The 273,871-nt window shown below is 45.0% G+C and overlaps 33 protein-coding genes, 2 long non-coding RNA genes and 1 other non-coding gene across 57 annotated transcripts; 16 read left to right on the top strand and 20 right to left on the bottom strand.

Annotated features, from left to right (window-relative positions):
- Positions 1–13,847: 13,847 nt before the first annotated feature.
- Positions 13,848–15,053, bottom strand: LOC108165344 (mitochondrial dicarboxylate carrier). Its single transcript, XM_033386175.1, has 3 exons — positions 14,909–15,053; positions 14,478–14,848; positions 13,848–14,419 (listed from the first exon to the last, which is right to left on the bottom strand). The coding sequence occupies exons 1-3, from the start codon at positions 14,970–14,972 to the stop codon at positions 14,090–14,092; spliced, it is 765 nt and encodes a 254-aa protein (XP_033242066.1). The 5' UTR covers positions 14,973–15,053; the 3' UTR covers positions 13,848–14,089.
- Positions 15,054–24,996: 9,943 nt separating this feature from the next.
- Positions 24,997–26,738, top strand: LOC108153543 (probable cytochrome P450 12c1, mitochondrial). The gene is made up of 2 exons (XM_017283611.2): positions 24,997–25,479; positions 25,534–26,738. Exons 1-2 carry the CDS (start codon positions 25,025–25,027, stop codon positions 26,681–26,683), a joined length of 1,605 nt encoding a protein of 534 aa, XP_017139100.1. The 5' UTR covers positions 24,997–25,024; the 3' UTR covers positions 26,684–26,738.
- Positions 26,739–27,122: 384 nt separating this feature from the next.
- Positions 27,123–28,081, top strand: LOC108151639 (charged multivesicular body protein 1b). Its single transcript, XM_017280345.2, has 2 exons — positions 27,123–27,267; positions 27,350–28,081. The coding sequence occupies exons 1-2, from the start codon at positions 27,246–27,248 to the stop codon at positions 27,940–27,942; spliced, it is 615 nt and encodes a 204-aa protein (XP_017135834.1). The 5' UTR covers positions 27,123–27,245; the 3' UTR covers positions 27,943–28,081.
- LOC108151640 lies at positions 28,024–28,668 on the bottom strand. Its single transcript, XM_017280346.2, has 2 exons — positions 28,453–28,668; positions 28,024–28,392 (listed from the first exon to the last, which is right to left on the bottom strand). The coding sequence occupies exons 1-2, from the start codon at positions 28,551–28,553 to the stop codon at positions 28,095–28,097; spliced, it is 399 nt and encodes a 132-aa protein (XP_017135835.1). The 5' UTR covers positions 28,554–28,668; the 3' UTR covers positions 28,024–28,094.
- Positions 28,669–28,775: 107 nt separating this feature from the next.
- LOC108151638 (SAGA-associated factor 11 homolog) lies at positions 28,776–29,988 on the top strand. Its single transcript, XM_033387253.1, has one exon. The coding sequence runs from the start codon at positions 28,998–29,000 to the stop codon at positions 29,613–29,615; it is 618 nt and encodes a 205-aa protein (XP_033243144.1). The 5' UTR covers positions 28,776–28,997; the 3' UTR covers positions 29,616–29,988.
- On the bottom strand, positions 29,609–31,281 carry LOC108151636 (gram-negative bacteria-binding protein 2-like). Its single transcript, XM_017280341.2, has 3 exons — positions 30,394–31,281; positions 29,995–30,326; positions 29,609–29,895 (listed from the first exon to the last, which is right to left on the bottom strand). The coding sequence occupies exons 1-3, from the start codon at positions 31,256–31,258 to the stop codon at positions 29,686–29,688; spliced, it is 1,407 nt and encodes a 468-aa protein (XP_017135830.1). The 5' UTR covers positions 31,259–31,281; the 3' UTR covers positions 29,609–29,685.
- Positions 31,282–31,401: 120 nt separating this feature from the next.
- On the bottom strand, positions 31,402–33,115 carry LOC108151635 (gram-negative bacteria-binding protein 2). Its single transcript, XM_017280340.2, has 4 exons — positions 32,970–33,115; positions 32,180–32,905; positions 31,812–32,113; positions 31,402–31,744 (listed from the first exon to the last, which is right to left on the bottom strand). Exons 1-4 carry the CDS (start codon positions 33,091–33,093, stop codon positions 31,556–31,558), a joined length of 1,341 nt encoding a protein of 446 aa, XP_017135829.1. The 5' UTR covers positions 33,094–33,115; the 3' UTR covers positions 31,402–31,555.
- Positions 33,116–33,122: 7 nt separating this feature from the next.
- LOC117185781 (gram-negative bacteria-binding protein 1) lies at positions 33,123–35,044 on the bottom strand. The gene is made up of 3 exons (XM_033387252.1): positions 34,727–35,044; positions 33,483–34,657; positions 33,123–33,416 (listed from the first exon to the last, which is right to left on the bottom strand). Exons 1-3 carry the CDS (start codon positions 34,851–34,853, stop codon positions 33,219–33,221), a joined length of 1,500 nt encoding a protein of 499 aa, XP_033243143.1. The 5' UTR covers positions 34,854–35,044; the 3' UTR covers positions 33,123–33,218.
- Positions 35,045–35,226: 182 nt separating this feature from the next.
- LOC108151637 (gram-negative bacteria-binding protein 2) lies at positions 35,227–37,046 on the top strand. The gene is made up of 4 exons (XM_017280343.2): positions 35,227–35,500; positions 35,566–36,312; positions 36,378–36,434; positions 36,492–37,046. Exons 1-4 carry the CDS (start codon positions 35,368–35,370, stop codon positions 36,947–36,949), a joined length of 1,395 nt encoding a protein of 464 aa, XP_017135832.1. The 5' UTR covers positions 35,227–35,367; the 3' UTR covers positions 36,950–37,046.
- A 70-nt stretch (positions 37,047–37,116) lies between these two features.
- On the top strand, positions 37,117–41,658 carry LOC108151633 (caprin homolog). The gene is made up of 4 exons (XM_017280338.2): positions 37,117–37,637; positions 38,145–38,327; positions 38,395–38,561; positions 38,615–41,658. Exons 1-4 carry the CDS (start codon positions 37,257–37,259, stop codon positions 40,725–40,727), a joined length of 2,844 nt encoding a protein of 947 aa, XP_017135827.1. The 5' UTR covers positions 37,117–37,256; the 3' UTR covers positions 40,728–41,658.
- A 1,095-nt stretch (positions 41,659–42,753) lies between these two features.
- LOC108165512 lies at positions 42,754–43,580 on the bottom strand. 2 transcript variants are annotated; one of them, XM_033387254.1, is made up of 3 exons: positions 43,343–43,580; positions 43,144–43,211; positions 42,754–43,090 (listed from the first exon to the last, which is right to left on the bottom strand). In XM_033387254.1, the coding sequence occupies exons 1-3, from the start codon at positions 43,497–43,499 to the stop codon at positions 42,947–42,949; spliced, it is 369 nt and encodes a 122-aa protein (XP_033243145.1). In that variant the 5' UTR covers positions 43,500–43,580; the 3' UTR covers positions 42,754–42,946. The 2 variants fall into 2 exon arrangements, with proteins under 2 accessions (XP_033243145.1, XP_017157057.1); XM_017301568.2 differs by having other exon boundaries at positions 43,144–43,289; positions 43,343–43,577.
- An 84-nt stretch (positions 43,581–43,664) lies between these two features.
- LOC108152598 (protein phosphatase 1 regulatory subunit 16A) lies at positions 43,665–89,724 on the bottom strand. Of its 7 annotated transcripts, XM_033387246.1 has the most exons (11): positions 89,570–89,724; positions 88,722–88,894; positions 76,065–76,109; positions 59,069–59,122; positions 48,450–49,110; positions 47,662–48,370; positions 47,473–47,598; positions 47,325–47,400; positions 47,145–47,265; positions 46,524–47,077; positions 43,665–45,395 (listed from the first exon to the last, which is right to left on the bottom strand). In XM_033387246.1, the coding sequence occupies exons 5-11, from the start codon at positions 48,593–48,595 to the stop codon at positions 44,803–44,805; spliced, it is 2,325 nt and encodes a 774-aa protein (XP_033243137.1). In that variant the 5' UTR covers positions 48,596–49,110; positions 59,069–59,122; positions 76,065–76,109; positions 88,722–88,894; positions 89,570–89,724; the 3' UTR covers positions 43,665–44,802. The 7 variants fall into 7 exon arrangements, with proteins under 7 accessions (XP_033243137.1, XP_033243138.1, XP_033243142.1 ...); XM_033387247.1 differs by lacking the exon at positions 59,069–59,122 and having other exon boundaries at positions 89,576–89,724; XM_033387251.1 differs by lacking the exon at positions 59,069–59,122 and having other exon boundaries at positions 43,665–45,113.
- LOC108152597 lies at positions 76,692–78,148 on the top strand. Its single transcript, XM_017282052.2, has 3 exons — positions 76,692–77,354; positions 77,419–77,963; positions 78,020–78,148. Exons 1-3 carry the CDS (start codon positions 76,808–76,810, stop codon positions 78,089–78,091), a joined length of 1,164 nt encoding a protein of 387 aa, XP_017137541.1. The 5' UTR covers positions 76,692–76,807; the 3' UTR covers positions 78,092–78,148.
- Positions 89,725–91,605: 1,881 nt separating the features above from the next.
- On the bottom strand, positions 91,606–93,754 carry LOC108152270 (protein aurora borealis). Its single transcript, XM_017281490.2, has 2 exons — positions 93,352–93,754; positions 91,606–93,281 (listed from the first exon to the last, which is right to left on the bottom strand). Exons 1-2 carry the CDS (start codon positions 93,624–93,626, stop codon positions 91,922–91,924), a joined length of 1,635 nt encoding a protein of 544 aa, XP_017136979.2. The 5' UTR covers positions 93,627–93,754; the 3' UTR covers positions 91,606–91,921.
- A 2,013-nt stretch (positions 93,755–95,767) lies between these two features.
- On the bottom strand, positions 95,768–97,868 carry LOC117186619 (protein aurora borealis-like). Its single transcript, XM_033387625.1, has 2 exons — positions 97,460–97,868; positions 95,768–97,389 (listed from the first exon to the last, which is right to left on the bottom strand). Exons 1-2 carry the CDS (start codon positions 97,732–97,734, stop codon positions 96,036–96,038), a joined length of 1,629 nt encoding a protein of 542 aa, XP_033243516.1. The 5' UTR covers positions 97,735–97,868; the 3' UTR covers positions 95,768–96,035.
- An 865-nt stretch (positions 97,869–98,733) lies between these two features.
- LOC108152271 (ubiquitin carboxyl-terminal hydrolase nonstop) lies at positions 98,734–101,708 on the top strand (the record flags this gene model as incomplete). The annotated part of the gene is made up of 5 exons (XM_017281491.2): positions 98,734–99,486; positions 99,746–100,147; positions 100,207–100,314; positions 100,372–101,183; positions 101,247–101,708. Coding segments are annotated over 5 exons (2,118 nt in total), but the record flags the coding sequence as incomplete, so codon positions are not given.
- A 205-nt stretch (positions 101,709–101,913) lies between these two features.
- Trnap-cgg lies at positions 101,914–101,985 on the bottom strand. The gene has a single exon. It is a non-coding gene; the product is annotated as a tRNA-Pro (tRNA).
- Positions 101,986–102,404: 419 nt separating this feature from the next.
- LOC108153381 lies at positions 102,405–104,220 on the bottom strand. Its single transcript, XM_017283354.2, has 3 exons — positions 103,558–104,220; positions 102,949–103,493; positions 102,405–102,892 (listed from the first exon to the last, which is right to left on the bottom strand). The coding sequence occupies exons 1-3, from the start codon at positions 104,039–104,041 to the stop codon at positions 102,821–102,823; spliced, it is 1,101 nt and encodes a 366-aa protein (XP_017138843.1). The 5' UTR covers positions 104,042–104,220; the 3' UTR covers positions 102,405–102,820.
- Positions 104,221–104,556: 336 nt separating this feature from the next.
- LOC108152814 lies at positions 104,557–110,890 on the top strand. 10 transcript variants are annotated; one of them, XR_004471601.1, is made up of 9 exons: positions 104,557–104,658; positions 104,811–105,055; positions 105,114–105,565; positions 105,625–105,867; positions 105,933–106,053; positions 106,123–106,339; positions 106,403–106,859; positions 110,503–110,526; positions 110,584–110,675. It is a non-coding gene; the product is annotated as an uncharacterized LOC108152814 (long non-coding RNA). The 10 variants fall into 10 exon arrangements; XR_004471598.1 differs by lacking the exon at positions 104,557–104,658 and adding an exon at positions 110,798–110,890 and having other exon boundaries at positions 104,750–105,055; positions 110,584–110,706; XR_004471597.1 differs by lacking the exon at positions 104,557–104,658 and adding an exon at positions 110,798–110,890 and having other exon boundaries at positions 104,751–105,055; positions 110,669–110,706.
- Positions 108,271–110,343, bottom strand: LOC108152807 (prolyl 4-hydroxylase subunit alpha-1). Of its 2 annotated transcripts, none has more exons than XM_017282393.2 (7): positions 110,103–110,343; positions 109,744–110,046; positions 109,486–109,682; positions 108,803–109,429; positions 108,697–108,764; positions 108,469–108,634; positions 108,271–108,401 (listed from the first exon to the last, which is right to left on the bottom strand). In XM_017282393.2, the coding sequence occupies exons 1-7, from the start codon at positions 110,312–110,314 to the stop codon at positions 108,343–108,345; spliced, it is 1,632 nt and encodes a 543-aa protein (XP_017137882.1). In that variant the 5' UTR covers positions 110,315–110,343; the 3' UTR covers positions 108,271–108,342. The 2 variants fall into 2 exon arrangements, with proteins under 2 accessions (XP_017137882.1, XP_017137883.1); XM_017282394.2 differs by having other exon boundaries at positions 108,697–108,750; positions 108,807–109,429; positions 110,103–110,342.
- Positions 110,603–112,610, bottom strand: LOC108152808 (prolyl 4-hydroxylase subunit alpha-2). Its single transcript, XM_017282395.2, has 7 exons — positions 112,365–112,610; positions 112,156–112,307; positions 111,950–112,100; positions 111,697–111,893; positions 110,998–111,644; positions 110,774–110,939; positions 110,603–110,713 (listed from the first exon to the last, which is right to left on the bottom strand). The coding sequence occupies exons 1-7, from the start codon at positions 112,574–112,576 to the stop codon at positions 110,628–110,630; spliced, it is 1,611 nt and encodes a 536-aa protein (XP_017137884.1). The 5' UTR covers positions 112,577–112,610; the 3' UTR covers positions 110,603–110,627.
- Positions 112,611–112,851: 241 nt separating this feature from the next.
- LOC108152813 (prolyl 4-hydroxylase subunit alpha-2-like) lies at positions 112,852–114,822 on the bottom strand. The gene is made up of 7 exons (XM_033387626.1): positions 114,596–114,822; positions 114,387–114,538; positions 114,181–114,331; positions 113,928–114,124; positions 113,241–113,875; positions 113,012–113,177; positions 112,852–112,956 (listed from the first exon to the last, which is right to left on the bottom strand). The coding sequence occupies exons 1-7, from the start codon at positions 114,805–114,807 to the stop codon at positions 112,877–112,879; spliced, it is 1,593 nt and encodes a 530-aa protein (XP_033243517.1). The 5' UTR covers positions 114,808–114,822; the 3' UTR covers positions 112,852–112,876.
- Positions 114,823–114,870: 48 nt separating this feature from the next.
- LOC108152809 (prolyl 4-hydroxylase subunit alpha-1) lies at positions 114,871–116,854 on the bottom strand. Its single transcript, XM_017282396.2, has 6 exons — positions 116,641–116,854; positions 116,289–116,591; positions 116,024–116,220; positions 115,319–115,965; positions 115,097–115,262; positions 114,871–115,034 (listed from the first exon to the last, which is right to left on the bottom strand). Exons 1-6 carry the CDS (start codon positions 116,838–116,840, stop codon positions 114,955–114,957), a joined length of 1,593 nt encoding a protein of 530 aa, XP_017137885.1. The 5' UTR covers positions 116,841–116,854; the 3' UTR covers positions 114,871–114,954.
- LOC108152810 (prolyl 4-hydroxylase subunit alpha-2) lies at positions 116,850–118,891 on the bottom strand. Its single transcript, XM_017282397.2, has 8 exons — positions 118,664–118,891; positions 118,308–118,613; positions 118,059–118,258; positions 117,883–117,998; positions 117,399–117,827; positions 117,300–117,338; positions 117,077–117,242; positions 116,850–117,022 (listed from the first exon to the last, which is right to left on the bottom strand). Exons 1-8 carry the CDS (start codon positions 118,852–118,854, stop codon positions 116,979–116,981), a joined length of 1,491 nt encoding a protein of 496 aa, XP_017137886.1. The 5' UTR covers positions 118,855–118,891; the 3' UTR covers positions 116,850–116,978.
- Positions 118,892–118,995: 104 nt separating this feature from the next.
- Positions 118,996–121,774, top strand: LOC108152811 (prolyl 4-hydroxylase subunit alpha-1-like). Of its 2 annotated transcripts, XM_017282399.2 has the most exons (9): positions 118,996–119,214; positions 119,267–119,557; positions 119,616–119,815; positions 119,872–120,470; positions 120,529–120,670; positions 120,728–120,837; positions 120,904–121,158; positions 121,232–121,569; positions 121,635–121,774. In XM_017282399.2, exons 1-6 carry the CDS (start codon positions 119,012–119,014, stop codon positions 120,748–120,750), a joined length of 1,458 nt encoding a protein of 485 aa, XP_017137888.1. In that variant the 5' UTR covers positions 118,996–119,011; the 3' UTR covers positions 120,751–120,837; positions 120,904–121,158; positions 121,232–121,569; positions 121,635–121,774. The 2 variants fall into 2 exon arrangements, with proteins under 2 accessions (XP_017137888.1, XP_033243518.1); XM_033387627.1 differs by having other exon boundaries at positions 120,728–121,158; positions 121,635–121,764.
- A 42-nt stretch (positions 121,775–121,816) lies between these two features.
- On the top strand, positions 121,817–123,672 carry LOC108152812 (prolyl 4-hydroxylase subunit alpha-2-like). Its single transcript, XM_017282400.2, has 6 exons — positions 121,817–122,048; positions 122,109–122,402; positions 122,457–122,656; positions 122,721–123,286; positions 123,344–123,491; positions 123,563–123,672. The coding sequence occupies exons 1-6, from the start codon at positions 121,843–121,845 to the stop codon at positions 123,583–123,585; spliced, it is 1,437 nt and encodes a 478-aa protein (XP_017137889.1). The 5' UTR covers positions 121,817–121,842; the 3' UTR covers positions 123,586–123,672.
- A 5,854-nt stretch (positions 123,673–129,526) lies between these two features.
- On the bottom strand, positions 129,527–130,856 carry LOC108153258 (protein terminus). The gene has a single exon (XM_017283121.2). The coding sequence runs from the start codon at positions 130,854–130,856 to the stop codon at positions 129,552–129,554; it is 1,305 nt and encodes a 434-aa protein (XP_017138610.2). The 3' UTR covers positions 129,527–129,551.
- Positions 130,857–137,340: 6,484 nt separating this feature from the next.
- On the top strand, positions 137,341–227,767 carry LOC108153167 (somatostatin receptor type 2). Its single transcript, XM_033386856.1, has 3 exons — positions 137,341–138,059; positions 164,114–164,268; positions 224,211–227,767. Exon 3 carries the CDS (start codon positions 224,467–224,469, stop codon positions 226,195–226,197), a length of 1,731 nt encoding a protein of 576 aa, XP_033242747.1. The 5' UTR covers positions 137,341–138,059; positions 164,114–164,268; positions 224,211–224,466; the 3' UTR covers positions 226,198–227,767.
- Positions 143,670–162,595, bottom strand: LOC108153168 (somatostatin receptor type 5). Its single transcript, XM_017282973.2, has 2 exons — positions 162,070–162,595; positions 143,670–146,569 (listed from the first exon to the last, which is right to left on the bottom strand). The coding sequence occupies exon 2, from the start codon at positions 146,480–146,482 to the stop codon at positions 144,995–144,997; it is 1,488 nt and encodes a 495-aa protein (XP_017138462.1). The 5' UTR covers positions 146,483–146,569; positions 162,070–162,595; the 3' UTR covers positions 143,670–144,994.
- LOC108153171 lies at positions 148,308–149,351 on the top strand. Its single transcript, XM_017282976.2, has 2 exons — positions 148,308–148,528; positions 148,587–149,351. The coding sequence occupies exon 2, from the start codon at positions 148,590–148,592 to the stop codon at positions 149,196–149,198; it is 609 nt and encodes a 202-aa protein (XP_017138465.1). The 5' UTR covers positions 148,308–148,528; positions 148,587–148,589; the 3' UTR covers positions 149,199–149,351.
- On the bottom strand, positions 167,047–168,532 carry LOC117186294 (hyphal wall protein 2-like). The gene is made up of 3 exons (XM_033386857.1): positions 168,457–168,532; positions 167,746–168,399; positions 167,047–167,684 (listed from the first exon to the last, which is right to left on the bottom strand). Exons 1-3 carry the CDS (start codon positions 168,512–168,514, stop codon positions 167,602–167,604), a joined length of 795 nt encoding a protein of 264 aa, XP_033242748.1. The 5' UTR covers positions 168,515–168,532; the 3' UTR covers positions 167,047–167,601.
- Positions 175,394–176,474, top strand: LOC117186295. The gene is made up of 2 exons (XM_033386859.1): positions 175,394–175,651; positions 175,710–176,474. Exon 2 carries the CDS (start codon positions 175,713–175,715, stop codon positions 176,319–176,321), a length of 609 nt encoding a protein of 202 aa, XP_033242750.1. The 5' UTR covers positions 175,394–175,651; positions 175,710–175,712; the 3' UTR covers positions 176,322–176,474.
- A 1,788-nt stretch (positions 227,768–229,555) lies between the features above and the next one.
- On the top strand, positions 229,556–230,764 carry LOC108153170 (angiopoietin-related protein 1-like). Its single transcript, XM_017282975.2, has 2 exons — positions 229,556–230,446; positions 230,511–230,764. Exons 1-2 carry the CDS (start codon positions 229,605–229,607, stop codon positions 230,644–230,646), a joined length of 978 nt encoding a protein of 325 aa, XP_017138464.1. The 5' UTR covers positions 229,556–229,604; the 3' UTR covers positions 230,647–230,764.
- Positions 230,765–251,095: 20,331 nt separating this feature from the next.
- On the top strand, positions 251,096–252,083 carry LOC108153030 (gamma-glutamylcyclotransferase). The gene is made up of 2 exons (XM_017282786.2): positions 251,096–251,573; positions 251,641–252,083. Exons 1-2 carry the CDS (start codon positions 251,185–251,187, stop codon positions 251,960–251,962), a joined length of 711 nt encoding a protein of 236 aa, XP_017138275.1. The 5' UTR covers positions 251,096–251,184; the 3' UTR covers positions 251,963–252,083.
- A 94-nt stretch (positions 252,084–252,177) lies between these two features.
- On the top strand, positions 252,178–253,654 carry LOC108153031 (gamma-glutamylcyclotransferase). 2 transcript variants are annotated; one of them, XM_017282787.2, is made up of 4 exons: positions 252,178–252,533; positions 252,839–252,960; positions 253,019–253,152; positions 253,220–253,654. In XM_017282787.2, the coding sequence occupies exons 2-4, from the start codon at positions 252,856–252,858 to the stop codon at positions 253,539–253,541; spliced, it is 561 nt and encodes a 186-aa protein (XP_017138276.1). In that variant the 5' UTR covers positions 252,178–252,533; positions 252,839–252,855; the 3' UTR covers positions 253,542–253,654. The 2 variants fall into 2 exon arrangements, with proteins under 2 accessions (XP_017138276.1, XP_033242978.1); XM_033387087.1 differs by lacking the exon at positions 252,178–252,533 and adding an exon at positions 252,679–252,781.
- A 16,526-nt stretch (positions 253,655–270,180) lies between these two features.
- On the bottom strand, positions 270,181–270,949 carry LOC108153033. 3 transcript variants are annotated; one of them, XR_004471472.1, is made up of 3 exons: positions 270,733–270,949; positions 270,547–270,677; positions 270,181–270,449 (listed from the first exon to the last, which is right to left on the bottom strand). It is a non-coding gene; the product is annotated as an uncharacterized LOC108153033 (long non-coding RNA). The 3 variants fall into 3 exon arrangements; XR_001774869.2 differs by having other exon boundaries at positions 270,181–270,507; XR_001774868.2 differs by having other exon boundaries at positions 270,181–270,490; positions 270,733–270,946.
- Between the last annotated feature and the right edge of the window lie 2,922 nt (positions 270,950–273,871).

A 273,871-nucleotide genomic window follows, 5' to 3' on the forward strand; every position in this document is an offset into this window, starting at 1 on the left:
ATATACCTCTTTATTTTCCCCATAGTTTTCGAACAGATATAATTTTCTGTCCCGATTTTGGCTTTTAATTTTCTCGCTGCTTTCGCTGCCTCTGTTCACGACTCTTAATATGCAACTTTCTTTCTAATTTGCTTTACTTCGAATCCATTTCTGCGTGGCTTCCATTCCACAAATTTGCCTACCACTCTCAATTTTGTTCGCTTTTATTTCACTTAAAAGTTACCTATTTTCCGGAGATTTTTTTCATACTCTCTTTTGCTTTAATTACAGCCCCGTTTCATTTCACCTTCATTTTCTCGTTGGTCTTTCAACTTTCTATCTCTGCTTCGCTTAGCTAATTCCCGAAACAATTTCCGTCTCAATTTCGGCTTTTATTTTAATTGTTTTAGCGGGGAAATCAATTTATTATGCATTAAGGATGGTAAATATTAATTTTTCTGTCTTCTCTTGCCTGTCTGTCGCCTGTCGTCTGTCGTGTGTCTCTGATTCTTGTTTGGGTTTAATCCAATTAAAAGTTGTTTAATAAATTGCCCCGCCCCCCCAAAAAGGCATGAATGAAATTAGAGAGAGACCCGACCAGCACACAGAGAAAAAGTGAGCCAAGAAAATTCTTTGAACTTTTGATGACACAAAGAGGAAATCATTCCGTCCGAATGGCTGGCTAATAAACAAACAGAATTTTCCTCAATTTTTGTATCTGTCATTCTCTAAATTGTAGCAAATGTAAAAATTGCTTGATGCTATTTGCCATTTGGATTTTGAATCGGAAGTGACAGGCAGCCCTTGATGGTCTACCTCCTAAAGTCCTACCTCTATCTGGTGCCATCTCGCTCTCGGTGACACTCTGTTGATCTCTTTCTGTTTTTGCTGGCGACTTTGTGTTCTTTATTTACTTGTGCACAAACAAACGCAATTTTCTTTTATTGAGTGCAAATATTTGTTTAATATTTTCGGAATTTAATTTACAACCATTCACAGTACACTACCAGGACCGGTAGCCCGTACCCCGTACCCCGTACCCCGTATCCCTACCACAGTCCGACTTTCACTTTGGTTTCGTTTTTGATCCATTTGGTTGGATTTGGTTTGGTTTGGTTTGGTTTGGTCTGCTTCACGCCAGTGTTTGCTTCGTTGCGAACGAAATTTAAATATATTTATGTACGTACGTAGATATTTATTTTTATTCGAACGAGCGCAGTAATTTGATAAATTCCATTCCTTTATTTGCTTTAAAGCTTCGATGGCTTTGATGAATTTTTAATCAGGCGAGGCGGAGGCATCACCATCACACATCGATTGACGTTGAGCGGCAAAGAGGAGCAGAAAGCGAATTTGATGCGCTTTTGGCCATGCTAGAGCAGCGCATAATAGGATTGAGGATGCATAGCAGAAGATACGGATTAAAAATGCGCACACACCATGAATATCCCACCCATGAGCACATTACATTTTTATGCTGAAAATGCACGTTTCAAGGAATATCATCAGCTTTCCTGCGCAGGAAGATTACAAACGAAAAAATATTCAATTATTTGATGTTAATGGGAAACTTCTGTTCTTTTCAATTTCCCAAATTGGGAGTTTCCCACAAGAGATATCTAGATATTAAATCCAAAGTCCATTTTAAAGCCTTGACCATCCTGTCGTATGGCTCACGAGTGCTTTCCACTATACTCATACTATAATTAACCTCTCGACATTGAAAGTTTCTGCCTTATTATTCAGCTCTTTTCTCAGTTATCAACACTCTTCACGAGCCTTCTCAACACTGCTTAGCTATTCAAAAACAACTTTAAGCTTCTGCTGCTGCTGCTCCTGCTGCTGTTCATAATAAAACATTTCCGCCTCCGAAACGGCTCCGAGAGGCCCTCAGGCCACTTCAACCAGTAGCATAGCTGCTGCTAAGCACTGGCCAAATGAGGCAGCAGCTGGCTTGAAGCACATTCAACGTACATACATAGATAGTGGAAAAGGCATTTGTATAATAAAGTGAATCGGAGGGCGCTCGAGATGAGATTTTGGCTTGTTTCAAAATCCGTGAGGGCACTATTTCGCTAAGCGATCGAATAGAGCCATCTCATTGCAGTTGATATTCTCTTTTCATTGCTCTTTTACACTCATTCTGCATTAGTGTGGGCTAGACAAGGCAAAAACGAGCGGGGGCGAATTCGCTCCCAGGCGAATTACCAATCACGACAGGAGAGAGCGCAAAGCTAAGGCGAATTCCCAATCACGACAGGAGAGAGCGCAAAGCTAAGGCGAATTCCCCATCACGGCTGGAGAGAGCGCAAAGCTAAGGCGAATTCCCAATCACGACTGGAGAGAGCACAAAGCAGATCGGCGAGAGAGACAACGGGAGTATCAATTTGGTTCCTTGTACCCTGCTATTTCTGCATTTATTTTCCACATTGGTACCCTGTCTGATAGAAAAACCGCAGCAATGCTGCTGCTCTCCAGTTTGGGATGTAATTTATTTTCGCACTGATTCCGCTACTGCTTGTTCGGCTGCTCCTGGCCGCTGATTTTCCTACGGCTGCTCCTTGCTCCCTACTGCTGCTGATTAAACTAAGCCCAAACTCAACTCGGGTTGCTCAACAGCCGCGTCACATTTTGCTAATTGCCATGAAGAAGCAGCGGCAGTGGCAGTGGCAGCGGCAGAGTAGCAGCAGCAGCAGCAGCGGCACAAACTTCGACAAGGACGCGACGCAACTTTTCGCCCTCTTTTCTGTTTCTTTCTCCACTTCGTTCTCCCTTTGGTCTTCCACTTATACTGCTTTTGCTACCTTTAAATTAATGAAATCATAACGCAGTGACACAGCTTTCCCCTTGCCCCCTTGCCCACTTGCCTGCTGCCCCCCATTGGAGCTGGGGGAAAACTGTTTTCAGGTTGCCCTTACAATTTAATTGCTAATTTTTTCTATTTTCGCCTGCTGCCTGCTACCTGCTGCCTGCTCCACCTTGAGCCCTGCTTGATTGCTGTTTTTGTATAAGAGTGGAAAACGGAGGAGCACAAGCTGAAGAGGGGCTGCATATTTTTAAATTCCATTAGCCAGGGGTGCGCGTTCGTGTCGGGGTAAATTCAATTTGCATTAGCTGGGATCTGCCAGAGCGCTCCCCGGGAGCTCCCCTGAGCTGAGCCGAACTTTAAGAGGTTTACTCGATACCAAGTTTGAACTTCCATGGATGGACGGCCTTGGGGCAGCCATGCACCAATGCTTGTGTGCAGCCTGTTGCAGTGGCAGTGGCAGTGGAAGTGGCAGTGGCAGTTGCAGTTGCACTCGATTAGGCTCAACTTGGCAGAAATCTAGCTAATTGCCAGCCTTTGCTTGAGCGCCATAATTGCTTATTACACGGCAAACTAGCTCACAATTCGCCGGGTCCAACCAGCAGCAGACTCTCCATCCTGCCGCCCCGCCTCCTCTCCTCATGCGACACTATTCTGCGTCATTGTCAATTTGTTGGGTTGGCAGCTCCATGGCCCGGAAAGGCATTGCCTGCAGGAACAGGCTGCAGCAGCAGAAGCAGCATCAGCAGCACTAACGGAACAGAAATTGCCATTCCAGCCGTGGCATTTTGATTACATTAAGCGGGTGCCTGAGCTACACAAAAAAAAATAAAAATAAAAATAGTGTTATCAAGTGAAATAAAAGAAAAGGAAAGGGAAAAAAGTATGAGTACTCTTCGTTTGCTTATCTTCTTGTCGAAATGGTTTATACTCTATGCAAATCCACTCAAAAGATCTTTGAACAAGCATCAGCAGGATGCTCTTTCTCAGAGTGGAGAGATTTGTGGCATTATTTGAATGTCTGTTCCTTTGGCTATGCATCAAAAAGCTGCACAATCGTTTTTATTATAAATATTTTCCACTGCAAATACGGAAACACTCATACACATATGCAAACTGTGAAAAGAGAGAGCAAATAAAAAGAAAAACAGTTAATTAATTAAGTATATTTACACACTGCCAACACAAAAGAGCGAAGCTGCCAGAGAGCAGAGCAGCAGGGCAGCAGAAGAATGAGAGAGAGTGAGTGGGAGTGGGAGTGGGAGAGCGATAGAGAGGGCAATGAGTGGAGGAAGCCATTGGCATTGCCTTTTACACTTTTCCCTTTATTTTGCTGGTGGTGGTGGTGTTGTTGTCGTTGTTGCTTCCTCCTCCTCCCTATCCTTCGTTTTTTTTGTATATATATTTTTTATTCAGAAGCAACAATTGAGGTTAAGTGATTGTTGAGCGTGTAAGTGGCGCTCGTTAGCCGCTGACAAGACGTGTTCATCAGCATGTGGCCCACACCGACAGCGAGACAGATGGACAGATAGACAGACGAACAGACGGACACAGACGCAGTCGGCACTCAAAGAGATAGAGCGAGAGCGAGAGAGCGAGAGCGTGCCAGGGGCTTCCTGAAGTCGACAAACGACTGGCAGTTAGAGTTGAAAAGCGACAGAGATGGAGATACACTGCCAGCGACCGCCATTTAAATCGGTAATTTTTCATTTGACACAACCCAAAGGCTGTAAAGTTTTTCCCCCTTTTTTTTTTGGTTTGTTTGTTGTTGCTCTCTTTCTCCCCGAATTGGGGTCAAAGGCTGGCAGGTACATCAACCTGACCAATCGGCCAAAATGTTGTGCAATTAATTAGCAGCCAGCACGGCTGTGTTTTCCTCTCTTAGCCCGTCGTGTGCCGGCGAGAAATTAATTTAAAAACCACCTCACGCACTTTAAAATCACTTCATCAGTCATGCAGCAGCAGCAACAGCAGCTCCAGCACACAGGGTGCTTCATTTTCGATTTAAAGAGAGTGGTTAGTGGGTTTATTCATAGAGGGCTGATGCTTATGGTAGTACTTTCCCTACAACAGATTGGAGAGGCTGGGACTGGTAGTAGGGATCGAGCATCTTCAATTAAAAGATGAATCATTTTTGGGCGAAGTGTTAAAGTTCCCTTCTATAGCATTTTTCAAGCAAAACCCTGGTTTCAGTGGTGAAAAAAGAATGCCTAGTGAGCACAGCTTCTTCAAATTTGGACAGGAATCAGCTGATAGATGGCTTATGAACCCCTTAAGGGCCAATGGCTATTGAAAAACCCATCAAAACTATACAACTTGAAGAATTCTAGCGCCAAACTGGTGAAAGATATTGTTATCATTTTTTTTGCAACGTAAAAAGTAAGATTGAACCACAAGGAAAATTTTTTGTGGGTTACCTACAAAATTGCACCTGTGAAAATATAGGTTTCTCAGTTGTTCGACAAATTATAATCCCGCAATCGTTTTAAACAGTTTCGGACGTCCAAGATTAAAATTTAAATACCGAATTGGCGTTTGAAATTATGTTTTTATATGGATAAACTTCCACTGGTGTTAGCCAGATGAAAATAATAATGAGATTTTGTTTTCAAAACTTAATATTTTGGTATTTAAACACCGGTAAGCAAATGTTGTTCGTCTCTTCAAAGAAAACATATCTAAATGTCATCGAAATCGTACGAGCCTTCTAAAAGGTCACGGACCTATTGAACATCCCTCGTATTGGGTCTTAAATAAACGTCTCCAAAGTTCAAGCAACTATTTATGTATCCTTAACCTTCTTCGCTCTCCGTTCTACGTTCTCCGTGCTTGTGCTCGATTCTGCTTCAGATAATTCATCATAGGAATTACTCAACCCATTTCGCAAACTGTCAATCTCGGCAACACGAATACGAACACCTACACCTACACCGACACCGACACCGACACCCACACCACTCTCTCTGCCCCTCATTCGGTCTGACCACGCCCACAATCCTGCCAGCATGTACGGCAATGTTTTTGCCCCAAACGAGCTGCGCTCATTTTTATGGCCTGACATGTTTGTTCTTGCTGCTGTTGCTACTGGCATCCATACCCTACGCCCCCCCCCCCCCCCACACACCTCCCAACCATGCCCACTTTCCCTGTGCCATTTCTCTTTCTGGTTACCTTCACAACACACCATGTGTCTTCGGCTCTAAGGGTTCTCCTTTACCCGCTTCCTTTATTATTATTTTTTGTACATTTTCAACTGTAATCACATCATTTTACATCATATTTCATACTTCATCTTGTTTCGCTTGAATGCAAAAGAAAAGTGAGAGAAAAGTCGGGCAGAAAATACCAAAGAAAGGGGGGCCCGTACCCGTACCCGTACCCGTACCCGTCCATCCGGTTTTGCTCGTATATTTCTAACTCTTTTTCGTTTATTGTCCCGTGTCCGTGCAACCGCAGCTGCGAGATTCGACGTAATCGTAAACACAATGGCAGCCACACAGGAAATTACTTGAATGTGGGACCTACTTGAGCAGCACTGGATACCAGGGGGTTACCAGGGAACATACACAGGGCCAAGGAAAGCTGGAAAAAAGGTTTGTAATGTAATTGTGTTCATTGATTTAAGAAAACATGTCCATCTCAATAGAAAGCATCTCCATACACCCGGAGAAAATAGCGCTGAAATTTAAATATTTTCACTAGAAAATGCCAAGATACTTAAAAGGCAGCGCACGTATGCAAATATTTTATTTATTTATTTATTTACAGCGAGCCTAGCTTATTTACAAATACAATTACTAAGACCTTCGGCTATGTTATTATTATATTATATTATTATTAGATGAGATATATTACATGGGTTTTATATTAGATTAATTGGATAAATTTGTTTCTTTTAAATAGTTTATGATTTGGTCAATTTCAGTTTTTTGATAGGTTGGAAAGAAGTGTGAGTGGGTTATTGTTAGAGAAGATTTTGGAACGTGTGTCTGTGAGTTGTGAGGATGGGCAGTCTTTGAGTAAATGTTCTATAGTTATTGGAACGTTGTTCTGGCAAGTGTTTGTTTTAGTAGGATCTAGGTAATATTGGTGGGTTATTCTTGTATGTCCTAGTCTTAGTCAAATTATTTTTGTTTGATTTATCCTTGGTGTGGTGTTTCGGTCTAGTCTTTTGGTGAATTGGTCAGCTGTTATTCCGTTGGGATTGATAAATTGATACCAGCTCGATGTTTGTTCAAGTTTTATAAGTTTGCCCTTAAGCATGTTTCTCTTGAGATGTTTATTAATGTCTGATATATTGTTATCGTGTGTATATTTAAGGGGCATTATTGAGGCTGATTTCTGGATATAATTTCATTAAAAAAGATCTAATTCTAGATTCATAGTAGTTGAAGTTATCGGGGCTACTAATGGCTTGAAGAGAGGATAAGGAGTCTGTATATATCATATAGTCACCGCGCATAGATTTAACAATTTGTATTGCCTCATATATGGCTGTGATTTCGGCTGAATAGATGGAAGAAAGGTTTTGTAATAAGCCCACTTTTAAAGTGTTTGTTTCCGTTGGGATTGCAATCCGTTTTTGATCCATCCGTAAATAGAATGTTTTGATGTTAAGAAATTGTTGTTGGTATATGAGAGTCGTGTGTATTATTTTTGTCTAGTTTGTCAAATTCGGTATTTATGGTATTATGTTGGAATTTCCAGAAAGTTTGTTTTGTTTTTTATGAAAATATATTTCCAACAATTGTAGTGTAATTCAGTATAATATTTAAATTTTAAATCAAAGTGAATTCTATTTAATTTCGAAATGTTTTTATTTAAAAACGGAATATTTAATTTAAATACGGGTGTTGAATTTTTCTCTCTCTTTGCCATTTTTCTCTCAATGTAGACATTCCGATTTGTAGATTTAAAGCAAATTTATCACTGATTATTAATTATGTTTATTGACAGCCGATGTCTTGTCCCCGGGGGCAAATGGAATAAATATTGTAGCAATAAAACGAATCGCATCTGAATCATTTTTATAGATACCCAATATAAATACGAGTCTTGTTTGGCATAAATATTCAATTTCTAGCTAATAATTTATGCTAAATATTGTACATGTTCATTAGCGGACACTATTTGTTGCAGGGATTTATAATTGGGTGTTGGCCCCCGGGCAATTTATAAATTCCGTTGCCACAAAGAGCCTGAAAAGCTACGTAAATCGCCGACTAATTTGATGAAATACCAGGAAAAATACGAGCATTGCTGGGCTAGGAAAAGGTCATAAAAACAGAGAGAACAATGAGCGAAAAACGCGATTTTCCCTCGAAATTTTATTAGCAAAACAAGCTCGAGGAAAGTTTCGGACTTGAAGTTCTGCATAATTTCCAGTTGAATGGTCGCAAAAGAGCCGGAACAAAGGACTCAAAGGCCCACCCAAGAGTCGGAAGGAGAATTGTGGCCAAACATTTAACGACGCATAAAATTTATAAATATCGGCAGAGAAAGAGAGGGGGGTTGAGGGGGGGAGAGGGGGAGAGGTCAGCTCCGCATAATTTTGCATAATTAATGCAAATTGCAATTTTTATGTATTTGTATTGGGCAAATCCTTGAGCTTTCGCCGGGATTTCTGTTTGCCTTTCGCCTACCCCTTCCCCCGCTGTATTTTTTTCATTTATTTTTTTTTTTTTGCTGCCGCTAAGGACATCAATGGGAAATTACAATGTAAATTAACTGGATGTAAAAGTTTGTCCCTCAATCCTCGTACTGCGGCCTGCATACGTAAGCAGGACAAATCAGAGGATCTCAGATGGAATGGTAGGGTGGGGGGGAAGGGGGGTTGGTGGCTCAGAGTCGGGTTGTGTGTGGACTCAAAATCGAAATTGATTGTGCAGCAGTTCCACTTCCATTCCTCGTGCTTCATCTCAAAGAGAGTCCCGTCCCTCCTTTGACGGAAACTGGCAAAAGGCGGAAACATTCGCGTCAACATACACGGACAGGGACAGGGACAGGGACAGGGACAGGAACACGGACACATTGGCAACAGTTTGGCACGCATATCGGATGGGAGATGGCTGGATGGCCGGGGATGGGGGATGGGGAACCGGGGGAACCGGGCAAACCGGGAAAGTAAGTTTCGAAATTGGGCCGCTGCTGTCGTCCTGACAGTCTGACAGCCGGGAAAGCTGCGTGCCAGTCTCCTAAACACGACAGGGAAACAGTCGGAAAAGCGACGGTCGGACGGGCGGACGGGCGGACAGGCGAACGACAAAAACAAAGCAGCATTAAAAACTCATCATCCGGCCACGCTGCAGCGAAATGAAGAAAAATTCCAAGGGAAAATGGGTGGAAAAATCTACTGGTGCTGCTGGTGCTGCCGGCAACAGCAGGTTGACTGACATTTGGAATGCAGCGCGAATCTAGCTTATGGTTCGGCTTCCTGGTGCCTGCCACCCGCCACTTGCCTCGGGTCTCATTGAAGTGGCAAGACTCAAAGCCAACTGTTGTTGGCAGTTGTTGACGTGGGGACAATGAACCGTCCGTCTGATCTTGGCCAGGCCAAGAAAACTCCCATGAATCGAGCGTATATGTGATCACACAACAAGTGAAGGTAAACATTATTTACACCTTCCTTCCGCTGTTTAAACCCTAAATATACAACATCCTCTCTGCATGGGATTATTGGGAGGTGGTATGCAGGTGGCTTTCCCCGAAACAAATCAAACAGTTCGGGCACGCCATAGCATCATAATTCGCGAGGGATTATATGCAGCTGGCATGCCAGGCAGTGATTACATAGCGCCTCCTGCCGCCTCTTTCATTTTGTTGTCGAAAACCCTTTGAGTAAATATATATGTACGATGTGTAGGTATGGCAGGGGGGGGGGAGGGCGATGGTGTGCTGTGGTGGCGACTCTCTTCAGTTTCCATTCGAGTGCATACAGACAAAATTAATTGCTTTGCACTCGAGAGCACAACTTTCGCCGCTCCATGCTCCATGCTCCCTACCCGTCTGTGTGTTGACATTAATCAATGACAATTTGGCATGGCCAGGCGCGTCTTCGAGTAGGCAGCAGATTGTGTGGCATGCAAGCAGGGACGACAGAGAGAAAGAGAGCGAGAGAGTACGACAAGCCACTCGAAAGTGTCAATATCAAATGAATTGCAATTAAGCACAATTCATCAAGTGATGTGTGGGCGGGAGTGGGCGTGTGCGTGTGGAAAAAGAGTTTGTCAGTGGCACAATCCCCGCTGTCCGCACGTTTCCTCTGCCCTCAGCTCGCCCCCGGCATCCCCCTCATCCATGGTAATGCCAATTAATGATTACTGACAGACACAGAGACAGAGCTGCTGCAATCGCATTCTCGAGCCACTTACTCGTTCGTAAGCCCTCCACTCGGGGCGTTGACAATTAAAACGTTTCGCAGCCAAACGCCTCCTCTCTCATTACACGAAAAGTCCTTTGCCGGACAGCGGACGTCATGCGGTTGTCCACATGCCCCGTGCCCCGTGCCCCGTGCCCCGTGCCTCACTTGCCTGCCGGAAACGGAAATGATAAGCGAGTGTCAACTTGCCAACTGTTTTTATGCTACCCCATGCTACCCTCCCGCCCTCTATCATTCCTTCCCTCTTGGGGCGTGCGTTGTGGCATTATGTTTGTAAAATTTAATTAGAAAAGTTGAAGTTCTCAAGAGCCTGGTCAGGTGTCCACCTCAAGCTCCTCCCCACGCCCCCGCCTGAAGATGCCTCATTAACTCTTTCAGGTGGAGCAGCAGCAGCAGCACAGGAGGGCACAAGAGTCGAAGCCACTTTTGATAAGTGCGTGTTGCGAAAAAGTTACTCGAATTTCCCATCGCCACCAAAAACGTGACAAAAACTTGTCAATGCATGCAAAGTGGAGCGGGGCTGGTGGGGCCTCTCGGACTGCGGAACTGCACAACTGCGGGACTGGGGGGGACTGGGGGCCAACGAAGCGTGTCGAGTATGCAAAATAGGATGGGTTGCAAGGACAGCGACAAATGTCCGACATTAGCCGGAGAGCGGACCAAAAAACCTGCCAAGTGCCTAGCGATTTTCAGACAGTACTCACAACGACCCTGAGATATCTCGTAAACAAGTCTTGGGTTCGCCTTCACTAAGCTGAATTTATTCCTCTTTATTGGGAGCCGAAGGGCCCTCTCGCTGAGAGTTCTCACTTTCGGCTCTGTTCGTCTGTCTGCAGCAGGAATTCCCTTCTCCCTACAATTTCTATTAAGTACACACTGCCAATGATCGCTTAGGTCCTCCAAGCAGATGCGCTCTACATCAGCCCATTATACCCTCAAATTCTAGCGGAAAAAGGGGTATAAAACAAAAAATGCAAAACGCAGGGCAGGGCAGGGCGAGAACTTTGGGCAGGACAAAGTAGAGGAACAAGTTCGCTGGCGGTAACCTCGTTTATTATGTCATCGTCATCGTCGCACAGCGAACGGGAAAACCATTTTGCGCACCCCAGCGGGTGGTGGAAGGGCTACACAGGTGATTGGGTGGCGGGGAGTGGGGAGTGGGTAGAGCCCTCTGCGTCCTCTTTGAGTACGTGTCCCGGTACGGAGGAGGCATAAAACTATGCGCACGACCAAACCGCGTGGGTGAAAAGTTTTTCAAGGAAAATGTAGTCGAAAGAGACCTGCTGGAATGCGCTGCCAGTGGAGATCGGGTGGTGTGGCGGAGCTGCAACTGTAAACTTATGCAACTGGCCGCCAACTGAGCTTGTTTAGATTTATAAGCTGGGCGCTGTCCTTGCGCTGGGCGGTGGGCAGTTGGGCGGAGGGCAGTTGGGCGGAGGGCGGTGGGTGGTAGGTGAAAGGAATTCAAGTCAAAAGTTGTCCTTATCAACGGGGAGCAGCCATAGAAGTTGGGGGACTTCGAAGGGAAATAAACAGGAATGTAAAATACAATGCAACCCATCAGGGTTGCCATCCATAGAAAATAAAAAGAGTAGAGCCAGTCGATTGGATCAGGCAGACCCAAAAGAATAAGAAGGGAATGAGGGAAACGACTCTGAAGGTGTATCGACGAGGAGGTTAGCCAATTAAGGTCCTCCGGCTAGTGACTCTTTGATTCGTGATTCGGCGGCTGCCACGCTGCAGATGACCTGCGATTCGGGATATACGGGGCGGGCCGCCATTCAGGCATCCAACCGGACAGCAAACTGGGCCTGACCGGCTTTTCCGGAGCCGTGGCATCGATCTGCGGCATACCCACGCATCTGTCATAATGCTACTTTTCGGAGACCGCCGCAAGTAACCTCTAGCATTTCGAGATCAGCGATCTCACCCAACCCGATCCAAGCTCGTCGATGCCTTCATCCGAATTCCCAAGGAGGAGGGCTGGCGGGCCCTTTAAACCGGAGAAACTGCGGCGGTCTTGAAGGCCTCGGTGAGATATGAGATATGAGACAGGGGACAGAGGACTGATCAGCCTTCGCCTAAGTCAAGATCAAAACCAAATGGAGTGAAAGGTTCGGTATGAAGGATGGCATTGTTCTACACTTCGATAGGCCGGGGATGGCCTCCATCTTCTCCACCGTTATCTCGCAACCCGGTGGTGATGGGTTGATGCTTCGCAAACCTCCTGCTTCGGTGTGTCTCCTTGTTCTCTACGAACAGCTGCGGCTTGGGTTTGGTTATGTACAGTAATTTCCAGCGAGAGATCATTGACACAAAAGGGTCTTAGTGTCCCCCCTGCCACCCCCTGCCATCAGCCCCTGGCCCACTGAAAACATCAACCGCAACTGCTCACATTATAAATTGATTACCACTCGCAACGTGACTAATGAACATTAGTTTGTCCAACTCGTTGCCGCTGCCGGGGACGCAGTTGTGTGCCACCAAAGTTGGGGGCCAAATGCCAGCACGTGTCCCGTGCATAGTTTTCAGAGAGGAAGTGGCGCTGGCGATGGAGGTGGAGGTGGAGGTGGTGGGAGGATGATGACAGCTAGGCGTATGAGCAACAATGCCCACACAGCAAGTCGGCGAGAGTCAGCGAGTGTCAGTCTCGCGAGAAGTGAAGTTCCCTTGTTCGAGGAGTCTCCGCATCTGACATCGTTTTGCGTGGAGTGTCGTGTCACGTACACGAGGTAAATGTTCCACGTATGGAGGGAGATGGATGGCTTGGTGGGTGGGTGAAGGACCACGACAACATATGGAGGACACACCACTACACATGCGTCTCTCCGTCCCCCCGCAGCCTTCGCCTAGTCCTAGTGCTCCACTCCACCCTTTAATCGTGATTGCAATCATTGTGGAAATTGAATTTGTAAGTAGGCAATTTTAGTCGGGCGAGGGGAAACGCGGAAAAAATAAGAATAATGCGACGCAGTGAAACCAAATTAGTGGAATGCCGGGATATAGAGCGACAGCTAAGCGAGGTTTCTTTTTAGAGATGTCAATCAGTAGCGATAGCGATATCTGGAGGATATATCGTACAATTTAACAAGGAGAGGCGCTCCTCTAGGCTTGGGTCCCCACACACCCCCTTGGGCTCGCTCCCACCTCTAGCCATTCGTGCGTACCATCCAGCAACAGCCAGTGCGTACACTTGCAACGCAACGCAACGCAACACAACGGCACAACACAGCACAGCACAGCACACAAACTCGCACTTAGACACCCGCTCTCGCTATTTGCATAAATGCTCTCAGCCAAGTTTATGACTGACTTGCGATTGCATCCGCAATGAGGCTTTGCCTCAGCTGGCGGATATACGAAAGATATGGGGGATCGGCAGCCGGTGGTTGGGGCTGTTTTCTGTGTCGGTTGGCAGGTTATTAGGCGCTAGGCTTGCACATTTTGTTTGCCATTAAAATAATTTGCATAGTTTGTATTTATGCAGGCGGTTTGGCACAGGCACGGCTACGGCTACGGCTACGGCTACGACTCGGTTATACGGCGCCCACATCGTTTTGCATTATTAAATAATACGCACACGCACCGTTGACCCGTTTTCGGTGGGAGCTCCCGCCGTGAGAGCTCCGTGGGGGGGGGGGGGGGGGGGGGGTGAGGGGTTGTGCAATCAATGTGGAATTGAATGCTTTATAGAGGTGCATTCAGCGTATATTTGAGGTTGCTTTGGCCGAGATTGTTTTGCAAATAAATACGTGGCTGAAGTCAGTCAGGGGCCGTGGCAGGGGCCGCGAATGGCACTGAATGTTTGACTTACGAGAGCGCTCTCGCTGGGCGAGCCACGAGGTTAAACTAACATTTAGAAGGTGTTCGTTCAGGGGGGAAACATTAGACAGCTGCATTTTCGTTACACATTCAGTATTCGGCATTCAGTCACCCCGTGGGACATCATCGTAGTACCCAAAGTACAAGCGAAACTGTTCGAACAGAACAAACGTACAGATCGTGTTCGGCACCATCCGCATCAGATTGGGCACAACTCCGCGGAAGAGTCCCCGTGGTCCGAAGCGCAGCATGTAGCTCAATAGCTTCTCCGTCTTGTCCCCGTCCGGGGCTCTGGTGGTCATGCTGAGCGTTTTCATGATCTCGATGGGCTGGCACAGGGGACCGCAGAGGAGGGCCGCCGTCAGGGAGCTGATCACGTGCAGGATCTTGCTGTCGTCCTTGAGCTCCAAGTGGCTCATGTAGTTCATCTTGGCCTGGCGGTGGGGGGAGGATCAGAGGACGAACATGAGGGCTAAAGAATGCTTGCATCACCTGATCGTAGACCGCATTCTGGCCAATGGTGAGGAGGGCCGCCCGGGCGCATGAGAAGGTTCCGCCCTTGTAGAGTGACGTCCAGCCCTCGTCGCGAATCACGCTGTACAGGCCATGGAAGACATGCCGGTAGTTGCGTCTCTTCTCCTCGGCAAGGACCCGGTCAACGTGCATCCTGGTGTTCACCAGCTCCATCGGTATGCCCACACATCCCGCCGTAATCCCAGCCACGCAGGCCACGCCCACCTTGTGCAGGAAGTTGTACTCGTCCACGTACCTCTTCCCGGTCTCGTACAGATGAAAGCGAAGGGCCATGTAGGTCATCTGGCGCATCAGCTGGGCACTGAGTCCATCGTATAGGGACAAGAAACCTATGTGCGAGAGGGTTTCGGCTGCGATCATCAAAGAATGCGAGTATCTGTACGGCTTACCGTCTTTTTCGATAGCCAAACGGCCGAGCTCCACAATACTCTTACGCTTCTTGATGATCATCATGCGCGTCTCCAGAAGGTCGAGGGGGGACGTTATTAACTGCGTGCTGGCGCCCGCCAAGCCGCCGGCCCACCACCGCGGATATAACCTGCAATCACACACAGAACAGCAAGATCAGTAATAGTGATCGAGGGGGGAAGGGGGACAGCCGCATCCCACACCTTCGGTCCTCCTTCAGGACTTCGCAGTACTTGTATAGGCACGCCAGCTTGTGGCAGCTTGAAGTCGTATCTGATTCTGAGTGGTCTGAGTGCACAAGCCTTCACTGACAGCAAAATGAAAGCAATCTATTAGCCGTGCTCCGGCTTTCACTCCCAATTTGATATTTTTTTGATATCGATATTAGAAAAGTCAACAAATCTAGATTCGATTGTACACAGTCTGGGCCCATCTCTTGAAATTAATTTTTGGAATGTGTTTCTTGACCAAAACTGGAGCTGAGATTCAAGCTAAGGCTCTCTTCTTTACCCCTCTCTGTTGCTCTGTCAGAAGTGGCTTCCGTCGTGTGTCATTTCTGCTTCCGGCCATTAACATGAGCCCTCCACTGCGTTGTCTAATTGCTGCTGGTCCAAGTTTGAACTAATTGAGCCCTCCCCTACCCCCTCGTGGTCCTGCCCGACCGACTGCAGGTAGCCAACTTTCCACCACCCACAATCCAAAGAAGTTATTGCCACGCCACGCAGGTGTTGCAAGGCTTTTCAGTAATTTGGCATAGTTCGGTGGCTACCCGTCCCTCTTCCATCTCCGGCGAAGTTTCGAGTGTGCTCTGCTCTGCTCCGCACTGCTCTGCTCTGCTCTGCTGTTCTGTTCACACAGTTGTCGGTGCATTATCATCGGCCATTAGGCATCACCAATGCGAGAATGTGCAGTCCCAAATTGGTTGCAAGTTCGGTCAGATTACGGGGCAGCTGAAAGTTATTTTCAAGGGATGGGAGGAAAGTTGGCAGCTTAGCTGTTCAAATTGTGGACGAAGATACAATTGTAGGGTATGTACATATGAACACAGGTGGGTTGTTAATTAAAAGAAGTACTTGTGGGAGAAAGCTTGGGGGGAACCTTTAACTCGCACAATACTTCAAGCAATGCAGAGAAATCAGCCCCGGAAATAACCTTAAATCCATTACCTAATATTCTATTATCGATTATGCACTAGAGCCGTTAACAAGGTCATATGTAAATATAGTGTAAAACGAGCGGGAACGTTGTGAGCCGCTGCCCGATACTCTGGCTCATACATCTGTCTCTTTTTCTTCATGCTCTCGCTAAGCTCCTTCAGAGCGTGCACACTGCACGAGGAAGAGTGTGTGCGAGAGAGAGAGAGAGAGAGAGAGAGACGTTGAGTAAGCACGTGGAAGGGGCTTTGTTCCTTCTGGCTTACAATAAAGATCCGATCTAATCCATGGCTACCCTTCTCGTCATCTTCCTTCTTATGAGAGTCGGCTTGCACTCTCTTGAAAGCCATAAACCTCTCCTAGGCGGGCTTGAATTGCTTTCCTCTCCGTCTTCCGACCAAGAATCTTTCCGTAGCCTTTGCCGCGATTACAATAAACGTTTCCATCTTTGCTCCTTTGATACTTGTGCTTCCAAAATCAGATCTTCATTAATGAATTATTTAAGTTAACTTTCTTTTGTCTCTATGATTTGTTGAACTCTAAACTCGAAGCAATAAACAATATGTATTACCCCTAAACTCTTCGAGTATTGGTTATAAACAGTTTAATGAGGTTTCAATTGAGTGAACTGAAGGTGAACTAATACCGTGCCAAGGCCCGCACCCAAATGAACTAGTTCCGTCGGATTTATGACATTTCCAGGCAGCGCCTTTCCTCATTAAGTGGTGTTTTTGTTGTTTTTGGTTATTTTCCAAAGAGCCCGCACTGGCATCAATCAAGCGCTCAATCAATCAATTCCGCATTTATTTGATTGCCTGCAATTTCAATGCAAGTATTGTAAAAACAGCAGCGGCAGCAGCAGCAGCGAAAATATTTACTATAGACTACACACATAAATATCTAGCCGTATATTTTTTATTGGTGGCGCACTAAAAAATGAATGCCAGGAGGCCATAACTGTACCAGCACTCCTTGCATCCTCCTCCTCCTCCTCCTCCTGGCTCTATCTGTCTCTTTCACTGTCGCTTTTACAGTTAGTCATAGTCATAACTGCATTCGATTGGGTGGAGCGGGGGCACCAGAGGAGCGGTGGAGGAGCGTGTTGAAATGCGTAAGCTCTAAAGCTCCCCTCCCCCTCCCCCCCGAAGTGGATGCGAAATTACTCTTTTTCGATTTGTTATTTTATTTCTCTGCGGAGTTGCTCTCTTTTTACTCTTCTCAATTGCTTCTTTTACAGCTAGCTTTTCAATTTGCCCTTAATGTAAGATAATATATCACGTTTCGGTATGCCCGCTCCTCCATCGGCCAAGCTCCTGCCTGAGTGTCCTGGTTACTGGCCAAACGGGACAGCAGCACCTGCATTGCAAACCAACACTTTTCAAGGACATTTTGTCGCACAATATTTACTGTTGAATGAGTATCACGTTTGCCTTCTTTCATTATGATACCTGCAACCCCGTTTAGACAGTACTCCCGCTATCTGGCCATCCCTTTCTGGCACTCGACGAATTTACTTTTGCAAATTTAATGCTTACTCTCTCTCCCTCTCTCTTGGAAAGTTTTCGAAATAACACGTCAATTTGATATGCCTCTACATCGATGGCATGGCCTTTGTTTGTCCTGCTGTTGTATCCCCATGCTGCTCTCTCTCTCTCTCTCTCTTTCTCCCTTGTATGCCCTGAAATTTTTTCGGCAGCACATATTATTCCTTTCCCCGGCAATGTTTGCCCCTCGCTGGAGTCTGTGGCAGTGTGTGGTCGTGTCTGTTTGCCAGTATCTTAGGTTATTAGAAAAGTTTGCGGCCTGACTTGGTGGGTGGGGGTAGGGGGGATGGGCCACAAAAAGTTGGCACTCGAAGAAAATTGCATATTGGAGTTGTTTAGGCCATTTCGGACACCCGATGAAAGCGCTCTCTCAGGGAGATCTCCACGCCATCCGATCTGCAAGCGGGAATGCTCTATTGTCTGGTCTTAAGGGTTTTTGGTACTCATGAATTAATCCTTCATATAACCCGTCGAATTATAGCAGAAGATCACAGCTGGCAAAAGGGCTGATTAGAAATCTATATTTCCTACAGTTTTCTGGCCCGCACGACCCTCTAAATTCTTCTTGAAAATATCCTTCATTGGAAGCCATCGATAATCTCACGACTGCCAAAAGTAAGCCTTAAACTTTGGATAAATGTATGAATAATTTGTACATATGTATCCACTTACGGAAATTCTTTCCATATTTCTGCAGCGCCTTCCGGTTGCAGCGCATGCAACAGTCAGTCAGGGCAGCACTCGTATATCCCCAGATATTGCCACCGCAACTCCCCCATCGCTAGCCCAACCCATCGCCAGCCCGCGTCTGCTGGCAAACTTTCGACAAGTACAACAAACAAGAGCCTTGCAACGGCTGTGCTGTCGATGCCTCCAGCCACATGTACTGCAGCTGCAAGCCGACAAGCTTGGCAACTCAACCAAGCAGCGACCAGGACAAGCTGTGGAGCGGCAGTAGAACAAGAAGATTCTATCAAGTTTTTCCCAGCACACTTTTCTTTTTTCTTCCCTGTTGCGGCCTGTCGGGGTGACTCCTCTATTCTGCCCTGCCCTGCCCTCCATCCTCCATCAGAGGCAATTTTCGTGTTGAACTTTTTTTTTGAGAAATGTTTTTGGGCAAAATATCAACACTGGAACAACTGCAGACAGGGGACGGTGGGGGTGGGGGACGGGCACCGGCCGACAGGGATCAGGTGGCCAAGTGTAAATGACCCAACAGACGAGGACTGGGGTCGAGGGGTGTGAAGTCGAACGGGTGTCGGAGGTATCCGATGGTGCAACAATCAAATGGTCAAAGCTGTGGCAAAAGTCACTCAAAGGCCAGGCCCAGTCACGAATCGGCCAGAGGTGCTACGAAAATTCCATTTTATGATAATGCAACTTGGCCGCTGGCCAAACAAACCAAAAAAAAAAAACCCAGGAAAAGATTGATAGTGCCCGGAAACCAAGTTGGCCCTCGCCCTGGCTCGGGTCGAGTCATGTCGGTCCTGTGTGCTGGCCAGGATACGGCATCTGGGCAACATGTGCCGTAATAATAATAACAATACAAACACCCAATCCAAGCAGCTGCGCATTCGGGGAATGCTGCAGTTTTTCGGCCAAGAGAAATTGCCCGAAAGCAGAGTAGTAGAAACCCAATACGACACTCAGCCACCCTTTAAAATAAGGAGATACTTTTCGAAGGGCAACGGAATAAACGGCATTAGAAATTGGAAAGCATGAGCCTTCCCATACGCTCACTTTCTTAGGTTTTTCCCCATCGATCTGGGCTGTACAAATCGATCAGGGTATCCGTTTAAAGCAAGTTTAACATTCGCACGAGCCGCCAGATTTGAAGCTATTCCAGAAATGCCCAGCCGCAGCCAGCTACGGCAACGTGGCGTATGCGCAATTATCAGGCAACCGCATCGGGCACCGGAGAGAGACCGGGAGAGACCTGCAGCCAAGGCAGGACTTGACTTAAGTTCTGCTGGGTTATTTAAAGTTCGCGTTATTAATAAATGACTCGATGTAGGGAAGGAGTCTCTGCCTCTGTTTAACGCCTCTGCCTCTGCCACTGCCACTGCAACTGCCTTTGCCCCCGGGCCTGGTCTGGTCTGGTCTTCTGTTCTGTTCTGTTCTGTGTGCTAGCCTGGTCTGGTATGCAACGCTTGATTAGTGCAGCGCCTAACTTATGGCCAGGCAGGGCCCTCCTTGCTTTGGTTGGGATTTCGGGCCGGGGGTTGGGGGCGGTGGGTCGGTCGACTTCCTGCAAATTACTGAGAGTTTTGCTGGGCGCAAAGTTTGGCGCGTTATCGTCGAAAGTTTAATGGAACTATGTCGTGTCGTGCATCGAAAAGCCAGGCCCCAATGGGGAGTCCAAGTCAGACAGCAGACCCACCCCACAGGGGGCAATGTCTCTGAAATGGGGTTACGGGGAAAGCGAGGAAAGCAAGGAAAGCGAGGAGAGCGAGGAAAGGGTTTTGGTTCGGCATCCGTGTTGAGCCTAGCAGGGGCTGACTTAGGGATTGGCTAATTGTTGGGGACTCCGTCCGACTACTCCCCCCCACCCCCCGTCCCGCCCGCACTCCCGACACACACACACAATTCAGGGATTCTTGAACTGAAAAGCGAATGAGAGAAAACGGGAAATTAAAACAAAATGAAATAATTATTCGGGCAGAGAGGAAAGAAACTGAAAATTACGGTGATAGAATCAGTATGCTAATCAAAAAGTCTGGTCAGTAGGTTGGCAATTTTTAAATGAATATAAGCAGAAGAGAAGAGAAGGCTAAATTCCATAAAACAAATGAATGTATCAAGATGTTATTAATTATATTAAGATTCCCATGACAGTTCGATTAGCTTCAGGGCAGGGCAAGCCGTGGCTAATGGACTACCATGTTCCTACAGCAGCTGCACAAACAACAATCCATGCAAACGGACATACGAGTATCCAACGTTAATGACAATTATGCAGACACTGGCTCTGTTCTGTTGTTGACTGCCATCCACCATTGATGGAGGCCCATCGCATCGAATAGCATCGCATCGCATCCCATCGAATATTAACGCAATTTGAACCACAATCGATGATGGACTTGTTTGTGGCCTGTGGTTAGCCCCAGGGCGTGGACCTAGAGGGCCACGATTGTCATCGATTGAACTCTGACGGAGACTCCCCTGTCGGGCTCCCTCCCCCCAGTCGTCTGTTTGTAATTATCAAAGGAATATCTGAAATGATTTCCTGTTGCTGGCTGCAATTAATGGGTCTTAAATTTGTTCGAGGCCCCTGGCTCGAGGGTAGAAGCTTGCTCAAAAAGCATTTAAAATGTTACACAATATTTGCCTTTATATGCCTTCTTTGCATTAATTGCGAGCAAGTACCAGAGTTTGCTACTATATGCTACCCGTTCCCTGTTTGCAGGCATTTAGCAACAAAGTTTCTCCTTCGCTCCCTGATGTGCAGCTTAATTACTCTGGGATTTTCACATTTGTTTTCCTTTGCCGAGTTGTGTGTAAATAGGAAAAACTGCAACAATTAATGCTGCGTCGCGTTTTTCTCTTAATTGTATTTGTCTACATGCACTTACAATATGTACTCAGTGTGAATACCCCCATTTGCGGTGGGGCTCGGCTCAGCTCAGCGGGGACTTGGGGCAAACACTTGTTGAATCGAATGATATGGCTGTGCATTTCAGAGGTATGCGAACAAGTGTTAATGGTGGCCGCCAAGTTTCAGGGCCTCAATGAAATGATTAGCACCTTGTTGGAATAAATTGATTGGATTCAAATTCCGAACTAATATGATGCGAATGAAAAACAATAGCCTTTTATTGACTCAAAAGTTCACCGCTCTGGGATCTCATTAAATCGAAAATTTCTGTGGAACTCCTTAATCGCTGCTCGTCTTTAATCGTCTTCGTACACACAAGGAAGTATGTAATTTAATTCCAGGAAGGAGAAATCCTTAAAAAACAGGAACTTCCGTGTGTTTCACCTGCTACCTACACTATCGCTGCATATCGCATTGCCAGTTAATTTGATTGACATTTATCCGCTCTCTTTTTTTTTGTCGTTTTTGCTCGGTATGTTCGTCCCATGAAAGGGGACCTGGATAGGGGGCGTGGGCCTCCGTGGGCGTCCCTGGGCGTCCGTATCAATGGCCCGTTCCCGTGTGTCTTTAGCCGTGTCTGGGGCCCCGGTCTGCTGCCCGACTGGGTCTACACTCCACAGTCTCTACACTTGACACAGTGTTTGCACTTTGCGCTGATTTAATCTTTTCGTTGCCGTTGGCTGAGTGTCTGGTAAGGGGAGATGGTCTCTGTTCTGTTCCTGGGTCTGGGTCTGGGTCTGCGACTGGGACTTGGTCTGGATCCCGATTGCGCTGCCTGGTGCCTTCTGCCCCCTGGTTTCCCCTGGTGCCACAGTTGGCGCGTGATAAAGAGCAAGAAACGCGATGGGACAACGAACAAAAAAAGTAAAAAAAAACTAAAAGGGAAGAAAGAAATCCGGCTGTTTGCCTTTGGTTTTTAGGTGTCGCCTCCTCATCGACGGCATCTTCATGGAGGAGGACTCCGATTCCGTTTGAAGAGTGCAAGCGAAGAGGGAATAAAGAAAAACGCTGGAATTATTGAACATCTGATGCAGTTATGATAATGTCAAGGCATTTCCACTCAAGTGGCAGTTTGGCTAGATGCCGATTATGACAGGCAAATGGAAGAGTTATTGGAAATTAATGCAAGCCACCCCGAAGACCACCCCCTCCTCGGACAGAGGACATCGATTTGGGTCAATAATGGTTCAATGAATAGAGCAACTTGCAGTCCTAAATACTTATAAAAGCTCCTCTTTTTGTGGGTTCATTTCGATTAAGTTTCAAACTATTTATGACATTGATGCATATTAAAACCATCGGCAAGGGTATTAGAGCCACAAAGCACCAAAATTTATGGATAATTTCCAGCTTTGTTATATCCACAGACCAAACCACCGCGCCACCATATTTATATATGTACATATATAGGAGTGTTATATGTATATATGTAGATGCTTTTTGCAGGAGCCCACAAACTTGTGTGGTCCAAACAATATTTATAATAATTTACAAAATTTATGTAAAAACTTTTTTGTTGTTGTGTGGCACACAGACGCAGTTAATTTGGCCAAGTTTTTGCGGCCTGTTTGGCGGTCAATTGTGTAATTTGTTTGCTCTATATATATGTACATACAATATATACGTATCGTACAAATGTAAATACATATATACTTGAGGAAAAGTGGGTGCTTCGGATTTCATTTACATGTCCAGCCAGGCCTTTCTGCAGACCAGTAGCTACGGACTATACCATTTTGTAACGCGAAACGTACCCAAACTTGGCTCGTTTTAATGGAAACATGGGCTTACTATTATAGAAACGACAATGTTTAACAAATGCACAGCAAACGCTCGAATTTGGATCCGAAAATGATACAGATATGATACTTGTGTCGTTCAGTTTGTGGCAGGGAAAGTATCAGTCATAGTAGCTCTCGGTTGAGAGCCTTTTGCGATACTTATTTTGCGTTTCAAGGTTTCCTGGGGGGGGGGGGCATGTCTCCAGTAACAGTACTATACCTACAGATAGAAGTCGTCTCTTGGTTGGGGGAGGTACTTTTACCGTCTGCTTCTGCTATACAATATGGTCCATGGTGGATTAAATCTGATGTCCTCTGGGTATTACATAAAAATTATTGGATAAATAAAATTCTGGTAACGTTCTCTTCACTTAAACTGTAACCTCATGTAATCTGTAATTGTTGGTTAGTTAGCATACTTCTCTCAGGGCTCCATTGAAAAGTGATGTCTGGGCGAGGAGCACCATTCCTGTCGTCCTGACAATAGCTGCACTTTGCTGTGGCTTTATTTTTTCTCTTCCTTCGTGTAGGCGTGGCAGTGGCCATAACGGGCCTAAGCTATAATTTAAGCCCGCAACGTGTTATCAGACTTAATATGTAATACATTCGCTGGTGGTCAGTGGGGGAGGGGGGGGGAGCAAGGGTGTCGAGTGTTCCTCCGCAAAGTTGGTCAAAACAATGGAAGCCAAGCCCTCTCTCCCTATTGTTCCGCACTCGCTCTCTCCCTCTCTCTCTCTCTGTGTCTCGCTCACTCTATGTGTTTTTGGCCCTTTTGTTTTGGTTTATTGTTTTTGAAATGCACATAAAATGCGTTTTGCTTCTGTCCATTGTGTTCCAATGCAAGCGTTTGCGACTCATATATTATTGATGGCTCTGGATAACAGTGGAATGGATGGAGCGTATTGTGGATGCCCCACACAGCACACACAGAGGGCTCTATTTTGTGGACCAGCAAGCATACAATGTGAGCCGCACACGATTTACGAATTTAAAATCTACTTTTTGCATACGAAATTGGATCGATAAAGTTGTTTGCCCAATTGATTGTTGCTATACCCGTGTTACTAGTACAGCAGTAGTACTTACATCTATACATAGGTAAAATGGGTAGTATCTCATTACAAGTATCTCAATATCTGGTTTTAAGAACCAGAATTTCAGAGACACTAGAACCCAAGTCAAGAAAAAGCTTTGCAAGCCAGAATTTGAAATAAATTAAATATATTTAACAGATTTTGTTATGTGCCACATATATACATATGTATTTATGCAAAGACATTACACTGAGAGAAAAATGGCACAGTAAAAAGAAGCACACCCATACATATATAAATTAAGTATTCGATTTTTCAGTACAAACAGAATTTTTATTTTATTTAAATATAAATGTTGTAAAAAGTTTTTTTGTAAGAAATCTATTTAATTTCAATATGTACATACATATGTACATATATTAAATATGCATAATTAATTGAAATATGTATATTTTCAATATGAAACATACATTTATATATTTTGTATGAAATATATTAAGCTCAAATTGTATCATATTAATGTCAAAATGTAAGTGAAAACACTTCCATTCCAAAATGGTATAAATATTTAAATCTAAGTGAAAATATTCGGCGCTCAGGGCCTTCTTCTCTGAGTGTATTTAGGTTATTTAACAAAATTTATCAAGGCCGTCTGATTATTAAAGCCGGAATATCAAAATACATTTGCCACATGTTTTGTGGCACTTCTCCTATTTTGTGGCAACTTAAATTAAATTCCCACTAAATATGGTATAGTGTAGGTATTTGTTTGTTGATTACCGTTTACTCGTACCCGTACTATGGCAAAGATCGAAGCTTTCGAGAAAAGTTCCCACTTGAGAGATAACAATTTTAAAGCTTTACCATGGAATAGGGTTTTGGTTCTATTGCGAAATAAGCTGAAAGCTTTCCACGAAAGCTCGCCAACTTGTTTATTTACTTGGCTTGGCTGCTATCAGTTCTACTCATTTCAAAAAGAGATTGCGGCCATGATACGTCGTGCAGTGGTGCATCAGGGCATCAGGGCCATGTCCAGCCTGGCTGGGGTCCAGGTTATCTCCAAGAAGAACCTGGATCCGGCAGCTTCCAGCTCCTCGTACATGGAGCAGCTGGAGGGGGAGTGGAATACAGCGAAACCCTTCGAAGAGATCCCCGGTCCGACACGCTGGCAATTGTGGCGAGGCTTCCAGAAGGGCGGGGAGTTCCATCACCTGGATATGGCCGAGCTAATGGACCTTTATCGGTCGAGATTCGGGGACATGGTTAGGGTGCCGGGCCTGTTCGGCATGCCCACCACTGTGTTCACCTTTAAGGTGGAGAACTTCGAGCGGATCTACCGCACCGAGGGACAGTGGCCAGTGAGAGGGGGAGCCGACCCAGTGCTGCACTATCGAGCAAATCGAAAGGATGGATTCTTCAAGGACTGCGTTGGACTGTCCAGCAAGTAGGTAGGCCATTATGTTCGCCAGAGTTCCCAGTTGCTGATCTTCATTTCCAGTGGTCCGGAGTGGGGCCGTCTGCGCAGCGCGGCGAACCCTGTGCTGATGCAGCATCGGAATGCTAACCTCTACTTGGAGCCGATGCAGCGCGTCAACAACCAGTTCATAGATCGCATCAGGGCCACGCGGGACAAGGAGTCACTGGAGATGCCTGGAGACTTCCTCGATACCATAAACACACTGACCTTTGAGTCTGTGGCTGTGGTGGCGTTGGACCGGGAGCTCGGCCTATTGCGGGACTCCGATCAAAAGCCAGAGGCCAAAGAGCTATTCAGGAACATCAAGATCTTTCTGCAATCGTTCTTCGATCTGGGCATCAAGCCGTCGGTGTACAAGTACATCAGCACGCCCACGTACCGAAGATTCAGTCAGGCGTCGGATGCGATCTTTGACACCTGCTCGATGTACGTGAACGAGGCTGTGGCACGGATAGATGGCCAGTCGGCCGCAAAGCGGGAGGGCCGAAGGAGTATCTTGGAGCAGCTGCTGCAAATCAATCGGAAGTTCGCTGTAGTCATGGCCATGGACTTGCTCTTTGGCGCAGTGGATACCACCACCTCGGCCCTAGCTGGAGTCCTTCTGAGCCTGGCGAAGAATCCCAAGCAGCAGCAAATGCTGCGCGAGGAGATAGTGTCCATGCTGCCCCAGCCGGACCGCCAGTTCACGCTGGCCGAGATGAAATCGCTTCCATACCTGCGTGCCTGCATTAAGGAATCGATGCGCATGTTCCCCGTCACCTTCGGCAATATCCGATCTGCGGGAACAAATGTCGTGCTGGATGGCTATCGCATACCCCAGGGCACGAATCTCCTGATGCTCTCCAGTAATATGCTGCGCGACGAACGCTTCTATCCCCGACCCAACGAATTTCTGCCAGAGCGGTGGGCACGCCCCCAGGACGACGACAGCGCCGAGTCGCCTCTCCGAAATAATTTGAATCCATTCGTCTACCTACCGTTTGGCTTTGGGCCCCGCATGTGTGTTGGCAAGCGCATAGTGGACCTCGAAATGGAGCTGACCGTGGCCAATCTGGTCCGGAACTTCCACATAGAGTTCAACTACCCCATTGAGAATGCCTTCAAGCGCTCGTTCCTAAACATGCCAAACATCCCACTGAGATTTAAATTCACCGATGTTAAATATTCATAAATAACACTAATGAGCAATGCATTTTCAAAAATGGCTGCCATATTCGAATACTTTATTTCTAGTTCCTTACCGTTTCCCATCAAAGTGTAAATTTTTTTAAAAATGTGGCTACCGAAGGTCTTAGGGTCTGAGCATAGGAACTGGTTTTCTCTTACGCTGTATAACGTTTTATTTGTTTGACCTGTAAAACCTTTTTTTGAAAAGATCCAATAAAAGCAAGTATTTCAAATAAGCCAGTCAGGTGGTAAATTGATTCATTAATCGAACAAAATTATGTGGGCGTAGCTGAGGATTCTATTTAGCTAGTAATATTCGACGGAATATCAAAAACGAGGAATATGTATAAACTCGTCAGTATATTTAGGGTATATTTTTAAAGTGAGACGGTATATTTTGGTATATTGCTGAGGGTGAGACCGTATATCTTATCGAAAGGTGCGCTGTCACACTGAAATAAAGTGATTCATAATAAACTCACAAAATTCCTTATTTTCAGTTGAGAACCAACTGAAAACCTTTTTACCTCATTTGAAATAGTAAATTCATCAAGCTGGGTAACGACATGTCCACCTCATCAATGGAAAGTAAGTTGTTCAGTTCGATGACGCCATACACCAGCAGACACCCAGACAAAGAATCTTTCTCACCCACACCCTCCCCCAACAGAACACCTCTTTAATCTAAAATTTGCGGTGAAGGAGCTGGAGCGCAACTCCAAGAAATGCGATAAGGAGGAGAAGAAGGAGAAGGCCAAAGCCAAGAAGGCCATCCAAAATGGCAATATGGATGTGGCCCGCATTCATGCAGAGAACGCCATACGCCAGAAGAACCAGGCCGTCAACTACTTGCGCATGAGTGCTCGCGTCGATGCCGTAGCCAGTCGGGTGCAGTCCGCCCTGACTACACGGAAAGTCACTGGCTCCATGGCTGGCGTGGTCAAAGCCATGGATGCGGCCATGAAAGGGATGAATTTGGAGAAAATCTCATCGCTAATGGAAAAGTTTGAGTCACAATTCGAGGACTTGGACGTGCAGAGCTCAGTGATGGAGGGCACCATGTCTGATACGGTGACCACTTCGGTGCCCCAGGGCGATGTCGACAATCTGTTGCAGCAAGTGGCCGACGAGGCAGGCCTCGAACTGAACATGGAGCTGCCCAGCGGCGTGCAGAGCCAGACAATTGGCGCCTCTACCACCCAGGTCTCGCAGGAGCAGGATGAACTCACGCAGCGTCTGGCACGCCTAAGGCAGGCTGAATAAAACGAGGGAGACGCACTATAAGGAACTCCCTGCCAGCATTCGATGCCGTTGAATTTTTGTTTTAGCATTTAAGTACCGAAATATATGAATAAGAATTATGTATTAGCTTTGACTCTTAAATATACATATAAAAGTGCAAGAATCAATTAATGTCAGCCTATTTCAGGATGTGGCTGCTGCTGCTTTGTGGAATTGAGATTGGGTTGCGGCGTTTTTGGACTTGCACGCTGCTTCCGGGGCTTCCGTGCAGGAGTTGCTGGTACTGTTCCTCCATCTGGGGCTTGTTTGTTCTTCGGCTTCGGCCCTCGTCGCTTTTGCTCTGTTTTCCCCTTGGGATGTGGCGCCACCATGGGCACTAAGCGCCAGTTATCGCCATGTTTGTCCAGCCGACGCTTTAACATCTCCACATCGAAATTCCGCCGTCGCAATGTCTTTTTTATGGCATTAACTCTGAAATTAACTCAACAATTGATTCACCTCGAAAGTACCTTGCGATATTTTGATGCCTACCTCATAACACAGCGCTCATTGTCCGCCTGTATCTTCTGGCATTTATCAAAGAGCCTTTCCACTAACTGCTGGTATACGAGCGACTTTTTGTTAAGCAACATTTTTTAATTTGTTTGCGGTCCGAAGGTGCTAGGACCATCATCACTGAAGAAATAATTTTGTACGATAAATTAATAAGTTTTCTACAAAATGGGAACAACACAGGGATGAACGTAACGATATTTCAATCGACATGGACCGATACATATCATCCATATCGGATAAAGTGCAAGGTGTGTAATCTAGACAGGGAGGTAAGTACAATTCGTCAATTAATAAATAGTTCTAGCGAAATCTTTTTAGAAAATAAATTCAGCATTTAACGTAGTAATAAATAACAAAAACTGCTTAAATGAATCAGGTTTAGAGCGACTGAAACCACCAGAACGAAAGCGCGACTGTCTGGCAACGCATTGGCATTGTAGATACGAAAAGAAAACAAATCGAATTTTTTAAATTACACTGTGCTGCCAGAGGAATCTTCCACTAAACAATAAACGTAAGGCATGTCTGCGAATGCAACTGCCTTGAACATGCCAACGTCTGCAGCACCGGTGCCGGCGGCCGCTGCTCAAAGCCCCACTACACGCAAAGCGATTGCAAACAACTTTCGCGAACTGACCAAAGACCCAAAAAAACTGGACGAAGCCGCCAATCAGCTGTATGAGTCGCTCCTGGAAGACGCTGTGACCGGCATTTTCATCGAGGTTCATCATTTGCGGAAAATCGGCAATCTGTCGGCCCTGGACGGAGTGGCCGAGGAGTCGGCGCACCGCATTTGCGATGTTCCAAATTTGGATATATTTGGTGTCTCCACGGCCAAGAAGGCCATTGATTGCACCTGCCCAAACTGTGATCGACTGGTGGCGGCAGCACGTTTCGCCCCACATCTCGAGAAGTGCATGGGCATGGGCCGCATTTCGTCCCGCATTGCATCCCGCCGTCTGGCGACCAAGGAGGGCACCAGTGCCAGCTCGAATTCCTCCTATGTGCATTCCGGAGCCAATGCAGGCGGCACCGACGACGAGGACGATGTCGACTGGTCATCTGATAAACGCAAAAAGAAATCCACACAAAACTCGCGTAACAATGGCTCCAAAAAGAACAATGGCAAAACTTTTTAAACAGCTCCCGGCCAAGTGGTGCAATAATTGAGAAATGTATTAAATTTCCATGCATTGTACAAACAAACAATTAGTTTCCATATTTGTCTATTGCGTAAACGCGAACATGGTCAATCACCAGCGTAGGCTGCGGCCAATTCTCTTTTGTAAAGATCTCTTTAATCAGCTTGCCAGCTTGTGGAAAGGTATTTGAAAATTTGTCTTTTTTATGTTCCTTCATCAGAACCTCATCGTCGAAGTTCATAGCACCGCCAGCAGTAAGGCCCAGTACCAGATAACACTGTTTGTTGAACGGAACGGAACAGAAAGGTAAAGGTTTGTCAAGATTTACAAGAAGATAAAATATCAAAAATAAAGATCCACCCTCTCATCACCTCACCTCATCATTATTGAACTTTGAGAGGATTGCCGAATTGGTTATTGACCCAAAGAACTCGCCATCTACCTTGAAAGCGATTTGATCACTCGTCCAAATTATGGTATAGTCATGAAAATCTTCGGAATAATGGCTGACATTCGTTTTAATAACCCAATAGTCCGTATGCTGTCTATCTGATTCGGTGTTCCAGATGAGAGCACTTCCGAACAGCGATCTACCATCAAAAGTATTATGATGTTTATCTTGGAGCAAATTGTTACCCCTAGCGTAGAGCCGTATTTGATCGGCGAAATTATCAGCAAAGTGATTCTTCTTCGACTGCAAAGCCAGATCTGCAAGGAAAAAGTGAGCGATGCGATCTGTGCTCCATGTCTCATCTGTCTCGTCTGATCCACTTACATGGAAATAGCCAATTGCCTTTGGGCATTCGGGCCCTTATCTCCACTCTTCCGAATTTGAAGGAGAACTGGTTCGAGTGTATCTTAGCAGACCACGCAGGGGGAAGGTTGTGCCAAGCAAAGACTTCGATTGGGCCACACTCCTCCGTGCGCTTATCGCTTAAGCTTGTACAGCTTTTCAGTTTAAAGTATGTGTTACGACGGTATTTGGCTATGGCTATCTTAATGTGCAGCTTGTTGTCGGATACATACGAATTTTTTGGATCGGACACAAAGGCCACATATTCCTGATTCTGTCCACCAGTATAACGCATTTTAACCTCATGTTTCCAATTATTTTTGATGCTTTGACCATTATCAAAGTTGTCCTCGAAGAGTAGTTCCCCGCTCGTAAACTCTCTCGTGTTCCCAGATTCTGTCACCGACTCTTCTCTGATTTCTTCCACTGGCTTACATTTCGAGAGCAGAGTCTCGACATCAATTTTTTTGTTGGATGACCCAGGGACATCCGAGTGGACCGTTCCATCCTTATCGACAGTGTATACAGAACTCATGCTGCTGATCACGTTGTTTGTCCTTTCCACCAGAGTCTGAACCCTCAGCCAGGCATTCTTGGCAATATTCTTGGGGAGCGACATCTTTGCTTGCCAGGGGCTCTGCGACCTGTACGAGTAGCTGTTGTTCACACATTCATCTGTCTGTACCTCAACTTGAAAAAGTAAAGACTGGACGCCTTCAAGCTGCCCTGGTAGCGATATGTACAGCTCATTATTATTTATTTTCACCACTGCGTCCGGCAAATCGAGTGCACTCAAGGAACCCAGCAGCAGGTTGGTCAGCCAGAAGATCACACACCTACTCTTCATAATGGACAAAGAGAAACTGAGGCTTTGCACGACTTGTGATTGCACAGCGATCCAATCGTATCATTGCGCGAAGCGATAACCTCTAGGTTTCAATACGCATATGTGCATACCCCTGATGGCCAGTAAACAAACCTACTCGTACATACAGTATGGAAGAAAGAAGTTTTTACTATGCGTTGAAAAAACGAACATGAAAAGCGAACATGACTCAACTAGCCCTGGATCCAAAAAAGGGGGGATTTTCCCATATATTGATAAGCTTAGACTTCTAGTCTATGACGTAAAAACTTGATAGTTTCATTGTTCATAATCGGTAATGGAATAAACTCTGAGGGATCTAATGACTAACTCGGAATCAAAGTTATGCAAATATAGATTTCGAATTCCGCCATTTATGTTGTTTCGGAAAGGTTTTTGGTCTGGAAAAATACGTGAGTCGGGGAAATTATACTCTCCTCCGACAGTCAATCCCAGCTGAATGTGGCACTGCAAGGAAACAGGATTCATACGATATACTTGTTGTTCTATGTGCATACTTCAGACACAGCCGCACCTTGCCCTCACTCAACTCGTTCAGGATGTCCGTGTCGGTGATTTCGGCGTAGGGACGTCCATCCACCTTGAAAATAATGATGTTTTTCTTCCAAATAGCCGAATAAGTGTGAAAGTCTTCGCCAAAGTGCTTGCCGACAGAGACATGCCGCATAGCCTCATGTCTGTTCATATCGACAATGGCTCCGCCGAAGAGGCTCTTGCCGCCAATCTCGTTCCCAGCAATGTCCTTGAGTTGCTTGTTGCCTCGGACAATGGCAATGCGAATGGATGCCGAGTTAATTTTGGATTTCAGCGAGAGTACTGTATGAAAATTTTAAATATTAAATACATTTTTATTTCGATGGTTCTTCGCATGGCCATAAGTACCTGGGAACAGCCAGTCTCCAATTGGCAGCTTGGCTTCTATTTCGATTCGGCAATATGTGAAATCGGACATAGAATTAATGCTGGCCGAATTAAAGGGTGGCCAATATTTTTTTGACTGTATTTTATATTTACTGTAGCCGCAGTAAACTTTCTCTTTGGTCGACCAGGTGCAATTTTTCAAATAAAATGGATTGGCCCGGCTATACTTGGACGGGGTGACTCGCAGATGTAAGGCACTGTCTTTCACATATGAATTGATCCCGTTATGCACAAAGGCCACACTCTCGTAGTAGGGATTGGGAAGCTGTGAATGCTCCATGTGTTGCCAATTATTTCTCCAACTTTCGTTCTCAAATGTTTCACTGAAGATCATTCGTCCACCGCATTCACAAGCCTGTCCATTGAATACAGAATCTGTTGGGATGCAAAATCTCTGGGGATGCTTTAGTGCCTCGCAATCCGAGGGCCGTCTTGTGCCGATGGTGTATTTCCTGACCGGCTTCAGACCAGAGTTTCTTGTCCCTCCTCTGGGTGTAATCTTGAACGACTCGCTAATTATCTCGCATTGATACGTTTCAACAACGACCGAGACTCTAAGGGTATCATTTAGGTACTCCTTCACAGCCCAGGGGTGTCCTACATTTGGGTCGACTCTGTAATTAAAGGCTGGATCCTCATTTTCACAGTGTTCGGTGTAAAAAAACACCGAACAAATGTTTTGGTCGTCTATGAAATTTCATATTCATTACCGATTAACAAAAAAGATATGCAAACACAATCACAAACTCACCTGGCAGCGATACCCAGACCCATTCATCGTTTTTCGTATCATTTACCATCGGCTGAATCTGAAAAGCCCCCGAACCGAGCACAAGAACAGCTAACGAGAGCAACAAAAGTCCCGGGCTCATCATCTTCGATGCGAGGCACAACTAAACTGCGATTCATATTTTACTGAGAGGGGCTGTCAGTGCTTTATTCGTGATAAGATTCCGACACGAGCATCGTCTACACATGTTTAAAAATATGAAAATGATAATCAGTTTGCGTAGACACGTACATAGTCGACCAATAAAGACGGCTGCTTCCAAGAAGGAAGCCAATGATCTTTCGCTTCAAAGAAATGCAGCTTGGCCTGCGGATGATAATTCATCCATGGCTTCTCGTAGGTTGCAGTGCGCAAATTGTCCACAAAGTCTCCGAATCCACCCACAGAAAGTCCCAGAGTGATGTAGAACTAAAATGATATATGCATGTATGTGCATGTATAACTAAATATATGATCAAGATTGAAATACGTTACCATTCGATCGAATGGGGCCATGGGACCGCCCCTCCTCCATCTTGTGTTCAAGTCCAGCTCCGCAAAGCCACTCAACATCTCCCCATACACCTGTCCGTCCACCGAGAAGCGCAGACGCTCGCTGCTCCAGTCTAGGCTGTAGGTGTGGAAGTCGTCGCCAAAGTGTATATTTCTTCGCTGACTGACCCAGATATCCTCGCGCTGGAGGGCATCCGTGGAGAGGACTGGCCCGGCATACAATGACCGACCATCAACAAGTTTGCCGTGCGGCATCCGAAGCTTGGAGTTTCCCCTGGCCATGGCCACCCGCAGCTGACCCGACTCGTATCCCGTCTGGCCGTACCATTCTGTCAGGGGTTCCAACAGCAGCAGGGGGACCAGCCAGTCCCCCTTTGGCACTTTGGCCCGAATGTCTATGCGTCCGTATTTAATGGCAAATGATTCCTTGGTGCTGACGCGGGGAGCCACAATCGGAGGCATGATGGCACTTGGACCGCTGCCGCTGGTGTGCAGCATACACTCCTTCTGGCGGTTTTGCGTGCCCGTGCAGCGCTCGGAGAGATCTAGCCGAGAGCTCGTTATGGACAGGTCTGGGCGGTAGCTTGACCACAGAATGGGTTCGATCACAAGATTGCCATTTTGGACTCTGGCCCTTCCGTCGTACAGCACAAACTCGGCGTCTTTGGTGTCCAGGGGTATCCGGACTTCGTGCATCCAACGGGACTCGTTCAGTTGGTCGAAGGTCTCGTGGAACAGCAGCTGCCCCTTGCAAATGGGTGACGATGGAGCTGGTGATATTGTCGTTGAAGATGGTTCGCATGCTCCGGGCTCTGCTCTCTCAGATGATGACGGGGCGTTGGTGTCCTCTGTGTTCAGACTGTTGCTCTCTGTTGGATACTCCTGCTCGGGCGAAGAGCAACCCTTGGGTAGATTCGCTCCGGTCAATGTGCAGACATAAATGGGCTGCTCTAGGTCCTGGAATATCGCCCTTTCATGCTGCACACTCGTCCAAATGTACAACACGTCGTGGGCCCTCAATGGGACAGAAAGAAAATCATACGACCAGCGATTATTCTGCGGTTCCAACAGCCGGGTGCTGTACTGGCCCTGAGTAAACGAAGTGAAATTCCGATTGCGATTCACATTGAAAGCCACCAGCCTCACGCCAGTCTCATCTTTGAAAAGAGAAAGAAACAAATGAGCACTCATACAAAATGTGATGTTGTACTGATGTGGTTTACTACCTGGAATTGACACCCGAAAGCCATTCGCCAACAGCTCCACCTTGGCCGTGGGCACCTTATAGCCTTCGCCGTGCCCAATCTTGGTCCAGAGCAGCAGCAATATGCCAATTGTTGCTAGTCCATGCATTCTCAGGCTGCTTCTCACACACTTTGTTCCTACCCAGCGTTGATCTGACTCAGCCTGAGCAAGCGGGGCGACGGTGGCGCGATGGCGGTGGCAGTGGCAGTGGCGGTGGCGGCTGCTGCCTTTCTTCCAGACCGGTTCTCGGGTATTGCGATTATTTGCCAAGACTCAGTTTGGTGTATTCAAATCTACATAGGCACATATCAGCTCCGGCTCTGAAGAGGTTCTCTGCGAACGAAACATTTTCTACAGATGTAGTGTTAGACGCCGAAATATAAGTTTTAACGGCACTCAGATTAGTGCACGAGAGCGGAGATGATCGAAATCTACATATGTAGCTGAAAGCTTTGCTCTGGCGATAACGAAAGCTTATTCGATCTGAGATAGAAAAGCAGTTTGTAAGCTTGAAATCGGAATAAGCTATTGAATCAAGATTTTCAATCAGTTGCATGTAGAATTCTAGGAATTGTACGCTAAACGGAATAATCTGAAATCTGAAAGCAATTAAAACTGCGTCATGCGCTGGAAAACTCTTCTCTGTTGCAGTCTGTGGCTTCTGTTGCTGAAAAGCAATGAAAATGTGGCTTTTAAGATACCCAGCATTGACTTTGAAATGCTACATGAACTCGGCTTTGAAGTGTCCATCCCAGGTAACGTCCAGGGACAAGGTCAAGTTGATGAACTTAATGGAGTACCGTGGAACACTATTTTTCAGATGAGCCTGGCATGCAACGGGTCTTCTACATGCTCCAAATAGATGACAACTGTCCGGCTCTGATGGACTACATTACGGAGTCCAACAACGGGAGCTGGATCAGCAGGCAAAAGACAAGTCTGCAGAACAATGATAAGCTGCAAATTTCAGTTCTGGTGCAGTACAACGACGAGATCTACGAAAAAAGCGAGACTCGGGTGATTATAAACGCTCGATTGTTGACTACCCGAGACGGCCGTTCGCGGAGCATTACCTATCCCAACGGGGAGGGTGAATGCCATGCCTATTTGGCGCCGCAGAAGCAGGCCAAGCGCTGTAAGCCCGCCCAGAGCATCGTCAGCAGCAGCCGCCAGACCTGCCAGGGCGAGCTGCTCTTTGAGGACAACTTCGGTGAGGCGCAGTTGAATCGCAGCACGTGGAAGCATGACATACGCCAGCGCATGTATCATGTGGAGGAGGAGCTGGTGGCCTTCGATGATGCCCCTCGAAACTCGTACGTGAAGGAGGGCTATCTGCATATTGTTCCCATTGTGGCGAGCGAGGTGGTCGAAGGCAGCTTCAAGCTGGGAGATCGCTGTACAGCCGTCGAAAGCCCCGAGCAGGAGTGCAACATTGCTCAGGGAAGCTTTTATAGCATCAAACCTCCAGTTTTCTCGGCCCAAATCCACACACGGGACTCGTTCAGCTTTAAATACGGGAAGATCGTGGTACGGGCAAAACTGCCGAAAGGCGATTGGCTTTTTCCATGTAAGTTCCAACACAAGATAAATTGGCAAGCGGCTTCCATATTTAAAATCTGTGTACCTCCTTAGACGTGATGCTGCAGCCCGTGTCGACCTATGCAGAAACACATTATGCCAAACAACTGCGTAAGTGTGAACGATCGTAAAGGTGCATCCAACTTCTCAGCCGCCGGTTGTTCTTAGGTGTTGCCTACGCAAGGGGAAACTCTCACCTGCAAAGCAATCAGCAGGAGGACATCTCCGGGAGTCATCTGTATGGTGGAATGGTTGTCTGGCATCACGGACGCGCTATGCAGTTCCTCAAGGATCGTTTGAGTAAGGCGCACTACGGGGATAGTTTCCACAACTACACAATGATATGGCAGCGGGATAAGATCACGTTAATGGTGGACGAAGAGATCTATGGAGAGCTCTACGATGGTTTGCCCTTCTTCAATGAGAAGTGTTTCATCATTTTCGGCGTTACTGTCGGCGGATTTCTCAATTTCGACGACAGCGTACTGGCGAAAGACGTAAAACCATATCTCAACCGGGAACCTCGGGCAGCTCTTTCCTTTTGGCAACAGCGCGACACCTGGGCTCCCACATGGGGCAAGCACAGCTCCATGATTATAGATTATGTGCGTGTCTATGCAGAGTGAAACACTCATTTTATTTTCTTTTTCACGAAACATTTAATGTGGTATTGGTAGGAAATGATTTGTAAATAAATTTGAACTCGGCGATATTTCCCCCCCATCTCTGGCGATATTTCCATTCCATCACTGGCAACAGTGCCTTCGATTATTTTCCAGCAGCTGTCATCGTTTTCGTGCATTTGCTGCCAGTTTTGCGGAGTGTGTTTTTTTCGAGGAGCAGATAAAATAACAGGAAAAAAGCAACTTTACAACGATCATTCCCATTTTCAAGCAAACGTAGTAAGCAACTAGAAGAACACAACGGCACACCATGCCTTCGGCTGCTACCACAATTACCAACAACAACAACAATAGCAAGGAGAAACGCGCCTCGGTCGGCTCCATCGGTGGTGGCGGCGTGGGCGGAATCGGTGGCAGCGGGAACGGTAGCAGCTCGAGCACTACCAATGGGCAGTGCAGCAATAGCCCCAGCTTGGCCGAAAAGTCGACGGCACCGGCAGCGGATGGCAGCCAAACCGATTTGACCAACAACAATTCGAGCAGTGGAAATGCTGCCAAAGCACTGAAGACAGCCGCATCTGCGACTGCCGTTGCTGCTACTACTGCTGCTGCTGCTGCCGAGCCGTACAATCCCCTGAAGCAAATGTTGGTCACCATTGAGCACAAAATTCGGAACATGGAGAAGCGCAAGGTCTGTATAAATCGGACTGCCTGTATTGCATAGTGTCCACCTGCCCAAAGAATGTGGAACAAAGGATTTACAATTTGTTCTTCGCATTGCCCACCATTTTTATTTTCGTTCTCTTGTGTTGCTTTGTTTCATATCGCCTTTCCCCCCTCTCGTGGCTGGCAGATTTTTCGCGACGCCATGTTTTATATCGCACAGAGTTGCCAGCCCTGGTGGCTCAATGTTCTGGCCGGGCCGGCATGTCCCATAAACATTCATAGATATTTGGAATTTTGCAGGCTTTTCAGAATATTGGAATATTAATTTAAGACGTATACAATTTTAGTTCTTGCATTGAATTTGTTCGTATTCTTTAATTCGCACATCCAACAGCTGAGAGTCTGCCGGCGGTCTGGCAACACCATAGCCGGTGGACAATCTACATTTTTGTTGGCCTATTTCCCTTTTCTTTTGTTTATATTCCAAGCCATGAGTAATGCCAACTGATTCATTGCATTTTCTCATAAACAGACGAAACTGGAATCTTATCGCGCCATACAAACAGGCGGCAAGGAACTGAGCGCTGACCAGGCATCCGCTGTGGCCAAATATGATGCGGTCCTGGCCAATCTGGAGTTTGCCCGGGAGCTGGCCAAGCAAATGCAACAGCAATCCAAAGAGGCCGAAAAGGAGCAGAAGAAACAGGCACGCAAGGTAAGTCACGAGCATGCTCAGAAAATGAAATGATTTTTTGAAAAATCTTGTTTGAATCTGTTTGAAGGACAACCAGGCCAAGGCACTGGCTGAGACAGCCAAGATTCGGGAGGTTTTGATCATTCAGAATGTACTCAACTGCTTCAATGATGAACAAGTTCGAAACGATTTCCTGGCGGGCGAGAACGGAGCGCAAAAGTTGGAGAGCAGCGAACTGGAGGTGCTGGAGAAATTGTAAGTAGAGCCATACCAAGCGATCTTGAAACTAATTCTGTTTTCAATCTTAGCTGCATTGAGACCCAAACCCGTCGCCCGGAAACTGCAGAGGACATAAGCTTCATAGCCACTGCTCAGAAGGCGGCCGAGCTCTTTTCCCTGACGATCAATTCCAAGCCCAAGGCCTACGGTGAAATCACCTTCGAAAAGGTGCGTGCGCTTTTCCAACAGATCCAGGACTGCGGCTATCTGGATAAGTACTATCAAGTGCCGGTGGAAAATGCGGTGGCCAACAGCACGGACAGCGGCACTGGAAGCGGTGAGGGTGAGGTCGGGGAGATATTGCTGAACGATGGCACCGGAGAGTTGGATACGGAGATTCCCTCCGAGCCGTCAGCCCGCAACTCTATTGAGGAGGGTCTTGATAAAGTTCATTTGGGTGGCAATCCTGAAATGGAACAGCAGCAGCTGCAACACGAACGCCCAAATCTTCTGCTTGAGCCTCAGCACCTGCGCGCTCCAGTGGAGCAGCCGCAGCCGCCGCAAAACATGGTGGGGCAGCAGCCTCCCATCTCTCAACCAACGACCACGCCAGTGCATGTTGTGTATGCTTCGCCGCTACCTCCTCAGCAACAACAGCCACCACCGCCTCACCCACACAAGCTGCTGAGCAGCCCCGTGAATCTCCAGGCCTTGCAGACGGGAGCAGCTCCTCCTCCCCCTCAGCAGCAACAGCAGCAGCCGCCTCCGCCCCATTTCGCACCCACTGTTCGTGCCGTGGAGCAGAATTACTTCAAGCAGCCGCCGCACCCCCAGGCAGCAGGATTGCAGGCTCCCACACCGCAGCAGCAACAGTTTATGCAACAACTGCGTCCTTTGGCGGAGGTTTTGGGCACAGGAACCTTCCACTTTCTGCAGGACAGCGAACTGGACAATCCTGAGGTCTTGGCTCCTCCGCCCCCATCCAATCAGGGATTGATCTTTGAGACTCGCCCACACTATATTGAAGAGCCTCCACAGGCCATACAAACCCTGACATTTACCAATCAATCGTTCCCCTCGCAGCCGCAACAACCGAAGCCCCAGCCGCAGGTCCCTCCACCGCAGCAGCAGCTCTTCTCGCCAGTTTTAATCCACGAGCAGCGACAGCAACAGCAGCAGCAGCCTATGTTAATCATGGCACGTCTACCGCCCCAGCAGCAGCCACAGCCTCAACCACAACCACAGCTGCCTCCACAGCAAGCTCCTCAAGGCATCGGCATGCAGCCAGGAGACGTGACCTCAGTTTTTCCCTATGACAGTGCTGTTGTGACCTACGAGCAACAAATCCAGCAGCAGCTGAAGGAAAAACAGCAGTTGGAAGAGCCCACTATAGTGATCAAATCGTCTGCCGGAGCTGGGGGCGATGTAGAGAGCAATGATTGGAATGCCCGTAATAACGACACTAATGCCGCCGCCACTGCTGCGCTTACGAATGTCTTAAAGGCCCAGTCCTCGTCGATAGCAGAGTCCACACCACCTGCACCACCCAACAAATGGAGCTCGGAAATGAATGCCATGAGCAGTGCCGCCTCGAACGGCAGCAGCAACAACAGCCATAAGCAGGAGTGGGCCACTCCACGCGACAATAGCAGCGGCAGCGGATATCCGGAGAACGAAGGCAACAACCATTGGAACAATTCTCAGCAAGATGGACGACGCAATTCCGGCAACTATCAGCGCCGCGGTGCTGGAGGAGATGACAGGCGCGATCGGGATCGCGATCGTGACCGCGACCAGGGTGGACGAGGCGATGAGCGTCGTAATGGTGGCGAAAGAGGAAGCTATCGCGCGCGTCAGTACGGAAACTCGACAAACGGACGCAATCCCGGTGGCAACAGTGGTGTCTACTTCCGCAACAATGAGTCTGGAAACGGAGGCAACAACTACTACCAGAATGGCGGTGGAGTGTACAACAAGGAGTCGCGCTATGACTCTTCAGGCGGAGGTGGAAGCTATCGCGGCCAGCGTGGTGGAAACCAGCAACGGAACGGGAACGGATCGTTTGGCGGTGGCAGACCCTTGGGCGATCGTGGTCGTGGTGGAGCAGGTGGCCAAGCTGCCGGTGGCGAGCGCGGTGGCTACATAAACCAACGCCAGACCCAGCCACAGCGCATGCCAATTGGATTGGAGAACAAAAACTGAGCAAACAATACGTATTACCAATAAACAACAAGGAAAACTTCATACAAATCATACAGAAACACACAGATAGCGAACACAGATCATCCACATGCAAGCAAAGGCAACGTAGACGTACAATTACTATTACGACGTTAGACTCCAAGAAACAACAAGAAAATATGAAGATAAACAAACAAAATTCGTCTAGAGAAAATCACAATTAGGGGCAGGGAAAACGGCAGCGGCAGCAGCAGCAGCATCAAGTGAAAAATCCGATTCTTGCGCATTTTTGAAAACCATGTATAATTCTTTCCCTTAATTACGATTTATTTACGTATTAATAAAAGCAAAATAGTTGTTAGAAAAATGAAGAAAAATTCAGAAAGATTAAAACTATATACAGGAAAGAAACGCTGTAAGGGTTTCGTTTCTAAAACTCCCAGACAGGACAGGACAGGACAGGAAGAACTTCTACGCAACAAAAAGATGAGCAAAGTACATAACTCAGAAAGTCTCTCCCCTCCCCTTCTCGTCGAACAACCTTAACCATTTTGTTCGGCTGCGCTGAAACTGATCTAATAACGAACAGAGACCGAGTGCGGGGTGAAAAAAAAAGTATTTATACGTCTTAGCAATTAAATAACAATTCTGAAATATACAAATTAATTACTATTACCTATATATATAAACGAAGGATAAATATATTTTTAGTTTTTGCTCTTACTGTCATGTTCTATCCCATTTCAACATTGTTTTTTTTTGTTTTTGTAGTTTTGCCAAAATCTTACACACAAACGAAACGAAAAAAATGCAAAACCACTTATGAAAATAATAGTTGTAATTAACTCTATGCGAAAAAAGAATGCACACTAACAGTGCATTATAAATGAAATGAAATGATTTATGTATTTGCAAAATAGTACATACATTAAAAAAAATTATGTATATGTAAGCGATTCGTTGATTTACATTTTCGAGGAAGCTAGGGCAAGGCTATGCACCTTGCCAGAGGGGTGGAGTGGTTAGCATCTCATAGCAGTTCTTCAAATATACAATTTGTATATAATAAACATAATAATAAAATGTATATTTCGGCTTGGCGGCTACATAGATGAGACGGCATACTTTCTGAGAACGTGAAAAAATTCTTGGTCCTTGATAAGGACTCCATCAAACCAAGGACATTTTTCCGAACACAAGAAGCCGTCGCGCGCCAGGATCGGCCTACAAATCACGGAGAAAATAAGAAAACAAAACTGACTTCTAACTTGTTGTTGTCAGTTGTTGTACAAAAACAACACACAAGTTGCGACTGCTCAAATTGGCCGAAAACGAGGAAATTTCAGACCGAGCTACCAGGCGAACAGAAATCAGCAGAAAGAAACTTCTTCCAACCCCAAAAGTATGCAACAAATATTTTAATTTGCTAAAGTAGCCTTCTGCTGATTTCTGTTCGCCTGGTGCCGAGTTTAGAAATTTCTTCGTGTTCGCCCATTTAAGTTCAGATTTTTGTTGTTGCTATATCTCTGTTATTTATAGGCCGATCGGGGCGTGGCATGTCATTTCGTGACCGGGAGAGTCCTGCCAACCGATTGGCACCAGAAAAAAGGATATCCATTCCATCACGATTTTCGCAAAAAATCATGATGGTTACATCATTCAATTTGCAAAAAATCGGCCTCCTTTTCGTAGTCGAGATTTTGATGCCGATCGACAGGATGGATCCTCGCGATCCTGGGAGAGTTAGTCCTTTATCGATCGGCCCATAAATAATCGAGATATAGCCAAAGAAAAATAGCCGAAAATGACTAACTCAAAGCTGGGATACCAGGCGATATAGCTCCGATTTTTCCAGTTCGACCTCGGCGTGCCCCGCCTATTTATGAAAGGCAGGATATCCCCGATCGTTTGGTGTCAAGGACAATAAGGAAATTGCCTTTTTAACGTTAGTTTTCAGTAAAATGTCTATAACTCTGCCTTTACCTATCGGATATGGGCGAGCCACGACTTCTCGTGATCGCGAGAGCGTTTAATCCCAGGCACCAAGGACGATGAGGATATACCTTGTTAATTTTATTCCTAATTATATTTTTAGTTAAATCGCTATAGCTATAGCCATAGCTCCGTTTCTTCTCGTCTGATCTGGGCGGTTCACGCCTTCTCGAGATCGAGGGAACATCCTCGATGGACTCAATATCAAGGATCAACGATATTTTCTCCAGTCATAAACAACAATTCAGTTATGACGCTTTTTCTGTCTCTTTTTTCCTGCTGTCCACGGCTCCAGCATCGCAAAGAAACCAAAGACCAGCCAATATTAGTGTAATTCCAATACCAGACAATGCGGTTAGTGGCTCTTGGTATACCAGCGTGCCTAAAAGAAACTTTAAACAAAGAATACTGTCATATTCGTACCAAGGCATGGAGGGGGACCTACAGATAACACATAGTTGGACGCGGCAGTCAGCACAACGCAGGTTAGGGTCTGCTCCGTCATTTGTAGCGCTTTAAGGAAACAGCGCAGGTTACAGACATTGCAGATCACCATCAGGACCAATGGTAGCAGACGCAGCAAACCAAACTCTAGATATAGACACAAAAAATAATTACTTTTGAGGCAAATCTAAAATACTTACCCAGATACGACGAGTCAGAAAAGTTTCCTCCGGCTGAATCTTGAAAATACAGCAGCTTCTGTGCGCTCAGGTGGCTCGGCAACTTGCCAAAAAAGCTACCCCCGGCAGCACAAGCGCCCGCCACTAGGCTATAGCGGTAGTTTACCAAGGATTTCATTTAATTCAAATTTGTATAAATACAAAAGAAGAAAACACTCAAGCCGTGGAATCAGCTGGTTGCCGGGGCTGCCAACCTGTGGGCAGTTATATTAGTACAACAAATAAACGGCAGAGCGCGTTGTTTGTTTGGCGCCAAGCCTTCCATTCGAATAAACGCGAAACATTTTGTGAAGGAATTTATTTTCTCTCATTTGTTTATTTTACAAAACATTCTGCTAATGCCTTGACAATTAAATCGAACAAAGTCTCATTTGCTAATTGCGCGTTGTATTTCTGTATTTGTTTTTGTTTTTGTTTATCTCTTTGTTTATCTTCTCCTGGAATTCTATATACTATATACATAAATAATACAAATGTTCTTTGTACCTCTCAACAAAACTCAATTCACATGCTTGCTGAACAAAGTTGCAATTGCAATAAAAGGGTACATTTAGAGGAGACAAAGCAAAATCCTAATGCTGCCTGGCTATAATCAATTCAATTTAAACGTGTACACATTTATTTATTGGGTTGGAAATTGCTTAAGTGGTTTTGCATCTCATTTCATTTCTTTTCGTTCGTTTCATTGCTTTGCTTTACTTGATCGTTTTAACTACAATTTTGCTATCGTATATTTAATTAAATATATTTCATACTTTTAGCATAATACTTAGCTTGTCTTGTTCTCACACACTCTCGCAATCTCAAGCAAACAAATCTAGTGAACAATCATCAATAAACAAGAGTTCCTAACCATTTTATATAAATAGTTTTGCTGTTCTTTTTTTGTTTGTTTTTGATTTTTGATTTTGATTCTCATTTTACATACAATATGTATAGACTAAGGTAAACTGCTCACATTTATTTTGTTGGATAATCTTTAAAATGTATTCTCTCTCTCTCTCTCTATGTATTTCAATGCTCATATATACAGAGAGCTGTGTGTGTATATATGTCAATTTGTATCTTATAATTTGTTGTGTTGTGTAGTGTAGTGTAGCATTCGTTATAGGAAAATGCAACGACTTTGAGCCGTTAATGGGGGAGCTCACAGAATTGAACTCTTTGTTGGATCAAGTTTTCTGGTTTATACAATTAACAATTCTCAACGAATTTTCTCACTAAATTTCTAAAAAAAAAAAAAAAGACACTTTTCTTTTGCTTGCTTACACAATCCCATGTAAAAAATGGTTTCTATATCGAATCTATCTATCTGACAAATCTTTGCAATGGCATTATTCACGATAATGCCTGCTTCTCTTGGTTAATACCCTGTTATTCAGCTGGAGCGTGGACCGTGGTGATCGAGTCGAGTGCTGATCCTACATGAGGACGCAGCACTTGCGGCTGGAACTGGTGCTATCGCTGACCACGTCGCCTGTGATGCCGCTAAACTTGTTCACCGAATTGCTCGTTGCCGGCGATGCGGCCTCAAAGTCCAGCAGGCTGCCGGGACCGCCACCACCCATGGGGCCCAGTCCCAGTGGTTGGGTGGAGATCGGTGCGGTTGCTCCTCCTGCTGACGCTGACCCTCCACCTCCTCCTCCACCTCCTCCTCCTCCTCCTGCTACTACTCCGCCTCCACCGTTGTTGTTGTTGTTGCTGGTGCTGTTGTTATTGTTGTTGTTGGCTCCTAAAACAGAACCATTAGATGTTGTTGCTGTTGCTGTTGCTACTGCCGCTACAATGGGATTCGATGCTGTGGATGTTGTCGTAGTCGTAGTGGAGTTTGATGAGAGTTCGAAATTGTTAAGGACATTCGCGGTGCGTGAGAGGGAGCGCTGCTTCTTCAAGTTCGACAAGGTCGCAGCACTGAAGCCATCCATGCTGCCAGCATGCTGCTGTTGATGTTGATGTTGCTGCAGCAGCATCGCGTGTTGTTGGAGCTGCTGCTGATGATGCGTGCTGTTCGTGTCTGTTTGTTGTGTGTGTGTTTGTTGTGTGTGGGTGGGTGTTGGTTGGTATTTGTGGGTGGGTTTGTGTTGATGGTGATGATGATGATGCAGGCAGGCAGGCAGGCAGGCAGACGACACAGAACGGGCGACAACAACAAAAACAAAAAAAAAAAGAATAAAACAGAAACAAGCAAATGTTATTTAACTTTTCTCTCGTTTTTTGTGTGCGATTTTCTGAGAGTTAATACCCTAAAACCATGTGTGCGGGGGAGTTAGTTATAGGTGGATTATGTTACATGCAATCTTAGAGCGCGAGTCGTGCAAGTCGTGCAATCGAAAAGGGTCCTAAAGTTTGCAAAAGTCGGCATCTAATTTCAGCCCTGGATATCTAACAGATCGGATCATTAATATAGCCAGAATGAAGAAAAAAACCACTTAGAGAGCCCTTTCTCACTCGCTCTATCTCTCGCTCACTCTTAATCGTGCAGTGTGCGCCCCCTGTCGGGGAGGCAGTGCAGCACGCCTGGGCTGGATGAAAGTGAAAGAGAGAGAGAGAGAGAGAGAGACGCAGAGACAGAGACAGATGTAGCGGTAAATGGAAACATATAAAATATGTACTTTAAAATTCGAATCATTAAAAATCTGTAATCCTTTAATCCGGATCTACAGAGCCAATGAAGATCTACTTGGGAGTTCCCTAAGCTTCAAGGATCCTATAGATCTAGATCTAAATCGAAATCGAATCAAATTCGTTCAACATTAAGGGAACATACAAAGGAAACAATTCGGTATTGATGGAAATAGAGGGCTCAAAATAGATGATTTCAGCGACGAGAACCCCCCCACTCACAGGGTATATCCCCAGTCAACTACCTGGACATTCTGTTGGCTTTGCTCAGCCGCTTAGTCGGGGGGCGTACTACTCGTATTTTCTCATTCATTTTCTATTTAGTAGAGTCGTTAAATACACATTAAACATTGACATTGACACGGGCGGAAGAAGCGCTTAAGCCGAGTATTTGCTGTGGCTTACAGGTGCAGTGGCGGCGGTTGATTGTGTGGATGGATGGATGGATGGATGGATGATGGGAAAGCTTGTGGAGAAGCATGCGGGGCACGGGGCCAGTGATAGAGATGACACCACTCACCCACTAGAACGGTGACCTGGACATTGATCTTGCCGTTGGCAGCCTCTTTGGACGACTGAAACTGCACGGCCTCGGCACTGGCCGCCGTACCCTTGTCGGTGAGGATGACGGCCGCCGCTGAGGTGGCGCGCTGCATCTCGCCCACGGCACCGTCCTGGGCTCCTTTCAGGCGGAGCAGCTCGTCGTTTTCGCGGCCATCGGGCGGACGACGCGACTGGAAGGAATGTGTTGCGGTTGTTGTGGATGTGGATGAAGTGATCGGAGTGGCGTTGTCCAGCGCATCGGCGGACTTGGAGTGTGGCAGTAGCTGGCCAGTGCCGTGGCCATTCTGGCTGGCCGTCGAGGGGCGCTTCTCACCGTTGTGGTGGCTGCTGCCGCCGCCGCCGCTGCTGCTGCCGTAGCCATAGCCATTGGCAAGTGGATCCAGGGAGGCAGGGGCCCCCTCTGTGGCGGTCGCCTCCTGGGCCTGCAGCCGTAGGCGAGTCTCCTCGACGGCATCCTTTTTGGTTGTCAGCGTTTTGTCCCGCAAACTGGTCCGGCGCACCGATTGCGCCCTGTTGAAGAATGGCAGAGATATACATAGATTAGTCGCTGGAGTGGTGTAAGGATGTGGATTCATGCCTGGTATTGTTGCTCTGGGAGCGGCGAACGCGCCTTCGTTGCGCCTCGGCCAGTCGTTTGCTCTCCTGCTCCGTTTTCAGCTGCTCAATGCGCTCCCTGATCTCGGGATCCTCACAGATATCTACCGAAAGAACAATAGAAGTGAGAAGCATGTAAAAATGCAGATGGGAGGATGGATACCTGAGGGCGTCTCATCGTCTTTGTTGCGGACATTCAAATCGGCACCGCATTGGGCGAGCATCTCAAGGACCTCAAGCTAGAACAGAGAGAATCACGAATGGTCTATTATTATCCTGTTCGGCCGAGTCGCGCCCTTCTGCTGCCTTACATGACCCCAGCAGGCGGCCGCATGCACTGGCGTCCACAGATCCTTGTCCATGGCATCCACATTGACGTGCTGCTCCAGCAGGAACTCCACCACACGCACATAGCCATTGGCGGCGGCTATGTGCAGCTGCAAGAGTAAGCGCGTTAGTCAAAGAACGTTGGGGGCTGGAGCTGGGTTTCAGGCACTCACTGGGGTGGCACACTGATAGTCCGGCTCCTCGAGATCCCCGCCAGTGCGGGCCAGCTCCATGAGATCCCGCAGCATGATGCGTTCCGTGGAGGAGCGCGTCTCGTCGATCAGCTCCTGGGTGACGCCGCGCTGGGCCATCTCGCCCTCGATAAAGTCCAGCGAGTTCTCGTCGTCGCACAGGTCGTAGGGCATGTTGCCGTCCGTGTTGACGGCCAGCAGGTTAGCACCGTGCCGGATGAGGATGCGCACCAGCTCGAGATGGCCGCAGGTGGCAGCCGCATGCAGCGGCGTCCATTTATCACTGTCCTGGGCATCCACATCCGCCCCGTACTCGAGCAGCAGCTGCAGCATCTGCACGTTGTTGTCGATGCACGCCTGGTGCATGGCCGTCAGTCCGTCCTCGTTGGCCGCATCCGGCGTGATGCCGTGCTGCAGCAGGGCCGCCACCTCTGGCATATCGTTGCGCGAGGCCGCCTCCAGCAGCACCACGCTGTTCTCGAAGGATATGTGCCGCCTGCCGCTCACCGTCCCCGAGCCGTTGGCATGCCGAAAATGATGCGTTGTGTCCCCATTGCCGTTCATCAGACTGTGCCCGTGGCTGGCGCCGCTCGCTGCCACGGCAGCGCTTCCTGTATTGCCCTTGGCTCGCTGCAGCTTGGCCCACTCCTTGTCCTTCTGCCGCGACAGCTTCAGCTGCTGGGCCCGCCGTCTAATTGGAAGAGAGCAAAGGATTAGCAGAGATATCAAACAGATACATATGTGTACGCAGTACGTGGTGTGGCACTCACAGTCTGGCCAGCTGCAGGCGCTCGTGGGTGGGCAGACTCTCCACCGTCTGCATCTCGGCCACCAGATCGGCGTGCTCCATCTTGAGCTGCTTCGCGTAGCTGGCATCCTCCTGGCTCTTGCGCTGGATCAGAATACCCTTAATCATTTTGTCAGAGTCAGACGACACGGCCACCGTGCTCTCCCTGCGGTTATATGATATGTGTGTTCTTCTCAGTTTCTCACTTTCTCGGTTATAATCAAACAAATTTAAACCATTTGTTGGGAGCAATTTATGTGACTGTTGCTGCTGCTGTTGCTCTGTCGTGTTTGTCTATGGAAATTGTAATTTGCATCTTTGAATTTGATTGCAAGTGCGACTGCGACTGCGGCTGCGGCTGCGGGTGCGGGTGCGGAGGTCTATTGTGGTTGTGCCTCTCTGCTGCAGCTCCTATCACCTGCTACTCCTTGACAACACCCGAGGCTGCACTCATGGCAACGAGACCACGTTTATCCTTCGTCCTGCCGCCTCCCCTATCCGCTGTCCACCCTGTCCGCTCGCTCCCTCTCGCTCTGTTTACTTATGATTTGGTTGGTCCTTCGTGCTTCCGTGCTTCCGGGCTCCTGTTGATGTTTGTCCAAGCTCTCTCATTCGCTTTAACTGCAGATTTCTGTTGTGCTTCCCTGCCAAAGAAAAACAGACGAAAATTCAAATAAAATATATATATAATATTCCATAAAATTGCATAGTAAATGCAGCAGCAGCAGCAGCAGCTGTAAAAGCGCAAGTCTTAAATCTAGTTCGTGGATAAAAACATTAACTAAGATAAATGATCCCATTCCCTGGTTTATGGCTTACGGGTACGGTCGTACGGTTGTACGGTTGCACGGTTGCACGGGTGTACGGGTGTGCGGGTGTGGGTGCAGAGCGGTCAAGGCAATTGCGTTAATGGATCCCCATATCATCGCTGAAGCCAACCACTCGATTCAGTCCCTCTTTTCGTCGTCGCCTTATCCTCCATATATATTAATACCCTGCATTCGAAGAGTATTCAAGGGGTATATTGAACAGAGGGCTGCGCTTGCCGCCCCATAAAGTACATCGGACAAGGGATCAGTACCCGAGCCACGTGTGCCTCTACACAACACCATTTTGAAGAGAATATCAGACGGACAACGGCAGGACATGCAGATAATCGAGGGATTAGCGGACTTTAAGGAAGTTCCAGGTTGGATTCGCTTTAAAAGGAAGAAAAGCTCGTTAAAATTCTGTTTGCGATGATCGATCATTTTCGATATGAACACAAAGAGTATCCCCAACAATGTTACATACGTAAGGAGCTCCCTCCTCCCCCCTCCCACGGTGAATGCGCACTTTCTCAACATTTGTCCGTCGTTTTGGGTGCGTTGAAGTGTAAGAATAATGCTGATGACGCATTGTGTCCCTAGCATTCCCTAACCCTTCACCCTCCCCTTCTTCTTCTTTACTCTCCTCCTTGCCAGGGCTGAGACCTGCCAGCCAGGGCTCTGCCTGAAATTGCATGCCAAGAGACCATCAGACCATCCGACAGACCATCCGACCATCCGACCATCAACCATCAGCCATCACCCATCATCGAGTTAAGTTTATTTAACTCGAAGCACAGCCCAAGAAGCCACAAGTCCAATCTCATGTGCAGCCAACTTGATCCTGCCAATGCGGAAGGGGAAGGAGGAAGGGGAAAGGCTTACAAAGAGAATTCTAGAGTGAAGGAAAGTGAACAAGAAATGCCTTTCCTTTCCGCCCGAACTTGCACTAAGTCGCTAATTTACTATTCCCTCTATATATGCCCCCGCTCCACTCCCGCTCCACTCCCGCTCCACCTCCACTCCCCTCCTCGAGGGGGGCGAAAACATTTAGGAGCAAGGAGAGAAATGCGAAAAGTCCTGGGGATTACCTTGAATGATTTATTATACGAGTAAAGTTCATGCCAAAGGGAGGGTCCCAGAGGGGGGAGAGCGGGGGCGCAGGGGCGCGGGGGGAGGATGCGATTAAGGTGCAACAAATGTTTATTTTATTTCATTTTCATTTATTTCCACATACATATCCATGCCGGATTCACTGCGTCCTTCCTCCGAGTATACCTTCCCAGGTCGCAGTGGGGACTACGAAATGTAGTCAACCCCCCCTTCCCCTGCAACCCACGAACCAACTCCACTCTACGGCTAGAAAATTGAGAACATCTATCGGCCCCTATCCCCATCGCAAGATTATTCTCAGCGGTTTCCTTCTCTCTTTTCTTCGGCGCTTGGGTCTCCGGTCTAGACGTTTGCCTATAGGGGGAGTGGTAGTGCTTCCTGAGAGACTTTCGCCCAGAGAGAGGACGAAAAGCCAGCAGCGATCATAGTCTTTCATGTAGAATTCACCCCCTATCGAACATCAATCTGAGATCTCTACCAAATAGAATCCAGAAATGGAATTCTGGAATACAAATATTTGTAAATGATAGCCGGAAAAGCGTGAAACCAGAGCCACAGCCCATACCCAATAAATCTGGAAATCAATGCAGTTAATAGTCCTTGTTTCCCAGGCTTGCAGTGGGAAAGGCCCTCACGACAAGGGAAAGCGGGAAAGCCGAGGGTACCCCGTATGGTGTTGCTATCTCGCTCCCCTCCGCCAGATGTTGCACACTGCACGAGGAAGAGTGTGTTTGTGAGAGAGAGACAGAGAGAGAGAGTGAGTAAGCGCGTGGCTGGGGGTTGGGCAGCCACTGCATGGAATCATTTGGCTATATTAATGATCCAATGAGTCAACAACCTAGTGGATATGGCTAGAGCTGTGCCACAGGAGTCTCTTATAGTCCCTGAGACCTAGGCGCTCGACTTGGCTTTTCATACTGATCGAGATGATATACATACAGGTACGCTAGGGGGTTACCTCCACCACTATTCGTATATACCCCTACATTCCCCTTTGCGTATGGGGCGTACCGCTCTCGAACCTAATAAAATTCTACTGGAAATGCATGCCGAATCACGTTTCCGTAGTTAAGAGCTGCAACAACAACCAAATGCAACATTCACAAAATCCTGTAGTGTGTATTTACTCAAAGTTTTGTTTGCTTAAATTTGTTCATTTGCCTGATTTCTTCGAGGCGAAATAACTCACAAATAATTCCCAAATACATATGTACATACATGGCCATGTGTGTGCAACAAATCACACGCCTGAGTGTGGCTTTTACAGGGATTTGCGACTGAATCAATCAATTATTTACCTGCTGCTGCTGCCTCCTGCCAATAGATCCCGAAATACTCGTGGGAGTTGGACGACTATGAATAGAAATTTGCTCAGCATCAGCCTCATTTCCCCCGAAAGACAAAGAGCAAAAAACATGATTATTCTCGAATCAAACAATCAATCATTCGGCTGTTCCTGGCCCTCCCAACGGAGGAGGAGAAGTGTGTTATTTTACGTCTCTTTTGTCTCTCGTTGGCTTGGCTTTCATCTGCTGCACGATAGTCTGGCAATCAATTCTCGATTCTCTGGGAAATTGCATTTACCAATTACTCTCATCTTTCGGCCCTGAAATATGGTATTGCAGGCCGTCATACAACATATAGTCATTAAACGAACAATTTAAATCGAGTATCGATTGTGGCCTGGCTAACAGAACACTTTCTGCCATCCGGTTACTGCATAACGGATTCAGGACGCATGCACTGCATGTCCTGGTTTCCTTGACGATGCTCCTGCAGCAGCAGCAGTCAAGTGGATCGAAATGGCAGCGCAGCCATTAAGGAAATGTTCATTTATGAGTTTTGCCAGAGATGGAAATACAAAGGATTTCCTTCCTTCCTTCCTGCATGTGCTACGTCCTGTTTGTGTGACCCAAAAATTGTCGATAATAACAGCTTCAGAAATGGCAAATCAAGAAGGCAACAGCAGTCTTTCGACCATGCGGACACCCTCAATCGGGGCTGGCAAAAACTATGGCTGGTAATGTGCTTGCAGAAAGTGGAAGAAGCACGAGAACGCTCTTAGATGGTGGATAGAGCTGGAGACAAATTGTGGCTCGAGCTGGCAAATATTGCCTGATCCAAAGGTCGTTAGTCTTTCAGGAGGCTCTCGAAAGCCGTACATACTCGTGCATAAATGCATTCATAGATGACGCATGCAACTCCAAGGGTACACGGGATTTCAGGGGGCAAGTAAAAGCAGAGAGTGAGAGAGCACGGGCACGGGCACGAGTAGGAGTAGGAGAACGAGTACGAGCACAAGCAGTAGCGAGAGAGTAAGTACGAGTAGGAGAAGGAGCGAGAGAGTCGGCGCAACGAGCTACAGATTGCATTCGTCACTGCAGCCGATCGAGCGGGTGGTGCTCTGTCGTAACGATCGCCAGCCAATGGGTAGGATAATGTGCCCTATCCATATACCAGATACCAGATTGGAATGAGCTTTGGGGCCATGGAAGGGTCACGTACCTCTACATGAAAATATACCCTTGTACACCGAATGCCCTTCATAGCAGCCACAATGCCTCGACTTCCTCGACTTCCTTTCACGCTGACACTCGTGCCCGTACACCAGGGCGTATGCGTGTTATCTCCTGGGGTCAGTCAAGCCCCCTCCCCCCCCTCCTAACCTTCCGATTCTGTGCGTGCGTGCCCCAGGCTTTGGGCTATTCATTTTGCACGCCTCGCGTTAAGCTCGATATTTATGCAACTATTTAATAAATACAAAAAAGAAAAACGACGAGAGGCAGGGGCTGGGGCAGAGGCAGGGGCGGGGGCAGGGGTAGGGGCAGAGAGAAAACAACGCAAACAGCTAATAATTTACAGCCCCAAAGACGGCGGGCGGCATTAACTGATAGCAGATAAGATAGCGAAAGCTCAGCAGAAAAGCGCCAGCGCCAGCGTCAGCGCCACAAAACGAAAGTCAAAGCCCACTACACGACATTCTGGCGCTCACCGACCGAACATCAAGGCAAGTGACGACGACCTCAAGAGAGCTCAAGTGTGCCGGAGGGAGCCCCATTGTATTACAGGGTACGAAAGAGCCTAGGGAATGGCTGGCTGGGTGGAGAGGCCGCAAATGAATGGCCCTCGACGGGCGCCATGTGCAACACGAGTCCGACGGCCAGCCACAACAGCAGCAGCAGCAGCCACGATACCTTCGAGGCATCTACTATGTTGCATGCAGGGGTCAGGGGTTGGGGGTCGGGGGTCTGTCAGGGGATCCTCCAACGGCCATCACTTCTAATGAGCACCAAAGCACCAGGCAACAGCCCTAGAGAGACCCAGCCAGACCCACGAGAACCATATGGCTTTGCTTCGCCTGATTGCCACACAGTGCCACCTGGCTACGGGGGAAGCAACCAGCCAGGCCATTGGGATGCCCTCTGGAGAGCTGGCTGAGGCCTTGGCCCTTTCTCCATTCGTAATAGAGCATATTGACACGAAATCACGATTACAATCAGCCGGACACGCATACGATGTTTATTTAATTGAAATTTAAACATTTTCTGTCACAGGTCCGTGCTGTTGAGAGTTTAAATGTTAATTAATAAACACGATAATAATATTTGATCAAGTAACGCATTCTGCGGATTTTATGCACTCAATTCAAGGGCGAAAAAAAAGGGAATTCCCTTTGAATTGGCGCATCAATATTTATATCCAATTAAAAACTACATTTCCCGCTGCCGCCCCACCCGTTTCGCAGCTCATTAGACGCCCCGCTCGACCCCGCTCGACCCCGCCCGACCCTCATAGTTTATGGCCATCGAAGCGTCCCGCAATTCTAGTGTTCTACTTAATTAGCACCCACTGTTGGCGGCGACGGCGGCGGCATCCTCACGAAGAGGGTGTTGGAACGTCCTCCACTTGTGGCATGACGCGGGGCGTGCGAGTGTCGGTGCCGCCGCTCTCATGTGTGCTCGAGGGCAGCGAATTATGTGCTTGCCACCGGAGTGCAAGTGCATTAGCACCCGTTTCGTTTCCCCTTCATGGTGATGACTGCGGGGATGCGGATGCGGATGTGGATGCGAATGCGGATAAGATTTTGAGGCAGGGCCAAGAGGCAAAGAGGCAAAGAGGGGGGCATTGCAGGATGTTTGCCTTAACCGTTGCCCAAGTGGTTGCACGGCGAGGCCATGGCATCTCTAGGCCTCACAGCTCCAGCCCCAGCCCCCCCGCCTCCGCCTCTGCCTCCGCCACTGCCCTGGCCCTATGTTTCGGCCAAAAACTGTGCCACAAACACACATCTCTACAGCTGCGGCCGTAATAATAAGCAAGAGTCCCTGCATCAAGGTAATGCTTGCATATGGGGTGTAGAAGAAAGCGTTGCGCGACCACAGGATATCCACAGGACCTACTGCAGCCCTTTAGAGACCAAGGAGCGGCCAACCCATGGACTACTGCACTATTCTTGAATAGAACTTTGTACTCTTTAGTTTCTCAATGGGGATAAACCCATTAGCACCGCTATTATCTTGACCGCAGCTGTATAAGCACAAGTCGAGGGCACTAAAAATTATAGTTACTGCCTCTGCCTCTGCCTCTGCCTCTGCCTGGGCCCCGGCCTGGGCCTTTCCTCCTCCTCCTTCTGCTCCTTTGGGGCGTGTTGTTGCCACTGTTGCTGCTGCTACTGCTTTTCCTTCTGCTGCTGCTGCTGCTGCTGCTGTTGTATGTTGGCCCCAAAAATGAAAATCAAATAAAGCGATTGCACGTGAAAGCCAAGTCTCGAGTCGGAGCTGAAGCTGACGCTGAGGCTGAAGCTGAAGCTGACGCTGAGGCATACATATATACAGTATGCCCCCAACGGAGGAGGGGGTGGGCCAAATGCGAATTGGGTTTCCAACTTTGTTGTTGTTTCCGCTTTGTTGACTCTGGGGCCTGGCCGGTCCGACGCCCCGTCCGAAGTTCTGTGTCCTGTGAGGAGTAATAGAAGGCCCATGCAAATTAAATTTCAGTGCTGATTTGTCTGCATTGCCTGCCTGCCTGCCTGCCTGCCTGCCTGACTGCGTCGCACCGGAGCTCCCCACAAAACGGGGTCACAGGTGTACGAGTATTTTGTGCCAGTTAAAGTTCGTTTTTTGTTGCTGTTGCTGTTTCGGGGCTCCTCCCTTTCCCTGCCTTTCCCGACAGGGTCTCCAAGGAAACGAAGCCAAATGGACAGGGCCCATGTCCTGGGACTGTCCTGGGACTGTCCTGGCAAAGCGACTAACGATAAGCGACAGCGCAATGCTTACGAGCCAAAAAAAAAACCCACAAACAAACGACACACAAAATAATGAGAGGACTCCACATGAGGTTTCAAATGAGTTTTGGCAACCGACAGTTTTTGGCAGCATAAAGAGGATCTGAGGGTTATTTGAGCAATTTTATGGGCACTAAAATTCGTTTGAAACAACACTCAAGCTCAAGTTTTGGCTTTCGTATGGAAAAGGGATGCAAATTCTTTTGGTCTACAAGAATTTACAAAAAGAATAACACCAAAAATGATTAAGCTCTCTTTTGATCAACAAGTGATCAAATATGCATAAGTCGTAAATAATCGACATAATAATCGAGCTAGCAAATAATAATCCACTGTATGGGTATTATATGTTTCAAATTTGAATTTAATTTCAACGTTTACCAACACTGTTTGCCAAGAATGCATTTCGAACGTTATTCAACACTAATTATGTATTCTTTTCTACAGCTTGGTGTTCAATCGTGGACCAACACTGTAAATATTCGACATAAATGTGTTATTTGCACGTTTACCAACACAGTTTAATTGAAATTACCTTAAAAGAACTCATTTCCAGTATTCCAGTTGAACAGAAACTTCAAAGAGCACATTTTAAGACGTTTACGAGCATTAAACCTATCGGATAAGTGCTCTGAGTGTTGAGAAGCCCCTTCGTTCCGCATTACCCGTAAACTTCATGAAAACTAAAACGATAACCCAGTAAAACCAGAGCTCTCTCTCCCCCTCTCTCTCTCTCTTTATTGAAATAAATGCAGCAATGCAAATTGGTAAACACAATTTTCATTTACTATAACCTCCCCCCGAGAGAGGGGGGGGGGAGAGTTTTTTAATCGTATTCCGAAAACTGAAAGCCCTTTCAGCCTCCAGCCCCCAGCCGTCAGCCCCCAGCCCCCAAGGAAACTCGTTCGAGAGTGCTTTTCCAACTGTAACTTCCTGCTGGGCGCAAAAAGATAATTTGCAACCGAATATGCATAAGCATAAGTGAGTAAACATTACCATCAGGAGGCTGCTGCTGGACAAAGTTGTGCTCCACAGCTGGGCCATCCATCCAGAGCGACGCGCCCGCAGGGAGGACCCCCCACTCCCACACACACACACACACACACGCACACACACAAAGTGTCCACAACTGATTATCATGGAGTGGTGTATATTCCATTTTCCACTGCCAGTGATGTGTTCATTCCGGTCTCCCCACTCCCCCTGCTCCTCCTGATTCGTTGACCAACTGGCGTGAGCAATTTAACAGAAGCTTTGGCCATCTCTCAAAATTTAGCACGTCGTCGTCGTCGTCGTTGTGTCGTGTGCTCCCCCCGTCCCACCCTCCCGCCCACTCTACTCAATCAAGTTCACACAGATGACACATGTAGAGAGGAGTCCACATGCCGCACCCCCCCCCCTCCACCGTCCGCCGACTGCCAGAGGAACACGCCTCCTGTCAGCATGACGTGGCATGTCCTTGCACTGATCCCACTGCTGCTTTCGTTTCCTCTCCTCCAATTTCATTCATTTCATGTCATTTTTTGTTTTTGTTTAAGCTTCGTCTGCCATCATTTTTGTAATTTTTCTTCAAGAGCTTAGCGATGTGCTGGATGTGGCACTGCGGGCAAACTGAGCAGCCCATAGGCCATCTGGAGAAGAAACCTCTAAGGGAGCAATTTGTTCTGTGAAACTAGAAGAAAACATCACGAAGAGTATTTCAAATTTATTTCACATTAAAATCTTGTACATTTGATCGGATCTCTTGAGGCCTTTGAGGCCTCTTAGCCTCTCTTCTAAACCTTCTACCAAAGAGTATATATTTCGGGCATTCAATAGTGACTCCCACTCTACTCCTCCCATTGGTTCGTTCCACCCATCCCTGTGTATTCCTGTGGCATGTCCTTTTTCTCTCAGTGTAGTGCTGCTCTTTTCAACCCCTTGGAAACCCCTTGTGCTTCTTCTACCGCTTTCCATTAAATGCGTCATTTTGTTGTTGTTTATTTCTTTGTCGTTGCTGCTGCTGTTGTTGTTGTTGTCTTATATTTACCGCAATGACGGGCTCTCAATGACCTTAAGGCGCCACCTACAGTTCAATTGTTTGGGTATTGGTTTAATTATTTGTCATTCGCACCCACCGCATCCGTTAATTGCGCATTATACCCATCTCTCTTACTCCCAGTCTCCTGTCTCCTATCTCCTCTCTCCCTCTAACTCTCACGCTCTGTGTGTGTGTCTCCATCTCCCTCCCTCTCTCCGTTTCTCCGTCTCTGTCTCGCTTTGTGGCTGGGCGGCGCCTCATTTATTTATATTTACGCCAGCGGCTTTTTTTTCATTTCGCTGACCCACTGCTGGATGTCCCTTTCCCATGCCCACACCCCCCACTTCCACACTCCGCCCTGCTCCCCGCTCCCTTTGCACCTTTGCCCTTTCTTTCGGCTCTTCCCTGATGCTTTCATCCTCTCACCTCACCTGCCTCCCCACATTTCCCATTTGGCACGTGTCTTTGTTGTTAAATTGCTCTTTATGTTGATGTTGCTGTAGTTATTTATACCCCCTTGCTGTGGGGCATAATGATTTGTGAAACGTTTTGACGTTTTCCAAAGACCTTAAGAAGAATTTTCCTAGGACCTATTCTTTTGTTTCCTGCTGTTGTGGGGATCCTCAGTAGGGATCCTCCCTACAAGTGAGTAGTAATCCGCTCCAGAAACTAGATTACAATCGGGTTCCTTTCCATATCTTAGTACGACCGTCTTCCCACGACCTTCCCATCGTACCCTTGACTATATCGATACTCATCAGATCATAGCTTATGGCAAAGCCCTTGACTTTCTGAAGATATTCCCACCAAACCTTTGCTAAGGCCACATCCAAAACGAAGCGCCATATCTCTCTCTATCCATCTCTCTGAATATAATCCAGATGTTCCACAGAAAACACTGTAGTTTACACCCGCAAAAGGGGTATCCAAGGCCTCCATCAATCCTGCCCCTGCCGCTGCTGCCGCCGCTGCTGTTCTTTTACCGTTTCTGGTGCGTGGTTGCATTTATTTATGTGAGCGCAAAAGGGGAAAATTGTGTCGACACCGCCCGCTGCTTTTCGCTTTTTTCGCTCTTTTTTGAGCTTTTGCTTTTGCAGGTGAAATATTTTTAATTAAAAAATCTTTTATTTAAGCGAGTGTCAAGCGTTTCGCATCCGCCCTCCCCCCTCCTCGCTCCCCCTGCTCTTTGGCTTTGTGTCCATCAGTGTTTTTTGTTATTTTTTTTATGTTAAAATGTTTAGCGCGTGCAAAGACAACAAATGAGTTTCGGTTAACACTTTCTGGGGGGGATTCTGAGGGGTTCTGGGGGGGGGGGGGGGGGAATGGCTATTAACTATTTAAAGTCGATTACGACTTGCAGAAAGATATTCCATAATATTTACCATAAAACTTAAAAATGTTTGAAAATCCCTCAAGTTACGTTTTCATCATCTTACCTAAAAAGAAAGAAGATTCATTTCAATATTAATATACAATCATTGTATGCCCAAAGGCAATAAATATTATATTCTATTTTGCAATTTAAATGCTCGTTGAACATCTCCAACAAAATTCAAGAGGAAATCATCAGCCATTTCCATTTCCATATCCATTTTCATTTCCATATCCAATTCCACTCCCCCCCCCCCCCACGCGGAGTGACGGATTCTTGTCCTTTTCGGGATTGACACCGGAGATCCAACCCCCCTCACCCTCACCCTGCCATCGCACAGCCATTCCTTGCCGACAGGTGTCACCCCCCCACCCCCACACCACTGTGCACTGCACTCCTTTCTCCCACCCGTATTGCAGTCTCTCTCTCCGACATTTACGACTACAGATACATATGTATCTATGCTGATTTTTTTCTCTGTCTTGCCTGTAAACTTTAATGCAGTTTCCTTGTTGTCATTAAAAAGTATTCATTTCATTCGTTTCGACCATAAGATACCTCCTCTTTACTATAGAAATATTTCAACAGGTATATTAACTTCTTTTCGATTAGAGCAACCGATGATTGGATAAAAGATACAATTTTTGATAAATTGCTTTTGGATGGATCGCTTTTACTAGAAAAATGGGCAAAAGATTACTTTCTTTACTTTAGAAATGGATAAAAGATATACTTTTCCCTAGATAAATGTTTACTAGATATATGTATAAATATATGCATAAAAGATACTCCTTGACTAGAGAAATGAATAACGATATGTACACTCATTCCTATGGAAAATAATTTTAGTCAAGTAAGCAGCCACTTCCCGATCACCATTCTGGATGTCACAATAATTTAAGAGTGATGATTTCAAACTGTTGAATAGATTCTGGCATTTATATAACTTTGCAAATAAATTGATATAATTTGTGGGTTTTTCTCTAGGGGGGGATAACATTGTTTTGCCTGGGAAATATTGACTGCAAATGGAGTTCCAGCCTTCGCCCAGCCTCGGAACGACTTCTTCTGCGACGGCCACAAAGTCCTTTCGAGTGCAGGGGGCCAGCCTGTGCCCGAAAGATCTTTCGCGTTTTTCCACAATTTTGTTGTTGTTGCTTTTCCATTCATCTCCTGCTCTGGCATTTTATTCTGCTTCTGATTGTCTCTCTTCCCCCCCTTGCAGCGCCTCTGACACCAAAAATGAAAACTCTTTGCTGCCCCATCCACCCACCCCCACCCACCCCCTCCCCGCTCGACAGGTGGAATATCTATGCGTCCCAGATTTTTAACAAGGTTGAAACACACACACACACAAACACTGACACAAACATGACCGAAAGTTTTTCCATTTTTCATTTACCCCCCCTCCCAGCCACAACACACCACAGCAAACCCCCTATTTTTCCATTTCGGTCATTTGCAAAGCCCCCTCCCCAAACCCCACCAAGCCGCTGCTCTCATGCTCTTTGGGGCATTTCGGTGGGTTCCTATGGGGGGCTTTCGCCATATAGCGAAACGGTGTCAAACGGATATGCATGTTGATTTAATTTGCACCTTCGTTTAAACGCTCTAGTGTCCCCCTATCCACCCACCGCCCCCCTGACACGGCAACGTGCAAAAAGTAAATTATTTTTGCCCCCTGGTCGTAAATTAGTCCTACGATAGGAGCTGCAACTCCTGCGGTGGCACTGCACGGGGATCGGGTACGTCCTCCTCTGTTCTACTTATCCAAAGACCGCCATAACAAATACATACAAACACACACCTGTGTACGGGTGGGCCTTTGTCCTGTGTATGTGTGTGTGTGTGTGCAAAAATCAACGCTGGCTAATTGCGCGATTTTTATCACCACACAATATACAAACCCATGTACAGATGTACATAAATACATATGTGTGTATAAATGGGGTCGCCATCAGGCTCGGGAAAGGAAAGGAACAAACAAAACCCACTTTTACACTTATCGAATTCCACAGAAAGAACGAATGGCTAGACACTGCATTCCGATCGGTTTCCCTTGCGACACATTAGGCGCAAGAAAAGCGTAGCAGCATAGCAAAAACTGCGACGCAATTGCCGTTTGTCTGCATCTCTTTCTAGCCCGCACTCATCACTGCAGCGCTCTCAGCTCGTCCGTTTTGATCCTCTCTGAGCGAATCATCTCTCTTTCGCAAACGCAATGCTTTGGCTTTTCGGGCCTCTCTCTCCCGTCAAAGCGCTCTCAGTGGCGCCGAGAGAGAGAGAGGACCACCTGTATGTTTGTTGCTGAGAGAGCGGGAGAGCGCTAGAGAAGGAAGAACAGAAGGAATTGCCGAGTGTTTGCGTGGACAAAACGTAGATCAAGAGATAAGCGAACTGCGAAGCAGGCAGCCGCAGCCAGGGTCTAGAAATACTTGGATATTTATTTGTTTATTCTTTAATTACAAATAAAATTAGCTGTGGCCCTAAATCTCTGCGAAGCCAGCTTAATTCTCGACTGATTAGTGTAGTGCCATCCATCCACATATTTGCTTTAGTTCAGAGTATTATTATACAACTTTATTGGCCATAAAAAGGTTCCTGCGCAGGTTCCTCGTTACAGCGGGTCCATCCATTAGTTATCCACGTGATTAATTAAATGGCACGGCGGAGACCACAAAACAGAACGTTTCGACGCGCCAGCGTGCCGTATGAGTAATGTGCCCACTGAATGATATTTTCGTTTATTTGTGCGTGCGTTTGTTCGGCAAAGACCCGGCCAGGCCCCATAAATGTCATAAGAGAGGCGGGAGGAGGGATCTGGGGTGTGGGAGGGAGGCTGATTTCGGCATTCAACGGCACGTGTCAGTGGACCGCTATTTATTTATTTAGTGGCTTAATAATTGAGCACGTGATCTTATAAATGTTATGGCCAGTTCCCGCCCAGCTCCGCCCCGCTCCAGCCTCCTAGCATTCAGGGTCGAGTCCTGTTTCTGTTGCCTCTTCTTTGGGTGACATTGCGAGGCTTGTAATTGGCTTTTGAGAGAGTACTTCAAGCACACACACACACACTGGGGAGACTGGGGGAAATTTGTATTAAATGGCACGGCTACGCATCGAAGAAGGGTTTAAGACCGGCTTATATGGGCTTAAAACGGACACCGAAGCGAGAGACACACAGAGGCGACAACCCGTAGCATGGGGCACGTAGCAAGGGGCTCGGGGCTGGGGGCTGGGGGGCCGGGGGATACGACCTAATTGGGAGAGGGATACGAGTAGGAGTCCGGTTATTACCGAATACTGTGTGTGCCACGAGCCGTGTGCCTTTTGCAGTGCCCTGCTCTTGCGGTTGACTGTACTTCCTGCTGCTGCTGCTTGTGTTTGCCAGCTTAAGAATGAGGGGAGGGGAGGGAGGGAACTGCAAGCAAAGTAAAGTATCGAAGTAAAGTACGTTCATTCATTCTCTAATATCTCTACTTTAAAGATCGTCCAAAAATTCAACATTTCAGGGCACAAAAAATACTCCACAGTTCATTGCATATTTTCCCACTTTATGCATATTTTTCGGTGGGGCTATAGTTTCTTTTTTTTCATAATTTGCCGTCAATTTGTCAATTGCCGTCCTGCAATCTGCCACATGATTTTCGGGGCCACCACCGTCCGTGTGGGGATGGGGGTCGAGGCGAGGCGGGGCATTCTGCTCCTGCGAGCCGAAAATAATATCCGAAAACAAAAGTTCAATAGCTTTGGGGCCTGAATTTGATGGCCCGTTTTTCGCTCGATTGTTGGCATTTAATTTCGGAAAAGTTCATAAATTTTCCTTTTCCATTTTCACGGCTGTTTAAACAACATAATTCCACAAATATGTAAATTCTCTCCGCTCTCTATTTGCTTTTTGGTTATTTCGATCGATTTAAAGGGAATTAATTGAGTAAATACTTAGAGTCCTTGGAATCGATCACCCTGGTCGAGTGCACACTGTACTTGTGCAGTGTGCGCCCACGCACACACATTTTATCTATTCGAATTATCTGCATTTTCCTCTTTTATCTCTCAGATATCGATATACTTATCTAATGTAATACACACACACACACACGGGAAAAAAATCCCATTCGATTATCATCTGGCTTTCTATTTAGCTCTAACGAGCTCCCTCTTTACGATACCCTAACCACATGGGGGGGTATCCCGACTCTGATGAGTAGGTCACAGGGGGTCACAGGGGGTCACAAGGATACATATACGAGTGTGTATGTATGTGCCCTTGATGGCAGAACCTTATGGCTCAGATCCACAAAAGTAAGGGTATTCAAATCACAAGCAATCTTCTTGTCCTGCTAGTTTCTTCCACTTTGTATTTTGCGGAGCTATCGTCACGCCAACAGCAACAAAAAGTAAAAAAAAAAAAAAAAAAGAAAAGGTGGAGCGCAAAAAAGTTGGCCACCGAACAAAATGTGGCACACATGAAGCACATGGCGCCCAGGAATCGACGAAAGGAGCAGCATATGGACGCCACTTTAGAAGGAGGTGGCAAAGGGAGCAAAAGGGAGCAAAAGGGAGCAAAAGAGAGCAGGAGAGCGGGACACCATGTGTGTTCGTGCTTGCTATATTTCTTCCTTTTCTTTTGGTTTCCTTCTTTATTTGTTGTTGTTGGTTTTTTTCACGATTTCTTTGGAACTCCTAAATTTACATTTGTGGAAGATGCACACACACATGCATGGGCGGGCTGTGTGGCACGAACGGTATGCGAATATCTACAGATTAAGAAATTATTTGTACAGGCAGGCAGTCGACTCGAGTCTCTCCAGGATAGAGCAAGAGGGAGGAAGAGAGAGAGAGAGCTGGTGTGCCAGAAATCACTCGTTACTCGCCCTTGAATGCTAAGCCACACTGTGAGAGACAAAGATACTTAGACTTTCGGTAGCAGATCTGTTTAAAGAGATCATTTTCACGTTTTCCTTTGTGAAATCTTTAAAAATACAACATTTTGGGGATTTTCAAAGAATTTTATGGGATCTTTAAAGATCAGAAACTATGCATATTTGGTTTTCTCCAAGTGTACAGATACTTGCGCGTGTGTGTTTGTGGAGGGACGATCCCAATCCCCCATATCCTGGCACTATTATCCTCCCGCTCCCCTGCCCGCCACTTCCTTTACTTCCGCCGTGACGTACAATGCACTAAAATAACGGTAAATAACGAAAGACACACACACACACACACACACACACACACACATAAATATCATCATACAAGGATGACGGCGGCAGGCACACACGCCATACGCCACACACAGAGGAAGGGGCAGCGGCAGCGGCAGCGAGTGGGTGTGCCAGAGGGTGTGTGTGAGAATTTGCCGATGGGTCTATAAAAGTTGCAAGGATGCACCAATAAAGTGTCGCCACTATGACGGTTAAACAACAACAAAATAGGGGAAAATCTGAAGTAGAAAAAAGGTCCCCGAAGAGCGGGACGCCAGCCGCAGGATTGACACCACCAACACCACACCATCCCTACCCCCCCTCCTTGACATCCAAAGGGGAGACAAAGGCAAAAGTCCAGCCTTATACGCGGCCGGGGATTTGATTGTTTTTATTGCCGCGGCGCCTGTGGGGCAGGAATGCGGGTCTGGTCGGGGCATCGGTTCGGTTGGGGCCTGTGGGGTCGTTACGTTGACAACCAACCACCTCCCCCCCTTTGAGAGGCGCTTGCAAAAAAAAACACCACACACACACAATTGCGTGTGTCTGTCTGTGTGTGTGTGTGGGGGGGGGGGGGGGATGTTGTGTGGTTTGACCCACATTTGAAGGCGTGCCGTCGCCCAAGATTGTCCTTAGCCGCCTTTGGCCCATGCCTCCAGGCTTTATATTGAAATTGCAAAAATATTTCTTTCCTTTCGCTGACGTTTTTCAATATGTCAGCCCCCACCACCCTCAAGTCACGCCACTTACATATTAGTGGGGCAAAATACCTATTCTGTTATGGGGCAGCATTCCTGTTTGGTTGAACCCTTGGGAATGGGTCTGTAAACCGTTCAAAGGAGTTTGCTCAAGCCTGGTCAAAACATAACGCCGCAGTCTCTGGCAAACGATCTGTGATGCATCTCTCGATGGATAATCACTTAATGTTTCCATACCTCGAATGTCTGTAAGTAGAGTTTTCTATATCCCATGCACACACTGTCCCTGCCTCCTTTGCCTGGACACACACACAAAGTGAATCATTTCCTGGTCTAATTTCTCACTCGCCCTTCGTCCCAGAGGTCCACCCAATTTTCAGCGTATGACATTTTTTCTTTATTCCCAGGGAAAATTGTGAATACACGGAATATATTGCATGTTTCTCTTGTGTTCGTTTTGTGTCTGCCTGCGAATGTGTAGCATACATTTTTGGGCCCTGGCTCTGGCTGGCAGCACGGGCTTTGAGTGGCCTTAAGTGGATTAATTTAAATCATTTGTTCGTTTGTTTCTTGTTGCCGCGTCAAATTGTGCGATCCGCTTGCGGTTTTTTCTGGGTATGGGTCGTCGTTTTTTAATAAATGGATTTTCCATGCGATGAATTTTCCCCAAAGCCATGGTGGCAGAGGGAGAGGCCATGGCATCCATTAAGCCAATGTCGACGGCTTTTGCTTGACATTTTTACACACGAATGAGTTTTTTGAATCAATTTTTGTTTTTGTGTGGAATCGTAAAAGATATACGTACGTACGAGTATATTCATAATCCTTGAGATGCCGCAGTGGCGGCCACGAAGGGGGGGCCCTGGTGGAATGCTGGACCTGGGGGACCTATCAATCGACTGACTTTATTGATCATCCTTCGGTGGATATCTCGCAGTGAATGAGCTGTCAATTTTATGCATCGCCAACAAATCCCAACCATGAAACTTGAGGCAGTCCCCGCCCAAAAAGCAGTAACAAAGCCCTGGCTTAACTTTAATAACCCGCCAGACAGCCGGGCAGACAGGCAGCCAGGCAGCTGCATTAACACTTACGAGAGGGCAATCGGGCACCGTCAAGAAGCCAATATTGTTGGCCCAAATCGATATTTTGTTGCCGCAACAAGACCCTGGCCCTCTAATCAGGCGTACATTATGGAAATTGTTGGATTTATCCGAGGGGAATGTTACGGAATGCTACGGAAAGCCACGGTTTATTGTACGACGACTCGTTTTAATATTCCGCAACAAGTCTCAGAATTTATCTAGTTTTATTTTTTTTTTTTTTTCATTTCAGTCTGTGGTTGGCCGCGGATAAAAAAAATAATTTCTTCATCAAAATGCTGAAAAATGTGAAAAAAATGTCTCTGGATGCCACGCACACACACACGCACACACAGACACACACACAAAAGGCAATGGAGAGGTAGAATGCTTTCATGGGGCTCGGTTCGGTTCGGTTTCTATTACAAATCTAAAGCTCAACTGAGGAGAAAAAGAATGAAAACGCGGGCAGAGCAGACCTGGCAGGCTTTTGCTCTTTTTTTCCCATTCTATCTAGTCCTTTCTCTGTCGCCGTCTCTGTCTCTTAAGTGAATAATCTACAGAGATGATCCGTTACAAATCTAAAGCTCAGCTACGAAGCTTGCGTTTTAGCGTCTAAGCGTCTGTTTTTTTCTCTCTCTCGTTCTCCCACGGGAGAAAGACTTGTAGCTCTCAGATGTGTTCGTGGGATGAAGAGCATGCGGAATTTCGGGTTACTCGTTACTCGTTTTGTAAAACTCTCGCCCGACAGGAATCCACAGCTGCCTTCATGCCTCTTAAATGCCTCTTTCGATCACTGAAAATCCTGCCTTCATTCATCCTGCCACACGTGCGAGCTCTAGGGCTTCAAAACGTGGAATGAGCGAGAAAGAATAACCGAAATTTTCGAATTTAAAACAGCAAAAGTGACGAGCGAGACGCTGAGAGCGAGCGAAACGAATGCCGAACACCACCGAATCGATTCGGTTGCCTTAGTCGCCTTTAGTCGCCTTAGAACAGGTCGAAGATCGAAAGGTAGATGCCTCTTAGATACCATCTTGTAGCTCCTTCCCGCCCATATCCTTGCTAAAAATCAGGACACAAATCACACGAGAGTATGGGCTTTAAGCCTCTGCTTTTCCTACCACAAAATTGTGTCATTTAATAGGATTTCTTTGAGTCACAGAAGCAGGTGAGGTAAGAGCCAAAAATACGAATTCTACCTGCAAGCCAAGCCAGAAACATTCCATCAAGTAAGCCGCAGAGAGCAGGCTTTCAAAGTATATAATTCTTCATTGTTTTCATTTCTCCAATTCCAGTATTACTTGTAGATTTTCACATACTTTTTTACCCATCCATCTGCCATTCTGCTGTCTATCCATTTACCTACTTTTCCTCCTATTCCATTGCTCATTCTGCTTGGATGTCTTCTAATTTATCTCTCATTCTATTCGCTATACAGCTCTCAGGCTTCTTCCTATTCCATCGCGCATACTTTTGCGCCCTGTTTTCCCTTTTTGAAGCTGGGATTATCTGCATAAATTTGTGCCAAAACAGGGCTTTCTCGCACGCTTCTAATTAGCGAAAACCAACAGAAAATTACTCTAAGGAACATAAATATGCTTATGAAATGTAAAAAACAGGAATACAAAAAAGAAAAAAAAAGAAAACGAGAGATATGCAAAAATAAAATTTCCTTTTATGAATAAATCCGAAATCCGAAATCCTCAGAAGCAGCAGCAGCCTCCACAATTAGCATAATTCGACAGAGCAGGAAGTGAAGTACAGTGCAGGGGGCAAAGGGAAAAGGGCAAAGGAAAAATCTATGCAAATCCCAAAAGTAAATTTTTAAAGGACTTAAAGCCAAAACGAACAACAACCTGCCGTCGGCTGTGGACAAAAAAAAAAAGCAACAAATCGGCTACCGATTAGCCAGAACAGGCCAGGCCCGGGCCCCGAAAAACAGTTGGCCATTTTGCGGTGCGGCTACTAAATTGCAAAACGATTGCAGCCAAAAACCCCGTCAATGGCAACCCAACAAAAACAGCACGAAAATGTCACAACAGAGCGGAAAACGGAAACAGCAACGGCAACGGCAGAGAGAGAGAGAGAGAGAGAGAGAAGAAGCAACAGAAAATACAATTTTCCCGAGAGTGGGTTGAGCGGACAAATTATGGCCATAACAGCGGAAAAGCCCAGTTAAAGCGTAGACTGTGGGACTGTGGAGGCGGGCCAAAAGACAACTCAATTCATTTTCCGTTTTATTGATAAGAAACCTCTTTAAGGGGGGCCAGAGAGGGAGAGGGATTCTAGGGGCATAATCAATAAGTGGCATGCCATAAATTATGGGCACCTGTCAGCGCAAATTGCGGGGCGTAAATAAAAAATAGAAGAGAAACCAAGGGAACAAAAAACACTCAATAATCCACACACCACATAGCATTTCGCTGTGAATGAATGATTCGGACTCCCACGGCACACCCATACATACACACACACATATGTGTGTACACACACACACACACACACACATGTATATGGTAAATCTTGTAAGACCAAAAGCCAATTGAAAAAGTTATTCTTGTGTTTTTTTGGGTTATCCTTTCTCCTTTTGGTGTCCACTCATTTTTCCATTAGATGGGTCCCTAGATGGGTTGCCCTAAAACCGCTTTGATTTGTTTGCCTAAAAAACACACAGAAATTGAAGATCCCAGCCAACCGATGGGCACTGCCGCATCACGCTCATCGAATGTCTATCCTACGGCAGTCTGCTGGGTAATTCTAATAATGTCCTTTATCTATTATTCCGACAACGTTTTTAAACTCTTGTTGGTACCCTCTCGAGTGCCCAGTTCTGGCAGATCCTTCAAGGGTATTAAGAGCTTCGGGAACTCCCAAAAAAAAAAAACCAAACCTGCGCCTTCTTCGCCCCCACAAAAAGTTCTTCTTGGTGATATTTCTACTACGGCCACTGCCAAACTGGAACTTTCATTGAGGCCAATTTGGTGGCTAAAAGGACACAAGTTGTTATTGGCCCTCTCGGATATGCTTTTGGATGGATTGCCAAGCGAAAATAAAATTTACTCAAGTTTTTTTTTGGTTTCGCCTGCGGTTTAAAGCTGACAAGGAGCGCACGACCATAAATAAATATTTTAATTAAAAGTTAGCAAAGGAATTTGTTGGCTGGAAAGATTTTAATGCCTCGTACATACCTAGGAGCCGTTGCCCCAAGAGGCAGCATAATTTATTGCTTCCCCAATCATGGGGGGCACGGGGGAAATGAGGAGGATGATTAAATATGGGCCAAATGCAGACATAGAGATATTCTTAGAGGAATCCAGGAATAAAGGATTTTAAATCCATTCCTCACTCAATTTGGGTACAATAAATACTCGGTCTTGGACTAGCACAGATGCGAGTTCTATGTTCGTTTCATATTTTGCAAAAATGCTTAAATCTGTCATCGACATTGTCCCGTCCCGTCCCATCTGATCCACCGAATGGCAGCCCAACCAAATAATTGGCTTTCAAATGCCAAAAACTGACAGAGACAGAGATGCCCAAATGCCCAAATGCCGAAATGCAGATGCGAAACCAGAGATGAAGCTACGAATTAATATTCTGTGAAAATTTCAAATACATATGTCCGGGGGGAGTGGGGGGTGGTGTGGGGTGGTGGGGGACAAGTGGCGACGACATGTGTCAGAATTAGAAATTTGAATTTTTATTGGGTTTTAAAAGAGTATTCGCTGGAAATGTATTGTGTTTTTCTTCAAATTGATTGCACATTTTGTTAGTTCATAAATTCCGCAATAAAAAACAATGCCTAAGTTTAATTGTTTGTATAATTTGGAAAATATTTATCAGGGTTTTCATTCGAGTTCTAAACAACTAATTTTCGTATCAAATTAATATTCACTGAGCTGTGGTCTGTTTTTTATTGATTTGTTTATTGTTTATTTATGTTTATTAATATTTACGAATTCCTCGATTGTTTCCTATTCATTCGTTTCATTTACCTGTTTTTTGTGTTGTTGTTTTTTCCGGTGCTCCCTCCCGTGTTCCGCTTAAATAATCTCTATCACAAGATTGCAATTAATACGCTCAAAGTTGATTATTTTATTGTTTTATTGCAGTGCTAATATTTGTATTGCACTTTCTGCAGAAATCGAACCCAAAAGGGAAACGCACACCAAAAAAAAAAAAAAAAAAGAGAGAGAAAACGGGGCGATCAGAATTGAATGGAATGGCATGGAATGGAATGGAGTCTATTGTTCCGTTCGTCTGTTTATTTGTTTGTGTGTGTGGCCCTGCCCCTACCCCTGCCTCTGCCTCTGCCTCTGCCACGGAATCGCATGGCATCGCCTGGCATCGAAATCGGGGAATATTTCCCCTTCAAAGTAAATAAAACCCGTATGACATTTACTGGGAATTCCAACAGCTGAATGAAGGAATTTCTTGTTCAAGTGCTGCAAAACTGAAACCCAAAGACCGTGTGGGCCCCCACTTGTGATGGACATTCAGCGACACTTTTTACTTGAAAATAAGTTTCCTTTCAGCTGTTTTCAACAGTCAATTGGTAGATTTACTTGAAAATAGTTTAATTTTAACTTTCGGCTATCAAGAAATCCCCTGCCTTGGTTTCCGAACAAAGCCCTGGAACTTTCAAATTACTTACATCTCCCACTTTTTCCAGGAAATCACAAAACTTCGTTGATTATTCTGGGAAGGCAACACTTTTTACAGCTGTAAGCTGTACAACTTTTAATTTCAATTTTCAAGTGAAAAACTAGCGGAAAAGTGCACTGATCTGGGTATCTTTTAAATATTGAATATCGATCTCCTTAAGGATACTTCGGTACATCAGGTACAGCCCTGAAGCGAATGTCATACGGGCTTGACTGGCAATCATGCATACAATCTATCTATCGCCTTTTTTTTATACCGTTGCTTATCTTACGCCGCCATACGATACGATACGATGCGATGCGATGCGATGCGACACATCACGTGAAGAGGTAAATAGGGAAAGAGAGTGGTTGGAGGGGGGAGGGGGGGTGTGTAATAGGGAACGAAATTACAATTTCCGTTTGCTTTGTCGCACACTTTCTGTCAATGCTTTTGAGGGCCACACACTTTTCGATCAGACTGTTTTTTGCCGCCTTATCGACACATTGATTTCGACCAGTTCTTGTTCTTGTTCTTGTTCTTGTTTCGGGTATTGCAATCATTATCATTTACATTTTGATTTCGTATTTGCAATGCCAACGGTTAACGGGCGGCAAGCGTCAAACGGCACACGGCACACGGCGGATAGCGGCGGCAGCACGCGGCACCGTACCGTATACGTAATAAACTGCTGGAGCCCGTATTCGAGTATCCGCGTGCGGAGCGCGGAGTGCGGGGTGGAACTGCTGCTGGTGGCTAGTGTTGCCGCTGCAGCCACAGAATTGCGACTGAGAGACCGAGAAACCGTTTGAAATATGGCCAAGCGCCAAAGCGTGCCCAAAATGCCGCATCGTCGTCGTTCTCCCCTTCGTGGCAGGGCACGAAGCACTCCACTCCCCCGTGCGTCTCTCTGCCAATAGGCGCAGCAGACAAGGCGGCGGGGAATGGGCAGGGGCAGGGCGCAGGGCGCAGGGGGCAGGGGGCAGTAGGAGCAGTCTGGCCATGAATGATTGAGTGCCGTTTGATAAGTGGGCGGTGGGTGAGCGCGCACCCAGAGACAGAGACAGAGAGAGAGACAGAGAGAGCCAGTCACGAACTAAAAGCCGAATAATAACAGTGGATGCTTTAAATACTGGCCATACCCTCTGGGTTCAGCTCTCTGGGAAGGCCTCACCCCGCATAAATGTACCCTGCATTGGCCGCCAACCGGCAGAGAGCGCCAAACTGCTGTGCTCTGCTCTCTCGCACTCGCTTGCTCTCTTTTGCGGTCCCTCTGTTCTCTCTCTCTCTCTCTCTGGCGGCGCCACTAACAGCTGCTCGATGTTTATTTGTTTGTTTTCGCCCGTCGCCCGTCGCCGCCTAATCCCCGACAATGTTGGGGGAACCCAGGGGTTCCTGGGGTCTTCCCGGATCCTGCTTCCGCATCTTGACTGCTGCCGCAGTTTTCACCTAACTTTTGCCGTCTCCCTTCTACGGGAGGAGGGCCCCGCCTGGAGCTGGAGCTGGAGCCGTCGCCTCCTTTATGACAGCCGCCGCCACATCAACTTTTATGGCCATCAAATTGTTTCCGAAACGTTGCGCCATTGAAGGCAATGTCGTGCACAGGGGTGGGGCTGCCGGGGGGCTGTCGGGCTAGTGGGTTCTTCCTTCCACGTTTCCCTTGGAACTTTTATCGCTTCTCTATCTTGGCCCGGTTTATCAATTGCCCCCGCCCCCGCACCAATCCGGAGAGTTTGCTCAAAGATTTGCTCCATTTCACTTGCCCGCCCTTACATGTCTTTGTTTGCCGCCCATTTGGGCCATTTGTTTCATCATTGTTTATACAGAGTACCAGAGTACCCTTTATGCATTGGGTGTCGTTTTTTTTTCGCTTCGATCAGTTTCGGATCATAAAGGTTGAGTAGATATTTAACAATTTCTCTAGTATTTACATTTATACGATAGAATGTCTGTAAAATGTTGTCTACATATGTATTTCTACATAAATTATACTTATACATTATATACATATACATATGTACTATAAATAGGTTTAGGTTTTCAAAAACCTAATAAATAGTCTTTAAAAACGTGTCCTGGAAACCACAGACTTTCTTCGACTTTTGTTGAACCTATTCAGATGAGCGGCACTGTACATACATATATTATTCTTTAAATCGAATCCATAAAGTGTATCCATGGACTATAACAATCCTGGCCCCTAAGGCTCTAATGGCCCTTTATTTTTAGGAACCTTTTGGTTCCTGACTTTTGATGTCCAGCGTCAGTTCTTCCCTCATTAGGGGACAAACAGACCGTAGTTACATATTTTCCCCCTCCCCAGCCCCAGACCTACTGGCACTGGTTAGCACTTTGTCCGGCACGTATTTGATGAAGTATTTCGCATAGCGGAACAAAGAGGGAACACGAGTGAGGTGAGTCGCCTGGCAGAGACGTCTCCGCGTCACAAACACAAAAATTCAACTTGAACTTCACTTCAGCTGGCATTTGTTTTGTGCCGTTTTCCCTTGTTCTTCTTGTTCTTCTTGTTCTTGAGGCTGCTCTGCCGCGCTGCTGCTGTGCATCGCGTCTCGCTTGCATTGTTTACATTTCTCTCTGCCCCTCTCTCTCTCTGTACGGTTATTTGTTTGCCTTTTGATACCCTGGTGTGTTCTGTATCCAATGGGTATATTGGCTACAGGTAGAGGGATATGTTTTCTGAAAACTAATACCCTTTTAAAATCATTTCCTTTGGAATTATTAGACTAGTAGTTTTGATGATTGGGGCATCATCTACAGCATAGCCCCTACTTTAGCTCTTGTTCCCAGCTAAATTTCTATATACTTCCCTCTACCGATTAATGGGTGTCCCTTAGTCGCAGTCGTCCTCCTCCACAGTGATCGCGCTGGGGAAACAACGGCACAACACTGCCAGATGTCTGCGTTTTCCTGTTCTTGCTTGTTGCTGTTGCTGTTGCTCTTTTGTTGGCCTTCTCCTGTTGCCCTTTTGCTTTGCTTGGGCCGTTTCTTGGTGGGTTCACTTTCTGTGTGTGTTTTTCTTGGTTTTGCTTCATTTTTGGCGAATGTTTTTTATGGGGTGTTGAAAACCACTTTGTTAAACAAACTCGTAGCTATTTTCCTTCTTCCTTCCCATCCCCCATCCACCATCCACCACCCAACACCCCACCCCTGCCAACGCTTCCTATCTCACACACAAAACGTGCAATTTCTATCATTTGTATTGGCATTTTTTGTGGGCGGGGGGGGGAGGCGTTTCTGGCTGTTTTACCTTTTCTAATTATTTGATTGGCGATAAGCAGGCCGGGCCCTAAAGTCTGGGCTAAATTGTGTAATATTTCGACCAGGTTAATGGATGACGACGACAATGGCCCTGGCCCTGGCCCTCGCCCCCGAGTGTGGGTTAAGCTTTATGGTCGGGTCGGTCCTTCGCTTTGGTGCCATCTACTTTCGGCGGGCAGTGTCTAAGTGCCATGAATTCCAAATGGTCTCCGTTCCCCTAATCTAATCAAAGTGGAAGGAAAGTGCTCTTGTGCCCGGTTCTGCTGCTGCTGCTTTTTTTTTTTTCCTTTTTGCGGCGGAAAACAGCTGGTCTTTGGCTTAGTCACCAACCGATTTAAAGAGAATGAGATTGTCACTGCCCGTAAGTGCCCGTAAAGTTTCCAGCTTTAACTTTTATAAACACATATTCAATAATGAAAGTCTGTGATTGATTCTTGCAATAATTTATACACACATTTAGTTTCCCACAAGTTTGTCTGGATTCTTGTCTTTTATCTATTACCCAACATTCCCAACAGGTTATCAAAAGTGAAAGACTGTTGAAACATTTCCATTATCTTTGAATTAAGAACCCATATTTCACTTCCTGATTACGATTGTCAAACAATCAATGGAAAATCAATTGAAATATTCCGTAATCAGATTATACTTTAAAAATTAACAAATACGATTTATTTGTTGTATTTATAAAAAAAAAAATGTTTAATTTACTAAAATTAATTTAAATGAAAAAAAAAACAAATTTGTATACAATTTTTTTATAAAAATTAAGTCATCAAATTTATTTTCAATTTTTATAATAAATTTTTAGTGTTTTTTAGGGTGGGATAATGCTAAGTTGTATTATAAAAATTTAAAATAAAAGTTATAACTTAAATTTTGTTATAAAAATTGAAAATACAAATTATTTTTTATTTTTATCATTTAAATAAATTGAAAAAAAAAATTGCAAATCAAAGTTTATTCTGTTTTGAAATTTTCCGTAAAAAAATAACATATATGTACATACTTTTGGTGGTTGTTTTGTGCCTCAATTTTTTAAAACTCATTACTATTATTTGCGGTCCCTTTCTTTAATCAAGCATGATCATTATACATACATGGAATTACTTTAATAAATGAGAGAACTCTTAGAGGTTCATGGCTTTAACTTTGGAACCCCGCTTCGTCCTATTGCTGTATTCTATTATGTACAATCTTATTCAACAAAGCCGCCCATCTCTCGGAACTCTCCGAACACACACACAGGGGGATCTACTACTGCTTACTGCTCCTGCAAATATTCGGAAACAAGCAAGTAAATACGTGTAAAACTTCATTCAAGTTCAGGCACCCGCATCCTTCATCATTCTTTCATGCCAGCAGGGGACAGGAAACAGGGGACTCCCCCTAGAATTGCAACACCACGTGCTTCTTCGAGTTAAGGTCAATCTCTCGTGCTGAGTCCGTGTCTCTCTGTCATTTCAAACGCAACATGTCGCTATGCTTCTGCTTCTGCTTCCGCTTTTCTTTCGCCACAAAATTTGTCTCGTTTGATACCCTTTCCGGTGCTGCCAGAGGAACGTTGGATCTGCAAGGGTACGGTGGCTATTGTCTTGGCCTGTTTTCGATGCCCGCGTCAGTAGCGGGTGTCTGTTGGTGACTTTGCTTCATCCTCCATCCTCCACGCCACCACCTCCGCTCGCCCTATCTCGCTCTTTTGCCCGGGGCATGCTTCAACTTTGTTGCCATTGTTTACTTTTTGTTTTAGCGGTAGTTGGCTGCTGCCCTACCACTTGCTCATCTTCATCTTCCTTTGTCTCTGCTCGATTCTTTTCCTCTGCTACCCAGAATGCAGCTCCGGAATTACCCTACGGGGAATGGGGTATAACAATTTCGAAATAAACTCTACTAGCAAACGGTATATTAATGTAGATTCCCCCTTCAAATACGGGTCTGAGCCAACGGTAATCCAACATTCAAGTAAAAGAGAGAAAGACATAAAGGGATACTCTCTGAGGAGTCTACTCTTCGAAGGAGAAATACAGAAATATGTATGTATCTTTCATTTGGGTAAAAATTAGCTTTCCCCATATTGTACGCATAAATAAAAATACCTTTTGGGATGTATGATCAATAAAACAGCATTGGCAGCATATTACCTGGAAATAAAAGACAGATATGTTTATTATATTTTGAAGAACATACAGAAATATGTAAGATCTCTAGAACAAAGGGTATCATGTAGCCTGGTTGTCATTAGGAAAGCCAAAAGCAATAGAAGGGAGGATCACTGCAAAGACAGAAACTGCGCAGCAACGCAGTAAAGTCCCGTTTGTTTATTCCTCTTATGCTCTTCACACGAGCATTCGTATTTGCTGAGAACGAGAGAGATCAGTGCTGCCGATTATGCTTTTTTCCCGCAGATCTGGCTTTTTTTCAAGACCAAATGCGGGAACATTTTGTGAATAACGGGAAGCGGGAGTTCTGAATTTATTATAAATTTGTTTGGCTTTTTTCAACTTTTTTGATGTTGCCAAATATGGCCTTTCTTATTTTATTTTGAAAATATTCAGTTTTTTTTTTCGTTTATTTTAAAGTAGAAACAGCTTTTTTCTGATAAAAAGGTGGCAGCACCGCTCAGCATTGTTGCTGCTGTTGCTAAGAGAACCATAGAATGAAGGATAGAAAGGGAACTGCGTGAATGTGTGTCGGCAGCGAGAGCGAAGCTTGCGGTCGCCGTCGCCATCGCCGCCGCCGCCGCCGCGATTGAAATATTGACGCTACCCCATCTCCGAATCTCCGCTATTCGAGAAACGATTGCTGCTGAGGAAATTCGCAGCAGACTTTACGGACATATATGTACATATTTCCACTGGACGCTGAAAACGCACAGGCAGCGTCTCTGCTAAGAAGCTTCAACATGCTTCTAAATTTACCACTGGAGATCATTGACAAAGTGTTCGGATACCTGAATGAGAAAGAACTAGTGAAAGCGGCCCAAGTCCACCAGCAGCTTGGCCGCGCATTTGCCTACCACGTTGGAGGGAATTACAAGCGACTGAATTGCTGCCATTTTGTAGGCGGCACTTCTGTACTCCGCTATACGTACGACGAGCTTAGAGTTATTTTGTCCCTGTGCGGGTCCACTGTTGTGGATATTTCAATCAAATCTAGTGATGTAACGGATCGAATTGGAGAACTCATAAAAAAGTACTGCATTAACCTCGAATCTGCCTTTATCGTGGTCACAGATGGAAATTTCAACGCGATCAAACGTATTTTAGGCATGAAAGGGATACAAAAACTTGGCTTGAATAGTAACCGTTATCGCGGATCGGATCTGTTGCAGCACATAAATCCAAACTGCAAAAGATTGTGTTTAATTGGAAATACTCCGGACCAGAGTGAGAATTACAATTACTTCATAAGCGAATAATTTCCTTGACAAGTGCTTTACATTTTTTGCAGAGGAACATTTAAGGCAACTGACTAATTTGGAAAAACTGGACGTGGAATCTTTCGAATTCCGAAATATTTTCGAAATCTGCTCCCATTTAAAGAAGCTACGGAAGCTCATGGTTTCTGGTCTCCGGGATACATCACAGAAACTGAATTTTTTGTATCCCGAATTGGAAGAGCTGTCTCTTCGGTATTTCTACATTAAACAAGAATTTCCAACATGTCCGAAGCTGAAAACGTTGAGATTGTTCTATAGTGTATGTTTAACTGAAAGCGTGGCGCAACTTATTTTAAAGTACGCCAATACACTGGAGTCTCTGATATTAATACCTAAAGATTATGAACACGAATTCTATGCAAAGGATTTAATAATTGTTCTCAGAAATTGTAAAAGCTTGCAGTTTCTTGACACCAAAAATAGTGTTTTAAAATCTATATTCTCCGAATTACTGGAGTCCTTTATTCAGATTTTAAAGGAAAACGGTTTCAGCACACAGAAACGCTTTAAATTGGTAGGGGACTTGGATAAAACCGATGAACTTAAGCAGGAATTGGTGAGTGTTTGCTCTGGAGTGGAATTTCGCCGAAATTGAAACCATTTTTATTGCAGATGAACAAACTGCCGAATTCCGAAGTGTGGGACTTGATTACATTGACTGACATCAAGATTTACTGCATATGATTATGAAAATAGATTTGCAAGAATAAAAATCGAATACAATATCGAAAACCCAACCAAGTCGACCCTCTAGAGTAAAAATCCAATGGAAAGGGATTGCCAGAATTTGCAATGCGTGTGAGCGCTCTCTTTTCGGGTCACATTTTGCTCTCTCTCAGCAAACATGCCGTCAAAGAAGTCTCAGTAGTGCTGAGCGTATAATAAGACCCGAGAGAGAGGGAGTGGACCACCTTTGTGCCAGTCCCGAGGGTTTATTTTTGTGTTTGTTGCGGAGGGAGAGAGAGGGAGCTATAGAAGGAAACGCATGCACATGCATACATGCATATGTGCATGCCTGTACAGGGTATGTATCGGGGCCTGTCGATTGAAGTGGAGTGGCGTTCGACGGAAAAGAGATCTAGTAGAGGAGGCGGCAAAAGAAGAGAAGAGCATGCAAAATTCGTTCTTTCGCGTGCTAGTTTATTGTTTATTTTCGGCCAAAAAGTTAGCTTTGGCAACTGTGTTGCACAGTTGTTGCACCGTTGCCACAGCAAAATGGAAGTGGAAAAGCTGTTACATGGAAAATATTTGTACGACAGGAAATGCGAAAATATTGCAACACAGAAGCAAGGGGGAAATGCATTCCCAGAGACAGGTAGAGAGAGAGAAAGAGAGGGAGAGATGGATTTCCATTTTGTAAAATTCCCCCCAAACTTTTGTCCTTTTCTCTCTGTGGCTGGCCCCTGTAGATGGGAGGGGGGGATGGTGAATACCGACACGCGTTGCTGTGAGGGAAATGGTTTTAGTTTTGTTTCAGTTTCACTTTCCCCCGTCGCAGATAGTTTTTGTGCAGATATTGTATGTGTGTCAAGGTACGGTAGTTAAATGGGTTAGTTTTTGGGCAAAAAATGAAACAAAATATAAACACCTGCCCCTAAAACTCACTTGAGTGTTTTTAATGGCACACCTGTAACCTTTTCCTGCCACCCCGCCCACCTCTTGACCGGTAATTAATATAATATTCTGTGGCTATCGGAGTTTCGTGTTTTTTTTTTGAGCGGCGGCCAGCGGGTTCATTAAAATTCCAAACAAAGTAAATAAACTCCTGCGTAACATAAAAAAAACAAATACACATATATGTATATATACCGACTAAGGAGATACCCTATGAGCTTTCTTTGGGTATAATTTTCAGTATAAATACTATTGCCTACTGTTTCGGCCAGGGATACGATTAGGCCGCTTTTGTGTTGCCAATATACCCTTTAGAATCCACAATTACAGGGTATGCCCATAGGTGAACAAGTTAACGAGAGCTCAGTCCCAAATTTAACATTATTTTCTGCTGCGGATGGCTCTCTCTTAATGATTCTCGTTTTTTGGTCCGAGATTTTTGTGTGTTTGTATTTCGGCACACAAATTTCGTTTTAATTGAATTTTCCTCTTCGGCTTTTATTGAAATTACATTTTTAATGGCATAAATATTTCAGCAGTTTGTTTTCGTTGTGTGGCGGGTGCGGGGGGGTTTTTTTATGGTCTTGTCAATTGTCGCTCAGCAAATTGTTAATAATACATGTGCGTTTAAAAATACTTTAATGGTTTCCATATTGCCTCTGATTACGAAAATCACATCAAATATAGATCGAAAGAGTGTGAGATATCAGTCAAAAAAGTATCCCAAAGAGATTTCTTGGAATCTTGGCGGAGATACATATATCTATATTTTGGTCCCCAGAAAGATACAGAGATTCATCCCATAAAGGGAGTTCGCTTGTTCCCCCATTCCCCATTGGTAATCCATCTTTTGTTCTTCTCTCAACTCTTTAACGCCATTGTTTTTCGTCTTTAATTCGATTTTCCACAATTGAAATTCGCACACACAATATTCCATTTAATTGATATCAATTTCATTTGTATTTTCATTGTATTTATAAATAATTACGTTTTCCTTTGGACGAGTACGTGAATATCATTTATGATTTATTGCCAGCCGAAGTAGCTTTAAACTATCAGCATGGTCAGCACTTTATATCAGCTTTAAAGCTTATCAGACAAAAGTTGTGGTGGTGACAAGAAAACAGTAATCAGAAAACAGTACGAAACCGCGAGGGGACCGACTAGATGGATGCCCAGTACTGCTAAACACTGCCTTCCGAGCATGGGTAGCATTTCCGGCACAGCTGTTTGTTGGGCAGCACTGGCAGCAGGCGCTCCGCTTTAAATTGGTTATTTGCTATGAAATGTTTTCCCTGTCCATTTCGATTGGAATTTTCATCAACTAGTTTCCATAAATACGGCCACACATTCCACAAAATACATTTTCTAGGGCACCACCGCCAAATATTGACCCATGCCACATTTTGAGGTGACTAATTGGCAACGTAAGCGATGGGGAAAAACCCAAACCGACGCATGAAATTTATAACATTTTATGGCCAATTAGTGGGCATCCCATAAACTGTTTCTCCTGCTCCCTCTCTTGCCATAAAATGTGGCCTAGAAGACCAACAAACACAAAAATACAAAAATGTTTTCACAGACAGAGAGAGAGAGAGAGGGAGCGCGAGAGAGAGGTGAAAACCAAAGAGAATTCTCTTTGAAATGCGTTTCAATTTCGAATTGGAACCAATTACGGGCTCGGCAAATAATTCTCAAAGCAATTCTCATTCGAGTGTCAAGCAGAGGAATGGTCTTTTTTTTTGTCGTTTTTACTTTTTTTCTTTTTTGTTAAATGACCAACAATTTTCAAGAGTTTTTTGCTTCCTTTTTTAGCCGCCGTGATTTCTAGGTCTCTCCTTCCTCTTGGCCCCGGCTCTTTGGCACTCGTTTAAGGCTATTAACAGCTTGTCAAAGCCATGGCCAAAGTCGTGAGTTATTAAAGAAAAAGGAGAACAAAAAATCAGTGAATGGTCTTGAGAGCACCTGGGCTCTGGGGCTGGAGGAGGCTGCTGCACAGGAGAGGAGAGAGAGAGAGAGGAGAACGGGTGGCGGTGCCGGTAGTGAAACGAAAAACTGAATGAGAACTCCTCTCTCTCTCTCTCCAACCCATTTATTTCTCTCTCCCTATCTGTCTTTCTTTATGGGGGCCCGAAAAAAGTTTTAACTTCTGCATCGCGTGGCCTGGCTTCCTGCCTTCCTGCCTTTCCTTTTTATCTCTCCTTTTTGGCCACCCTCTTTATGGCTCTGAGTACTTCTTTGCGTCCTCCCTTTGCTTGTGCTTCTGCTTCTTGGTAATTTTACAACTAGCGCACTTTTGCACTTACGCCGCGCCATGGAAATGCGATTGCAACTCAAGTACTAAAACGTCACAGAACCATACACAAATATACCATCTATGTACATACATATATGGTAGCGTACAGTGCGCGACAAGGCGTTAGGGCACAGCCAGGGCCTTCCCATAGGAGTACTCCCCAACGGGTGGGCACGGTCTTCGAACGATTCTTCTAATGAGCAAAAAGACACTCTTCTGGGTCCAAAATTTAGATAAATTATCACAGATTTATTGTCCACAAATCAAAGCTGGCTCTGAAAGGTGGGGGGCTGGTCTCCCCCCTAAAAATATGAACCACCTTTGGGACCTGCCTTCGGGGAGCAGCACACCTCGAACGTGGATGGTTTACTTTTTCGAACACGTCTTTATGCTCCTTTAGAATGAATGAGCTTCGATCTACATACTTTTCATGTGGCCGTATCTTCGGTACTTTCCTGGAGAATGCACGAACGGCCACACTTACGGCTTAATAATCTAAGCTAGGGATATATGTAGGTTGTAATGGGGCTGCCGTACTACTGATAGGGGTTATCCTACCACAAAAGTGGTTCTTATATGTGAGTATATAATTTTTTTTTTTTTATATTTTTAGTAAGAGTATTTTTAGTATTTTAGTATTTTTAGCCCTTCCTTCGAGGAATATTTTATTGTTTAGAAGACTGAAAAATCAGCTGATTAAACGGCGAACAAAAAGCCATTCACATGTCAACGAATGGAACTGCGATATTGATTTGCAGCGACACTACAATTGCGAAACGCACTGTTGAGTACGAACGCACGAGTATGTATGTACATATCTCTATGTATAATTCTTGTATCTGGCTGGCTGGCTGGCTGGCTGACAGTCACGGGTCTATTTCAGTTAATTATCGCACACACAAGCAGCGGCAGCAGCAACAGCAGGTTGGGCCCGCGGGGTGGGCCGGGTGGAGGCCGCGTGCCCCCCTCATTGACTGACATTTCGCCTCGATAAATGATCTAATGAAAAAACAAGTTGAATTTGAATTGTTGTTTCTGTTGCCTGTTGCCCGTTGCCCGTTGCCCGTTGCCCGTTGCTCGTTGCCTTTGTTATTGCTTTTGTTGGCTTCGAAGCCAAAGAGAGATAGAGCCATATTATGACAACGTCTATATATAGTCGTAGTCCCAAAATCCGATCGTATGCGCTTTATAGATATACCACTTTGGGTCCATCTTTCTCTATTTGTTTTTTTTGGGGATATTTTCGGTTTTCGGATAAACTCTGGGGGGAGGATATCCAAAATATTGTATGCGGTTTCTGGTTAGCGAAAGGTAGCATCTGTAATCCCTAGGTGTGGCACAAACAATCGATGGAAGTATTTTTAAGTATTCTTCTTCTATATCCCCAAGATGGAATCTATCTCATAAATAAAACTCTAAAAACCATCAAATCTGATATATTTCTATTAATTTGTCATTTATTAAGTATCTAATCTGCTATTTGCTTATAGATCTATTCTCTGCTATTAATAATGATATTCTCTGGGAAGTCTACAGAGTCTTGTGGCTCGTGGGCCATTCCCCTGATAGCGGCCTGGTCATTTGCGATATGAAATATCATTCAACTAAAATCCCGTGACCACAAGAAAATTGTTACAAAATATGCGCCATACGAATGCCATTCGAACGACGTTTCATTTTATAATTTGTTTGGGAAGGCGGCAGGGGTGGCTGGGGGGCTAGGGGGCTGGCTAATCATATCTCGAGGAACATACATATGACTGCTGGAACTGCCTGAATGGCAGACAAGCCTTTGTTTTAGCATGCCACATGCCGTTAAATAATCACGAAGCAAAGTGGCAACAAAAAATAGCATATACCAAAACCAATACAAATACATATGTACAGTGTGTGTGTGTGTGTGTGTGTGTGTGCAGAAGGAATTCCTTCTCTCTATTCAATTCTGGCTCTTTATCTGCCGACGACTGCGTTGACATTTTCTGTTCTGTTTTTCGTTTTTTTTAAACTATCGCACAAATCAGCAAAAAAAAAATGAGGAAAAAATATAACAAAAGTCGGTAAAAAAAAAAGAGTGTAGAAAAAGCGTGAAATATGCCTTGCGCACGAGGGGGGGGGCACAGCAGAAATTGCGTGGCATGGTGTGTGGCATGGTGTGGCGTGGCGTGGCGACGGGGTCATCAACTGTTTGAGAGACCCCCGTTTGGGCCAAAAACAACAAACATTATGGCCGCCGCAATAATAAATAGCAACAATAATAAGCCCCAAAGACAAAAAGAAAAAAAACAGTAGAAAAATGATAGAGAAACAACAAGAAGCGGCCCAAGAGGAGTGCAGCGGAGAGGGGGGTTGAACAAAAGACCAGAAGTTTGATTAATGGGGTTTAAAGGGGTGTACCTACAAGAAGAGGGGAGGGGGGAGGGGACAGAATAGAAAATGAAAGAAAGAGGACTGGAGTGGAGTGGAGTGGAGTAAAGCCGGCTTTCAGTTCTATGGCCTCTCCTCTCAGAGGTCGGGCAAAAATGAATGAAAAGTTATGGAAAAGTTATGCTGTGGCTCAAAACAAGGAAATTGCTCTCAAGATGGCAGCAGGCGGGCCCCCAGTGCTGCCGTCTAATTGCCGCTGAGCCAGCGACAGGCAAAGAGAGGTTTACTCTCGCTGGGGATTGAGGTTACAGAAGATGAAATTGTATCCGGCAGTTAAAGATACAAAGATAGATAGATAGATAGATTCTTGGACTTAGCCCGGCGCGAATTACTAATCGAAATCGAAATCAAAGCTCAAAGAAGAGAAAGTGTTAATTATAGAAAATCTGTATACGATTCTTGATGGAAATTGTGATTCGCATATAAGCGATATTATGATAATATGCAATGCAAATATCGAATCACATATCTATCATAGTATTTCCACAATTATCCACTGAAAGAATCTATTTTAATGGAACTATTTCTAAGCATGGAAATAACGAGCAATAAAACCCAACTTGAAATTACATTTCTTGATACCTAGGGGTATTATTTCTAGGTGATTTTTTGATGGAACTTCAACCAAAGACTGTCCAGTAAGAAGATGTTGCCTGAGTGAGGGGAGGGAAGCCACCAAAAAGGTGTTCTATGGCGCCCTGACGTAGGGGCTTGATGGACACTTTCACCTGCAATTTTCGGTATTCGGGGTAGTGATGGAAAGACCATCCCAAATGGCATTATTTTAACGAATTACCAGGTGAGATCTCTCTACCCTATTGAACCCCCTACCGCATAAAAAAGAAAAGAAAATAAAACAAGAATCAAACAGAAACAGAAACGGGAAGGCAATAAAAACAAAAAACGAACAACTTTTGGGAGCTTTCGAGCTATTAGCCGGCAATTAAAACGGCAAATGAACTTTCAACTCGCCAAAAAAAAGCCAACAAACCCCCAAAGACCTAAAAAACAAAAAAAAAACAAAACAAACGAGAGGAAAGGAAAGGAAACGGAGAAGAAGCCAAAAAACTAAACCAAGCCAAAGAAAGTCAATAAAACAAAAGTCAAACAAAAAGCAAAACAAAGCCAAGTTACAGCCACACAAATTAGTAAACAAAAGCACAATTGTTTGTCAAGTCTGTTTAAGGGCGTGGCAGAGGCGTGGGCGGTACGGGGCTCGAGTTTCAGAGGCGTGGGCGTGGGACTTTTAAGCCCCGCACGCAAAAATTTCAAACTAGAAAACTTTTTTTGTCAATTGTTGTTCTGGCGCTGTTGGGCAATTTTCGGGCGCTGCGAAAAACAAGACACGACTATATGATACCCATCAGATACAAAGATCTGAAATATCTGCCACTTTTGCATTCCTTGATGAGAGAAATCCTGTTTATGGCATCTTTCAGGTGGAACCCCATATACCCTTGCACTCTTTTGGTTACAGGGTATAAACAGCATAGATAAAAAGACATGGAGAACACCGAGAGACGGCAAACAGAACGAGAGGGAGCGACAGAGATGAAACAATACCGAAATGGAAACTGGTTCAAAACTTGTACTCTTTTCGGCAGCAGCCCCGGTAGTAGCTTTCGAGGCAGGCCAACAACCAGGCCGGGCCGGGCCGGGCCCCAAGACCACCAGAACAAGTCCATTTTTGTTGTTGTTTTGCGAGGGGCTGGCGGGGCTAATTCGCATAGAAATTTGATATGGCTAAATTAGAGGCCATCTCGAGAGAGAGAGAGAGAGAGAGAGAGAGAGAGAGAGGAGGAGGAGGAGACAAAAGTTTGGAAGAAGGTCAACAGAGTTGATGCTGAATTTTGATAGCCGAGTGATTTGATGGAAACATAACCCAGGAGGCATCCTCTCGGTGATACTCTGTGAGTTCTATGTAGTTATTGGCTATAACAGAAAAGAGCTAACCGCAACAGTAGTAACGGCCACACAATCCCTTTCCCTTTGACATTAATTATTTCTATCATCCACCAACCATCCAGCAATGCCATCCCTATTCTTAACAAAACAAAGATCATAGAATAGAGTATTCCCCCAACAATAGCCTATGGGGGCGAAGGAGATAGGGAGCCTTATCTAATCAAAATGTATTCTTTGGAGTACGATTCCAAGAATTGTTCAAATTTGTATGCGATATGAATTCCTGTTGCGTTCAGAATTCACCCTCTATTTCCCTGAGGGGCAATCATCATTATCATCTCTCAAGATTGTATAATGGAGAGGCAGAGACAGAGAGAGGAGAGTCACAAAAGCCTTTTGTGTCCAGAGTATTCTTCCATCGCCATCTCCACTCCATCTCCACTCCACTCCTGTTCTCTGTCGTACTCTGCTTTGCATTTGGCCAGGCCAATTCGCACGGCACTAATTGAATTAGTTAACTGACTTTTGAGTCAGTTTCCATCATCTTCATCTTTCTCGAAATGGGTACCGTTAAACGGGCAAGAACTTGCACTAGAATGCAAAGTGCGCAATTAACAAGTTTGCTGCACCAAAGCCCTGGGGTTAAGGTGGGAGGAGCGAAGACGGGGCACATAACGGGTTAATAAGCAAACGCAATCTGAAGACAAGTCGAGCATTGAATGCCCTTTAAAAATGTAGCGTCTTTGTTTTTTTTGCCCAAATGCTCGTTCGGATATGGCATTCCGCTGGCAGTCATCATACCCTGCATGGTCGGAAAGGGTATTAAGCCAGACAGACTCAAGGGTCTCCCCACTGGGGTCTGTCTGGTCTGGTTGGTTCTGGTCAGGTCTGGTTTTAGTGACTGGGTTTCTGGTGCGCCAGCAGCTGCCGCCTCGCGTTGTGCACACAAATTGAACAGCTGTGTTTATAGAGTCGAGGAGGCAGGGGTGCCCCCCCCCTGACTTCGTCAATGCCAAATTTCCCAGCAATAACGGCATTGAGTTTCAAACAAAATGTCAAGTATTTTCCCCAACAGATGGGCCGACCCGACCACTAATAAATTCCCAAAACCAAACGGATACAAAGGGAGAGAGAGAGAAAAAGTCCTTGACCAATAAATCCCCCTCTCATTCACCCGCGCGCTCACTTAATAAATTAAAGTCCAACCAAAAGACCGTCGCTGATTAGTTAGTTATTGCTCCCTCTCTCTCTCTCTCACGCTTGTCAGGTAAATAACAAAGTTGAACAAATTACGTCAGGCTCGAATCGAATCGAATCGACTCGGAATGGGCCAATAAAAAAATTTGCAAATCAATGCAAATGACGGGGAGAGTGAAGGGGAAAGGGGGGAGGGGAGCCAACAGAAAGCAAAATTAATTAACTAAAGTGAGAGCTGGAGAGACGGGGAGACAGGAAGACAGGGCGACACGGAGAGAGCAAAAGAACCGCAAAAGATGTCAGTGTGTCACAAGGATGCCAATAAACGGGTTCCGTTCCGTTCCGTCCCATTCCCTCTTTCGCGATTCGCTCTTCGCGATTCTCGTTTCTTTTTTCGATTTTGAATATTAGACAAATTGATGTTTGTTTGGGTGCGAGCGAAACAGGAAAAACAAGAAAGAGTACAAAAAGCAGACGCCAGAGCGACACAAGGATGCTCTACAATTATTTTTCTAGATGTATGTATTTATGTATAAGCTAGATTCTCAGACTAGACTGTGGTTAAAACTGTGTAATATATCAAGGGACAGCAGATAAATGAGCCACAAATAGAGCTATGATTCATTGCAACAATGTTGTGGTGGAGCACTAAATACGAAAGGAAATGATTCAAATGGTGATTAAAATGATTCAATGTCTTACACATACAGATACATATTCATTCCTATTCGGAATATCTAGAGACCCTCTGTTTACTCTTTTCCTCTATTCATACATGTGTGTGAAGTTTACCTATCCTCTTTTTAATGAAAGTGCAGCAGCAGCGGCAGCGGCAACAGACAGCAACAAGTTGCACTTGCAACACGGCAGCCTGTGCAGTGAGGCATGCAACATATGGAGGGAGGGAGATAGAGTGGGGGAGACGTATACATAGGTACTTGTATAGGGTATGCCATGCTTTAGAATCTTTAGTTTAATGATTTGTAACCGGTTTTCGAGAGTCGACTCCCATGAGAGGCTGTTGCCGCTGCTGCAGTTGCTGTTGCAGAGGGTTATTTGTGCCATACTCTTTGTCTGCTCTGTCCTCCGTCTGCTGTCCGCCTCTGTTTAATTACACTTTTTTTCAGTGAACAAATAAAAAATAATAATAATAGTAGCGGAAGTTATACAAAAGCCGCAGAACCGGCTATATAACACAGAAAAAAAAACAAAAAAACACCAACAACAAGGGTTGAGATAAGCCAAAGAACATGTGGGGAAAAGGGAGGGCGAATGACAGAGGAGAAGAGAAGAGAAGCCGCATATGACATGTGACAAAAGCTGACGAGACCACGGGTTTAACAACATATAACGGCTCTCTTCACACTGTTCCTTCGCCTGAACCGTTATATGCATGATGGTTGTTATATATACACAAGTATACTTATGTGTTTTCATCACCAACCGGACTTCCATAGCCTCCCCCCATGAAAACGCACACAAAAATTTTCTAATGCAGCAACAGAAAATGTCCCCCATCAAAAAATAAGGAAAGACTGCTTTCCTCACCAGTCTCCAGCAAATGTCCCCCGACCCACACATGCAAGATCATCAAAAATTCCAATGCTGCCGTCTATTGTATTCCCTGCAGGCACTTTCGGCAATAAAAGATCGCTTCAATTGTGCAAAAGGCTTTGCAGAGAGAGCTCGATCTAAACAAATTGTTCTTTCGAATATTCCTTCTTGCCACATCCTTCTTGATTAGCTGCTTTCATTACTACACAGACTTCACACAGCCTGCATAGAATCCGTGTGTGCATATGTATGCATGTTATTCCCGAATGTAAACACAAAATTTCCCAAATGTCCCCTTCTCCCCGTTTGAGAGCAGCTTACCATCAAAATGAACGAAGATGGTGAAGAAGACGAAAGGCCGACAACTGCCATTCAGTTCCAATTGCAGTCTCCTCAGTGTTTTTTTTTTGCGTTTATTCCGCTTTTTTGTTGCAGCACAAGTGGCAAGTGGGCTGCCTTCAATCAAATTGAATCAAATCACACAAAAAACAAAACTGCAAATTGTAAAAAAAATTGTATTTATTATAGACATTGAGACTTGGCACACACTTTCTTCACAGCACAGATAGAGCACAGAGCACAAAAAATAATTGGCTAGATTTTTCTCTTTCTTTCGCTTCTTCCGACGGTGGAGTGGACGATGGAACAGCTGGCCCGACTTGAACACACATTTTGCACGGTGGACACCAGGCCGTAAAAAAAACTTTCGCTCAAAAACGGATGCAGCCGCCCAGTCGCTCGGCCAATAAGAAATGCTAGTTGCAGGGGGAGATTGGGGGGCGACACTCAGTCGGGGGCGATGCCGCCTAACTGGTTTCTTGTAACAGGAATTTCGGCGTAGCAGAGGGATAGTAGGTGGCTAAAGAGCGACAGCGCCAGGGGGACGGGAGCGGGAAGCGGGGACATGGCCGTGTTGAATTTTCATTAATTTGCACATTTCCGCCTTTTATTTTATTGGAATTCTCCACCACCTGACTTATTTACGAGTTATTCTAATTTATTTACTTGGCCCACAAACAAAAAATTTTATTTTTCTCCGCACTTTCTTTTGGCATTTATTTACGGCCCCAAAAGTGATCTTCCTTTTCGTTTCCTCTTCTCTTTTGCTATTTATAACAGAACACACGCACACCGCAACCACACACACACGCAAACACGCAAGCACCTACACGCACACAGAAACACCCACTGCACTGGCTGCGCTCAGGTGAAAATTAGTGCAGAGATCTTTTGTATTGTTTGCTGATCGTACAAATAACTTTGGTTTCTTTCGCATGCGCGTACATTTTGATTTGTTCAAACCGCGCACAACGCGAGAGCAACAAGTAGTGTTGAAAAAACGAGCTTAGCCCACTTAAGCCCCCCTTAATTTAAGCAGTATAACAACTTGAGTTGAGCCGGGGAAAATAATGCTAATAATAATAGTAATAATAATTGCTCTTGTAGATTCATCCATTCCTTTACCTTTGCTTAAAAAAAGAACCACGATATCTTTCAACTAAGCTGCGTTAAAATTGTTCAATATTCATAATTTTCGGGGAGTGTTTTTTAATGCCCACTGGTCGACAATGGGTTAATGTGCCTTGTCCACGATTGGAAATCATATTCCTCAATTTCGATATTCGATTTAATATTGCTGGCTAGCTAAGACCCTCAGCTCTGAAGACATATTTTTATCCAATTGATAGAACAATTTTCTACAAGATGTGTTAATTTTAGGGACTCTTTTTGATTTGATTGTGTCAAAAATATGGTTTAAGCAAATAAAGTCAAAGCATGAAACGTAAGTGTCAACGGAATGTAAGTGTGTGTGGAGTGTTACGTCATGGTTGCTGGTCAACATGTATCCGCCATAAGTATGGACATATATATACCCTATTTCATTTAATAACTATGAAAAATCTGTTTTCCAAGCAGATTTAAAACGTAATTAATAATGGCCGTTTTTCAGATTGACATGTTTTAGACCCATTTATGTATATGATTAGTTTCCTGTATATATATCTTGATTCCGATTCCTATTTTTGGTCTCTGTAAAAGTCCATAAACTGAATATTTCGCTGAAATAGCTGTAAAACAGAGACTGGCTGTTTCTGAATTGATTGGAGCCTGCGATGACAAACATTTCCTTAATTCCATAATGTCCATATCCCTAGGGTATACAGAACGTAACAAACTTCCCATACAAATCGGATGTTGGCAACGGTAAAAAAACGTAAGGACTGAGAAAATTGAGGTATGGACAAGGTATATTGTTGGTTAAAACAAGGTAAGGTAGAGTTCGTGCGAGTCTTGCAATTTCTCTTGATCGTTTTTACCTGTTCTCCATACCTTTAAAGCAAAAAAGGGGTTCGATCAAATCAAAGAGATCGAGAAAACCAAGGAGAACGTTTTTACGCTCCTCGACAGAATTTCTGTTCGAACAATGAAAAATATTACAAATTTAGCTGTTAAATTATCGATTGGTTGACATATGCTATGGTCTAAATTTACAGAGGAATTGAATTTAAAATTTTCAAAATGCATAAGCTGTTTATTTTGTTTTTGCTGTCAATGTATAGCGCATTTCTTGTGGATTTTATCATCCTACCTTTGGCATTGTTTGGACTATTTGGACAATAATTAGTAGCTTTGTTTGTTGCGAAATAATGCCACTACAGAACTAAAGTCTTAAAAACCAAAAACAAAATCACGGTTTTTGTGTTTTAAGAAGAGATTGCATATTGTATATTGCCTACAAACCAATTTTTTTCTTGGACAAAGCACAATCAAAAGTTTTCATTTTGTCGCAAGGGTAATATTTTATAGATTTGGGTTGCGCAGAAATGCCAAATGTTGCCAAGACTACAATTATCCATCGTTTTTTTTTTTACATACAAAAATGTAGTAACATAGAGAGATAAAATATTCTCTAATTCTGAACAAATAAATAGGACATAAAGACGATAAACGTAGTGCAGGAATTGACATTTAAAACAACACTAGTGCTCTCTTTCTCTATTTATTTTCCCATCTCTCATGAAAAGTTCGAGAAATATTGAATAAGATCGCTTGGAGATCCCCCCTCCACGTAAAAAATCAGTTCATCCCTTTTTCTGATAATTCTATGGCAGTAGTCTTTCACGTTAGCTACCGCTACCCAACCCAACCCAACCCGATTTCCTAATACCCTAATTCCTGTTCCTGTTTCCCTTCTGGGAGCTACTTAGTCTAAAAGCGAATATGGCCCAAAACATTTATTTAATTTATGCTTTAAACTATACAATGACACAATGAATTAGCTCTATAAATACCGAAACTAAACATACAATTTTTTGGCAAACACGTAGGAGTAGGACAAGTGATTAATTTGAGCCTAACACGCATGAATATTAGAAGACAATAAAAAACACAAAACAAAATACAGAACTAAAGATAAGGCCGTAGTATCGGTGGGTTACATTGCAATCATTAAGCGAGTCTTCCTCTATAGCCTGGGAAGATGAGTTATTGCATTAAAATAGTTTCAACTGCTTGTGGTATCATGGGCGCGTGGAGGGCGTCGAGCAGCAGGCCATGGAGATGTCCTTGGAGCAGGCGAATGTCGATATGATGGACGTCTCGTTAAAGCCACTGTCCACGCAATAGAGACCAATGCGCTGCGCCGGCGGATTGATCACAGGTGGAGCTGTCTCTACCCGCTGGGCCTCCACTTCCTCCAAATTGGCACTAAAGGATTGCGAGAGGTTTTTACGATTGGCCGAACGGTGGCGGCGGTGTCCGCGCGGTGTGTCCGAGTTGGAGGAGCTGCAGTTGAAGCTGATCGTGGACAACTGCATGGCCTCGGCCTCCTCCTCATCCTCGTCCGATTCTGGCTCGGCCTCGGGCTCGTCTGTGTCGTCCACTTCTACCTCCTCAAACAGAGCCTGGTCCACAGGGTCCAGGAACGACTGGCTAGGTAGCTGCCGCGTGCTGTTCACTCTCAGCCGACTTACCCGCTGGTTGATGCTGGAATCAGAATGCTCTAGTGCCTGCATCGGCGAGGAGCTACGATCTGGAGTGAATCGACAGGCCGGTCGTCCCGTTCCGGTCAGCTCCGACAACGTATCGTGCTGCTCATTGGAGCTGATGCTGGCCTCCACCTTGGAGTGCACCAAGCGACGGCTGAGATGCTCAGACGGAGCTATTGGCGAGGCCAACTCCAGCTCGTTTATTAGCAGCAGCTTACGCTTGGAGGAGCGATTTCCGTCGTCTGGGGTCCCCAAAGGCAGGCCGCACAGGTTCCTGATGGGCGAGAGGGACCCAAAGCTGCCCTCACCTGATGCCGAGTCCGAGAGTCTGCCGGCGAACATAGTCTGCTTGCCCTGCGGACTGGAGCCAACCATTTGGGGGGACTGCGCTGCCTCCTTCTCGCCCAGCACAATCACATTCTTAAGATCGAACAGCTTGCGCCGCATCGAGCTATTGAAGACGTCGCTACCACTGGAGCGGGACTTGAAACGACCTGACGTGCCGCCAGCCAGATGGGGCTGTAAGTAGGGGCGCAGCGCCTCCTCTAGCGCCTTGGGCAGGATAGGGGGCAGTGTCAGTTCGGTCTGGACACTGCAGTCCCTCCCCCGTCGGCCGCTCGATGATTTGTTCGAGATGGGCGTATGGTCCGCGTTGAGTATGATGCGGTTCTTGCGCAGCGGACAGTCCACTGGGCTGGGCACTATGAGAGATTCCTTGAAGAAGGCCCTGATCGCTATCTGGGCCTTGCTCTCCAGCTCGGGGTCGGGCGAGTCGTGGAACTGCGTTTCGTGGGGCTCCACATCGGCGGGCTTCAGCTTGGACACCTCGTCGATGCTCCACTCGAACTTCGTGGACGAGAGCTGGGGGGTGCGTGCGCGGAACAGCGAAGGACTGCAGCAGACAATAGAAATGTTCTATGAATGGCCGCAGCGGGCTGGATGAACAGGATGCACACACTTACCTGGCAATCAGAGGCAGGTGCAAACGGTCCGCCAGAGCGCCTTCGAAGGGATTCCGAATCTTGTGGAGGCGCTTAGGCGGTGGCGTACACACCAGAGTGGACATTTGTGGGCTACATTTCGTATTTTGCTTGCCGCCATTAGTTGGCGTTGCAGCAGACGCTACAGAATTATTGCCGGTGGCGCTGTTCCTGCGCGTCCGGCAATTTATCTCACCCAGATTGGTGAAGTATCGACTTTTGAGGGCCTGAGGTGTTCGCACCTCATCTGTGTACATATTTTGTAAACCAAAATTTTGTTAATTTCTATATTAAAGTGGTACAAATGCGCCTGCTTCTACTGTAGATATCAGTATTTTCAAATGAATCAGTGTTGCCAAACGTCGCCGGATACTTATCGAATACGTTGCTGTTTGAATATGGAAAGCAAAAAACATATATATTAAAGACGAATCCACAAATTTGTGCTTGCTTTAAATGTTTTTTCATCTTTTATCTATTTATTTCGCATATTTTTGTTCGAGTCGCTGCTTATCAAATACTTCTGGTATTTTTACAAAGCGCGCCATTCAATTCGATAACATGTCAGCTGTCACAGCAACCCTGTTTTGCAAGATTGTCGATTCAGCTGTCGCCGCTCTGACCGTGTGTGTGTTTGGTATGTGCGTGTGTGAGTGTAACCATTTACGGTATATTATATGCTGTTTGGTATATTTTGACGTCGAAATCGAGCAGTTATATTTACAGTATATACTGGTATATATTGAGCAAATGGGGTGGATTTTACCTTGGATGCGTTGCATTTTCTGGGCCGTTTTGCCTGTTGTCCATTCCCTCTTTTTCCTCCCCTTATGTACAAAATGTGTAGTTAGCGTGTCGTTACCATGTAGGGAAATAAATTTAATTGAAATTCTTGTTGACCGGTTATGCTTAAAATGTATTTTATAAGCAACGCAATAAAGATGAGAGCTTAAATTTAACCAGACTTGTAGGAAATCGATTTAGTAATCGGATAAAACTATGAGTTGAGAGCTGAGGGTCCTTGCTAGCCAGTAATATTAAACCGAATATGAAAAACGTGGAATATGATGGAACTTGAATACAAATAATTCATCAGTATTTGTACGGTATACCTTAAAATTTGTGACGTATTTGTAAGGGTCAGACCGTATATTTTATCAATGGTTCCGCGGTCACACTGGTGTGTGTAGAAACAGAAACGCGAAAAATCACAAAAATTAAATTCAAAAAATTAAAACGAACGCGAAATTTAGTGAAGCAGAGTTCCTATTTTACAGCACTTGTGTGTGTTCATAGCAAAAGTGGCCAAAATTCGGCGAAAACAGCGCAAGAGTGATAAAGCATTCGTGCCGCAGCCGTGTTCCAAACGAACGAAAACAAAAGAGAATAGTGTTGATAGTACTACAAGCGTAATTAGCATAACAAGCAGCAGCAGCAGCACCCACAGTGGTAGCGTCGTCGTTGCCGGCGGCCTAAACAACACCAGCAGCAACAACAAACGATTCTACCCAGGGACGGGAGCGGGCCGGGGAACGGCCGAAAACGAAACAGCGGCAGAAGCAGCATCAGCAGCAGATTCAGTAGCAGCAGCAAAAACAACAACAACAACAAAGGCATCGGCAAAGTCAGCTGCCGGCCGGTGTGTGGCGACAGAGGAAAACGAAACTGTTGCTAGAAGTGGGCGTGGCGGTGGTGTTGAGAGGGGGAAAGACGACAAAGACGAAGCAACCGGCAGCGAGAGCGACGGCGGAGCAAAGCTAACAAAGGGCCCACTGAATGCGGCGTATTTGTCGGCCTGTTTGCGAACAGTCCAAAAGCTTGCTATTGAAATTGACGTCAGCGTTGACGCCAAGAGCGTCGCTAGCAGGGAGAGGGAGGCGAGCGGTGTCATGTCGGAGACAGGCTGCCGGCATTATCAGAGCTACTTGAAGGATCACGGATATGATACATACCGGGTCATCGATGCTTATTTTTCTGCCTGCGTGAACAAAGATGCGCGTTTGAAGAAGGTGAGGGGAAGAGAGAGTGAGCGAAACAGAGCGCGAGAGAGAGAGAGAGAGAGAGCGTTACGGTTATGTGCAGAGTTCACTGACACAGTCCGTTAAGTGGGGAGGGAAGAGGAAGATCAGTGCTGGCAATAAAGTGATTACCAAACAAATTTTGATTGGTGTGTTTTTAAACACTGCCAGCCGTTACCACTTAAATCTTGGCCATCCCTAAGCGCGCTTTCACCTTGACTGACATTACTTCTATGGCAGTAGTCTTTCACGTTAGCTACCGCTACCCAACCCAACCCAGCCCGATTTCCTAATACCCTAATTCCTGTTCCTGTTTCCCTTCTGGGAGCTACTCAGTCTAAAAGCGAATATAGCACAAAACATTTATTTAATTAATGTTTTTAACTATACAATGACACAATGAATTAGCTCTATAAATACCGAAACTAAACATACAATTTTTTGGCAAACACGTAGGAGTAGGACAAGTGATTAATTTGAGCCTAACACGCATGAATATTAGAAGACAATAAAAAACACAAAACAAAATACAGAACTAAAGATAAGGCCGTAGTATCGGTGGGTTACATTGCAATCATTAAGCGAGTCTTCCTCTATAGCCTGGGAAGATGAGTTATTGCATTAAAATAGTTTCAACTGCTTGTGGTATCATGGGCGCGTGGAGGGCGTCGAGCAGCAGGCCATGGAGATGTCCTTGAAGCAGGCGAATGTCGATATGATGGACGTCTCGTTAAAGCCACTGTCCACGCAATAGAGACCAATGCGCTGCGGATTGATCACAGGTGGAGCTGTCTCTACCCGCTGGGTCTCCACTTCCTCCAAATTGGCACTAAAAGATTTCGAGAGGTTTTTACGATTGGCCGAACGGTGGCGGCGGTGTCCGCGCGGTGTGTCCGAGTTGGAGGAGCTGCAGTTGAAGCTGATCGTGGACAACTGCATGGCCTCGGCCTCCTCCTCATCCTCGTCCGATTCTGGCTCGGCCTCGGGCTCGTCTGTGTCGTCCACTTCTACCTCCTCAAACAGAGCCTGGTCCACAGGGTCCAGGAACGACTGGCTAGGTAGCTGCCGCGTGCTGTTCACTCTCAGCCGACTTACCCGCTGGTTGATGCTGGAATCAGAATGCTCTAGTGCCTGCATCGGCGAGGAGCTACGATCTGGAGTGAATCGACAGGCCGGTCGTCCCGTTCCGGTCAGCTCCGACAACGTATCGTGCTGCTCATTGGAGCTGATGCTGGCCTCCACCTTGGAGTGCACCAAGCGACGGCTGAGATGCTCAGACGGAGCTATTGGCGAGGCCAACTCCAGCTCGTTTATTAGCAGCAGCTTACGCTTGGAGGAGCGATTTCCGTCGTCTGGGGTCCCCAAAGGCAGGCCGCACAGGTTCCTGATGGGCGAGAGGGACCCAAAGCTGCCCTCACCTGATGCCGAGTCCGAGAGTCTGCCGGCGAACATAGTCTGCTTGCCCTGCGGACTGGAGCCAACCATTTGGGGGGACTGCGCTGCCTCCTTCTCGCCCAGCACAATCACATTCTTAAGATCGAACAGCTTGCGCCGCATGGAGCTATTGATGACGTCGCTACCACTGGAGCGGGACTTGAAACGACCTGACGTGCCGCCAGCCAGATGGGGCTGTAAGTAGGGGCGCAGCGCCTCCTCTAGCGCCTTGGGCAGGATAGGGGGCAGTGTCAGTTCGGTCTGGACACTGCAGTCCCTCCCCCGTCGGCCGCTCGATGATTTGTTCGAGATGGGCGTATGGTCCGCGTTGAGTATGATGCGGTTCTTGCGCAGCGGACAGTCCACTGGGCTGGGCACTATGAGAGATTCCTTGAAGAAGGCCCTGATCGCTATCTGGGCCTTGCTCTCCAGCTCGGGGTCGGGCGAGTCGTGGAACTGCGTTTCGTGGGGCTCCACATCGGCGGGCTTCAGCTTGGACACCTCGTCGATGCTCCACTCGAACTTCGTGGACGAGAGCTGGGGGGTGCGTGCGCGGAACAGCGAAGGACTGCAGCAGACAAAAGAAATGTTCTATGAATGGCCGCAGCGGGCTGGATGAACAGGATGCACACACTTACCTGGCAATCAGAGGCAGGTGCAAACGGTCCGCCAGAGCGCCTTCGAAGGGATTCCGAATCTTGTGGAGGCGCTTAGGCGGTGGCGTACACACCAGAGTGGACATTTGTGGGCTACATTTCGTATTTTGCTTGCCGCCATTAGTTGGCGTTGCAGCAGACGCTACAGAATTATTGCCGGTGGCGCTGTTCCTGCGCGTCCGGCAATTTATCTCACCCAGATTGGTGAAGTATCGACTATTGAGGGCCTGAGGTGTTCGCACCTCATCTGTATACATATTTTGTAAAGCAAAATTTTGTTAATTTCTATATTAAAGTGATACAAATGCGCCTGCTTCTACTGTAGATATCAGTATTTTCAAATGAATCAGTGTTGCCAAACGTCGCCGGATACTTATCGAATACGTTGCTGTTTGAATATGGAAAGCAAAAAACATATATATTAAAGACGAATCCACAAATTTGTGCTTGCTTTAAATGTTTTTTCATCTTTTATCTATTTATTTCGCATATTTTTGTTCGAGTCGCTGCTTATCAAATACTTCTGGTATTTTTACAAGGCGCGCCATTCAATTCGATAACATGTCAGCTGTCACAGCAACCCTGTTTTGCAAGATTGTCGATTCAGCTGTCGCCGCTCTGACCGTGTGTGTGTTTGGTATGTGCGTGTGTGAGTATAACCATTTACGGTATATTATATGCTGTTTGGTATATTTTGACGTCGAAACCGAGCAGTTATATTTACAGTATATACTGGTATATATTGAGCAAATGGGGTGGATTTTACCTTGGATGCGTTGCATTTTCTGGGCCGTTTTGCCTGTTGTCCATTCCCTCTTTTTCCTCCCGTTATGTACAAAATGTGTAGTTAGCGTGTCGTTACCATGTAGGGAAATAAATTTAATTGAAATTCTTGTTGACCGGTTATGCTTAAAATGTATTTTATAAGCAACGCAATAAAGATGAGAGCTTAAATTTAACCAGACTTGTAGGAAATCGATTTAGTAATCGGATAAAACTATGAGTTGAGAGCTGAGGGTCCTTGCTAGCCAGTAATATTAAACCGAATATGAAAAACGTGGAATATGATGGAACTTGAATACAAATAATTCATCAGTATTTGTACGGTATACCTTAAAATTTGTGACGTATTTGTAAGGGTCAGACCGTATATTTTATCAATGGTTCCGCGGTCACACTGGTGTGTGTAGAAACAGAAACGCGAAAAATCACAAAAATTAAATTCAAAAAATTAAAACGAACGCGAAATTTAGTGAAGCAGAGTTCCTATTTTACAGCACTTGTGTGTGTTCATAGCAAAAGTGGCCAAAATTCGGCGAAAACAGCGCAAGAGTGATAAAGCATTCGTGCCGCAGCCGTGTTCCAAACGAACGAAAACAAAAGAGAATAGTGTTGATAGTACTACAAGCGTAATTAGCATAACAAGCAGCAGCAGCAGCACCCACAGTGGTAGCGTCGTCGTTGCCGGCGGCCTAAACAACACCAGCAGCAACAACAAACGATTCTACCCAGGGACGGGAGCGGGCCGGGGAACGGCCGAAAACGAAACAGCGGCAGAAGCAGCATCAGCAGCAGATTCAGTAGCAGCAGCAAAAACAACAACAACAACAAAGGCATCGGCAAAGTCAGCTGCCGGCCGGTGTGTGGCGACAGAGGAAAACGAAACTGTTGCTAGAAGTGGGCGTGGCGGTGGTGTTGAGAGGGGGAAAGACGACAAAGACGAAGCAACCGGCAGCGAGAGCGACGGCGGAGCAAAGCTAACAAAGGGCCCACTGAATGCGGCGTATTTGTCGGCCTGTTTGCGCACAGTCCAAAAGCTTGCTATTGAACTTGACGTCAGCGTTGACGCCAAGAGCGTCGCTAGCAGGGAGAGGGAGGCGAGCGGTGTCATGTCGGAGACAGGCTGCCGGCATTATCAGAGCTACTTGAAGGAGCACGGATATGATACATACCGGGTCATCGATGCTTATTTTTCTGCCTGCGTGAACAAAGATGCGCGTTTGAAGAAGGTGAGGGGAAGAGAGAGTGAGCGAAACAGAGCGCGAGAGAGAGAGAGAGAGAGAGCGTTACGGTTATGTGCAGAGTTCACTGACACAGTCCGTTAAGTGGGGAGGGAAGAGGAAGATCAGTGCTGGCAATAAAGTGATTACCAAACAAATTTTGATTGGTGTGTTTTTAAACACTGCCAGCCGTTACCACTTAAATCTTGGCCATCCCTAAGCGCGCTTTCACCTTGACTGACATTTAACCCTTTTCGTCCACCGCCAGGCCATACACTGCTACTGCTTCGAGTGCGGCAGCGCCAGCATCCAGCTATACGCCTGCCTGCACTGCATCTACTTTGGCTGCCGGGGCTCACACATCCACAGCCATCTGCGGGCCAAGAAACACCATGTGGCCCTGGAGCTGTCCCATGGAACGCTTTACTGCCATGCGTGTCGCGACTTTATCTACGACTCGCGCAGCCGTGAGTACGCGCTGATCAACCGGAAGCTGGAGGCCAAGGATCTGCAGAAGAGCCTGGGGTGGCAGCCGTGGATACCTTCGGCCAAGGACTCGAACCTGCTGCTGGCCAATCCACGACGCCGGCTAGTGCGGCCCAATCAGACGATCGGGCTGAGGGGACTCCTCAATCTGGGGGCCACCTGCTTCATGAACTGCATTGTCCAGGTGAGTGGTGAATGCAGGAAAGGTAATCTCCCATGACCCCCCATTGTCATCCCCCCCAGGCCTTGGTACACACCCCACTGCTGAGCGACTACTTTATGTCGGACCGGCATGACTGCGGCAAGTCCTCGCACAAGTGTCTGGTCTGCGAAGTGTCGCGTCTCTTCCAGGTGATACACAATCTTCCGATTGCCACTTTCCACTAATATTCGCCTTTTTTTCGCCAGGAGTTCTATTCGGGCTCCCGTTCGCCGCTGTCGCTGCATCGCCTATTGCATTTAATCTGGAACCATGCCAAGCACCTGGCAGGTTACGAGCAGCAGGATGCGCACGAGTTCTTCATTGCCACGCTGGATGTGCTGCATCGGCATTGCGTCAAGGCCAAGGCGGAGCACGAGAGCAAGAGCAATAGCTCTAGCTCGGGTAGCGGCACCAATTCAACCAGCTCCTCGACTTCCAGCTACGGACAGTGCAACTGCATCATCGACCAGATCTTCACGGGCATGCTGCAGAGCGACGTGGTGTGCCAGGCCTGCAAGGGCGTGTCCACCACATTCGATCCCTTCTGGGACATTTCGCTGGACCTGGGCGAGACCACGACGCACGGTGGTGTAACGCCCAAGACGTTGATCGACTGCCTGGAGCGGTACACGCGGGCCGAGCATCTAGGCTCCGCGGCGAAGATAAAATGCTCCACCTGCAAGTCCTACCAGGAGTCCACCAAGCAGTTCAGCCTACGGACTCTGCCGAGCGTGGTCTCTTTTCATCTGAAGCGCTTTGAACACTCGGCGCTGATCGATCGCAAGATCTCCTCGTTCATCCAGTTCCCCGTCGAGTTCGATATGACGCCCTTCATGTCCGAGAAGAAGAATGCCTACGGCGACTTTCGCTTCTCCCTGTACGCGGTGGTCAATCACGTGGGCACCATCGACACTGGCCACTACACGGCGTATGTGCGGCATCAGAAGGACACGTGGGTAAAGTGTGATGATCATGTGATAACTATGGCATCGCTCAAACAGGTGCTGGACAGCGAGGGGTGAGTGGAATACATATAGAAGTATATGATGCAAAATGTGTCATTGTCACTTCTCTCTTTCAGCTATTTATTGTTTTACCATAAAAACGTGCTGGAATACGAGTAGAGAGGGCATCCATAGAGACTGCATCCCCCGGAACACACACACACACACACACACACACACACACACAAACAGAAACACTACACACCCATAGGCACATACAATTAGCATAACGAATACACACACCCAAAACAAAACCGACAAGGCCGCGGCAGCGCTAACAATTTAAGAAATAATTTAAAGAAAAAGTAAATCAACTTCTATGTAAGCCCGCGATTGAACAATAGGAGGGAAAAATCAAAACCTTTGTGTGCCCAAAACTCTTTAATGTGTAATCTGTATCAATCCTAGCAATACCCTTATTGTTCTAAGTATTTCAAAATCCATAATACTAAAAACTAAACAAATGCTAAACAACATTCTGCTTATGTACATACAAACGAGTCATCGAAGCAAAGATACCGATTCCGCTTGCAAGTTCAGTAGCACCGCTTATCTTTGATCTCTGGGGAAAAGAACTTGCATCGCGATCGACAAAACACAAGAACACACTGACAATCAAAGACAAAAACAACGACCAAAAGTGGTTTATGTTTGTTTAAGGCTCGCGAAAGTACAGTATTGTATTGCAAAATCGGCAAAAAAAAGAGTTGAAGACCGAAAAAAAATTTAATTTACTTCCACCTTGGGCTCGTCCGGGAATTGAACCCGGGACCTCTCGCACCCGAAGCGAGAATCATACCTCTAGACCAACGAGCCAGTTGAACATGGAGCGTCCTATTGTGGATTTAATGCACGGGCTCGCTCTGCTGGGGCATGCTTTGTCCGTATGTCTGTAGTCGGGTGTGAACGAGACGACTATAGTGTGCACCGGGGTTTCTATTTCTACATGCAAATTGTTAGAAATGTAATTTTGGTTGTTGTCCGTGCTAGGCTAGCTAAACCACAAACCTTTTAGTGTGGCAAGGGTCCAGGAATTGTATTTACGTTGCATTTAAAATTAATTCAATACAAATAAAATAAAATGTTTCAAATTTGTACAAATAGATAGGCTTGTTAAATAAAATACTTTAGAGGTAATTTAAAAAAGTATATTAAATACATTTGATTTCTCTCATTCGATCAAATTTGCACGACTATAATTGGACCATATTGGAAGTAAGTGGAGAAGAGTAGTCGACTTTTTATTTCCATGGGATTTTATTAAATAAATATGTATACATTTGGACTACACCGACTCCACGACACCCTTTTCCTACGATATTTTTGTAACATTTAGTGGGGGTTCTCATTTAGCCAACCAAAATTCTGCCTTTCTTTAAAATTCGAAATGTAGAATTGGACTTTGGTTTGCGAATTACCTTTCCCTTCCCGAGGGTGCTGGCGACCGTATTTATTGTTGTTATTGTTGGGGGTAAAAAAAATCGCACAATTAGCACACCTACAGGAAAAAGAAAAGGCGACCCATCCGCATGCAAGCCCGTATACATTATACGTATTACGTATACATACATACGTATTTCTTATGGCGGTCTGTGGAGAAGTAGAACAGAGGCTGTACATATTTAGTATTCTTGAAAATCTATTTTCATAATCATTTGCAGTAAATCTTGATGTCAGTCAATGTAATCAAGTCCCACACTTCGGAATTCGGCAGTTTGTTCATCTGCAATAAAAATGGTTTCAATTTCGGCGAAATTCCACTCCAGAGCAAACACTCACCAATTCCTGCTTAAGTTCATCGGTTTTATCCAAGTCCCCTACCAATTTAAAGCGTTTCTGTGTGCTGAAACCGTTTTCCTTTAAAACCTGAATAAAGGACTCCAGTAATTCGGAGAATATAGATTTTAAAATACCATTTTTGGTGTCAAGAAACTGCAAGCTTTTACAATTTCTGAGAACAATTATTAAATCCTTTGCATAGAATTCGTGTTCATAATCTTTAGGTATTAATATCAGAGACTCCAGTGTATTGGCGTACTTTAAAATAAGTTGCGCCACGCTTTCAGTTAAACATACACTATAGAACAATCTCAACGTTTTCAGCTTCGGACATGTTGGAAATTCTTGTTTAATGTAGAAATACCGAAGAGACAGCTCTTCCAATTCGGGATACAAAAAATCCAGTTTCTGTGATGTTTTCCGGAGACCAGAAACCATGAGCTTCCGTAGCTTCTTTAAATGGGAGCAGATTTCGAAAATATTTTGGAATTCGACAGATTCCACGTCCAGTTTTTCCAAATTAGTCAGTTGCCTTAAATGATCCTCTGGAAAAAATGTAAAGCACTTGTCAAGGAAATTATTAGCTTATGAAGTAATTGTAATTCTCACTCTGGTCCGGAGTATTTCCAATTAAACACAATCTTTTGCAGTTTGGATTTATGTGCTGCAACAGATCCGATCCGCGATAACGGTTACTATTCAAGCCAAGTTTTTGTATCCCTTTCATGCCTAAAATACGTTTGATCGCGTTGAAATTTCCATCTGTGACCACGATAAAGGCAGATTCGAGGTTAATGCAGTACTTTTCTATGAGTTCTCCAATTCGATCCGTTACATCACTAGATTTGATTGAAATATCCACAACAGTGGACCCGCACAGGGACAAAATAACTCTAAACTCGTCGTACGTATAGCGGAGTACAGAAGTGCCGCCTACAAAATGGCAGCAATTCAGTCGCTTGTAATTCCCTCCAACGTGGTAGGCAAATGCGCGGCCAAGCTGCTGGTGGACTTGGGCCGCTTTTACTTGTTCTTTCTCATTCAGGTATCCGAACACTTTGTCAATGATCTCCAGTGGTAAATTTAGAAGCATGTTGAAGCTTTTTAGCAGAGAGGCCGCAAAGACGCTGCCTGTGCGTTTTCAGCGTCCAGTGGAAATATGTATATGTCCGTAAAGTCTGCTGCCAATTTCCTCAGCAGCAATCGTTTCTCGAATAGCGGCGATTCGGAGATGGGGTAGCGTCAATATTTCAATCGCGGCGGCGGCGGCGGCGATGGCGACGGCGACGGCGACCGCAAGCTTCGCTCTCGCTGCCGACACACATTCACGCAGTTCCCTTTCTATCCTTCATTCTATGGTTCTCTTAGCAACAGCAGCAACAATGCTAAGCGGTGCTGCCACCTTTTTATCAGAAAAAAGCTGTTTCTACTTTAAAATAAACGAAAAAAAAACTGAATATTTTCAAAATAAAATAAGAAAGGCCATATTTGGCAACATCAAAAAAGTTGAAAAAAGCCAAACAAATTTATAATAAATTCAGAACTCCCGCTTCCCGTTATTCACAAAATTTTCCCGCATTTGGTCTTGAAAAAAAGCCAGATCTGCGGGAAAAAAGCATAATCGGCAGCACTAATCTCTCTCGTTCTCAGCAAATACGAACGCTCGTGTGAAGCGCAGGGAACAAACGAACGGGACTAGACACTACTTTGGTGCGTATTTTCTGTCATTTTTGTTGTGATCTTCTCTATTGGCATACATATGTACATATGTACATTTTGTCTGTTTTCGGAAGTTTTTGTCTTTTTTTGGAATCTTTTATAAATATATAAGTATTGGTTTTTTTTTGGTGGTCTCGGACTAGTCAATTGAAGTGTTAATGTTTACGCGCTTCACAGCACTAGTGAGCACCGTTACTTGAAATTAAGTGCGTATTGCAAAAAAAATTTCTGAGGGCGTCATTTGCGTTTTGCGTGCTTAGAAAATTCCCGATCAGATTTTTGTTGGGATAGGTAAGCGGTGTAGATTATATTTATATCAACCATTAGGTCGGCGTTGTTCTTATAACCGAACAGAAAATCGACTTGTGAATCACAATCAGAAAAATGGGTAAGATTTGCATTTAACACAAATTTGCGGCTAATAATTCTTACAATTCCGGTATCAGAGAGACCGATCGGAATGCAGTTTTGGAAAGTCTGAACTCGGTTGACATACCATAAACCCACTCCAGTCACCAAACAATCTTGGCAAAATATATGAGGATATCGAGTCCGATGTGCAATTCATTATTAAGACACGCATACGTGAGCGTCCAATAAAGGCCCCCGAATGTGTTCGCTGCCACCAGTACTTCCATGGACGCCTTGCCGCAATATGCGAAAAGCAACCAGCGGTGAATTCTGGCCTAGGTTTCTCTTTACTGTTGGAAATGGTCAAACATCACATCAGGCGAGTGTTTCTACTGTAAGGCGGATCACGCCAAGATGTGGAACCTGGGATGAGATCCGTAAGATCATGGGCACTGAAGTTTGATACTCGCCACCAGCCCACTTAATCTATGTTTCAAAAATGTATTGATCGTGTTGAAATTGGTCAGTGTCTAGTCAAATAATTGATGTATGTGCTTTTTTTTGTCGAGAAGGAGAGCATTTGTTTATATTATTCTATACTTTTAGCTTTAACCTATATAACAAAATCGTCCGACACCCACGAGCACACAGGCCAGGGCTTCTCCTCTTCGGAGCGACATTTATGAAGTGCTCAAGTGTCGTCGTTGGCCGCTCACATTAGCTGGGGCAAAAAGGAAATGCAACACGGGCATGACTGCTATAAACCCTTATGGCCTAGTCACACCAGCTTGACACTGCAGCCCCGCACGAGAAGCATCAGCACACCCCAGCGGAGTGACTTAACGCTAAGTAAGTGCATTGAATTGAAATGCTGCTAACGTTTTTATGCTGGCTTCCTTTGTTTTTTCTTGCAGAGAGGAATTTTAAACGCCTTCAGCACCTTTTGACGGAACGACTGCTGCAGGATGAGATCAGCAGAAGCTTTGTCAGCGCACTGACACTGGGTTGTGGCCACTTCCAGCTGAGTCATTTTGGGTTACTCTAAAATATTTCCATTGCACTATTTGTGCACTTGTATTAACCTATCTATCATCTCAATTGCAGTGCGGATTCAATGCTCAGCTCTCAGCGGCAGCGCCCCCCCATTCAAATCAGCGAACAAATTCATGTCACCGATAACAATTCAATCACTTAAGAGTTCAACACATTTTGGAATCGCTTTACAATGCCCCAAGAGCACCCCATGGGTCCAACTTGCAAGTTGTACCCGCCGGACACATTGCGGTGTCGTCCTAGCTCCTTCTGGGCACAACTCTTGCTGGTAAGTGCAGACGCTTTAGATTGCATTTGCTTCTGCTTATTTTCTTTTTTCCCTTTGCTGCAGTTTCGTCAACAACTTGCAAATCCATTCAATGGATTCACTTCTGCTTCTGCTTCAACTTTTACTACTTCTTAGAGATCCGCATTCTGGTGCTTCAACAAGCGGCTCTTGGCTCCTGATAAATCAATGCTGCAGTGGATAGGACGAAGCCTCTGGCCTGGCTCTCTGCTGCTCTCGACTTCGTTTTGTCTTCGACTTGAATGGGGTCGAAATCGTTGCTATTAAGTCCGCCCAGGACTTTATTTGGCTTGCACTTGAGCATAAGTTATAATGATCTGTATCTGTATGGAAAGCCGTGCTTGTACTGCCATTTTGTGCCTCAATAGCTGTACTTAACAGGTAGAAAACTTGACAAATGCTTGTGGAGCTGCTATAGGTGTACGACATGAAGTAAAGGACTTATGCATAGCTTGTGTGGACTTGTAAAATGCGTTAAGACTTTTTAGCGCGGCATCACTAGGTACGTCTGATTGTATTTCAACAGCTTTATGTGTGAAAAACTCTTTGTTTGACGATTTTGTAAGCTATATATATATATTTAATCGGCAACTGTAATCATTATATTCTTTAAGGTCTCCTAATGGAGTTTAACCCTCTTAAAATACTCTCAATTTGTATTTCGTGTAGTTTTTAATGCCCTTTATTTCTGTCTGATAATCCATGCCGTTTCCAACAGCTGCATCTCTTAGTTGTTAGTGCTTAACTATAGATCGCCATTTCAATGGATAAGAAAACAACATCTACAGCACTTCCTCGACGCCAACATCCGGCCATTCCTTCCTTTGTATCTCATTTCAAAAACAGTTGGCCCTCCCGCCCTATACGAACGCTTCTAGCGTTGACAGCAACAGCAATTCACCAACTGGACAACAGTTCAGACTCGGTCTACGACTCGACCTCAGTGGCTGCCTGCTGTTCTAGCAGTCCCCTCTTTGGCCTCTGGGCACTTTGGAATAACTTGGACAATTGCTTTCATGCTGATTTCGTTTCGTTTCGCTTCGAGCCTCTCTCACTCTCGGGCTAAGCTAAGTTGCTTTTAAACTCATTTAAAGTTGCTCATGATGGCGGCAGCTTAACCATGTATTAGCACTATTTTAGAGGATGGCCATGCCAGGACTTTTGTTGGGGTTAGGGCAGGGGCAGGGCAAGGGCGAGGGCGAGGGGTAAATATTCCAATTAGTGTTGCTGCCCCAGATTTCGTTTCCTCAGTTGTAGTTTTGTGAATAATGCAATTGTTTCAAATATTCATGGAAGTCTGGTCTGGTCGCCTTGTCTTTGATAGAAATGGTGAATACGATCGATATTTAACTAGATATTAGGCAAGGCATTATTTACCTTATTAAACATATAATATATATTTAAACCATTGCCAATTTATGAGGCATTTCCCATGGCGACATTATGCAAAATGTGATTGTTTTTCTACCATACTTATTCTGTATTAATATCCCTTGGTTTTTCCTTAGTTCAGAGCCGGTTTCCTCCTTTAAATCAGATGGTTGCACCCTTTATGCTACTCCCGGCTAAAGAATAGACAAAGATGAGACTTGAGTACCCCTGAGCCTGGCCATTGTGCTCAGTGCTTGGGTGTCCTCCATGCTCCTTGCTTGACTGCAGTTGCCCTCTTTCCATTATTGAAGTGTGCACTTCCGCTAAATGGTATTTGGGGCAAGCACATAAGCTTACCCTCTGCCCAGCCCACTCTTGTGTCCCCCGGCCTCTCCTCTCGGCCAATACTGGCGCTGAATTTAGTGGCACTTGCAATTTTTATGGCAAACAATGAAAGGGAGACACCAGACTGAGCACAAAATGTGTGCCAGCTGGGAGAGGGGCCCCCCATATACATTGACATTGTTCCGCTTGTGGCAGGCTTGGATGGGGAGATTTGCATTTATTTGCATGCCATCCTAACGGAGGCGCGAATAAAGAGATACATTCCCGAACTATGCCAGACAAGGCCTCTTCAACATCTGCTGCTGTTCGTTAATCCATTTGTAAATTGCTTTAAAATAGTAAACAAAAATGGTGATATTCGATATTATCTTTGCAGATTATGATCCTTAACTTACTCCAACGGGAACCCATGACAACAGGGCATACTGCGTGCTTTGAAAGCTTATCGGGATCGCCAGCGTTGTTCAGGTTGTCCCAGATCAAAGCATTCCCTTTTTTGGGCTCTACAGAAATCTTTAATTTGGGAAAAACCACGGCTCCTCCCAGCCGAACGTCGCTTGCCTGAAAGGGATGGGGAAACAACTCTAAAAGATTCCTTCATCGTTCAGATTCAGACCACTTACATAGAGTAGAACTGTGGCCAAGACATCGCCTCCCCATTCAGTAAAGTAGTTTGCCTGTAAAGAAGGATCTGCATGGGTAAAATTGCCTTGCTAAGAAGGAACTTACTAACTGGACGTTTGGTTAGGTCCACATAATCATAATGGGCATTAAAATATCCACCCAGACCATAGTTGGACAAGTGCAAGGCGTTGTTCCCCTGCACCTCCAGCCCGGTCATGTCCGCTATGCGGCGATTGATGCTTGGGGAGAACGACTCGGAGTTGCCCTGGAAGATGTGCAGCTTCAACACCCGATCCTCACGCTCTGGCTTGACCCGCTGATCAAAGTGCATCCGAGTCCAGCCATCCTGCATGGTGGCATTTTTGTTGGCTATATCCCGCATTGCTCTCAATTCTTTCTCGTAGAGTACCTCGTGGTAGAGAACTATCAGCGGTTGCTGGTTAAGGACTTCCATTTTGAGTGGAGCTAGTAAAAGAAAGGCAGAGTACTCTTGGTTATATCTGCAGGCTAGTGGAGGGGAGGACTTCCTCTGCCACTGTCCACGACAGCCGCGCTCTAGCCTGGATGGTTTGGGCTTGTGCTTAGCAGCCTCCTGCTGTAAGATATCCGCATCTCCGGCAAGGTATTCGTCTATGGCGTCTTTGGTGCTCTGATAGTTGGCCTCGACCGCCACTTGATTGGCGAGTGTCTCCCATTCGGGATTTATCTTGTTTGGCATAGCCAAATAGAAGGCTAAGAAGAGAGACTGGACTAATTGTAATTATTTTATAAGCAACCCGATGGCTTACCCTCCATGACCAAGGCCTTGGCATACTTCTTGTAGATCTTTTTCCGCTTCAGCCCCAAAACCTTTTCATAAAGTTTCCCCTCAGAACTCTGGTGTATTCTGAGGGCCGTGCGATACCAAGGCGTGCATCTGGCGAATTGCGTTTGATTGTAGTGAAAGTCAGCCAGAGCAAAGCAATCGGGAGCAGTCAGTTGAGAGCTGAAAGAACAGTTCATTTACGTTTTGCATTTGGAGGGGAAGTATAGTAGGTTTAACTCACCCAAAGTGTTGTCCCAATAGGTCACCCTTGGCCATGTCCGCTGCCTCCTGATCGTAGAAACTTTCGATGCGCGCGAATCCTTTGAGTGCCACTTGAAGATCCTCGTTACTTGGTCCTGATTTCAATTTCTTTTCCATTGCGTTCGTGGTCTTGGTGGCTATGGCCGTCCTTAAATATTTCAGCCACTTGGGCCAATCCTGATTGAGGCGTCGCAGCAGGGGAAATGCATTGAGCGGATTTCCCATAAATTCCTCCCTTTCCTCTAGAGTTGTCATGGTTTCCCTCTGCAGCATCTGTTGAAAACTGCAAATGGATTGGTAACCTCTGATATATTTTAAATAGTGCCTACCATGACTTACAGTTTTATAGAATCCAATTTTATTTGCATAACTTGGACATAGGACTCCAGTTTGTCTTTTAAAGAATCTTCCATTTCCAAAAGCTTCACCATGCTCAGCACAGAGGAGCTGTAAATCATCTCTGTGTCTTCCATCTGTGTATCTTCTATGGCAAGATTTTGATGTAAAAGTAGCACTAGCAGATTGAGTTTGAACAGGAACCTCATCTTCATCTTGACTTTGGTCTACAACTGCCACATTTTCGCTTTAATTTCTTCACACTTACCATCTGAAATGTCAATTTCCATGGTTCGTTAGTTAGAGTTTATTGCATTTCCTTGTTCCTCGAACACTTTGGGATTCTGGGTTATCTAAGAATTCGTAGATACCTATGTAAAGATTGACTTCTTTATATTTCCAGAAGAAGTCCATCTTCTCTAAAAAGGTAACTGTTGTATTTATTTGTTAAGCTTGATCTGACATTTATTTTGTATATTTTAAGGTGATTTTAACCATAAAAAAACGTGTAATATTCATTGTATTATATTATATTATGGACTTTTTCTCGTTCTTCCGCGGTTTGCAAGGCATGACAAACATTTGAGGGACAATATGCAGCCATTTGGTGAGAGCTGGAAAAATGTGTATACATATTATATAATGCAAAAATACCAATAATATAGTGGACCTACTCCATCTATCCCCTACGATTACAGGGCATACCGAATGCTGACTACGAGTATCTATCCGGCCATCGTCGTACAAATTATACCAGAACACGCTGCTACCCTTTCGGGGGAAAATCGAGACACGACTGCGAGGAAAGACGGTGGCACCACCTTGCGGCACATCGCTAGCCTGTGGAAGATGGAAGCGAAACTGTAGAAATCTTCCGCGAAGCACGGCAAGTACATACATAGAAGATAATGCTGCCCAATCGATCGCCCAAGGTTAGAACATCCGGGGTCTCGTAGCCATCGGAAGTGTAGTCGTAGTGGGGCTTGAAGTGGGTGCCCAGGCCATAATTGGCCACCTGCAGATCCTCCTGCGGTGGGAAATCGAAGTTCGTCATATCTGATATGCGTCGATTAACGCGCTCCCTGATGGCCGACTGTTCCCTCCACCAGGTATGACGACATACGATGTCCCTGATCTTTGTACTTTTCGCCTCCTTTTGGTCTGCCCAGCCATTACTCATCTGCCCAGATCGCCCCTTCATTTCCTCAATTTCTCGGTCCGAAAGAACTTCGTGGTACATAACGATATAAGGATCGTGGTTCACCTCCTCCATTTTTAACGGGGCCAGCCTCAGGAATGGTGTCGTAGTGAAGTTGTATCGACAGACGAGATTCGTGCGCTTTGGGAAGAGTCCGCGACAACCGATTTCGTAGGGGGTGGGTGAAGGCTCAAAGGCAGACATTTCTCTCGCCATATCATCATCTGTTTGATTCAGCAACTCCGCTATAAATGCCTCCAGATCTGCTGGACTAGCCTTTTGTATCGTTGCCTCTGTTATATCTAGAACATTTTGGATGCTCAGAGATAGATTTCCTGCGCTTAGTCCTGGAAATTAAAAGGATTAAGTGAATAGAAGGTAGCCTTTTCCAGCACATACCATGTATAATGGTGGCTTTGGCATAGTTCTGCTTCAAGTCCTTGAGTGGATCCCCCAGAATCGTGTTAAATTCCTTAGCATTCGGTTCGGGCTGGTGTTTGATTGCCATTCGGTACCACATAGAAGCACGGAAGTAGTCGCCTTCTTGGAACTTGTGCTGGCCAAGGGACAGGCAGTCCCGAATGGATAGTTGAATGCTGATGTGGGGATGGGGTTAGGTTTTGGATGGTTTTCTTAGCTATGGGATATTCACTCGTATTGCTTGTCCAGCAGACGACCCTTGGCCAGGTCTTTAGCTTCCAGAGCATAGGTCCTTTCTATCCGATTCATACCTATCAGGGCCTCCTTCATATCCTGACTATCCGGTGCCTTGCCCAGAATATCATCCAGTGCTTGGAGCTCGACTATTTGGAATGTTTTTATTAGAGATTCATCGAATGTCTTGAAATTATTCCTTACCCCTTCCCACAGTCGTATTTATGTAGTGGTGCCATTTGGGCCAATCCTGATGCGTGCGTCTCATCAGTCCAAAGGCATTCAAGGGATTGGATACGTATTTCTCGCGTTCAGTTAGGGTTTTCTCCGTTCCCCGATCCACAGAGTCTATAAGACTTAAGAGATGATGGATTTCTTTAGCAATGGAATCTTTTTCAACCACATTTACTCACTCTTGCAAAGTATTAGCTTTAGCGGACAGTAGATCTGTGTAGTTTTTCAGGTTCTCTATAAACTGCATCTCTAGTTCCAACAGCTTTAACAAGCCCACTGTGGAGGAGCTATACCGTTCCCTATTCTCATTGTATGGCTTCTTTTCAACGTCCTCGCCAATAATGGGACTTAAAAAGAGTAGAGCTGTGAGCAAACTTAGAAACTGTTTCATTATTACTGACTAGAGTGACTACTCTCTGACTGACTGACTGACTCGTTCTACTAGAAGCAGGCCAATGTCGTTAATGTCTAGATAATTGATTCCATATGCATCAAAGGAGACGTTGCTTCCATAGGAAATCCAAAGAACCAGATCCGTTCTGCTTCACTAATTTATTTATATATTTTTAGTTCCCGTAGATGGTTAATAGACTTTATAACAATATTATGATGGGGATATCTGGTTGATTTGTCTTCCTTTTCTTCTAGGACTTCTTATTACATGCATTACACATTTATGAAAACTATTTATTTACACTTTTTGAGACACTTTCCTTGGCTGGCAGGGCAGGATAAACATCTGAGGAACCAAGTGCACCCACTTGGTGAGAGCTGAAATGGAAGTCACAAATGTGAAATCAAGAAAACCTGAGATTGGGCCACCTACTCCATCTATCCCCTTCGATTACAGGGCATGAAGAGTGCAGAGTACGTGGATCTGGTTCGCCGTCGTCGAATAAATTAAACCAGAGCAAGGCGCCACCCTTTCTGGGAGACACAGTGATATTGATTAATGGAAAGATAGTGGCCCCACCTTGCTGCAGATCGCCTGCCTGTTTAACATTGAAAAGGAAATTTTAAAGGATCTCTGGTACGAAAGGTCGTAAAATACTTACATAGAAGAGTATGGTGCCCAAGGGACCGCCCATAAACCAGCCAATATCATAATTTTCGGGCGTGTAGTCGTAGTGTGGCCCGAATATAGTGCCTAGACCGTAATTGGCGACATTTAGCTCCTCCTGTACAAATAATTGGAAGCCTGTAATGTCTGTGATCCGTTGATAGACGCGCGCCCTGGTCGTCGTCTGCTCCCACCACCAGGCATGACGCGCTATGATCTCCCTGATCTTATTCTCCTGCTGTGGCTCTGAAAATCCATTGATCATATTCTTCGACTGCTTCTTGAGTTCCTCGATCTCCCTATCGTATAGAACTTCGTGGTACAAAACGATGTACGGATCGTGGTTCACTTCCTCCATTTTAAGGGGTGCTAGTCTCAGGAATGGTGTCGTGGTGAAGTTGTATCGACAGACGAGATTCGTGCGCTTTGGGAAGAGTCCGCGACAACCGATTTCGTAGGGGGTGGGTGAAGGCTCAAAGGCAGACATTTCTCTCGCCATATCATCATCTGTTTGATTCAGCAACTCCGCTATAAATGCCTCCAGATCTGCTGGACTAGCCTTTTGTATCGTTGCCTCTGTTATATCCAGAACCTTTTGGATGCTCAGAGATTGATTTCCTGCGCTTAGTCCTGGAAATGAAAAGGATTAAGTGAATAGCAGGAAGCGTTTTCCAGCACATACCATGTATAATGGTGGCTTTGGCATAGTTCTGCTTCAAGTCCTTGAGTGGATCCCCCAGAATCGTGTTAAATTCCTTAGCATTCGGTTCGGGCTGGTGTTTGATTGCCATTCGGTACCACATAGAAGCACGGAAGTAGTCGCCTTCTTGGAACTTGTGCTGGCCAAGGGACAGGCAGTCCCGAATGGATAGTTGAATGCTGATGTGGGGATGGGGTTAGGTTTTGGATGGTTTTCTTAGCTATGGGATATTCACTCGTATTGCTTGTCCAGCAGACGACCCTTGGCCAGGTCTTTAGCTTCCAGAGCATAGGTCCTTTCTATCCGATTCATACCTATCAGGGCCTCCTTCATATCCTGACTATCCGGTGCCTTGCCCAGAATATCATCCAGTGCTTGGAGCTCGACTATTTGGAATGTTTTTATTAGAGATTCATCGAATGTCTTGAAATTATTCCTTACCCCTTCCCACAGTCGTATTTATGTAGTGGTGCCATTTGGGCCAATCCTGATGCGTGCGTCTCATCAGTCCAAAGGCATTCAAGGGATTGGATACGTATTTCTCGCGTTCAGTTAGGGTTTTCTCCGTTCCCCGATCCACAGAGTCTATAAGACTTAAGAGATGATGGATTTCTTTAGCAATGGAATCTTTTTCAACCACATTTACTCACTCTTGCAAAGTATTAGCTTTAGCGGACAGTAGATCTGTGTAGTTTTTCAGGTTCTCTATAAACTGCATCTCTAGTTCCAACAGCTTTAACAAGCCCACTGTGGAGGAGCTGTACCGTTCCCTATGCTCATCGTAAGGTCGATCTGGCATACCCCTGCCAATAGTTTGACCTAAGACAAGAAGAGCTGTGATAAGGTTCAGACGACGTTGCATTTTTACTGAGTAGATGATAAACTAAATACCATTTCATTAAAACAAATTAGCTACACGAATTAGCTAAGATTATATTTGATTTGATATGGAATTTATCTGGAATCTCCAACTTTATTTACATGCCATAGAAAAGAGGAAAATTGCAATTTAAGACGTCCGTTCCACTGCCCGCGGACTACAGGGCTTCAGAAACATTTGTGGCCATTGGTGGAGCCATTTGGTAATTGCTGTAAGAAGGCAATCGAATGAGATGGTCTCTAGTCCCTGGGAACTTACTGGGAACACTTACTCCATCTGGAACCGGCTATGACAGGGCATATGGCGTGCAGGGATCGCGGGTCTGGGGTCGAGTCATCGAATGTGTTGAACCAGAACAAGCTGTTTCCTTTCTGAGGTGTGACCGTCACCTGGATGTCGGGGAATATCGTGGCGCCACCTTGGGGCACTTCGCTGGCCTGCAAGGGATTTAAGGTGTGAATTTATGTGCGGAAGGGAAAGGATATCGACTGACATAAAAGATAATGCTGCCTGTGCGATCGCCCAACTCTGTGACGCCCAAGTCGTTGACGCGTTCGGTGCGGTAGTCGTAGTGCGCCTTGAAGTAGGAGCCCACCCCAAAGTTGGCCAATTGGAGGGCTTTAAAGTCACTCACATCGAAGCCCGTCATGTCACCGATGCGGAGATTGAGCCGCTCCCTGAAGGGCGACGCTTCAATCAGCCATGCGACGCGTGCCACAATTTCGAGGGGCTCTGTTAAATTCGCCAATTCCGACCCCGACATTCCATTGGTCATTGGCTGTGCCAGTTGCTTCATTTCCTCCATTTCTCGGTCCGATAGAACTTGGTGGTACATAACGATATAAGGATCGTGATTAACCTCCTCCATTTTCAGGGGGGCCAGTCTTAGGAAAGGTGTCGTGGTGCTGTTGTAGCGACAGACGAGATTCGTGCGTTTGGGAAACAGTCCGCGACATCCAGATTCGTGGGCAGTTGGCGGCTTCTGGACGGTACCCAATTCATTGCCTATTTGCTCATCACTTTGTCTGAGATAATGGTTGATGAATATCTTCACATCTCGTGGACTGGACTGGTTCAAAAAGTTGCTGGCTAATTCGTGAATCGTTTCCCTGCTCATCGAATGATCCGACAAACCAAGGCCTGTCAAATGAAAACCTGCAGATCTTTGGCTCAAAGCTTTCTTCCCTTCAACACTCACCGCGTATGACAATGGTTCTGGCAAACTGAAGATCCACACCTTCGAGTGGATTGCCCAGAACGCTGTTAATGATATCGGCGTTGGGTTCGCCATTGTGGCGCAGGGCTTCGCGGTACCACATCGAGGCACGTATATAGTCGCCGGATTCGTATTTGTGCTGTGCCAAGGCCAAGCAGTCCCGGACTGATAGTTGAGTGCTGTTCAAAAGTGATCTGCTGATTCAGCAGGATATTCGATCGAATGATCGATTCCATCGATCACTTACTCGTATTGTTTGTTCTGCAGCAGGCCCCTGGCTATGTGGCTGGCTGGGAGGTCATAAGCTCTCTCAATTCGATCCATTGACTTCAGGGACTCTGTCATGTCGTAAGGTTCAGGCGCTTCAGACAGTAGCTCTTGCATTGCAGTTAGCTGTGCCACACCCAGGGGCTTCTTGGTGTAGTTCTGCCACTTGGGCCATTCCTGATGCAAGCGACGGATCAGTCCAAAGGCGTTGAGTGGGTTGGAGACAAAGCCTTCCCGTTCCTTGTGGTTTTCATGCATACCACGATCCAAAGAATCGATGTACCTGAAATATAGGAAATGTTTCTTGGACCACCGGGGTTTCCTTCACTCACATTTTCAGGTTGTCAACCTTCTCTTGCAGGACATCTGCATAGACTATGAAATTGTCCATAAATTCTCGCTCAAGCTCAAAAAGATTCAGCAATCCCAAAACCGAAGAACTGTAGTAATCTACAAAATAGTTCGCCGGATCAACAGAGCGACTGTCTTGGACTAAAACTATAAGGCAAATTAAGGCGAAAAGTCTGGACATTTTACTAGAGTTTTAAACAGGTTAAGAAACAAACTTAAACTGGCTAAAAAAAAGTACCCACTAAGAAGCAGAAAGCGTTGGAAAATTATCCATTTCACGGCTATGATTTAGTGATTTAGTCACGTGGTTTTGCAGGGTCTATGAAAACCTTTGGTGCTCCTCATGCAGCCACTTGACTAGGGCTGAAAATGAAGTGAAATTGAATTTTTGAATGAATGTTAATGGGAAAAACTTACTCCACTTGGAGCCCACTATGACAGGGCATGAGATGTGTGCAACACTATAGTCGAGCTCCAAATTATTATTCAGATTGTGCCACACCAGAGCACTGCCCTTTCGAGGCCAGACAGTAAATTCCAGTTGTGGAAATGAAATGGCGCCGCCGTGCGGCACTTCATTTAACTAAATTGCGGATTAATTAAGATTAAAGACAGAAAAGGAAATGTTCTTAATACTTACAAAAAACATAATTGTTGTCTGGTAATCCCCAAAGCCAGGCTAAAGGATACGAAAATTATAAGAACATTCCCTTCTTTTGTGTGTCAAGTATTAGGATACCTGTTGCTCTTCTTTCGCCAAGTTATCCATATGGTATCGTATATAGCCACCTATCCCAGAATTGTAGATACGAAAGTCCTTGTCTTCTTTCACTTGTTCACCAGTCATATCCCTAGTACGTTGGTTCAGTTGGCTGTTCTCCTCCTCGTACACCGTCACAGACTTTAGATTGTGCTCCCGCCGCTTACTATAGCGGCCAGGACCCTTGAGTGAAGATAGTGCTAGCGTCATGACACGAGCGATCTCTCTCTCGTAAATGACATCGTGGTAGATGGCTATATAGGGATCTAGGCTAAGCATCTCCACCTTGAGCGGGGCAAGCCGAAGGAATGCTGTTCTAGTAGCGTCGTAGTGACAGCTACGATTTCTGATGGGTGTATATAAACCAAGACAAGCGATCATTTCGGTGTTTGGATCTTTTTTCATATACTGGAATGAAGAGCCAAAGAAATTATGCAAATATGGACCCTTTTTTCAGACTTACTGTTTCGTGGCGCTCATGCAGGTCCATTAGATTCCTCAGCTGACGCTGCAGTAGCCAGAGATCAGCATGCAAGTCGGACACATTCTCAAGTAGGGCTAATGCGGGCTTCCACAAGCCTGTTTTGCGGAAGAAACCCAAGTGAAAGGCAATGGAATAATGCTGTAAACCTAACCTACCTCTTGCGGCCAAGGCACGAGCATAACTACCATAAAAATCGGATAGTTTAAAATTTAAAACTTCTCTGTAGAGATGACCATCTCTGGCCCCGTCGTAGCGCTGTAGCGCTGCCTCATACCATCCGATTGCCGAATGCATCTGCTGGTTACTTTCGTGAAATTTAACCATAGCCAGACACTCGAGAGTCGTCATGGTAGTGCTAAATAGAACCATGTACATATATGAAAGAGAATAGGCATTCAACCTACTTGTATTGCCGTCCATGCAGCACTCCATTGGCTATATCCGTTGGCTCTAGGTCATAGTGACTCTGGATGGCGTCTATGCCGCTGAGGGCATCTTGAAGATCCTGTTCTGTGGGCTTGGCCATATCTAGTATACTCTGAATTTTGTTGAGACTATCCAAGCCCACGCGATGTGACATAAATATCTCCATATGGCTCCAATCCTCATGTAGGCGTCGTATTAGCGAGAAACTGGTCAACGGATGAGCAACATACTCCTCCGGAGTATGCTTCCAAGGCACCCTTTTCAGCTGCACTTCGTCAAGAAAGCTGAGCGGAAGAAGATCGGTTAAAAATCTTTGAGAATAATTGAAAACAACCTCTCCATGTTGTTGATTTTCCACTCCAAGTCATCCGAGTATCTGTCTAGCTGTTTAATGAACACACTTTCCATTTCCACTAGACTTATCATGGATGCTGTGGACTGGGCATGATCTGTCATGCATTCCATTTGCACTCGAGGCAGTTTATGTAAGATGAAGCAGAGGAAGAACAATAAGCAATGCCACATGTTGCTAGCTTTGGAAATCAGCCCATCAACTGTTTATAAAACTCATGCCACATTGAGGCCAGAGATATTGCCCTGGCGAATGCTTTCGTTAGGGTAATTCAGTTCGTTTCAGTATAGATCTTTTAAGTATATGATCATAACCTTTACAGTCCCTGCAATGATCAAGTTTGCTTTCTTGTTGCCTTTCTTGTTTTCAGCTCTGGGCACCTGCATCAATGCTGAGCGATATATACCACCCACCTTTGGATTTTCTGTATCACTAGAGGCCTTGCTGCCGCTTTTGAAACTGCAGGAAAAGACGGTGGCAAACCTTCGCAGCTATGCGCAAACTTTGCAACAGCAATTGGTAGATGTCCAACTGTGAGTCAATCAAAATTTAATATGAAATTTAAAATAAACAAAATATTTCTAGAGCCATTCGAATGTATGAGGATCTGCAAAGGAAAGCGACCTTAAATTCTATGAATTTAATGCATCAGTTCTCTGTGATACGTCACATGCATCTGGATTGGGCCAAGTGGCTTACTGTTATGCGTGCCCCCAAAGAACAGATACAGATACAGATTCTAAAGGAACTGCAACCCCAAATGCCCACAAATATGGATCTTGTGGAGGCTCTCAAAGGGCTCCAGCGCATACAGTATACTTGGGATTTGGAACCCGCGGACATAGCCAGAGGAAACCTACACGGCAGACAGTACAAGTGAGTGGATGGATAGTTATCAGAGCCTACGTATATACCAAATTCTATAATTAAACAGGGTTAAGCGGTGGGGAGCTTTTGAGACATTCGTGCTGGGAGTTTTTTGTCAACTTCAAGGGTATTACAAGGACGCTGACGCTTGGCTGAAACTGACGCGGGACAGTTACAGGCGACATCCCAATCCCAGACAGCTAGGATTCCGTCACTGGACCTATGACCACGTATTGGAGTACTTGATGCTTGCCAACATTGGCTTGGGTAAAGCATATTTCCATTAAGAAAGTGATTTTCCATCAAAAGATTACCTTTTCCAGGTAAATTTGAGGCTGCTTTGGAACATGCGAAAGAACTATTGGTACTTCAGCCTTACGATAAATTCTTCCAAGGCAAAGTACAAGAACTTGGTACGAAATCAGATGAGCAAAAACCAAAATCATCATTACCCATAGATGTGGATGCAAAGCTACTCAAGAGATTGTGCCGCCAGCATCAGTCACCGCCTGCTGGCAGGCTCCACTGTCGTTACATGAGGGGAGTGGATTTTCTTCGCTTAGCGCCGCTTAAAATGGAAGAACTTTCTCTCATGCCACTCATCAGTTTATATCATGATATCCTCAGCGATGAAGAGCTGGCTATGGTCAGGCGTTTGGCAAGTCCACTTTTGAAACGGAACAAAATAACATACAGGGAAATCGACAGTTTCACGGACTACACGGCCACACGCCCCTGGCAATCAGCAGAACTAAGCAGCTCAATGCATAAGATAATTAGCTCCTTGAATAGAAGGATACACCAAGCCAGCGGCGCCAGTTCGCCTCAGTCCGATGATCTGCAAGTCAGGAACTTTGGCATTGGCGGACACTTCTTAGAGCCTCCTCCAGGGGATCCAGCTGTCGTCACTGCCTTGCTTTATGTGAGTACACAGTTGATGATGTATGAAACCATCTACAATAACTCCTCCGTTATATCAGCTGAGTAATGTCGAGCAAGGAGGTGAAACACATTTTCCCTCTCTAAATCTACGGGTCACTCCACAAAAGGGTTCGCTTCTGGTGTGGCCCAGGACAGGCGATTACCACATTGAGTGTCCCGTCATTGTGGGGAATAAGTGGGGTAAGTCTAAAATATCATTTACATGACATCGTAACCCTTTGATTCGTCTCTTTTTAGTTGCTACGAAACAGATAGAATAGTATATTCGGTGGTGATCCTTAAACTATGTACAAAAATGTTTTTAAAAATTAACTTGGCTTCATATCCAAGAACAACAAAAGTTTTAAGTAAAGTACCGGGAGCATGTGTAATTAAAGCGCAACTAATTGCTGAGGTCATTTAATTTTCTACAGTTTCAGTCTATAACATGTTACCATTTGCCAAGGTTTGACATTGAAGTACCAGCGAAACCTGCCTGGCATGATACCTTTCTTGAGGCCTTTGCAGCAACTGAAGCAAGCATCGGTCAAGAATCTTCACTGGTCTATGTGAAGGTGTGGGAAATGCCATCTAGACAGAAGGGCTGCAGATAAGCCACGGACTTTTGAAATTATAGAGGAGAACATGAAAGGGAGTCCGGTGATCGCGTCATTGCACCATTGATCTATGTATGTAATATATTTAAACCATTTTTATTATCGAATGCTTTGTATATTAGCTTACTTACCGAACTTTCTAAAGTGACCGATGCAGAGCAGGGCAGAGAAGAGCTTTATCCCCTCTCAGCCTGTGCATTCTCACGAATAAGGGTCCCCTTGTGGTGTAGCCCAACTGGGTAATCCTCCTCTATACTCTCAAGGTTAAGACACCGCGGAAATATCGAAGCATGAAGCATACAGAAATCATATTAGCCAAGCGTCTCACCAAGTGATTCATACAGATTTTCAAGTCAGTTAAAATTTGTTATTGCCATGGTTAAATTGTGCCTGTTCTTCCTGCTTCTAACGGCTGTTGTTTGCCTCCAGGCTAAGGGAGAGACGGATGATTACAGATCCCGGGAATCTTTGCTACCCATTCCTGTAAGTGCAATAAGTTCTTGAATCTCTGTCAATTTAATAACTGATTTGATTGGGCGATTTTTCAGTTGCAGACACACCCTCCCCCTTAGTATGATTGGGGATATTGATGCAAGGATGGCGTGACAAAAATTTGGAAAAGCTGGAAATAATTGTAACGTAGCTCAGATTTGGGAAATAATCAAGCATAAAGCATAATGAAAACATATTAGCCAAGCTTCTCAGGAAGTTCGTCTTTCATATAGGTTTTCAGATCAGTTTTAATTAGTCATTGCCATGGTTAAATTGTGTCTGTTCTTTCTGTTTCTGATGGCGGCTGTTTGTCTCCAAGCTGGGGCACAGCTTCAATATGAAGCCAAGTCGCACGACATTACCATATCCTTGGAATCTCTGCTACCCATGATACAACTGAAAGAAGCATATGTGAATAATTTTAAAAGCTATGAGGAAGCGTTGAAGATTCAACTGAAGCAAGTGCATCTGTATGTACAACCAACATGTAGTTAAATCAAACAAAAACTGAATCGTCGCACATTTTACAGAGCCATAAAGCATGCGGAGGATCTGTTGAGCGCACTAACAGCAAAGCCTGGGCATAATTTGTGGCATCAGTTCAGGCTCATTCGTCATATGTACTGGGATTGGCCGCAATATTTGAAACTGATGCAAAAAGTATTCGGCTCCAAAGAGATTGCCATGTCCCAGTCTCGATTACACGAGCAGCCCACTGGCATTGATTTTGAGGAAGCTCTAGGAGCTATTTATAAGCTCCAAACCGTTTATAGCTTGGATCCCGGAGACATGGCAGGCGGAATATTGCGTGGCAAACGCTACAGGTATGATGATAAAACTTTATGCTTTCTGATTTCAATCCTTTCGATTCCTTCCAGTCGTAAGAAATGGGGACCGAGCGAGTGTTTCATGTTCGGTCTGGTAAATCTGTATATCAAACACTACGAGACAGCCGAATATTGGCTGGAATTGGCTCTCTTTTACTATGATGCCCATCGCAATCAAAAACAGTTTGACACAATGGTCATGAAATATATCACTATTTTGGAAATGCTTGTTGAGGCCACAAAGGGATTTGGTTAGTTGAACATTTCTACAGAATAACTTTTGAATATGAATTTGATTTCCTTCCCGTATCGTAGGACGTTTTTCCGCATCTATTGAGCATGCCCACGAAGTACTTTCCATTCAGCCCGATCACCAGTATATGCTGAAGCAGTTGTCCAAGCTGCAGCTGCTGGAAAGTCAGCCCTTTAAACGTTCCCAACCAGAAGAAGATGTTTTGCACCTACACAATCTAAAAACCTTGTGTGCAATGTCGTATCCTCGAAAAGTTAATGATGTCCATTGTCGCTACCTACGATCCACGCCGTTTCTACAGCTTGCACCCATCAGACAAGAGAATTTGGATAACGAAGCGCACGTTTACATATATCATGATCTCTTCAACCATGAGGAAATTGAGGCATTGAAGAGTTTAGCTAGACCCAAACTGAAACGCCAAAAAATTTCAAGCAATTTCACCTGTATGATAGCCCAGTTGTCGAACTCTGCCCAAGATATCATTCGCACTGTGAATCGACGCATTCAGGATGTCAGTGGAATGGATATGAACGAAAAGGAAATGCTACAGGTTGTCAATTATGGGATTGCTGGCAGATATGATCTTGATGACAGTGCGGGTTCTGCAGCTACAGCATTAATTTTTGTAAGGATATTTTAATTTTTTAGAGCTGTATTTAATTCAACTCAACCTTTTTAACAGATGAGCAATGTGCAGCAAGGCGGAGAGACAGTCTTCCCCTTTCTCAGCTTACGCGTGAAGCCGCAGAAAGGTTCTTTGCTGCTATGGCGGAACACCGATTGGAGTGTCTTGCACAATTCTTGCCCTCTAATAATAGGGAACATGTGGGGTGAGCTTATTAATCTATATACATATATGCATCGTTTGGGCATACTAAAGCTTAAATTTTAATAATTTCAGTTGCAACGAAGAAATTGAATTGAGCACATGGCAGTTCTGGTTAAGTTCCTGAATCGATTTATCGTATGAATGTGTTTTAAATAACAAAATTAAACTTCTCTCGCTTCCTATCTTCGGTTGAATCTCTCTTTTTCAGTCTGTTTAGCATTAAATCCATATACGTTTTCGTTAATCAGACAATTCCGTAGTATTCCCCATACCATTTGAAAGCACTTTATCAACTGCGTCAGATGTTTTTCATGTTATCTTGATTGCCTTTTGTGGGTGATATATATTTCTAAAACAAATATGTGCAGGGAGAACTTTTAATGTGTCTCCCATAAACCATTCAAATGGTCCGAATGCCATGCATTCCAACTGAATTATAATGACGCGACACTTAAACCATAAAAATGGCAAATTCACACTTGCCAGTGTGTGTGTGTGCTGTGGGTCGAATGGATGGATGGATTTATACGAACCGCCCCCAAGGGCGGGTATATCGGTGCCTGTCTGGGTTCTGTTGCTGATTCGGATTCAGGTTCTTTCGCCACAGCTGGCTGGGCTGCCTTTGTCTTTGCGTTGCCTGACTGTGTGTCTGTCTCGGCTTTCGTTGCAATCAATTCCTCTTGAACAAACAAATCACTTAAGGGTTCTTTGGTCCGCTTGTCTGCGCCGAGCTGAAATATGGCTGCCAGACTGCCATTGAAAATCAAATGCAGGAGGAGCATGTGATAATCGTGGGCAGATGCTAATGCTTTCGCCAAGCAATTTTCGACATTAAAAAGCAATTTATGCTAATAAGCTCCATTTGACAGGACGCCAATTTGACAATTGTTTGTTAACATGATTGTACATCTCAATTCCAGATGATTCTCCAGCCAAGCATCATCGCAGAGGAAGGCTAAAGTCCTGTCGAAATTAATGTCCCTTTTGTCTCGTGTGTGCCTCGCGAACTTTGAGTTTTTTTTTTTTGTTCATTTTGATTACCATTCATATGGGTATTAAAATGTCATGTATGAATGCCTTTCTCTATCCCCGCACCCGTACCAGTACCCGTAACCGTACCGATTCGCGTGTGCGTCACTGCACGCAATCTATATTCATGGCACTGATGCTGAAGTATTGAAATGGTTGGACGGGTTCATTGTCTATTAGAGTGTGGATTGGAATGGGTTTCGTTTTTACTCCAAGGAACACATAGTCTGTTCTCTACTCGTATATGGATTAAATGGGGAAAAGTAATCAGAGTGATGAATGGGCTGCTATGGACATTTTATATTCCCACTCTTAAATTTATTTGTTTTTGCATTGGTTTCGTGCAATAATTATTCATCTCCCACACACACACAATGCACACAATTGTCGCATTATTTTCTGTATTTTGGCTTAAAGGTATTCAATTCTATAAATACTTATCTCGCAACACCACAATTTTGACACATTGAGAATTCACTTGCACACTTCTCATGTCGTAGCCAGACACAATAACCATTCCGGTATTCATGCATTTCAAGGTTAAGCTTTCTATGGAGTGTCTGCCAAGCAGCCCCGATTGATGTTAGACCTTATCTTGACAACTTGCCAGTTACCAGTTGCCAGTTGCCAGTTGCCAGTCAGTCATACAATTTACTCAAGCAATCACATGTAGCCGTCAGTAGTCTATTGTTCTCCTTTGCTGCTGACAGGCAAGCGCCGGATTGAGTCCTGGGATCTTGCTTAAATGATTATTTTTATATTAAAGCCGAAAGGCTCCCCAAAGGGAGCTTTGCACTGTTTGGTATCCAGAGAATGCTGCACAGACTTATGTATATCTATATGCTCGCATTTATTGTGCAGGAAAAACTGTTTTCATTGTGTGTAACAATTGATTTGGATTTCGCTTTTGAATGGCAACTGAGTTACGAGAATGTGCAAATGGAAATAGAATGAAAATACTCGTCACATCGTCTGCTAGTGGCTCGGAGCAGCTCTACATATGTATATATATAAATACATACATATGTACTACTCATCTCGTCTGCATTTTGTGTGGCGCTTCATTTACTTTATGTCTTTTGTCTGCTCTTTATGTGAACATGGCTACAATTTGAATGAGCAGGAGCTCCATACACACAGACGATTGTGGAGTTGGTAGGAGTCCTCTTTGGTTCTTTCGGCACTTTTATGGATGCTCTGTCAAATGTTTCTGACTATTGTATTATTTATTGTATCGCTACTTGATGGGCATTCGCCGAAAGCGTTTTATGGGCTCTCTCGTGTCTTCCGATTGTGCGTAGGGGCTTCACTGGGCTATCAATCATTCTGGCGCGTAACATTTCCAGCGAAATGATCATTTAATAACTTTCCCCTAGACATTTATGAAGTGCCTACAAATTGGACCGCCGAATCCACTTGTCACAACCTGTTGGTTGGTCCATCGTTTATCACACAATGTGCTGCCGCCTGTTCAAAATGGCGGAACTAATGTGTCCGTTCTCCGGAATATTTGAATTATTATTACAACGCATTAGGATTACCACCGCCGTGACGGCCATAATGAGGCGCTGGAACTAAGTGCACAAATTCCACCCAATTCCCTGTGAAGGACAGCGCAAGGCAACTTTGACGAGGGACGACATGTAATTTATAGCCGAAAAAAAAATAGCCGAGAAGGAAAAATCGATTTGCGATATACGATCTGACAGCCTGCCCTGGGCTCGCTCATTGAGAAATGGCTTTAAAATTAAAGCTAAAATGGATGGAAGGCCATATTTCGCACTTGTTGTCGTCTGGCCAGTGTCTATGTCCGTGGAGACGTTTCCCCACCCTGGCGGGTACTCTGATATTACCATTTAGTGCATAGGGATACCTCCATCAACGAAAGGAGGGTCATGATACAACTCTACATGCAATATGAATGGTTTTTTGTATATGTTAATAAGTTTCACATATCTGTTTATTTATTGTTTTTATAATGACCATGCCTTATTCTTAGTGCACTGATCACCCTATGATGTCTTGGAGAGTCTTCCAGCTGAAGCCTGGATGCTTGGGGATGGCCATCGGATTTCTTTGCGGGCGTGGGCCGACTTGGGTTAGCCTTCTGGCCCATTTTGAAGGAGTGCTTACTTGCAGGCTTGAGCACTCCATGTCTTTGTTCCTTTGCAAGCCATATTCTGAGGAGCTTCAGCTGGAGCTTCTTTTTATACCCGATACTCAAAATGAGTATTGGGGTATATTAGATTTGTGGTAAAAGTGGATGTGTGTAACGTCCAAAAGGAATCGTTTCCGACCCCATAAAGTATATATATTCTTGATCAGCATCAATAGCCGAGTCGATTGAGCCATGTCTGTCTGTCCGTCTGTCCGTCCGTCCGTCTGTCCGTCTGTCCGTCCCCTTCAGCGCCTAGTGCTCAAAGACTATAAGAGCGAGAGCAACGATGTTTTGGATCCAGACTTCTGTGATATGTCACTGCTACAAGAATATTTCAAAACTTTGCCCCGCCCACTTCCGCCCCCACAAAGGGCGAAAATTTGTGGCATCCACAATTTCGACGATACGAGAAAACTAAAAATCGTAGAAGAATCGTAGAAGATGACTATATCTTCTAGAGTGCAAAATCTGAACCAGATCGTATAATTATTATAGCCAGAATCAAGAAAACAATTTCATTTTTTCTCGCCCTGTCTCTCTCTAACACAAACGTAGCATAACCGGCTTTGCTTAGAGTAAAACACTAGCGCCTAGATCTCAGAGACTATAAAAGCTAGAGCAACCAAATTTGGTATCCACACTCCTAATATATCGGACCGAGACGAGTTTGTTTCAAAATTTCGCCACACCCCCTTCCGCCCCCGCAGAGGATGAAAATCTGGGGATATTCACAAATCTCAGAGACTATTAAGGCTAGAGTAACCAAATTTGGTATCCGCACTCCTGTTAGATCTCACTATAAAACGTATATCTCAGAATTTCGCCCCACCCCCTTCCGCCCCCACAAAGGACGAAAATCTGTTGTATGCACAATACTGAGGATACGAGAAAACTAAAAACGCAGAATCATAGATAATGACCATATCTATCAGATTGCTGAATCTGGATCAGATCGGATCATTTTTGTAGCCAAAAGGAACAAATCAATTTGCAGTGGCTACGCAGCCCCCGACGTCACGCTCAGACTGATTTTCTGTCTCTCTCGCACGCACTCTTTGTCGTGTCGTTCAATATTAGCGGCGTCTGCCGGAGAGAGCCATACTGACTTAGTATCGGGTATAACTGTAGAGTTGCGGTCTCCGCAGCAACTCAGAACGTTCCCCCTCGTTAAAGACTGGAAAGACTTTCAAGCAATTTCTTAGATAATTTAGTTCTGACAACTTTCCCCATCTTTACTTCGGTGCTCACTGAATTATGGATGCTTTTGTTTGGCATTCCACAGGCAGTACTTTCGGCGGGACATCGTTTTGTTGAATTTTAAATTTGTTCACATTCCTCGAATGTTTTGCCTCGTTTTGTGCCTCGTTAGTTACCCAATCGACATGCTGCTTTGTTGCTGCTGCTCCTCCTGGAGCTGTCTTAGCTGCGAGCGTTTTTGGTCCAATTTGCTGTTTTCCCTCGTCTTCCATTGTGCACACGCACCGCTCTAATAATCCAATTTCCACATGTTGACTTACGTGTTGTGACACTTGGAGCTGGTGCCCCCAGAATGGAGTTGTCCAAGGCTGCCTGCTGCCTTGACTATTAAATATTCTTATACGCAGACCATTTCTTAAAATATTTCCTCGTTGCACATACTTAAACCCGAAAATCTTTTCATTAAATGCAATTAAATCAAATTCAAATTGATTTATCCATGAGTCTTCAATGACGGTCTTCACAGACCGCTGGGTAATTAGCAAGTGGCCAGAAGAGGAATTGCTGTTGTTTTTAACATCTCCGTCTGTCCATTTGGTTTTTGGCTTAGTGCCACACCAAGCGTAACCGCAATAATTGGCTTGTGGCGGTGGAATGTGGGTGGGGTGGTGGGTGTTGCATCGTTATAGCGAATACTACTTGATTGTTGTGTCGTGGTTGCAATGCGAAATTGTTTGGCTTCGGATGGTTCTCGTTCTTTTGGCTACTTAAACGGGGAGCACCCTCCAATTTAATTGCAAATTATTGCCAATAGCCTTTCCGCTCAGATAATGCTATCAGTGTTTACTCTTGGTTGATAGCCCTTTGATAGCGGCTTTGGGTAAAGTTGGTACTTTGCATTTTTTTGTGCGTAAACCGGCCCTCAGTGCAACCGTCAGCAGTGCATTCGAATGTATGCGTGTAAGCTGTTGATTAAAACTGATCCGAACGAGGCGTTTGATTGCAAATAGTGCATGAGTTAATCAAGTTCTCCGGTATAGAACCAAACTGATAACTCGGATAAGGGCTTTAAGAGCCAGAAGAGTCTTCAACCCGCATTATAAACAAGTAACTACAGCAACCGTATTTGTATAGACTCGAATTATTATATTTTATTTAAAACTTCTCAATTAGTCATCTTCTAAAATGTGGCCGATACGATTTTCTTCTGTGTATTTTTTGCCTCCTGTTGGTCATGAGCCATCAGCAGTTTATCGTTCGCAGCGTCCTCCAGGCTCAGGCGACTCGCTCAAGGAGCTCCACGTTGAGTTTCAGGGGACAAAGATAGCCGAGAATGCCATGGACCATGAACAGACACGGGAATTGGGAACCAGGTACAACATGTTGGCTGACTACTGACTATCCATCGATGGAGCATCGTTGCGTCGACCAGGGCACACAGGAAGCGGGAGGGGAAGTCCGATAATTTTGTACGGTGTGTTAAAGCCAAATGTAATTTTGAATTAAATGAATTCTGCCCTTGCTGACAGTCTGACTGAAATGTACTGACTGCTTTTTCCAGAAGCAAAGCCTTATGGATGCTCTCCCCAAACCAGTGCCAAATATAAAGCCTACTACTCAGATAAGTAAATGTAAAATGAAAACCCACTCGATTATGCCTTAAAATATACCATTTATTTACAAATATTTATAGGGACTGCTATGTTGAGCATTACTGATGACCACGCACGGTCCGTGCTGCACTTTCACCGAGCTCTCGCTGCGCCAATCGCACTCGATTGGCACAAACTGGCCCTTCCGCATGACTGTCTTGGGCTTGGTGATGCCATAGCAGGCGTATTGAAAGACATTGCGAGAAATGGGCAGACACTGCTCATAGATCTCGACAATATCCGCGTGCATGCTGTCCACGGAGAAGTCCTGGCCGCAGTGGAGCTGCTGGTGGATGTGCAACTTGCTGCGGCGCGTAAAATGAGTGCGACACCGACGACACTGCAGGGGACGGGTGGGCGAGGTCGGCGATGCTGTTGGTGGCACTGACGCTGGTGCGGAGCCCATAATGGGAGTTGGCAGCTCGTGCAGTCGCTGGAACTGGCCCATGATGTCGTTCAGAATGAGGAAATTCTTATTGGGCAACTGTTGCAGCGTCTCGCTGATGTGATACGGCACTACATAGAGCTCCTTGGTGGTTTTGCACTGCTGCAGGCCATGGAGATTGACGCGCATGTTGGGTGGAAAGTAGCCGAGGCATTCGCGGTAGTGCTTCAGGTAGGCGGCCTTGAGACTGGTCAGCTCGGCTTCGCTGGTAGTGCTGGAATTGGAACTGGAACTGGACCCCTCCTCCTGTCTCAGCTGAAGGGGCAGGGCAAACGATGACTCCATGGCTGGGGATTCGGCATCCTGCCGCTGTCTCTTCACTTGCACCCGTATTCTGGTAATGCTGCACTCGTCCAGTCCATGCTCACTGTTGCAGCTCAGGTAATTCTCGATCCTTTGCATTATCATCTCGTAGACCACACTCACGCACTCTTCTATGTCATAGTGATGATCCACCCTGAGGTTGCCGCTCTGGAAGATCAGCACCTGGTTCATAACGTTCACGTAGCAGGCCAGATTGAACTCCACGCTGAACGTGTTGTTGTGGAACATCCAGCGTAGTAGCTCGGGCACTCCCCTGGCACAGGTTTCGCCCATGAAGTGATCTAGCTTGTCCTTGGCGCTCTCGTCGCACAAGAAGAAGGTCTCTATCTGGCGCGCCTCGATGATGTCGAGCACGGCCTGCTGTTGCTTGCTCAGCTTGAGGCCCTGCGAGTTCTCGCCGCCACGTACCCAGTGCTGGCTAGGCGGCTCATCGGCGTCTATGCAACTATAGCAGGTGGCACACTCGTGCATCTGGCCCTGGGCATACCAGCGATGGTGGAATGTTTGTGTCGTTTCCTCATTCGTGAACACAAAGCTCGAAATGGGCTCGTCGTCGTACATGATGTCGAATGGCATGTTGGAATATGGATTTTCGGAATGGAAACTACTGTTGATGCTTCTCTGCTAAGATTCAGTTGATGACTGATGTGCTCTGCTTTGGAAGCGTTGGGTTTATATGCGAACCACCCAGAGCCTATCCACAGAGGGTAACCTGTAGTCGGAGCCTTTACCTGTGTAACAGGTAGGTGGCTAAATCCTCGAGGGCTTACAGCTAACATCTGTTATTTGGAAATTCTTTGCCTAATCTCAGATCGATTTATTGTGGGCTTTTATGATTTCCAGATGCCAGCATCTGCTAGCCCCTGGGAGAGGTAGGTTCGAGTAGATCTCATACCTGTCGCCATCTCACCTTCCACCTTAATTCTAGGATTGAGCCATTAAAGCCACAGCAATTCGAGCACAAGGACTGCCGCCTCAACCCACCAAGTGACAGAAGGTAAAAAGATCATCCCTAGGAAAAATAAACCAGCGACGCCCAGGCTTCCCTGGCGTCTTGTGCAATTTGCACTAGTCGAAGGAACGCAGAGCAGAACAGAGCAATGGAGAGGATAGGATAGTATAGGAGAGGATAGGATAGACAAACCGCCATCATCCGCCTCCTCAAGCCTTGTCTCCACGCAAACGAAGTGGACAATGGCCACCACCGCATGGCAAGTGACGCGACAATGGCGCTCGAGGTCTGGAGCTCTGCAGCTCTGGTCATTCTCTCGGCGAGAGTCGGTCGCACTGCAGTCACTTAATTTCCGTTTCCTTTTTTCACGCTTCATTGTCTGCCTTTTGCGCTGTGGCCGTCTCTGGTTTAGGTTTTGGCTTTCCATTCCACTTCCTCCCACCCGCTTTTCTCGACTGCAATTTAAAGCTCTTCTTCGAGTGAAATATGCTCGAAAATTAACAAAGTCAATTAGAAGGTGCTTAAAGTAGACAATAATTATTTAAACAAGATGCTAGCTCGCATGTCCATTCATCTAGCTTGCGTTTCTCTAGAGGGTATGGCAGAATGTTAATAGAATAATGGGTATACGTTCCGCTAACGGAGCGTTTTATTACGCTTCCAGTAAGGCATTCCCTAGTTTACATTTGCAACACATCTTCCCTTTCTTATATGTTGCACAATTTGTACATTTTGCTGCCACAGGGGCACATGACAGAGAGCCAAAACTTAATTAAGTCTGATGTACATGTAGAGGGTGCTGTGGCAATGACACATGCGAGTCCTATGCAAACGCGAATCGAATTACCTTGGGCCCCAAAAGCAGATTCGGAGTCTGGCAAGGTCGAAAGATTGCAACAGCAGGAAAACAGGCGTTGACTGCCGCAGAGTCGCAGATTAAATCGGAAACTAAACAGACATCAGTTCAGTACCCTATTCCCAAGGGTGGACCAGTCCGCATCCATCAACTTCCAGCACTCAACATCGAACTGTAAAAGTGTTATTTGCTGTGTGCTATGTGAAACCGAATATCAAACGCCCCGTCAAGCCAAGCGAAGCAATCAAGCGGACGCACACAAGACCAAAGGATAGATAGATGAAGGGATAGATGAGTCCAGCCAAGGATAGGACTGTCTGTCTGTCAGAGGTAGCCACGGCTATCGACCGACTCACACCTTTTGGCCATTCCGTGGCTCGTCATAAAATTGTGAAACGCTATTGGACCCAACCATTGGAGGGCAGTCCCTGGCACCGCCTGAGGCATGCCGCTTAAAAGCTTAGCAAAGGGTCGTCTAATGGATGCTGCAACGAAGCTCATAGCACACAGCACACCTGTCCAGGCTCTGTTTGAGGTTGAGGTCCATGTCCAGGCAATCCTGCAAAATTGAGATGCATAAAATCTGTCCGCAATCGGTCTGGGCTCCTTCGAAATCTCAGAGTGTTGACATTTTGTGTATTTTACTTATATTTTTTTATTCCTCTCAATTTTACAGATTACTTTGGACAATACCCGGACTGTGTGGAAAAGAGCAAGGACCCGGACCCGGACCCGGACCGAACTTTTGATAGTTTGTTTTCCTGGGTAATTTGCAATGGAGAAAGCACAAGGTTCTGAGTAATTCCAATTGTATAAATCTAGAGTTGAAGCTCAAGTGTCATAATTGCTATGAATTTAATTTCCTGGAACCGAAACCGAAAGTTTATCATGAAAACTTTTCGCAAAATCCCTGGTCAACTGCAGTCCCGCCCCACAAGGACTTGAAGTGTTTCTTGATTTGTTTTGCAAATGTAATTTGCTTCGACTTAAGATGCAGTTTACCCGTAAGTTGAAGAAGCTTCTTTTCCTTACCATTTTTGATATTATTTTTGAACAAAAAACTTTTCCACTTTATTTCCAGGCCAGGACCAGGCCCAGGCCCAGGCCTATGCGGAAAATGCGGGTGAAAAGAACTTGTAACTCGGTTGCAATTTATGCTACAATTTTCATATTCATGCAACTAGCAACTACAACAAGGACAACCACTTCAAGTGTCTGGCTCTGGCGAAAATTGCCATAAAAAACTTTGGCCGTCTCAATGGCAAAAGTCGTCAACATCCACCGTCGTCGGCGCTGGCGCTGGCGTCGTTCCCCTCCTTCATGGCACAGACGCCTTACAGACTGTGGGGCTCTGCTGGTCTGGTCTGGTCTGGTCTGGGATTTAAGGTGTTGACTTTCCTCCGTTAGCCTGGGCCACAATTTGTCAGCAAGTTTTCCTAACAACTAAATTCTATGCTCGGTTTGAGTGCAATTGCATCTCCCCCACCCCACCTCGTGGCCTGCTGCTGCATGCAAATTATGCAAATTTGACTTTCAACGAAAGCCCCTTTCGCTTTCTAACTGACTGGCTGCAAGGTCAACATATTTATGCCCTTTCAACCTCCTCCTTCTCCTTCTCCCTTCCTACTCAACCTCAATCCCAAACCACTCACCCATTTTATTTTGTATGCAACGAAATAAAGCCCCCCTCCCGGGGCACCGAGACAGCAATTAAAATGCTTTAGAATTTAGTTCGCTGTCAGTCAAAGATTGAGTCACTTGTCGACGGCATCGTCGCAGTCGCTAGTCTTGTTTGGCAGCTGCTGGATGACTGCCTGATGGATGTCATTAGATGGTAGCCACCAATGAGCCACTTCTATTCAGAACTTCTTAACACAAGCAAGGCTTTGTAGGCAAACTGCTTTGCGGCTTAGAGACGGTACACACAAGGTTGTATAGGCATGGTGAAATGCTGCACAAGGATCAAAAATCACTTGAACAGGTCTCTTTCTCATGTCTTATACACACGCATCGGCGTTTAACAGAGGGAACTGTTGAACGGGTCGTAACATGGAGTATAAGACTGTTATTGAACTATGCCCAGCAAAAAAGAAGCGAGAGACTGTTTTATAAGAGATATATTCGAATGTTTCTATTCAAGTTAAGGAAAATGTTTGTTACAGGTCCCAGAGGCCACTTTCCCCAAGTAGCTCTAATTAGTGATTAGCGAATATCTTTACTAAGACTTGGCCTTAAACATTTATGTTAGAATTAGCGTCTCCTTGGGGTATCAACTATTCAGTCACCATCAATCAAAACCTCTTCTCAATGGCTTATGGTGCCATCTTATTTTCTGCATAATTTGCAATCTTTGTAAGCAAACGAATGAGTTCCATTCTTAATGACCTTGTTTTTCCGCTGCGCCACATGCTTGGCTAATTAATTATGCAGCAGTTTTGGGGAAGTGGGGGGGAACCAAATGGTTATCTAGTCTCTGCTAGAATTCTATTTAATTTATTGCATTTAATTGGAATGCATTTTGTATGAGTTTCGAACCATCTGTCCGCTCCGTTGGCTGTTTTAGATTATAAAGTTTTCGACACTGCTGTTTGGCCATTGAATTATTCACCATCTGGTTCGTTGGCATACACTTCTCAGCAATTTTAAATCTAAATCTTTACACTATCTTTAATTGTTCGATGAATTGCTGGATTAAAAAATACTAATAATTTTTAGCTAGAACATTTTCATAGAAATACCTCAGCAATTCTAAACGCTTTCCCGGAACCATTTCCTGCTTATTAAGCAGAAATGATTAAATACGAAAAGAAAACTCATTCATTAAATTCAAATGAAAAACTACTCCTTGTTTTTTTAGTCTTCATCTTAAGCACTTCTTGGCTCATTGTAAATCAGTCGTTTAGCTTTTCTCGAGAAAATCGTTGATTACTTTTCCATGAGTTCCTTTTCATTTGCTTAACTCTTTGTGCAGGGCATGGCAGCTTCTCCATCCTGCTTCCGACATCCTCGAAGAGCTTTCCGCCCAATGCATTTCTTAATAAATCCCCCAATCCTTCGAAGACCTGGTTTCCTTTCTACCTTTACTTTCCTCCTTCATTAATACCATCTACTTTTTTCGTCTTCGCTTGCCTTTTTGTATATTTTATTCTCTCAATCAATGGGAAAATTCGATCAATCGTCAAATTTATCTACGATTTGCACACTGCGGCATCAAATGGAAAATTTCCCTTTGATGTGATGTTGATGTTTTACGACTACTTAAAAGATCGTGAATTTGGTCATAAGGCTATGAATTTCCCACGGCTTGGGACTGTTATACCCATAACTAATCACTCATTGGCAATAACTACCTTAAGGTGACACTGAATAGGGCCACTGGCTGTGACCTATGTGCAATCACTCCCAAAGGTTAACCCCAGCATTCGGCGTCAATTAAATTACTCCTGACATGGCCAGCTTACTTGTTCGTAAGCCAACTGATGACTTTCCACTGGCGTTTCAGCCGTTTGTAGCTGGCTGACAGGTGATTAAACCAGGCTCAGAGCTCCACCGTTCATTCGACGAAAACGACGCCGCCCCCGGGCATCACATCACTCAAAATCGCAGTTGCAAAATGCAGCAAATGAAAACAAAGCAAAGGCACGTAAATGGCTTAATAATTCTGTCAGTTTCCAGGCTGCTCCCGGTTGTCCCAAAATAGCTCCCACATGGAACCATGGCAGAGACCTGCCAACACGGCATTAAAACGGTTGACGTTTTACTTTTATTTATTTTTTTGCGTAATTTCATAATTTATGCATAATAAAATGAGACCTGTGGTGTGGTGTGCTGGTATGGCTGTGTGGGATGTGGGATGTGGGAAGGACTTCCAAGTCCACCCGCCTGTGCTGGTTGTGCTGCTCCTACCATATTGCTATGCCTTCCTCATGGCTGTCCCGGAAGTAGTCTGCCCCTAGCCCCGCCCCCAACTGCCGCCCAGTGTTGGCTGGCATCCAACTGACATTTTTCATAAATGCTATAAGGAGGGGGCACATATATTTTTCTTGAATTTTTTTCTTTACTCCTCACTCCCTCTGTTAGTGTCCCGTTTTGCTTTTTACTAATTTAACATTTCAGCGTCCAATTAACATTTTAAGCCAAAAAGCTTTGGGGAGTTCTGTTCTACACAAGGGAAGTATGAGCGAGGGGTCGGAAAACAGACAGACGGAGACGAAGAGAGAGGGAGAGAGAGAGTGTGTGCTGAAAGAGAAAAAATGTTGATTACGAAATTTTTGTATTCCCTGAATATAGTTAAGGTATAGAAATTTCACTGACTGGAGGAGAGAAGGCGGGCAGTCGATTGGAATTTCATTTGTTTGGGATTTTATTAAATTTTTTTGGGAATTTAATCTCTATGAGATTTAAAATTCCACTGTGTTTATTTAATAATTTTGTAGATACAATTTACGATGAAATTTTAATAGAAAGTCAGAGAGGCGCGACAAAGGTTATACTCTTTAAGTGAGACAACAAGTAGAAAAACAAGTAGTATATTTTAAACACGCTGTTATTCCGAAAGAATGAAGTAAGAATAGAAATAGGACTTCGGTAGATCGACGGTAGAATACGGTGAAATATTTTAGTACAGACAACACTATACATTCTCGACTAATATATTGGAGCAGATCAGTTCCACCATAGTCCCAAATACCCAACTTAATTCTTTTGAGGCCTTTCATGGTAGGTTTTCATTGGTTTTGCCGCGTTGAAATTTGTAATCACATTCATACATAGGTATGTAGGTATGTGTTTGAAGTCCACAGGTGCTCGTGCGATGATTTGTATGGATTGCCAGTGCGTCGAGGGAATATGCTTCCCTTCCAATTATTTCAGAAGTAAACGTTTGTCGATAAGCGGAGTGTATGGCGTAGCGGCTGCTGTCTAAAAAGTTTAACAAGCTTCGCTCTCGCTCTATTCTTCATTCTATTGTTCTCTCAACAACAACAGCAACAATGCGCTGAGACGACTGCATCTCGCAATGGAACAAACGAACGGGTGTCTACATTGGTGCGTATTTTCTGTTTTTATCTTGATCTTCTCTTCTACTGCTGCACCCCTCTCACCACCTTCTTTGAGCGCCCGCACTTTTATCACAGGTTTAGTGTCGTGATCTAGTACACGCCTACATATATGTACATACATATACACAACTCTCTTGCTTGGCCACCAACTTTCGCTCTCGTTCTTATGAGTGAGATAGGGAGAGATGAGACGAGCTTTGAGCCGCCCACGCTGCTGCATTCTTATAACAGCTTGCTCTTCCCCCCGTCCCCTCATTCAAAGCAGTCATAAGAGCGGTTAATTAATTCTTTTTATATCAAGCGTCTTATTAAGAGAGAGGGGAAGTCGTGCATAAACGAAGGCCGATCTGCGAACCGAGCTTTGACTGGCCTACGCTGCTCTGCTGCCCCCCTCTCCCATGACGTGACACGCCGAACACACAAGCTTTCGCTTCACCCATGCTGCTGCATTCTTATCACAGCTTCGACTCGCCTTCGCTCTTATCGCCACTGTTATTTCCCCCCGGTTTCTCATTAAAAGCGGTAGTTTAAAGCGGTCGTTCAAATCGGTATTTTAAAGCGTTCGTTAAAATCGTATTTCTAGTAAAAGTGCGCGTGCGCGCCTTAATGCAACTGGCGCGAAAAGTTCCCAAATGATGTTTTTCCTACGAAAATATAATCAAAATCAATTGTTTCGCATTTTCGTGCGTCGTGTTTTTTTAAATTTTTGTTTTTGTTTGTTGTTTATGTGTTTGTGTGGAAAACAACATAATAAAGAAATGCAACGCAAAAAAATAGAAAATTTGATTCAAATATACAGAACTAAAAAACAGCTACATACATACACGTCCCAAAAGTAGACAGAAGATAATATTAAACGCTACAGCACTACATATTGAAAATGCATATAAGAACAGGTGAGTCTTTCCGTTTTATACGGTTTTATACTTTTTTCGAAATTTATAAATATGTATTTATAATAATTATAATTTTCTGTAATAGTATATCTCGTATCTCATCCTTTCCCTACTTTTTAATTTATAGATATTTTTTGGTTTTCGATCAGTGAATTTTTTCTGGTGTGATAGTCATACGTTTTTCAGGTAATTCGCGTAGGCAAATAATTTATCTCAATAGCTTGGATCGGATGTTTGTCGACTCCGATTATAGGGGGATGTACGTTGATCAATTGGTTTTGTCTGTACAACTACAGAAAAATCTGCAGAAATCCGTAAAGAACCACTGTCTATCCTCGGCCAGAAACATTTGTCTGCAGGCAGCTTGGGTGTGGTTTTTTTTTACACACAAGCAACCACAAATTGTATTTGCTAGATACAGGACTTGTCGTTTGCGCTGGATACTGCAACGGATATGGAATCCTCTCTGTGCGATTTTCACTATTATAATTTTATAATTTTAAGAAGTATAAATATTTGCGTTTTTTTGGCAGACCTGCAACTCTGTCTTCAATTGGAATTTTCTGAAATAGGATAGATTTGAATATTTCATTTTTAACCTTATTTCGATGGTTCGAGGGTTTAAAGTATAAAACAAATTATATATGTACTTAATGTACCAAAACAGTAACCCTACCACCCTGGAAATTTGGAGCTTTTGAAAAATCTCATTAAATTTCTGTTTGGCAAAATGTGTGGGAGGTTCCTGGAAGCAGTTGAGCAACTCAAGCTGTAGTGCCCAATACAAAGAGCAAGTGGAGAACATAAGCCTTCGAAGAACCCATCAACTCTTTGGTTAAATCAAGTACTAAATGAGTAATAATGAATGATGTGGCAGGTCGGTCGGGTGTTTGCATAGGCTCTGCTACCGATTCCGGCAATACTCGACCCTCTCCACTCGACACTCGACACTCGGGTCGACTGCCGTCTCTACGTTTCTATACATTCATTCTCGTTATTTCTTATTCAGCAGCCATCAGCATGCACTTAGGGCTCGTTTTAATGCAAATTCCAGCCGGCACATGTGCCACGTGATGTGCGAATGTTGGCAAAATCCATTTACCACTTAACCGCCTCGAAGGGGAATTACAGTTGCATTCCAAGAAAATAATAGAAAATAATTAATGCAGTTTTATTGTATAGAATAATTTCTCCGAATAATTTCTCTGCTGCAAGGGAACTGCCACAGAATGTTGCTCATTAAAATTGAAATTGTATGATTTTTGTATATGTTTTAATTTTTCTTCCCCTTTTCCACACACTCTCCGTCCCTCTCTCACTCACTCTCTCTGCCTTAACCCTTTGTCGTTTGTGATTTCGTCGTCGCCGTCGTCGTCGTCCTGGATGGCAGAAAGTTCCAGTTTGCCAGCGTGTTAATTTGTGCGTAAACGTTGCACTAACGAAGCGGAAGAGGGAAGGGATTGGATGGGAAGGGAAGGAAAGGGAAGCGAAGAAGCTTTTGCCCTCTGAATAATACAGCAGCGTGTGAGGTGTGGGACGATTGCGAGGGCTTTGTGGGGGGCGGCGTGCAGGCAGCCGGCATTCAGACGGATGGAACGCGTAATTGAAATGGCATTTAAATGTTTTTGGGGGCGGCGAGGGGGCTACGGACCTGTGTGACGTCGCTTCAAGCGTGCATTTTCCATGTGAGAGAATGTCATACAACATTATGGAGCTTGATTAAAGGGAGCTCTGATAGAGGGAGAACATCTGTGGAGATAAAGGTCCACGGGAACATATGTACATAGATTATTTGATTTAATTCAAACTTATTTCTTAAGTTAGGGGGGCTTAAATCCTATTTAATGGGTATTTGCAATAGAACTTTCTTGAATGGAAAGTTATGGGTAAAGAAATGTTCTTCTTTTCTTTTTTCAGCCTGAGTCCTGGGGCATTCAGAATCACCACAACTGCAGATTGTACTACAAAACTCTTTGAATTCGTTCGAATTGCAATATATCTGTTTAAATGAGTTTATTCTTCTTAGTGGTTCAACATAAAACTGATTTAAGATTGAATTTTCTTAATTGGCAAATCGTGCTGCTGCTGGCTTCACCTGCAGGCCACCGCAAAACCAATTACAATCTAGTGGGGAAACTCTAGTGTCGGTCTTAAGTCTTGAGCCATGGATGGGAGTCGCCAGAATTTGCCCGGGAAACCGCAAACTTTTCCACACTGTCCAACACTGAGCAGAGCGAGAGCTCCATTAGAAAGTTGAAACCACACATATCAATTACTCAAGTTTTCGCTTGTTGGCGTCTGGCGTCGGGCGACGTGCGTCTCGTCGCCTTGGTATCGTCCTGTATCGTCCTGCAATTGCATGGGAAATTCCAGAGCCGCAGCAGCTCCGAAGACAAGCAACAACCGAAAGTTTTTGGCCATGATTCGAAATTTGCATTTCATTCCGGCCAGTGCAGGACAGTGCCGGGCAGTGCTGCGGCTGCGGCTGCGGCTCATAACTTGACGGTCCGCTCTGACAGGCATTTCCGCCTGCAGACCGACCGGAATCTATTTGTTCTTCTTTCGGTTTTCCCCTTAAAGTTTCTTCTCACTGTTTGTTTGACATTTTATTTGTTTAAATAGAGAAAACAAATTCGCTTATTGTTATGCCATTCTCATTCGCATTCCCCTCTCCCTCCCCTCCCCTCCCCTCCCCCCACATTGCTCCCTGTACTATTTGTTTCTTCTACTTTTCCGACTTTAATGCGTAAATATTTTTACGCTTTTGGCATGGAAAGCAGCAGCAACAGCAGCGGCAGCCAAAAGGCAAGGCAACAAGCGAACAAATTTCATAAAAAATTCACAACAGGCGAACGAAATAAGATAAAATAAAATAAAAAAACTCCCAACCCCCTGCTGGGAGGTGGAGGTGGGCAAAAAGTTTTCCTCGTTTTTTTGCTTTCTGTCTCTCTCTCTCTCTCTCTCTCTCTCTCTCTCTCTCTCTGTGTGTGTGTGTGTGTGTCTCCCAGTCGATATTAAATGAAGCTGTAAGAACTTTTGCCTTTGTAGCTGTTTTTCTCCTGCTGTTTCGGGTCTGCGTTTTTCCAAAGTTCGCACTGAATTTATATCCCAGCGAGTAGTGTCGGGAAAATGGTAGTAAAATGGTTGAAAAACGCTGCTTGGATCCTCATGTGCGCGCGAGTTGGATACCCTGGGGGGGCTTGACCCAGGAATATTTTTAGCCATCGGGCTTCAGCCCCAGGTGCAGGTTGCAGCCCGCTGGCTACGCACACAGGTATTTTTTCTGGTCTTTTGTTTTATGGCAGTTTGAAAGCATCTTGGATATTTTTGACATAAATCAAAGAAATACTTGCTAATAAATTGATTGTAAAGTGTTTTTTGTGCACGCCTCTCTGGGGGAGTCTCTGATTTTACTGGCATGTATTTTTGATTATTCGTAGACTAGGCGGCCAGCCCCCTGCCCACTCGCTTCTCGCGTGGGCCAACCCTCGGCTCACTCGCTTCGCTCAATCCCAACCCTTTCTTATATAACAGAGAGATTATTTATTTATTATTATTATCGCTTAAACTATGATCCAATATTATTGATATTTATTCTAAAAACTAATAATTATTTATAAATGTTTTAATAGGTTAATTTTCTCTTATTATTACTTACACATTTTTGTTATTTTTAATGTTAAATCTTCGTGGAATTTGAGGGCTTCATAAACCTTTTGCTTATTAATTTGTGCGACTATTGTGGATGTGGAGACATCTTTCTAACAATTTACAAACTATTATTAAATTAAATCGGGTTTCGCCAAGGAGAGCCCTCATTAATTAGAGAATGATTTAAAATGTGCTGGATATCCGATGTTCGATGGGTAAACACTCCATTAAGACCAGACCCAGTTTCTTGTGCTGCCAGTACATTCGGGGACATTGACTTTAAGCCGAGAAAGGACCATTTGCACTTAAGAGGAGGATCCCAGCAGCGAAATGCATTTACAGCGTAATCCAATCTCCCCCATAATGAAATGCTAATGGCCAGGACACAGACACACAGGGATTTCCAATTGGAGTTGCACTCAGAGGAGGCCGGAAGCAGCCGAGTAGGGCATACAGGGCACTCCGGTTGACACCCCCCGAAAATGCAACAGACCCTGGAGGAAGTCGCCTCTGGCTCTGCATCTGGCTCTGCCTCTGCCTCTGGCTCTGCCTCTGGCCGTGTCTTGGGTCACGTTTTGTATTTCACGCTTCGTTCTTTGTGGCTCCGAATGTGTGTATGTCTGCTGCTGCTGCAGGATTTTTAATAACCCACGTTCCAGATTGCATTCAAGCCATACTTGTGCTCAATCGTTTTGACCAGCAATCGGGTGTTGTTAACGGCTGATGACAACGATGTTGGCCTGAATGGACCTACAGCATTGTCTTGGAGATGGCTTTTTCGGGACCTGACACTGACATCTTCGAACGAGCCGAAAGATTGTTTCAGTTTATCTTTTCTCGACTGGTAGCAGGAGAAAATCGATTCATTTCACTCATATATGAGTTCTGGTCCGACCGCAAATTTGATTTTTCAATGACCACACCCACACACCCACACACAGCTCTCTGACCACAGAGAAAGGTGTGTGACAGGTCAGGCCACACAGACATCCTCCCTGGCCTGTGGACAGGCCACTCAAATTCCACAAACTAATCAACTAATAAGGCTCGAAGCATCGACCGAGAAAGCCATCGGCACAACTCTAACCATAAATCAGATTCAAGCTGCATACATAAATCCTTGTGGGAGAAGGAAACCCCCAGCGGAGGCTATCAGAAGCCAGAAGTGCCAGGGCAGCATTCAAAAGTCAAAAGTAATAATGATACTGATGCTGAAGCTGGAGCTGTGGCCAAGGGAAGAAAGCACGGGAAAAATCTCACAAATTTGCACTCGAAAAAGTTGCCAAGCTCCTCTCCGGCTTACGCAAATTCCCCGTTCAGGGCATACAGCTATACAAGGGGCCAACGAACAGCTCTCTGTACCTTTGAGTTTTTGCCATTTGTTTTTATTTTATTTTATTTTTGTTCCTTTCACCCATATTTGAGTTAAAATTTTCACTTTTCACCTTCCGGCGTGCCGTTCAGCCGCTGCCGTCGCCTGCAGGTAAAAGTATTTCGCCCAGCTCTTTATTCTGGGGCGCTGAAACGCATAAATCAATGGGGGTAAAAATCAAGTAAGCAAGCCACCAGGTAAGCAACAGACCGGGCTGGGACGGATGAGGAGGAGGAGGAGGAGGAAGATGGCAGCAAGCCAAGTTCCTAAACTTGATTTAATGCCGGTGCAGTAGCGGCAAAGGCAAAGGCAAAGGCAACGAGAATACAATATATTGGCAGGTTGTTCTCCAAAGTGTTGCTGGCTTAAAAGCTCTTAACCTGACTTGAATCGCATCGATATAAATCAGCAATCGGCAACAGAGAAATACTCGCAAAGAATTTGAGATTTGTTCCTTGACAAATTGATGCTGGCCGAAAGCTGATGTCAATCTTTAAAATTTAAGATTTGGGGGAATGGCATCTCAAGAGCATACAGAATATATTTATGTAATAATACACTCATAAATATTTTATAAAATTCCATTTTATTAACGCACTTTCAAGCACATTTACATACATAAATTAAATACGTTTAGCCTAAACTATAGCTCCATCCCTGTCCGACGATGTTGGGTAAACTAATTGAATTAATTTATATGCACTTTGCCAGGCCAGGCCGGAAACAGGAAGGGGGCACCCTTCACCCACTCACATCAGCATTCAACCAACTAGCAGTTGAATAATTTATTAAGTGTTCAATTTCCTTCTGGCAAACTTGTCCGAGAGAAACATACCCGTACGAGCGCTGATTTATCGAAGGCAATTCCTTCTTTTTTTATTTTTTTTTTTATGTGGTATATATCTCCTTAACTTTCTCTTAAGTTTTCAATTAAAACTTTAGCGAAATCCAAAAAAAAAAGGGTCCCCGGTATCTATATAGTTCCATATTGACTAGGACTGTGAGTGGGTCTGGCTTTGCTTGGGCTCTTAAAAAGTTTTTCATTTCTTATTTTATGAGAGACATAAAAAAAAACAAAATAAAATTAGAGAGGGAGAGTCCTGGTTGACTCTTTGGATGACTTTGCCGTTGATAAGCTTCTTATTCCATGCAAATCCGTCTTATACTTTTTTTAATGCATAAACCATTTTCCATAATTACCCAAAACGGCTAAATGGGAAATGGAAGCGATAAAATAATGCCGGTTTTGCTGAATGCCTAAATAGATTGGAGCACCTAAATCTGTAACTGAAAATAATCATTAAAATAAATAATATGATTTACATTCTAATATATGTCCTATATCTATCTATCTAACGAGAAAGTATGAGAAATATTTTATTTCCTTATAAAAAATACAAATATTTTTAGCAAATATTTTTATGAAACTAATTCAAGAAGATACAAGTTTACATTTGGAATATTTTTTCACTGCAAGTTTACGTATTGTTTTTTTTTTTTATATTATAGTAGTTCCATGATAATATCATAGGGCGTTTAAATATACCTACATTTCATTTTAATTTAAGTTAATTATTAATTCTGGGAAGAGAAAAATGTGAGATTAAATTGATTAGATGTTCTCGTATGTATGTTCTCCCTCTCTCTCTCTCTCTTTCACCCATTAAAATATTTCAGTTCCATTTTCTTGCCATTAATCGTTGTCGATAAGATTCGCTTTTAAAAAAAATCTGTATAGATTAGTTATAGATTATAGTTCGTTATTAATACTGCCAAAGTCTCTACTCGAAATACGTATTCGATCGAGGACAAGATTCACAAGATTTTTATGTATAAAACACCACAAAAAAAAAAAAATGCCTTTCCTTACGTCCATCCGATGATGGATTCGTTAGATATATCTTAAAATTAGTTACAAATCAGTTTGCTGCATCGCACCGGAACCCCTCCTGGCCATGGTGCAGAAGGCCTCCCCCTGCTGCTCCCCCAGGCAGATGATCAGATTCTCCGGGTCCCTGGGGTGTGCTTTGGGAGCTGTGGCTAATTTGCCATTGGAGCTGCTGGATTTCCCCTGGGCCCCTGTCGATGCTGTCTTCTCCGCCGTCGTTGTGGAGGAGGTGGCCGTCGAGGAATTATTGTTGCCAGCATTGTTGGGCTGCAGCTGCGGCACCTGGGCATTGGCGGTGAGGAGCCGCTTGGAGCCACCACGACGACGACTGCCCTGCTTGGTGAACACGCTCGGCTCCAGGTGCAGCTGGGCATTGATGTCCTGCTGGGTCATGCAGGTGAAGGCCTTGAAGAAGCTCTTGCGGAAGTTCTCGCTCAGAAAGGCGTACAGAATGGGGTTGACGGCCGAATTTGAGTAGACGAGGGCGCCCAGCAGCAGGAAGATGAGTATCTCCAGGCGCGACAGGTCGCGCTGAGCCGGGTTCGAGTTGATCAACGCCAGCTGGGATATCCAGTGCGGCAGCCAGCAGCAGATGTACACCGTAATGACGGTCAGCACCAGTCGTGTGACCTTGCGATGGGCCCGCCGCTTCTCCTTGGACTTGGTCGCCTGTTTGGGCCCCACGGACTTCAGTTTCCGTATGACCAGATAGTAGAAGCTGAGAATGAAGCAGAGCGGCGTGGCGAAGCCCAGGAAAAAGGTGTACAGAATGAATGTTGTGCCCGAATGTTTCTTATACGCATCCGGCCACATAATGTTGCACGAGTAGTTGATGCCATCCTCCTGCTCCACCGTGCTCGCGTAAAGGATCACCGGAAGCATCAGTACGGCAGACGTGGACCAGGCCACGGCCGACACGATCTTGGCTATGTGCAGGGTGCGATATCGGGGCGAGGATATCGGATGACAGACGGCTATATACCTGTCCGCCGACATGATCAGCAGGAAGATCGACGAGGTGAACGATGTGATGGAGGTGCTCACCATATACGCCTTGCACATGAACTCCCCGAAGCGCCAGCTGCAGATGCGCATCGTGTAGAGCAGAAAGGGTATGCCGATCAGGAAGCACTCGTCCGCTATGGCCAGATTCAGGATGTAGATATTGGTCACCGTCTGCATCTTGGAGAACCTCAGCACCACATAGATCACGAGCGTGTTCCCAAACAGCCCCACGATGCACACGATTCCATACAGCACCACCGTGAACAGGTCCGCCAGCGAGTTCCTGGTGGCTATGCAATGCTCGTACGTGGGCAGGTCCGTGCTGTAGAGCGGTGGTTCCTCTGGCTGGATCGTAGAGCTCCTGCCGCTGTCCCACCGTTGGCTTAGTTCTGTGGTGAAGAGGCTTTCGTTCCAGGCCGTGGTGTTTGGATACGAATCGGTTGATGGCCCCTCTCCTCCCCCCCGGGCCGAATGCAGCAGCCTCATCATTATTAGCCAGGTCAACATGGTCTGGCCGGTCGCTGTCTCCCTTGTGTTTTTTGTGCGCTCTAAATCTAATTATATTGTTCGGGGGATGTCCATCATTCGGTTTACCTGCAAAACAAATTTCATTATCCCATTAAATACATATTTTATGCGTGCGTGCGTGCGTGCTTTGGGTGTTTGTGTATAATTATGCAAAATATGAACATTTTTTTATACCCGATATATTAGATTTGTGGTAAAAGTGGATGTGTGTAACGTCCAGAAGGAATCGTTTCCGACCCCATAAAGTATATATATTCTTGATCAGCATCAATAGCCGAGTCGATTGAGCCCTGTCTGTCTGTCCGTCTGTCTGTCCGTCCGTCCGTCCGTCCGTCCGTCCGTCCGTCCGTCCGTCCGTCCGTCCGTCCGTCCGTCCGTCCGTCCCCTTCAGCGCCTAGTGCTCAAAGACTATAAGAGCTAGAGCAACGATATTTTGGATCCAGACATCTGTGATATGTCACTGCTACAAAAATATTTCAAAACTTTGCCCCGCCCCCACAAAGGACGAAAATCTGTGGCTTCCACATTTTTAAAGATACGATAAAACCAAAAACGCAGAATCGTAGAGTGTAAAATCTCAACCAGATCGTATAATTATTATAGCCAGAATCAAGAAAACAATTTCATTCTTTCTCGCTCTGTCTCTCTCTAACACACAAGTTTCATGGTCGGTTTTGCCAATTGCAAAATATGAGTTCAAGGATCTCAGAACCTATAAGAGCCAGAGCAACCAAATTTGGTATCCACACTCCTGTGATATCGGACCTTGACCGTTTCGTGTCCAAATTTCGCCACACCCCCTTCCGCCCCCGCAAAGGACGAAAATCTGGGGCATCCACAAATCTCAGAGACTATTAAGGCTAGAGTAACCAAATTTGGTATCCGCACTTCTCTTAGATCTATATATAAAACGTATATCTCAGAATTTCGCCCCACCCCCTTCCGCCCCCACAAAGAACGAAAATCTGTTGCATCCACAATATTGCACATTCGAGAAAACTAAAAACGCAGAATCATAGATAATGACTATATCTATCAGATTGCTGAATCTGGATCAGATCGGATCATTTTTATAGCCAATAGGAACAAATCAATTTGCACTGGCTACGCAGCGCCCGACGTCACGCTCAGACTGATTATCTGTCTCTCTCGCACGCACTCTTTGTCGTGTGGTTCAATATTAGCGGCGTCTGCCGCAGGAGAGCCATACTGACTTAGTATCGGGTATAACTGTAGAGTTGCGGTGTACGCAGCAACTCACAACGTTCCCCCTCGTTTTTTGATTGTTATTTTTTCTCAATGCTATACATTTCTCTTCACATTATTCCGACTATCAGTAGAACAGCTGAGTCGCTTTTTGGGAAAAAACTGTTTAAAAGTGTAGCAGTCGCTGCTCACAGCCCCCAGCTCTACTATTCCTCCTTCTCGCACTGCAAGCTTTTCCCCTATGGCTATCTCTTTTTGGCAGATAGTCAGTTGGCAAATTCTAGTGTTATACAGATATTAAGAATAACATGGCCCAAGATAAAATTATAGAATGCTTGTTGCTCTCTTTTCTGCTCAATTTGGTTGGCCCTTTTCCCAGCCAGCAAGCCAGTTTATGCGGATAATAGGGACCCTTTCCTTTTTCAGGCGTAAAACTTTTGCAAATAAAGCAGTTTGTTAAGCCAGTGGGATTTATAATCCACCCAAAACTTAAAAGAGCTCCCAATTCCAATCCTGTGTACTTTTGCTGGGGCTATACAGTACAATATAATTATTTGACTGTATTCAATACAGAATCGTATACGGCGGGGGAAACGTGAAAGTTAAAAACAGAGAAACGGCAAAACAGCTGGGCAAAATGTAGTGCTGGAAAGCAAGTCAAAGGAAGCTGTGCTGGAAACCGAGTCAAAGGAAGCTGTGCTGGAAACCGAGTCGAAAGAAACTGTGCTGGAAAACATACCACCTCTCTCACTTTCATTTCGTGTGCGACATTTTGAGTCATTCTGGGAAAATAAAAATCAAATTTTCAATAATCTGAACGTAAGAAATTATCGTATTCCCCGTAAAAGTGTTTTCTAAGCTGTTTGCCGTCTTGCAGGTAATGGCGCCCCGCAGAAGTGCTCGTATTTTGGCGTCCCATGCCGCCCCGCCCTTGACCCGACGCGCTGCGTTCCTCCGCGCAGTGGAGGCCATATCCGTTCACGGGCGCCTCAGGACCACCACCACTGCTAGCCAGCGCCGCAGGACCACCACCACTGCTAGCCAGCGCCGCAGGACCACCACCACTGCCAGCCAGCGCCGTGCAATCCAGATCGCTGCCAACCAGCCGCCCGCTGAGGACCCTCCCGTTGTCAACCGTGGCGGGATCAATAGTCGCGGTACCAATCGCCGTGGGACCAACCGCCGCGGGACTAATCGCCGCGGTACCAACAGTCTTCCTGTGCAGGACACCGCACAGATCGTGACGCTCCTCCAGAATCCCGACCTACAACGTGGCACCGGTAGCCATGCCGTCATGGGAGCTTTGGCCGCTAGCTTACAAGTTGCGATGCTCCGAATTAGGCGTACGCCGCCTCCGCAAGGAGATGGCGAAAATGACGAGCGATCCGACGGACGGGTGCACGGTGGAGTTAGTGGACGACTGTATATACGACTGGAAGGCCGTTATTCTCGGGCCCTTGGGCACGCCCTACGAGGGCGGCCACTTTAAACTACGCCTTTACTTTCCGCAGACGTACCCGGCTCGACCACCGTTTTTGATGTTCCTTACAAAGGTCTACCATTGCAACGTACACAACAGCGCTATCTGCGTGGATATTCTGCGTTTTCCAAATGCGAATTAAAGGCACAGCAGAACACTCTACTACGCAGTTTCTGTTATTATACCCGATACTCAAAATGAGTATTGGGGTATATTAGATTTGTGGTAAAAGTGGATGTGTGTAACGTCCAGAAGGAATCGTTTCCGACCCCATAAAGTATATATATTCTTGATCAGCATCAATAGCCAAGTCGATTGAGCCATGTCTATCTGTCCGTCCGTCCGTCTGTCCGTCTGTCCGTCCGTCCGTCTGTCCGTCTGTCCGTCCCCTTCAGCGCCTAGTGCTCAAAGACTATAAGAGCTAGAGCAACGATATTTTGGATCCAGACTTCTGTGATATGTCACTGCTACAAAAATATTTCAAAACTTCGCACCGCCCACTTCCGCCCCCACAAAGGACGAAAATCTGTGGCATCTACATTTTTAAAGATAGTATAAAACTAAAAACTCAGAATCGTAGAAGATGACTATATCTTCTAGAGTGCAAAATCTGAATCAGATCGTATAATTATTATAGCCAGAATCAAGAAAACAATTTCATTCTTTCTCGCTCTGTCTCTCTCTAACACACAGGTTTCATGGTCGGTTTTGCCAATTGCAAAATATGAGTTCAAGGATCTCAGAACCTATAAGAGCCAGAGCAACCAAATTTGGTATCCACACTCCTGTGATATCGGACCTTGATCGTTTCGTGTCCAAATATCGCCACACCCCCTTCCGCCCACGCAAAGGACGAAAATCTGGGGCATCCACAAATCTCAGAGACTATTAAGGCTAGAGTAACCAAATTTGGTATCCGCACTTCTGTTAGATCTCACTATAAAACGTATATCTCAGAATTTCGCCCAACCCCCTTCCGCCTCCACAAAAGACGAAAATCTGTTGCATCCACAATATTGCACATTCGAGAAAACTAAAAACGCAGAATCATAGATAATGACCATATCTATCAGATTGCTGAATCTGGATCAGATCGGATCATTTTTGTAGCCAAAAGGAACAAATCAATTTGCAGTGGCTACGCAGCCCCCGACGTCACGCTCAGACTGATTTTCTGTCTCTCTCGCACGCACTCTTTGTCGTGTCGTTCAATATTAGCGGCGTCTGCCGGAGAGAGCCATACTGACTTAGTATCGGGTATAACTGTAGAGTTGCGGTGTCCGCAGCAACTCACAACGTTCCACCTCGTTTTTGGCTCGATTGGCTACTAATTAAAATAGTTTTAATCTATATAGAATTTATAGAATCTAGATGAAAGCAGATTTTCCCAGATATCTATCCATCTTAATTATCCCCCAATTACTGCATCAATGCTTTCCCTTTCTCTCTCTGTGAACAAAAATCTTCAACTGGCACTTGTTAACAAATTATTGAATCCCAAGTTAAAAGTTAACACTGACAAATTACACGTACAATAAGAAAACAAATCACAACCCCGCCCAGACCAGACACTTGGAGGAGAACTTTTTGGGGGCAAAAGTTTTGCGCCGACTTTTCTGAAAAATTACCCCAAAAATCTTCAACTTTCAACGTTTTTTATTATTTTTTTCTGACAAGTTGTAGAACAAGGAGTTCTGAAGGTAGACAAATATATATGTATGTACATAAATCATATGTTTTTGGCCCATTTATTTAAACGGAAGAGCGGCCAATTCCATGTGCAAATGGAAAAGTTCTTGATTTATGAAAACTCAGTTGATTTTCAGGGTGTGGCAGGTGGCAGGTGGTAGGTGGGAGGATGGAGGTGATAAATTAACATTTAAATTGAATTCAAATTACACACAATTTGTCAACAACAAACAGGGCAGGTCGCCAAGCAAGAACTTTGTATTGTACAATAAATAAATAAAGCAAATGAAGTGGAATCCGGTGCTCAATTTACGCAAATATGTGTGTACATATCTGTTGAAAATTTATACATATTTGCTTCATCAAAATTCGGTTGCACCACGCAAGGAGGTAGGGAGGGAAGGAAGGAGGGACTGTGCATGTATAAGGCCGTTTTGAAAGGCCAGAGGAAGAGTTAATCCTCTTAGTCTATGCCTATTTCTGACTAAGTCTGAGGCGATTCCCCGATGCATGTTTTAGATGGAATGGATTACAACATCTATCCAAATTTGTTAGCCATAGATCAGAATTTTAATTGGGGGATAAGTCAGGGATGTAGTAAAATGTTAACAGTTATTGTTTGGACCTTAAAGACCCCTGAGGTTAGTCTGTGAAATGCATTCAGTTTATTTCGCTATCGGGGGAAAATTGTTGGTGCTTTATTGTACTTTAACTTGCTTAAATATTTAACAGTCCTTCTACATTTGAATATCATTCGAATGGAACTTGTATGCCACAAATCTCTCAGGTTCCTTCAGCTGAACGCTACCTTTAATTCCAAGCTGATTGCCTGGCTAGCCCATTGAATCCCATAGATTGCCTCCACATTTGAGCTGCAACGAGCAAAGCAATCAAGCTGGGATCAAGGCAGGCATGGCATGGCATGGCAGCCATGTTCTGCGTATTGGATTACAGCGGTGCAATCAATTAGAGCTGTATTTGACGTTGTTATGTGTGTAATTAACATGTAATCAGGTGTGAGAAGTAGGGCAGGGCAGGGCAGGGCAGGGCAGGGCAGGGCAGGGATATGCAATGATATTGGCAGTTGAGCTACTGAAGGGTTTTGTTGGGCATGAAATCCCATTTAAGCTGCAATTTCAGTTGCAGGCTATTTCGTATTTCAATTTGTGGTTTTTATACAAAAATTAATTGAATATAATTCAAAATGAATCCGTATCTTTTTGTATCACATTGTTTCGGGTAGATCTTAACCACTTCCCTTAACGTCTAAGCCTTCACTGAATCCGATCCAAATTGTTTGTTGAGATTGAATTTGATAGTTTTCTATGTAGAAAACAGTCAAAGATGGTGCTTTCTATCGGCAAATATTGTAGAGCCCAACTTTATTCCCTTTTTCGCATTCCAATTCCTTTTGTATTCCTTATTGGCTTGAATTGAATTGTGTGTGTGTGTGTGCGGTAGTCACTATTCCATCAGTAGCCACAATCCGTATCCATCCCACCCCGCCCGTGTGCTGTCGTTTGTTTGCTTGGAGACTTAACTTTCAACGCGTCGACAGGTGTAAAACGCATCGATTCCCCCCCCCCCCCTATCTTTGACTCTGCACAATTGTTGTTCGACATTTATTTTTCCTTTCGGCTCTCGGGGCTGCTGCGTTTATTGTTGTTGCAAGTGTAACTGTTATCGGCAAACCGCAATGGAGGCACAAATCGGCAGCCAGGCAGCTGATTGCCTCGAAGGGGGCAAAGACAGCACGCAGCGCACTTCTATTGTATGCAGTTCCTCCACTGACGACGACAGGCAACAGACGGCGGAGACTATTGCCAAGAAAGCTACTGACGAAGCTCCCTTCTGCATGGGGAAGGAGATAGATGGAGACAGGAGAAGAAGCGAGGGGCAGCTGTCGTCTCATCTCTGACAAGGGACCGAGCAGCAACACCATAGGAAGGTGCCGGAGCCATCATCATCTGCTCATCGCACCCTTGACCACATTTTTTTTCTTCTTCCTCTATTTTTCTCTCTCTCTCTCTCTTTGCCTCTCTCCTGCTCATTCGCTCAGTGTGCACGTATGTTCGTGTCTTTGTGTGTGTTCTGTTCTGCAGCATTTATTAAAAATTTATGCATTTTATGAGACCCTCAAGAGTGGCTCCTCAAATGCATTTCCCTCACAGCTTTTGTTGATGTCTCTGCTCCATTGAACCTCTTCATCCTACTCTCTCTCCCCGACTCCCCGTCTCCCCGTCTGCCCCTCTTCCCTTTGCTCTCTGGCTCTTGATGATGTGACGAAAGGCTATAAAAATCAGCATTTTCAGCTTAGAGGGAGCTTATTTGGTCTCTGGGTTCGACCATAAAGCTTAGGAGTTCTATAAAAATGAAGAGTATCCGAAGGCAAAAAGGACAAAGGACACATGCCAGTCAATACAGAGTTGCATGTAATGTTTTTCGGGGATTTTCATAATGTTTTTGGAAGCTTTAATAAAGCGAAAGTTTTTGGTGAGGAGTGGGGACAAAAAGGTATGAAAAAAAGGTATCACGAAAATAGATTGCCAAAGTTTTGGCTCACTTGAAATATATGAAATTGTAATGTTTCATTAATTACTGAGTTCGCAGGAGCTGAGAGTGCATCTAAAAATATTTATATTTATCAAATAATTATTTTTAATATTAAAATTCAGAATATTCAAACTAAAAAGTTGGTTAGTTGGTTAGTTTGTCGACTTGAACCGGCTTTAAGGCGACTTGAACCAAAGCTTCGGGTTTCAGCAGAGCACTGCTTGATCACTGGCCTGTGAAGAAGAAAACGAACCAAGCCTTCAGGTTTCAGCGGCGTACTGCTTGAACGAAACCTTCAGGTTTCAGCGGCGTACTGCTTGAACGAAACCTTCAGGTTTCAGCGGCGTACTGCTTGAACGAAACCTTCAGGTTTAGTCGATGAACTGCTTGCAGAAGAAGTTGAACACGAAATGAAGCCAAACCTTCAGGTTTCAGCGTTGTAATGTTGTTTTTTTCAAATCTTTTTCTCATCTTAATTTCTCCTCATTAATTCTCTTCAACAAAATAAAGATAATTAATTTTGAAAGCAAATTCTACAGAACGTACGGCGCTCCACTCCATAGGAGTAATTCCTCTGCTTTTGGCCTGTTTGGCTTAGCCCAGTAATTTGATAACTTCGTCCATCACTTGGCCAATTCTTGCCCGTTAAATTGAAAAATTTTGCATTATTCATAAGCACCCAGAACTTTAAGCTTTGCTGATGTGCGCTTAATTAATTAAAACTTTATCAAAGGACCCTTGAATATGGCATGCATGTGTGTGTGGCTGCGTTATGTGGGTATATGTATGTGGATTATGTTACCAAAAAATACAGCTAGGCGCCCACAGGGAAGGACAAACAAGGCAACAAGGAGAGGCAACGGCTTGGGACCAAAGGGCAATGGAGACCAGGGGACGCATGCATTCCTAGAAATGCGAAGCGAAGAGCGGTAGGGCCTAACCTTGCATGAGTATACGTTGGCCCCTTGGCAAATGATTATCCGCTTGCTTTGGTTTTGGCAAGCAGCAGCACAGCTGTCGGAGTGCCGAAGCATTTGATGCCCTTTCGGGAAGCAGAAGGATATTGTCTCTGCTGTTGATGCAAACTGCTGCTCCAAGGAATCATTCTTCCCCTCGGAAGGCAGGGCACGAAAGTAAATCAGAGTGGGGGAGAGGCAGGCATATGCAAAGAGCATAATTTTATGGATAAACACACAGCACACAACACCCGCCCACTGTACACACAGGGAGGCACACACATGTAAGCCTATGCTCCTATGTTTCTGCGTATTTGTGTGTGTGTGTGTGTGTGTCTTAGGGGCAGTGGCAGTGGCATGCAAATATGACTACAAAATTTGCATGTATACACAACACAAACACACACACACCCAAACACAGAAATGTGTCGCCCAGCCTCGAGGCTAGAGTGCACTTGGGTTCGGGATACGGTACCCTTGTTTATAGAGCCCCTACCCGAGCATAAAGTGCAACATAAACAAAACTCAGTCACCTACACCACACCGCCCCCCCGAGAGAGTGCTGCTACATCGCTCAACCCCCTTTGTGGATGTGGATGGTGTTTTTTGTTTGGTGGCAAACGCACTTAATCTTTGGGACACATTTTTGGGTATTTCGGCCACAGGTTGCCACTCACCGTGTGGCCTTACCCTTACCCTTATCCTTACACTTGCCCTGACTCCCTGACCTTTGATAAAAACACTCAAAACATGTGTTGCACAACACATAAAAACAACAACGACGACGACGACGACGACCTCTACAACAAGTGCAATTATAATCCCAAAGGGCTTTGTGCTTCAAGCCTTTTGTTTCATTTCAGAATTGAGTTTGGGAGTGCGGCAAAAAAAGTTGGGTCCATACATCGGCCTGATAAAAATGTTTGGGATTATCGTCCTTTGTGTGCATTTGCGTATAATCCTTTGAAGGGCTATCCTACCGATTTATGCATTTATTTCGCCCAATTAAGCATTCGAATTGGCAGGCAGATTATGCCGTTGCATGAGTGAAAGAAATCCCCTGCTTCGCGACCAAGCCACATGCATACATACGTACTCCATGGTACTCGTAGAGAGTACTATCCCCGCCCCCCCACTTTGAGAGAGTTTTGCTCGTTGTCTGGCTGGTGTCTCCATGCCTCCCCCTTGGAACTTTTTGCGGCCAGTCCCTATTTAGCATCCAAATGGTAGCCAATGGGTGGGCACACTGTTGGCTCAATTATGGCTGGGGTGTTCATTGTTAACTCGTCTAGGAGTCTGGGACCCTGGGACCTTGGGAGACCATAATGTCTGCGACATAAGCTGGAGTCCTGGAGAGATTGTTCTTTTCTCTTCCTGCCATTTGGTTCGTTTTTATTTATGGCAGCAGCAAACTCTGGGGCTGCACCTTATATAGGGCCCAGCAGAAGGGGGGAGGTGGTGGGTGAGGGTGAGGCAAAGTCCTTCCGTGTTTGTGGATCCTTTGATGTGGTCCCTTGTATGTTGTTTTATGTGGCAGCTCCTGTTGCCGGTGCCGATGCCGGTGCCATTGCCGTTGGTTTGTGGTCTCAACGGCAGGGCAGGCCGTTTGCCAAAAACTGAAATCTGCCATCGGTTTTCCACTCTGTTTTCACATTTTCACGGCCCCTTCCACCACATCACATCTGTCTTTGAAGCTTTGTTCATTGTTCAGCCACACCCTCATCGGCTCCATAGCTGTTTCCGATTTGGTTCTTTGTCGTTGTTGTTTTTCCACCGCTCAATTCGGTGGCGCTTTCTGAAAAATGTTTGTCAATTGCATGCTAAACGTTTTTAGTGATTGGTGGCAGGAAGTGCCCGGGAAAAAACGGGGGAAAACAAAAACAAAAGCAAAAAAGGAGAGAACTGAATGTAGATCTGTAGATAATATTTGCAGGATGTGTCACGGTCTGGTAGCTCTTTAAGGACTTAAAGGGAGCACGTAAAGTCTTTGCCCAATCCGATTGGCTGTAAGCTTCACACATTTTCCCAGACCCCTTTCTGGAAATTGTATCAAATTTCCCACTCGAATGTTGTTTCCATGGAAACACTTTTCCCTTAAGCGGCTTAGGCTTAAGCTTTTTTTAATTTTCCTCAAATGTGAGGCACATTCATAAGTAGATGATAGAAAAATACAAAAATTTAAAGAATTTAGGCCGCTCCCCCTAAATTCTTTAAATTTTTGTGTGGAAAATCGTTTTATTATATGGCATTTCCGGGCTAATCCCCGCTGTAGTCCAATTAGATCGAGGAGTCCCTTACAAACAATTTAGTTGGAGTTCAAATATCATTGCCATCGGCTTACGGGCGCTTAACACTTGCCAGCGTCACGCCTCGCGCCATCCACTAGTGCAATTTATGGGGAGCATTCCCCAAGCCCTGCGCTCTCGACAATTTGCATAAATTAGCACCAAAATATATATTACTCCCTCTGTTACCAGCTCCCTGCTCCCCTGCTCCCCTCGTCCTGCTTCCTGCTCCTTCTCTTCCAAAGCGATGTGTTTATTATTGTTCGCCTGTGTGGAAGCGCTCGCGTGTGTATGTGTTGGATGCTTCGATAGTTCCGCCGGCAAATTTAACATAATTTTCCGAGCACCCATTGACAATAATTGAACTGCTCCTCCTCCACCCCCCCCCCCCCCCCCCCCCCCCCCCCCCCCAATAGATAGAGGATTATGTTGCATATGTCGTTTCGGGTCAACGAATCCATGCCCATGTAAATGCCGGCCATGCTGCGCCCAAGGATTGTCACTAATTGCGTGGCAAATCGAAAATCCTTTGTTGGCCGAGCGGTTTGGCTTTTACGTGCATTATGGATGCTGTCCGAAAATTGTGGCCAAAGAGTTTTAACTGTAACTTTAAAGTTTTCGAGAATATTCGGAAACAAAAGCAGCAATTTAATTGAATTGAATTATTTCCAGCCAATCAACATCATTCATACGCCCTGTTTGCACTTCAATTGAATGTTCCGAGAACGGGAACGGCAACGAAAACGAGCACTCCTTCTTGCCTTGGCTATTTGCTAAACACTTGACAAGAGCCAGCCAGCCAGTCAGTCGAGGCCTCTGACTTCAATGGGAGTTCCTTTTTTTGCCGGAGTTAATCACACAAACTGCTGCTGCTGCCATCATCGTCATCGTCATCGTTATCAGCAAATGCCATTACCTAGGTAAATAATATGGTAGCCAGGAAACAGCAAAGGCTTTCTCTTCGCCACTTTTGATGTGCCCGACGTGTTGCTGCTGACCATTCAGCAAAAATAAATAAATAAAATGCTCAAGAAGAGCGCAGATAAATGGGATAAATCTGGGGACGCAGAAAAAAGAAAACAGAAAAGAAATCAAGTTGATTGCAAAAAAAAGGGCAAGCGCTCAATCGACCGACCGATTCTCAGATACTATTAGAACTGTTTGTGGCTCGGTTCCGCAATGCAATTAGGCAACATGAATGGCCAATTGATTTGCTGACTGTTTTTGTTTTTCCCAGCTGCCATTCTGTCATCAACAGTTCTCATTCTTGTTGTTTTATTATTCGATAATGGCCGAGGGTAAACCCCAAACACAGAGGAGTTGTCAGAGCTTTGAGGTATCTTCCAGATATCTTTGCGTAGGGTATCTGCTGGCCGTATTCTCCTCACACAAATGCCATTTACGTTTTGTTTACAAAATTTGCCAATTCTGCATTTTAGTGCGTCTTTCAATGTAATTATTGTTGTGTTTGGTAGCCCGATGATGCTTTTACTTTTTGGTTTTGGTTTCGGTTTCGGTTTTTTTTGCTCTCATCTGTTTATCGCATTCCCCTTCTGGCCTTCCTTTCGCTCATTGGATTGGAGTGTGTTCTCAATGTGTGTTTTGCAGCAGCCATGGCCAAATAACGGAATTGTTGTTGCCGTTGCTATTGTTTTTCCCCATTTTATGGGTTCAATTAACCAGAAGCCATGAAAATCATAAAAATGATGAACTTTTTATCCTCGCATTTAAATTGATTGCTTTATAACAGATTCGGTGCGGGGTCTCGGTCTCTGGAATACTTAACAGCTGTGCGGCCTAGAAAATGCCCTCAATAATCCACCTTAAAATACCAATACACACCGGCTCTATTGTTGGGACTGGACTCTCTCCAATTAACACTAAATCATGCTCTTTATTAAATACATTTTGCAACACCAGGTCCCTGAATAGTGTGCTGTTTGCCTGTGTGCTTTGTGCTCTCTTTTGTATCAGTTTTCTATGGAAATTCAATCAATATTGCAGGAGGGCTCACGGAGGGCAGCCGTGACGGAGTTGTGTCATTGCCAGAAAATCGGACGCTAATTGAATTACGAAACGGTATCCGTCCGCATAACGAAATCGATCGACACGTCAAATGGAGTTAAATGTATTTTTTGGCTCAAATCCTTAGGGGGCCTTGATTGATTAGTTGATTTGCATTCGTAGTTAATTATAGATTTGCAGAGACTCATCTTTTTCCAATATTTCACGTATTTTGATATCTCTGTTTACCCCCCCAGATGCGACATTGAGTGAGAGCCACCCCCCACCCCCTTCCAGTCTAATCATTTGTTTACTATTTTTTGTGTATATCCCATACATCACATTATCTTTTTGTTGCTGTTTTTGTTCGATTTTCCTGTTATCTGCTGCTACTCTTTTGTCGTCATTAACGTCATTGCGTCCTCGTTTAATTTGAACATTAATCATGCCTGTCTATGCCTGATGGTGGGGGGCTAAAACTATGGCACAAAAACAGACAAAGGAAGTTGCAACCAATATTGCAGCAGAGGAAAAGTTGCGGCAGGTTCTCTAAAGAAGACAGGCAGGTCTTATTATTAGTTTTCTATGCGCCTCATCCTTCATGTTGCACATGCGCATCAAGTATTTCTTGAGGCAAAAAGCATTCTGAAATTCTGCGGCAACTTTCCCCCCAACATTCTGGATGGTTTGGCAAACTTTGGTCTTGGTCTTGGTCTTGGCCTCTTTCTACCCACAATTCTTTTTTAAGCTTTTTTTTGAGATATTTTTCTTTTGGAGTTGCTGAACTTGCTGGACTTTTATGGAGCACCTTAACACATAGTTTACTTGCCCGCATTCCCGCATCATCTTTTCTCATCCCTCCTTTCGCTTCCTCTCTTTTGTGCCATGGCTAATCATCACAGCCAACTGTTGGCTCATATTAATTGACAGTTTGCCGTCGTTTGGCCCAGATGGAGCCATGGCTAAGTCCTCATTAACTCATCTATCATTATGTGGTGGATGTGGATGCGTTTGGTCTCCCTTCCATCATCTCCATTTCCCTCGACGCACTCATTAATTCTCTTTATGTAGGCCAATTCAGAGGGGGGCGTGACACAGTTGGATATGATATCTACAGCAGTTCTCCCTATCCCTATCCCTATCCATATCTCTATCTTCCTCTTCTACACGCAGCTAATCTTATCTTCTGCGCTTAGATTTCGTTCTTTTTTATTATTTTAATTTTTTTTTTATAGGTTAAGTTTAACGTCCGTGCCCCCACCCCCGCCCTCTGCCTGTTTAAGGTTCTTGTCCGTAATTAATTGCAAAAGTTCCCTTCATGTTCTGTTCTCTCTCGTCTGATGCTGCACAAAAGTTCAAAGTTTTTGTGGACGCTGGGAAATGGTGGGTGGGGGATACCATCCACAAGTGATGAGTGGCTAAAACCAGAGAGTTGTCAATTATGATGAATAATTATACAAAATTCTCTAATTAGCAGCAGGAGAAAACTTCATCGATGACGAGCGTGACATGGTCTCTAAAATTCAATCAATTATTCGTGAAATGTTTGGGATCACTTTTACCCACTAGTCATCGAAAGTTACGACGTAATTGTTTCCCCGAACAAAAGGAAAGTTTTATACCACATAAAGGAGGTCTTTGGGTAGCTAAAAGTTTCTTTATTATTATTATTATTGTTTATTATATAAATAAAGGTAAATATATAGCGAGTGAGCCGGCGGCTCTCAAATATATATTAGTATCAAATCTCTCTCTCCCTCTCTCTCCCACACTCCCTCTTGAAGTATCAAGCAGCAATTTTATGCTTCTTTAGCCATCAATTACCATGGAAGCATCAGCGGCATCTCAAGAGTTGGTGGAGCATCTCTGGCACTTGCTCTACCATTTGAATCATGGGGTCTCTAGACCTACCCCCCTCCCATCCCCAACACTTGCTCTTTCTTATCCAAAGCTTCCTTTGAGATGGAAGGAAACGCCATCATTCTTGTTGTTGTCTGTTTGCCTGACGCCGAGGCGAAAGGTTAAGGCATGCATCGCTTCCATCAAATTAGACGCATTTTCAACGCGCTTTGTCTGTGTTTCCTTTCCTTTCCTTCCTCCTCTCTCTCTCTCTCTCTCTTTCTCTCTCTCTCTTTCCCTGTTAGTGTCCTATTGCCTTTGGCTATTTCGTCTATCTCTCGCTCTCCCTCTCTCTGTTAGCTCACCTCCTCTTCTAGCCCTTTCTCCGTTGGCTTTTTTTTTTTTTGCTTTTGCTGTGGCAATATTCGAGCTGACGCCGCTTTGCCTTTACTTTTTATCACTTCATTTGCACTGAAATGTCAATGTCTGTTGCTTTTTCATCTCTTCTCACTTACTCCCTCCCGCTCTCAGACTTCTCACACATTCCCTCTTCCATCTCCGGAGTCCGGACTCCGGACAGCATTTGCCGAATGCCAGGAAGGAAGCAGTTTTGTTGCAATGATGTGGGCCGGTCCCGGGTTGGGGATCTTTTTTTGGGTGGTCCTGGCGCTAGTAAGAAATCTGTCTGACAAATTACATGCCCTGCGAAGTCGCACCAGCAGCAGCACCAGCAGCAGCTGCTCCGCCAGTTCTTCCGCCTCCATGACTGGCCCTTCGTTCACCCATGCCCATTGTTGTCTCTGGCTGCTTGCCCCACATTTGGACTCAACCCATCAAGCCATCAAGCGAATGAACGGACGCACGTCATTCAGTTAGTCGCAGAGTGCAACGGCCTTTTGATTGGGCGCTAGGTGGCTTTGCTTTGCTTGGGTTTTGCTTTGGGTGGGGTTTGGTTTGGGGTTGCGTTTGGTTCGGGCTCGGGTTTGGTTTTGGTGGATGAGCTCATTTCATCTCTTCTGGGTTTGGGGTTTTTTATATGTAGTAGTAGTAGCTCGGGGCTTTTTGCGTTATTTATTATTTTTGGGAAACTCTTTAGAACAACTTTTCCATTGATATCGTTGTGGTTTTAGCTTTTAAAAGATCTCAAATAATAGTTACGAATAATCATGCTTTAGTTCTACCTTAAATATGAGGACATTTCGAGTTCAAACAATCACAAGATTCGTACAAGTTTCCTTTTCAGCCCATTACTCTTACCGTAATTTTTCAAATCTCATTTCATTTGCCAAACATCTTTTCGGGCCTCCTGGCCTCCAGTTTCTCAATTTCCACATCATCAGGCAAACCAATTCCTCATTCCGACGGGGACTAACAACCCCCCCCCCCCCCCCAAAAAAAAAAAAAAAAACACAACGCAACATTCAACAGTTACAAATGGCCATTCACACAAAATTTTGGGTTTATCTGACAAATTCCGTCACACACAAAAATAAATTCCGAGAGGGTGAAACCTTTTTGGAAGGGACACATTCTTCGGGGTACCCGTTGGCTTACCCGCTTGGATATCATCCCATCGTACTCTGGGTAGGTGGTAGATCTATCCCAGAGAAAATTCCCCACAAAATGGCACACGACGATGCACTTTTTGAGGTTCTCAAAATATTTGGCAAACGTTTCTGCAATTTCTCGCGATTTCTCTAATGTTATTTTTCACTTTTGGCCTTCCCTCTTGCCGGATTTATTTCTGATGTTCTTCGGATGCGGATTCTGTTGCAGAATACTAGCTGGTGATGCGTTGCTGCTCCGATGCTGCTCCTGGTGCTGCTATTCTGCCACTTATTTTGTGTATTTTCTTTTGCCGTTCTGGCTGCTAATTTGCATTTGCCTCAAGACGCATCCAGCGTGTCGAAGACACGCATCCGCCCGCCCGCAGATGCGGTGGATCTTCTGTGTGTGGTTTTCGCGCGCGTATTTCGCAAACGGTTGTTTTTGTCTGATTTACCGTTGCCTCGCTAGTGCTGTAGTCTTCTGCCGTTGCCACTGCTGCACGTTTCGGCTTTGTTTTGCATACTGTGGCGCCGCACTTGCCGGCGAATTTCGTTGCGGTGCAATGCGAGAGACGAGTGCAGAGTCGCCGCTCGGTCGGCTATACAGTTACAAGCTCGCCGCCTCCTTCGGGTTCAGGTTCGTCGCCCGATTGGCCTGATGCGTGTTGCGGTTCGGCGATGCTTTTGTCGCCGTCGCCGTCGCTGTTGCTGTTGCTGTTGTTGCTGGCTGCATGGCATGGCATGGCTCGCATTGCAATTTCCTTCAATTAACAGCTTTCGCTCGTTCCTCTCTCTCTCTTTCTTTCTTCCACTATCGCGCGGGAACTTTCTCTCTCTCTTATACGAGCACGAACTCTCACTTTCGTTGGCTGTTAGCGCCTAACAGTGCACTGTTAAACGCTGAAGCTCTGTTAGCTTTTGGGGGGCGGCCTGATTGAACTTTGACCAGAGCTGGGACTGGGACTGGGGACTGGGACTGGGGACTGGGGCAGAAATGATTAGATTTGATTGCGAGTTGGACAGGCCGTTCAGTGGGGATGTTCTTCGATTACTGATTGATTATATTGTGCCTAATTGCATGCATTTTGCAGGTAGGAAAATGGAAAATAATTGGAAATTGCAAAATATCGGATGTGTTCTATACGGTCTAATCACATTTGAAGATTGAAGATACCTTGGTTTAATCTTGAATACCAAAATGAAAATTCTAGAACATAATTATGCTTCCGATTTGAATCTCTTCGAATTTAACATCCCCCCAACATTTATAGACTAAATAAATCATTTCCCAGAACTTGAACCATTTGTCTTCTCTCGGATTTTGGAGCTTTTCCCGCCTACAGCACTGAAATCTAATTGCTCTGGACTTTGGCAGTGGCAGGGTAACCATTTCACCTGGCGCACAAGCTTGGTCGAATATTCTCTGTCCGAGTCATTAGGACAATATCAAACTATCAGTTTTTGTTAGCACCGAAACTTCTGGGAAAAACTGCTGAAATAATTTCCATGTGGAGCGGGTTTAAGTTTCTCAGTTGCAAGCAAATAAAGTTGGCTGGAAAAAAGCCAAGGGAAAACATATCCAATCATAGGCCAAAATAGAGAGCGAAAGAGAAGAGGAGAGCTGCAGCCGGGCTTTAGTTTCGCCTTTTGAGCAAAACTTTTAATCCCGTCCCGGGCTGGACTTCCGTCACTTGTCTAGTTGTTGCCTCAATGCGCCGTCTTTCCGTTTCCGCTGACACTGAAAAGTGCTTAAAGTGCCGTCCGTAAAGGGAAGCTGTTTATTGTTTACCATTTCTCAAATCCCGAAAGTTGTCCTCCGAAAAAAAAAACTTTAAATTAAATGATCAACCACAAGAACACAAAGTTCCCTCTGGTTTCGAGTCTTTATTTATGCGGCCAGCCGCCAGCAGCCAGAAGCCAAAGGGAATTTTTGCAGCCCAAACTAATGTCCGTAATTGAATTACGGCCAAGGCATTTCCCGAGCATGTCCAGAGCAATTAGTGCCGTCAGCAGATTATTAAAGTTTACTTTTAAATATCTCGCCCCCACAGAATATTAAATCAGCATCGACTTTAAAACGTGTCTCGGCTGATTGAATTAAGAAGGAATTTAGTCACAGACGGGCAAAGTTTTCCGTGGCCCGTGGTTTTCCCAGCCAAGGCGTCTGGGAATGCAGACACATAAGGACACACCATCGTATATCAAGGTCAGTCTATCATTTTCGAACCATCCAGCCCAGACCATGGATTGTCTTGGTCCTTTTTGTGGTTGTCTCTGTTGTGCGAAAGTTTTTCGGTGGGCACAAACTTTTCTTATAAATTCTATTAATTTCTATACCCTTTCAGAGGGTATAAGTGCAGGACATAAGAAATATATCTACATATGTATGTATATTTCAGCGTTAAAAGAATTCGTGTAGAAAATTATTTACTAACAATATCGAGGACTTAGACATTCATATTCTTATGACAATTTTTATACAAGATTATTAATTAATTAAACATAGTTTATATTTTAATTTTTTTTTAAATTTTTTTATATGTTGAAAGCTATTTTTGTGTATTAAATTTCTATATAAATAATTTAAATCTATTCTCAGTCAGGATGAACACCTGTCCTTCAATTACAGTTCATTTTAATGCTTATAATAATTTTAATTAAATTTTATTTTGATTCTTTTTAAATTTTTTTTTATATTACATTTATTTTTGTGTATTCAATATTATTATTTCCTTATAAATATATTAAATGCATTCTCAGTCAGGATGAACACCTATTCCTCCATTACATTTCATTCTAATTCTTATAATAATTTTAATTTAACATAATTTTATCATTTATTTTTTCTAATTTTTTGTATAAATAATGTAAATATTCTCAGCCAGGATAACCACCTGTATGCGTGTGCTGCGGTTGTAGCATGTAATATATAGGAATCAACCAGATTGAAGGAATATAAAAGCGAACAATGCCACGACCCATCTATAAATAAAATTCAGAGAAACTCAGTCCTTTTCTTCTTTTCATTTTCCGAAAGAGTACATCAACATTGAGTGTAATCCGAATAGTTTTCACATATTTTTTGTATCCATTTTCCCTAGAAATAAATTCAATTTTCCCGAAAATTGACTTTCAGCAACTCAATAAACTCGGTGAAAAATAATCAGAGTTGGAAAAGTCGGGAGCCCGAATGAATTTTTAATGAACTTCTTGTGTGTGGGACACTTAGTCGTATACGTATTCGGACACACATTAATATGCATACATATGTAACGTATATGTATGTGGAGAGATCCCTATCCAACTGCTAATAATTTGATGCAATTAAGGAATTATAAAAGCCACTCCCACAAGCTAATTAATAGCGAAGGGAATAAATGTACCAAATGGTAATTTTTTGTAATTTACTCATTCAGCAATATCGAAAAACAGGGGCAGCATTATGCAAATTAAATGACTTCCAAACGATTGCAGAGAGTGAGAAATGATTACACAGGGAAATGCTGTTGGATATTCATATTATGTATTCTATAATGAATTAGTTGATTATCAACTGGCAAAACATAATTGCGCACAAAATATCAATGCAGATAAATTGATTGCCTTTGGGGAGTATTTTGTATACAATTTTGCGTGTGAATTATCCACAGGTATTTTCCATTAAATACTGGCAGGAATATATAATTATTTTCAAAGATAATTAACACACCGAAAATATATGTATACGAATTTTAAAACTATTTTCTAATAGATTAGTTTTAATATAAAGCTATTTTGGAATTTTGAAAGCATTTTCCATAAACGAAGTGAGGATATAAGGGGTAATTCGATAGAGTAGAATATCTCCTTAGGACGCCGTCTGCGGAAGTCCGAAGCCCGCAGGTTTCTACTTATCCCCGAAGAACATTATGGTTTGTAAATTTCCATAAAAACATTCGAATACATAAATATTTGCGGCTCTAGTCACAGAAATGCAAAATGTCTTTGCGTTTTTGTGACTCTTTCGGCCAGCCAAAAAGATAGACACACTTGGACACTTGAAATTAATGATACATTAAATTTGTGCCCCATTCTTGCCAGCATGGATTATGGCAAATGCAAATGATCTGAGCGTAGAGAGTAGAATAAATGCATGGCATTAAAAATAAAATAATAATCATGCACAGAGAACATTAATTAATAGTTTGGACAGACATTTCTGCACATTTATGTATGTCTGGGGGTCTCGGGCCTGGGGCCTGGGGTCTGGAGCGGTGGCACAGACATAAAATATGCATTTGGCATATTTAGTAGGTGTTTAGTCCGGGTATTTCTAGAATTTAATGAAGCCAATTAATAATTGAGTCATTAATTTGGTGCTTTAGTTTTTTTTATTTGTTCGTCTCTGAATACAATTTAATTGGGCATAAATAATTGAGAATTCTGCTAAATTTAATTATAAAGAAATTCACACACGTATGAATATAAAAAAGTGGTCTAGTATTTCGGTCTTTCATTGCACTTGTACCAGACGTTGGACGGAGCGTTTTAGTCTGTCAATCAAATGTGGGAATGTTTGTCTCATCGTCGCATCGTTGGCAGCCAGATGAGGATGAGCATGAGGATGAGGATGGGAATGAGGATGGATGGATGGATAGATGGATGGATGGATGGTCGTACTACGTGTGCTGTATGCCTCTGGTCTGCCGTTTTTCCTGTCAGAGAGTCGGAGAGTGATTGACAGGCACAAGTGAATGGGGTCCCGGTCCCGGTCCCGGTCCCCCTCCCCACCCACAGTGTCTCTGTGTGACCGAAATACGAGTACACCAGCCCGCACTCATATGCGTACTCATATCTGGCAAAAAAAAAGTGAACGCAAAGCGTAGCAAATCTGTGGCCCACCCACCCACTCATTTGCATTCGCAAGGAGGGAAGGAGGGTATTACTACAAACATATGTACATGTACTTGTATATTTTTTGTCTCTTTTCGAGGGTTCAACGTACTCGGCGTGCTCTCGGGTGCGGTGCCTTCCCCATATTATATTCCATGAATGGGCCAAGTGCTTGAAGTTTCCAATTTTCCTTTTGGCCTGTTTGCCCCCGTGTCTGGGAATTGTCGGGGGACAGACAGATTGGTCAGCACCGGCACCATATACCATATAAATCTAGACCGGTCTCAGACTCAGTTCCAGTCCCAGTTCCAGTTCCAGTTACACTTTCACGCTCATGAGTCATGCCACATAAATCAACCGACAGCCGACTCTCGGCTGTCAATATTTATTTTATTTCACATTTTTCGCCAGAAATGGTTGAGGCTCCTGGGAGTCCGGCAACGGGAGAGCTGTCTGTTAATTGCGCACTCAACTTTTTGGGGATTAGTCGTGTGAGGTAACATGTTTTATTTGCTTGGTTTTCAATTAAGTCCCTCAACTGGAGCTGTGCTGTCGGTCAAACAGACAGAGTAAACACTTTATACACTCTACAGACTTTATGATGGGTTAAATAACCGGAAAATGTACGGAAATGTGTCTAAAATATGTCCTATAGTCTCTCTCTTAATTATTGATCTCCTGCCACAAGACTATGCCATTGCCAACTAAGTGGCGTAGTCTTGGGGCTGGCTGCATCGATGCTCATCATATCTGAATGAAAAGTTTATTTAGTCCCTGGCCGTGGGCATTTTTGTGGAATCGTTTCGCTTACGGATTGGCAATGATACAGTGGTGGCCTCGGGAATAGCGAAATCGGTCCAATCCAAATAATAAGGTCCTTCCGAAGTGCTCCAGATCTCATTCTCGAATTTCTTGGTTCTTGGGTTTACGTCGTCGTTTTTGTTAAGCGTCGGCTCGGTTGTCGTTAGCCAGGATGGCCACCAAGATGTGCTACTATTGGTGGTGGTCCCTGTGGTGGTGCTGTTGCTTTTTGTGGTGCTGTGGCTCTTCGTGGTGCTCTTGCTTTTTGTGGTGCTGTGGCTCTTCGTGGTGCTCTTGCTTTTTGTGGTGCTGTGGCTTTTTGTGGTGCTGTGGCTTTTTGTGGTGCTGTGGCTCTTCGTGGTGCTCTTGCTTTTTGTGGTGCTGTGGCTTTTTGTGGTGCTGTGGCTCTTCGTGGTGCTCTTGCTTTTTGTGGTGCTGGTGATTTTTGTGGTGCTGTCCCTTTTTGTGGTGCTGGTGCTTGTGGTTGTTCGGGCCGTGTTCATTTTTGTGGTTGACTTCTTCGGTTTCGGTTTGGTGTACGGCGGAATATGAATGGCAACGCATCCATCGTTACCGCTCTGCACGTAGCCGTCCTTGCAGACGCACTTGTAGGCGAGCAAAAAGCGGTTACTGCCTTTCACTTTCTTCTGAAATTTACCACACTCTTCTCATCGAATATTAGGAATATTATTGGGGCATTATGTTTTGTTCGTGGACTTACTCCCACCAAAAAAGGCGGTGATTGGCATCAAGGCTTGCACCAGCGATGAAAAACCCATGATAATCTGAACTGAAGTTCAAATGTCAACTGTTGTCGGGTTTTGTTTCGCCTGAAGCTAGTTTCAGTTCCAAAATCAATTCGACAAGCGTTTTATTTGGTTTCTTTGTGGGGACTTTAGAACTTTGAAAGAGTCTGCTTCTGGAGAAGTCTTGGGTACACTTTATTTCCTGTGTTGTCGGTTTAATGAGATCTCCAGCTTGTAGGAAGAATGTCCCGTTGGGCTTCATACCTGAATGCCCTTTAATCTTCCGTAAGAAGGCGCTTTCCATCCCAGATAGTTCCACTTTTGTGTGCAGAACAGAACATCCCCCCCAAACAGTTCTCAAGATGCTGCTGCCACTTACCAACTTGTCCAACTCACATTCCCGTGCAGCAGAGACCTCGGGGGCCTCCCATCTGGGGCAGTGTGTGGCATAAGTTGCAAGTTGCAGCACTCTCTCTCTTTACCCTCTCTGATAAAATCCCAAAAAATGCACACCAAGCAAATGCAGATATGACGGGCACTACTCCCCTCAGGCGCCGCCAGTGGAGCGCCCATAAAAAATTCATTTCCAAAAGTTGTCCTCGAGATATGCACAGCGCGTGGAGGATGGCAGGATGGTGGGATGGTAGGGAAAGTTTTCATTTCATAATTTTCAGATCTGCATTTCCACTGCCACTCGGAGGTGGCAGATTGCTTTTGTCTGTTGTTGAATAGCGTTTTGGTGCCTCATATGTCATTGATTATGCACGCACGCCGGGAGAAAGCTTTTCAGCGTTTTAGCTTTTCACTTTTCCTTCGCTTTCCCCCAACGCTCACATTTCCCTGCTGCATACTTTTCGGGATACGCCACGAACAGATCTTTGAACCCTTGAACTGTTTGGCCTGGACTTGGCCCTTACCTTATTGTTAATTGCTTTTGTGGGCCGCCATCGTGTGGGTCTGGATGGCATGTCAAATATTTAAGATAATGACTTTTTGCGGCTCCCTTCTAGCCATAACATTTGAGCGGTTTTGGCCCAGTCTTTACGCTTTTCGCGAGCCAGTTCATTTGCCTGCTGCTGGCTCTCGGGTCTCGGGTCTCTGGGTTTTGTGCTCTTTTGCGGCTTTCAGCATTTAAACCTATTTGTGCCCTTCGTTGAGTGTTTCGGCTAGCCTTGGCCTCAGACACTTCTATGACAGATTGTGATCCTTAGGAAAAACTTCCCCCAGGGACAAAATATGTGATTAAAATTTTATGAAATTTCTACAAAAAACTATGGGCACACCCATATTTTTTAATATTGAACCAGTAAACATCCGTGGGAAATGCTTACACAAACAGAAAATATCGAAAGCTAATTTCGCTTGCGCCACAAATGGGGGGGAGGGGTAAAAATGGGAAAAGGGGTAACCGCACATTGCATTGGGAATTGCATCTCCGTCGACAATCATCTGCTAGGCAATCATCAAGGCAATTAGATGGCAAAGAACAGCATCAATTAAATGGTTGAATGCATTCAAAGTCGACCCTCAATGAGAGGAGCAAATTTCAAAGGCGTTTAATTAGAGGGCAGCAAGGCGGCAAGGCAGCGGCTGGGCTGGCACTGCGGTTAGTTATGCCACCAGGAGCGGCATGAACATAGAGCAGGGGCAGAGCCAGAGCCAGAGCCGGAGCCGGAGCCGGAGCCGGAGGGAGGGGCCAACTCCCAATGTGCTGCATAATAAAAGCGATGCGACGATGCCCAGAAGTTCACTAGGAGCAGTATACTCCTGTGCTGGCCCACAAAAGCAGTTGGTAGCACGGCAGACAGTCGGACAGGTGGCAGATGTGTATAAATTTCATGCAATGCCATGGAAATCCAGCAATTCGCAGGACTTACGCGAACCAAACATGCCACAGGAGTATACGGCTATGGATATGGAGATGGAGCATATGGAGGTTGCGTGTGCTCAGCGCCCAGGGCGCGGACGACATTGACAAATGATGCCCGGCAAATCCGCACCAGTCTCACGACCCCTACCCTCGACCCTCGACCCCGACCGGAACCATGTGCTGATGCGGTGTGCAGGGGGCGGATGGTGCGAATATTTGTGAACTCACTGGGTCACCACATCGCTCAAATCGCTTTGAGAATGGCACTGGAAAGGGCAACGACCAGGTCTGACCAGGGCAAGAATAACAATGGCAACAGAAAGTTCTTTGTTGCAGTCCAGCCTTGCCACAGTTGCAGCTGCATTTTATGTCCAAGAAAACTGCTCAGAGCTGGGTAAACTTTCGCCTTAGAAACAGGGTTGCCTGAGAAGTTCTTCTGAGAAGTTTCAGGAAGCTTTCCAAGCTTTGATTGGTAGCTTCTTTTCCATAAGATCACCCTGTATTCATGCACATTCAATGCACCCATACTCCACATATAGAAACTTTTTCTATGGCGGCAGTTTTATATTGACAAAGTGGCCAAAGACGTGCCAAAGGCGATTCAATTTGCAATAAAAGTGTACAAGAATCGTTTGTGAAAGGAAAACCAGCGAGAAGGTGGTGAGCCGCGGCAAGGGCTGAGGCTCTATTTCTATACGCGGTACCCGCTAGGGGGCGCCCACTAGACGAGGAAGAGAGAGAGAGAGGGAATGGGTAAATGCACACTGCAATGCCTTTTCTTCATTCTGCCTTAAATAATGTTGCGATCTTGTAGATATGGTTAGGATCGTGCCATAGATTTACCTCATTTGAGGGGGCGAAATACACTTGTAACAATGTGATGTCACAGCTTATAGTCTCTGAGGTCTAGGCGCTCATCGGGACGGACAGACGGACGGCCTATTGATGCTGAACAAGAATATACATATACTTCATATGGTCGGAAACGCTTCCGTCTGGATACATATCCCTCAACTCTTCGAGTACTGAGTATAAAAGAAAAGAAAGTACGGAAAGTAACAACAAGTAGAGCTCTAAATATGTGGCAATCTGCCGATAACTGGCTGCTTGGTTGCTTGGTTGCTTGGCGGCGGATGAGTTAACCTAATCCAAAGAGCAACAACTCCGTTGAGGACCATTACACATGTGGGAAATAAGTTTATCTGAGGAGTTTTTTAACTTTAACTTGTACTTCTTCTGTCCCGCGCTAATTTGTCAAGGAAACTTTCTTCGTTCCTTCCCTTTTCCTTTTTTTTTTTTTGGCTGGATGGAACTTTTCGTTTCCTTGGCACTGAGGAGTGCCGGGCATAATCCGACTTGTCTGCAAGTGACAAAGTTGCCAGACTTTGAAATCTCACCAGCAGAGCAGAGCAGAGCAGAGAGGACATTATGCAAATGAAAAATTGTCTAACATTTGCATTGGCAAGCAGCAGGTAAATGCCAGGGTTAAAGGAACCACCTGCCTCTTCATCTTTCAGCCTTCAGCCTTCGTCCTGCGGATCCTAACACTTTGAGCAGCAAGCAAAACGCCATTCCAAATATGAGTTCCAGTCACAAAGTTGCTCCTGTGCGTCAGCGAAAAAGAATCAAAGTCAAATTTGCATTTCACTTGGCATTTCCCCATATATTTATTTCCACTTTTCCATCTCTGCCATCTCCAGTGCATATGTTCCGCTTTCCGCTGCAGTTGGAGCAAAATATCTCTGATATCCGCTGCTGACTGACTGGCTGGCTGGCTGACTGGCTGACTGACTGACTGACTGAATAGATGATTGCTCGCGACTTGGGCTGGGTTTTTAATAAGCGTTGCCCTGGGACTGGCTTTGCCAGCAGCAAACCGACCTCGCAAGAGGTTAATGCGGATCGAGGTACTTGTGTGTCGATGCAAAGGGTTGACTATTGTACATTGGTGTAGAGCGGCAGAGAGGGAGATAGGATGGGTAGGAATTAGAAGGTGAATACGAATGGACCAGCTCCACGAAGTAAAGCTGAAACAAACGGGCCATAAGTGTAAAGTCTCGTTAGAGATGATGGAGCGGAAAGACTCTACCCTTTATTCGAAAAAAAAAAAAACAGACAAGCTGAAACACATGACAAGTTGAACGGGAAATATGGTTCTCAGGTGGAAAAGCCTGACATTGACCTTGACACTAAGGCGTAACCGTAAAAGCTGGTGCCCAAGCTCCCCTAAATATTCATGAAGCAGCAGTCTCTCATCTCAGACTGGGTCTGGGCTTAAGGAAGGTAAGAAGTATTCATTTCGAGCCTGCAAGCAGCCTCAAATCACTTCCGCTGTGCGCACAGGAAATGAGCAGGCAGCCATATTGGCTGCCTAGACTGACAAATGCAGGCATTTCTCTCACTTCTCACTTCTCACTCCGCACACCCCACTCATCGCATGCTCTCGTTACGCCTTACCCTTTCATCTGGGCTCGATGCGGATGGCATACGCACACGTGCTGTTGTTGCATGCCACACACATTGTTGCTGCTGGTGCTGCTGCTGTTGCCGGTTTTCTCTGTTGTTGGCGGATGTTGGCAATTTCATTGCAACTTCCGCAAAATGCCGACCAGAGAAGAGCATGGGCGGAAGGGTTAGGTTTCTTTTAATTCTCAACATAAGCGAAACGCGTCCGCAGGCAACAATATACTACGTACAAACCCAAGGGGCGGAGGGAAACCGCCACAGAAAGCGTATAAAGGAGGGTAAGTAAGAGACACACAGACGGGAATACACTTTGTGCTCATTTCCGTTGCATAATAAATGGCGGATGCGTGGAGTGGAGTTCTTCCATAGCACTGCCAAAAGGATATATGAACGTAATGTATGCCCTTGTACGGAAGGAAAAGGCCGCCATAAGGCCTGGGCATAAGTATTTTAAATTCATATTTGGAGGCCTCTGGGGGGTTACCTGTACTTGTGCCTCGTAATGATACATTTCGGATGTGATGTTTTGCATTGGAGGAAGAGAATCTTTCACTAAACTTTTCCACTCACATTTAATTGAAATTTTTCTTTTTACAATGTCCACAAGTGGTGGAAATCCATTCAATACGAATGGAGAAAGTGGACTAAGTGGAGCTATTGGTTTCTCAGGGCTTTATTTTCTTTATTTACTGTATTTATATTCTGGGACCGTAGAGGATCTTCATTCAATTCTCCTCCAAGCATCGTTCTCCACTCTTTCCTACTTGCAAACGTAAGATCTACAATGATCTTTCATAATTTTATGGTCCTTTTTTGGGTATCTTAAAGTCGACTCTGCTCTCACCGCCAGGATTTGTATTCTTTATTATACCCGATACTCAAAATGAGTATTGGGGTATATTAGATTTGTGGTAAAAGTGGATGTGTGTAACGTCCAGAAGAAATCGTTTCCGACCCCATAAAGTATATATATTCTTGATCAGCATCAATAGCCGAGTCGATTGAGCCCTGTCTGTCTGTCCGTCTGTCCGTCCGTCCGTCCGTCCGTCCGTCCGTCCGTCCGTCCGTCCGTCCGTCCGTCCGTCCGTCCGTCCGTCCCCTTCAGCGCCTAGTGCTCAAAGACTATAAGAGCTAGAGCAACGATATTTTGGATCCAGACTTCTGTGATATGTCACTGCTACAAAAATATTTCAAAACTTCGCCCCGCCCACTTCCTCCCCCACAAAGGACGAAAATCTGTGGCATCTACATTTTTAAAGATAGTATAAAACTAAAAACTCAGAATCGTAGAAGATGACTATATCTTCTAGAGTGCAAAATCTGAACCAGATCGTATAATTATTATAGCCAGAATCAAGAAAACAATTTCATTCTTTCTCGCTCTGTCTCTCTCTAACACACAGGTTTCATGGTCGGTTTTGCCAATTGCAAAATATGAGTTCAAGGATCTCAGAACCTATAAGAGCCAGAGCAACCAAATTTGGTATCCACACTCCTGTGATATCGGACCTTGACCGTTTCGTGTCCAAATATCGCCACACCCCCTTCCGCCCACGCAAAGGACGAAAATCTGGGGCATCCACAAATCTCAGAGACTATTAAGGCTAGAGTAACCAAATTTGGTATCCGCACTTCTGTTAGATCTCACTATAAAACATATATCTCAGAATTTCGCCCCACCCCCTTCCGCCTCCACAAAAGACGAAAATCTGTTGCATCCACAATATTGCACATTCGAGAAAACTAAAAACGCAGAATCATAGATAATGACCATATCTATCAGATTGCTGAATCTGGATCAGATCGGATCATTTTTGTAGCCAAAAGGAACAAATCAATTTGCAGTGGCTACGCAGCCCCCGACGTCACGCTCAGACTGATTTTCTGTCTCTCTCGCACGCACTCTTTGTCGTGTCGTTCAATATTAGCGGCGTCTGCCGGAGAGAGCCATACTGACTTAGTATCGGGTATAACTGTAGAGTTGCGGTGTCCGCAGCAACTCACAACGTTCCACCTCGTTTTTTGATTGTTATTTTTTCTCAATGCTATACATTTCTCTTCACATTATTCCCATACAAAGCCATTAACGTATCGAAATAGTATCATGCTATCAATGCAGTACTGGCACACGACTCCCGACTATCAGTAGAACAGCTGAGTCGCTTTTTGGGAAAAAACTGTTTAAAAGTGTAGCAGTCGCTGCTCACAGCTCCCAGCTCTACTATTCCTCCTTCTCGCACTGCAAGCTTTTCCCCTATGGCTATCTCTTTTTGGCAGATAGTCAGTTGGCAAATTCTAGTGTTATACAGATATTAAGAATAACATGGCCCAAGATAAAATTATAGAATGCTTGTTGCTCTCTTTTCTGCTCAATTTGGTTGGCCCTTTTCCCAGCCAGCAAGCCAGTTTATGCGGATAATAGGGACCCTTTCCTTTTTCAGGCGTAAAACTTTTGCAAATAAAGCAGTTTGTTAAGCCAGTGGGATTTATAATCCACCCAAAACTTAAAAGAGCTCCCAATTCCAATCCTGTGTACTTTTGCTGGGGCTATACAGTACAATATAATTATTTGACTGTATTCAATACAGAATCGTATACGGCGGGGGAAACGTGAAAGTTCAAAACAGAGAAACGGCAAAACAGCTGGGCAAAATGTAGTGCTGGAAAGCAAGTCAAAGGAAGCTGTGCTGGAAACCGAGTCAAAGGAAGCTGTGCTGGAAACCGAGTCGAAAGAAACTGTGCTGGAAAACATACCACCTCTCCCACTTTCATTTCGTGTGCGACATTTTGAGTCATTCTGGGAAAATAAAAATCAAATTTTCAATAATCTGAACGTAAGAAATTATCGTATTCCCCGTAAAAGTGTTTTCTAAGCTGTTTGCCGTCTTGCAGGTAATGGCGCCCCGCAGAAGTGCTCGTATTTTGGCGTCCCATGCCGCCCCGCCCTTGACCCGACGCGCTGCGTTCCTCCGCGCAGTGGAGGCCATATCCGTTCACGGGCGCCTCAGGACCACCACCACTGCTAGCCAGCGCCGCAGGACCACCACCACTGCTAGCCAGCGCCGCAGGACCACCACCACTGCCAGCCAGCGCCGTGCAATCCAGATCGCTGCCAACCAGCCGCCCGCTGAGGACCCTCCCGTTGTCAACCGTGGCGGGATCAATAGTCGCGGTACCAATCGCCGTGGGACCAACCGCCGCGGGACTAATCGCCGCGGTACCAACAGTCTTCCTGTGCAGGACACCGCACAGATCGTGACGCTCCTCCAGAATCCCGACCCACAACGTGGCACCGGTAGCCATGCCGTCATGGGAGCTTTGGCCGCTAGCTTACAAGTTGCGATGCTCCGAATTAGGCGTACGCCGCCTCCGCAAGGAGATGGCGAAAATGACGAGCGATCCGACGGACGGGTGCACGGTGGAGTTAGTGGACGACTGTATCTACGACTGGAAGGCCGTTATTCTCGGGCCCTTGGGCACGCCCTACGAGGGCGGCCACTTTAAACTACGCCTTTACTTTCCGCAGACGTACCCGGCTCGACCACCGTTTTTGATGTTCCTTACAAAGGTCTACCATTGCAACGTACACAACAGCGCTATCTGCGTGGATATTCTGCGTTTTCCAAATGCGAATTAAAGGCACAGCAGAACACTCTACTACGCAGTTTCTGTTATTATACCCGATACTCAAAATGAGTATTGGGGTATATTAGATTTGTGGTAAAAGTGGATGTGTGTAACGTCCAGAAGAAATCGTTTCCGACCCCATAAAGTATATATATTCTTGATCAGCATCAATAGCCGAGTCCTGTCATTGAGCCCTGTCCGTCCGTCCGTCCGTCCGTCCCCTTCAGCGCCTAGTGCTCAAAGACTATAAGAGCTAGAGCAACGATATTTTGGATCCAGACTTCTGTGATATGTCACTGCTACAAGAATATTTCAAAACTTCGCACCGCCCACTTCCGCCCCCACAAAGGACGAAAATCTGTGGCATCTACATTTTTAAAGATAGTATAAAACTAAAAACTCAGAATCGTAGAAGATGACTATATCTTCTAGAGTGCAAAATCTGAACCAGATCGTATAATTATTATAGCCAGAATCAAGAAAACAATTTCATTCTTTCTCGCTCTGTCTCTCTCTAACACACAGGTTTCATGGTCGGTTTTGCCAATTGCAAAATATGAGTTCAAGGATCTCAGAACCTATAAGAGCCAGAGCAACCAAATTTGGTATCCACACTCCTGTGATATCGGACCTTGACCGTTTCGTGTCCAAATATCGCCCACGCAAAGGACGAAAATCTGGGGCATCCACAAATCTCAGAGACTATTAAGGCTAGAGTAACCAAATTTGGTATCCGCACTTCTGTTAGATCTCACTATAAAACATATATCTCAGAATTTCGCCCAACCCCCTTCCGCCTCCACAAAAGACGAAAATCTGTTGCATCCACAATATTGCACATTCGAGAAAACTAAAAACGCAGAATCATAGATAATGACCATATCTATCAGATTGCTGAATCTGGATCAGATCGGATCATTTTTGTAGCCAAAAGGAACAAATCAATTTGCACTGGCTACGCAGCACCCGACGTCACGCTCAGACTGATTTTCTGTCTCTCTCGCACGCACTCTTTGTCGTGTCGTTCAATATTAGCGGCGTCTGCCGGAGAGAGCCATACTGACTTAGTATCGGGTATAACTGTAGAGTTGCGGTGTCCGCAGCAACTCACAACGTTCCACCTCGTTTTTAATGTCGAATTGATTGGCTGCTGCCGTTGTACGAGAAGCCATGCCCCGTGTGCCCCAAGTTAACATGTGCTGCAGGCAAACTGTTTGCAGATTCTTCAATCTTTCGGTCGGTGCCTCGTATCTTCTTTTTTTTTCGCCGTTGCTCCCCATTCCCACCCTTCAGCTCACGCAGACTGTGCGCGGAAATGAAAACGAAATTAAACTGAGAATTTAACATATGTATCTGTATTTGTGTGCATGTGTGTGGGTGGGTGTGTGCTTCCGCCAGGGTTGCCATCATGTTGCAAGCGCAATTAAACGAAAAGGAAACGCGCATTGCCCCCGTCTGCATAAGCCTCGAGGATAAGAGCAATTGTATTTGTTTTCCGTAGTCCGTAATCCGTATTCGGTATTCCGTATTCTGTTTACTCCCCCATATCGTATCTGCATCCGTGTCTCCGCAGCAATGCCTTTGTATGCCGCATCTGCGTTGGTAAATGTATCTGTATATGGTGCATGTGCAGTTTATATTTACAGATAAACAGTTCGGTTCAGCGTGCTGAGTGGCCTCTGGTCCTCTGGTTCTCTGGTCCTCTGGCCCTCTTGTTGGGTTGTACGACTACGAGTATGTGGAGGTCGTGGGTCACCAACGACTTGATTGTTTTTACGCGTGCGGTTTCCCCTGGTTCTGGTTGCCCTCCTCCCCCAGCCACTCACTCATGTCCTGCTGCTGCTGGCGGCCCTCTTTGCGGCAGCGTCAAAAAGGAAGTTGAAAGCAAACACGTGAGTGCCCCCAGCGCTGCTATTGTCTCTGGCTGCTCTCTGTTGATTTTAATTATAGAAAAATGTTTATTCTAAAAATTGTATAAATACATTTTGTTTCAAGTGAGACCACTGCTTTTATACAATTAAATACACACATACATAGATACATTGTGTGAACTTTATTGTGGCAAAGCAGCTGCATTGGCCTCCTAAATAATATCGAATTTGTAAGCCAAGAAAGGTAAAAACTTTTGGGAGCTCTTCTCATATTTTTGATGGTATCTTTCCCTCTTTGGTGACCCCGATGGTCATGTTCTGTCTATTGTAAATTCTCGCCTGTGGTTTATTTATGCCAACGCTGGCCAAAACCATTTAATGTATTGCCAAACAATGACATCTCCCTGACCACGCATTCAATGGGCTCTATGGGAAAAATACACATAAAAAGGCGAAACCACGGAACGGTTTTGCGGTTAACCACGGAACTACATTCGCTATGGCGCAAAAAACAGTCAACAGAAAGGTCCCTAAATTACTGGCAATTGTTGACTCTGTTTTCCCTCTCTCCCCATCTCCTCCTGTTTTTCTTGCTTCTATTTCACATTTGAATGCGTTTAATTGGTTTTTACTTTTGCAACGGAAGCTGCAGCTGCATCGGCAGCAATTTGAAATCGATTCAATAAATAGGTTGTGTTTTTTCTACGTTGGCTGCAACCGCAAAAATGCTGTTGGCCTGCAAACAGTACGATAGAAGAATTATATAAAGCCAATTAAGGAAATTGTGCAATGCGAACAGAAATTGATATGGGTTACATTTTTGCCCAGCAAGAGGATGGTGCGAGGAGGATCGGTGCCAATGAATGGAAATATATTCCGATTCTGATTCAGATTCAGATTCTCAGATTCAGATTCCTTCCCCACACACACACACACAACGGAGTGGCAGTCGCTTCGATAAACACCTTGCTGCTGCTGCTGCTGCTGTGTCTCAAGGTCATGGGTGCTGTGGAAAGTCTCTCACATTGGGATTTCAGTCATACAAAAAAAAGGCAATATCTTTGGGATACCCAGATCTACCCAGCGAAGGCTTGAGCGTTCTACATAAGCAGCTTTCCTTTTGTTATGTGGAACGCCCGCACGTCTTTTGGTAGGGACACGGCTTAGTCGGGGGCGGATGGTAATGTACTCGTATGAGAGGATGCTGCTGCTGTCATGGCAGCCCCCAGCCACCAGCCACCAGCCGCCAGCCGCCAACACAAGGAAGACTAACCTCACCTGAGTATAACTTTTTGTTCAAAGGAGTCACGTTGGGGTTTTTCTTTTCGTTTTTTTTCTAAAAAGAGGATGAAACATTTTTCCATGGCTCAAGCTAAGATTAAATTAAATTCTATGCGCTCGCTGCTATTTTTGGTTTATTAATTTGTGAAATACAGTTTTTTGTGTCTTGGAAAATTTGTTGATTGCAATCTTATGTGTGTTGCGGTAATACCTAGCTTTCCCTTTGCCTTTGCCTTTCCCTCTGATCAGCCAAATCCAATCAAATGTAATTCCCTTTTGAGTGACACTCAATTCGGTCTGTCTGCTTTCGTTTGTAATTATTTGCCCCTGAGTGTATTCGCTTTTTTGCTGCTGCCTCCTTTTGAGTTTAAGGGGCTTACATTGATGGACATTAGGCAATTACAGGGGGGGAACAAGGACCCGACAAAGCAATTAACGTGGAACAGAAACAACTGATGGGAAAAGATGAAGGTGCTTCTGGTGGTACCACTTCGTCTTCTGGGTCCTTCAGGGCAGATGGGAATCAATGAAGGCTTCAAGGGCTGATGGCTAAAGTTCACTGATTGACACGCAACTGATTTCATTCTAGGGTTTTTTCCTCCTTCTCTCTTGGGCGCATAAATCGATCTGAAAGTTCGGGACGGTAACGTCCCTTAGACTCTTTAATACTTCCTACAGCGTTTTCCAATTAAATTTCGATTTTTACCAGTAATTACAGTCCGCAGAGATCTCTCTACTAAAGGGAACTTCAAAGACAAGTTCAAAGACATGTGCTCCCCTCAGTTCTACTTTCCATATTCTAATCCCAGTGTCATTGAATCCGCAATTCAATTCGCTGCCATTCAGGCGTTCAAAGCACGACCCCTCCATCCGCCTCCTACAACCGATTCATCCACTAGTAAAGACTTTCTTTAACATGTCAGATTTTGAATGCGGCCACGCCTACAAATCTTTGGCCAGCCTCCTAATGAATGTGCTCGGCATTTGCCTGACCGCCGCCGGCTCATTGAACTGTGGCGTAGACAGTGACTGTTGCCACGGCGCCTGTGGAGCCCGCAAAAGCATGAAGGAAACCGAAAGAGGAGCAAACATCTCAAGTGGTTTCGGGGACCCCTCTTTCCCACTGGTGTCTGCTGTGCACTGTACAGTGAACACACACATGGCACGATAATGCGTTTGTTTTGATTAATTAGCAAACAATGCGGTCCTTTGTACGGCTCGAAGATGGGTGGCTCGGGGCGGGCTTGATTTGAGTGTGATTAACAGGCCTTTCATTTCGGTAGTTCGGTCCTCCAGTCCCTCTCGAAAGAGGGGGTTGGCTCATGAGTGATTATTGTCGGGCATTGTTTGTGCTTTTTGGGGCTTGTCTTTCACTCAATTTAATGGCCATAAACTCGATGGAATCAAAGGAACTAGCTTTAATATTGGCTGAAGATTGATTTTGGATTGAATTCTTTCGGGCAATGCTATTAATTTTTTGTTTATTTATTTATTAGTGCCACAAAATGTACTAGATACAAGAAGGACACCAGATGATGTATCATATGAAAGTTATTAAATCGAAGACTTCTTTGTTCAAGAGATATTCATATTTTAGAATCAAAATCGAGTGTTTAAAAAACAATTGTTATTTCGTAAATTTTAAATGCAAATTTGGATAAAATTGCTGTTGAAAACTTACACCAGTTACGGTCCCTGCTTTTCCTTGGACATTTTTAGCCCAGCGGCCCTTAAAGATGTCCCATCAAGGGCTTAGAGCTTCCCAAACATTAGGCTGAAAATAGCCGTGACCCAAAATGAAAACTGAAACGGAATATACGAAATACGGGCTGTTACCGATACCCTAATTAGGCACGAATCTTAAATCATTTGGCACACGTGTGTGCGGGGGTGTGTGTGTGTGTTTGTTTGCGTGTCTGTGTTTGTCCTAGAGCCTATCTATGCCTATATTTTCTTTTGAATATTTGGGCAAATTTTTCTCGAGTCCGAGTACGGCTCAAGGGGAGGGTTCGAGGGTGCTTCGAGTGCCAGATGCCCTGGCAACACGACCTTGTTATCATAATCGAGTGATTGCTGCTATTGTTGCTTTTTCTGTTTGCCGGCACCGGCACCGGCACCCATTCAAGTGTAAACATTTTAATATTTGTAATAAAAGCAACAAAAATTCCTCTCCCTCGACTTTCGGCTCCGTTCGTTGATTTTACAGCACGCGCCGCGCCGTGCCGTGCCGGGACGAGGTTCGGTGTCTTTCTTTATCGTCTGTTTGATTCAGCTCGATTTCATTTCCGCTCAAATAAATTTTGAGAATTTTTTTTGTTGTTTTGTTATAGCAATGAATGGAGATGATGGGATAGGATGAGATGGTACAATTAACCTGAATGCGAAAGAGCTTCCCCACTCAAGGGTAATTGGGGAATTATTATACGAGCCTTGCACACGGAGTGACGGAATGGAATGACGGAATGGATCTCAGAAGAGGACAGGCATGGGCGGACACGCGCCTGACGCGCCATTATGCCTGGCAATTGAACTGTGAAAATGGAACATGGAACGACAATATTCAAATATCTCAGCACTCTGCTTCTTGAGTTACAGATAATAAGATACATTTAACTAAATGCTAAGGCTTGTTGGAGGAACAGTGATCGGAAAATACATTCATTCAGAAGTATTCCTAAAATCTTCACTTCCGAATTTTGATTTTACTGGAACTGAAATTGTTGAATCAATGAATATTCATTAGTGAACATGTTCACTCAAGTCCACCACCAAAAAAAAAAAATCATAATATATTTTCCATTTTACGAGTACATTCCATTTACCCATGGGGGACGGAGAGTCAGAACCCATATCACACATTTCCAAATCACTGAATTTGAGCAACGATTGGACTGGACGGACGCCAAATGACAGACCAAATGCAAAAAACCCCTTTCCCTCTAATTGCCATTGTATTCATCAAAGTTCGGAACACCTATACCACACATACCGAAAACCGGAGACATTTCACACCTGTTACCCATGACAAGGATACCCGAGAGGGACGACAACGACAACGGTTGGCAGAAGAACAGAACAGAACCTTTCTTTTGGTTAATTAGCAGACAGAGGACGATGTTCTTTCCGTCGTCGTCGTCGTCGTCGTCGTCGTCTGGTCTGTCTGGTGGGGCACCTTCAACCCAATTTACTCCACGTGCTGTCTTCGAAGACAGCCAGTTTTTTGCCAGTTCAGTGAACTCGAATTTGAAAATTCATCAAGATGAGGCCAGAAGTTTGGATTGCACGAGCTAACGAAGTGGCTCGACCAGTTTCGGACGGTTTATTGATCTTGAAGTGTAAATCTGACCGCTGGCCATCAATCAGGGGCGACAGGTAAACGCCTGCCAGGAATCCAAGGTGGATAGCGACGGCGCTAAGGCCACAACTAAGCTATCAATCAAAGGCTTTGACAATAACCTGACCAACCATCTCCACCTGCAGCTCCCATGCGGAAGGGACGATGGAATTCAATCAATGTAATACAAGCAATTTTCAAAATTCATATGCAAGTATGTGCGAAATCCTTGACAAAATTGAAATTCCCTTCCAAATTGGAAATTCATCTCAAATGATATGCAAAATAAACAGAAAGTGGGCGTGCGCGAGGGCGTGGGGCGTGGAGCCCCACTCATCCAGGGTTATGCGTGTGGCGGCAGGAAGAGATGAAGCAAACAGAATCCAAACAAATGAAATGAGTGCGAAAAGTTTTGTGGGGAATCTTTTGTAACCAAAACTTGATTAAGTTCTTGGGATTTAAGTGGAATGTGCGACGACTAGTTGACAAAAGACAGCCGCCGTCGGGTTGCCAGGCAATAGATTGAATTGAAATGGGGCCCAGAGAGAGGGCAGTGATGATTGGCGAGGGATTCAATGAGTGTGGGGTGCACAGAATAAATGAAATTAAGTGCTATCGAGATACTATTCGATATTGTTTTAGCCTTGACTGTAGGCCCTAGAGAGGTTAAAACGTGACAGCCCATCTAGCTCGATTAGAAGCTTTATCTTAAGACAGAAAATGTAAAATAATTATACAAACCCCTGCTCAAGAAGTATCTCTTTTTCTATCTCCTTTAATGACGATTCGTCCTCATCAATTAGCAAGACCCTCGACCCGTCAGAGAGCAGAGCTTTCTCGTATACTTCTAACACCTCGAATAAACCCTTAGTGTCTCCAATCAGCATGAGTGTCACGCAAATGCAGTTAGCTTATTTTATTGACCAATTTTCATTTACACATTTGCTGGACGGATACGGATACGGATACTCCCTCAAGGAATGACCATTTGACCAGAAAAACCTAACCAAATGTTGATTTAAGCAAATTGAAATGACAACACGCTACTCCTAATTGCTCCGTCGAGAGGGTGGGCGCTGACGGGGGCGGTGGCGGTGGCGGTGGATATAAGAACTTATGAACTTTTGTCCATCTAAGATTTCATATTCGCAACACGTCTCTGTGCTTCGGGGCTCAAATGACTGGGGAGGATGATCATTTGAATGGCTGGAATAGAGACAGAATGGTTGGGCTGGGCTGTGCTGGGCTGGGATGAACCGATTCAGATTAGGTTTACAATTTGCAGGCTGAAAGGCGCTGATTTATGGCGCATTTGCTGGCCAAGGCTATTGCCAGTCTGCGGTCACGGACGTTCATCGTCTCGCGATGCAGACCTGGCCACAATAGCAGGCCTTGGCCAAGTGTCTGGATGGCGTCTCGCGTAAACCCCGTAAACGCCGTTTATCTCCATGGCTAACTACTCCTTTGGGTGTCTGCCGGGAATTAGCGCCTGTTGTTTGTCCCCCCGTCTTCCTGTTCTTTAAAAAAAAAAACAAACAAAAAATAGAATAGAATATCAAAGAAAGGAGAAGGGCCAATCATCCAAAAAAGGACAAGGCGTCGCATAAAAAATTCATTCATAAAGTGGGTTTATCTTTTTCATTTATATCCATTTCTTCAGTCTACCCCACTCTACCCCGTCCCCCTCTCTTGCTCTCTGTCTCTCTCTATCTCTGTTCCCCATGAAATTTAAGTTGATGTTTTTCTCACATTTCGGAGGTTTTGAAAGCCGCCTTCAACGCCCTCAAGGCTGTCGCTTAATATTTGTCGAGATTTTTTTGTGGGTCCTGCGCGTGCTATTGGTTTCTGATTTTTATTCTCCCCCAAAAGGCTTCGCCCTGCCTGATTTCGCCAGATTTTTCTGAAGGCAGTTTTCTGCTTTAAGTTCCCCATTGTACAGACATTCGACAGACCCGCTTACCCGCCCGCTTTTCATTGAATTACTAAACATTTCGAATGCCTCATTTTGAGTCCTTTAATCTTTCGATGCGTGGCCCACACTCACACTCACACTCATGCTAATTGATATTGATTTGGCTTATTATTAATCCTCATAATTCGCTTAATCCGTGAGAAATGTGTGGCTTGCATTCATTCGTAATTCCTAAACGAAAATTCTGAGAATTTACCGTCACGGGGAGGCGAGAGTTGGAGATGGCTGTATTTCGGAGATATATTTTAGAATTTGTTCCCTGTTCTAGGCATTTGCAATATTAATTTATATTTTGAGGAAAAGTAATCGGTGTTTGAGAAAGGGATGTACATCAGAGGGAAGAGAAGTACACCTCCTGCAGGGTCTCTACCTTCTGATTCTCTTCTCAGCACCTTTTCTCTTCCCCTATGTTCCCTGATACGCTTTGGTAATTTTTTGGAATAGGATTTCATATCGTTTTTATCCTGTGTCTAACCTTACTTAACTTTCGAGTATTTTTGTTATCAGTGAGATCCGCGCAGCTGCGTTGGCGGCTTATTCCACAGTCCTTTACTCATCTGATCCTGTGCTACGCATCTTCCATGCTTTCCCTATCCACTGCTCGCTCAGAAACAGTTAATCAATTATTTTATTTCCTAATACAAGAGAGTGTGGGCTTGAGAATGACTCGCCTGCATCGGCCATAGTTTGAGAGTCACTGCCTGGAAGTATAATTTAATTGAATAATACTTACAAAGTAAAGAGTAAAATATTAATCAAAAAAGTCACATATGACATATTATTCTATAAGTATTCAGAATACTTTTTGCCTTGAGCAACGGCTAGGTCCACCACGGGGACTCCCCCCAAAACCCAGAAAATATCCATTAAATTGTGTGGATTGGTGGGAAGAGAAAGAAATCGAGAAAACAATCCATATTTTCCACCAAATAACCAAGCTATTGATTTCCGTCAGAGTTTATCCGAAAGCTGTCACAATTTTCCGGATCACAAATCGTCTAACAATTCCGTATACGCAAATTGGTCGCTAATTTTTGGCACAACATGTGGCATTATTAGAAATTGTGATTCGACACAGGCACTAAGAGATTTGTTCCGACCGGAACGACCGTCTGCCGACAATTTGCGGGCATTCTGCAACATTTTTTGGCAGAAAAGCGGTCGAAAGTAGGCCAACTAGCTGTCCGGAGTGAACTCGACGGCCATTTCGCTATGCTTTTCCGCTCTTTTGCTGTTTTGCTTTCACTTTGCAATTAAAACGCGACACACACAAATGGAAAAACAATGTTCTCCGGACGGCGGGGCATTAAGCGGCGACGATATACGAGTGTGTGGTATGTAGAGGAGGGACACGGATTGGGACAGGGACTGTGGCACTGGCACTGGCACTACGAGTGGGAGTGGCAGTGGCAGGCGGAAAGTGTCGTGAAAAGCCGCAAGCATTTTCATTTGCATGCAAAATGTAGCGATGGACATGGGATGAAAACGTTTCGGGAATTGGTATCAAAAAACGAATTTAAAAACAACAACAGCAAAAAATCACGGGGAAAGTGAGAGAAAACAATAAAAATTAATAACTAAAGTTTGCCGGGCCTCTGTGGGAACAATTAGATTGGGGGAACCAAATGGTAAATGCTACGGAAAATGTTAAGGGGAAAAGCGTTTTTTTGACATTTTTAACCTTTATGAATTGGTGGAGAGAAAAGCAAGAAAGGAAGATTTATTTGAATGTTCTCCTTCGAGTGTTGTGTTTTTTTTTAAAGCTTCCTCTAAGAATGGTTTTTTTGGTGGCAGGAAAACTCTTTGGGGCATTGGGTTAAGAAAAGAGTCTTTCGTAAATACTGGTACCAAACACCTGGGTTTTCCCGTGAACAAAGTTAAAGATATAAGAAGTTACAATTACTTTTCATAAGCCAAGAAAAACTCCTCAATTTTGATCTCACTCTTAATTAAAACTACTTATAGCCTCACCAACCAAAGGAGGACAAACAGCCGCAGAGCGAAAGAAAAGTCTTCATAAATCAACTTCTGTAGGACAAACACGAAGGCAAAAACTTAATTTGCCGAAAGATTGTTCTTTTTGCTGGGCCAACTTTTTCCACATGCTGCCAGAAGAAAGTCAAAATTTATACATGCCAAAAACAAATTATGATAATGTGCCGCTCCTCTCTTGCCGTGGAGCACCGACTGCAGAAACATATTGAAATTCTCAGACAAACCAATTGTCAAATTAGTTGTGTTCTTGTTCTGAGAGGAGAGGAGAGAGGAGAGGAGAGACCTGCCAAAGCACGATTTATGTCCCAAAGGACTCTGATAAGCAGCGATAAGATAAAAGTTCCACATGTATATAAAAAAAAAATACATAAATGGAGAAGAAATTGTGGGAAAATAAATTGTGAAGGTTTTTGTGATTGCACGCACAAAATTTGACAAAATTTGTAGATGGGTAAATATTTTAATTGCGCATACGCCATGTGGGATGGTCCTGGACCAAGGGCCCTGAACCTAAATCATTCTATAAGGTTAGGGCATGGAGGGGATCCTGCCATTAAGCAAAAGTGTCAAAGGCTGTGCCAGCGATAAAAACGTTTTTCCCAGCAATTTATTTATGTCGATTTCCATTGCCATTTTCATTCCCATTTCCATTTCCATTTTGTTTTATTTCATTTCATTTTGCGTTTTATTTACTCAGCGACGGGCCTCGCCCTCGATATGCGATTTGGACACGCACCATTTGCCGGAGTGTGCATGAGGCGGTCCCGGTCTGGTCGAAGGCCCCATATCGAGGACCCATCTCCATTTCTCCAGCTCAATCGCCATATGGATGGACGCTCCACGGCCCTTCGTTTGTCACATAAATTAAACACAATTAAATTGGTTAAGGCGACTCCGACGCGATAAACGTCAAGAGCAGTGTGCGGTGTGTGGAATGGGGGAGGGGGAGGGGAGTGCGAGTTACAATATTTGTTATGGCTGGTCATGCCTTCTCAGGAGGTCTTAGCAAGTGAAAGAACAAGACCAAGTCCCCAATCAGCTGATATTTTGGCGGCTTTTCCAGGCAGAGAGACAGTGGAAATCCGAACGGGAAAGCAAGAGAGCGCGCGCGAAAATCTTTCGGAGTGCGAGAGCAACAGAGCGGCTCTTATCGGTTCACAGAGCAATAACAGTCCAACAGAGACCTTCCAACAGGACCAATATTCGGAATTAAACAAGACTCGGAATGGACGATGGGCGGCTTTCAGATGGACACCTCCTTTGCGACCTACAAGCACTGCAGATTTCAGTGGCATTCTATCTCGAAAATTTCAATTTTGAAGAGCCCAATCCACTCTAAATTCATATAGAATTATGGATCTACTGGCAAAAAGACTTTTCTGAAATGTTTGACAGTCTGTCCGGGCGTTGAAAAGGGTTTGCTTTTGGGACAAATCAGTTTTGTTTTCGGCTTTGACGCAAATGGGATTGTAAATACATAGACCCACGATGCCGGGGAGGGGGGCAGGGTGAGATGTTCATTTTTTAATTAGTTGGTTGTGGACAAAGCCTCATGTCAACGGTTTTCTGTAGATCGTTGACAAATTAAATTAAATTTTGCTTGAATTTCTCTTTGGGGAAGATGTGCAAAAGATTATTAAATGAAAGAATAATAATAAAAACTAGAATATTAGGCGATTACTTGGGCGCGAAACCTTTCTTATTTGGTTGCTCAAATAAAATATTGATAAATTGTTATGAAAATGCTTGTGGGTTTTCCGTTTAAGTCTATCATCAATAAACATGTTATTTCCGTCTTTCATTGCACATCGGATACTATTTTTGGATCTCTATTCAGTAGCTCTGACAAAATCCGCAATACAATGGATTCATGCCATGATGTAGGAGGTTCATCTTACGCTAAGCATCCAACGTCCAGCGGCCATGTCCTTTGTCTCTGGAGATGATATCTAACAATTACAAACGAGCATGGCTCGGGGGCACGGGGCACGGGGCACTTATGCAAGTTTTCCACACCTCTGCATAATCCGATTTAGTACGTACTCATTATGGCCACCTCGATGGCAGTTGGACACGTGTCTGTGTCCGTTCTCTGTGCTCTATAATTACGCATAGAGCTGCACTCCATGCCTGACGTCTCTCGCAACCGAAAAGTTTATATAAAACTCACGATGACGTCGACAGGCAACGTCTATGACTGTAAATGGTTACTGGTACTGAGATCCGTGTCTGTGTCAGGTGTTCTCGCCCCTTCATAATCAGGGGTGGCGAGGCACTGGGTGCCAAGGAACACGTTGAGGTTGAACCAAGTGACGTTCTTTACCTGCCGAAGGCGGGGGCGGCTTACCTTACGTAAGCAAAAGATGCCGCAAGTAGCAACAGACCAGAGGCAATCGGATTGTGCAATGCTCTCGACATCTGTAACCCTGTCTGTCAGTCAGTCAGTCTGGCAGTCAGTCAGGCACACAGACAGGTGCTGGAATAAGTGTATAATTAATTTCATCGGAACAGAAACAGGAGTGACAACAATTGGAACATAGAGGACCGTCAGGTGATGGAGGAGAATGGTAGAGGCAAATATTTTAGCCTGACAAATTGTATCCGAGATGCAATTGTCACCATCAGCCAGGCATTGAGGAGCGAAGAGTGGAGTGGAGTGGAGTGAACTGTAGCGGAGTGGAGTGGAGGATTATTTCAATGAAATGCGATGCCAAATGGAAGAGGAGCTCTGCTTGTCTCTGTCCCTGGGACCCAGGGAAACGTATTTTAATTGTAGCCCGAACAGAAATGATGGCCGCAGCCACAAGGGCAAACCGACCCGAGCGAAAATGCCCAATTTGTATGACAGGAACAGGAATGGTGCCTTTTTTTCCGATGCATTTTACAGGGCCATCGTTCATTTGATTACGCGTGGAAAAGTCAAACTTCATTCGTGTTTTTATTTATTTATGTAGGCATGGGGTGTTTTATGGTGTATCATTTTAAATGTTCCCTCGTGTATCGGCGGTACAAAATCCTCCAACTGCAATTGAATTGCATTGAATCGGACACATACATATATACATCTATCCGAATCGATTGGGTGCATCAATTTGCGGGCAGACAATGGCATTTAAAAGATCCCATTTACTCGCTGATTTTTAGCACGAGTTCGGGCGAAATTAAATTTGCACTTTGCTGCATAACATTTTCGTAATGTCCTCGGCCAATTTCCGACGCTGCATAGCTAATGGGGAAGGCAACAGTACGGAAGGACAAGGACCCGCCCGACAGCAGGCTGCAGTGTCTTGGCTTCCTACTCATTTTCCATCGGGAGGCAGTTTGTGTGGCTGGGGTGGGGGTGTGGGTGGGCTGCACAAACAGGGCATGAAAGGAATTTCAGAGACCATGAGACCCTGAGACCGGTCTGGGTCCGGGCTATGCACAATACGGAGCGCCATGGCAAAGGCAAGAGGCTGGGCCCACACTTGGCCCTCTCTCTAATCGCGTCTTGTGGTTCGGAACCGAGGGAACTGAGGGTAAATTAATTTATAATAAGCATACACCTTGATGCCTGATTAAATTGCCTCGCACTAGATGAGAGGGCGGGGGCGCCAAGCAAGAGCCACCTGCAGACTGCCGATTAGCTTCCAGAGCACTGCAGTGTGGGGGCCTTACAAAAGGCTTTTGAGACGTAGTGCCTGCCAGAAGGGCATTTCAAATGGGAACCAAGTATTTGAATTCCACGGGATGCGGCTTATGAATTAATGCATAACCAGTCGGTAGATCTTTTGAAAATCTTCAGATATTTTGAGTGATTCAGTCGCTGAAGAGAGAGAGAGAGAGAGAGAGAGCTGTGAGAGAGCTGTCCCCCAGGCTAAGCACCTTAACGAACCATTTCAGCCATGAGTTGCAGCCTCGTTTCTTATAAATAATATAATACATATCTTACCCCCACGGCTATGGTCACAATTTGCCATGAGTTGGCAAATATTTATCGCTTATGGCACCGACAACTGTTGCCTACATACATATTTTCGTTGTTGTTGTTATTGTGTGCTTTATTTATCAGACGACGCCGCATGACGCTCATTATTTTCTCAGCCAACTCCCACATCCTAGGGAGGTGCCTGCGCCATGTCCTGGATGGCTGGCTGGCTGGCTGGCTGCCTGGCCCTTGGCACATTTCATGTTCAAAATATAATGAAAATGTGTACAAAAAGATGGTGTGCTTAATATTTTACATGCAGAATCCCGTAAAAAAAAAAACTTGGCCAACATCTTTTGTTTTTGGACAGCACGCAGCACGTGGCAACTTTGTACGAGTAGTTTTACCCTTTTCATGTTGTTTTTGGGGCAAGTTTTTGCCTTGATTTTCAGCTCCTTGCCATCGCTGCTGGTATGGCCAAAATTCAAATTGTCAACAGCTTTCAAGCGTTTGGCCCAATTGTGTCTTTCATGGCTCATGGCTCAAGGCTCAAGTGTCCTGCGGGGAGAGAAAAACCAAAGTCATCTTTGGATCCAAGTCAGCTGCTGCCTCGCCTGAAAGAAGTTCTTTCTTGTGTCTTGATTTCATGTTGAGACATTTACAAATTATGCCCGACCCTCGGCTCGCAGTGCCCGAAGGTCCACACTGGTCATCCCTCAACCCTCCTCATCTCGGGCTGGCCAAATCGATGGCTGCAGTATTTCTTTTGGGCCGGTCTGAATGTCTGCCTCCCCCCCTCCCTCCCCACTCGGCGGTTCAAACAGTTCAAATGTCAGAGTCAGACCCGGCAAATTGAGTGACAATGATGCGGTCGATGCCTGGGCCTGCCTCCAGTTTGTTTCCATTTATTTTGCTGTTGTGCTTTTTCTTTGATTTGATTTTACCTTCACATGAAATTCATACATATTTTATGTTTCAGTTGCACTGAAGCCTCAGGTGCGTCCTTTGAGCATGTTTTCGGGTTTATTGATGCAAGCCAATTAAATGTTTTCTTTGGAGGGAGTTTTCCTTTTTTTAAATGCACACCATTATATATTTATTTATTTATTGGCACCACCGGTAGAACAATCATGTATCTCTGCTATGGCACTGCAGTAGAGGGCACTATTCCTTGGCATAATCCCGGCTCAATGATTCATTGAAACTCTTGTTGGTTAAAGTACAGCTAAACGAGTTGCCTTTGAGACGTCTTGCGGCACAACCTCCTTAGCACGTGTACTACCCTAAGTATCTCGTAATCTGCCAATTGCATGACTAGGGAATACCTACCAGAAGAGCCACCCAACAGAGCCAATTGAGGCCAAGTGGCATCTACGGCTCCGTCATGGGAGTAGCCACTGCAATTCCGAAAGCGGGACTCCGCCCCCCCGAGCACATGATGGCAATTTGCTCGACACAGCAGCAGCAGGGAGGCGGTGCGGCTCGGTGCTGCTTACCCCCTTCGTTAATTTCCATAGCAAATGTTTTCGCTCCTGGCTGCCAGTAAGGGGGAGCCATCAAGCCATCATCATTGTAGGCAACAAAACATTAACACCGCCACGCAAATTGGGTTAATTACCATTGTGTATGACATTTAGCCATTTTGTCGGAGCAGAGCGGAGCGGAGCACCTTCACCCCTTCTGAAGGAGGGGGCGGCGGGCGGGCCATGAGACATATAAAAATCGCACGCCATCAAACGCAGCAATTTGCATAAACCTCATCCATGCATCGTCGTCGTCGTCGCCGGCAGCGTCTGGAGCCGTAAAAACAAATGCCACGGCAAATTGGTAAATTTATATCCGACCTCTGCCCTACTCCCCTTCTTTTTTCAGCCAGAACAACCTCGGCAAGAACTGTGGGCGAAAAAGGGGTTAAGTGGGGGGGGGGGGGGGGGGGGAGGGAGAGAGAGGAAACCAGTCAAGTTATGGCATTTTTATGAACTTCTCCCTCAGACTTGTGGCAATTACTCGAAGTTTGAGTTTTATTGAGGCTCAACGTTGAGACACGAGTCCTACGTCTGGTCTTTGGTCTAAGTCTCGTTTCGGTCTCCGTCTCCGACTCAATCTCAGCCTCTCTTCCCTGGCCTTTCCTTCGCTGTGTGCAGTTGTTCTTGTCTCTTGATTCATGGCCATAGTTAGCATGTCTGTCTCTCTAAAGCCCAGACCCGTAACCCTGGAAACCCCCCCAGCCCACCAGCCCACCAGCCCCCCCGCAACGGCAAGCTCGCTAAGTGCTTGTCTATGATGTCTGCCCACTGCCCTCTGTCGCTGCCAATATGTTTGTCTCAACAAAAAGCAGCCAAACTAACAGAAGTTTATGTCTAGGACTCAATGAGGCATCGGACAGGCAGAAAAATGCTGCCCTACGAATGCCACGAGAAGGATACAAAATCAAGAAGGATATATAGGTGGTTGGCGTTTTGAAAAACTAGTTTACTGCGATGTCTGGAAAAAAGAAAAACATCTGCTACTAATAAAGACGAACTTTTCACAAACAGAAACAGATATAATTCCCACTGCGATTCGAATGCCTAATGGAACTTTAATGAATAATTCGGAGAGCCCTGAAAAAGAGTTGTACAGAAAATTACACTTTTTCCGAGAATACTGCCTCCCAACTGGAAATCTGTTTGTGTAGGACAATTTCCATTAGATTTAAATCCTGTTTGGGTTTCTGTTTGTTTTTGCAGGAAACTTCGCCTCGAGACAGCTTACAAAAACTGTGTGTGTTGACCTATTTTTTGTTTTGCTTTATTTTGTTTTGTTGTTTTACTGATTTTTATTTTATTTTTTTTATGCTGGGGATGCTCCATCAAGTTGCTCGATGTGTGTGCACTTTTTGCCAACATCCCTTGACTGATTTGCTTACATACTCGTACTATTTGATGCTGGGGCTCAAAAAGCAGCAGCAGTAGCCGGAGCAGCCGGAGCCGGAGCAGAGGAAAATCGCGTTATGCATGTCACAGCATGACTGCCAGAATGCCAGCACAATGCTGTCCTCCGACAGCAACAAAACAATACCATACCATATCCATGGACTTACGGTCTGGCACGGGGACTAAATATTTGCATGGGATAATAGTCGGGTGCCACGACCACGATACTCCCCGGGCTGTTGCTCCTGCACTCCTCGATGCCGCCATTGTTTGGGGATCGAAGAGATTGAAGGTGTCCTCGTATCAGCATCTCTTGTTTGGCTTAGCCCAGAGCTGATTTCATTGCCATATTTTCATAGATTATTGTCAGGGCCTGTGGGTACGAGTGAGAGTGCGAGTACGAGTACTCGTACAAGATTTTATTTGCTGCTGCTAAATGGAACACACAAAACTCAAAGAGAGAAGAGCTCCTTGAGATGCCTTTCTCCATCCTCTACAAAGGTTGTGGGTGAAAGGATGTACAATGTACAAGCCACATGACTCTATATATAAACAAAAGTTAATGTTATGCTTGTTGCTAAGAAAATATATATATTAAGCAACCCTTGGTGGGTCCTGACTCCTCTTCCTCCTCCTCCTCGTCCTCGTCATGAATACCATTCACCCGCATTCCTTTCTCATTAAGTATGCTTGCCTGCTTGCTGCCAACACAATCCTCCAGAGCCCAAAGAGACGCCCAAAGGACCCGACCGCCTGCTCTTCCTCCTACTTCAAATGCAGGCTCTTTTTTTTATGGTTTTAATTTTTCTGTTGTACCATCATGAATTTCTATAAAAGCTAAGGGCTGCCGCTGCCCCTACCTCTCTCCCCGGCCTGGCAGCGTTTGACGCTCAACATCCTCGTTCTATTATGCTGTTTGCTGGCTCCTTTAATAGGGTCCTGGGCCTGTGCACAAATTGATTTGCGAGTAAGTTGATTTCTATTGATTTGAGTCAATAAGAAATGGAATTTCAAATCAGATCAACAAACCTGTGAGCGAGCACTGCCCCAGGCACTCGGCACTAAATTATTTGATTATTGTAAAAGTTCATGCAGATGCAGATGGAGATAAGGATGGACGGGGAGGGGCTCTGGCTGTGTCCACTATTCAAATTAAATTTTGGGCCCAAAGTAAACGGCCAAATGGTGCGTATCATTTGGATGTTTTCATCGCTCTCACCTCTGGCCATCATCATCGTCATCATCGTCCACTGACTGTAAGTCGCACCACGGCCAAAATAACACGCTTTCAAGGACCATTCACTCGTTCTGGCTTCTATTTGAGGTGTACTCTAACGATTTGGCGGGGTATGACAGCTAGGAGAGGGCTACGGAATGGAAAAAGAAGGAAAAAGAGAGAGCATATTGCCGGGGGGATTGGCCATAAAAAGGCGGACAATGGGAAAAGGGAGCTGTTTTGGGTATGAAATGGAACGGAGAGCAAAACGCGCACCTTTTGAGAGAAGTAAAATCGCAAATATACGAGTATATGATGTTTCAACTTCTTCTTAAGATATTTCCAGCTCCAACTGTAAGAGCATCAAGTTCTCGTCTTGCCCGAAAGGTAATTTCCGGTTGCCGGAAAAGTAAAATCAACAAAATCATAATAAAAAAGAGGGCATAACGAACAAAATGGAAAATGGCCATGATACGGGGAGGAGGGAAAGCCATGGAGAGGAGAGTCAGCAACACAACTGCAGGCAGCGGGGCAGAAAAAAGAGGGAAGCCAAAGAATGTGCCCATTCTCTTGCTCCGGCACAAAAAAGGGGCGGGAAAAATTGCCAAAATTGAAATGCAAAAAGAAACGAAACGAAAACGAAAACAAAACAAAACGTTTAGATAACCGCAAGAGCAACAATGATAGCGAAGGAGGAGGGAAATGCTGGAAGCAGCGGGTGGGCGGGCACAATAATGGCGGCGCAGGAACCGGAAATAGACAAGGAATGCCCCGCACAATGCTCCCCGCCCAATGGCCTCAATGGCGGCTTAAATGTGCCATGTGTGTAGTTTGTCCATGTGTGGCAGGTTCATTGCATATAAAAATAAATATATTTTTATTTTAGTTTATTTTATTTGATTTTCCTTCGCCATCCGCAGCGTTGCCTTCTTTGGAATTTATGCAAAAGCCAATGACCAAAGAAATACTCGTATATATTGTTGTATCTGTGTATATTTTTGTTGTATCTGTATCTGAATTGTAAGTTTGATTATTGTGCTGAGCTCAGACTCGGCTAGCCTGGCCCTGGCCCTGGCCCCGGCCCCGGCCCCCCATTCAGGGTTCATGCATCTGTGGCAAATGTAATGCAAAGTGATATGCGGAGTTGGCTCGGTTCCCCGACATCGCTTCGCCCTCTTCTTTCGGCCACATTTGCGTAATTTGAATGGCATTTTAATGCAGGAAAAGCTGGGCAAAAAAAAAGAAAAGAAAGGAAAGGAAACAGGAAACCCAATAGGAATTTGGCCATTGATATGTTTGGTTTGGTTTATTTTTCGATTGAAAAGCGAAGGGAAACGGCTTGCGAAACTTCTGTCAAATCATTTTACTCGAATGAGTATGTGAAAAGTTGAGACTTTTGTTAGGCCATCATTTAGGTGGGTTGGGTTCTTTATTAATGGATTACGAGAAATCTGTCCAGCGAGTAGCCATCTTTAGCATTTTTATTTATTTAATCCGTTGTCTGTGAAGGAAAAAGGAGTTAAAGTTTTCTGTTTTGTAGATGAAGCAAGCTTTAGGTTTTTGCAGCGCCCTGCTTGTGAGGGGAAAACGAAGCACACCTTCAGGTTTCAGTGGATCACTGCTTGAACCACACCTTCAGGTTTCAGCAGCGAACTGCTTGATCAGTTGCTTATGCATGGAAAACGAACCAAACCTTCAGGTTTCAGTGAATCACTGCTTGAACTAAGACTTCAGGTTTCAGCAGCGAACTGCTTGATCAGTTGCTTATGCATGGAAAACGAACCAAACCTTCAGGTTTCAGTGGATCACTGCTTGAACTAAGACTTCTGGTTTCAGCAGCGAACTGCTTGATCAGTTGCTTATGCATGGAAAACGAACCACACCTTCAGGTTTCAGGTTTGAACCAAGGCTTCAGGTTTAGTCGTTGAACTGCTTGCTGAACAGCTTTCAGAAAAATTTGCTTGTATTTTGCCACAGTTTGAAGTGTTGAATATCCAAGCTATTTATTTATTTATACATAAACTTTTATTTTAAAAGGATTCAAGAGAAAATTTTTATCTGGCGCAAACACCTTCGTTAATTTGTTTATTTGTTTAACGAACGTAAAGACCAACCACAATATGTAAACGTATACGTTTGTGTACTTAGTCAATTCCACTGAAATTACGCTGTAAAAGTTTGTTCGTTTTGAGCGTGTTGTGCTGTAAATCGCATGAAAGTCAATCACTTGAGAAATTGTTGAATAAACAAAGAATTCATTGGCCACAAAATCAACTGAATATTCAATGCAGAAGGTAGTAATTCGGGAAGGGAATCGGGAGGGTAAATTGAGAGCAATGAAATATCATAAAAATTCACAGAAAAAGAGAGAAGGGCGGTGGGCGAAAAACGTGAGAAACGTGTGTAAAAGCACCCAAAAACATGTGCGGAATATTTGGTAAAAAGGTTGCTGTGCTTTGGGATTGGAATCTGGTAAATTAAGCATTTTATTAACGCCACTTGGTGGGTGGGTCGCTCGGATTTGTATCTGCACACTCGCATATATGTACATACATATGTATCCCCTGTGAATCTTGTACCCTCTCTGGACCCATCGAATCGGTGGCCAGCATGTGTGAAATATCAGCCACCAATTTATGACGCTTGTGTGGCGCTGACTATTGTTTATAAAATACCCCTTTTCTGCCTCCCCCCATTTGCTCCTCTTTGCATACATCGATGGTGCAGCAGCAAATGAAATTAAATTTAACGAGCAAAGTGACGCCACAGCAGCATTTGGCCCGCATCCACTTGGCCAACAAGAAATGGTTCGCTTAGCAAATTAATGTGGATAAAACCGACGCGACGGCGGAAAAGGGTTGCAGAGGGAAGCGTGGCGTGGTGTGGCGTGGCGTGGCTTACATAAATTCCCATAAATTGCTGTAATTCTAACAAGCTGCGACACATGCCAAAGAAATTGTGGATAAAGGCCTTTGAAAAAGAGTTGATTAAATCTCTGAAAAAAGGGTTTCCTAGATACATTTTTATGCATGTACAATGTACATTCGTTAACATCATAAATGCTAATTTGCAATCTGCATAAATGAGGGACTCTATGGGATTAATATATGTTATATTTAATTCAAGCTGAAATCAAAGATTTATTTATACAAAAGTTATGGAGTGGAGAACTGAATGGGCCCTCCGGGATTCTGCTCCGCTTTATTCCGAACCTTTCACAGACAAATGTCCATCTACAAGAGTCCATAATCAAGACTTTATTTTTTATCCTCCCCCATCCTTCCTTTTTATCCATTCATTTTCCATCAAAACCGCACCCATCGAAAGGCAAAACGAAAGACACACAAAAATACTTTGACCGTCTATTAACCCGAAGAAACATTTGTTAACCCATCAGTCTCTGGTCGGAGTGCAGGAGGGGGATGGGGGAAACTATAAATAATATGTACAAAATATGGCGAGCAGAAAGTAAATGCCTGCCACGCCCACTTTAACCTCTCGCCAGCAAGAGAGAGAAAGCCATAAATCAAAGTTAATGGAGAGCGATTAATTTGTGCCTCGTTCAGGCAGAGAGCAAAAAGTTTACTGGATCAGATCCACATGTCACGCCCAGAAAAACTTCTATTTTAGGCTTCCTGGGAAATTAGTGAAATTAAAATGATGATAAAAGGTTCTCTTCCGTAGGTCGGGCGGGGCCAGTGAATGATGTACGGAATGATGGAAGGCGAACTCGTACATCATACACACACGCCCGGACAAGAGGCTGAGTGACAGGTGGCTCAGGTGTGAAGGGAGACTGAGACCCGAAGAAGTGTCAGTCAGGCAGTCCCGAAAGTAGGCAACACCATCCTGCACCATTTTCCATCCTCCATCCGAATGATGATGATGGATGACAGCCAGAGCTCACCAGAGCTCACCAGAGCGGGGGGAAGAGGGCCTACGCACGCATACATGAATATTCATGGGTCAGGATCTAGAGGGGATCTATTTCGGCTGAAGCTTACACTAATTCATAACGCAAGCTCCAACATGTGTTGCCAGGCTTTGGCCATCCCCCACGCCCCACCCCTACCATCCCGTGATGAAAGCATTTAGCGAAGGACACAAATTACTTGACTCCATGGCATCCAAAAAGAAGAACGAATTAATTATGTTAGAGGAGAAATCTGAAAATAATCGAAAGCAGTTAGGGCCGGCTAAGTGCTACAGCTTGATGGATAGCAAACTCCACTTCGAATGATACCCATAGCTGGTGTATCCCATTCACAGAAATTAGTTGCTTAATCCAAAGCAATCCAGCGCTTAATTCAGCTTCAAAGCCTTCGCTAAAGCATCCCCTGAAACGATTTCTATGGAAAATGTAATTAAATGATTTTTTCATAAAAAGCTCTAGCCATAAATATTTGCCGAAGCAATTGAAACGCAAACACCGAAATGCATTTCAATTCTGTTTTTATGCATTTATAATTGGAAGAAGTTTGTGTTTTTTTTTTTCTATTAGAGAGGAGCATTTGGAAATGATACGAGCTAGGGATGAGAGAATGTGGGAAACGATATTGTAAGATTTAAATTTATATTTTAGAGGTCTCCAAGGAGTTCAGGCTCTGTTCATTCTTATTCTTTTCGGAAAGATCCTGCCAATCTACAAGATTTGATGGCCCCAATCCTCGTCACGCCCCACCCAATCGAAAGCTTCTAGGCAATCGAATAATTAATATTGGTATTTATAAAACAATAACGAATGAAATTATTGTGTGCGTGCCGCGAATGTTGAATGCGAGAAAAATAGAGGCCACCAGCCACGCGTTAAGAAAACATTTCAATCCTACAAAACGTTATTCACTTTCGATGAATGTACTACATATTTTGGCGTGGGAGAGGACACAAAACATAAAAAAAAAAAACTAAAATAAAAATAAAAATATTATACATGTGTTTGCATTCGTATTTGAACAACCATTGAAAGTGTTTTGCGGGAGATAGTTTTCCCAGCCGTGGGACATCTGGTGTTTGTTTTGGTGGCACAAGTCAATCAGTATATTTGAGTTTTATTTCATCCATGGGAATAATTTTGAGTGCTGTGTGGAAAGAACAATGCAGATGCAAATTGAGCATGCTCTGGAAATTTAATAAGTGAAATGAATATGCATTAGAGGAAAACGCACTGAAAATTGATCCCAATTGTTGTCCGTAAACTTCCTGCTGGCTGGCCAAGGCCAAGTAGCCAAGTGACCAATAAATGCACCCAAATGATGCCAATCCTCGCTTTTGCTCTCCCCCTATCTCTTCTTTATATACCACCTCTGCTTTTGCTTCTCTCCCTATCTATCTCTCTCCTTGTCGTTCCTTTTGTTATACTCTTGGCATTGGGAGTTTCTGAAAAAGTTTGCAAATGCAGAGAAGGAATCCTCTCTGTGTAGATAAAAAATATACAACTTGGGCACTCTTTGGGGATACTCTACGGGATGTACGAATACGATTTGGTGCCAGGGTATATAGAGCTTCGGACCCATTGGCTATTCATTCGTTCTTGTTTTACCTTCGCATTATTTGCACTTGAGTGAGACCATAAAAATTCGATGCGATTTGAAAGGAGTAGCAGCAGTGGGAAACAGAGAGGCAGCCTGAAAAAGGGTCACACAGAGGGGTGGGCAGGAGGGTAGAGCTGTTTGCTCCTTTGGGTAATTGCAATTTTTGTTGTTCGCTCACGTTCGCCTTTTGCCGAAGCCATGGCTCTTGCACTCTTTGCACTTGAACTTAAAATGATGGCACGCGCAGCCACCACCCACACATCCAAGCAGCACACACACACAGACGAGCGAATATGCAGCACACCAGACACACAGACAGAAAAGAGAGCAGAGAGCAGACAGGGACGGCGCTAGCTAGGCAGATAGAGCTGTTTGTTTACACGTGCGCAGAATTCGTGATGTGAATTTCGGGATAAATACAAATGTTCAACACATTATCGCGGCCAAGTCGTTGCCATTTAAACGTGCTAATCAAATATTGTTGCAAGATATTGCAGAGGTTTTTACTATGATGGCCTTAAAATGTATCATACAATATTTTTCGGTTTCGAACTTTGCCCCGTGTACGCCTCTTCCACGGATAGCCAATATCCACCTCTGATTCATTTTCGAACCGGTCAAACGAATTGTAATCATTGAAATGGAGCGCCACATGAACACAGAAGGACACCCATAGATACAGATACAGGACCGATTGAGATGCATTGAAATTGAGGTTTTGCGCGTGAATTGCCAAAGATTGACTGCAAAGGCGACAGATGAGGGTGGAGATGAGATTGAAGCTAAAGCCTTTGATACACCATTCCCCATTCACCATTCACCAGTGACCATTGACCGTTGGGTATTTAGGCAGAGCCCTCTCCATATACAGCCGAGTGGCACTTTCGCTCCGTTTACTTTTTTGACGATATATCAGCAGCACGAGTGATCCCGCTAAGAGGCGATGGAGAGGCTACCCCTGCCCCCAAAAACAAACAAAAACCAATGCGGAACAAATTTTTCCTGGCTCGCCGGACGAGACCCCTCAGCGGGGTAACATCAATTACTTTGCGGGTTTTTTACGAGTAGGTGGATGGTGGAAGGAGAGGTTGGAATGCCGTTGTGCCTTTTCAGCGGTCGCCAGCGCATAGCAACGCTTTTCAATTTAACAAAGACGAGTTCGAGTACCCTAACCCGTACCCACACCCACCGAAAAGAGAGAACAAGCCATGGAGCTCAAATCTAATCTATCTTTCAACTGTGCGATACTCATTCCCAATTCGATTTAAAGTTTGGGAAACGAATAAAGCTCGCCTCTTTTTTGGACGGTGCCAGAGAAAGATCGCTCGGCGTCGAAATGCCTTGCCTTCCACGATTACAGGGTATGCAAAAAAGCAACGAAAGTGGGGGAATACGAACGAGGCCGGGCACAAAAATGCCCGCCATGTGCGAGGATGGTTGGGGCGTGGCGTGGCGGGGCGAAAAAACCTGCGGTTCTGTGGCTTTTTTTTTGCCCCTTGGTGGGGCGCATGGAAGAATTCCCTCCTTTGGGGTTTTTTCTCTTCTTTTTTTATTCACGCCACGTTGGCGCGTCAAAAGGAGTTGGCCAAGCATATAAATTAAATGATGTTCGAGCGTTGAGCGATTGAAATTAGGCGGTCGACAGAGCGATGGATGTAAAAGTTTCGCGAATCAAATTTAAATTCGTGTTCGTTTCTCTTTTATATTTCTTTTACATTTGGAAATGGCATGGAGAAGTGGAAACAGGTCACTGCATTCCCGATGTATATATATTCTCTGGCGAGTGTTATATTGGGCACTTGGCACACATTTTCCTGCACATAAATAACATTGTGGGGCGGCAGAGCCCCAAAACAGCAGGAGAACCATCTAAGATATCGCCAGGACCATTCATCATCTGGGGAAAATGCAGTTAGGACCATTAAAAGGGACTGCATTCGGGGCACCCAGGACTTATGGCAGTCATGGGCCATGTGTCAATGCTCAATGGAATTGAGCTTCCAACAAAGGAATCGGTGGGCGAGGAGAGTGAAATATCGCCGCGTATGTGGGACTGGGAGTGGGTAACACGATGATTATATGAACGAGTACATATACATATATGCGGCAAAGGAACAATCCATTCAAGTACTCATAAACTGAATAATGAACGATAGACAAATGTAAACAGTGTGTCTGTCTGCGTTTAAAGGATATAAATAACTCGGAAAATACATAAAGTTTCCACGCTCGCAAAGAAGAAAACTCATCCATGTAGAGATTTCAGCAGACATCAACTTTTAAATTGCTTCCCATCAACAAGTTGGTGGGTTCTTTCGAGTGACTGCTTCAACTGTCCCCCTCTCCTGCGACCCATTAGATGCTCTCTTAGCACTCATTAGGACTTAATTAGCAATTACTTTGCTACATGTGATAACTGAATCATGATAATACTCGTACTGGTACTCGTCAAACTATCTGGAATGAGGGTCTTGCTCTGCTTTATGTCCTTGACCCGCAATGGCCTCTCGACCGACCGAAAGTGTTGAGAGCAAGGCACGTGCATGGGCACCCAACCCCCCCAGCGATGTGTGCATAGATGTCCTCTTAATATCGGAAGGATATGGAAATGTGCCGTGTGCGGACCCCGCCGCACCGTGCCAGGTGCTGTGTCAATCTTTGTGATGGCAACCGCCAACAGCCAGCAGCCAGCGGCAGCCATCATCCAGAGGGACCGCGGACAAATTTCAACAGCAGTGTACGTCAGAGGGTTGCCCGTGTGCAGTGCAGTGACATGTTCCGATCCAATTTCAGCATTACTAGGGCCACCAACATCCAGCCCAAAGCCCGTCTCACGAACTTCCAGGCCAAGTCGCCCAACCTCAAGCCAAAGGGAAGTGTTTCCTGCTTCTGGTCCCGTTCCCTTAGAACTTTCAGCGGGAAAAAACCAGCGCAAAGCGAATAAGCAGCGAGGGGAAAAACGAAAGTAAAGAAAGCCAAACCCATGCCAGCGGAAATTGCTGAACAATAGCAGGAAATGTTGCACAGAGACGCAGACACACACACACTCGATTACACACATGCCACACACGCATATGTCTCGCACACGCGCTCGCATACCCACACGCACAGGCACACTCGGAGGCATGCCGCACCACTCTCGCATTACGTATACGCAGTGGATGCTCGAGTTGACTTGCGGCATGTTGACAACACTTTGCAATTGTGTTAATTGTACATCGACTACGAGCTTCCTCCCCCTTCTCCTTCTCCTCCTCCTGTTCCTCTCGAGGAGGAGTCTCTTGAATGTGGGTCAATGCATTGGCCGAGCTGCTGGGAATTGGTTATGGTTTGAGTGGAGAGGGGCTCTGTTTGGATTGGTTTGGGCTTCTGTTTGAATTGCTTTAGTTGGGAATACTTGAAAATCTAGCACTTAAATTCTTTGCCTTTTTCTTCTTTTAATTTTAACCTACCAGACAGTATCCGTGGCAGATATCACTCCACGAATGAATTCACTCAAGCAAAACCGGGGCGAGTACTCCCTACTCCGCGTACCCCACGCAGGCTCCATCGAGACATCCCGACATCCCGACAGCAGTCTCAGTCTTCGCCGCAGAGAGCAGTCCCCACACGTGGAAGCTGGGGGGGGGTTTTTTTTGGGCCAGCAGCCAAAAGTACCATAAATATGCAAATCTATTACGTGATTTCTTTCACAGATTTCGATTGTAAACCACTGGAATCCACGACAACACGCAAAGGGAAGGATGCCATGTAAACGGTTGGAGGGCGAACGTCGAGTCGAATACTTTAAATGCCTGAATTCACAATCAGGATTGTGGATTGGATTGGGGGTAAATGACTTGATTAACTAACTAACTGATAGTTACTAGTACTTGCATGTACAGTACGGTTCAGGATTATACAGGAGCTTGTTGGTGGCTTGGGGAGTATTTTTGTTTCAGGAAGGATTGGTGAAGGAGTTGCTTCATCAACGGCTGGTATTTCATATATTTTCTGCCACTTTCATCATTTCAATCTATTTTTGTCTCCTCCCTTCTGGAGCTGTTTCTATATTTTCCTCTTTTCTCACGTTTCCCTTCGTTTGCTAAATTGTTGGCAAATTATTTTGCCGTTTTCTGCTAACAGAAGAGAAGATTCGTGTAATGGAAATTCCTTATTTGAGTAGAGAACGTGTCGTCTGCCGACCTTCTATTTTTTGTACCCTATACGATCTATCTCCCTCTCTCTTTCTCTCTCTGAATGTATGAATAGCATTCGACACCTCCTTTTCAGTACTCAAGAGACAAATGAAGCAAATAAACTGGGAAATGTTTTCTTTAAGGTAATTCCCATGAGGAAGTGCTCTCCACTTGCTCCCCGTTTCCGTCTCCGTGTACATGATTTATTAAACAATTACATATGTGCCATTAAACATTTGATTAACCCATTCGAATGCGGATTTCTCTACCAATTAAATGTTAATTAACATGTTCCTGCTGCCTGAGTTTTTGTTTGACTTTCTGGCGAAGTAATAATGAATTTAAATTCATTGAATAGGGTTGCAAAATTTGCATAGTAAATACGACAAAAAATACGGTCCACGGAGAATGCTGCAGAGTGCAGAATGTAGGGGACAGCCCATCCTTTTGTCTCCGAAATCTCTCTTTTAATGCAACGGAAGTAATTTAAAACACATTTAATCGGCTGATTTCGCAAAAATTTAACAGCGGGAAAGGGCAGGATACACACGAAGGAGCAGCGGGGTAGCACATGAGAGAGAGAGTGGCCTAGAGGAGAGGGCATCGCATCGTATCGCACACTGTAATTTGCATCCAGAGCGTGCATGTAATTTAAAATGAATTAATGAACCGAGCAAATTTACAAAGGAAACAAACAAAAATCCGGCCGGAATCCTGAAAATTGGCGAGGAAAGAGGAGCAGAGGAGAGGTGGTGCAGCCCGGATGGTGGCCGTTTATATTTGACACATAAATTACAGGAAGGAAGTTGCACTTGAGACCAAGGCAACGGCCACCCAACGATGAAAGTGTGAGCCAAAGTCTTTAGTTGAATGCCAAATGGAATTATTTAAGATTCAAATTACAAATAAGATTTCATATTTCGATAGCAAGCGATAGTTGTTTCCGAAACCCATAGAAAACATCTAACTTTTTCAGATTCTCCATCCTCTGGATCCCATTAGCCGGGGGATCACTCCCCTCTCCTTCGGCTGACGGCTGACCAACATTAAAACTTTTTACCGTCCAGCTCTAATGGCTATAAAAACTGATGATGGGGCAGAGTGTAGGCCAGCCAACATTTATGACGGCATTTTCATGCTCATATGAACAATCCCGCTGGGGAGATCTAGCGAATTTTTAGCCTTTCAAATTTTATGGCTTGGCATAAAATTGACGCCAAATGTTATCCAGAAGGAGAGACAGAGATGAAGAGGGTCGGAAAGGAAGAGAAATATTAATATTCTCATGGAAAACAGAGAACAGCGAACAGAGGCAGAGGCAGAGAGTAAGCGGAAAAGGATGGAGGAGAAACAGAAGCTGCACCGAGTGGATGCCACGGATGTTTCTGCTTCTGCTTCTGCCTCTGCCACATCAATTTAATGTGCTTGAGCTAATTTGCTTTTTATTAAGAGGTGCCCGAACACATCCCTTCCCATCCCATCCCAACCGATCCCATCCCATCCCAGACAGACGCCTCTACCCCCGTAGAGGCGTTAAATGAGGGGCTGCGTCTGGCCGAGCTGGGCGGTATGGCATGTAAGGGTGTGTGTAGGGATCCCTGTTCCGTGCGGTATCCTGTGGAGGTCTGTCCTCGCATACCGTTGACAAACAGCATGCACAGCATTTACAGTTTACGGTTTATTACGCTGTAAATAAATGCAAATAAAAAGAACAAAAAAACTTTGATGAAGTGTACCGAATAGGTGATACCCTAGAGCAGAATTTAAACAGGGAATAAATGAAGTTAGATATGGTGGAATGGGATATTACGTTATTCAGTCCAATAATGACAGAAAATTCGATTATTTTGGGGATGCTTTTTTTTACCATGAAAGTTCTTTATTCCATAAAATGTAAGCTCTGTAGGGACTGCATTCCCATGATTTCCACAAGAATATTAATGGATTTTCTGATTATTTTCATCTGGTATCTTGGACCTGTGTAGAGGTTATTAAACCGTCCAGCATTCACTTCCACTTCGCCGAACTAATAGCAAAAGACCGACTGCAGACTGCAGCATAAATGCAATCCCAGCCAGTCAACAGCATTGCTCGTCTTCCACCTCCAGCTCCAGCAGCTCCACCATTTCTACTCCTCCTTTGCCGAACACTCCACTTGCAGATCCACCTTCGCTTCGCTTCTCCGTCCACTTTGTTCTGCGTCTGTTTTTTAATGCCTTCAGCTTCAGCTTCCGCTTTCTGCAGCAGTTTCCGTGTTCTGCAGATAAAAAATTTAAACCGAGCATACTCGTAAATGGGAAATTTATGAGCACTGTCCTACGCGAAAGTGGCTTTAAAAATTAACAGCATTAATAAAATGTGAAAAGCTGCAATAAGCTCCAAATGAAAAAGAAAATGCCCGCAGTTGTTAATTAATAACATTAGCGGGATTACAGCATGTACAAACTATATGTATGTGGGTAGAGGATATGCCTGGATACGATTGATTGCCAGATGGTATGTTAGTGGAGGAGAAGTTTATGAGGTGCATGGAAGAGGCAGCAGATTAACGGAATACGTGATTGTGCATATGAATTGAGGCCAAATATACAAACCAATAATGGCTAGCAAAACATTTGAGCCATTTTCTAATCAACAATATTCACTTTTTAATCAAATGCAGTGAAAGCTCTATTGGCAGGCAGAAGGATGCATTCAAGGACATCACATATTGAGCTCCAATAGCTCTTAAGATATTGCCTATAATCCCTTCGAATATCTTCTATCCGAATGCTATTAAATGATCTGTAACTTTCTTACTGCTTAAATTGCACCGCATCGCCCTTTTCTTTGCCTCAGTCCAAGTCGCCGCATCGTTTCGCCTGGCATGTACAGATTGACACCACGACCACATCGAACAACAAAACAAATTAAGACAAAAATAAATTATATTAGACACCAAGTAAAGGTTTTCTATACCCATTTCTACCATGGTAAATACGGGCATGGGCATGCTTGGGTCTATTATCGAACCCTATATAACAAACATTCTCTATATCTCGCTAGTTTGTCCGATTTTCGAATACGGCTCTTGTGTATAGTGCCCTCAATGCAAAGCTCCTGGTGTACCGTATAGAATCAGTCCAGAAAGCTTTTCACTTTTAGCTCTGCGGGGCCTTAAGTGGGATGCAAGAATGAGACTGCCATCTTACCCTAGAAAATTGGTAATAATCTTAGGAAAAATGCTTGGTGTGACTTTTGTGCACAACCAACAACTCACATATCTTTCCCATAATTAGTAATTGTGCGCTTAGTTATAATTTTACTCGAGTACTAGTCTAACACCTATCCTTCCTGCATGTTGGCGTTCGGTTCGGATAACTAGGATCCTAGGATCCGCGCGTAGCAGCCTTCTGCTGGCCCACTTGATGGTGCAGTCATTGCATATCAACGCCCAAAGGTTGGTTGGAAAAGTTCTCCCGTAGTAAGTCGGTCATGGGGTGATCTTCCCCTGCGATAATATTGCTGTAACTCCCACTCTTTCTGGCCATCTTCGTCGAGTGTCGCACCTTTGTTTCCGTATTACGCCTTTCATAATACAATTCCACTCATAATTATCCCCTTGCCCACAAGAAATGTGGAAAACAAAGGCCAAGACAAAAATAAAGACGCCTCCTCCAAACGGCTTTTGGTTAATTATTTATTTGGAAAACGGAATTCAAACAAACCCATATTGTACCAGGGAGACGGAGAGGGAGAGAGATGGATATAATGCAGAGGGAGAGAGCACTTCAAAGCGTTGACGTCACAAGAATTTGAATTCAGGGAGAAAAAAAATTGCATTGACACTTTCATAAATCGACGGCTGATTTATTATCGATAATTGCTTTTGATTGTTATGGCCTCTCGGGATATTTATTTATATTCGATCGTCTGCCCCGCCACGCCCCTCCAGCGCCAGCGCCAGCGCCACCGTCAAAGGTGTGGAAACACACCCCACAAATTGTTTATAAACGAATGCGCAGCAGACATAAAGGCCAAATCCTAAAGGAAAATCCAAAAACAAAAAAAAAGAGAAGCATTTAATACCCTCAGAGATCTCTCGCCTTCTATTCTATCACTCTCTCTCTCTCTCTCTGAGGAAAATCATCAAACAATACTTCTTAAAAGCTAGAACTCCGACAGCTATTCATATACAGAAGAACAGGGTAATAACTGGTCGACTGACTCCCCTTTAGTACTCAGAGGACTCCGAAATCTATGATCGAAGATGCTTCCTTGTGGAAGTTGCAAAAGGGTCCTAAAATTTATAGTATCCCCGGCGAGGGTATCGAAATGAAACCAAATCAAATTGAAAACCAGAGAGAACAAGAAAAAAAACCAAAAGTACAATGAACATGAAACGTTCGGAATGGCTGGCATTAAAAAGCCATTATAATAAAAACTAATATTAAATAATATTAAATAAACATTCTTCGAGGAAATAAACACACTTGGGCGCCGCCTTTCAAAGCTAACAGCTCGAACGTGCCGCTAGAATGTTAAGTTAACAGGGAAAAGCAAACAGGTAGACCACCAGCGACCACCTAACAGAGGATGTTCGGTAACAGAGGAACAGAGTAACAGAGGCTCCCTGGAAGCACGTTTCGGAATCGTATGCCACGAGCAGGCACGAGCAGGTCCGAGCAGGCCGTTCGGAGTAACAGCTGTTCTGTCGGTGCCGCTGGCCTTACCATTGCCCCATCAATGGGCGCCATCATCATCATCATCATGGTCGTCATCGTTGATGTTAGACCTACAATTTTCCTGAGCGGCTTCAGTCGTTGCCTGTCAACAAAGCGCTGCGAACGTGTCTGAAGAACCTGCTCCGCAAAATATCTCAATTTTTTTTAAGTCAAACGCGAAATAATTTGATTTGAAGATTTCCTTTAAGTGTTTCAAAGTGTTGTGGGCAAAGAAAGTGCTGGAAAAACAAACCAAATGCCCAAGCTTTTTTTTTTTACCAATTAGCTTTTGAATATTCCAGAATCGAAAACCAAAAACATTAAGAACTGTGTTTCTTAAAACATTAAAAAGTGTTCTTTTTAAGACATAAAAAAGAAACAAACTTCACAGAAACTCAATTTTCCCAAGGTAAATATTATTTTTGCTATATCTCTCCATAAATCTGTCTTAAAATGAACTCCCCCCGAAAACTGCTCTCAGTGCATAAACAAAAGAAATGGTTCCTTCTCCTGAGCCAGCGACAGTGAAAAAAAGGGAAAAAAAGCTATGAAAAAAGTGTCAAATTTATGCGAAGCGGTAAAAGGCGACAGCCGGAAATTTATATGGCTTATGAGAGTTGAGTTGAGTTGAGCTGAAAGATGGAAACCTTTCCATCTGTCCCCAGCAGAAACCTCGAAGATTTTTTATTTGCCTTCTGAAATGCTTCATGGGAATGCCGGGCAAGGAAACGGAAGGAGAAGCTGGTACAGAGCATCCAAATTGTGTTTTTTTTGTGGGTGTCAACTTGTTTGTTCTTGTAATTGTGTTGTTAACATATTTTTTCTATGGATTCTATGGATTCTATGGCTCTTCGCCTCTTCCATTGGGCCTAATAAATTCAAGCATTCTCAGGGTTTTTACAACCGAAATAATGTTTGATAAGTTGTGGTAATCATAGGGGAGATGGAGGTTGAAATAAAACTTTGTAAAAATACAGAAATTCTGTGGAATGTTTTAAGTTATAGCTTGTAACTTTATTAAAATACTCATTACACGATAAAAAGATAAGTTTGCGTAGAGATTTATTTTCGGTGGTTTTTTAGAAAAATAATTTCCATGTATTAGACAGAAACAAAGGTCCCTCCTCCGCCCAAGGGAGTAAGTTATTATTGTCAAGCATATTTATGGAAAAACTCGAGATAAAAGTACATTTAATGTACATCTGTATTTGTGAATAAATATTTAATTTTCCAACATTTATGTTTGGTCTTTTATGCCTTCCCGGAAAAGTGTAAAATTATGGTCGAATGTCAGTTATCAAAGCGTTAACTATTATGGCAGGACATCAACCTTTATTACTCCGTGAGTTTATTATAGTACAAAGTACACTGGTACTTTTGAGGAGCTCGTAAAAAATGCAAACAGCCTCCTAGATAGCCATTAAAAGAGCAGTTCCTCAAAGGTTAATGGAGTCAGATAATATCAATGAAATTTAAAGGGCAGCCTAGGTAAAGAAAACGTTTAAGACATACTTCAAATTGAGAAAATGTTCTGCAAAGTCAAAGATCTGAAATAATAATGTAGAAAAATGAATAAATCAAACCAAATAAGATCTTAAATTATTCCCCTTCATTAGCACAAATTTTAGTTTAACTGATTTGATATATCAAACGGTTTCACGCTCTTCCCAGCTTTGGAAAAATTCGTATTAAATATTAAATCTTGTGTAATATTAAAGCATAAATGTTGCACAGTTGCACAGAGAAGAGAAGGAAACACGAGGCCTCAAAGTTGAGGCGAAGTGGCTTTGCTGCTTTTGTCGTCCCCAGAGAGGGGCAGAGCGTGGAGAGATTACATACAGAAAAGCATGCCAGCATATAAATGTCATACAATCCAACTCAGTGCAGTGGGGTCCCATCAAGAGTTATAGAAAATAACACTGTGCGACAAAAAGAAAACTTTTGAGTGTACTTTGCACTCTTTATTGTATTAGATTGTAGGCCTGGTTGTAGGCCTTCCTCATACTTGGATTTTGCAATATTTCACCAAAACTGCAGCGCATATAGCCACAAATATTAAAAATTGTAAGACCTTTCACAGGTTTTGTGGTTTGTTTCTATACAATGGATATACCTGAAGATATAGCGAGCCATAGTTTTTCTAAACTATTTTTTATCATTAACTTTGGCATTTTTTTTTTTTTTAATTTCTTTGTATTGTTTGGTCCTATTTTTAGACGTTAGTTCTTTAGAGGTATCAATTCGTCACAAAAAAAGCTACTAATTATTAAAATTTTTCAAAGAATGGCAAAGGTACGATCTAAGAACAACACTGAGAAATGCCAATTTTGACACTTTGTATGTATGTATCCATGTTGAAAAATATGAATTAATTAAGCAAAAACATCGAAAGCTATCGAAAGATTAGAGATTTGCTTATAGCATGATCTTATGGTCTTGTAACGCACTGTACCCCATATGCGTTATTTAAGTGTGTGTAAGTGGCTAAGTGTGCTTTATGTGCTACCGAAATAGTTCGGTAGACTTCCGAATGCTGCAGGAGAAGTCCTGCCATATGTAGCTCCCGGTGATGCAGGGGTGCACGGAATAAAATGCAGCATACTCGTCGTATACGTACTCCTTGGGGCACCCGACCGCAGTATTCCATTGTGAACCATTTTTGGAGGAGGCCGAGCTGCCGCCCCTCTGATTCAACAATGGAGCAGGCAGAGAAACCTGAAGGACAAAGACAAAAAGTTAAATTAATAAACAGCCAAAGGGGGAGAGAGGGAGAACAGGAACAGAGAAAGCGAAAGAGAGAGAGAAGAAGGGAATGTGCGAAATTGACTTAATTTCTGAGAAATAGTCCTTGCTTGGTGTTTGGCTAGAGTGACCACAAACTCAATGCAGATAATTAAATGTAATTACATAATGTGTTTGTATTCGGACAAGAGACCCTTCTGCCTTCTGCCTTCTGCCTGCTACGTGTCCGTGTCCGTGTCCGTCTCCGGAGTGCGGTGTCGGCTGTCGGGTGTCGGGTGTGTGTGTTCCTGCACTGGCTTCTGCTTGTGTGAGTAATGACGTGCTTATTGCCACCGACAACAAATACGAGTAGCCCTACACGAATAGCCACAAACACCATAAGGCCCGAGCCAAAGGAAATTCATAGAAGACGAGACCCGAATGCTCCAATGAGTAGGGCTATTGGGGTAACCTCTTGTTGGGAATTTCCTCTTCTAAATGAAAATATATTGCAAATATATTAGCACAGAAGTTTCGTGCATTTGATTAAATGCAATTCCATAAATGCACACTATTTTCATCAAATCACAACTGCAATCATAGAACAGTGATAGCCCACAAGACCCAGAGAAACTCAGAGTGGAAAGTAAGAGGTTTTATCAGGAAATACAGCAGCAGGAGCAGGAGCAGGAGCACAGAATAAAAGTGTAATTAAATTGCAACAACTACATAGTACAACATGAGGGGTAAAGTACGAGTATCGTATCTCTTTCTGTGTCTGCATAAATATGTCTATATTGCGGCGTAGTGTGTGCTTCTGTTATTTGATAAGAGCTTATGATGATGACGCGTACGTTAGCCGGGGGTTTGGCCGGCTGTCCCACACGCACACACACACACCGCTTCCTGTTCCCTGCAGAGGAGTCAATAAAATGTAATTAAATCGACATTGTTATCAGCAGTACACACACAAACACACACAAACACACGGAGAACACCACTAAAACAACGACAATATCTGTGTATTCTGTTTAGTAATTTCAATGCAAAATAATACTAGGAGTGCATTAGACTTTCGCACTGTTAGATACCCATTAGATACTACTTTGCTTCCCCGAAACATTTTCCTACCTATTCCGCCTGTAAGCAGGATGATTTTCGGCAGATTGCCAGATCGGAAACCCTATATGAAACCCTTCCGGAGATGACTGGCTCAGAGCGATTCAGAATCGTTTTCCTCTTCCTATTACATAGACATTGGGAAGCACAAGATACCCTTCCACTTTGTGGGTACCAAAAAAACCAAAAAAACTTCCATCTAAGCGATACATTTGCTTGGGTTCATTGTCGAATTCGGGTGCTGTTGTTTTCGTTGGTGTAATTGTTGTTATCGTTGGCGGTGGTGTGAAACAATTGAGCTGAAATAACATTATCAACCCCTATCCCATATGTACACTCGTATGGGTGCTATGTGTGTATGGTGTTAGTGTGTGTGTTCGTGCGAGAGGGGCTGTGTGCTTTTTGTGGCTGCTGTTTAAATAAATAAAATTTGCAAATTTCTTTGTTGGTCTCTGACCGTTTTGGCCTTCTTGAACAACCAACCTCATGGCCTCAATTTTGGCAGCCGAAAGTGTGAGCGAAATATCAATTGAAAATTTAAATGGAATTTAATAGTTGAAAGCCCAGAGGGAGATAATCAAAATTGGTTTTACCTCAGGAATATGTAAATGGGAAATCCTTAAGTGCAATGCAATTCAAATTCAAACAATCGAAAAATACCCAAAAAATTCAAATAAATTTCAATAAAAGGCCCTCTCTGCGGAGCTCTTATAAATCTATTAAAAGTTTTGCCGTACCGCAAATAAAAAAAAAAAAGAGGAAAATTCTCTAAAGAAACTTTTCAACTTCAAAAAGGACTCGACAGCAGATAATGAGCTCAAAAATTGAGCTAAAATGCAAAATGGGAAAGTTTCCGGGGCAAAGCCGCAGCTAAAATCAAATTAATTTCTCAGTGGATTCGTCAATCGACGAAATACATTTGGGGGCCCAGAAAACTGGGCAAAAAAGTGTATCAAAATGTGAAAAGTTAGAGTTGGAATTTTCGGGAGGTTTTCAGCCCCGCAAATAGTTAGGCCAAAGGCAGTACCCACCTTAGCACCCTTTGCGCTCTTTATCCAATTTTAATTCTCGACCCTTTAAGTTGTTTATCGCCACTTGACCTACTCATTTCCATGCCCAAGCCCATGCCCATGCCCATGCCCATGCCCATGCCCATGCCCATGCCCATGCTCATGCACTTCCACTGCCACTCCATCTATTTGGTATCTCTTTCTGTGGCCTCTTCCTTTTTGATTTACAATTTTTTTCGGCGACTTGGGACCTTTGAAATTTATCAAGTGCTATCTCCTGGCCTTTTTCGCCGAACGCTTTTAATTGAAATGGCTGCCAAAGGTGGGCCCACAAAAAAAGGTTAAATGAAACGTTAAGAGCTAGCAAAGATGGCCTAAATGAGATGAAATTAAATTAAAAGTTTTCATGAGCAGTGCAAATATTAACAGCAGGAGGAGCAGGAGCCAGAGCAGTAGCAGGTGGGAAATTGAATAATTGATACTTTTGTAAAGTTCTAACAGGAGGGGGGAGGTCCCAAAGGTGCATTGTAGGTGCTTATCCATTTCAAGGGCCAACCCGAAGCTCTTTTAGTCTTTTCCTAATATTCTTCTCTGGTAAACCCAGAAGTGTAAATTGTGGCACTTTCAAAAGGAATATCGATTTCGAGTATGTAGCTCCTGACACTCCTATACACATTCAGACCTTATGGCGTTGAGGGCTATTCAACCATGATTCACATTATTCACATTATTCACTTGCCAAAGCATTATCTAACCAAAGGTAGCCCTTGAATAATCCTTAAGCACCATGCTCGGCCTTTAATTTTGCTGCTGCCGTCAATTGGAAAGAGTGACGAGGACGAACCTCAATGAGTGAGCACTTCAATTAAATTTCGCAATTACCCCACACATGCACATACATACATACTCGTACACATATATTGGTGGCAACCACAAACGTATCTACGTAAGTACGTACAGTGCCAAAAAAAACCTCTTCGCTCTCTCTCGGAAAATATCATGAAAATATCCTCTTGACTGGGGTCTCTTTCTCGTTTTCAAGTCCACTTGCAGTGGGTCTCTGCTGCTATTGCTATTGCTTCTGCTGGTGCTTCTGCTGGTGCTTCTGCTGGTGCTACTGCTGGTGCGGCTGTCCATTGCATAATTCAGTTGAGTTCATCTTGTTCTGCATCTGCAGCCCCTTCCCCCTTTTGGGAAGGAAGGGCAACCGAAACCCCTGTCTCTCCCTCACAGCAGGCAAATCATACAGATGGCAGCTCATCAGCGCTGACTCAAGTTGGTCCGAGATACGAGCATGTGTTGGGCGGGACTCTTAGCGTTTACCTCCCGTTCATTCTCTGTTTCATTGCCAAGTGTCGAGCCTCTATAAATGCCTTAAGGTGCTTTCCCAGAATTTAATACTCTGCTGTCGTGTTCCCTTAAAAAACTGTCATAGTCCTTCCCAACATTAAAGGACCAAATGTGTGGCATTAGCCGTTTCACTGGCCCTGTCATTTCAATTAGGATTCCTAAAACATTTTGTTGGTTTAGTTTTTGCGGCCACCAGCTGCCACGTCATTGTGTCATGCCAGGCCATGCCTCATGCCTCATGGAAATTTCCCCGAATTTTCTGGCCACCCCCATCCCCCCAAACGAAACGTTTGGCTGTGGGCCTGAGTTATGCGTGGATCCGCCAAGAGGAGCTTATCATATGTACATATGTAGATGTGATGCGAAAATATAGAATATATAGAAATCAGTGGCATCAACTTTATGGTAATCTATGAAAAAAAAAATTACTCAGGGGACCTGTCGGTGAAATATTTTGTGCTTTTTAGCATAAATATACAATAAATAAGATTAGAATACCCCTTTAATCAATACTTTTCCCACCTACGAGCATTTGCCAGTGAACTTATAGACTTTAACAGTAAATGGCCGAAAATTGTAATCGATGTTCACGAGGAAAGTGATTTACTTTGACACTTCGCCTGTGGGCGGGCGAGCGAGCGAGCGATCACTTCTACCCATTCTGCCCCACCACCAGGGAGGGCCCATGAATGGTCCATTCAACCGATGGAAAACTTCAAAGTGCAACAAGTGCTTGGACGAAGAAAATTTATCGATGCCAGAACTTGCCCTCAGAGTGAATTACGACAAGTTTGGCCCCCGCCAAAGAACAAACCCCAGGAGTAACATCCTTCTGACTCTGGTCCACACTTTTTTTTTTTATGGGGAACAAGCCCCGGCGAGAGTGGAGCGCCGAATGGAAGATAAATGTCTGCAAGTTGTCCGCGCTGCTGCCACACACATAGGTGGCACGGTGGCAAGGCATGGAGGTGCTTCGGAAGCGGACAAATACACGGCGCGGCGTCTCATGGCCATGAACATGGTCATGGATGGTAGTCAAGGCCGGGATATCCGAAGGGAGTGGCACAAAAATTTAATTGTGCAGTCGTGTGACTAATTGAAAAGTTTCAACTTGAATGACGAAAATAGGAAAAACTTCTCGGCCGAGAAAGGCCCTGAGAAATTGCTAATGAAAGTTGATTGTCTTGTTTGCTGTCTTGCAGCCAGAAGAAAACCATGGAGATAAAAACCATGGCGAAACAAGGAAAAACTATCGATTCCATTAAGTGATTTAGTAGGATTAATTATTCTTCAAATGTGGATGTGGATGTCGATGTGATTGGAGTAGTTCAAGTGCGCTTGAATGCTTGATAGCACTAATTGATATTACGGAAAAGGAGGGAAGGAAGGATATCTGGAAGGTAGCTCAGGACTTTGGTAGTTCCTTGGCTTCAACAGAAACTATTCCACTCCAGTGCATGCGATTCTTTCCATTACCAAACGATTGAATGGATAGGAAAAGGTTCTTTGGAACCGTAGATTGACGATCAATATTGCGAAGAAATACGGACATTATCCTTAATAGTATATCTTAGGTATATCTTCCTAGATATCTATCTAGTTGAGTACTTTGAGTATACGTATTTTAATCGTACAAATGATCACGTTGAGGCCCGTAGAACGTATTTGAGTGTCAATTTGAAAAGTTCTTCGTCGCATCAAGAGCGAAGGCAACCATTTCGCGTGTTTATGGCCTTCGACTTCGGAGTATTTATGGACTCTCGCTGGGCGGAACATCCGGCTCTTTGGCAAGTTTGTGGCTCAGTCATCATTTTTATGGGCTCATGTTTCACTTAGCCAAACATTTGGACGGTTTCTGTAGTCATAAATTTGGTTATCTGCTTCGTTAGGCTCGGTCATGTTCGGAAATACATATTTTGTGTGTGTTTTTCTGTGACAATTCCAATGATCTGCATATCTGGTTATAGTTTGTTCCCCCTGTTCCCCCTGTTCCCCTGCTTTTTTCCCCAATTCCATGTTCTTCCTTCGGCCGTTGCTTTTTTACGATGTCCGCCCTACAGTTTTGGCCTGTTTATATGTTTTGTTGCGATACGATTTATGCGGACAGGACAGGACAGGACAGTGTCCGTTTATCGCACCATCACGTCCTGTTTCATGTTCTATTTTCCATTTTGCATGTCGATGTTCAAGGAGCGTGAGGAGTGGGTAGGCGGCGTGTCCATAAATTTATGTCAAACAATCCTTTGCTGTACATATTTTTACAGCAAGTCGATGGGTGTGATGGTGAAAAAGAAAGGACTGCGATGGTGGTGGGGATATGACTTGACTCTATGTCACATTCCATTCCAATTTTATTGTGTACAAATAATATTTTTCTTTCCACTTTAATGCCTCTCTGCTACATTTTCCTATTTCCTTGACTCTATGAATTGAATTTCATTATTTGAATTTACCCTTAAACACGGAAGGAATTCCATTCCACATATGCAGAGAACCAGAGAGCCAGAGAAGCACAGAATTTTCTACCATGAAAGTGTGTCAGAGTATTCAATGCTTCGATGAGTTTCAAATGAATACCTTCTTCCTTGTTTTAAGCTCGAAATTTTCTTCGTTTATTGTATGCCGAATGTAAAGTAATACATTTGCGATGCGATTTAAGCTGTCATTCCTATGCAAATTTCGGCATCTCATTTTCGTTTCTTTAAGAATAAATTGCGAGAACAAGGCTCTTAAAGTGGAAATTTATTTTAAATTACGAGCATGTCAGTGGTTTTGCCTCACGTTTGTTTGAGTGCTTTGCGGCACACACCGCACAGTGGCACAGTGTGCCAGTGCCCGCCATTAGTTCCGTGGCACAATTCCGCTCACGCACGAGCCATGGAGGCCATTAGGAGGAGGATGAATATGAAAATCAAGACTGAATCCCGCAAGCAAATAAGCCCCAAAGCAGTGGATGAGGGACCCAGTAAGCAGTCTGAGTCCCAGGTCTAGGTCTGGGCTGGGCTGGGCTGGCTACCACCAAAGCTCTCTTGAAATGCAACACGCGCCTTTTTGCGGCAATCTCCAACACCCTCCCTCTTCCATCTCCTCCTTGGTTGCTCTGTCTTTGTCTAGACACTGATTTCAGTTGATTTTGCTGTTGCTCTTTTTGTTATACTCTCACTTCGTGGCTGAAATTAATTTATTGTCTAAATGCTAGAGAGGCGAGGGGATACGGCTAAAACGAGAGGCAGGCGCCTCTATGGGCGTGACACATTGTTGACGCCGACATTAAATGTTGCTGAAAGCGCGCGTGGCTCATTTTCCCTCAATTTTCCCCCGCTATAGGAAATTTCATAGACAGCACCTAAACGGAGCTGCTCCCCCCATCCCCATCCCATACCAAAAACTGTTTATAATCGATAAACTCTAATGGGGGTTTTTCGGCGGCGGCGGCGACGACGGCGACGGCGACACAAGGGGCATAAATCAAGTTATAGAGATAACAAAAAAATTCTTCGCTTACCTTTTGATACGCAACAGAGTTGCCATTTAATGGAGGGCAACAAATAAAGCAGAAAAAAAAACACGAAAAATGTAATACAAAATTTACTTTTAAACGTTGATCACGACATTGTTCTTCTATTTGTATTTTTCGCAGCAACTTTGTAAAAGCAATGCGTATTTGGGGTATTTAATGTTGAGGAAAAAGCCCTGAAAGAAAATATAGCATAGTTATTGGCTGAAAGTCTCAGTGCTCCTCTATATCCTTAAGCTAACTTATTTAGAGGTTGGATGCAAACTGATCGTAGAATAATTTATATTATTTCTGAAACAAATAAAACGTCCTTAGCTTTGCCTGTCGAAGCCCAGGGATAGGTAATTTTTTTTGTGAATTATACGAAAATTCAACCAAAGGGTACTTGAAGGTTCGACTCCTGGAAATGAGTTATCGCTTTTCTCTCCAGCTTTCATACTATGAACTTCATAGTATTTGGGGTGAAGCTTTTTCGACTACCCACATATACACACACACACTCAAACACACGCACACACACACACGACACCTGTAAAATCTGTATTCTGCGAAATGGATGCTCCAGGGCGCGTGGCAAATGGCAACCTCTCAGCAATCCAAATAAAGAATCCTCCTCTTCCACCATGGAGTTGTACTTTTCTCTTAGTCTTCGACTCTGTTTCACTTTATTTTGGTTTTTGCTGTTGTTGTTGTTGCTTGTTTGCTAAACTGTCGCTTGTGTCTCTTTTGGTTTCGGTTTTGTCTTTTAGCTCTCTGCTGCGCTGCCTTTCATTCCTCGCCTCGCCTCGCCTCTCCTCTCTTGGTTTCTTAAATATAAATAATAAATTATATTTTTCAATATCCCTCTCTGGGAGCCACCCCAACCAGCTCCGAGACAGCTGCGTCATACAATTTTCGTGGAATTTTTCACTTTAACTAAATTTAAAGGCAACACATTTTTGGGTAACATTTTGTGGCAGCCTCAGTCTCAGCCTCAGTGTCAGCCTCAACAAAGTGATGTATGAGGTCGGGTCGGGGTTGGGCCTATAAAATATATTCTGCTGTGGCCTGGCTAAGTAGAAGATTGATATTATTCCCTTTTCATTTTCACTGAGATTTGCATAACAGGGAGAGCCATTGTGGGGCGGGGCAGGGCGGGGCGCTGGCTCGAGATCGTCCTGCAAAGTTGTCCCGATTCCTATTGGTCCTGATGGTCTCTATCCCGGACTCTATCCGCAGAGGCTTATTTATGCGCGCATGCCGGCGTTAAATTGGATAATGGAAATTGGATTCGAGCGAGAGTTTCGGCCTAAACGCAAACGCTCTTCGCTTCGGGCCACGCTCAGATGGAACTTTCTGTATGTGGCCGAGGCAGTGGCACTTGACTTGATTACGTGGCAGGTAAGGACAACGACGGGGACGAAGACGAAGACAGGGATGACACGTGTGGCAGAAGGCAGCAGGCAGCAGGCAACACAAACACCTGTTGAGATTAGAGAGACTAGACACGGGTACAGCAGGCCATCTGATACTCGTGCTCGGAAAAGTCGCCTTATTAATATTAATGAGCATATGGTTGGGGGCCCAAAAGTCTCAAGCGAGATGCGGACCCTCGCGGCAAACCTCATCGATGGCTGTGGCAACGTCATTTACGATGTGCGAAAATAAATATTTAATTATTTATAAATCATGACCTGGCCAAAGCGACAAAGCGACAATGACGTTGCCACATACACATGCTGCCATATACGATATACCATCGAGCGTCGACCGTCGAGCGTCGACCATCAAGCATCGAGCGACGTGTCGAGAGGAAAACGTGAGCATGTCGCCACTGCACGGATGAGCACATAATTTATCCAGAATCGGGTCGAACCTACGGGCCAAAGTGTAAATACATAAATTATGGCAAACATATTTTGCCAGGCATCCGGTGGGCGGAACACCTTTTTCGCCATCCCCTTAAAAGGAGAAATTAGAAAAAGAAACAATGTGGGCAGAGACCGTACAGGAAGTGACGCATTAATCGTGGGATCTGTAATAAATGTCCAGTCATGCTGGAAACATAACCTCATCAAGGGCTAACGAGAGGATAATCCGCATAATTAATGACTCTAAGATGTGCACGAAAGGGCTGAAAGAAATGCAACTTAACTCAAAGAAGGGGCCCAGACCATAGCCCTGAAGGACACTTAGAATAATGTAAGCTAAGAGGTATTTAAAGTTTTAATTATTGAAAAAAATAGAGCTGGAAAGATTGAGTTCATAAATACAGAAAAGCATCTCAATAGACCCACTCAAAGGCAATGAATCAACATTCATTCGTTTAGGTAAAATAACCGAATAAGCACTATTCATCATTCATAAATTTCGACTTAAACTCCGATTATTGATCGAATACAACTTTTAATCACATTCAGCCATGAAATTCAATCAAGTTAGAAGCTTACCCAACGGGGAAGGGGTACGGCGACGGGTACGGGGACGGGGACGGGTATTCGCATTAGCCAGCAGCCAATGCCAATCGGCCTGATTTGCTCATAACCAAATGGGAATATGATTTGGCTGCTGTGATGCTGCTGGGGAAATGTGAAACGTGAGCTATGTATGTATTTTCGTGCATTTACCAATTAAATTGGTTGACATAAGCCGATTTTGCGTTTACGTACTTTTCATGGGCTCATGGGCTCATGGGTTGGCTGCACAGCAGATCGAATATAATTTTTAATTAACCAAATGGCAATCCAGCGACTGCATTCAATCAGTGCATAGATATATTCATGAAATTAGGCAAACTTCGGGAAAAACAAATCAACTGAAAGGTGAAAGGTGAAACAGGGATCGAAAGAGGGAGCACCACCTATTCACGCGATTATCGTGGAAGTGAAATTTTATGCCAGAGAAAAGATTGGAACAAAGCTGAAACGAGAGGAGGAGGAGCAGGAGGAGGAGGGGGATGAGGACAGAAACTCTATGCATGACAATGACTTTGGCCAATGAGTGTGAAAGATAGCAGTGCAAAGTTTGTGCTTGGCGTGTACTCAGGTGAACAAAGGCGCTGGGAACAAAAGGCAAAATTCAACGGAAAAACAACCATTCCATAAAAATTCGTTAGGTTCTTCAATTCAGTTGATGTTTAATTTAACAAACTTTCCCAAAGAAAGTGCCCTAAAAGGTACATATATTTCAATATTCAAATATGAATATCTATGTTTAATTTTTTGTATTGCAAAGCTAACCATCTTTCCTCGTTACCGTCGAGCAGTGGCAATTATAGTTTCATCAGTCAGCCAGGCATAAAGCCATCTTTTCCTCTTCTTCTCTCTGGATTTCGCTGGCAACCCGAAAGCACATGTCTTCTGCTCGAACGGCCAGATCGGTAGTCGGTAGTCAAGCGTTTTATGGCCTTCGATTGTGATTTTGGGAGGTAGAGCAAAGCCAAATATGAGTTGCCGTCGTCTCGTCATCGTCAATGGCAACATGGTTGAGCAACTGATTGCCAGCTAGCCTTGTCTGTCCAGGCCCGAAGCCGAACAACAGTGGAGCGGATAAAACTGGTATTGGCACTGAACTCCATTTGGCTGGCAGGCCCGAGACAGCGACTGGTCCTGGCATAATTATCGGGATATCTGTCTGACTAATCAAGGTGTATGCCGTACAAAGGGCAGCGGATTGCTGGCAATCATGATGGCGGCTGCCGTATGAGCAAGTGCGCCCCCTTGTTCCTAATTGAGTGTGGGGGTGTTGGTGGGGCTCAAGCTTAAATCCGATCTGGACAGAGGTCGTTAGGAACAGCTGCTGTTGCTGTTGCTTGGAGTCATAAATTTGGTGGCAATTCATGCAGTTTATCTAACTGGGATTACGCCAATTAATTAATCAGAGGAAATTCCATCTGCGTGTGGTCGCTATGGAGGAGTAAAGTGCCCGCCGACCCACACGCCATTTCCGCCATGACCTACCAAGACTTCCATCCACTTGGCCTTGGCATGTCCTCGGCAAATAAGTTTTGTCGGTTATGGCCGCCGAAAAACTTGACTTCACTTCTTATTGGCGGCGTCGCTGTCTGCGGAGGTTTCTGCCTGGCTGCGGACCGAGAAGTTTACGGCTTTCGTCGGGTTGTTTAGTATAGTGTGTCTTGTGGCTTGCTTCTGGGTTCAAACTTTTGCGCTGCCCTCCCGCTCTCGCTGGCATATCCCGCCTAGAGGTGAGGTACCGCCGGAACTATTGAAGGTGTCCCTGGTGTGAAGACCACATTGCACGCTTACCGATGGCAGGTACGACTGTACTCGTACCTATTGTCGATGTAAAAATCTCATAAATAATAGTATTGTCTGCTCCGATATTTAAGGCAATATTGTGTAATTTATCGAGCTCTTTTAGTCCAAGCCTTGTATAAATGTTTCTCAGTGATATTTGACATAGTATTTAGCTCGCTGGCATTTCCTGGCACTGGCAGCCAACATCCATGATTGGATTGCGTTGAGTTTGAAATTCATTTTAATTATTTTTCATTTCTGCTCTTGGCACAACAAATAGATTGGGTCTATGTACATATGCTGTACGAGTACTGAGCTCTGCCCCCCCCCCCCCTCTTCGTCTTTCAGCTTTGTTATTGCCAAGTTAATTGCTTGTTGTTGCTGCTAATATTGTTATCGTTGTTGTGTTTCTCTTATTCCCTGTTGCCTGCTCTCTTTCTTTTTTGCTTTCCTTTGCCTTGCCGTTCTCCGGTTGCCATTCATTTTTCACTTGCCAGATAGAAAATCATTTGTTTTTTGCGCTCGCGACCAGAAAAGATGGCAAACACAAGCAAACGGGCAAAAATTTCATATAGTTGATTGCATTGTCTGCTGGGAAGACAATGCCTGGGACAATGAGGTTCCGAGCCGCTACAGGCCACTCCCCAGAGACGGAACGCTGCAGAAGAGAGCCCTTTCTTTTACTCGTCTCCCTTCTCGATGATCTACTGTATGGAGGGCGCACTGTGGCTGCATGAAATACTGATACCCTCCGCTCAATATTGTCGGTAAATAATGCGCTTGCTTGTTAGGAGCAGCTGCTGACAGGCAGCCAGGCAGGCAGGCCATATCCCTGGCTAATAATATGGGGATCACCATCACCCAGCTCTGGCCACTAATCAATCTCGCATTTCTCTATTCTACTATTGCAGCAGCAGCATCAGCCCCACCACAGCCACCAACAGGAGCTGGAATAGGAACAGGAACAGGAACAGGAACAGGACCATGTGACAACGGGTGGCACTCATAAAGTATGGAAAACATATCAAAACATTTGCGATTCAGCTGGTTCAGGCTTCCACTAATAGGCTGACGACCAGCAGCAGCAGGGATAGGAAATTGCCAGGCTTGGAGTCCTTGGTGGAGGAGTGTACGGGCACAGGCACAGCCACAGGCACAAAAGCCAACATGAAAGGACATTCGAAACCGAATGGGGCAGCTGCTGACCGCAGTGGCCGCCGCATCGTGGACAGCGACAACAGCCATGTCCAGGGCCCAAACCAAGACCATGGCAGGGCCATTCTGTTATTTGTGCTGACAGCGCTGACACTAACGAGCTTAATAACGCCCACAGAGCAGTTGACAGTGGCGCCAAATGGAACCACACAGCAGCAACAGCAGCAGCAGCTGCAACTGCAACAACAAAAGCAGCAACAGCAGCAACAGCAACAGCAGCAACATCAGCAGCAACAACTGCAACAACTAGAGCAGCAATTGCAACTGGAGCTAGACTACAAGCACATGAATGGCAATCTGGTGGCAGCAGTTGACTTCAATGGAACACTTGCCTTTGGACGGCCGCCGCCGCCCCACCAGTACCGCAATGGGAGCGGACTTTATGCGGGCGCCGACTGCAGCAAAAGCAGCAACCACAGTAGCAGCAACTTCATCCTGAAGCTCATCGCGATGATCCTGTACGCAATGGTGTGCATCGTCGGTCTCTTTGGCAACACCCTCGTGATCTACGTGGTGATGCGTTTCTCCAAGATGCAGACGGTGACCAACATCTACATTTTGAATCTGGCGATAGCCGACGAGTTCTTCCTGATCGGCATTCCCTTCCTTATCTACACGATGCAGGTGGGCAACTGGTCCTTCGGGGACTACATGTGCAAGGCGTACATGGTGAGCAGCTCCATCACATCGTTCACCTCCTCGATCTTCCTGCTGATCATGTCCGCGGACCGGTATATAGCTGTCTGCCATCCGATATCGTCGCCCCGCTACCGTACCCCGTTCGTGTCGAAGCTCGTGTCGGCCTTCGCCTGGATGACCTCCGTGCTGCTGATGCTGCCGGTGATCCTGTTCGCCAGCACCGTGCCAGCGGAGAACGGACTGCTGACCTGCAACATCGAGTGGCCCGACACCCAGAACCTGGACTCGGACTCCACATTCATACTGTACTCCCTGGTGCTGGGCTTCGCCACGCCGCTGACCTTCATCCTGGTCTTCTACTGCCTGGTCATTCGGAAGCTGCACACGGTGGGGCCCAAGCACAAGTCAAAGGAGAAGAAGCGCTCCCACAGGAAGGTCACCAAGCTGGTGCTGACCGTCATAACCGTGTACATCATGTGCTGGCTGCCCCACTGGATCTCGCAGGTGGCCCTAATCAACTCGGTCCCGAATCCGTGCGGTGCCTCCCGACTGGAGCTGGCAGTCTTCCTGGTCTGCGGCTGTCTCAGCTACTCGAACTCGGCGATGAATCCCATTCTCTACGCCTTCCTCAGCGACAACTTCAAGAAGAGTTTCATGAAGGCCTGCACTTGTGCGGCCCGCAAGGATGTCAACGCCCAGCTCCAGCTGGAGAACAGCTTCTTCCCGAAGTTCGGCAAGGGCCGGCAGTCGGAGCGGCTCATCGGTGGCGGCAACAAGGGGGCCAAAACCGGTGGCACGGCCAAGAAAAGGGCTGCTCTGGCTGCAGCGAGAAACAACAATGCCCCGATGGCCACCACCACAACGACCACGACAACGACCGGAACGGACACCGTGACCTCTGTGCAGCCAGCAGTTCATTATGTTCCTGCCGAGCTACCAGCGCCATCCGGCAGCTGCAGCAGCAGCGGCAATCCTGCCACTCTCCTGGTGGTCAATGCCGAGACCAACAACTGTAAGCCGCCCGTGCTGCACACGGACTTATAAGAGCGGGCCCAGGCCCAGGCTATGCCGCTGGAGACGGTTGTGCTTATAGCCAGAAGATGAGGGCACGCCGACATCGGAATGGGAGTGGGAGTGCGAGTGGGAGTGGAGCTGGAGCTCGATCGACAGCTGACAATGCAGTCGGAGTTCCTGCTTTAGGCTAAGCGTTCGTTCTCTTGATGGATATTGATATTTTATATTGAAAAAGCAAAGCGATGCGAAAGCGATGTTGAGACCTCGTTTGATCGCAAACGATTATGCCAGAGAATCCTATAGGTATATAGAGAATTCTTAATGCCCATCAAAAGGAATCGATGAAACATTTATGACAGATTCTCAGTCAGAAATAGTGTCAAAACTAAAGTATTCATCATAAAAGTGTTTCAGATCGGAGGATATATCAAACGTAAATCACAGTCACAGTCGCCGTCGCCGTCGCATCAGTTTGCCAATCAGATAAGTTTTGCATAAGTGTGGATACTTTTAATGTCGTTTTCCCATTTAGATACTCTGCTAGAATAAGGTTGAAAATCTCTACAAATAAGCTGAGTAGTGAAGAGCGTGAAACAAAGCATATAGTGGAACATAACCAGTTTCGAGTGTTAGTTCAGTAAGCCAAAGATTTGATCTTAGATTTCAAGGAAAGTCTTTGAAATACACAAGGAATAACTCAGAAAAAAAGGCGCCATTAAAACGCCAAAACAAACACAAAGAGAACCCAAAGAATTCCAGAAAGGCAAATAATTCCATTGGAAATAAAACGAACAAAGTATTCTCTGAAACAAGAAACAAGAAATAAAATAATAAATACCGAAAAAAGTCCTTTTTCAATTCGAATTAAATTGTAATGTGATTGTAAAATAAAACAATAACAAAAACAAAAACGAAAAGGAAAATGGTAATGGTAATGGAAAAGGGGGAAATGTGAAGCGAACAATGTGAAAAATTTGCATTACAATTCATGACGATAATCTCTAATGAAGCCTAATTAACCGAGTGCATTTTAATTAACATTGGAACTAAATGTTTTTTGAGCGGCTGCTGGAATTGACTTAACGGCGCTTTCAATAATCGACTTAAATGAATATTAAATGAATACATAAATAAAAACAATAGCTACAATAAATATGGAATCAGTCGAATAGCCTCTCAATAGATTCCCCAAAAAATGTTTGTCTTTCTTGAATGTTTTCAAAAAACGTAAAATAAAATAAACCTATGCCAGAATTTATCATTGACTTGGATATTGTACCCATAGCTGAAATAATCTTTGGGCATTGTTGGGAGAATGTTTCCCCCCTCCCCCAATGTACACGAGTATTTGTACTTTTGAAAATACAAAAAAAAAATACCTAGGCTAATCAGTGTTTACTATAAATTATGATACATACATACCTACCTTTATTAAATGTCCACAAAAAAGCTACAGGTAAAAAAATGTAAAAAAAAGATACATCTACTTATATGTATGGTAAATTTTTTCAATTTTAAGTGTAACTTAATTGAAGTCAAACAAATGTTGTTAAAAATACATTAGGTGGACTTTGAGTGCTTCAAAAAATGATCAAATAAAATAAACATAATTTTAAATGAATTCTCACAGCTCATAAATTTTTTTGTGTACCATTCAATCGATTTTTACTTTCATGTGAAATGATTTTGTTTATTTGGATTTGATTTAAGTTTCCACTTAGAATCCATCAATGCCTTGCCATAGCTTTGCGCTGGCTGTCCTGCTGGCCTGGTCATGTGTCGGACAGAACGAGTTAGAAGTGAGAAGAGTAAGGATTCCCATTCAGGATCCGTAAACAACAGGAAAAACAAGAAAACACTTTTTATGCTTCGGCATCCACAGGATGTCTAGCATCCAAGTCTCAAGACCGCAGTGGGGCTTGGATGGAAAATGCAAGGGAAAAACTGAGGAACATCTAATGAAAGCTTAACACACACTGCAACAATATTAAAGGAAAGGGAAAACTGCCAAGAAATGACAGTTTCAGACAGTAAGGGAGGCTATGGCTATGGCTATTACCCCGAGGACAATGACATTCCGGACAGATTGTAAATCCAGTTGACCAACCAAATTGAGAAAATGTTAAGAACACACAAAAACAAAAATAGAGACAGAGAGAGAGAGAGAGAGAGACAAAGAAGTGGTAGAGTAGTTTGTCCTACTCGATTTCATTCGCACTTAACGAATGTAGTGTGCGGGGCATATTGATTATGGGCATCGCTCCTGCATGCTGATGCACTTCGCCATATGCCAGGGAACTTTGAGAGTTTTAATAGGAAACTGCGGACGAGGACGGGGACTGACGGATGCAGTTCCCCTGCCACGACGTACATCCCAACCCTCCATCTCCATCAAGTTGAAGTTTAAGGTCAGGGCAGAGCAGAGCAGAGAAGGCACTTAGAAGTCCGTGTACGTGTGCAAGATGGGGCAGGCCAGGCCAGGCCAGGCGGACAACTTATAGCCATATTGATGGAAAAAACTCAGCTGTCAGTTGAATTATGAATTCGGTTCGAGGCAAGGCTGCTGCCTCCTGCACCCTGCCCCTTCTGTTTTCCAGCGCTCTCTGGAAATTTTCAAAGTCAAACGAGGAACAGATATACGAGTATACGAATATGTGTCTGAGCGGGCCGACTTCAAAGCGCTGCCCCAGCAGTTTGTGAATATTTTGACCTAATTTATTTCTGGCTATACGAGAAATCAAATTAATGCTTCGCACTTCATAAATCGGCCAATGAAAATGAACAGATAAAAAGGCGCCCGCCCAGCCACATTTCGTTCAGCAACGGGTTTCTTTCAAAGCTAAAAATACATTCGAGTCGCTTTATAAATACATTAGCACCTCAATACGACGGATAATGATGCTGCTGGCCAAATAGAAATACACAAAAAGAAAATTTAGCCAGATTGGAGGAGACTCTACAGCTGTTCAAATAATATATTTGGAAGGTTAAATGGATTAAATGAGCAATTAAAGTTGCACGCTTATTTGCCACAAATCGGAGTCTTGGTTAGGAAACTTTCTTGAGGAAATGAAAAACGAGTATACATGGTGTCGTCCGATAGTGGACATGACTGTGACTCATACCTGATGAAGTGGATGTTGAGTCTATATTTTATTCAATCGTACCATTATCAATACTCTCAGTTAGGTCATTCGTCTAGAATCGAGTCGTTGCATTTAGCTGTGCTGACTGTGTGTGTATATTGATAATATTTGACGCTATCCGTGTGACCTTATAGCGACGCAAATCAATTCAAAGGAGATAAGAAGACAGATAAGAAGACAGATAAGAACTGAACGAGATTTACACAGAAAAGTCATCTTTGCATTCATTTCGCTCGATTGGCGATCAGTTTGTTTTAAATCTTGCCACCAGCCCCACGTTTCTCGCGAACGATGAAAGTTATTCCAGCTATTCTGCTTCTGGCAGGATTTTGTGTCGCACAACCGTACGAATCCAACACAATTGAAGGGAATTCCGTCGACTATTGTGGGCCAAAGTGCTTTGAGAAGTTGAAGCCCTTGCTCGACCATGCAGTGGATATGAAGCACCGTGGCGAAGAATATGGTGCACAGATCGCGAACCTAAACCAACAAATAGTGGAGCTTCGCCGTATAGTGGATTCTCTGAACAAAGACATCGAAGAGCTTAAGAACGACCACCCAATTGGAAGAGATTCTACTACCACTACTACCACCACTCCCACAACAGCCACGAATGCTTCACTGCCCACCAAGTGTGCAACCTATGAGGAGTCCGGAATTCATCAAATTCAAGTACCCGGCACGGATCCGTTCCTGGTGTACTGCGAAATGGAGCAGATGGACGAACCAGCCTGGGTTGTCGTATTGAGACGCACCAATGGAGACCAGCTGGACTTTCACAGGAACTGGGAGAGCTATCGCAATGGCTTCGGGGACCTGTCCGACGATCACTTCTTGGGTCTCGAGAAGCTGTACAGTCTGACAAGGTCCGTGCCCTACGAGCTGCTCATTAAGCTCACAGATTTCAACGGAAACGAGCGATATGCTCTCTACAGTAATATAAGGATTGGAAATGAGCAAGAGAAATATAAGCTTAAAACTTTGGGTGGCTACTCAGGAGATGCCGGGCAGGCAATGGGCTACCATATAGGCAATGAGTTTACAACCTTCGATATGGACAACGATGGATGGAGGGAAGGGAACTGTGCCGACTTCTATCAGGGAGCCTGGTGGTATGGCTGGGACGCCAATAGGTGAGCGTGTTCACACCTGAATCTCCATTGCTTAATGGCTCGATCATTCTCATTTCATTCTCAGCAATCTGATGGGTCAATACTACCGATACGAAAGAAATGACAGAACCAGCATCTGGTGGTACACCTGGAAGGGCTATGCTGCGCTGAAATCAGTCGAAATGATGATTCGTCCATCGTACACTTTGATGCTCGACTAAAAAAGCGTTGGGAGGGGGTTCTACAAAAAATTTTAACATTTCTAAAAGAAACGAGCAAATATACGTAGTTGGTTGGTTGGGCGTTGAACAACTTTGCGCAATCCATAATTTTTCCCATTGACACTTGCAGTTTTTGAAGTGGTGGGTGGGGGGCACAGGGAAAGGGAAGTCCAACCCGTTCACCCTTTGCGAAATACAGCAGCAGCCAAGGAAATGGCGCAAATTTCGCCACCAAATTGAAAAGTTCTTGAGCATTCCGTGCCACTTCCTCCATTGATGGTGGCTGTGGCTTTCGGTTTATACGTACTCGTATTTTATGATTTTTCCTTTTTACCACGATTCCGATTCTCGGCTGGGCAAATTGAAAGTTTTTCGCCAACAATTTTTGTTTTGCGGCCACTCGAGCGTTTGGCATTTCTGCATGCGGAACTATAAACTATTTCCATAGAGCTCTTACCGCTGCCTCCTGTTCCTGCTCCGGCTCCTGCTCGTGGCTATAGCAATAGCAAATTGCTCAAAAGTCCAAAGTCGTTGAGTCGGACAATAAATTTGTAAGGAGTTGTTCCTCTAGTTTACTCGCTGTAATTGGGGCACAACAAGCGGTTTCCTTCCGAATCTTTGGCTTCGATTAAAGGCCAGAACGTAGCCGATTTCAGTGGCTTTCAGAAACGAATTTGATAAGACATTGGAGGGGTTAAAGCCGCTTAACATTAGGAAAGGAGATGGGGCCACCGAGTGATTGATGATTCAGTCAGCACCAAGAAAGTATTGACAGCGATGGATACAAAATACATTGTGGATAAAGGGAAGATATTTAAGATGGTTTTTGGATGCTCTTTTGTGGGGATTTCAAGAGATGTGGGTGCCTAAAGCCATCTGCTGCCATCACACAGTGTTATATATTAAAATCTTGGATTGAGCTGAAGTATTCTAGCATCACACCCTAGTGAGTTTACCCCTCACTGAAAGCATGTTTTTGGAACCCGTACCGAAACACGACAAACACGCAGCGGGCATAAAAGTCAAACTCGAATCGATCAACATTTTTGTAGCATTTTTCACAGATGATGGTGATGATGATGATGAGGAGCCCCCATGGTTAGGCAGCTTCCGTAAACAGCGCCACATGCCACGGAATAAGCTTCCTACTTCTGGACTCTTTGGCCATAAAAACGCTTGAAATATGCTGCTCTCATATACATATTGGATATATGGATGGAGGCGCTATGGTTCTATATGACCTGCTTTTGGGCGTGTCATTCACATGAGAATGAGACGGAAACACAAAACGTCCCGGACGTCCAAGGTCGAGTAAATAACTAGCCAGTGGGTAGCCACCACTGTCTCCAGTCTCAGCTCTCATCCCAGTGGCTGGAACTGGCCTGGTCTCGGGCTGGTCATCAATTATATCAAGTGGGAGCCACCGCCGCTGGCTGCTGTCCGGTACAAATTGAAGGCGTAAATTAGCCCCCACCCCGGCAAGTGTCAGAGGACCTCAGCTCGAGTGGTAGCCACTCCTCAGGACCGCTCTCTCACTCACCGTGGGTGTCAATTGTGCTTATTGAAAAATATGGCACGCTGCAGGGTCTAGTAATAGGCTTTAAAGACACCCAGCACGGGGCGTCTTTAAGTTGGCCAATTTCCGTCAAGGCTAAGCCGTAAAAGCCAACCCGCTATCCAGAAATCGCTTCTCGTCTCGAATTTCAACGCATCCTAAGATAGCATCTTAATTACCCATCCACACACGACCAACCACCCACCCACAGCCACATCAACACACAGACACACAGTGAGAGGCGCAGTGATAGACACAGGAGAAGGAAGAGACTGGAAGGAATGTCAATGACCTGGTCGGGATAACTCGGCAATGGTCAGCTCCACAATATTACCAACGCAAACTGCTGTGGGCGCTCACTTTTGGTTTTTGTACGCAGGCCACCCATCAATGGGTATGTATGCTAGATGAGGGGTATTTCATCTTCATGGAGTGGTGTGTAACCTACATATTTGTTTGTCGATTCGAAGGATTACTTGATGTTTTCTGTCGAGGAATCTACAATTTTGATATGTACATCTCTTTACGGAGTTTATTGACGATCTTCAGGGTATAACTGATTCGTTTCACAGTTGGCCTGCCCCAATCCTGTTTCTTTTTCGTTCTTTGCTTTTTTAAGGCGACAAAACAATAACAATTTCCTGTTAACGTAAACTTTTTGGGCTCACACTTCCGCTTCCTCTCGGACATTGTTGCCGTTACCCGAAGCAGCAGGGGCACATTAATTACACAAAGCACACACCAGGAGGGAAATACAGAGAGAGATAGAGACAGAGAAGAGGGAAAGACTCACCTGAAAATGAACCAGGACAAACCTGGGCAAACATTTGTGGACATTAGTCGCCTACATTTGGGCTCAGCCGCAGCAGGGTGTCCGGTACTTCGTCCATTCCCATCCCCTTCCTATCCGGGCCCTCCCCTCCACTCAACGGAGTGTAATTTGAGTTTGTGGCTCTTGCCCCGCTTTTATTTATGTTTATTCTGTGTGGCCATAGTTATTTATGCCTCCTCATCTGCTCCATTCCTCTCGACTTTCTCTGGTATTCTTTCTTTTGGCACCCTTGGGCTATTTTTCCTTCATTTTTTCTGACGACTGACGAGCATTTCATTTGCTGGCCATAATGGTGCGTTAAGGGCCTTGGTCAGGGACCACGAAGATTTGTCAACATTTTGCAACGGTTTCTGAAAAAAGCGGCACGTGTTTCCCTCTTTTAAGAAGCCCTTCCCGAAGGTGTTTTCCATTTGAGATTGGTGCGATAAACTTTTCCCTTAGGTTTCCTTAGATTACGCAATCAAATTATTACAATTGAAAGATATATAACAGAGAGAGAGAGAGAGAGAGAGTGAAAGAAAGAAAGCACTTAAAGCCTTTCGCCGATCTGGCTCTATTTTCCCAAGATCTGTCGATCTGGGTGTGGCATTGTTGTGATCGGGATCATCCGATTGACCGAAATTAAAGCTCATTACATATATGTTTCTCATTTAAATACATTTTATTCTTTTACTTTTATGGTCCTGCCCCAGTTGGAGTCCCGTTGAGCCTGGCAATCCGGTGCCATCGCTCCATGGTCCAGAATGTGGTAAGTGTCTTCAAAGACTGCCTCTCCTACCCATCAAAAAAATTCTATTCCAATTCAGAGCCAATACTACTTCGTGTGCGAATGCATCTGCGCGGCTAACATGAAGATCTCGGCCAGTAGCGCCCAGAGAGCTCTGCAGTCCTATGCAATTTGCGTCGCAGTCGATCAAGGATGTTTTTTCCAATCACGAGAAGGCGTGGCACGCCTAAGCTTGCATAAGGAACAACAAGGATAATGCACTTTTAGCAAAGGGAAATGCTTTGTGTTTATTGTAACACATGCTCACATACCTATATGTACCTATGAACTTACATAATTATACATATACATATATAATTACATCAATGTATAATATATTTCTAAAAAACGAAATAAAGTTGGTATATAAATGAAGTATGCAATTTTATATAAAATTTATAAAATGTGAAGTATTTCTTTGGGATAGTCAATGGGGCCTGAAATACAATACATGGCACAATACATAGTGGAGTTATGGCCATAAAACAATAAACTAGTGCCTGTTCCTTATTATCCTTAATGTCAATCTGGGCTCTAACGATCTGGGATATTCTCGCGATCACGAGAAGTAGTGGCACACCTTTATAGCACTTGAAATAGCGAAGGAAACGTAAACTTAATGATGTAACCTAATGATGGTTCTGCCAAAAATCGGACTCTTTTTCGTAGTCCTCGCGATCCTGGGACAGTAAGTCCTTTGCCGATCTGGCCCTATTTAGCCGAGATATAGCCTTCCGAAAAGTTGGATTTACATATCCTTCAAAAACTGTTTTTTTTCTGCAAGCTATATCTCTGCTAAACGGCAGCCGATCGAGTCGTGGCATGTCATTTCGTGATGGGAAGGGTCCTGCCAACCGATTGGCACCAGAAAAAAGGATATCCATTCCATCACGATTTTCGCAAAAAATCATGATGGTTACATCATTAAATTTGCTAAAAATTGGACTCATTTTCGTAGTCCAGATTTTGATGCTGATGGACAGGCAGGATCCTCGCGATCCTTGGACAGTTAGTCCTTTGCCGATCTGGCCCTATTTAGCCGAGATATAGCCTTCCGAAAAGTTGGATTTACACATCCTTCAAAAACTGTTTTTTTTCTGCAAGCTATATCTCTGCTAAACGGCAGCCGATCGAGTCGTGGCATGTCATTTCGTGATGGGAAGGGTCCTGCCAACCGATTGGCACCAGAAAAAAGGATATCCATTCCATCACGATTTTCGCAAAAAATCATGATGGTTACATCATTAAATTTGCTAAAAATTGGACTCATTTTCGTAGTCCAGATTTTGATGCTGATGGACAGGCAGGATCCTCGCGATCCTTGGACAGTTAGTCCTTTGCCGATCTGGCCCTATTTAGCCGAGATATAGCCTTCCGAAAAGTTGGATTTACACATCCTTCAAAAACTGTTTTTTTTCTGCAAGCTATATCTCTGCTAAACGGCAGCCGATCGAGGCGTGGCATGTCATTTCGTGATGGGGAGGGTCCTGCCAACCGATTGGCACCAGAAAAAAGGATATCCATTCCATCACGATTTTCGCAAAAAATCATGATGTTACATCATTAAATTTGCTAAAAATTGGACTCATTTTCGTAGTCCAGATTTTGATGCTGATGGACAGGCAGGATCCTCGCGATCCTTGGACAGTTAGTCCTTTGCCGATCTGGCCCTATTTAGCCGAGATATAGCCTTCCGAAAAGTTGGATTTACACATCCTTCAAAAACTGGTTTTTTTCTGCAAGCTATATCTCTGCTAAACGGCAGCCGATCGGGGCGTGGCATGTCATTTCGTGACCGGGAGAGTCCTGCCAACCGATTGGCACCAGAAAAAAGGATATCCATTCCATCACGATTTTCGCAAAAAATCATGATGGTTACATCATTAAATTTGCTAAAAATCGGACTCATTTTCGTAGTCCAGATTTTGATGCTGATGGACAGGCAGGATCCTCGCGATCCTTGGACAGTTAGTCCTTTGCCGATCTGGCCCTATTTAGCCGAGATATAGCCTTCCGAAAAGTTGGATTTACACATCCTTCAAAAACTGGTTTTTTTCTGCAAGCTATATCTCTGCTAAACGGCAGCCGATCGAGGCGTGGCATGTCATTTCGTGATGGGGAGGGTCCTGCCAACCGATTGGCACCAGAAAAAAGGATATCCATTCCATCACGATTTTCGCAAAAAATCATGATGGTTACATCATTAAATTTGCTAAAAATTGGACTCATTTTCGTAGTCCAGATTTTGATGCTGATGGACAGGCAGGATCCTCGCGATCCTTGGACAGTTAGTCCTTTGCCGATCTGGCCCTATTTAGCCGAGATATAGCCTTCCGAAAAGTTGGATTTACACATCCTTCAAAAACTGGTTTTTTTCTGCAAGCTATATCTCTGCTAAACGGCAGCCGATCGAGGCGTGGCATGTCATTTCGTGACCGGGAGAGTCCTGCCAACCGACTGGCACCAGAAAAAAGGATATCCATTCCATCACGATTTTCGCAAGAAATCATCATTCAATGTACGTACCGCCGCTATTTCTCGTGCGATCAAGGTGTGCCACTACTTCTTGTGATCGCGAGAATATCCCAGATCGTTAGAACCCAGATTGTCATCAAGGATAATAAGGAACAGGCTCTAGTTTGTGGTTTAATGGCTATAACTCCGCTTTATAGTCTGATATATGCGCGCCACGCCTCCTCGTAGTCGGGCGAATGTCCCCGATTGTTTGAAATAAGGATATTTCAAACGCCATTTATTATCCCAAATAAATACTTTGCAGTTTTTTGATTTTTATATAAAATTGAATACTTTATTTATATGCCAGTTTCATTTAGATTTTTACAAATATATTATTTAATGATGTAACTATTTATATGTTTAATTATGTAAGTTCATAGGTACGTATAGGCATGTGAGTATGTGTTACAATAATCTTATATATGTATGCATAATAATAACATAAAGCGTCTCCCTTTGCTAAAAGTGCATTATCCTTGCTGTTCCTTGCAAGCGGAGGCGTTCCACGCCTTCTCGGGATCGGAAAAAACATCCGGGACTGCAGAGCTCTCTGTGCATTCGCACACGAAGTAGTAGTGACTCTGAATTGGAATAGCATTTGTTAGATGGGTAGGAGAGGCAGCCTTTGAAGACACTTACCACATTCTGGACAATGGAGCGATTGCACGGGATTGCCAGGTTCAACGGGACTCCATCTGAGGCGATGTTCCTACGTAAATTAAGTTCCTTTTTCGGATGCCATTCATTGGTAGGATCCTCCCGATCGCATGTCTACGTGCCACGCTCCTATCGGATGCTGTAAAAAAAGAGCAGTGTTTTTCAGTTACATAATATAAACATACATTTGTATATCTGTATACGAGTATGAGCTGAATATAAAATAATACAATATATATATAATATTTTATTAGTGGACAGGCTCAGCTTTTGCAAAAGTTTTTAACTTTCTTAAATTTGTTTGTTCTTTAAATTCTTTAAATTAAAATCAATTTTCAACAGGGAATATAATCTCACCGAATGATGTCTCCACAAAGAACAAAAAATAAGATGAAGGTGAGGTGAGGTCTCATTTTGACATGGCCGGAAAAGAAAAATATGCAAAAATAAATGGATATCCCCTATTGTCAATGGGCAGAAGAAAAGACCGTCCGAGAGCGTCCGAAGCCGACAGAACGAGAGCAACGACCAGCCCGGCTGATGGGCCATACTTTCCGGCTTGGCCATTAGTCATTATTGACACATTCTTTCCGCCTTTTCCTAGCCCCCAAAGCTGCCGCCCAAGGCTCAGAGTCGTTTTCGCATTTGCTCGATGTTTTTTTGTACTTGTTCGCTGGGTTGTGTTTATTTTGCACAACAAATCGAAACGAAAGTCAGACGCTGTTCATGTCCGTGTAGCTCCTAAGTGATATTTCTGCTTCGGTTAACATATTGTTAACGTTTTTGTTTTTGTTTTTGTTTTTCCTCCTCATAGCTCTGGGGATATCCTTAGGCCTCGCAGGAGATGGGGTAGATGCGATTGATGGAAGGGAATGTGACATCAACTTTGAGAGACGAAGCAATGCTTTATTCCCACTTTAAATTCCCTACGTAAATTCTGCAAAATTTTTCTATTCAGAAAATATTTCTCTAAGGAGAGTCCCTGGCTGCCATTAGCACTGCTCCACAAATAAACCCTCAAACCACCATGAGGGGTACTCTAGCATTCCCCTTGTTTCGGATATTGGCGGCATGAGTCGGATGTGCACAGCGTCAGACTAAAAAAAAAAAATCAGCCTAAAGCCAACCCCGGACGCGAGCCGACATAGCCGACATAGCCGTTGGCTATGGCTACGGGACAGCGGGGGTACGGGATACGGATACGGATACGGATAGACGTCCTGTCTGGATTACAGGTCAGTGATGTATGTTGTTAATTTGCCAAACAACAGAAAAGCAGCAACAGCCACAAATGAGTGTCGAAATGAATGGACAGGGACAGAACCAGGAGGTGGAGGTAAAAACTTTTCTTTGGTTTTTCTTTGCGGTCAAACCTTTTGATGTTTAATTTACAGGCTGTATAGCAAACCGTGCAAGAAGAAGTGCTGTAAATGAAGCAAATCGGCTGTCTAAGATGCCACTTCTCGTAGATTACTCAAGTGGAAGGATATTAGCTGAATGAAAGTCCATATTTTGGGGCAGAACAAAGAGTGAGCGTACCTATGGAAGAGTGGGGAATGTAGGGAATGGGATACTGGTATTAAAGATGCCATACAAAGAACTACAAAGATTGATAGCTGAAGAAAGCAAAGGGAAAGTAGAAGCAATCATGCCCGGAGAAAATCATGGACTCGAGATTTGGAGTCCTCACTATCAGAAGCGTAATGGATGGAAGAAAATTTGAATTGACTTTGACCCGTATTCAAAATTGGCCACGAAAACACCGCCCATACCATAACCCAAGCCATGAGTCCCCCCCTTGAGAGTTGATGGTTGATTCGAGCTATTAATCTTTATGTTTCCATATACATATGTATGTCTGAATGCGTGGACTGTCGTATAATATCAAAATAGTATTGTTCCAGCCAAACAGCGCCAAGTGCCAAGCGCCCACTGGCCCGGACTCCGCTCCGCTCCGGCGCACTTAGACCACGTCCTTTTTGCTGGGCAACTGCACCCCCTTGCCCTGCCAGAGCGAATTGTGTATTGTGAAGGCGTCGATGGTGACGGTCAGATGCTTGGTGTGCACTTCCGAGAAACACTTGCGTTCTGAGATGTATTTGAAGAACTTGTCGAGCATGGCACCGTCCACTTGACGGGGTCCGGTGCCGTACAGCTTGGTCTGTACTCGATCACCCGACTCGGGCATGTAGCTGTAGAGGGCGCGAAACTGGCAGCCCACATCGCGGAACAGTACTAGGAAGTGTGCCGCCTCGGAGCGTGCTATCTTCTCGATCACTTTCTGTTTGGCCTTACTGTTGACGGGGCCCGGAAGGATGCAGTATTCGACGGCATTCAGTATATTGCCGCGATTGGATTTGGCCGTTGGTTGCTTGTAAAGTTTCGAGCTGGTTGGATTCGAGCTGGAGCTGGAGCTGGAGCCCTTCTTGCCCCACCTGGCAAGCATACATTGAACACACAGATCGGGCCGATCCAGGGTTTTACCCTCTCGGTCGGCTTCGGCGATGGCTTTCTTAAGTCTGTGCTGCTTCAATAAGGCCGCACGTCGCCCCATCTGATCCTCCTTTTTGCGTGCTCGCTCCTGCGCCTTCTCCCGCTCCTTTTCCCGCTTCAGCGAGGCCTCGATTTCCTTGCTCGCCTTGGCTGCCGCCTGCTGCTGACGGCGCTGCAGATACAGCAAATGCTGCTTCTGTTTTCGCCGCTCCATTTCAACCACAGAACAGACTCCACTTCGGGTGTGTGGGGTGTAGAGTGGTGGATCGGATTGAGCTATATAAAAATACATGTACCTAAAATGATTTTCAACTATTTTCCAACCAACTATTTTATTTTTAGTGTTGTTCTCAGCAGCTCTGAGCCGAGAGTAACTATTTTCCGTAAACGGCATGACAACCCAATAGCCGCCCTACTGGATTTGCCCATTCGTTCAATGTTAATAGAATCCTTTCTCAAATACTGAATCTTCCTAAGATTCTTCCTAAGCATTTGTTTTTAAAACCATTCAAAATGGGTTCCAATTGAGGTACCACTCTTGGTGCTGATAAAATGAATTGTTTTTAAAGTTTTTCTCGGCTAACGAAAACTGTTCCTGCTGTTGTGGCTTTCCGGTGGCTGGGCTCCAGAGTCATGGAGATCTAAAATAAATATCAACGTAAAAGGGCTTTGCCAAAAAGCAGCTGCCAGACGAAAAGGCAAACGAATTCCAACAAACTGTGGAACAAAATCAAAGGGAAATAAACACAAAAGAAGCCGCCAAGTAAACACAACTGCAGAAAAACAAAAGTGTTGTAAAATAAACCAAAGGAAATTCCAAACCTACTGCCCAGGGAAAACTGATGAAAAACTCCCGAGCCCCAGCGGGGGCAAGGGCAGGGGCAATCTCAGTAGGGGACTCCCCGAGTACGGTCTTAACTCGTTCTGCCTTTGGGTTCGCGATTTAAGAGAGAATCGTTTCGATGGAGATATTGCACGTAATTAAATGTACATCTGGCAATGTCAAAATAATAATTAAGCTGACAGCATAATGAGTCCTGTCCCTGTCCTTGTCCCTGTTCTGAAATGCCTGCTCCATTGTTACCTGGCCAAATGGAAATTGATTGAGGCGCAGGGAGAGCGGGGTCGGGGACGGAGGCGGAGACAGAGACTGAGGTGCAACTAATTGAATTTGCCGTTGCCAGACGCAAAATTAGAAAATAGGTGCGTGAACGGCACTGAGAAACTGCGAAACTGAGGAAGGGTAGAGGTGGAGGTAGAGGTAGAGGCGACAATGTGCCAAAGGCCGCAGACGAAGATTCGTTTGATTGCTTCGGTCAGCAATTGACTTTGGGCAGAGGAGGAGGAGACGCACCAGACCCTTTAACGGGAAGAACTTAATGAGTTACACGCAGCACAGGTCAGGCTGAGGAAGTTGCAAGTTGAAGGAACCCAACGGGAGACACTCGCACAGCCACTTGTCAAGGTCTTTTGAGTGAGCCTCCAGCATATTGGCTTAAAGTACTTGGGATTACCATATGTTGCCACTGGGAATGGATGAATTTCTATACGAATGCACAGGTTTGCATGGGACCATATTTAATAGTTAATAAATAAATATTTTGGGTTTCTAGGTCAAAGATTTCTGGAATGTAGTGTAGAGCCCACTCCAATATTTATTTTTCATTAAAGAAGCCAAACAGATTTCGAGTAATTGAAATTTTATGTGGCATTTGGCTCACAGCACAGCACGTCACATCACAGCAGAGCAGAGCAGATCAGAGCAGAGCCGGGTGGGTTTTCATTTCAATTCCATTGCAGATTGCCGACTGCCGATTGCCGAAATATTTCTGATTGAAGATTGAAGACTGCAATTTACCAGATGGTCCTGTACGCCCTGTGTACGCCCGCCCCATGAGATAATATTCACTGCGTCTGCCATGGCTGTCCCATATCTGATTTCGATTAGTTGAAGGCTGCCCACAAATACGAGTATGTATGAATCGAGATAAATTTCTGGTTCGCTCTCTGATGCCCGCCTGATGGGGACATGCGTCAAGTGGTCCTGAGAGTTCAAGTGGGGGCAGGGCCAAGAGCCCAGCAGAAGCAGGAACAATAACTAGAGGAATCAAATGCAAATACCACATCCTTCTTCGACACATCCACACAGACGAGAATTTCTTATGGAAACGTTGGCTGAATAAATGAATGAATGGACTGGTTAAATATTTGATGCTGGGACTGAGATACTTTCAAGGAGCACGGATACTCGTTCAGCAGAAGATGCCGGAATGACATCTTCTGGGTGCCAGCGTCTGGCTTTGGCATCAGCACATTTCCCACTCGAATAAAAGGTAAACATTTTTGAATTAAATCTGCAACACAAAAAAAAAAACAAAAAAAAAAAACAGGAACAGGAATATGGCAGAGGAATATGCTTCTGCTTTTCTGCTTCTCTGCTTCTGTGGCTTGTTGTTTGAGTGCTAATGAGCTTTTGGCTTTATTGAATCAACAGAATAACCGAGAGAGAAAGATATAGAGGGAGGGGGAGGGGGAGAGGGAGAGAAAGAGCTACCAGTGAAAACTGAAAACACCCACAACTGGGTCGTCACTCGGCACGACAGAGCACGGCTTTATTATTAGTTTTTAGTTCTTTGCCTGCAGCTATAGCTCCTAAATGGATGGGGAGGTTTTTCCGGGTGGGAGGGTAACCAAAGAGGGGGATAGAGAGGGAGGGTGCAGGAGGGGCCCGGCACTGGCAGCATCTAAATATCCATTCATTGTTTCGACAAACATTTGCTGAGCGCGACTGACGGCAACTTTTAAATAATAATTGAAAATAAATAGTCAGTCGAGTGGCCACTGGAGAGAAGAGTGCGTGTTAAGTGCATGGCACATTGAAATGTTTACGGGGCCAATTAAACGGCCAGAGATGGCACCTAATGCCCAGGGAAATTCCCAAAATAAGCGCATATTTAATTCCCTTTAAACGTACAGGAAAACTGCCATGAAACGGACACACATTGAAGGCCCAGGCCCAAGCCCTGGACTTCATTTTGCAGAGCAAGAGCATGGCGACAAGGGCCCATAACAAAGCAGACCACACAAGCCAATTTGTGGCCTAAACTGTGCTGCCAGAGACAAGAGTCACAGTCACACCTCCTGGTCACCGTCACCGTCGACCGTCGACCGTCGACCAAGCTGCCACCTGCCACCTGACACTTCACGTGCACCGTAAATTTGCGGCAACTTCAACTCATTAAAAGTGGAGAGCTGGTGGGCAAAAGTTGCGTCAACCCGCAGCACGTTTTATGTAGATATTTTTTGTGTGTACAATTCGCCCAATGCGAAATGCAATTAGGAATCACCCGAACACGAGTGCATGTACATATGTATATCTGTGTGCCACAGCATCCGTCCTGCTTTTGCCTCTGCCCCGACACGGAGTCCCTTGCCTTTGGCATAAATTAGCAGATGGGGCCAGAGGAGCCAGAGGAGGCACAACAACAATAACAATTACACACTGAAAAGTTGTTCACTAAAATTAAACATTAAATTTGATGGCAGACAGCGGCGGCAACTTTTTAATTGTCTCTGATACTTCAAACAATAGCAGAGCAGCAGCAAGCAGCAAGCGGCAACCACAATACCTGAGTACCTGACACACAGGTGAGGGCTCTCCAGTTTCCCCAAAAGTTATACCATCGAGAAGAAGGGGTTGGGGTTATTTAGGGGTAGGGTGTTCTTTCAGATATACTCGTAAATGCAACTTTAATCACAGCTTCTCTTAGCTGTTAGCCCCTGAACACGTGTCTCTGTATTTACTCAACCCCGAGAAAAATATAAACCTAATCTGCGCTTACATCTTTTTCAGCCCTTGTCCCATCAGTCAGTCACATGCACAACATTTTGCTTTTTAATTTTTATTATAATGAAATTTAAGTCAAGTGGCTCCCGACCTGACATTGATAGACAGTTGGCCGTGTTGGCCCCGGACCCGGAGAGAGAGAGAGAGTGCAAGGATACGGCGACATCTGCACCCAGCTGCTGCTGTTGCTACGATGATGTTGCTGCAGTTGTCGAGCCGTGTACGGTGTGCATGGGTGCAGTCTGCAGGTCTGACAAGCCGGGTTCAGGGCCCTCAACCTGTCAGAGGGGCCACCCAAAGTGGCATAAGTAAACGCTTGCAACGCGTGGCAGACAACTTGTTTATGGTGGGTGCAAAATGGCTGCCTATTCAAGGGCTCGTTTATTAATTAAGTGCTTGGCCAATGGCTCTGTGCCCTGTGAACCGAAGGGGGGAAGCGACTTGACTTCACTGACGCGTCCGTATCGGTGTCCGTAGTCTAGACTCTAGACGAGGCAACTATCAGCAGGTCTAGTACCTGCCACTAGCTGTAGTACTCATGTAAGCCATCGGTGAAAGTCTAAAATAAATCTGTTGCATAGTCTGAACAAATGCGAGCTGGTGTCTGCTCAACAAACCTCTTGAATAATTAAATGTGCAATTTTTTATATAAATTTACTAGGTCGTTTCGCTAGCCCAAACTACAATTTAAATATTCGAAGCAAAAAAATCTTTTTACGACTAATTAAAGTTATTGTTTTGGCCATGAATAATCCCACATACATATTGTAGATGAGCCTCGCCCTCGACATGTCGGGAGGGATTTGCTTTGAGAGCTCATTAACCATTTTTTGGGGCCACCCTCGGAGCTGTTGTGTCTCGCTCTGGCGTCTAGACCAATTAATAATATTCCGTGTCAAGTGGAAAATTAGACAAAGCACCGCCGGAATATGCACACCAATAAACCAAGTGAGTTCTCTCTCGCATTTGTTTCACGTTCAACGGGCAAACAAAAATTGAAAACTGAGCCAAAAAAAGCCAAAAACCAGAGACCTTCTTTGTGTGTCTTGGCCCGAAGCCGAGATTAATGCGGAGATTACGGCCAAGTCGGAGACTGGTTATAATTAGTAGAGGAGACCAAAGCGGAGCGGAGCAGAGAGCCAAGTAAATTGAGCTGTCATGAGTGCAGGCGCGAAGGAGAGACCTTGAGATGGGTTCGCTTCGGTTCGGGTCCCATTTCGCGTCAAGGTCTGGGTCCGGGTCTGGGTCTGGGTCATCCTAAAGTCCATCCATTCGTTCGTGCCAGCACAAATTGGTTTGATCAAAATGTTGGCTCGGTAAAACCTGCACCACCCACACCCCAAAGGCCACCACAGTGGCTTGAAATCTCCCGGAAGAAAGCCTCCTCCTATTTGCTTCCTTTTTGTGACACTGCGAGCCACTGTGGCCCGCTGGGGCCATGCAAATTGCGTGTAATTGCTGTCGGAAAAGCGAAAACTCCGCCTCAGTTACTGGGAAAATGGCGTTTTATTTTCACTATGTTCCGAACTCAATTAGCTGCCGTGCGTTGCGTAATTAAGTTGTTTCTAACTGCCGCTGCCACGGCCATTCACATTTCGATAGGCGCAACACTCGCTCTCGCTCTCCCTCTCTCCACAATAGCCACCTCTCTTGGCCACCTCTTTGACCAGCCACCTGGCAACGGCAATGGCAATGGAAATGTATGCAAACATTTTCAGAAAACGCTTTGGCTTTGGCTTTAATTAATTTATCACGTGCCAAAATAAAGCACTAACTTCCTTCTCGACCGTGAAACCAGCCATCCAGCGAGCCGCGTAATTAATTGAATTTCTAGCGGGGGAGCCCTTAAAGTTCACCGCGATGTCCCACGAACTTCGGCCTGAACAAATGTTATTCACTTGCGGCCAAAGTTCAGCTTAAAATTGAAGTTTTCATGGGCACAGCAGGAGAACGGGAGAACGGCAGAACAGGAGAAAGAGGGTGGGAGGGGAGGTGGTATCAGTTTTCGCATAATACCACCCACCGCCAGGAGTGGTCTTTGGGGCTAATTATGTTCCCATGTAAACGGAAGAGCACGGACCGCAAGGGCTCTGGGCGCCCGGCAGCCGTGTAATGAGTCAGCGCGGATTTATGCAGATCTGCTGCCGAAAAGTAGGCAATGAAAAACGCTTCGCACTCCCCGCCCACTTGTGGGGACAAAAGAAGCATTTCCCGTGGCGCGGGGAAGCCCGAACGGGGTGCGCATAGAAACAGGCATTCATTTTAAATAATCAGTCGCTTACGCAAGCGACTACCGGAAGACTCTTGGTGCTGTAGCAGCAGCAGCAGCAGATAATTAAACCACCATGAAGGTGTATCCAATTGGCATTCGCCGATTTCACGGCTTGCATCATCCCGTCTGGGCAGTCGTGTGATGGGCCCATGTATATAAAGCGGCTGCAGGTACAGCAACGGATCACCTTCAACAGCAGAGATGAACTTCGTGCAAGGCAGTCTGTGGCTCTTCCTGGCAATCATCACCGTGGCCCAGCGACCGACCAGCAGGGACATCGCCTGCGGACCTGGACGCTATTACAGCGAGATGCGTCACACCTGTTTGCCCTGGTAGAAAAATGTCCAGCAAAAATGTATAAAACACAAAAGCAAGGTCATTAAACAGGATATCGCCCAGCGCGTTCCCCTTATGCCGCCGTCCATTATTATTTTAGTCTTTTGTTAGTTATTATCAGTGGACAACAATAGACAAATACTCTGCCGGAACGTGTTAGCCAATCTGTACTCGTCTTCGGCATAGACACAGCAGTAGTTGGAGGTTCAGTGGCAAGGGATCCAGGTCCAAGAAGATCCCAAATATCTATCCAAAAGAGAGAGGGTAACGCTTGGTGCTGTCTCGGACAAAACGGCAGCCGTTATGGCTGATTAGCCATTGGATATCCAATTTGCATCGCTCTACAGCCAAGTGCAGGTCCACAGCCGGTAGACCTTCAATAGCAGAAATGATCTTCGTGCCAGAAGGGTGTCTCCCTACTAGAGACTACCCTTTCAGTGCGTGTGTGTGTGTTTGCCTGCTTGTTAATTAATTAGCACTGAACAAGCAGTGGTTCTCCAGAAGACAGCGGCGCTTGGAACAGCGACCTGCCACAACATTTTACGGCTTATTAAATTTGCAGGCAGCAGCCGCATGTAGACACGTGAAGACTTCTCGGAGCCTCTAGCTTCTTGGCACAGAGCCGACAAGCCGATGATGTTGCAACTGCTGCCGATGATGTTGCCGTTGAGAGGTGGTCGGTGTCTCGTCGCCCCATAATGCAAATTAGAGCTTGCTTCCAGGCAGTTTCATTAAGGTTGAATGCGGGCTCCGCTCCACACGGCTCGGCTCTGATAATGCCACACAAAAGACCTGCAAAAGGCTGCATACACGGCGGTGCACTGATGAGAACAAACGCCTTCCTAGAACCGAGTTTCTGCAGCGAGTTCTAAGGAATCTCTGCATAGAGAAGAGACTTTGAAACAGAGCAAAACATGTTGTTTTCCACGAAGAGTTTATTTTATTTTTTAGTGAACTCTGCCGCCCTGACACACACAAATGTATTCGAAATATTTACCATTGTCTTTGGTCAAACTGTCGACAGCCAATAAAGTGTTTTTCTGTTTGCCGTTTGGCCCCAAAATCAAATAAAAATTCATTCGTGGCTGCTTTATTATTTGTTCCAAGCGCAGTTGATATTTTTTATAGGTACGCCCGTTGATTCTCGTATTTGCTTTCGATTAAATTTCAATTTCCATTGGCGGACGGACAGTTGTTTATTGTGGTATTCTGTTAGAATGCAAATTGAGAGCGTAAATTTATGCTATTTTCTCAGGCGGAGAATACATTTCCCCCATTTCCCTCCACATACATGTGGCCAGACCTCAAGGACTGCCTGCTAATGGCCTCCATCGACGGGCGATCTATTGAAATATTTAAACTTCTATTTTATGGTCATCGAGAAATGTCCAAGCAGTGACAGCTATTGTGACAGGCTGCTGACCAGGACAGAGCCTGCCCTCAAGCTGCCACAAATTAGTGCGTCATGCGAGTGGCCTCTGGCATCAGCACCAGCCCCTCCCTTGGCACCATGGCATTATACAAACAAAACATAAACTGTAACGAGCTTGTCAGACGGAGGGACCATCGCTGGCCGTCGCGTGGAGGCGACTCCCATTGACTGGCGATGGTAATTGACTCTCTGATGTTCTGCTGTCGAGCTGTTTATCACTTGGTTGCTATTGCTGTTGTTGTCCAACGAGTCTCATAATGTAGCTGACCCTCGCTCGATACGACAGTCTGATTATGGGGACTCAATGAGATGCTCTTTGGCAGGTGGCCACCCTGCGTATGGGTTATATTTACACCCAAAACAGCACGAACTCCGAAGTTCTTCCACAAAAATTCAAGTTAATGTCCACACACCTCACACACACTCTCTGCTAACCTATCAACCCCTTACCCTTACCCTTACCCCTCTCTTTGGCCGTAGGCTACAAAAAAAGAGGATATTTACCGCCTTATCCTTCCATTTTTCGTAAATTTTCAAGCAAATATTTGGCCAAGGCAACCAGCTCGCTCTAGAAAAAGTTTGGAAAACTCCCAGCCTAGTCCCACACACCCCCACACACACCCACACACGCAGCCATTTCAATGGTACACACACACCGTGTGTCAGCAGAAATCAAACAACGTGACTTGCCGAAGAAGCTCCTTGACAGAGTCCTTGTTGATTTTTGGAGCGCTTAAATTGATTACGAAATATTTCAGTCGACGTCAGTCGACTCCTCTCATAATTATACCCTAGCCGAAGGCAGTCTGCCATTTACATAAATGCAGGAATACTTTTTACCTTTCGAGCCGAGGAACGGGCTGCCAGCTCCATGGCAGTCTCTGCCTCCATCTCTGGAAGGTATCAAAGAGAGGCAGGACCCTAAAGGGAGATACCTTTCACTAGACCCACAACAGAGGCAGAGCATTCGGAAACCTTCAGGATGCCAAACATCTCCTTCGCTCGCTTTGCTTATTGAAAATCGGAAATTTAATCCGTTTACTTGGAAATTTGGGAACTGGATGTGTATTGTGCGGATTCGTTGGTGGTTTGCGGCCCAATCATTTTAATGGAAGATTCGTGTTAGGCCTTGTCGGAAATCCATTTCATAGATACTTCCACACAGATGCAAACACGTTTATGGAGAACACGAACACATCCTTTGGCCGGGCTGGCCATAAATCTGCATGCGATACGAATATTCGCCCGATTTCTGTTTGGTTTTTTATGGTTTTCTTTGCGCCGCGAATTAAAAATTAATTAAAATTTGTACTGAAAATGCAAACACTCATTTTGGTATTTGTATTTATTCACTTGTGGCATTTAATTAAATTGATTGATTCACGCCTTGTTGCATCTTCAATTTGCTTAAGCTGCACTTTTGGTTAATCCATTCAGTGGACAGCCGCCCCGAAAAGGTGATGGATGGATCCTGCCAAAAAGGAAACTCTGACCTGCCTCGGAAATCCAATCGCTCTCATTGTCAATCTGACAAATTGCGCATACGAAAAATGTGGGTTAATCAAAATCCATTTCCCAAAACGAGACCGGCCATGCCATTAAACTTATGGCCGATACAGGGGACACAAAAGAAGCGGGCCCCATAAAATATGCTTGTGCGCCCAGATACAGATATTCAGATATTCCAATACAATGCCAATGCGATTCTACATACATGTATGTATCTATGTATGTATGTATGAGTGTGTATGCATACGAAAGCAGCAAAACTTTTACGCGGTAAACTTTAAATGAGAACAGCAAACGGCAAACGAACAGACGGCAGTGCCAGTGGCAGCCAAGTGCTGGGTGCTGGGTGTTCGGTGCTCAATCCTGGGTGCTGTATGCGACAACATCCAAAGTTCGTGGAGGCGGAAAATCCATTTATCATACGGTTGCCGTCAGGATCTATATCTATATCTCCCTCTCTGTCTGTGTGTGGGGCTGACAAGTCGAGGGACGACAACGACAACGACAACGACAACGAGAGCTGTAAAAGTAACCAAAGACATTTGATGTGCGGTATTTACATGTCAAAACCAAACAAAAAAATAAACTAGCATCAGGTGAGAACAAATGATGATTCCAGTTGGCATTGCCATTGAATCGAATGCACTGAATGGCGGTACATGCGATATCTCTGCATGAATATGCACAACCGTACACATACATATGTACTAGCTGTGTGTGTGTGTGTGGGGGGGAGTGCTTTCTCCTCATTTTTTGCATTGAATGTTGCTGATAATAGCGCGGACGATGATGATGATGATGACTTTGCTCTCTGGGATCATCTATGCTGTTTATGTGCTCATGTCTGCGTGAAACTCAGCCAAGATACGACGACAATAGAAGTGGGTGGCACACACATGCATGAATATTTATGTCAGGGCCCGTTTTGGCTTCTGCCAGGGCGCAGGCCCTCAATTGAATGATTTGCGGCAAGTTGGGCCATAAGTTAACAAACTTAAGTGAAAAACTCGAGTGGATGTTGGGCCAGAAAATGTTGAAATCCTTACACAACCACGAGGCCAAGAAGAATGGGCTTAGCTAATTGGCATTGGGTACCGTCGCTGCACTTGTTGTTTGTTAAATCAGTGTCACTGCATTACTGATTGTCAGCCCAAAATCCTCAACATTTCGCTTTCACCGCTCCAACATTCAACATTTGCAGCCACGCCCATAAATCACCGCAAAGTGCAGCTGTCAGGCAGGACGTGTCACACACACTCTTAACATATTCAACTCCTGTCGACTGTCGACTGTCGCCTGTCGCTGGCCGGGCCTGTACTCTGCTCTGGTTCTGGTTCTGGTTCTGGTTATGGCTCTGCCGCCACAAGCCACACAAACATCCATCGGAAACATGCAACAAATTGCACAATAAAATAGCGAAAATCATTGCAAATATACGCGCGCGCAGAGAGCCAGCAGGACAGGCCTGTCACTGCGGCTAACCAAATAAACACAAACCGAACCGAAACCCCAACCCATATCCATCCGCATCCGCATCCGCATCCCCATACCCATATCCCCATCCTTTTGGTGTTTCCAGTCACCAAATATTGAAATCGAAAGCCAAACGAATCGGTTTCGCAGTTACGGTCGCCAGTTCGCCTCTGTTTGCTGTTGTTCTGGCTTTCATTTCGATTTTGACAATTTCCTTTTGGCAAAGAGTCCACCAACCAATACTGTGATGGCTTCTGATAGAGAATATTTCAGCGAGAAGTGCCGCTTATAAACCACATTTGTGGGGATTTCCTTTTTTTGAAATGTGGCTCATTATCAGCATCGGCGAATATGCAAAAACTAGACAGACAGACAGACAGCCAGACAGACAGCCAGAGACGGTCAGGGTTGTAGACTAATCTTCCAATTGAAACATGTATTCAGGCAAAGTTCGCTCTGATTAGAGCACAATACTAACGCCGCAAAAAAGAGAGAAAGCTGTAGCTTAGGTGCTTGGAACCGATGTCGATATCGAGATGCTCTCTACCTGCTCCCATGAACCTGAATAAAGAGTATATATACACAAATATGTACATTGGCAGCACGACGAATATAGCAATCAATAAAACCAGAATGAAGTTGTTTAAGATCGGATTGTAATTAATTCATAAAGATTACTCGTCTTGAGGCACAATCAAGTGCTCGGCTATGGTTGTGCATATGTACCCCAACGAATCATAGAAAAGTCAAAGCAGACTCTTGATTAGTAGCTTAGTAGCCATTCAACCAGCAGCCAGGCAGATAGACACGCCGTCGAAAAAACGTACACAAAACTGGAAACAAATTTCAATGAACATCGAACGACACATTAATTTAGTGCTCTGTCTGCTGACAGCACTCCGTATATCTAAAGGCCACAACATAGGGGGCATCATCAGCGGCAGCAGCAGCAGCAACGGCCTCCAAGGCAACGACAGCCTGGAGACGCTGCCCGAGGTGCATGGCAGCAAGTTCTTCTACTTTGGATTCGGCAGCAACATGCTGGCCGAGAGGATACACATACAGAACCCCACTGCCCAGAGGATAGGAGCAGCCCTCCTGGCCGACTATCGGCTGGACTTTGCGCGTGAGGGACCGCGCTGGAGGGGAGCTGTGGGGACAATCGTGCCAACGCCGGGGGATCACACGTGGGGCGCTCTCTGGGAGATCGATGTCAGCAATCTGGATGACATAGACAAGTGAGCAGATCAGAGAGGAAGCGAGAGAGCGGGTGTTTGCTGACGTCTTAACCTTTTCCCATTGCAGCCAGGAGGGCGTTCACCTGGGCATCTATGAGGCACTCACTGTATACGTAAAGCTCCAGAATGAGGAGACTGCCACCGCGGCCCGTGCCTATATGCTGACCAAGGCCCACCAGCCGGAGAGCAATCTGTACCACATGAATCCCGATGAAGTGCCCCAAGACCGACAGCCGTCAAAGACCTATCTCCAGTGCCTGATCAAGGGTGCCATAGAGAGCTCGATACCCGACGAGTATGTCGTCCGATTGCGCTCAATCAAACACAACGGCAGGGTGGCCAGCAATCTGGAGGAGAGGCTGGGATTGCAAGATGTTTTCCTTCCATAATTATAAAGTATAACTGCGATACCTACAGTAGCTACTATATAAAGAGTACCACTCTATAAGGAACCAAACAAATTCCCGAAGGATATCTAGTCTAAAATAGAATCGAGTAGATGGATCCAAAGTTTTGTCAATCTTGCAGCAGAACTGTTTATTCCATTTTGAACGCGGCAGAGATCAAAACCCAATTGCATCAGTGGCGCTGTGACAAAACTACGGCCATGGCTGTTGTCCGAACTATGAAAGCGCCAAAGCTATTATGTTCCCATTAGCCAATACAAGCTCAAGGCCATGCATAAAAGCTCTCCTGTTCCCAGATAGTATTAGCCAAGACAAGGACCAGGCTAGGAACAGCTGCTCTCTTATCGTTTTTGCTCGCCCACATTTTTTCTTATCTCATTTTCAGTCAATTCATTCCCAGCAGTGCCTGCGTGTAAACAAAAACCATTTGTTGAGTTTTATTTCATAAAACGCGCGCGTTACGTGTTGTCAACTATTTGCTAAAATATACTAAATTTTACGTTTAAATAAATACATACATAAACAAATAGTCCATTTTTGTTTAATAACACACGTGAGTTTTGCAATTTAAGTGAAAAATAAACACAACAATTTACAAAGAAAGCTTTTCAAACAGCTGGCTGTGCTTTTTTGCAGTGAATATTGATAAATTAAAATATTGAAGGAGAAAGTTCCCCCAAATTAGTGAAGTTCATAACCAATTCATAAGATGCGTGCTTGACTTGGCTTAGCCAAGTACGCAACCACTCAATTCCCGCTTGAAAGACATTGCACTGCTTTGCACTTTGTGAATTGCTTTCGGTGATAAAATATTGTACAATTTCAAATTAAATTCGATAAAACTCATTTCTTTTACAGAACCAACCCTTTTGGACATGGCCTGCAAATTCTATTATTTCGGTTTCGGCAGCAACATGCTCGCTCGCCGCATCCACATACAGAATCCCACTGCCAAGAGAATCGGAGCTGGAAAACTAGAGGTAATCTGGGATAAGTCTGGAAGGAAATATTTGATAGTATTCCCAATATTGCCAACAGAACTACCGCTTGGACTTTCACACAGGATCCAAGAACTGGCTGGGCGCACCTGCCACGATTGTGCCCACAGCAGGAGCCCATGTCTATGGCGCCATATGGGAGATCGATATGTGCAATCTGAAGGATTTGGATGAGTAGGCAGCCCCGCACAAAGCACTCTTCTCCATTAAGTTACATTTTTCGCTCCATTCCATTCCGTAGCCAGGAGAGTGTGCCCGATGGCGTGTATATTCCGATCACTGTGCCCGTCCTCTCACTGACCAGCAATACGGACATCATCTGCCGTGCCTACCATCTCACCAACCAGCCCCTCTCGGAGGTGCATGGACAGAGCGTCCCTCCTCCGAGCATTCCACTCGACCGACAACCGTCGCAGACGTACCTCAAGGTCCTGGTCAAGGGTGCCCTGGAGACGGGCATACCCGAGGAGTATGTCAAGTGGCTGAGGGGCCTCAAGCACAATGGCAATCAGGTGGCCACGATGGAGGAGAAACTACAACTGGACGAAGTGCAACTTTCATGATAACAAATACAATTGGGACTACTGATTGATTCCCGGAAATCAGCTTTCCGCACTATCATCAGGGCTAACATCCCCTACGATATACATACGCAGGATTCATTATCGATCTGTTATATTCTAATTTGTGTCTATTTTTGTAGATACTCCGCTGTGAACTCTTTTCTTAAACAACTTTCAATAACCTCTCGAGCAGAAGAACTTGTCCCAAAAACGGAATTTAATTAATTTGAATCACTTATTTATGATGATTACCAATTTCCTGTCTGCAGAAGCAGCAGCAGCAGCCAATGGCCATTCAGACAATGGCCGCCAAGAAAACAAAAGTTTTCAGCTTTTCCCGAGCAGCTCTGCGACTAGCCCGAAAGTGCAATTAAAGTGCAATTTAGTGTGCACTCCAGAGCTGCTGACGACGCCGATGATGATGCTCCAAATGCATTCCGGGCTGAAAGCTAACGAAGCTCATCCTAGCCGAGCCGGGCGATCCTGGCTCCTGGCTCCTGGCTGCTGTCTTATTAATTTAAATTTGAAGTTTTCGGCAGGGCAGGGCAGGGCAGGAGGTGGAGTGGAGTGGAGTGAAGACTCTTCAGAGTGTGCCTTTTGGAGCTGCACATTTGCATATTCCTCTGTGTGTGTGTGTGTGTGCCAAAGTACGAGTAATAATAAACATAATTTCCTGTTTCGGCAGGAGTTTTCCCACCTCTACTATCGCTTGGGCTTGGCCCCCAGTTAGCAGCTAATTCCAGGACCGGCACCAATGGCTGCTGACCCAAGATGGAAGGGTCCCAGGTCCTTCCTCTGGCAAATACAATTCCGCCCTGCCATTCAGACATTCAGCCATTCAGCCATTCTCGACTTTAACAAAGTAAAAAGTTCTCACCAAGTTGCTGGCTTGTTGCCTTGTTGCCTTGTTGCGGTTTGTTCACTTTGTGTAGTTGTAAATTAAATTTGGAAGCGGACTGGAGGGCTGTCCGACCTCGACACTCTACAGTTTATAATCGTTTGGGAATTGAAATGCAGTCGAGTCAGAGAGTCAGAGCCAGGGACGATTTTTGGCCACAGTCGGCAAATGTCTGCAAAAGTGCAAACTTTTCTTTTCTTTTCGTTGCTTTTTTTCCTGTTCATCTTGGTCAAAGTTTTTGGCTCAACATTTTTATTGCATTTGCGGCGCCCCCGTTGAGAGGCGCTGCCGTGTCCAATGGAATCGAGTCCTCAGGCTGGCCATTAATTATTTAAAATGCACGGCGCCATAACCATTTAGAAGAGTCTCGCTGTAACATGTGCCACCCATCCACACAGAACGCAGCAGCAGCAGCATCAGGCCACAAAGTAAGCGACAACAACACACCATTGAGGCATTGGGGCTCTTGTAATCATAAAAGTTTATGAGGTTAAAAAAACGAGGAGAATGCCACCGGCTGCCACACCGAGAACTGAATACTCTAAGAACTGCATTTCATTTCAAATGATAATCCAAAGCCACATGGCCACATGGCCACAATACCCTACCGCCAGGACTCCAAAGCGAAATCCAGTGACGACAAGTGACGGAGGGAGTGCCATTGATGGCGCAGGACGAGAAAGACTCTCCCAGAAGACTGGATGCGATGGGATGGGATGGGATGGGCTCAGCTGCTCAGCTGCTAGTGTCGCATTTTGTGGGCATGGGAATTTAATTAAAATCAAGCACTCGCACTTGCACTCTCTCTCTCTCTCTCTCTCCCTCAGAACCCAGCCCAAGCCCGCAATCCCCACCCACACCTTCAGAGCCGGCTCAGCTCGTCGTTTAGTTTCAATCAAAGTAGCAACAAACAACAACAACAAACACACACAAAAAAGGCAAAAATTTTACGCAAATTGACAACAGAAGCGACGACAATAACAGCAAGCCGTCCGTCCCACCAAATGGGAATGGACGGAAGCGCCGCCATGTCAATAAAAATAAAAACTGTTTCAGATGCGTCCTCCACCGTTGTCGTCAGCCCCCCGGCCCCCCGCACCCGTTCGGACCGCTTTCTGTCAGTTTTCTGTCGTAATTGAAACTCATTAGCGTGCATTTTAGTGGCAATTCTGGGAGCTGAAGCAGCGAAAGGCTTTCCCGCAACCCTTTTTCGGGCACTTCTCAACAGTTTTGGGTGGGCGCTGCTCTGCTGCCGCTCTGCCGTGGGGTTGGGATAAAGCAGGGGGTCTGTTGGAGGGTTATATGTGGTGTGCGTGCGGTTTATGTGGTAAGTGTGTCATCATTATGACTGCCATGAGGTTTTTTACTTTGGCTGCGAGGCATTTGCCAGCCCCTGGCTATGTGGTGGGCTGTTCGATGGGTGTTGATGGAAGACGGTAGTTGTCTAGATACACAGTTTGGAGCTTCCATCAATCCCCAAAAAAGGAGGTAAAACCAATAACATAACACGTATATTATGGCAGAGTGCAGAGTGTTATTTCCCGTGTACACAAAGCGGCCACAAATCATTATTAATTGCCTTGTCAGTGGCACAAAGGATTAAAAATCGCACTCGAAACCGCAACGGAACGACGGGTCGGGCACTACTACTCGACACCGACATCAATAGCTGAGAGAATCCAATTGAATTTAATTTGAAGAACTCGCTGGCAAATGCCTGTAATTATGCGTCACACACGAGGCGTCAAAGGCAACACACGCGGGACTGTGGATGGGGATGGGGCAAGAAAAGGCCTTTCCTTTTCAACGGACCCCATCGGAAATTCAATTAGCTTTCCCAAGAAACTGAAGTTGATGGCCCATTTGCATATAGTTTCTGACAGTTCAAAGTGTTTGGAAAGTTTTTGATGATGGAAAACTATTAATTACCCAAGGAGCAACACTTTCGATTAGCCAACGGGTCTGGGGAGCGGACGGGGCGTGGTCTCTGGGGAAATTGGCCAAAGATTGGCATTACCCCCGGTGCCATTTCGGCGGCATTCCCCCTGTCAATCACCTGCGGGTGGCTTTTTCCGTACAGCCACTCGACGGAGTGTCTAGAAAAGACAAACAAAAAGATTGATACCCTAGAAAAGTTCGATGGGAGCCATGCTCATTGGTTAGGAGTTGGTCAGAGAAGCAAAGGCCTTTCGGTCCTGCATTTGGAATAGAGGCGAAAGTCGCATATCCACCGTTCACCATTCCGAGAACAGGGTATGCCAGAAATAATAAACACCGGAAGAGGACAACTGCAGCGATGCAGAAGTAGCCAGCGCCGCGGGCCAGGGAACGGGATGCACAAATAAAATGCAATCGGAATCTCTGCGGTGCACAGGCGGATACGCGGACACAGGGACGCTAATCAAATTAAGCGAAATATTTGGTTTTCATATTTCAGCGGCCACGAGCGAAGGAGAGTTCTGTGGGAGATGCAACTTCAAACCGGCCGCGGGCATTAATTACACTTAAATGTTGACCACATGCCAGGATTTGACAGGGACACTGACAGGAGTCTCCGAAAGGACTAGCGAGAGAGAGAGAGTTGGCTGCAAAGTCAATAAGTGCAGGCGGAACGAGCCTCGGGCCCCGCAGGACTCCATCATCCTTGTCCACTTGGCTGGCTGGCTGGCTGGCTGGCTGGCGCTGTTTTGTTCCAATTCCCTTGAGGCGACTGCTGGGCCTCGTTTGGGTTGCATTTTTTGACAAATTCCACCGACACGCAACAGCAGTGTCAACAGGGCGTGCCACTATGCAGTGGGTGTGGCAGGGATGCTGTGCTGCTGCGATTAAATCATTAAATTCATACGCTCCACGGGTTGCACTTTTGCATCACATTTTGTCGAGGCTTTGTTCCGAGGCGTTCCACGTTCCACTCGTGATTGACCGCTGGCTGGCCCCCTGGTTGCTGGCCAGATTGTCACTTCCTGATTATTTGGTTTCCGTTTTCATTAAAATGCACGAGCCCTCCCCACCCCACCCCACCCATCCTATGCTGCTGCTGCTGCTGCATCAATGGTTGCATTGGTTTGGGCCCTTGGTACATCCTTGGATTTGTATTTGAATTTGGGCTTGGGTTTGGGTAAATGCTTTTGGGGCATTTTTTAATTAAACGACATGCTGCTGCCGAGGCAAAGGCTAGATTTCGGTGTCACCGCCTCGCCTCGCCTCGCCTCGCCTCGCTGTGGGTGTTGCAGCAGCACCATTGTTCCCCCTGGGTGTGTGTGGCACGTGCAATATGACAAATATTTTAGGTACACAAAAGTGCATTAGAGCCGGAGAATGGGAATGGGCACCGGAATGGGTATGGGAATGGGAATGGCTATGGTGTCCAGACGATGACTAATTCCTTGTGAAGCTGCTCTAAAGCCGATCCCAGTTAAACTTTGAACTTACTTAAGGACTCAACGACTCATCCATATGGAGAGATCCTATGCCACTCGACTTTCAGAGACTTTCAACAAGAAACTAGCTGATTCCTTTTTGGTTCCATTTGCTCCTATTGATACCGCGTCTCCCTCTGGCAGCTCCAGCCCTGCATTAAGGCTAAGTTAAACAAGTGAATGCAAAATACATTTCACATTTTCACATTTTCATTTTGGCATTTTCGCTTAAAAGCTTTTCCCACCCAATGGAAAGGACGAACGAACAGAAGAGGGGGAGTACACGGCGAGAAAAACCGCATCTAATATATCGAAAAATGCGAAATGCCGTGCGAAAGGTGAGGGCTAGAGCCCAACCTTTTTCGCTCAGTGCATAAACCAGCAGAGTGGCGGCGCAGTGGCGGCAGCGAGTGGAAGCTCTGTAACCGACGCTCCGCTTGTTTGGCCACGGCCGACTTCCGGCCTGATTTCCTGCCCACTTTCCACGGCTCCCACCGCTGCTCCTGTCGTTGCTCCTGTTGCCTGTTCTACAACACACTAAATAACCTTGTTAGCGTTTTTAATTAAAGGTGTAAATATTGATATTTACCCATGCACTGCACTGCACCGCCCCGCCCCGCACTCCACTGCCACCGCTTCCGCCGGCACTGGCCGTGGCTCTGACTCTGGTTCTGGTTCTGGCCGCGTCGCGGAAATGCATTTTCGCAAAAAGTCAAATAAACTACATGGAAATATGAGCCGGTTATTAAATACGGTTATATGCGCGTTTCGCCTCCGGCGGATAAATGTCGTTTTTCGGTGAATTACGGAGGGAATATCATTTTGAATCTGACGAGAGAGAGAGAGAGAGAGAGAGCCCTCTGGCTTTAAGTTTTCTTTAAATTTTTCAACCAAACTCTGGCAAGATTTCCAGCAATGGGGGATACATTTTTCTTATTAGTTCTAAAGAAATTATTGATCTTGATTCAGAGTGCTTTTCCGACTGCAGTGAGTGCGCGCTGATAAGTATGCTAGCAAAAGGTGATCTTCGAGCCGAGTGTGGATAAGGAAAAGAGCAAGAAAAATCCTCTTAAAACTGTAAATAGATACATGTATATAGGCATGTATTTTGCCATATATGTGACCGTTATTTACCTACTAAAATCGAACTTCCATTCTTCGGTAATTACTGACAAAGCACCTACATACATATGTATGTGCTCCACCCGGCCACACTCGTAACATGGCTAATACAACATCTTTACAACCTCATGGACATGCTAGCAATGTGGCCCTCTGGTCATACCCCCTCATACCCCTCGCCCTTCTCTAATGCCACTCCACTCCACTCCTTCCTGCCAGCCGCTGGCTATTAAAACGGCAAATGCACTCAAAAACCTCTCCTCTCCGGCTCGTTCGCATCAATAACGCACACTTGACGCTCCAAATTAAATAACCATCATCAGAATCAATAGAAATAGAGGATGCTACGGCACATACGGCACTCATGCCCACGCCCACGCCCATGCCCACACTCCCACACTCCCACATATCCATATCCATGTCCACATATACACGGCGATATCCTGTTCTATGGCCATGGGCCGACTGGACACACAACAAATTGAGTTAACTCTTGCCTAAAAGCGTACCCGTCCGTACAATGTAAGGGTCTGCCGTGGGGTAGGGAGGGGGCTGTCGAGCGCCAGGCGCCAGGGGCCAGGGCCCTGTTAAGTTTTGTGCAAAAAATGTTAATTTTAATTAAGGCCTGCTATCGACACCCGAACAGACACGACTCTGCCTCTGCCACTGCCACTGCCACTGCCACTGCCACTGCCAATGCATTTCGAGGCACTCCACTCTACTCCAAAGTGCAATGCAGCGCAACTGATGCACTTTATGGACATGCCATAGACGGGTCTAGTCTGCTGTTCAGGCCTGGTCAGGTCTATTCACTAGAGGGGGTGAGGGAGAGGTGGGCGGAGCCGAGCCGCTCGAAATGGTGTCTGCTCTGGGCTCCTGTTCATTGTGGTCGTGTCATGGACATGTGTAAACATTAACACAACATTGTTGCCTGTCCGTCCGCCCACAGCCTGAATAGAGAGAAAGAGGCCGAGGACACCTCGAACATTAGTTGGAAAGGCTATGCAACAATTTGTTGCACTCCAAGCGTTGCTCTTTTATATGCCAGAATACTCTCCCCCCAGCAGGGGGGCATTTTAGCGGTGTCATGGAGTAGGGAACATGTGGATCTATGTATCTCTTCGAATTAGATTAATGGAATTTTCGATTACATTGCCATTGTTGTAGCTGTTACCGGCTGTCCCCGGCCACCGATGGAGGGGCCCTTACCCCTCTTTCAAGTCCTTGGTAGGGTATTCCGGCACTCGCTCACTTGCAGCATGAAATTCTGCATTTTTCTGCATTTATTTTGTTTGTTTTGCATTTTGCTCGAGCCACTTAAAAATTTAAATTAGCGCTGGCCGAGTGAATTGCATTAGCGCGCTTTTTAATTCGCCTCGTAAATATTTCACCTCTACTCGTCCTCGTCCTCCTCCTCGTCCTCGTCCCCGTGCATGGGATGTATGAATTTTTCAGCATTTTAACGCGCTGGCCAGGTCGATGATTATCCTGCACAGCTTATCAGCGCCTGGCCATCCCTCTGGCATCCCACCTCCCTGCCACCTCCTACCTCGTGCTATTGAAAAGCAATTAAAAAATCCCAAGCGCCATGGAGTGCGGAGAAATTATTGAATTATAATGCACACAGTCCCGCCACCCCCCATGGCCTGGGTCTGGGCTCATAAATATAAATAGCTGTTCGCATTTTGGAAGAGGGTTCGTCCGGGGTTCGCTGGTGACCGCTGGAGGGGCCAGCGATGAATGTAGAAAGTAGTTTAGGCCAAGGGAACACTCCCTCAAATGACAAATCAATCTGATATTTTCCCTATAAATATGATCCCCATTAGCGGACACATGAGTGAGAGTATAGCTCCAATTAACTGAGGACCGCCCCTCGGACTGGCATGATCCGGCAATCAGCTTGTTGCGATTAAATTCTCATCTCGCGGTGACTCGATTCCCGTCCGTCTGCTAATTGCGCCTATCCGATTACCGACGCCCGAGAGCTACATACAATAGCAAAAACAGCGCCGGCAAAAAGTGCAAAAATGGAGTTTTATAATTGGCTTTTCGGGCCAAAGATGAAAAAATATAAAATCGCAGGAGAATGCTTGGCGGCTGCTGCATTCGAAAATAATTAGCATAAAATCAAACAAACATCGAAAGAGCTCGCCAAAATATTAAATTTCAGGCAATTAAAAAATGCGCAACGCCACGCAACGCACAAAAGTGCGCTACGGATTTTGGCTCTCAGCCAACAAAAGCTGGAATAAAAGGGTTGCCAGGCCATATCGAATTACCCAGAAGTCTGACGGACTTTTTATGTGGCTAAGACAAACAAATAAATTGAAGTATTTTCCATTCGGGGCCGCCCAAGAAGCTTAGAGCCATAAACACAATCAAAGCCAAGGCAAATAGTCGTAAAGGTCATAAAAATTGTCTTAAACGAAATGAGCGCACCCTCCCCTCTCCCACAGCACAGACCTCCCCCATTCGGTCTCTATAGATGTATAGATTTTTTATTTTTTTTGTAAACTGTGAACAGAACGATAAAAATGTGGCCCTCGACACCTGCGACCACAATTAAGCCGCGTTCAGCGTCGCTGCCGCTGCCGCCAGTCCGCGGAAGGAGGGATTTTTTTCCTTTCTTTCTTCCACGGGTAGGGGTAAACCCCCCCAAAAACTTTTCTCAACCTAATTGAGTTAAAACTCGACCAAAAAAAAAAAATATATATATATTTAAACTTTTTCCGTGGCCAATTTTTTATCCCTCTATTTCTCTGGCAATTAAATGCCGCCCAGCGGTCGAGACTTTTACGTGCTGAAAGTTGATAATTTAATTGAAGTTGTTAACCATTTTTTGCTCCTTTTTTTGGTGCATTATTTCTAAAAAAGAAATAAAATATGTATATGTTGCGTGGGCAAGGGGTGGGTGGGGGGGTTCGGGGGGCCTTATTAAAATTTTGTTGAAATATAATTAAAGTCATGCTGAATTTAATTGCTCTGCTGACAAGGGTGTTCCGCCAACAAGCAAAAAAAAAAGGGGTCTGAAGATTTAATTTGGTTTAATTTTAAGTGATTGGAGGAGAGGTTAGCAGGTGCAGAATGGAACCCCTCTTTTATTCGCTACCCATCCCGAGCCCATCCCGAGACCATCCCGAGACCATCCCGAGCCCATCCCGGGCCCATTCCCTTGCCATTTCCCAAAATTCGCGAACACAAAAAAAAACTTCACTTTCGTTTTCAATTTGGCAACCATTTGCTTTGCCAGTACGAGTATGTAATCCAAGACTCAATCAAGAGTCAAATACTAATAATGCACACAGACAGCAGACAGCAGGCAGCAGGCAGGAGGCAGGACCCCAACCAGTATCAGATTGTTTGGCTGGAGGCGGCACGTGGAGGGGGGGAAAGGAAATCATCTGAAATTACCATAACCAAAGCGGAACCGGGAGCCACGAAAGAAATAAGACCAGAAGCAGGACGATGGCAGGACACACATCTCTGTGCTGTTTCTGGGGCAGAGATTGCAATTATTTGTGGAATGCACTCAGAGAGAGAGAGAACTTTATTGAGGCGCAAACGGAAAGGCAAACGGTGGAGAAAGCGCAAATTGAAACAAAATGTACAAATCAGGCGGCAAATTTGCATGCGACAACATTTCTGAGACACCACTCCCGGGCCGAGGCCACTCCTGCGACAATAGGACAAGGGGATCAACTTATTGGCAATTTTTATAGTTCATCGAGGGTTGCAGCCAGCCAGCCAGCCGGCCAGGAGGGTGGTGTGGTGTCTGTGTCTGTGTGGGTCCCAGTGCAAATTTATGTTTATTGAGGCAAGAATTTCACGATGTCATAAGAGTTGGTCGCTGGGAGAGGCCAGATCGTCGAATGGGAAAATACTCTACAAGAGACGCGGAGAGAAACCTGGAAAGGAGAGCAAACAAAGGAATGGAGTATTGGGTTGGATCTGTAGAACGAATCGTGTGTCGTTCGAGTCCACTTTTCCACAAGGCTTGGCACTGAGAGTATCCCGGAGACCGTATGCAAATTTCCGCTGGCACGGGAGTACCATCTCTTCATATCATACTCGTATCAATATCCAACCGATGCCATGGCAACTACGGCATAAATTTATGCAAATATCCGAGCAAATAAGTAAAATATTTCACTTGTCCAACGCTCTGGCTCTGGCTGTGGCTCTGGCTTTCTTTGCCAATTTCTTATTTAATTTTTCGGCTTCTCTTCTTTTTCCTTTTTTATTTATGGCAACTAATTTGGCAGAGTGGGCGTGGCCACTCGTACACAAATCAATTCCACTACATTGAAGCAAAAATCAATTGGAATAAAAAGTGACGGAGGATGGTGGGCGGGGGGTTTGGTGGTGGGTGGGGTGGGGTAACTCCTTTCCTCCAGCAGACATGCTTTCCTGGACGGGCAATTATATCTGAAGGAGTCGAGTGGCTCCACGGCACTCCATCTCCAGCGAGAACACAAGTTTATCTGTGCATCCCGAGGACCAGGATTCCGTTCTGTTCTCCAGCAGAGCCCTCCTTTGTCAAGGACCCAGCCCCCCGCCCCAGGCCCCGCCCCATGGCTCTGCAACTCTGCAACTCAATTAAAATGAGCTCAGGTGTAAATTTTATTGAAAATGTTTAATTGCCGACGACTTGGCATCGTCTGTCTGCCTCTCTGCCTCTGCCTCTGCCTCTGCCTCATTCTCATTATCTGCTCCATTATACTCTCGCAGCGATTTTTACTTGTAATTATTTTGTTTTTGTGTGTCTGCCACACACACACACACGCACACGCACACTGTTGCGCAATATTCTTTGTCCTTTGGGGTTTTTCGAGGATTTATTTATATATATATTTGCCTAAGCTGCTTCTGACATTGTCATGATGATGATGCTGCTGCTGATGTCGCTCCTGAATTTATCTGTATTTATGTGAGCGGAACCAGACCAGGAACATGGCCCGGAAGGATCCTTGCAACGAGGGCAGATCCACGAGGATGTCGAATGTTGTCGAGGGGCCCACCGCCCCCATAGACCTGGCGCTAGCAACGATGTCCTGCGGTGCTTAGTGCATATTGAAATTTACACAATTAACTTAATTGCCAATAGTTGTGTTGCCCCCCGCTCCCCGGCTCCCGGCTCCCTGTCTCTGCCAACTGCTGCCACTCCGCTTCCCATGCCGCCTCCTGCGGTCGCTGTGGCAACAGCAGCACTTTGTTCACACCCGACCGAGAGCTATGCTAACCCTTGTGCCGATCTATTTAATTTGAACAATTAGTATGACCGAATGTCAAGCATTATCTAATGCGAGAGAAGGCAGTCACGTGACCGCACGAATGCAAAACAGATTTGCGTGATGAATTTATGACTGACATTGATGGGCCCCGGCCCCGGCCCCGCCCCGGCCCCAGCCCGGACCCAGCCCGGGCCCGAATCGCAGACACTTCACAACATGCAACAGAATGCGGCCGGAGGCCCGAGGGGTGTGTTCTTTGAAAGTTGCTCTTTTTTCACGCCCGCTCCTTGCCGGCAATCCTTTCTCCTTTTTTTTTGTTAACCCTTTCCTCTTCGGCTCGATCTAATGCTGCTGCTAAGGGGATTACGAGGCCGAGGTCGTGTGTCTGATGTTGATTAAACTGCTCCCATCTGAAATGAAATGTTCCCTCCTTCCGCTTCTTCATTCATAATTTATGCAAGTTGCTGGAAATTCGATACACCCGCATGGTCTAGAATTGCTTTAAATTTGAAAGTGCGCTACAGAACCATAGGGGGGAGAGCATTAAGCCCAAAAGTCCAAAAGAAAATGCATATAAAAACAACAAACAGATCGGCATACACATATTCCAAAAGAGTATACGAATCTTCACATATTAAAGCACTGAGAATAAAATTCAAGCAATTCCTATACAAACCGTAAGGTTTCTGAGTGGACTCAATATATAAATATGTATCTGTTGGCCATCCTTGAATTTCGACGGAAGTCTACCAAGTAAACCCAGAGAAAAAATACCTGTAATTGCCAGATTTACACTAAGATTTAAAAATTTAGCTGCGAGTGTGGAAATATTAAATAGAAATACAGTAGAATATCTATCTCTATCGGTTTGGGCAAGAGCTCTAAAAAATCAGCTGCCGATTTCAAAGGAAAAACTGGATGAATATGTTCTTATTGACAATTGTTCGGCGATTTTTGAGGACCCTTCCGAAAACAACATAGCTAAAAATATTTTATGGACAGCATTTTATGAAAAAACCATATTATTGAATTAAATTTATTCGATTTTTTTTTTTTTGATTAAAAAATAAATTTGTTATGTTTTACAGCCCATTACAAAAGTGGCAACGATCAAATAATCAAAAAATTATATTATTTTTTTTTGCTCCTTTGGGATAGAGCGTCTTTTGGGTATAACGACATAAAATCGTCGGTTACTTGAATTTGTTTAAATTAAATATTTTTAAAATTTGGTCAAAATTGGGCTTTTTTTCTACGTTTGCCATTACCTTTACCTCACTTATGGAAATCGATAGCGTACTAAAAGATGGCGCACCCTGTACATTTCCTACAAATTTAATGCATATTTTACTATGATATTTATTATTATTTTTTTTTTATTTTGTTATTTTTTTATTATTATATTATTTATTTTTAAGTGTGTTTCGAATTGGGATCAAAGTGAGTTCTATGTATTTTCACCTTTTATGTACTTAAGAGCCGAATATTCAATTAAACCATCTATGCCATAATTATCCGAGTGTATTACTTGCTTAAGATCCTAGTTTTAAGATCTCTAGAACTTCAAGCCAAAGACTTTTCCCAGAGTCCCACGCTCACTTGCCACTCCCCCCAGACCCCGGCCACCGGCCCCCGGCCAGGGGAGAAATCAAAGCACAACAAAAATCAACATGAAACATGGAACATGGAACAATTAATAACAAATTAACATGATGGGGTCGCCTGGCCGGAAGTGAAACCAAAACCAAAAGCAAAACCGAAACCAAAACCGAGACGGCGCTACACCGAAGAACATCAATACTCGTACTCGTCGCATAATGAAATGTATTTGTACAAAAATTAAGCGACAAATGCTTCGTTTCGAGTCTGCCCTGTTTGGGCATTGTTTTGTTTGTGTGCGAGAGAAGTTTGGCCCTCAAATATTTACACTAATCATTGTAAAACATATTCCTCAAGTGGTGCCCCGTAAGCCCTGGAAAATGTTCGGAAGGAAGACAGAAAACAATGGTCGAGGACGAGGTCGAGGTCTCAGGTCCAGTTTCGGTTGCAGGAGAGAACAAGAGAAACCTGGCCCGAGTCACGTGCCTCCCAGCACGTGTCCCTTTTAATGACCAGCGAATTGTGAAAGGAAAACACACACACAGACAGAGAGAGAGACAGAGAGACAGGGAAACCCGCAAAAAGGAAAATCAAAAAGTAACGCGGCTCCTTTCATACGATGCGATATATATTGAAATCCAATTCAATGAAATTGTTGCCACGCTCGAGTTCCATTAGACAAAACCAATCACAACAGCCGAACAGGGGGGGTGGGCAGGGACAGAGGTGGCAGAGGTGGGAACCCGACCAAACCATCCATCCACCCACTCACTCAATTGTTGGTCAGTTGAGAATATTTCGACAATTTGCATGACCAACCCTCCCCACACACACACAAACACACACGCACACAAAGGAATATGTCAGGCAGCAATTGAACTCTTTTCTCTGCCATCAATGGAGGCATTCGCCCCCTCCATCCGGCCCCGAGCTCTCGGCCCGGGCCCTTTTTAATTGAGGAACTTGGCTGCGGCGGCGTGTGTCGTGTGGCCAGCGAGACCAGAAACAACAAATAGATGACAGCCAACGCCTGACAATTGTCCTGTGGGCAGCAGGCTGCAATCGGGGACCAGGATTCCGCAAAGGGGAGTGGGAGTGCGAGTTGAGAGCAGAGCCGATACTCATATATCATCTCATCAAGAAGAAGGAATATTCGAATATGGCAATGATATCCATCTAGGACAACATGTGTCACATCTTCATCTTTCCCCCCCCCCCCCCCCCACCATTCCACACACGATTCCCCAGAAAGTAAGACGCAATAGTCGTATATCAAAAGCTAGGAAAGTACACCGATACTCTGTCAGTCCATAAACAATTCATTTATTATCCACGCAGGCTGCCGTGTGCTCTGATCTGATCTACTCTTAAATGCTGCACGCTTGATTTACTGGCAGCGGCTGCAAATCATCGCCCAAGCCCAAGTCAAGGCCCTGGAAAAAGGGATAAAGACAATGGACAATATGGGGAAAATATGAATATATTCACTCACCCACACACTGCCAGCCCATGCATACGGGGGTGAGGGGGTGTGTGACATGGTCTCGTGTAGGCATGTGCGATAAATTATCATGTGCGTCAGGGTCTGGGAGAGGGAAGAAAGGAAGGTGTCGTGTCCTCTCTCAGACCGTAATTGGTAGTCAAATATGTGTGTCTCCCGCCGCCCTCAGCCTGGTCTTCCCTTTTTTGATATATTGGAATGGATTTGCTGGCAGACAATTTTATGATCGCTGAATTTATTTGATGCACCTCTCCCTCCCCTCCCGCACACGCCATAAATTCCAATTGTTCTCCATCAGTCGTCGAAATCCTTCAAAACGGAAATTTATGCGTCCTGTTAAAAAACGTTTTGTACGAAATTTGGCTCAAAATTAAACGAGTCGAGCTAAATTTTTTAACAACTAATAAATATTATCCCATAAAAAGGTGGGAGGGGGGGAGTGGCGGCCACAAACCACCCCTGGATGGTTACAAAACAAAAATATTTATAAAGAAAAAGAAAAATTGCATATAAAAGTGACGATAAAAAATTACCTTTAATGTGCCATTTTTACTTTTGAATGTCTCTGCAAAAGAAAATGCGGAAAATGCATTAGCAAGCGAGCAGGAATCGGGTATACTCTCACGGGTAGAGAGTTCTTTGTGGCTGGGTTTTTCATAAGTTTTCCCCTTCAGTAGAGTATTCCACGGGCCAAACGATTGCCCTTAGGATTGCCCGGAGGATGTACCTTTTCGGGGGTGGCGCACATATTCGTATAAAGTCAAGAGAATTTTGTGTTATATCATTTAAATTAAAAGCTGAGCTGACAATAAAAAGTATACAATAAACATTAACTCACGGACTCAACAATTCAAAAATTGTATACCATTGTATGGCATGGACCTCTGTCCGGGCCGTAAAACATTTAATAACAGCCGAATCGGGCTTTTGATATGCCCAACAGACATTTGCAACCCCCAGCAAACGGAGTTTAAAATAAGAAATGCATTTAATCATTCGAGTAACAAGTGAGGAGGAACTTTTAAAGTGGCACTTTCGTCGCCTTTTATGCTTACTTGAACTGACCGCACATCAGGGGCGCCACCGCCACTGCCGCCGCCTCGAAGAAAGATCTTTCAACAGTCATTGCAAGACCATTGAAACCTTTTGTATTGGCCAGCCAGTAAATCGACCCCAGCTCCCGGCCTGGCCAAAGGAAGTTGCCCGTTCTTGGGGAGTTGTCCAAGTTTGTTGTCCTCTTTTTATGGCTCTGGCCCTTGCCCCGGCACTGGACACACATAAATTTCCATCCTCACATGTGACGAGAACGTTTTCCCACAGTTGTTCTCGGGCCGTGTTTTTCGGGGTAGTGAAATCAAAAAGGAATTATTCTTGACCCATTCCGGCGTGGGGGAGCGAGAGGAACGGGTCGTTGCCTTTGTATAATTCCCCATTTAATGCCTAAGCCAACACCTCAAAGGGACCCAACAGCAACTCTGACGAAGATGAATACTCCTCCACTCGATTTGCATAGTTGGGGTTGGGTTGGGTTGGGTTGGGTCGGTCCCTTCGGCCTGCCTGCTGACAGCCAAATGGCAATGGCTATGGCTATGACTGAGGCTGAGACTGAGGCTGACCTAACGAACCATAAATTAAACACGCTTTTGATGTCTTGGTCTGGCCAGAATGTTTACTTACTAAAGTTCTGGTAACATTGTAGAGGGTTTATCGCTCAAATTCGATTATAATGAAACCCAACCAACCAACAGAAAGAAAGACCATCTCCGTTTTGGGCCCGATCGAGCCGCACTATGCTTGGAGCTGTGGAAATTAATTGTGCTACCCTGGAGCCGGGGACGGGGTCGGATCTGGTTTTGTTCTGCTAAACAATTTGCATAAATTACAATACGAAGAACAACATCCGAGGCAGCATCCAGGGCACATATCGCACCGGCAATAAATTCAAGTCAGACTTTTCAGCCTGGCTTAAGTCATCAAAATGGCAGCGGCAGCGGCCGAACGAAAAGAAAAATTGCCGGACAGCTAAAATTTGTTTATTTTTTGGGTAGAAAACCAGCCAATGAAAAAAAAACACACACAAAGACAAACATCTGTGGCCAAAAGGAACTATTTTTCGAATATTTTGATCAGATTTTTCAACTCAAACCAAAAGCTGTAGACAAAGCAACAATTACTCATCCCTCCACAGGGTACAGTGCCTCCACTCCGCCGTACTAGTATGAATTATGTGGCAAATGCCTCGTTATTAATTAGACTCATTTGACGCTCGGCTTCAGGACTCGGCGCGGTAGAGATTGTTGCCATGAAGACACCTTAATTAAATGTCTGTCTGCGGTGGATGAGCATCAGCGGCCCAGAGTCAGAGTCTGAGTCTCCTGCGGGGTGGTTCTGTTTTTTGGCAACAATATTTTGCATATGCTTGTTTTTTGGCCCTGATGATTGTGCTCTCCCCAGCCCCAGCCCCATCCCCGACCCTGTCCCAGGAGATTTGTCATTTTAATTTCCATAAATCAATTTGTTAATTAGTGCGGCTCTTTTGGTTGCCTCTGCCACAGACAATGGAGGCGATTAGCCATCAGTTTGCGATTTCTTCAAAATGGCCACAGCAAGATCTTCGCGGTTTGAGTTAATTAGTTTCCGCAAACAGGTCCATCAAGAGTGGCAAGAGTACCCAAGAGTGGGTAGGACCATCTGTACACGAAATACGAAATGTAAGAACCCTCTCCTGATTCTTTGCCATTAATCCGAGGAGGCATCTGACGTACATACGAGTACGCTTCGGCCATTTACCAAATTCCAAGGAAACAAAAATCGCAAAACAAATATTCCGCTAGCAAAGAAAGGCGGAAAGGGTGGCACGTAGGTCAAGTAGGATGTGGTAGAAGCACACTGATTGATTTTATTGAAAGAAAATGGAATGGCCAACTTTTCAGCATGTTTCGGTTTCCTGTTGCTTTCTGCGATGCCGTGGCTATTTCCACTTAAAGCATTTTTGTGCTTTCGGCGGCACCGGTATCAGCTCTTCTTAGAGGGGGCACAGCGATCAATCGACTTCCTAGCAGGTCTGGACAGGCGACTTCAGAGACTGGCAGATGGGAACAAAGCTCATCCCCCAACCACGAGGAGACGACCTGAAGGCTGGAGGGCAAGAGGTTCCATGGAAGTAATTTTCTGCGGCTCTGTAGATCGGGAAGACCTTTGGTTGGACATTGCAACAGTGCACTGCGCCTCGTACCTGGACCACAGCTGCCTCAGACCAGTGTCCTCCAAAGGGAACCTAAGACCATTCTTCTCCAGTCCGGATGGGCTGCTCGCTGGCGATGCATTTAGTGAAGAACGGAATGCCCTGCGGACTGTCGGGCGGATCTGGAAAAGGAGTTGGCACTTCAGAGGTGGATCCCTCGGCTCTGGCAGCACTTACTCTCGATTTCTATATTAATTTTGATTGCCGACGGCGCCGAAAGCAGGAAACTGTTTTAGATGGAAATATTCACGTCCACGAAACAGGAATACCGAAAGCACCTGGGAAACTGTTCCGAAATTTGTTTGAATCTATCGAAAATATTTGTTTCTGTGGAGCACACACACCATTCACGACTAAAGCTGAAGGGCGCAGGCTGGCAGGTGGGCAATGGGGCTCTGCGATCCTCCATTTCCCATGCTATATAGTCAGGCACCTTAGGGTGCCTTGTAAAAGGTGTAAAAATGTGGAAAATGGATTTAGGAAATCATTACCATCGACTTGTCGCTTGTGGCATATAAATGCTTTGAAAACTTTGGAAAAATACTTCAATTAAGTTGGTCGCTCGCTCGGAAAGACTAGTTTTGTTCTTAATTTGCATTTGATTTGCTTGGGGGCAAATCAAGCAGAGATAAGAGCCCCGATTTCATTACATTCCGAAGAAGAAGGCCACTTCTTTATGCCAATGTCCGCACCTCGCACAGAGACAAAGCAAATAAACAAACATAAAAATAAATAAAGCTGCCAGGACAGCCAGGACATCCAGGACAGCCAGGACAGCAATCGGCAGCAATCAGGAATCGGAATCTTTAATCCCATTTAGTTTTCGCATCGAACTACCGGGCAGGGCATTACTTCAATTTATTTTGATGGCCGAATGGATGGAAAAATGAAAAATGCGTAAATAGCTGCAGAAATATAAATATTTTATGGACAATTCGGAGAGGAAAAGCTTTAAAGTGCATTGGCTTTGAGCTTTAAGTTGCCTGCCACTCGAGTGGCGTGCCCCAAGACCCTCCGACAAACCGAAGATGTGGCAGCAGCCATTTAATGTCACTTGGGCGCAACCATCAAGCATATTACGAGGACGAAGGCCCCAGCTCTACTCGGTGCTGCTGGGGCCATCCCGACTAGGGGCCACCCTCTTGAGCCCTCGATCGGATGTGGGAGGCCCTAAGTCACATATAGCATAGAGACCCCTATCCTCCACCTGTTACATCCTTCGACAGGAATCCAATATACCCGTCGTACACGGCACGAGTGCCCCCATTTGATAACAACAACAGTTTACACAACAAAACAAACCGAAACGAAACGAAACCATAAGAGCGAAGGCGGAGAGATGGGTGGCAGAGGGTGTGGCCACATGTAAAGTGTTCTGTTCTGTTCTGGCTTTGACTTTGACTTGAGGTGCATCCCGCCAGCCAGCCAGCCAGCCAGCCAGCCAACATCCAAAGTAAAATGCATTCAGCAACAATTGTTGCTAGCTGTAAATAAACACGACTTGCACCCAACCCACATGTGTGCACTCTGCCTCCACGCCCCCATGATGTGCACACACACTCCTGTGGGGGCTGCTGGGGCTGCAGGGGAGGCAAACACTGAAATGATAATAAGGTATATAATTTAATATCAATCTGACAGCCAGAAGGCAACAAAGTGCGCCAAAGCCAGCGACCGACGACGAAGACTTCAGCGCATTCGACGCTGCTTTTTATGCTACACTTTTTGCGGCTTTGCCTGCTAAAGATTGGGATCGATTGACTCTAACCTCAAAATATTTATCTTTTCGATGGGGAATTTGGTTAATTTCCTCAACAAATCAGCCACTATTCTAAGACGGCTGCCCTCTCCATCCCAGGCCAGGTGGCAGAGCATCACCGAGTCGGCCTCTGCTCTCTCCTGCAATTCTTTCGTCGTTTCTGCTGCTGCCGCTGCTGCTGCATGCCATGCCCTCTGCGCGCACTTCACTTTTATACACGAGTATGCATTGTCTGTCGCTGTCGCCCCCTGTCTAGAGGTACTCAAATGCCCTGCTCCTCCCAGTATCTCCGCTCCTTGGGTGCCGTTTGTTTGCCCTTCCAGGGGGTATCACAATTTCGAGGATATCTTTGGAAAGAAGAGAATTTTGCACAGTTCTAGCTGGGTTTCTGGTGCCCTGCCAATCGGAAGGGCATTCGGCAGCCACAACCCACAAGAGCCTACGGTTTTCGGGCTTCCTTTGGCCCCCTAACCCCAAACTTCAAACCTATATTATGTTTCCGCTCATCTCACCTTTTCGCATTTTTTGCGCTGCTCCTTTCTCTCTCCCTCTCTCTCTCTCTCTCTGATATTTTTTGTTTGCTAACCAAATAAATGCAGCTTGTTGTTTGTGTTGAGCCAAGCAGAACATTTCCATTTGAATGTTCTTTTAAGCGAAAACAATTTCTTCTTTGTTTTGCTTTTGAGAATGTCTCCTCTTCATAGCCGCCCCCCAACCCGAAGCCCAGAGACCAAAGCCCCATCCAGTATTGGCCTTTGTGCAGAGTGTTTAGCAAATTAGATCATGGATTTTCCCTTCTGATTTTCGGAAGGTTATCGCTTGGATGTCATTATCGGGTCCCGCCCCTCCCCCCACACACACAACACCCGCCTGAGTGCCCCGCGAGTATAATATTCGTATTCTTTCCCCCTTTTGTTGTGCACCTTTCAGGTATGCAGGATTTTTTTTTTGTTCTTTAAAGCATTTCGCTTGGATTTTATTTTACATTTTTTTATGCTGCAACTATAAAAAAGTTTTTACATTTTTTACGGCACTTATTTCTGCTTTCTTTCTCTTCTTTCTGCGGCGGATAACAAAAGAAGTTTTCCGAGGGCGAGTGCATTATATTTTGGACTTACGGCGAGAAGTTGATTATGTTGATTTGTGGAATTGATTTGCCCACCACGCCACCCCACTCCTACCGCCTCGCAGCACTGCACTCTGCCAGGCACTCCTTACTATCATAAAATATTCGTGGCATGTGGCATGTGGCAGGGCAAATGTTCCCACCGATTGTTCTGTCGTTTGTCAGTGGATGTAGTGCCATGCCACAGATAAAAGTACGTGTAACGTGGAGAACTGTGAAAAAATGCATCTACTATTTATTCGAAAATATTCCCAGACCCTTTTATGGGAGATCTTCAGATAAATTAATTAAGGAGGTTATTTAATTCATTTCTTTAGATTTTCCAAGGGCCGGGGTACTAGCCACAGGACCTACGTAGAGGAATTCGGGAACTGCCAGACGCAGCAAGGGCCGCGGCTCGATTCCATGGAATAGGGAAAATTCTATTGCAG

This window comes from Drosophila miranda, chromosome XR, assembly GCF_003369915.1.
Source record: "Drosophila miranda strain MSH22 chromosome XR, D.miranda_PacBio2.1, whole genome shotgun sequence".
Taxonomy (NCBI): domain Eukaryota; kingdom Metazoa; phylum Arthropoda; class Insecta; order Diptera; family Drosophilidae; genus Drosophila; species Drosophila miranda.

What these genes read in the sequence shown, in the direction of transcription:
- LOC108152598 (XM_033387247.1), bottom strand. Translation starts at nt 48,595, where the DNA reads ATGATTAAGGGTATTCTGATCCAGCGCAAGAGCCAGGAGGATGCCAGC. An exon ending in CGCCTGCAGCTGGCCAGACT is followed by an intron (nt 48,371 to 48,449) that starts GTGAGTGCCACA and finishes TCTTCCAATTAG; the next exon opens with ACGGCGGGCCCAGCAGCTGA. An exon ending in ACTATCAGTGTGCCACCCCA is followed by an intron (nt 47,599 to 47,661) that starts GTGAGTGCCTGA and finishes TTACTCTTGCAG; the next exon opens with CTGCACATAGCCGCCGCCAA.
- LOC108153030 (XM_017282786.2), top strand. Translation starts at nt 251,185, where the DNA reads ATGAACATCGAACGACACATTAATTTAGTGCTCTGTCTGCTGACAGCA. An exon ending in AATCTGGATGACATAGACAA is followed by an intron (nt 251,574 to 251,640) that starts GTGAGCAGATCA and finishes TTCCCATTGCAG; the next exon opens with CCAGGAGGGCGTTCACCTGG.
- LOC108151640 (XM_017280346.2), bottom strand. Translation starts at nt 28,553, where the DNA reads ATGTTGCTTAACAAAAAGTCGCTCGTATACCAGCAGTTAGTGGAAAGG. An exon ending in AATGAGCGCTGTGTTATGAG is followed by an intron (nt 28,393 to 28,452) that starts GTAGGCATCAAA and finishes AGTTAATTTCAG; the next exon opens with AGTTAATGCCATAAAAAAGA.
- LOC108153170 (XM_017282975.2), top strand. Translation starts at nt 229,605, where the DNA reads ATGAAAGTTATTCCAGCTATTCTGCTTCTGGCAGGATTTTGTGTCGCA. An exon ending in TATGGCTGGGACGCCAATAG is followed by an intron (nt 230,447 to 230,510) that starts GTGAGCGTGTTC and finishes TTTCATTCTCAG; the next exon opens with CAATCTGATGGGTCAATACT.
- LOC117186295 (XM_033386859.1), top strand. Translation starts at nt 175,713, where the DNA reads ATGGCGCCCCGCAGAAGTGCTCGTATTTTGGCGTCCCATGCCGCCCCG.
- LOC108151638 (XM_033387253.1), top strand. Translation starts at nt 28,998, where the DNA reads ATGTCTGCGAATGCAACTGCCTTGAACATGCCAACGTCTGCAGCACCG.
- LOC108152597 (XM_017282052.2), top strand. Translation starts at nt 76,808, where the DNA reads ATGTACATATTTCCACTGGACGCTGAAAACGCACAGGCAGCGTCTCTG. An exon ending in TGGAAATACTCCGGACCAGA is followed by an intron (nt 77,355 to 77,418) that starts GTGAGAATTACA and finishes CATTTTTTGCAG; the next exon opens with AGGAACATTTAAGGCAACTG. An exon ending in ATGAACTTAAGCAGGAATTG is followed by an intron (nt 77,964 to 78,019) that starts GTGAGTGTTTGC and finishes TTTTTATTGCAG; the next exon opens with ATGAACAAACTGCCGAATTC.
- LOC117186619 (XM_033387625.1), bottom strand. Translation starts at nt 97,734, where the DNA reads ATGTATACAGATGAGGTGCGAACACCTCAGGCCCTCAATAGTCGATAC. An exon ending in CACCTGCCTCTGATTGCCAG is followed by an intron (nt 97,390 to 97,459) that starts GTAAGTGTGTGC and finishes TGTCTGCTGCAG; the next exon opens with TCCTTCGCTGTTCCGCGCAC.
- LOC108153171 (XM_017282976.2), top strand. Translation starts at nt 148,590, where the DNA reads ATGGCGCCCCGCAGAAGTGCTCGTATTTTGGCGTCCCATGCCGCCCCG.
- LOC108152810 (XM_017282397.2), bottom strand. Translation starts at nt 118,854, where the DNA reads ATGTGGCATTGCTTATTGTTCTTCCTCTGCTTCATCTTACATAAACTG. An exon ending in AAAATCAACAACATGGAGAG is followed by an intron (nt 118,614 to 118,663) that starts GTTGTTTTCAAT and finishes TCTTCCGCTCAG; the next exon opens with CTTTCTTGACGAAGTGCAGC. An exon ending in CATAGTGGGCTCCAAGTGGA is followed by an intron (nt 117,023 to 117,076) that starts GTAAGTTTTTCC and finishes CTTCATTTTCAG; the next exon opens with CCCTAGTCAAGTGGCTGCAT.
- LOC108151633 (XM_017280338.2), top strand. Translation starts at nt 37,257, where the DNA reads ATGCCTTCGGCTGCTACCACAATTACCAACAACAACAACAATAGCAAG. An exon ending in GGAACATGGAGAAGCGCAAG is followed by an intron (nt 37,638 to 38,144) that starts GTCTGTATAAAT and finishes TCTCATAAACAG; the next exon opens with ACGAAACTGGAATCTTATCG. An exon ending in AGAAGAAACAGGCACGCAAG is followed by an intron (nt 38,328 to 38,394) that starts GTAAGTCACGAG and finishes ATCTGTTTGAAG; the next exon opens with GACAACCAGGCCAAGGCACT.
- LOC108153543 (XM_017283611.2), top strand. Translation starts at nt 25,025, where the DNA reads ATGATACGTCGTGCAGTGGTGCATCAGGGCATCAGGGCCATGTCCAGC. An exon ending in TGCGTTGGACTGTCCAGCAA is followed by an intron (nt 25,480 to 25,533) that starts GTAGGTAGGCCA and finishes CTTCATTTCCAG; the next exon opens with TGGTCCGGAGTGGGGCCGTC.
- LOC108152807 (XM_017282393.2), bottom strand. Translation starts at nt 110,314, where the DNA reads ATGAAGATGAGGTTCCTGTTCAAACTCAATCTGCTAGTGCTACTTTTA. An exon ending in AAATTGGATTCTATAAAACT is followed by an intron (nt 110,047 to 110,102) that starts GTAAGTCATGGT and finishes ATCCATTTGCAG; the next exon opens with TTTTCAACAGATGCTGCAGA. An exon ending in TGGCCACAGTTCTACTCTAT is followed by an intron (nt 108,635 to 108,696) that starts GTAAGTGGTCTG and finishes CATCCCTTTCAG; the next exon opens with GCAAGCGACGTTCGGCTGGG.
- LOC108165512 (XM_017301568.2), bottom strand. Translation starts at nt 43,499, where the DNA reads ATGAAATCCTTGGTAAACTACCGCTATAGCCTAGTGGCGGGCGCTTGT. An exon ending in TTCTGACTCGTCGTATCTGG is followed by an intron (nt 43,290 to 43,342) that starts GTAAGTATTTTA and finishes GTCTATATCTAG; the next exon opens with AGTTTGGTTTGCTGCGTCTG. An exon ending in CGTCCAACTATGTGTTATCT is followed by an intron (nt 43,091 to 43,143) that starts GTAGGTCCCCCT and finishes CTTTGTTTAAAG; the next exon opens with TTTCTTTTAGGCACGCTGGT.
- LOC108151639 (XM_017280345.2), top strand. Translation starts at nt 27,246, where the DNA reads ATGTCCACCTCATCAATGGAAA. An exon ending in GTCCACCTCATCAATGGAAA is followed by an intron (nt 27,268 to 27,349) that starts GTAAGTTGTTCA and finishes CTCCCCCAACAG; the next exon opens with AACACCTCTTTAATCTAAAA.
- LOC108153167 (XM_033386856.1), top strand. Translation starts at nt 224,467, where the DNA reads ATGAAAGGACATTCGAAACCGAATGGGGCAGCTGCTGACCGCAGTGGC.
- LOC108152270 (XM_017281490.2), bottom strand. Translation starts at nt 93,626, where the DNA reads ATGTACACAGATGAGGTGCGAACACCTCAGGCCCTCAAAAGTCGATAC. An exon ending in CACCTGCCTCTGATTGCCAG is followed by an intron (nt 93,282 to 93,351) that starts GTAAGTGTGTGC and finishes TGTCTGCTGCAG; the next exon opens with TCCTTCGCTGTTCCGCGCAC.
- LOC108153258 (XM_017283121.2), bottom strand. Translation starts at nt 130,856, where the DNA reads ATGTACGACGACGAGCCCATTTCGAGCTTTGTGTTCACGAATGAGGAA.
- LOC108153381 (XM_017283354.2), bottom strand. Translation starts at nt 104,041, where the DNA reads ATGCTTCTAAATTTACCACTGGAGATCATTGACAAAGTGTTCGGATAC. An exon ending in TGGAAATACTCCGGACCAGA is followed by an intron (nt 103,494 to 103,557) that starts GTGAGAATTACA and finishes CATTTTTTCCAG; the next exon opens with AGGATCATTTAAGGCAACTG. An exon ending in ATGAACTTAAGCAGGAATTG is followed by an intron (nt 102,893 to 102,948) that starts GTGAGTGTTTGC and finishes TTTTTATTGCAG; the next exon opens with ATGAACAAACTGCCGAATTC.
- LOC108152813 (XM_033387626.1), bottom strand. Translation starts at nt 114,807, where the DNA reads ATGCAACGTCGTCTGAACCTTATCACAGCTCTTCTTGTCTTAGGTCAA. An exon ending in AAATACGACTGTGGGAAGGG is followed by an intron (nt 114,332 to 114,386) that starts GTAAGGAATAAT and finishes CATTCCAAATAG; the next exon opens with TCGAGCTCCAAGCACTGGAT. An exon ending in CAAAGCCACCATTATACATG is followed by an intron (nt 113,876 to 113,927) that starts GTATGTGCTGGA and finishes TTTCATTTCCAG; the next exon opens with GACTAAGCGCAGGAAATCAA.
- LOC108165344 (XM_033386175.1), bottom strand. Translation starts at nt 14,972, where the DNA reads ATGATGATCATCAAGAAGCGTAAGAGTATTGTGGAGCTCGGCCGTTTG. An exon ending in TTTGGCTATCGAAAAAGACG is followed by an intron (nt 14,849 to 14,908) that starts GTAAGCCGTACA and finishes TCTCGCACATAG; the next exon opens with GTTTCTTGTCCCTATACGAT. An exon ending in AGAATGCGGTCTACGATCAG is followed by an intron (nt 14,420 to 14,477) that starts GTGATGCAAGCA and finishes CCCCACCGCCAG; the next exon opens with GCCAAGATGAACTACATGAG.
- LOC108152812 (XM_017282400.2), top strand. Translation starts at nt 121,843, where the DNA reads ATGGTTAAATTGTGTCTGTTCTTTCTGTTTCTGATGGCGGCTGTTTGT. An exon ending in CAACTGAAGCAAGTGCATCT is followed by an intron (nt 122,049 to 122,108) that starts GTATGTACAACC and finishes CACATTTTACAG; the next exon opens with AGCCATAAAGCATGCGGAGG. An exon ending in AATAATAGGGAACATGTGGG is followed by an intron (nt 123,492 to 123,562) that starts GTGAGCTTATTA and finishes TAATAATTTCAG; the next exon opens with TTGCAACGAAGAAATTGAAT.
- LOC108153031 (XM_017282787.2), top strand. Translation starts at nt 252,856, where the DNA reads ATGGCCTGCAAATTCTATTATTTCGGTTTCGGCAGCAACATGCTCGCT. An exon ending in TCGGAGCTGGAAAACTAGAG is followed by an intron (nt 252,961 to 253,018) that starts GTAATCTGGGAT and finishes TATTGCCAACAG; the next exon opens with AACTACCGCTTGGACTTTCA. An exon ending in AATCTGAAGGATTTGGATGA is followed by an intron (nt 253,153 to 253,219) that starts GTAGGCAGCCCC and finishes TCCATTCCGTAG; the next exon opens with CCAGGAGAGTGTGCCCGATG.
- LOC108152811 (XM_017282399.2), top strand. Translation starts at nt 119,012, where the DNA reads ATGATCAAGTTTGCTTTCTTGTTGCCTTTCTTGTTTTCAGCTCTGGGC. An exon ending in CAATTGGTAGATGTCCAACT is followed by an intron (nt 119,215 to 119,266) that starts GTGAGTCAATCA and finishes AAATATTTCTAG; the next exon opens with AGCCATTCGAATGTATGAGG. An exon ending in CATTGTGGGGAATAAGTGGG is followed by an intron (nt 120,671 to 120,727) that starts GTAAGTCTAAAA and finishes GTCTCTTTTTAG; the next exon opens with TTGCTACGAAACAGATAGAA.
- LOC108153168 (XM_017282973.2), bottom strand. Translation starts at nt 146,482, where the DNA reads ATGTTGACCTGGCTAATAATGATGAGGCTGCTGCATTCGGCCCGGGGG.
- LOC117186294 (XM_033386857.1), bottom strand. Translation starts at nt 168,514, where the DNA reads ATGGGTTTTTCATCGCTGGTGCAAGCCTTGATGCCAATCACCGCCTTT. An exon ending in CACCGCCTTTTTTGGTGGGA is followed by an intron (nt 168,400 to 168,456) that starts GTAAGTCCACGA and finishes TTCGATGAGAAG; the next exon opens with AGTGTGGTAAATTTCAGAAG. An exon ending in CACTGTATCATTGCCAATCC is followed by an intron (nt 167,685 to 167,745) that starts GTAAGCGAAACG and finishes CTTTTCATTCAG; the next exon opens with ATATGATGAGCATCGATGCA.
- LOC117185781 (XM_033387252.1), bottom strand. Translation starts at nt 34,853, where the DNA reads ATGCATGGACTAGCAACAATTGGCATATTGCTGCTGCTCTGGACCAAG. An exon ending in CTTTCGGGTGTCAATTCCAG is followed by an intron (nt 34,658 to 34,726) that starts GTAGTAAACCAC and finishes CTCTTTTCAAAG; the next exon opens with ATGAGACTGGCGTGAGGCTG. An exon ending in TGGCCCCATTCGATCGAATG is followed by an intron (nt 33,417 to 33,482) that starts GTAACGTATTTC and finishes ATATCATTTTAG; the next exon opens with TTCTACATCACTCTGGGACT.
- LOC108152809 (XM_017282396.2), bottom strand. Translation starts at nt 116,840, where the DNA reads ATGTCCAGACTTTTCGCCTTAATTTGCCTTATAGTTTTAGTCCAAGAC. An exon ending in CTGCAGAACAAACAATACGA is followed by an intron (nt 116,221 to 116,288) that starts GTAAGTGATCGA and finishes ACTTTTGAACAG; the next exon opens with CACTCAACTATCAGTCCGGG. An exon ending in CAGAACCATTGTCATACGCG is followed by an intron (nt 115,966 to 116,023) that starts GTGAGTGTTGAA and finishes TTCATTTGACAG; the next exon opens with GCCTTGGTTTGTCGGATCAT.
- LOC108151636 (XM_017280341.2), bottom strand. Translation starts at nt 31,258, where the DNA reads ATGAAGAGTAGGTGTGTGATCTTCTGGCTGACCAACCTGCTGCTGGGT. An exon ending in AGGCAATTGGCTATTTCCAT is followed by an intron (nt 30,327 to 30,393) that starts GTAAGTGGATCA and finishes TTTTCCTTGCAG; the next exon opens with ATCTGGCTTTGCAGTCGAAG. An exon ending in CAAAGTTCAATAATGATGAG is followed by an intron (nt 29,896 to 29,994) that starts GTGAGGTGATGA and finishes TTCAACAAACAG; the next exon opens with TGTTATCTGGTACTGGGCCT.
- LOC108152808 (XM_017282395.2), bottom strand. Translation starts at nt 112,576, where the DNA reads ATGAAACAGTTTCTAAGTTTGCTCACAGCTCTACTCTTTTTAAGTCCC. An exon ending in AAAGCTAATACTTTGCAAGA is followed by an intron (nt 112,308 to 112,364) that starts GTGAGTAAATGT and finishes TCATCTCTTAAG; the next exon opens with TCTTATAGACTCTGTGGATC. An exon ending in CTGCTGGACAAGCAATACGA is followed by an intron (nt 111,894 to 111,949) that starts GTGAATATCCCA and finishes TCCCCACATCAG; the next exon opens with CATTCAACTATCCATTCGGG.
- LOC108151635 (XM_017280340.2), bottom strand. Translation starts at nt 33,093, where the DNA reads ATGATGAGCCCGGGACTTTTGTTGCTCTCGTTAGCTGTTCTTGTGCTC. An exon ending in TGGAGACTGGCTGTTCCCAG is followed by an intron (nt 32,114 to 32,179) that starts GTACTTATGGCC and finishes ATTTTCATACAG; the next exon opens with TACTCTCGCTGAAATCCAAA. An exon ending in ACGAGTTGAGTGAGGGCAAG is followed by an intron (nt 31,745 to 31,811) that starts GTGCGGCTGTGT and finishes GTTTCCTTGCAG; the next exon opens with TGCCACATTCAGCTGGGATT.
- LOC108151637 (XM_017280343.2), top strand. Translation starts at nt 35,368, where the DNA reads ATGCGCTGGAAAACTCTTCTCTGTTGCAGTCTGTGGCTTCTGTTGCTG. An exon ending in AGGCGATTGGCTTTTTCCAT is followed by an intron (nt 36,313 to 36,377) that starts GTAAGTTCCAAC and finishes GTACCTCCTTAG; the next exon opens with ACGTGATGCTGCAGCCCGTG. An exon ending in ACATTATGCCAAACAACTGC is followed by an intron (nt 36,435 to 36,491) that starts GTAAGTGTGAAC and finishes GGTTGTTCTTAG; the next exon opens with GTGTTGCCTACGCAAGGGGA.